Source organism: Balaenoptera musculus, chromosome 10 (genome assembly GCF_009873245.2).
Source record: "Balaenoptera musculus isolate JJ_BM4_2016_0621 chromosome 10, mBalMus1.pri.v3, whole genome shotgun sequence".
NCBI classification, from domain to species: Eukaryota; Metazoa; Chordata; class Mammalia; order Artiodactyla; family Balaenopteridae; genus Balaenoptera; species Balaenoptera musculus.
Genome location: NC_045794.1, coordinates 104,212,699 through 104,484,386, shown reverse-complemented (window position 1 = coordinate 104,484,386; position 271,688 = coordinate 104,212,699). Strand labels below are relative to the sequence as shown.

The 271,688-nt window shown below is 58.4% G+C and overlaps 13 protein-coding genes and 1 long non-coding RNA gene across 69 annotated transcripts; 7 read left to right on the top strand and 7 right to left on the bottom strand.

Annotated features, from left to right (window-relative positions):
* Nucleotides 1-2,038: 2,038 nt before the first annotated feature.
* MIOX (myo-inositol oxygenase) lies at nt 2,039-4,483 on the bottom strand. Of its 2 annotated transcripts, none has more exons than XM_036866308.1 (10): nt 4,425-4,483; nt 3,901-3,981; nt 3,612-3,692; nt 3,372-3,534; nt 3,151-3,218; nt 2,918-3,027; nt 2,773-2,840; nt 2,636-2,685; nt 2,389-2,501; nt 2,039-2,313 (listed from the first exon to the last, which is right to left on the bottom strand). In XM_036866308.1, the coding sequence occupies exons 1-10, from the start codon at nt 4,437-4,439 to the stop codon at nt 2,205-2,207; spliced, it is 858 nt and encodes a 285-aa protein (XP_036722203.1). In that variant the 5' UTR covers nt 4,440-4,483; the 3' UTR covers nt 2,039-2,204. The 2 variants fall into 2 exon arrangements, with proteins under 2 accessions (XP_036722203.1, XP_036722202.1); XM_036866307.1 differs by lacking the exon at nt 4,425-4,483 and adding an exon at nt 4,322-4,384.
* Nucleotides 4,484-4,846: 363 nt separating this feature from the next.
* Nucleotides 4,847-8,939, bottom strand: ADM2 (adrenomedullin 2). Its single transcript, XM_036867610.1, has 2 exons — nt 8,530-8,939; nt 4,847-7,955 (listed from the first exon to the last, which is right to left on the bottom strand). Exons 1-2 carry the CDS (start codon nt 8,637-8,639, stop codon nt 7,637-7,639), a joined length of 429 nt encoding a protein of 142 aa, XP_036723505.1. The 5' UTR covers nt 8,640-8,939; the 3' UTR covers nt 4,847-7,636.
* Nucleotides 8,940-13,000: 4,061 nt separating this feature from the next.
* SBF1 (SET binding factor 1) lies at nt 13,001-38,950 on the top strand. Of its 6 annotated transcripts, XM_036866868.1 has the most exons (42): nt 13,002-13,218; nt 19,927-20,012; nt 20,440-20,577; nt 20,808-20,966; nt 21,051-21,161; nt 21,511-21,534; nt 21,785-21,890; nt 22,020-22,152; nt 22,242-22,350; nt 22,457-22,570; nt 22,701-22,778; nt 23,019-23,132; nt 23,205-23,333; nt 23,419-23,517; nt 23,615-23,819; nt 23,900-24,012; nt 24,862-25,011; nt 25,328-25,396; nt 25,472-25,630; nt 25,703-25,968; nt 26,054-26,226; nt 26,304-26,377; nt 26,450-26,645; nt 26,875-27,002; nt 27,626-27,804; nt 27,927-28,063; nt 28,172-28,379; nt 28,498-28,694; nt 28,803-28,940; nt 31,503-31,580; nt 31,837-32,009; nt 32,086-32,265; nt 32,756-32,857; nt 32,934-33,119; nt 33,191-33,317; nt 33,419-33,549; nt 33,620-33,850; nt 37,029-37,136; nt 37,232-37,443; nt 38,143-38,230; nt 38,301-38,432; nt 38,520-38,950. In XM_036866868.1, the coding sequence occupies exons 1-42, from the start codon at nt 13,164-13,166 to the stop codon at nt 38,616-38,618; spliced, it is 5,694 nt and encodes a 1,897-aa protein (XP_036722763.1). In that variant the 5' UTR covers nt 13,002-13,163; the 3' UTR covers nt 38,619-38,950. The 6 variants fall into 6 exon arrangements, with proteins under 6 accessions (XP_036722760.1, XP_036722763.1, XP_036722765.1 ...); XM_036866865.1 differs by having other exon boundaries at nt 13,001-13,218; nt 25,472-25,968; XM_036866870.1 differs by lacking the exon at nt 21,511-21,534.
* A 991-nt stretch (nt 38,951-39,941) lies between these two features.
* Nucleotides 39,942-112,415, bottom strand: PPP6R2 (protein phosphatase 6 regulatory subunit 2). 5 transcript variants are annotated; one of them, XM_036866874.1, is made up of 25 exons: nt 111,988-112,415; nt 95,669-95,795; nt 90,877-90,990; nt 79,249-79,491; nt 71,430-71,616; nt 65,870-66,007; nt 64,602-64,667; nt 62,837-62,949; nt 62,431-62,544; nt 61,223-61,349; nt 60,193-60,345; nt 50,203-50,406; nt 48,802-48,866; nt 47,112-47,227; nt 45,680-45,765; nt 45,430-45,510; nt 44,992-45,089; nt 44,563-44,620; nt 44,375-44,490; nt 44,103-44,266; nt 43,616-43,787; nt 43,440-43,528; nt 42,666-42,828; nt 40,733-40,978; nt 39,942-40,660 (listed from the first exon to the last, which is right to left on the bottom strand). In XM_036866874.1, the coding sequence occupies exons 4-25, from the start codon at nt 79,473-79,475 to the stop codon at nt 40,609-40,611; spliced, it is 2,835 nt and encodes a 944-aa protein (XP_036722769.1). In that variant the 5' UTR covers nt 79,476-79,491; nt 90,877-90,990; nt 95,669-95,795; nt 111,988-112,415; the 3' UTR covers nt 39,942-40,608. The 5 variants fall into 5 exon arrangements, with proteins under 5 accessions (XP_036722769.1, XP_036722767.1, XP_036722768.1 ...); XM_036866872.1 differs by lacking the exon at nt 90,877-90,990; XM_036866873.1 differs by lacking the exon at nt 90,877-90,990 and having other exon boundaries at nt 112,192-112,415.
* A 12,664-nt stretch (nt 112,416-125,079) lies between these two features.
* On the top strand, nt 125,080-136,448 carry DENND6B (DENN domain containing 6B). Of its 9 annotated transcripts, none has more exons than XM_036866904.1 (20): nt 125,080-125,345; nt 130,787-130,825; nt 130,897-130,939; nt 131,552-131,664; nt 132,102-132,182; nt 132,798-132,858; nt 132,980-133,059; nt 133,148-133,210; nt 133,487-133,542; nt 134,121-134,243; nt 134,326-134,421; nt 134,540-134,634; nt 134,747-134,812; nt 134,945-135,009; nt 135,104-135,193; nt 135,288-135,341; nt 135,682-135,806; nt 135,897-135,999; nt 136,143-136,217; nt 136,299-136,448. In XM_036866904.1, the coding sequence occupies exons 1-20, from the start codon at nt 125,184-125,186 to the stop codon at nt 136,419-136,421; spliced, it is 1,713 nt and encodes a 570-aa protein (XP_036722799.1). In that variant the 5' UTR covers nt 125,080-125,183; the 3' UTR covers nt 136,422-136,448. The 9 variants fall into 9 exon arrangements, with proteins under 9 accessions (XP_036722799.1, XP_036722798.1, XP_036722796.1 ...); XM_036866903.1 differs by having other exon boundaries at nt 132,753-132,858; nt 135,682-135,791; XM_036866901.1 differs by having other exon boundaries at nt 132,753-132,858.
* Nucleotides 128,753-130,118, bottom strand: LOC118902499. The gene is made up of 3 exons (XR_005021569.1): nt 129,281-130,118; nt 129,077-129,164; nt 128,753-128,799 (listed from the first exon to the last, which is right to left on the bottom strand). It is a non-coding gene; the product is annotated as an uncharacterized LOC118902499 (long non-coding RNA).
* A 3,490-nt stretch (nt 136,449-139,938) lies between the features above and the next one.
* Nucleotides 139,939-169,875, top strand: PLXNB2 (plexin B2). Of its 12 annotated transcripts, none has more exons than XM_036865329.1 (40): nt 139,959-140,056; nt 151,214-151,267; nt 152,139-152,191; nt 153,959-154,110; nt 156,037-157,123; nt 157,481-157,663; nt 157,758-157,886; nt 158,428-158,528; nt 158,623-158,749; nt 159,152-159,305; nt 159,740-159,854; nt 159,928-160,036; nt 160,117-160,218; nt 160,676-160,768; nt 161,083-161,164; nt 161,247-161,407; nt 161,521-161,669; nt 161,828-161,936; nt 162,135-162,271; nt 162,464-162,634; nt 163,058-163,226; nt 163,312-163,539; nt 163,675-163,851; nt 163,947-164,086; nt 164,180-164,280; nt 164,406-164,635; nt 164,857-165,038; nt 165,440-165,506; nt 165,669-165,815; nt 166,390-166,546; nt 166,684-166,784; nt 166,864-166,948; nt 167,106-167,260; nt 167,340-167,500; nt 167,583-167,730; nt 168,132-168,196; nt 168,401-168,476; nt 168,831-168,905; nt 168,993-169,131; nt 169,346-169,875. In XM_036865329.1, exons 5-39 carry the CDS (start codon nt 156,050-156,052, stop codon nt 169,095-169,097), a joined length of 5,565 nt encoding a protein of 1,854 aa, XP_036721224.1. In that variant the 5' UTR covers nt 139,959-140,056; nt 151,214-151,267; nt 152,139-152,191; nt 153,959-154,110; nt 156,037-156,049; the 3' UTR covers nt 169,098-169,131; nt 169,346-169,875. The 12 variants fall into 12 exon arrangements, with proteins under 12 accessions (XP_036721213.1, XP_036721216.1, XP_036721218.1 ...); XM_036865328.1 differs by having other exon boundaries at nt 169,310-169,875; XM_036865327.1 differs by having other exon boundaries at nt 169,217-169,875.
* A 4,063-nt stretch (nt 169,876-173,938) lies between these two features.
* MAPK11 (mitogen-activated protein kinase 11) lies at nt 173,939-180,705 on the top strand. 6 transcript variants are annotated; one of them, XM_036865307.1, is made up of 12 exons: nt 173,939-174,175; nt 176,783-176,912; nt 176,987-177,045; nt 177,116-177,227; nt 177,302-177,331; nt 177,414-177,461; nt 177,547-177,661; nt 177,984-178,055; nt 178,264-178,343; nt 178,804-178,882; nt 178,969-179,015; nt 179,422-180,705. In XM_036865307.1, exons 1-12 carry the CDS (start codon nt 173,943-173,945, stop codon nt 179,698-179,700), a joined length of 1,284 nt encoding a protein of 427 aa, XP_036721202.1. In that variant the 5' UTR covers nt 173,939-173,942; the 3' UTR covers nt 179,701-180,705. The 6 variants fall into 6 exon arrangements, with proteins under 6 accessions (XP_036721202.1, XP_036721203.1, XP_036721206.1 ...); XM_036865308.1 differs by having other exon boundaries at nt 178,969-179,142; nt 179,422-179,634; XM_036865309.1 differs by lacking the exon at nt 173,939-174,175 and adding an exon at nt 174,238-174,516 and having other exon boundaries at nt 176,771-176,912.
* Nucleotides 180,706-182,168: 1,463 nt separating this feature from the next.
* On the top strand, nt 182,169-190,845 carry MAPK12 (mitogen-activated protein kinase 12). Of its 3 annotated transcripts, none has more exons than XM_036865314.1 (12): nt 182,169-182,871; nt 182,944-183,073; nt 184,817-184,875; nt 185,742-185,853; nt 185,961-185,990; nt 186,245-186,292; nt 186,864-186,978; nt 187,202-187,273; nt 187,417-187,490; nt 187,570-187,648; nt 187,743-187,916; nt 188,391-189,512. In XM_036865314.1, exons 1-12 carry the CDS (start codon nt 182,747-182,749, stop codon nt 188,543-188,545), a joined length of 1,173 nt encoding a protein of 390 aa, XP_036721209.1. In that variant the 5' UTR covers nt 182,169-182,746; the 3' UTR covers nt 188,546-189,512. The 3 variants fall into 3 exon arrangements, with proteins under 3 accessions (XP_036721209.1, XP_036721208.1, XP_036721210.1); XM_036865313.1 differs by having other exon boundaries at nt 182,170-182,871; nt 187,411-187,490; nt 188,391-189,511; XM_036865315.1 differs by lacking the exon at nt 188,391-189,512 and adding an exon at nt 190,304-190,845 and having other exon boundaries at nt 182,175-182,871; nt 187,411-187,490.
* A 1,851-nt stretch (nt 190,846-192,696) lies between these two features.
* HDAC10 (histone deacetylase 10) lies at nt 192,697-198,606 on the top strand. Of its 12 annotated transcripts, none has more exons than XM_036865142.1 (19): nt 192,699-193,294; nt 193,374-193,508; nt 193,737-193,833; nt 194,064-194,161; nt 194,261-194,365; nt 194,528-194,596; nt 194,778-194,904; nt 195,084-195,149; nt 195,317-195,376; nt 195,454-195,543; nt 195,682-195,788; nt 195,869-195,936; nt 196,048-196,276; nt 196,396-196,480; nt 196,877-196,968; nt 197,111-197,209; nt 197,444-197,522; nt 197,724-197,906; nt 197,993-198,606. In XM_036865142.1, exons 1-19 carry the CDS (start codon nt 193,236-193,238, stop codon nt 198,179-198,181), a joined length of 2,037 nt encoding a protein of 678 aa, XP_036721037.1. In that variant the 5' UTR covers nt 192,699-193,235; the 3' UTR covers nt 198,182-198,606. The 12 variants fall into 12 exon arrangements, 11 of the variants coding, with proteins under 11 accessions (XP_036721043.1, XP_036721042.1, XP_036721036.1 ...); XM_036865146.1 differs by having other exon boundaries at nt 192,700-193,294; nt 196,177-196,276; XM_036865140.1 differs by having other exon boundaries at nt 192,700-193,294; nt 196,009-196,276.
* A 216-nt stretch (nt 198,607-198,822) lies between these two features.
* Nucleotides 198,823-220,828, top strand: TUBGCP6 (tubulin gamma complex associated protein 6). 7 transcript variants are annotated; one of them, XM_036865135.1, is made up of 25 exons: nt 198,829-199,736; nt 200,597-200,760; nt 204,202-204,412; nt 210,108-210,281; nt 211,291-211,412; nt 212,177-212,255; nt 212,367-212,476; nt 212,639-212,730; nt 212,826-212,965; nt 213,995-214,144; nt 214,677-214,758; nt 214,843-214,931; nt 215,011-215,126; nt 216,324-216,462; nt 216,776-216,847; nt 217,274-218,498; nt 218,666-218,724; nt 218,929-219,064; nt 219,145-219,313; nt 219,402-219,543; nt 219,637-219,831; nt 219,988-220,042; nt 220,123-220,336; nt 220,409-220,608; nt 220,688-220,828. In XM_036865135.1, exons 1-25 carry the CDS (start codon nt 198,996-198,998, stop codon nt 220,777-220,779), a joined length of 4,968 nt encoding a protein of 1,655 aa, XP_036721030.1. In that variant the 5' UTR covers nt 198,829-198,995; the 3' UTR covers nt 220,780-220,828. The 7 variants fall into 7 exon arrangements, 4 of the variants coding, with proteins under 4 accessions (XP_036721030.1, XP_036721029.1, XP_036721028.1 ...); XM_036865134.1 differs by having other exon boundaries at nt 198,830-199,736; nt 218,932-219,064; nt 219,910-220,042; XM_036865133.1 differs by having other exon boundaries at nt 198,831-199,736; nt 219,910-220,042.
* A 73-nt stretch (nt 220,829-220,901) lies between these two features.
* SELENOO (selenoprotein O) lies at nt 220,902-241,989 on the bottom strand. 2 transcript variants are annotated; one of them, XM_036865149.1, is made up of 9 exons: nt 240,692-241,989; nt 229,228-229,431; nt 228,111-228,291; nt 226,799-226,929; nt 226,099-226,379; nt 222,736-222,874; nt 221,720-221,905; nt 221,475-221,631; nt 220,902-221,381 (listed from the first exon to the last, which is right to left on the bottom strand). In XM_036865149.1, exons 1-9 carry the CDS (start codon nt 241,255-241,257, stop codon nt 221,196-221,198), a joined length of 2,031 nt encoding a protein of 676 aa, XP_036721044.1. In that variant the 5' UTR covers nt 241,258-241,989; the 3' UTR covers nt 220,902-221,195. The 2 variants fall into 2 exon arrangements, with proteins under 2 accessions (XP_036721044.1, XP_036721045.1); XM_036865150.1 differs by lacking the exon at nt 221,475-221,631 and having other exon boundaries at nt 221,214-221,381; nt 240,692-241,929.
* Nucleotides 241,990-245,752: 3,763 nt separating this feature from the next.
* Nucleotides 245,753-255,191, bottom strand: TRABD (TraB domain containing). 2 transcript variants are annotated; one of them, XM_036865151.1, is made up of 10 exons: nt 255,087-255,191; nt 250,081-250,149; nt 249,690-249,768; nt 249,124-249,290; nt 248,789-248,929; nt 248,107-248,217; nt 247,872-248,011; nt 247,394-247,566; nt 247,198-247,309; nt 246,879-247,078 (listed from the first exon to the last, which is right to left on the bottom strand). In XM_036865151.1, the coding sequence occupies exons 2-10, from the start codon at nt 250,111-250,113 to the stop codon at nt 246,901-246,903; spliced, it is 1,134 nt and encodes a 377-aa protein (XP_036721046.1). In that variant the 5' UTR covers nt 250,114-250,149; nt 255,087-255,191; the 3' UTR covers nt 246,879-246,900. The 2 variants fall into 2 exon arrangements, with proteins under 2 accessions (XP_036721047.1, XP_036721046.1); XM_036865152.1 differs by lacking the exon at nt 255,087-255,191 and having other exon boundaries at nt 245,753-247,078; nt 250,081-250,113.
* A 3,627-nt stretch (nt 255,192-258,818) lies between these two features.
* Nucleotides 258,819-268,415, bottom strand: PANX2 (pannexin 2). Its single transcript, XM_036867425.1, has 3 exons — nt 268,110-268,415; nt 260,428-261,858; nt 258,819-260,072 (listed from the first exon to the last, which is right to left on the bottom strand). The coding sequence occupies exons 1-3, from the start codon at nt 268,333-268,335 to the stop codon at nt 259,729-259,731; spliced, it is 2,001 nt and encodes a 666-aa protein (XP_036723320.1). The 5' UTR covers nt 268,336-268,415; the 3' UTR covers nt 258,819-259,728.
* Between the last annotated feature and the right edge of the window lie 3,273 nt (nt 268,416-271,688).

The following is a 271,688-nucleotide window of genomic DNA, read 5'->3' as shown; positions in this document are numbered from 1 at the left end:
CAGCAGCCTAGGCAAGGCAGGGAGGGCAGTGGGCAACGCCACCTTTCATGGCTACAACCAGTGGACATTCAAGAAGTGATTGGGGGGCTTCCCTGGTGGTGCAGTGGTTGAGAATCTGCCTGCCAACGCAGGGGACACGGGTTCGAGCCCTGGTCTGGGAAGATCCCACATGCCGCGGAGCAGCTGGGCCCGTGAGCCACAACTACTGAGCCTGCGCGTCTGGAGCCTGTGCCCCGCAACAAGTGAGGCCGCGATAGTGAAAGGCCCGCGCACCGCGTTGAAGAGTGGCCCCCACTTGCCGCAACTAGAGGAAGCCCTCGCACGAAACGAAGACCCAACACAGCCATAAATAAATAAATAAATAAATAAATAAATAAGTAATAATAATCCTTCCCACTAAAAAAAAAAAAAAGAAGTGATTGGGTCTTCAGCCCGAGCACGTGGATTTGCAATACCACCTCCCACTCAGCAAAACCAAGGTTCCTTGGAGAAAGGGCCAATTCTATGTCTAGGGCAGCCTCTGTGGTAAAGTGGAAAATGGCCCCCAAAGATGTCTACATCCGATCCCTGGAACTTGTGAGCGTAACCTTACTTGGAAAAAGCATCTTGCAGATATAATTATGGACCTTGAGATGAGGAGGTCATCCTGGATAGTCTGGTTGGGCACTAAATGCCGTCACCAGTGTCCTTATAGGAGGGGCAGAGGGAGACAGACACACAGAGAAGGAGCCGCGTGAAGGCAGAGAAGAGACAGGCATCCACCAGCCAGGGCGTGCTGGCCGCCACCTGAGGCTGGATCTTCCCGGAGCCTCCGGAGGGGCCCCTGCTGACACATTGATCTCAGACTTCTGGCTTCTTTCCAGAACTTGAGAGAATAAATTTCTGTTGTTTTAAGTCACCAAGCTTGTGGTAGTTTGTTACAGCAGACACAGGAAACAAACAGTCGGGCGTCTTGTTACACCAGACGGCAAGACATCCCAGAGACCCTTGCGATCGTCAGAAGGAGCCAGGGGCCCACAGGAAAGACCCTCCCCAACCCTGTCTGAGCACCAGTAAGAATAACTCACTGAAGCGCAAATATGCTGAAATCTACACTTTCTTTATTCAAAAACAGACAACTTGATCATGTTTGAAGGGTGCTAGGGAACCAGCTCTTGCAAAATGGTAAATTAAGAGAGAGACAGGAGCACTTACTTCCCTTTCCTCCACAAACCGGAACCAAACAGCACCAGGGGAGCTGTTCTCTACGGCCCGGTTCTACCAGGTGAGTGAGGATGGAACTGGAGCCTTGCTGTTCTCACTCTATCCGGCGGAGGGTGTTCTCAGACCCGAAACTGCCACACAGCAGCTTCTGACAACACAGGAAACAGCGGGGCTTCCTGATAAAGCACAGCCCCCACCTCTAGGGCACCCCTGCCCTCAACAAGTCAAAGCTGAATCTGACTAAGCGTCTAAATTTATTTACCAATTAGCAAGAAAGACGAGGAAAGTATATTAATAGATACCATGGGGACGCAACCAGCAAATCCCAACAGGAAGTCCCTAGACACATGAGCCACTTTCTTCAAAGGAATAAACCGCTAGTAGAGGGAAGGCGGACGCTGAACTGCAGCATGAGGGGTGCACACTTGGGGGACGAAACCACAAGCAAAAGAAGTTGATTGTCGGCCAAGGTGAGGGCTGCACCTTGGGGCCCACGGAGGGTTTCTTGGCGTGTTCTCGTGGGTCGTGTTCATGGCAGTTAACCTGACCATTTATCATGATGTTTCCTGTAGTGCGTTCTTCTAGCTATCAGGTATTTTGTATTATTGCTTTCTTGAAGGGGACTGAGCCCAGAGGACTTGGTGGCTGTTTTCAGAATGTGGAGGTGGGCAGGGTGACCCCAGGTTCTGACGCCAGAGCTGGGAGGACGAATGGCAGCAGGAATGGCCGGGCACGCGTGTCCACGAGGTCGCGGACTTGCCTCTCCTGCCCCCCGTTCCCCCAAGCGACTGCCCTGCCACGACACGCCTCGGCCTCAATGAGGGTTTGAGGGTCAGACTCACGAGCTGCTTCAAAGTCTTTATTGCAACCGGGGAGAGGGGCCAACAGGGCAGGGAATGCAGGTGGGTATGTGGGGTCCCCTAGAAAGGCCAGGGTGGGTCGTCACTGTGCCTGACAGTGGCTGTCACCCCAGGGCACCCAGCCGGGTGTGGGCAGGCCGGTCACCAGTGGAGGACACCGGGGCAGTACTTGTCAATGAGCCCCTGGTAGTAGGGCCGCAGCTTGTCCACATCTGGCAGGTCAGAGCTCTTGGTGTAGAGATCGAACTTGCTGCAGCGCAGAGGGACAGGGCCTCATGAAGCCCCGAGTGCCCCCCCCCCCCCCCCCCCACGGGCATGACCGTACTTGAACTCCTGCACCCAGGGCAGCATGGCCAAGTCCTGCTCATTGCACAGCTGCTGGTAGTCGCCGCCCGTGTGCCACGGGTAGAAGGAGTGGAACCGGATGATGTAGAAGGCCTGGGGCAGGAGGAACCACACCCCACGCTCCAGCTTGGGCTGGACTGGGCCAGGCTGGGCTGCACTGGGATGAACTGGGATGGACTGGGCCAGGCTGGGCGGGGCTCTTGGTTTGGTTCCTCCCCCACACCTACCTCCGGTGGGAGGGAGAATTTGTTGAACTTCATCATCTGGTACATGTACTCTGTGGGAGAGAGGGTGTCACCACCAGGCACCCAAAGGCGTGGCCCCCACCTCGGTCCCCACTGTTCCTGTCTCTAACTGGCCTCACCGTCATGGCCCCAGGACATGAGGACGTTCTCGAGCCCACAGTGGGGCTGGTACATGCCAAGCTCTGTGCTGCAGGGAGAGACAGAGGGTGAGGGGGGCTCAGGAACACCCCGCAGAGGGGAGGACCAACGGCGAGGGAGGCATACCTGTACAGAGGATCCTGGAGGTCAGGGTTGTCCTGGAAGGTAGAGTCACAGAAAAGCACAGAGCCTTGGGGACGGCAGCCAACTGGGAAGGTGTCTCCAACGACTGCCCACTGGGGAGGGACAGGCAGCGGTGGGTGGGCCTGACTGGCCTGCCCACCAAGTGGGTGTCCAGAGCCCAGAGCCGAGGCTGCCCTGGGCCCCGCCCTGCCCACCCCCTCCACCCCTCTCCTCACCTGGGGCTCCCCTGCCAGAGCCAGGACCTTCCCCAGGTCGTGCAGGAGCCCGACGAGGTGGAACCAGTCTGGGGGAGAGAGAGAGGCAGGGCAGGCTAGAGGGGGTGCAGGGGCCAGGGCAGAGGGACAGCCTTGGGGCTGGGGTGGGGGGCAGGGCCTGCTGGGAGAGGGCCAGACCTCTACCCTCCCCCACCACCAGCTGGGGCGGGTGGGGAGCACACCCTTGTCGGGATGGGCCTTCCGGATGCCCTCGGCCGTCTGGAAGGCGTGGAAGGAGTTGGGGAAGTCCACGTCGGGGTCCGACTCGTCCACCAGCCCATCCAGCATGTCCACAGCCTCCATGACAGTCATTCTCTTGTAGGAGAAGCTCCCAAACTGGGCATGCTGGGCCAGTAAGGGAGAGGTCAGCGTAGCCCCAGGGCCGGCCCTCGGGGGGTTCGGGTTAGGAGTCGTCCAGCTACCTTCCTCCTGACGAAGTCCACGGTCTGCCACGTGTGCATAAGCTTGTAGGTGGTGAAGACACGGTCCAGGAGAGGGCCGGACTGCAAGCCAGAGGGTCCGCCGGGCAGCTCGCCAACCCCTGCCCTTCACGCCCAGGGGGCCACTGCCTCCCTCCCCCAGGCCTGGCCCCACAAGATGTGAACGGGGTATCCCCAGGGTGGCCTCTGGAACTGTGCAGGGGGACAGGTGCTGCCCTTCCCAGGGGCGGGAGAGGCAGGGGCGGAGTGGGGGGCGGCCGCAGGTGCTCACCGTGTAGTTTCGGAAGCTGCCCTTGTCTTTGGCCGCCTCTGGCTCCATATCAGGCCGGTAGACCAGGGAAGGGTCCGGGTCCTGGTTGGGTGGGGGAGTGAACCCATTTCACCACAATGCCAGCTCCATGAGGAAGTGAGGACATCCCCAAGGGGGCACAAGACTGTCAGAAGTGGAGCAGCCGCGATGCAGTGGGCGCCCCAGGGCACAGCCCCTCCCAGCACAGGCGCGGTGGATACTCCAGGCTCCTGGTGTCCTTATCTGCAGGGTGGATGCCGAGGATGCCTGCTTCCCCAGTGATGCACGGCTCTGGAAGCACCCCTACCCGGCATCTCCTTCTCGAGACCTGGGTCCGCAGGGAGCCCAGGGGTTGGGCCGACGACCCTTGCCCCAGCTAGACCACGACAGGAAGGACGGAGACCTTTGACCCAGATGAGTGGGCCGGCAGAAACCCGCTGGGAGAGGGCATGGTGTTGCTGCCCCTTCCCCGAGGGAGCAGGCTGTGCGGGGTCCGGGGTGCTCACCACAGCCACCTTCATCCTGTGAGGGGGCAGAGCTCCGCAGGCCCGGGTGCCCGTATATATGCCCACAGGTTACATAAGTGACCGGACACCACCCAGCCCCTTGGCCTTGGCCCTCGGTAATGAGTGACCATCCACCCTCCTCCTGGCCTCTGAGAGTTAATGTGTCAGCACAGGAGCAGCCCCAGCGGCCCGGCCCCCCCCCACCGCCAGCCAACCTCAGCGTCCCTGGAGCAACTGACCTGCCTGGGAGGTCGAGGCTGCTCTGTAGCCAGACTCCCACTCCTGCTTCCCAAGCTTTAAACACCTCCATGCCCCAGGCGGTAGGCCCCTCCCAACACCCTATCATCCCCAGGCACCTGGGATTTGGAGCGGGGCGGGGCTTATTTCAGAAAGTCATTTTGACACTTGTTAAAATGGGATAGAAGACTTTTATTCACGTTTCCCTAGAGGGGAGAGGTCGGGCTCCACTCTGAACACAGAGTAAATCCCCAGCACAGTCAGCTGGGGATTTACAGCCACCAGGCAGGGCGGGGGGCTGGGGTGGGGTGGGTGGGCAGGGGTCAGGAGGGAAAATTGCCAGCGGAGACATCAAGGGTGAGGGCACTCTTGCTAAACCCCAGGATCCTGTCAAGGGCGTGATTCTCGCTAATACTGGGTGAGGCTGGAGCCTTGGGCTCACGTTTGGTCCAGGGGGTCTTTGTCAGGCTCTTGAAGTGAGGGGCTCCATCTCGAGTCAGCGCAGACATGAATTCACAGCACTGGCCATGTGTGGGCTGAGTTAGGCAGGGAGGACACAGCAGGGACCTCACCGCCTGGAGCTGACGGTCCCGTCATTGGAAAGAGGCCGGCGCTCTGGCGAAGGACGGGGCACTGAGTGTGGTCAGGGTGCAGTGGGACGGGAGAGGGCAGTGGGCGAGGTGCGAGGGTGCTGGGCACTCCGCGAGGCTCCTCCTGCCCACGCTGAGAATCAACCGGGCCCCACTTAAAATGGCAAAGTGCTCTCAGCCCCTGTGAGCCCACAGCGCCTCCAGCTTCCCACGTGCATGTGCATCCCTCACGCGCTCTACTTTTGAGGTTGGTTTCCTCTGCCTCCTCCCACTGGAATCTCAGTCCCTGGGGGTGGGGGGGCGGGGTTTATTCGCTGTTTCCGCAAGTGCTCAGAAAATATTTGCTGCAAGGATGGAGAGGGGACTGGGGAGGTGGGACGGGGACTGGAGCCATCACCCCAAAGCAGGTGGTGGCTTGGACCAAGAGAAGGGACAAAGGGCCGGCCAGTGGATCCGGATGAGGAGAGAGAGGGGCAGCAGCAGGGGGAGGGCAGCGGGTGGGGGGGCTGGGGGGCTGGGGGGGCTGGGGGGCTGCCACCAGGCCTCCAAGCGCGGTGCCAGATAGGCAGCCAGGACACGGTCTGGAGCTCAGGGGCCATGTGGACGACAGTGCGATGCTGTGACCATGGCAGGTGACCATAAGGAAAAACAGCCCAAGGCTCAGGCAGGGGCACCAGGTGGTGCCATCCTGGGGGCCTCCTGGCATTCTGTGTTGCCACAAGGAGGGTGCAGTGTGGGGTGGTGTTCTGGCAGGGGGAGCACCCTGCGTGGAGAACCAGACCGCAAGGGACTTTACCCCAGGGCCGGAGCCAGGGAGGGTCTTGGCCGAGCTGAGCTCCTGACTCTCCCTGACTCGGCCCTCCTGGAGCCCTCCTCCTCCTCATCCCCCAGTCGCCCTGGCCCTGTGCCATAGCCGCCCCTCCCTGCCTGCTCTACCGACACCCCTCGGTGACCACAGGCTCCCGGCTCTGAGGCCCAGCCTGCCGCCCATCCAGCCCCCACGCACACACCTGTTCCAGCCTCCCCCCAACATCCACGCCTCCCCTGGGCTCAGGGCCTGGGCGCTCTCAGCTCCTCCCCTGGGGCCCCTGCCGTCCTCAGTTCATCTCCCCAGCGGGGCAGGGACCAGCCTGAACTATTCCCACGGGGCCTGGTGGAGGGAAGGTAGGCCCTGAGCTGGAAGAGCAAGCACAAGGGTGGGAGGCCAGATGGCGCTTCCAGGAGCCTCCCGCCCTTAGGGGGCCCCCGGGGGTCTGAGGGGCAGGCCTGCCAGCGACCCAGGGTATGGGCTGCAGGGACCGCAGGCACCTCCCTGATCTCTGGCTGCAGAGCTGGGATAAAGGCATGCTCTCTTCACAGGGTGGCTGAGAGGGTGACAGGGCAAACGTCGACAAATTAAGTGCTGTATGAACATTTGTTAAATAACGGAAACCGCATTTCTGAACCCATGAGGCATAGGGTGCCAGTACTACAGGACTGGCAAAAGGCTCTGGTGTCACAGCACTTAAAGCCCCTCCCCCTCCCCCCATCCCAGGTGGGGGGGGCAGATACACACCGAGAACTCCGCCCTCTGGCTGTGGACTTGTTCCTATTTGAGGCCAGTCCCCTCCCCCAGGCTCCTGGCAAGCCTGCTCCAGCCTCCTGTTGTCCCCACGCCGGGCAGGATGGGGCTCAGGGAGTCCCTGTGGCCCGCGGAGCCCCAACCCTTGTTCGGCCATCCCTACCCACCTTGAGGTGGTGGTGCTTCTGCCTTAACTGAGACATTTGCGCTGGGAGATTTGCCCCTCCCCACTCCCACCCTGCCCTAGGGAGTGGGAAGGGTGTTCTGCCCTGCTCTGCCCCGGAACCCCTACACCCTTTCCCCAGCTGCCCTCAGGGCACCCAGGCAGGGAGTCTCCATTGCGACCTTGGGCCCAGCTGGAACAGGGCAGTCCAGCCTTAATCCTACCATGTCAGGACCAGCAGGGAAGAGGCCATGCTGGGCCCACTCCGGGCCCCTCTCTCCTGCTTGCCCAGAGGTGGCCCAGGGTGTTCAGGTCCCTGGCATCTGCCCTACGTGCCTGGGCAGACCCTCTCCTCTAATGCTGCCAACCACCTCCAAGTGTTACACTCCCCAGGGGCAGAGCCCCTGGGTGTTCAGGCTCTGCTGGGTCCACACACGTGCACTGGCTTCTGTGTCCGCGGTTGTTCGAGGTTGGCTGCTGCAGAACCTGGTGGGGGTAGGGTGGGGCGGGGGTGTCCTCAGGGGCCTGCACCGCTGTTCCAGCAACCGACCGCTCTTTGCAGCAGCTACGGGGCTGGTTCTGGGCTGGGGGCTCAGCTGCAGCTCCGGGATTAGGGCGCAGCATCCCAGCTGGGACAGGCAGGGGTACGGCCCGCCGCGCCTCAGCCGTAGCTGTGAGGGCTGCTGGGGTCCACAGGGGCTGAGTCGTGTGGGCCGGCTGAGCCGACAAGCTGCCATAGGCGGTGGCTGAGGTTCTGCACCTGGCAGGTGCCCAGCACACAGCCGACACGCAGGAGCTGGGCTCGGGGCCTGCGGGGACCCAAGTGTCGGCGGGGGCCGTTCCGGAGAGGCTGACCCATAGCAGGGGCCAGGCTGGCACTCCTCTGGGGCTGGAGGGCCTGGGGCAGCTTCCAGACCACAGACCGGGCTGCGGGGTGCCGGGACTGCAAGCCACTGGAAGGAGTCCGGGCTGGGGGCTCCCTGCAGAGGGAGATGGAGGAAGTAAGCCCGGTGGGCCAGCCTTTCAGGGACCCATGAGCCCACCCGCTTTCCCTTCCACACAGGCCTGGGGTCACTGGCAGGGGAAGCCCACTGAGCTCAGGGCTCAGGGCCTGGCCCTCAGCCATCTCAGTAGCCCATTTACCTGCCCCTCCCTGGGCAAGGGGCAGCCCTGGCCTCTGTGGGCCACTAAGCTCAGGACTCAGGTGACTCCCTCTCAGCCCCTCCCTTGGGGTGGGGGAAGGTGGGCAGGCCTGAGGGCCCCTCCAGCCTCGCCTCCCACAGCTGACCTTTCCTTCTGAGGGGTCTGCTTGCCAGTGGAGGAGTGGGCATGCCTTAGGAGGAGAGGCAGAGAAAGAGGGGCCTCTTGCCCTGCTCAGGGGTTGCTTAAGGCCTGGGGCTGGCCCTTGATCTAGGGGGTGAGCCCCAGCAGCAGGTGGGGGGTCTCCCCAACCAGGGGCTAGAGGGCCTGGGGAGGGGGAGTGGTCGGAGGGAGGCCTCCCCCAGCACTCCGGTTTCCTGCCCCTGCAGCCAGGGTGGTCTGAGACCTGCTCACCTGGGTCGCGCGGGCGGCCGGCTCCGCGCCAGGCCGAGGGACAGCGCGCCTGAGAGCTGCAGGTAGAGGAAGCTGATGCAACCGAGGGTGACCGTCAAGAGCCGGGCCATGAGGGCGGGGCCGGAGGGGGCAGTGAGCCGGGCAGGTGTTGGGGGCGGCCCTAGGCTGAGCCACCGCTTCCGTCCGCACCTCGGGGCGCGCGGGCTGGCGCCGGTGGGTCGGCGAGGGTCTCCAACACAAAGCGACACGAAGCGGGCGGGCGAGTCTCCTGCCGGTGGCGCGTGAACCTCCTCGGTCAGCTGGCGGTCGGAGCCCTGCTGGGGCCGGAGCCTCAGCACCTCGGGGCTAAATAGTCTTCCAGGGAGGCGGAGCCGGACGCGCCGGCGGGGCGGGGCGGGGTGCTCCCGCCCGGACCCCAACTCCGCCCGCCGCCCGAGAGAGAGCGGCGGCCGTAGGGAGCGCGGGTGACTGGCCAGAGACCCCGGCAGGCCAGCCTCACCTCCGCCACCTTCTGGTGGGGGACACTGGCCCTGAGCCCGGAGGGGTAAAGAGCTGGGTGCTGCGGAGTGCGATCGGAGGGGCTGGGTCCCGCCCGCCACCTCTAGGTCCCTGGGCCTCGCCTCCCAAATGTCCGCGCCAATGAGTGGCAGGGGCCTGGCCAGAGGCGATTTTGAGACCCCTCCTCAAGAGGTCCTAGCAGCTCTATTACTAAAAACTCTACCCTCCCCGCTCCCCACCCCCCACTATTACTGAAGTATTAACTGGTTTTTGTCAGAAATTTAAATGAGTAAAAAGTGAGAACCTCTCACTGCCATCCGGTGGATTCCTCTCCCAGGTCCGGATGGGTGCCCCGTTCTTGACTTTCTCTTGTGTGCATTTTGTTGAGGGGGGGTTGCATCCTGTGTGTGTGCACTATATACAGACACATATGCATATATAGGTAAAAATATATGTAAACATAGAGACTGCCATTCTTTCTTATGGTTGATCCTACACCAAAATGTAGGTGTTCTGTGGCTTAATTGATCCTTTACTGGGAAGCAATTAGGTGATTTCCAAGCTTTCCGAGAGCAAGAACCCTTCTTCATGAGCTCATGATGTGTCTCTATATGATACTTCCGCAGACATGGGAATTCTGGCTGAAGGTGAGCCCGTGTTTGTGTTGACAGATGGAGCCAAACTGCTCTCCACAAAGCTGATGCACTGTCCACCGATAATGGACTTGGTGCCAGGGTTCTTCATCCCTTTGTCCCTCTGAGAGGGGACAATTATTCCATCACATGCTCAGACATTTCTGATCATCTGAGCATCTCTGCACCCATTTGTATTTCCTCTTCTGTCTTCCCTGCCCCAGTCTTGCTCCCTCTATCGGGTCATCATGAGTGACCCGGTCACTCTCCGTCCCTCCTTCTGCACACGCCATGGGAGCTCAACAAACATTAGCTGCATGAATAAATCAACAAGTGGTGACCACCTGCCACGTTAAAGAGCGGTAGGGAAGCATCAGCAGGTATTCCCGTTTTTATTTGTTTATTTATTTTTACCGGAAGGAGGGTGGGTGATGTGATCACATCTATGTTAGAAAAGTGGAATTCAGCAGGGAGGTGGGTGCTGAAGGGCTGGCAGGAAGGGTGCAGTGGGGACAGAGCGGATGGGTCAGAGAAACAGAGCAGAGTGGGGGGGCAGATGAGGAGGGTCAGCCCACCCATCTGTTTGCTGATGCAGGGAGAGGGGGGGAGGGGTTAGCTACCTGGGGGACATCCTGGCAGGAATGTCTTGCTGGCCTCCAGCGTCCTGGGCCTCGGGCTGAAGAGAAAGCAGCCCTGGAACACAGTCTGGGGAGTTTCGGAGCTGGCAAGGCTCTGAGAGGTGAGGAGTGTGGCGAACATCACCCACAGAGAGTGAAGAGAGAGGACAGAACCTGGCGTGGGAAGAGGGGCAGGCAAGGGACCCCAGGGGTGGGCCCGGTTCTGCAGCTGCTTCTTCTCCCACCAGCACCCCCGTCCTCCCTCAATCTGCCTTCCACAGTGCTGCCAGTACCGTCTTTCCAAAACACATGTGACCGTATCACTCACCCCACCAATAAAGAAGAAACAGATAAATATTCGCAGTCTCTTAGGCCATCGGCCACTGCATTCTTTCTCTCAGAACACTGGCTGCCACCACAGGCCTAGGGTCTCATTTCCTCGACAGCCCACGGGCAGGGTGTCCTCTGGCCTCAGGCCTCAGCCTGGGAGCTTATTTCGCCCCTATCCCTCTTGACTGGATCAGAGAACCCCTGTGATCCCACAGCCCCTGCACAGCACAGCTCATGGCACTTGTGGTCTGTAAGTGTCCGCGTGCCCCCCCGGGGGGAAATCCACGGGCTTCCCGCACTGATCCTCGGTGGAGGAGCCGCTGCTGTGGAGGCACCCAGAGCACCGCTCACCCATGGAGACACACAAGAAGCAGACCAGAGGTTCCCCTCCCCTGGAGCAATGCTTTAGAGAGAAATCACCGTGGAGCAGGAAAAGCGAGGGTGGCAATTGGCTGGGCAGACAGCATCTAAGGAGGTTTCTCTTGAGTGTTTTAAGGTGGGAGAGACTGAGTGTAATCCCGATGGCGAGGGTCCATAGAGAGGGCAAGATTGAGGGTGGGGGTACCTAGCAAACAGCCAGAGGTGGGGAGGGGGCAGGAGGGGCAGAGCCTCTGTGGTCGCTGTGGAGGGGGAGGCGGGGCTGAGGGGGGCGGACTTGGGGTGATGCAAGTCTGTTTTCTCTGTGAAGGAGGGCAGTGGGGTCATCTCTGAGACACGGGAAGGGGGTCAGAGGAGACTGCAGAGAGAACCGAGCTGACCAGATGCCAGCAGGCTGGGCAGTGGGGAGAGTGCATCCACAGCTGGGGCCACGGTGTCACTGTGGCTACTCTGCACCAGCTGGTGCTGCAGGCCTCGAGGAGACGGATGGGCAGGACTGTGCGTGGCTGGGGTTTGCCAGATGAGGACAGTGACAACAGTTGGGGTGGGGCGACGATGTTGGCAGGATGACAGGTGACTGGAGCCACACTGGGAGGAAGCGGGCGGCAGTGAGTGCCTCTGAGGGTAACATGGACAGTGTGGTAGCTGGGAACTTGAGTGGGGCTATCTATCATGGTCTAGAAGTGACCCCAAACCTACCCTTGACCCTAAGGTGCTCAAGGAATGGGCTCCTTGCAAGGAGGGCATGAGGGTGGAACAAAATGGAGTGCAGGGTCCCCACCATCTCTGTGGAAGAGCCAGTCCTGGGCTCATGTGCTAGGCCAGAGGGCTTCCCTGGGACACTGCCTGCCCATGCACAAGCTCAGTGGTGTGGTAATGTGGCGGTGAGGACCTTTTTGGGTGTAAGTGACAAAAACCAACTCAAGACAGCTGGGGCAAAAAGGAGGGGTTCTCAGCCTATCTACCCAGTACCGTACAGAAGCAGAGGAGGCTGTGGTTGGGCATGTGCCCAGGGGCAGGGAGGGGAGCCTGGTGGTCCTCCCCCTCAGCTCTTGTCTCTGGGTTGGGTTCCACTCATTCTCCAGGCGGGCCCCTGCGAGGGGGTGGAGGAGGAACGCCAGCAGTTTGTTCCTTCATAGGTTCTTGAAGCAGCCAAAGTCACCCCAAAACAAGTTCAACCCTGCCTCCCCCTCCCAGCGTGTCAGCGAGCAGCCCTGAGGCTCCCCCTCCCCCCACCCCGTCTCCTCTCCTAGCGTGTTCTGCCCTAGACTCTGTGTCCCCCTTGCCCATCCCTGTGTCACTGCGGGGGAGGCCCTGGCCGGCCCCGGCCCTGAGGGTGTTGGGCACCGTCAGGGACCCTGAGTGGTGCAGCCTTCTCCCAAGCAGCGCACCCGGGCCCCGGCGCCTCACGGCCTAGTACGCGGCTCTTTACAGCAGGACGTGCAGCGCGCCTTTTAAAAAGTACATGTGTTAAAAATAAATGAATGAATGAATAAATAAATAAATAGAAATAAAAAAATAAAAGTACATGTGTTAAGCGTTTCACCTCACTTAGACTGGGCTTCCAAGTGGGGCCAGAGCCCTCCTCAGGCTGGGAACCCCACGGGTAGGGCCTGGGTGGGTACTCCCCCCTATCACCAGGCTGGCAGCCCCAGGGGATGGCTTAGGGCCCCAGTTTGGGAGACCTGTGGGAAGGGCCGGGCCTTCCAGCTTTCCTCCAGACTGACAGCTCCGGGGCAGAGAGCCCCGGGAGCCGCGCGGACCCCAGACAGAGCTCCCAGAGGCGGGGCCCGACCCCTCTCCGCCCTGCGTGGGAGCCGCGACGGCGAGGCGCGCCCTGACCCGGCCCGCGCCTGCCGCTGACCCGCCCGAGCCGCCGTCGCTGTCACCGCTTGAGGGTGGTCAGCGGCTGAATCCCGCCCCCGGGAACAGAGCCTGCGCCGCTGGTCCAATGAGGGAGCTTCGCTCCGGACCCCGCCCACAGGGGGCGGAGCGAGGCCGCGCAGGCGCACGGCGCGGCCGGGCGGGCCGGCTGGCTGGGAAGATGGCGGCGGAAGCCCTGGCCGCCGCTGTGGAGCGGGCCCGAGGCGTCCGGGGTGCGCGGGCCAGGGCCGGGGCCGGGCCATGAGAGCGCCGTCCTCGCGTCCCCGAGCCGCGGAGCCCGCCCGCGCCCCTCGCCATGGCGCGGCTCGCGGACTACTTCGTGCTGGTGGCGTTCGGGCCGCACCCGCGCGGTGAGTGCCGGCGCGCGGCCGAGGGCTGAGGGCCGGGTACCGGGAGCCGGGAAGGGTCAGCCGGGGCGGCGGGGCAGCCCCAGGGTCAGCCGGGCACCTGCCGCCCTGGTTCGGGGTCCGGGGTCGGGGGTCACGGAGGGCCGACCTCCCCGAGGTGGGCAGCGCGGCGAGACGGGGCGGGCCGAGATTGCCCACCCCAGTCAGGGCAGAACCGGACCGACAGCGCCTCGGCGTCGCCCCGGAGGTGGGAGGGCCCTGGGGCGGCTCGGCCTCCCGACTCCCAGTTGGGTGGGATGGGCTCTCTCTGCCTTGGCGGACTGCCGGGCGGCTCTGCTTCCAGGGGCACGGAACGTTCACTTGCAAGCCCCTCCTCTGACCCCCAGTGCCTCTGGTCTGGAGCCTCCGGCCCCTGTGCCGTGTCTCAGGTACAGGAGGCTGGGGGGCATGCAGAAAAGTGGTGGGGTTCAGGGACTACAGCTTGAAGAGGTGGTGTTTGAGTTGGAGGAACTGTGGAGAGGAGAGAGAAGAGTGTTCCTGGCAGAGGGCCTGCCGACTTCATGCCTGCAGCCAAGCCCTGGGTGGGAGAGTGGCGTGGTGACTGGTGCCGATGGCCAGGAGGTCCGTGTCTAGGGTCAGCGCCCGTGTCTGAGAGCCCTTCAGTCCAGGGGGTAGGAGAAAACAGCCTGACAGTGACATCAGCAACAGCCGTGGAGACAGCGGCGTTGGGGTGTGCACTCAGCGTGCCAGGCCCTGCACAGCCCTTTGTTGCGTGATCTCACTTCTTCCTCCCAGCAGCCCACCGAGGTTTCCCTGTCATTGCCCCCATGTGTAGAGTGCAGTCAGGGCTGAGAGGTTGAGTGCCTGGTCTGAGCCCCCAGAGGGGCTGGGACTCGCACCCAGGCTACCCCAGAGCTAAGCTGGGGTCTCAGATCCCAAACTGCAGGAGGGCACGCGTGTCATTGGGGGGGTGGGGTGGCTGTGTGGTCAGGCTGGGGCTGAACCTTGAGCCTGAGAGTGGGGTCGAGACCCTCAGTCTACCCTGCTTCTTGTCACCCCAGCTGCCTCTGTCACCATCCAGGACCCGGACTTGCACTCCTCTTTGCTTTTCTTCTTGCTGAGCCTATACCTGCTGGACTCCACACTCTCCAGACCCTCCTCATGCCCTTTCACTCAACACTCACTCCTCCTCTCCGCTCCTCCTGTCGTATCCATCCCGACACCGTCAGTCATGAGCATGTCTCTCCCTTCAGGGAGGACATTCTTGTGGGCAAGGACCAGTTGTCCTCGTCCTGCAGTCTGCACGTGGCAGGCTCACTGTCAGTGTTGAACAGGCCCAGAGGGAGGGCCGTCTGCTCCAAGGCATGTGGGGAGGGGGCAGTGAGGAGGACATGCCAACTGCAGCAGCGGGGTGCACTGGATCCAGGGAGACGGCCAAGGTGCTGCCCCAGCGTGAGGGCCCCCAGGCTGCGTGCCAGGGCAGGGGCTGCATGAGCAGAGTGAGCTTGGAGGCTGAGGAGGCTGAGGGCAGGTGGGAGGCGTGCTGATGGTGGTGGCAGCTGGAGTGAATGTGAGGGAGGTGCGAGGAGGCATGGGTGACAAGCTGGCTGGAGCCACACGGGCGGTGGGCACCGCAGGTGTGTGTGGCCTCTGAGCAGAGCCGGGGAGAAGGCTGGTGCCACAGTGCCGGCTCACCCCGTGACTGGAAGGAGTGACTCTCAAGATGTCCCTTCAGTAGGGCTGGGGGGCCATGGAGCCCCCTAACCACTGTCTTCCGGGATTGGAGCTGGTCAGCTGCTGGCTGGCTGCCCAGCCTCAGGGCCTCCCTTGGCATGGCCGGTCCGTCCCTGTGAGGAGCAAGCCCACGAGCTGGAATCCCGGCTGTGGGACTGAGGGCAGAGCGAGGTGGTGGGGACGTCTGAAGCAGAGGAGCCCCGCGTGAGGCTCAGTGGTCCCTGCTTTGCCACTGGAACCTCTGTGACCTTGGACCAGTCTTTCGGCCCTCCGCACCTCACCTTGCTCATCTGGGGGTAGGGTGAGTGACACAGACCTCCCGGGCTGCCGTGAGCACAGGGTGGACGTGCACACGTGGAGCTGCTCACACAGAAGGCTCCGGGAAGTGCTGGGTGTCTCATTAGTGCTGAGCAGCCAGTGTGTGGACGCCACTTGGCACAGACAGTGGGCACCTCTGCGGGAGGTGGGGACCCCTGCGTGCTGGCAGGCCTAGGACACTAGGGCAAGGCGTCGGGTCCTTTGGGCTCAGTGGAGGGTGTAGGAGGGGTAGAAGTGTCGTCCTCAGCCTGGATCTGGGCATCCTGTCTGGAGCTTCCGGATGCAGGGCCTGGGTGCTGAGTCCTCGAGTCCTGCCTGAGGAAGTATCCTGGCTTCATGGTTACTACCTGGCAGACCGCTCCAGGCAGGAGGACAGGGAGGGGGTTGGGGGGTTCCCTTTCATTCATCCCAGAAGGTGTAGGCTCCTCCCTTGGTGAGTTGGGGGAGCTCCTTCACTAAGGACATGGGTTTAGCCTGTATTGCACCCTGGCCCAGCTCTGGGGACATCATGGGGGCCAGAGAGACTACCTTGCCCGGTTCCTGGCCAGGGAGTGCCCTGATGGTGGTCAGCTGATTTTACACAGTGTGACCAGTGCCGGGGTGTGTCTTTGATCTGACCAGATGGCCGAGTGCATATCTGCCAGGGAGGAGGGGCTGGACCCCTCCTGGTGCTGGGGGTTCCACCCCCAAACATCTGAGAAGAAGACTTTCCACCCCTGGCCTGGCCTCTTTTGGTCCTGACCATGTTGAGCTGGCCACATTCCTCCGCCCCATCTACTCTCCCTACCCATATTCCTGCCCTCTCTCTGGAGCAGGTTGGGGCTGTTTGGGATGGCCTTGGCTGGCTCCCAGCCCCACCCTGGGAGCCCGAGGGTCCAAGTCCTTGGGTCAGAGCCAGTCGGGTCTGACCGGAGAGGTTGGAGAGGTTGCAGCCCCTCTGCACATGTCCCGTGCTGTGGCCAGCTGGGAGCGGCCTGTGTGTTGAGGTTTGTGTTGAGGTGGGAGGTTGGGTTTGCAGCAGGACGGTGCCGTCCTTCCTACGGCCCGGCTGGTCTCAGGGCGTGTGTGCTGGGTGTGGGGAGGGGCAGGCAGAGGAGGCTGCCATCCTCCCTCGCCTCTGCCCACAGCACATGCTGGCCTGGGCCGGCCCAGGCGTCGGAGCCTGGCACTGGTGACGGCGTTGCCAGCAGATGACGGACGTGAGCTCTGGGTTCCCCGCCCCGGGGCTGGCTGTGGGGACACAGCTCTTGTCCCCGTCTGTGTTTCAGGGGACCTCTGTGCCCTTCCTCCTAGGGCCCCCCCGAGTCCCGCCCTGTGACGCACGGCTGTGCTGGTTGGATTAGTCCTGTCACCATGGGGTGGAGGTGTCCTCTCTCCTGTCTACCCCAAGGTGGGGCAGCTCTGGTGGGGCAGGGGACTCAGCTGCTGTAGGTCCCCTTCACGGCCTCAAGAGCTCGACTGGGTGGGGGACACTGGGAGATGTGGCAGAGCCCTACCCCCACCCCCAGGACGCAGGCCAGCAGCCAGATTGCAGCCTGGCCCCTGTGCCTTGGCACAGAGCTGAGGCATGGGCTGGGGTCTCAGAGAAGGGTGAGGGAGTCAGGACACATCCACGGTGCACCCTTCCAGGGAGGGCCGGCGAGCGCTGGTGTGCCTTGGGGCTCCAGGAGCTGCCCTGGACTTCCTACTGAGGAACCTGTTTGCCTGTGGGGTGCGAGCGGGGCTGACGGTGGGGGGAGGGTGGTGCCGCGGCTGTCTGCGATCAGGAAGCCCTAATTAGGCGGGGGGCTGTGCAGCGCTGGACGCGGAGACGTGGCTTCTTGCTCGTGGAGCTCCTGTCTGGCTCAGCTGGCCAACAGGTGCACCAGGAATCTCGGAAGGCTGTGGTAGAGGGTGGGAGGTTCTTGGAGTCCCACTGCAGGCCCCAGACTTGGGCAGGGTGCAGAGAGCTGGCTAGAGGAGGTGACGGTCTTTGGGCTGAGACCTGAGGGCCAAGTTTGGGGCCATCATGGCCCAGAGGAGGAGCTGGCGGGGGAATGCTCACCTGCCTAGCCTAGCGCCATTCTCCCGCCCGCCCCCCCGCCTCTGTAGGCGGCCCGGACACCTCCAGGAAAGCCTGCGCTCAGTTCTTTGGAGGGTGGAGCCCTGCACGTGGGAGTAGAGTAGACGTTCCACACGATGAATGGGGTAGGGAGGGTGGGCAGTGGCCGGTGGCCAGCCACTCTGCCCACGTCCCTGGGGGAGAGGCTGTGGAGAGCAGCCCCCGAAGGCCACCTGCCACTGGCTTTGGGAGGGAGATGGGGCGGAGGCTACTGTCCCCATCCGCACACACCCCCCTTCCTTCCTTCTCCTCCTGCCTCGTGGCAAGAACTGGGTGAGCCCTGGGTGCCAGCCAGGGCTGAGCCCAGATGGTGGTTTGGGGCTGCACACAAGTTGGCCCTGGGGGAGGAGCCACAGTTCAGGGTGAGCCAGCCTGGGCCTGTTGAGGGTGCCCCTTGGGAGTGGGCCTGGAGGGACCCTGGGGGCTTCGGGGGGTGGGGGTGTGTGTGTGTGTGTGTGTGTGTAGGTAGGTGAGGCACCAGCAGACACCTGTCCTCCCCCACCCTGTCTTGTCTGCCACCTCCTCTTCGTGTCAGTGGTGGGGGGGAGGGGAGCAGGAAGCTGAGGTTTGGTGAGGCGGAGTCACGGCCCCTCACTACCCTGCTCCCCCAGCCAGCAGCCTGCCTGCTGCTGGCCTTTCAGGCCTTGCCTCCGTGATCCTGGAGGGTGGCGGGGTCCTAAGATTGCAGCCCAGCTCCTCTGCCTCTGGGGGCCTGGGGAGTGTGTGCTCTTGGGCTGCTGGGGTCCGTTTGCCAGTGCCCTTGGGTCCAGGCCTGTGCCCAGGCCCCCAGCTCGGTCTGAGGCTCCTGTGCCCACTCAGGTCACAGGTGGACCAGACAGGCTGGACGTGGGACTGCATCTCACAGGTCCTCAGAGGCTGCACACGGTGGCTTTCTGGGCCTTCCCTATCCGCCCCTGCTCTTCTGCTGGTGTGGGCAGCAGTGTTGAGGCTGGTCTGAGTGGAGGGCTGGACCTGCTTGTCGAGTGTGGGAGGTGAAGGTGGAGAGCTTTTGTCTTTCCTGCTTCAAGCTGCTGCCATGCTGGGTGGGAGCTGGGGGAAGAACAGGGACCCCCGTCCTTCCTCCACGACGCCTGGGTGAGTGCTTCCCTGACTTGACCCTCGTCATGCCTCCAGGTTTGTCTCCACAAAGGGTGGGCAAGAGGCAGGGGCCTCCAGCTAGCCCGGCCAGTGTGGACTGGACCTGGGAGCACTGCCCTGGGCATGTAGTGGGGGGAGCAGACCGGAGGGGGCTCAGCGGGCCAAGTGGTTTCGGGAGTGGAGGGGGGTCTCTGGGGAACACATGGGGGGCTAGCAGGCTGGGGGTGCAGGGACATGCCCTTCTCCCTGGTCTAGAGGACCCTCAGGGCTGCACATGGCGACCTGGTCTGTGGCTGTGTGCCAGGTGGCCTTTGCGGGCAGGGAGCAGGCCTGTGTGCCACCATCTTCAGGGCTCAGGAGAGCACTCCTGTCCTTCCTGCCAGCCCCACCCCTCTCTGGCTGTCTTCTGGGACCTTTGCTTGTTGCGTCTGCCTCCTGAGGCAGCGGGGACAAGCAGCAGTTTGGGGCTGTAGGCACGGGTGGTCCTTCCGCCGGCACAGGTGGCAGGTGTGAGACCTCTGCACCTCTCAGGTGGGCCCAGGGCTGGCAGGTGAGGCGGAGGCAGGGAGCAGGGCTGTGGGCCGAGTGCCTAAGCCGGGCGCTGGCTGTGGAACAGTCTGGAACAGCTCTCCCCTTGCTGGAGGGGCAGGTGCTATGCAGTTGGGCGGGCACGCTGGCATGTGGCGGACTGGGTGTGGGTTCTGGCTGGGGGTGCTGACACAGTGGGCGGGACCCAGGAGGGGGGTAGTGGGGGTGGGAGTAGGGAGTATCCCCCCCCTACTCCCCTGGGCTGGGGCTCCTGTGCCCTTTTTTTTTTTTTTTTTTTTTTTTTTGAGGCTCTCACAGTTTATTTTATTTTACTTTATTTTTTAAAATTTCCAGGTCATTTAAAAAAAGTTTTCTATTGGGGTATAGTTGATTTATAATGTTGTGTTAGTTTCTGCTGTACAGCAAAGTGAACCAGTTATACATATACATACATCCACTCTTTTTTAGATTCTTTTCCCGTTAAGTTCATTATAGAGTACTGAGTAGAGATCCCTGTGTTATACAGTAGGTCCTTATTAGTTATCTGTTTTATATACAGTGGTGTGTATATGTCAGTCCCAATCTCCCAATTTATCCCCCCCCGCCCACCGGTAACCATAAGTTTCTTTTCTGCATCTGTGACAGGCCTCCTGTGCTCTTGGTGCCTGGCCCAGCCAGAGGCTTGCAGGGACCCCAACCCCACAGCAGGGGCTTCTCTCCATGCCCTCTGGTGGTCCTGGGGTCTGTGGCTGCCTAGCAGCCCCTCCTCACAGGACTGTCTTTAGGGAAACCATAGGTTTGGGAGCTGGGACTGGTCTGGTGCCACATGAGGGCCAGGATGGGTGAGATGTTTCCACTCGGACCCTCGAGGCTCCTGACCGGGTGCGGGTGTGGGAGGTGGGAGGTGCTCTGACCCCTGCTCCTGTCCTCAGGGAGTGGGGAAGGCCAGGGCCAGATCCTGCAGCGCTTCCCAGAGAAGGACTGGGAGGACAACCCGTTCCCCCAGGGCATCGAGCTGGTGAGTGCGGGCGCTCCCCCGGGGCCCGGAGCCGAGGGCTGGGGTGCTGAGACGGTGGGGGGCAGGCACCGTGAGGACCCCGCTGGGTACAAGCAGACATCAGCTGCGTTGGAGAACGTGGGGCGGGGGTGCAGGCTTGGCTGGTCGGGCGCTTGGTGCCCACATCACGTCCTGTTGTCCCTCCCTCGTGATGGTGGGGACCGTGCCCTGCGTCACAGGGTTCTCGCCCCACACAGTGAGGCCGGAGGCTCTTACTCTCCTTTGTGGGGGAGAAGGCTGAGGTCCAGGAGGCAAGGCACGTGGGTCGCAGAGCAGGGTGCTGCTGGCTGCACTGGAGCCCGGCCTCCAGGCCCTGGCTGTGCAGTCCCTCGCAGGCAGGGGGCTAGAGGGAACTGACTGCTGACCCCCGTCCCCTTCCTCCCCATAGTTTTGCCAGCCCAGTGGGTGGCAGCTGTGTCCTGAGAGGAACCCGCCGACCTTCTTTGTTGCCGTCCTCACCGATATCAACTCCGAGCGGCACTATTGCGCGTGCTTGACTTTCTGGGAGCCCGTGGAGCCCACACAGGTAACCCTGCAGGGGCCGAGCCTCTGGCTGTGGCCGACTCTCTCTGTCCTGTGTGTGTCTCCCCGTGTGTGTCTGGTCCTGGTGACCCAACCCCACAGAGGCTGAAGTTTCCAGAGGGCCAGTCCTGTCTGAGTCACCTGTGTCCCGTCCGCCACCTTCCCCCCGCCACCCCCGCCCCGGGCCTCAGGAGACCTGCCTGAGAGCCTGGCACATGGAGCTTCTGTCCACAGGAAGGGCTGTGCACCAAGGACACTGCCGAGAGGGAAGAGGAGGCAGGTGAGGGAGGCCTAGTGGGACTGTCACCCGCAGCTCCTGGCCCGCCCGGCCAGCTTTTTGCTCCAAAGACGCTGGTGCTGGTGTCTCGATTGGACCATGTGGAGGTGTTCAGGGTGAGGTGGGCAGCAGGGCACAGGGCAGGATGCGGGGTGCTCCCGCTGGCTGGGCCGTCATTCCCCGATCTGTGGTCCTTGCAGAACAGCTTGGGTCTCATCTACACCATCCATGTGGAGGGCCTGAACGTGGGCCTGGAGAACGTGGTTGGGAACCTGCTGACGTGCGTCGTCCCTCTGGCCGGGGGCTCGCAGGTGGGTCGCAGCTGCTGTCCACCCACGGCCACAGGCCCCGCTGGTGCCCGAGGCCACGGGGTGGGGCCTGCTAGGCACCTGGAGTCCAGCCTGGGCAGAGCGCGGCCCCGGCCTCGGACACTGTCCTGCGTCTTGGTGCCGCCGCCTGTCCCCTTTCCTTGGCCCTGCCTGTCTCGTGTCCCATGTCGCACCTGGCTCTCTACCTGGCACCCTTTGGTTCCTCTGTCCTCTCGCTCCTTGGGTGTGCCTGTCTCTGGGTGTCAGTGTTGGCTTGTCTGTCCACCCCCCGTCTGTGTCCCCGCGTGTGGGTGTGTCTAACTGTGTCTCTCTGCCTGTCTGTCCCGTGCAGCTGGACTCTGTTGAGGACGGAGTGGTACGGATTCTTTGTTTCTTCTGCCCACCCAGGCCCCGTCCCCACCCCAGGTCAGAGGCCCGGAGTTTTCTCTGCAGCACTGCTTGGGCCGACAGAGGCCGGGCGTGGCCTTTCCCTTGTGCCGTGCTGCCCGTCCCGGCCAGTCCCGCCTCGGGGTCTGTCCTTCCCCCAGGCCCGCCTGAGGCTGTGAAGCTGGGGGTGACCCAGGTCTGGGTGGAGCAGCTGAGCACTGGTCCCTCTCTCTCCACAGAGGACCATCTCTTTGGGGGCTGGGGACCGGCAGGTCATCCAGACGCCACTCACCGACTCGCTGCCCATCAGCCGCTGCAGCGTGGCCCTGCTTTTCCGCCAGCTGGGTGAGCCTGGTGCCCCCAGCCCCAGCCCCTGCACAGTCCTTCCTCTCCCCTCCCGGGGCCGGTGGACAGACATCGAGGTTTCGCTGCAGGGCGGGCGCCTGCGCCCTCTAAGCCTGTCCTCCTCCTCAGGCATCACCAATGTGCTGTCTCTGTTCTGTGCGGCGCTCACGGAGCACAAGGTGCTCTTCCTGTCCCGGAGCTACCAGCGGCTCTCGGACGCCTGCCGGGGACTCCTGGCGCTGCTCTTCCCTCTCCGATACAGGTGCTTACCTTACCGCTGCCCACTGCCCCGCGGTCCCTCTGCTCGGCCCCGGCCCTCGGGCTGTCGCACTGAGCCTTGGCCTGTTGCAGTTTCACCTATGTGCCCATCCTGCCGGCGCAGCTCCTGGAGGTGCTCAGCACGCCCACACCCTTCATCATCGGAGTCAACGCTGCCTTCCAGGCAGAGGCCCAGGAGCTGGTGAGGGCCCTGCTTTGTGTCTGCCTCGCTGCTCCAGGCTGGGCCGACCCCAGGCCCCGCTGACCGGCCCGCGGCTCCCTGACCTCTCGCTCCCTTTGGTCCACAGCTGGATGTGATTGTTGCTGATCTTGATGGCGGGACGGTGACTGTGCCCGAGTGCGTGCACATTCCACCCCTGCCAGAGCCACTGCAGAGCCAGACGCACAGTATTCTGAGCATGGTGAGGCAGGACCAGGGGCCTTGGGGAGGCTGGTGCCTCGGGCAGGCTGGGGTGGGGTCACTTGGTGGCCAGAGGAACCCAGAGCCTGGGGCTCGTGTGCAGCTGACCCTGCTCCCCGCTGCTTCCACAGGTCCTCGATCCAGAGCTGGAGCTAGCAGATCTTGCCTTCCCTCCACCTACGACGTCCACTTCCTCCCTGAAGATGCAGGTGGGGGTCGCTGCCCCTCTGGGGGCCCAGGCCCACCCGGTGCTGAGCGCTCCTCCAGGGGGTCGCCAGGGCCGCGTGGGGTGGGTGTGAGCCTCGGAGGGTCCTGCACAGGAGTGGCCGTCGGCGCCGAGTCTTAGAGGAGGCACTGTGGCTTGTGTGGAGGAAGGTTGGAGGGTCAGGAGGGCGAGGTGCCTGGAAGGCTCAGGGCCTGGCACTCACCTACCCTCACGTATGCCCCAGGATAAGGAGCTGCGCGCCGTCTTTCTGCGGCTCTTTGCTCAGCTCCTGCAAGGCTACCGCTGGTGTCTGCACATGGTCCGCATCCACCCGGAGCCTGTCATCCGCTTCCATAAGGTGGGCGTCAGGCGGGGGCGGGGGCGGGCAGAAGGTGAGTGCCCGAGGGGCTGACCTCTTTGTGCACCGCAGGCAGCCTTCCTGGGCCAGCGTGGGCTGGTGGAGGATGATTTCCTGATGAAGGTGTTGGAGGGCATGGCCTTTGCAGGCTTCGTGTCGGAGCGCGGGGTCCCCTACCGCCCTACGGACCTATTTGATGAGGTGCACCCCGACCCCACCTGGGAGGAGCCGCCATCACCCCCCTCCCTGCCCCAGCCAGCCCGCCTGACCCTGCTTCCTCCCCCAGCTGGTGGCCCACGAGGTGGCACGGATGCGGGCGGATGAGAACCACCCCCAGCGTGTCCTGCGTCATGTCAAGGAACTGGCAGAGCAGCTCTACAAGAACGTAAGGCAGGCGGCACGAGGGGGCGGGCTGGCCAGGTGAGGTCACTGTGCTGCCCTGGCCCGGGCTGCTCGCCCATCCTGCCTGTGTCCCCCCCCAGGAGAACCCGTACCCTGCCGTGGCTATGCACAAGGTGCAGAGGCCAGGGGAGGCCAGCCACCTGCGGCGGGCGCCCCGGCCCTTCCCCCGGCTAGACGAGGGCACGGTGCAGTGGATCGTGGATCAGGCCACAGCCAAGTTGCAGGGCGCACCCCCGGCCGTGAAGGCCGAGAAGAGGACCACCGTGCCCTCAGGGCCCCCCATGAGTGCGTAACCGGGAGGGGGAGCCTAAGTGTGGCCGAGGGTGGACGTGAGGTCAGAGGTAAGCACGTTCTCTGCTCCCCAGCCGCCATACTGGAGCGGACCAGTGGGCTCCACGGCAACAGTGCGCGCCGGCTGGAGGTGGTCCGGAACTGCATCTCCTACGTGTTCGAGGGGAAGATGCTTGAGGCCAAGAAGGTGAGGGTAACCCGGGCACAGGGAGTGCTGTGGGCTCTGGATGGGGGCGGCCTGGGCCAGGGCAGCGGCTCTCAGAGGAGCCCTGGCCCTCGTTCTCCTGCAGGGGGCTGGAGGGAGCTGGGCTGGCGAGAAGGGCAGGTGGACGCCAGGTCCGCCTCAGAACAGCTGGGGGCAGCCTGCTGGGGAGGCTCAGCGGGAGGAATTTACTTCAACTTTTAGTCATCAGAACGCTCTGAAAGTTCCTACTGTTAAGTTTCTTCTTTATCTCTCACAAAAACTAGTGTAGACTCACACGTGTGTTTTGTTTTACTTGCAGAAAGTGGAGTTCATTTAGCATTCTGCCCTCTGTGATGTCCACTGACACTTTGGGTCTCTCAGGACAGCCAGTTTGAGTCTGTCTTGTGTTTCACAGCTGCGTGGTTCTCTGTGAAGCACCTAGTTCTTAAACCAGCCCTTTATCGGGTTCCTGGTTGTTTCACAGTGTGCGGTAGTGTCAACAGGACAAGTGCAGCCCTTTCTGTGGCCCGCCCAGTGCTGAGCCGGCTGCTGGCTCTGCGTTAGGCTTGTGCGTTCTAGGCGCTGGGGCCCTGGCTGGCCATGGGGCCTCGCTCAGAGCGCTGGCAGTGTCGTGAGCTTCGTGTGGGGAGGGCTGGCTCCACTAGAGCATTGGTCTCTTTTGGGCAGTGAAGCCCCAAGTCTGGGCACACCTGACCAGATGGCTTCCGGTCTCCTCTGTGCTGAGAGCCTGGGCTCTGGCCCCCACGTCTGGGCCAGGCCTTCCCTGTGCCTCAGGGCACGGTTGGGTCCACATAGGCTCGTGCCCTCATCCCTTTGTTTCCCCGTCTGCAGCTGCTTCCGGCTGTGCTGAGGGCCCTGAAGGGGCGTGCGGCCCGCCGCTGCCTTGCCCAGGAGCTGCACCTGCACGTGCAGCAGAACCGGGCGGTCCTTGACCACCAGCAGTTCGACTTCGTGGTCCGCATGATGAACTGCTGTCTGCAGGTGAGGCCGGGCCTCACACCCTGCTGGTGCTGTGGCCACAGGGTGGGGCCGGGCAGGGGTTCCCTGGCCTACCCATAAGGGTGCATCTTCTGGTGGAGCCGACAACTGGGGAGACCTCGGTCTGCCGGTGAGGGTGGCGTGGGGAGAATCCTTGTTGGAGGCTGGTGCAGGGGTCTCCTGCCCTCAACCTCCGAGCAGCCCTGGGGAACTGGTGCAGACGGTTCAGGGACTGACGGGAGGTGCTGCTCTGTCGGCGGTGCTGGTGGGGGTGTGAATGGCGTGCGCCCGGGATCCGACGCCCCCGGCCCTACCGCAGGACTGCACCTCCCTGGATGAGCACGGCATCGCAGCTGCTCTGCTTCCCCTGGTCACTGCCTTCTGCCGGGTGAGTGCTGGGGCGGACAGAGTCTCCCCAACCCCCTCCCGGCTGCACCCACTGACTCCCTCTTGGCTTCTGCAGAAGCTGAGCCCAGGGGTGACGCAGTTTGCGTACAGCTGCGTGCAGGAGCACGTAGTGTGGAGCACGCCACAGTTCTGGGAGGCCATGTTCTACGGGGATGTGCAGACCCACATCCGGGCCCTCTACCTGGAGCCTGCCGAGGACCGAGACCCCTCCCAGGTGTGTGGGGACTCCCTGGGCCCGCGGGGTGGGGCTGGCCTGGCTCTGGCTCACCCGCGGCCCCTGGGGCAGGTTGGGGAGGCACCTGCACAGGCGGACGAGCGCTCTGCCCTGGACGTGGCCTCTGAGCAGAGGCGCCTGTGGCCCACGCTGAGCCGCGAGAAGCAGCAGGAGCTGGTGCAGAAGGAGGAGAGCACCGTGTTCAGCCAGGCCATCCACTATGCCAACCGCATGAGCTACCTGCTCCTGCCCCTGGACGGCAGCAAGAGCCGGCTGCTCCGGGAGCGCGCAGGGCTGGGTGACCTGGAGAGCGCCAGCAACAGCCTGGTCACCAACAGGTGCGGTGTGGCCTGGGGGCGGGACCTGAGCGGGACAGGCCTTGGGTTGGGTGGCCTGTGCCCACTGTGCCCCTCCCCGGCCCAGCATGGCAGGCAGCGTGGCGGAGAGCTATGACACAGAGAGCGGCTTCGAGGACGCAGAGACCTGTGACGTGCCCGGGGCCGTGGTCCGCTTCATCAACCGCTTCGTGGACAAGGTCTGCACAGAGAGTGGGGTCACCAGCGACCACCTCAAGGGGCTGCATGTCATGGTGCCAGGTATGGGGTCTGGGCCTGGAAACACTCCCCTTGGATGGGTGGGCGCAGGTCAGGGCATCAGAACTGCTCTCCCCCAGACATCGTCCAGATGCACATCGAGACCCTGGAGGCCGTGCAGAGAGAGAGCAAGAGGCTGCCCCCCATCCAGAAGGTGAGTAGGGGCCGGGGGTGGCGGGCACTAGGACTGCGCTATGTCTGAGGCGCCGCTCCTGTCCCCACACAGCCCAAGCTGCTTCGGCCACGCCTGCTGCCCGGTGAGCAGTGCGTGCTGGACGGCCTGCGTGTCTACCTGCTGCCGGACGGGCGTGAGGGGGGTGCCGGGGGCAGCAGGGGCGGCCCCGCACTGCTCCCGGCGGAGGGCGCCGTCTTCCTCACCACGTACCGGGTCATCTTCACGGGGATGCCCACCGACCCCCTGGGTGAGCCTTTGGACCCCTCTGCCCCCGCTCCCCCGGCCCAGGTCTTCGGACTAGTGGGACTTCTTCTGCCTCTCCCTCTCCCCTTCTCAGGGGTTTAGGGTCTCTGTGGGAGATAGGCTGTTGTCTTTCCTCCCCACCCTCCCGGTCTACCCCATAGCTCTGGTACCCTGAGACTCTGTGACCCCTGGCTCCTCCCGTCCCCCTGACTCTGCACCCGGCTTGTTATAAGTGGGGGAACAGGTGGTGGTCCGCTCCTTCCCGGTGGCTGCGCTGACCAAGGAGGAGCGCATCAATATCCAGACCCCCAGTGACCAGTACCTGCCGGACGGGCTGCAGCTGCGCTCCTGCACCTTCCAGGTCGGCTGGGGTGTGGGCTGGTTGGGTGGGGTCTGTGGGCCCCTGAGTCGCGGCCCTCTCCAGGATGCAGCATCTGAGCCCTAGTCTTGTTCTCGTGAGCGGGTGTTGAGCCAGCATTGAGCCCTTTGTGATTCCTGAGTTTACGGGGAAGTCGCTGTGCCTTAGCTTGGTGAACTCTGCCTGCGCCACGTGCCAGTCTTTGGGGCTCTCCCGTTTCCCTTGCAAGGCCCGAACCCTAGAGACCGTGTCTGGAGCGTGCTGCGTGAGCCCAGCCCAGCTGAAACCTACACAGATTAGATGAAACACAAAGACTGGGTTCCTGAGTCTCCCGCTACATGCAGTCTGGGTAGCAGGCCCTCGGCTAACCCTCTGTCCTTGGGGCGCTCCTTCAGGACGTGTCCATCACCAGATGGAGAGGCGAGCCTGGCCCTTCACAGTCCCACGGTAGACCTAGCCGCCTTTCTCAGGGCCGTCTGGCCACAGGGCCCTCACCCGTCCATCCTGTTAGAAACACCTGAGTTCCAGTGATGCAGCATGGGGCGTCCCGTAGGCCTGTCCACCTTTGTGGCCAGGGCTCAGGCCCACGGGCCTCCCAGCCTCTGAGGGCCTCATGTGTGACACAGCTGCTGAAGATGGTCTTTGACGAGGAGGTGGGGTCTGACAGCGCTGAGCTCTTCCGCAAGCAGCTGCACAAGCTGCGGTATCCGCCAGATATCAGGGGCACCTTCGCACTCACCCTGGGTTCTGCCCACACACCCGGCCGGCCGCCCCGTGCCACCAAGGACAAGGGTCCTTCCTTCAGGTAGGGAGCTGGGCTCCAAGGCCAGAACACCTTCCCTTCGCAGAACCACTGTGTGTGTGTGTCCCCTTGTCCATCTCCTCACCTCTGCTGACCCTGCAACTGTACTCCTCGGGCCCCCCCAGGACCCTGTCCCGGAACTTCATGAAGAACGCTAAGAGGACCATCGGGCGGCAGTACGTCACTCGGAAGAAGTACAACCCCCCCAGCTGGGAGCACCGGGGCCAGCCATCCCCTGAGGACCAGGAGGACGAGATCTCAGGTGGGGGTGTGGGAGCCATGGGCGGTCTGGGTGAAGACCCTCACGTGGAGGGGTAAGGGACCCGGGCAGCCTGTGGGTAATGACCCCCGTGTGCCTGGCCTGCCCCAGTGTCGGAGGAGCTGGAGCCCAGCACGCTGACCCCTTCCTTGGCCCTGAAGCCCTCGGACCGCATGACCATGAGTAGCCTGGTGGAGAGGGCGTGCTGCCGGGACTACCAGCGCCTGGGGCTGGGCACGCTGAGCAGCAGCCTGAGCCGCGCAAAATCCGAGCCCTTCCGGATCTCCCCGGTCAACCGCATGTACGCCATCTGCCGCAGGTGAGCAGTGAGTGCGGCAGGCTTGGTGGCCTCCAGGAGGCCGAAGGCCCAGGGGCGCCTGGCTGTGGGTCCAGAGTGCCTTTGGCCTGCTTCTCCCCTCACATCCGCCTCCTCGCAGCTACCCGGGGCTGCTAATCGTCCCGCAGAGCGTCCAGGACAACGCCCTGCAGCGCGTCTCCCGCTGCTACCGCCAGAACCGCTTCCCGGTGGTCTGTTGGCGCAGCGGGCGCTCCAAGGCCGTGCTGCTGCGCTCAGGGGGCCTGCACGGCAAGGGGGTCGTCGGCCTCTTCAAGGCCCAGAACGCGCCTTCTCCGGGTAGGCTCCCTGCTCACGCTACAGCCCGTCCCGCCCCCAGCGCCCCGGCGCCCCGCCCCCAGCGCCCCGCGCCCGGCGCCCCGCCCGCAGCTCCACTTCCTCCCGCAGGCCAGTCCCAGGCCGACTCCAGCAGCCTGGAGCAGGAGAAGTACCTGCAGGCCGTGGTCAGCTCCATGCCGCGCTACGCCGATGCGTCCGGTCGCAACACCCTCAGCGGCTTCTCCTCGGCCCACATGGGCAGCCACGGTGAGGCTGCTCGGGGCGGGAGGACCTGGGGGGTTGTGACGGCATTTATGGAGGGCAGGCCAACAAGGGGGCAGAGTGGGGCGCGGGAGCAGGTGAGTGTCCTGAGGGCCAGCTCTGACCACTCCTCTGGGGGTTTACAGAGGAGGCAGCAGGCCCAGGAGTTTGGGGCATGCGCCCAGGGGCCATCCTAGGCCCTACCCCTTGCTGTCGGGGTACTGGTGCAGGGTGACCCTTAGAAGAGCATGTTGTCCACAAGCAGTGGTCTGGTCTCCTGGGGTGACAGGCGGGGACCCTGTTGTGGCAGGGTGAGCCATGTGGATGCCTGGCGCTGGGAGAGGATTTTAGACAGAAGACACCCAGGAGGGCCCCAGGGCGTGCAGGCAGGGGAGGGTTTGTGTCAGGATGGGCAGCCTCACCCCAGGGTCTTGCTCCAAGGCAATCGCTTCTGCACCCCGCTTACCCTCCACCTGACCCCATCCTGCCCCCGCACCTCCCCCATCTCCCCCCGTGACAGCCTCTCCCCTACCTGCCCCTGTCTCCCCCCATCTCCCCTCCTGGACCCTCCGTCACTGATCTTCTGGTCCCGTCTGGTTCATCCTCTTGGCCCTCCTGGAAGCTGCCCTCTAGCCCATGTTGGTGCTCACGTTGGTGATCCACGAGCTGCCTCTCAGTGCGTGCTTGGAGGTTTCATCACCCCGCTGGAGGCATGAGGGCTGGGGGGCTGCCCGCACTGGGCCTGACCATTGCCCAGATGCTGGCCTGAGCCATCCCCCGCCTGTACCTCAGCAGATGCGGTGACAGTGTCTACCAGGGATCTGTACACACCTGGAGCCGTCCTGGCGGTTGTGTGTGCAGAGTTGGCAGATGTCACACGAGGGTCACTTCTCTCTGTGAGACCCTTCCCCCACCCTGGCTTGTGCAGGCATCACACCAGGGGTCACTTGTCGCTCAGGCCCTCCTGATTCCCTCCCTCTCCTCACACTTGTGTGCGTTTTTCTCTGCTGCTGCTCTAGCTTCCAGCTGCACTGGCTCCCAGATGCATTGCTCTAGCTCTCAGGTGGCTTGGGGGCTGGCAGACCACCTGTGGGGCTGAACCTTCTAGAAGCCCGGGCATCGTCCTTGATTCTTCCCTCTCTGCCCACCCTGAGTCCTGTGAGCTCACCACCCGAGTCTGCAGCCATCCCCATGGCCAACTGCCCCCATGCTGGCCCAGGCTGCTCCTGCCCGTGGCACAGGGCCTCCTGGGGCAGCCGCCACTCGTTCCTGTAGCTGGAGGGCCTTCACCCCTCCCAAGTGAGGCCTGAGGAGCACCCCAACCGCAGGCACCTCCGCTGCTGCTGGCGCACAGCAGCCCCCAGTGCCCGTGCAGCCTGTAGTTCGGTGCTCCGTCTGCAGCTGTTGTCACCACTTGCTGCGCGCCGGGGCCAAGGGGGCTGGGAACAGGGTGGCCAGGCTGTCCTCACGGTAGTTAATGGGGACGCTGCCCTAGGAAGCGCTGGACGCGGTGCCACCTTCCGAAGCGGCACAGGCCTTCCTCCTCTTGGTCCTCTGCTGGGAATACCGCTCTCTAGTTTGAGTGGCTTTTAGTTTTCCAAACATCAGAGTCCATCACTAAGTATGTTTCATGGTTACGCTGTCTTCCTGCCTTCTGCCCCCTCCAGAGGTTCTGATTGGCCCCTGCAGGCAGCACCCTCCCCACAGGATCTTTCGTCTCCTAGTGCCTGTGTCTTCCCTAGTGTTGCTTGGGCATCTCTGACTGTCCCCACAGCCCACTGGTGGTGCTTCTTGGTGTCCCCCGAGTTCTGGGCACGGGCCTTCCCCCTCGTTGCCTGGGGGCGTACAGGGTCTCGGCTCGCCTCAGCCGTACACTCGGTGTCACGAGGACACACCATCCTCACTGTGGGTGACCGTGCTTCTGCCTGCAGCGTAGTGGGCTGGCGCCATGCTGGCCTCTGGTGCCCTGCGCCCTCTCTGTAGAGGCGAGTGAGCCCGGGTCAGAGCCAGGTGCAGGCTTTGGAATCCAGAGGCCACTGTGGATCCGCCTCCTGCGGGCTCCCTGTGCCTCCAAGCTGGGCTGTCCCAGCCCATAAGCCTCGGGCCTGGTCCTCACAGGTGGCTCTGTGCTGGGACTCGGGCCTGCCTGTGTCCTGGATTGAACCACCCTCCGAGGTTCCAGGCTGGGAGCTCCCAGGCTGGGCCTCCTCTTCTCTGGGCTGCGCCTCACGGGCACCTCCTGCTGCTGTGTGCTGGGCAGAGGCCGTTTGGTGGCCGTGTGTCATGAGCAGCTTAGGCAGTGTCCACGGGGCTGAGGGTGCAGAGGAGGCGGCCCAGGGTCCTGCCTGTCCCCTGAGCCTTTCTACCTGCCACCAGGTCCTCTGTTCCCTAGTTTGCCCTGGGGGCCCAGAGGGCCTTGGTGCTGATCCTCACTGTCTCTGGAGCCCCCGGGGGGGTTGGTGGCGACCCAGCCCTGCACCCAGTCTCTTTGGGCCACAGCTCCCCCCTTGCTGGGCGCACCCCCGGGCCTGGGGCCAGGCCTGAGCCTTCTCTCTGCTGTGCCCCCAGTGCCCAGCCCCAGAGCCAGGGTCACCACGCTGTCCAACCCCATGGCGGCCTCGGCCTCCAGACGGACTGCGCCCCGAGGTACCGTACTGGCCGTGCGGGCTGGCTCCCCACTCCTGGCACTGATGGCCCCGTGTGACTGCTCATGGGCACTAACGTCCCCCACACCTGGCACTAACGGCCCCGTGTGACAGACCAGCATAACCCAGCCCTCCCCACAGCCCCGGGCACTAACAGCCTGACGCCCTGAGTCCCGCCCTTGCCCTCCCTGGGAGCTCAGCCCCAGGTAAGTGGTGCCCTGGCCCTGCTTCGGTGCTCACCTGGTTTCTCTGTGCAGGTAAATGGGGCAGTGTCCGGGCCAGTGGGCGCAGCGGTGGGCTCAGCACTGATGTAGGCACCCGGCTAGCAGGCATGGGTCCCCCCCAGGCCAACGGGGCCCCCCCCGACCCAGGCTTTCTCCGGCCCCAGCGTGCAGCCCTCTACATCATTGGAGACAAAGCCCAGCTCAAGGTGACTGGGACGGGGTCCTGGGGCCAGGTCGGGGCACGGGGCCTGGGCGCGTCTCACCACAGCCGGCTTCCTCCAGGGTGTACGGCCAGATCCCCTGCAGCAGTGGGAGCTGGTGCCCATCGAGGTGTTCGAGACACGGCAGGTGAAAGGCAGCTTCAAGAAGCTGCTGAAGGCGTGTGTCCCCGGCTACCCTGCCCCTGAGCCGGGCTCGGCCTCCTTCCTGTGCTCGCTGGAAGACTCGGAGTGGCTGATCCAGGTCTCTCCACTGCCCCTGCCCCACCGTGGTGGAGGGCTACCCGGGGGGAGGGGGTGCAACGGGCCGGCCCCCACTTACCTAGAGCCATGGGTGGGCGGGGTCTGGGCTTGCTCTTCTGATAGCATTGGGCTTCAGGAGGGGATGATGGCCACTTCCCAGTGGTGGTGCCTGGACAGGGGAGGGAGGCCAGGGCCCAGCTGTGTTGGAGACCTCTGCTCTCTGTCAGGGTGGGGCTGGGCACGTCAAGGAGAGGGGGCGCCTCTTCAGGCCCAGAAGATGCTGATAGGCGGGTGGGTGGGCGGCCGGGCGGAAGGAAGCACACCAGAGCATTTCGGGTCCATCCAGGCTGTGCTGCCTCGTGGCGTGTCCCCTGGTGTGGGCCCGCACGGCCGCCGCTCCTGTGGATGTGTGGGTCCTGGGGGCCCGGCTGGGTGCTGGAGTCTTAGGCCGCGGGCTCTGGGAGGTGCTGAGGGGCTGCGGGTCCCTGCAGATCCACAAGCTGCTGCAGGTGTCGGTGCTGGTGGTGGAGCTCCTGGACTCGGGCTCCTCTGTCCTGGTGAGCCTGGAGGACGGCTGGGACATCACCACTCAGGTGCGCAGTGGCCGGGGTTGGGGGGGGTGGTTGGGCCAGGTCCCCACGCCCTGCTGACCCACGGCGCTGCTGGCAGGTGGTGTCCCTGGTGCAGCTGCTCTCGGACCCCTTCTACCGCACCCTGGAGGGCTTCCGTCTGCTGGTGGAGAAGGAGTGGCTGTCCTTTGGCCATCGCTTCAGCCACCGCGGGGCCCACACCCTGGCCGGGCAAAGCAGTGGCTTCACGCCAGTCTTTCTGCAGTTCCTGGACTGCGTGCACCAGGTGAGCGGGCGGCTGTGGTGGGGGGCGCTGTGCGTGCTGACCGCTGGCCGCTGACTCCTGACGCCCCACAGGTCCACCTGCAGTTCCCCATGGAGTTCGAGTTCAGCCCGTTCTACCTCAAGTTCCTCGGCTACCATCACGCGTCCCACCGCTTCCGGACCTTCCTGCTGGACTCGGACTACGAACGCATCGAGTTGGGTACGGCGGGGGCGGGGGCGGGGGACAGTGGGCGGGGGCGGTGGGCACGGGGGCGCGGTCGGCAGCTGGGGTGGGGCCGCGCTCAGCGCTGCCCCCCGCAGGGCTGCTGTATGAGGAGAAGGGGGAGCGCCGGGGCCAGCCGGCCTGCCGCTCGGTGTGGGAGTACGTGGAGCGGCTGAGCAAGAGGACGCCGGTGTTCTACAACTACCTGTACGCGCCCGAGGACACAGAGGTGAGCCGGGGCCTGGTTGGGGCGGGCGGGCCCCTCCGTGCCCCGGGGCTCACGCCAGGCCCGCCCCCAGGTCCTCCGGCCGTACAGCAACGTGTCCAACCTGAAGGTGTGGGACTTCTACACCGAGGAGACGCTGGCTGAGGGCCCCCCCTATGACTGGGAGCTGGCACAGGGGCCCCCTGAGCCCCCGGAGGAGGAGCGGCCCGATGGGGGTGCCCCCCAGAGCAGGCGCCGGGTGGTGTGGCCCTGCTACGACAGCTGCCCCCGAGCCCAGCCCGACGCCATCTCCCAGCTGCTGGAGGTGCGTGTGGCCCCTGAGAGGGGAGAGGGGGTCCTAGCGCACGTCAGTTCGGTGGCCCTGCCCCTGCCCCCCCCCCCGCCCCCCGATGTGGACGGTGCTCTGCTGGGTTCCCTCCTGCCTGGTGGTTCCCCCTTCAGAGAGAGATGGGCCTGGAAGCTTGGGGTTGATGTTCAGGCTTCTCTCACCCTCCCTTTGCCAGACTTAGTGGGCGTGTCTGCTTAGCCTCAGCAATCAGGATTCAATAGGACATGGGCCCCTGGAAGAGAGAAAAGAGCCCCTTGGGGTTGGGGTTTGGGGGAGGCTGGGGTGGCATGGAGGGTGGCTGTCCGGTGGCTGGAGTTCTCCCCCGGGGCCTCAGGTCCGGACCACAGGAAGGTTTGCATGCCCCTCCCCACCCCTTGGCTGGGTGTCTTTGGAGGGATATCTAAGCATCCTGATCTTCTGCTTCCTTGTGGGGAAAGTGGGGAGGCTGATTCCTGCCTCTCGGGGAGGTGGTGAGGTGTAAACAAGCAGGTGACAAGGTTTTGACAGCCCAGCAGTGGCCCAGGCTGAAGGCACTGGCCACCCAGGGTTTGGGGAGCCTGGGTCATGGTTTTGTGGGTGAAGGGGATCCACAAGCACAGAGAGCAGAGGACCGTCCTCTTATCTCTGGTACTACTCGTGGTCTTGGAGTCGGTGTCCCTAGGCCAGCGTCTGTGTGGCGTGATGTCTGTAGTGCTTTCACTTCTGACTGGTCTGTGTCTTTACAGTTAAGGTGAGTTTCTGGATGGTACTCAGCATGTGGTTGGTTAGGTCTTCTTCTTACCCATTTCTATCTTTCATTGGTCTTTTTTTTTTTTTTTTTTTTGCTGCTTTCTTCCTTTTGTTATTTTTCCTGACAGTTGAGTATTACTTTTCCATGTTACCTACTTTGTGTGGCTTTTGAGCTGTATCTTTGTGTTATTTTTAGTGGTTGTCAGTGACTGCAGTCCCAGCCCATCTGGGATTGAATTGCACACCCCCCCCACGGGAACTGCCCACTCCTGTCCTTCTGCCTTTGTCATCACCCCTTTTACTTTTACCTGTGACATCAGCACAGAGCATGGATTATGGTTGTTTTAAATGGTCAACTTTGTTTTAAAAAAATTAGGAAACAAGAAAAAAGCCTTCTATGCTTTTATGCTTTTTGCTGCAACCCAGTATTTTTCATTCTCAGTGTAGATCTGGTATTGTATCATTTCCCTTTAGCCTGAAGAACTTTTAATGTTTCTTGTAATCCAAATCTGCTAGTGACAAATTCCCTCAGCTTTTTTTTTTTTTGCCTGAAAATGTCTTCATTTTCTTTTCTTTAATTTCACCATTTCTGTTTTTATTGTATAGTTAATTTACAATGTTGTGTTAGTTTCAGGTGTATAGCAAAGTGACTCAGATATATATATATCCTTTTATAGTATCTTTTCCATTATAGATTATTACAAGATGTTAACTATGGTATGCTGTGCTATTCAGTAGATCCTTGTTGATTATCTGTTTTATATATAGTAGTGTGTATATGTTAATCCCAAACTCCTAATTTATCCCTCCCGCCATCCCCTTTGGTAACCATAAGTTTTTATTTATTTATTTATTTATTTATTTATTTGCTGCGTCGGGTCTTATTTGTGGCCCGCTGGCTTCTCTCTAGTTGTGGTGCGCGGGCTCCAGAGCACATGGGATCCAGAGCATGTGGGCTCTTTAGTTGTGGCCCATGGGCTTAGTTGCCTGACCAGGGATCGAACCTGTGCTCCCTGCATTGGAAGGCGGATTCTTAACCACTGGACCACCAGGGAAGCCCCCATAAGTTTGTTTTCTATGTCTGTGAGTCTATTTCCGTTTTGTAAATAAGTTCATTTATATCATTTTTTTAGATTCCACATACGTGATATCATATGATATTTGTCTTTTTCTGTCTGGCTTACTTTACTTAGTATGATAATCTCTAGGTCCATCCACGTTGCTGCACATGGCATTATTTCATTCTTTTTATGACTGAGTAGTATCCCATTGTATAAATACACCACATCTTCTTTATCCATTCATTTGTTGCTTCTGTGTCTTGGCTTTTGTGAATATTGCTGCTATGAACATTGGGGGGGTGCATGTATCTTTTTGAATTAGAGATTTTGTTTTTTCTGGATATATGCCCAGGAGTGGAATTGCTGGGTCATATGGTAGTTCTATTTTTAGTTTTCTGAGGAACCTCCATACTGTTTTCCATAGTGGCTGCACCAATTTACCTTCCCACCAGCAGTGTAGGAGGGTTCCCTTTTCTCCACTCCCTCTCGGCATTTATTATTTGTAGACTTTTTTTAAATTTACGTTTATTTATTTAATTTATTTATTATTTTTGGCTGCGTTGGGTCTTCGTTGCTGCGCGCGGGCTTTCTCTAGTTGCGGTGAGCGGGGGCTGCTCTTTGTTGCAGTGCGCGGACTTCTCGTTGCGGTGGCTTCTCTTGTTGCAGAGCACGGGCTCTACGCGCATGGGCTTCAATAGTTGTGCACAGGCTTAGTTGCTCCGTGGCATGTGGGATCTTCCTGGGCCAGGGATCGAACCCTTGTCCTCTGTGTTGGCAGGCGGATTCTTAACCACTGCCACCAGGGAAGTCCCTCCCCTGTAGACTTTTTTTTTTTTTTTTTTAATTATTAGCACCTTTAATTATTATTTATTTATTTATTTATTTATTTAGGCTGTGTTGTGTCTTCGTTTCTGTGCGAGGGCCTCCTCTAGTTGCGGCAAGCGGGGGCCAGTCTTCATCGCAGTGCGCGGGCCCCTCACTATCGCGGCCTCTCTTGTTGCGGAGCACAGGCTCCAGACGCGCAGGCTCAGTAGTTGTGGCTCACGGGCCCAGTTGCTCCGCGGCATGTGGGATCTTCCCAGACCAGGGCTCGAACCCGTGTCCCCTGCATTGGCAGGCAGATTCTCAACCACTGCGCCACCAGGGAAGCCCCTTTGATTATATTTTTGATGTCTCTTCAACTGTTGTCTCCAAATACTGATTTTGCCCAATCCCTCCCCCTTGCCTCCTCCTCCTCCTCCTGGACAACAGTTATACATTCGTTAGATCTTTTCCCTGTCTCCTTTCGTGCATCTTCTTTTTATCCTTTCGTGTTCTAGTCTGGGTACTTTCTTCTGCGTCATCTCTCACTGATTCTTCTCCAGGAGCTGCAGCGGCTGGAGACAGAGCTGGGCCGACCCCCTGAGCGTTGGAAGGACGCCTGGGATCGGGTGAAAGCTGCCCAGCGCCTTGAAGGCCGGCAAGACGGACGTGTGAGCGGGGGTGGGTGTGGGGGGCTGGGGTGGGCTTGCTGCCAGGAGGAGGTGGAGGCCACCCCCCTGACACGGGCCCACCCTCCTGCCCCCAGGGCACCCCCAGCTCCCTGTTGGTGTCCAGTGTGCCCCACCACCGCCGCTCGCTGGGTGTGTACCTGCAGGAGGGACCCGTGGGCTCCACCCTGAGCCTCAGTCTGGACAGCGACCAGAGCAGCGGCTCAACTGCATCCGGCTCCCGCCAGGCAGCCCGCCGCAGCACCAGCACCCTGTACAGCCAGTTCCAGACAGCTGAGAGCGAGAACAGGTGTGAGAAGCAGCTCTCTGCACCACGGACACCTCTGAGCTAGAGGGACTCAACTGGGGTCCCAGGCAATTCTCAGATGGGTGGGGGGCAGGTGCCTTTGGGGAGCTTCTAGTTATTTCTTAGGTGGACTGATTTGCAGGGGAGGCCATGATGGTGGCCTGAGCCTAAGCTGTGACCGTTACTGGGGAGAAGCAGGTGGGCTTCGAAGGGGTTTGGGATATAGAGCTGGTGACCACAGCCAGGCCACGGTGGCTGCGGAGGAGGAGAGGGACAGGGACCATGGGATACCTGTGAGGGTGGGCCAAGTGCCCAGTGAGGTTGGGGCAGCTTCCAGCAGAGGCTGGGGCCCGGCAGGCTGCATGCCACCCTCTGGGCCTGGAGGGGCCACGTTGCCGCAGTCGCCTCCCCAGACCTGCCTGCTCCGTGTCAGGGGTCCCTGCTCTGCACGTAGGGCTGTTTCCCTGAGACCCTGAGGCTCTGGTGTGGGACCCTCCCAAAGTGTCTGTGCTGTGACGGGCGTGAGGGGGTCCTTTCTGGGAACAACCCCAGGCTTCTTCGTGTTCCCTTGCCCAGTGCTCCGGGCTTGGGTCGGTCTGGGGACAGGGACCTCGGTCTTGCTGCTGGGGCTGGCGGGGCTGGCGAGGCGGGGCCGTTGCTGGGCCCTGATGGCTGTTCTGGCCGGTTCTTCTGCAAACGCAGGTCCTATGAGGGCACCCTGTACAAGAAGGGGGCCTTCATGAAGCCCTGGAAGGCCCGCTGGTTTGTGCTGGACAAGACTAAGCACCAGGTGAGTGGTCAGTGGGCCGGCAGGGGTAGGGAGTTGAGGGAGCCCTACCCTGACCTCCTGCCCTGCTCAGCTGCGCTACTACGACCACCGAGTGGACACGGAGTGCAAGGGCTTCATCGACCTGGCGGAGGTGGAGGCTGTGGCGCCTGGCACTCCCACTCTGGGTGCCCCCAAGACCGTGGACGAGAAGGCCTTCTTTGACGTGAGCTGCGGCTGGGGGACGGGGGGCGTTGGGGGGGGGGGGAGGCGGCCCGCGTGGGGCCGTGGAGTCAGTGTCCCGTGTCCCCAGGTGAAGACGACGCGTCGTGTTTACAACTTCTGTGCCCAGGACGTGCCGTCAGCCCAGCAGTGGGTGGACCAGATCCAGAGCTGCCTGTCGGACGCCTGAGCCCGGCCCTGCTCGGCGGCTCTGCGTCCAGTCGTTACAGACCACTAGGGGTGGGCAGGGCCCCCCGGCCATGTTTACAGCCCCCGCCCTTGACAGTATTGAGGCCCCGCCCCCAAATGTGTGTACAGCCCCCACCCCCGCCCCACCCCGCCCGGCCAGCTCTAACTTATCTTGGAGCCCTGGCTGAGCACCCGCCGGGAGCAGCCACGGTACAGCCCTCGCGGTGGGCCTGTAAATATCCCCCCTCCCGCCCTGTCAACGTGCTGGCCCCGGCCGGCCAGCCGCAGACAACCTGTTCCTAGAACCAGAGTCTATAAAGAGCGATAATGACACACTGCACGCCTGCGTCTCCTCCGTGTCCTGGGGCCAGGGTGGGCGGCGGGGGCCAGCATCACCAGGCTTCTGCTTGGTGCCCGGCCACCCATCCCTCCAGGCCTCAGAGGCGATCCTGGGGCTGGTGCAGAAGGCGCCACCTAGAGGTGTGTGTGTGTGTTGTGAAGAAGGGGGTACAGGGAAGGTGGCCCCCAGGAAGCTGTCCGGAGTCCAGACATGCTGGTTCTTCCCTGGTCAGATGAGAGTCAGTCAGTGGGATGGGATGGATGGAGGAGTGGGACGGGGCCTGAGGAGGGGGAGACAACACCGAAGAGGGTGGACTCTCTGGAGAGCAAGGGTGCTTGAGGGCTTGACATGGGGGGGCTTATGTATGGGGAGGTGGGTCCCCAAGGACCTGACGGCCTCCATTATGGGCACTTTGCTCCAAAAGCCTGTCTCTGCCTCTCCCCTGGGCTCCTGACCATCCTCACCCCGCCCCAGTCTTGGCTGTAATGCGGGTCACTCTCCCATTCAGACGTGAGTCCCACCCAGGCTAGGGCCTCACTCGCAACGGGTGCCAATCAGGGGCGGGGCAGGGCTGGGTGGGCAGCAGGTGGGGGTGTGTGGGGTGGAATGTGGCACCGCGGAGGCTGGGAGAACATCCCAGAGTGGTCGGGGTGGCGGCCACAGCTCCTGGTCAGAGGGGCTGGTGGTGCGGGGGGCCCGGCCAGCAGCGGCACCCGTCAGTGGGCGCCAAGGCGGGGCTCACCCAGGTCCTCCCTGGGCCCACGGACAGCCGTCGGGCCGATGTTCCTGTTGCCCAGGAACCTGTGGGTTTGGGGTCCCTGCCCGAGACTCAACCTCCAGGCAGAGCTCGTTTCACAAAGAAAAAAAAGCTCAGTCTTTACTCAGGAGTTGACTCAAAGACGGGCCCGGGGGCAGCAGACGACCCCTGCTGCCAGCCAGGTTGGGGATCCAGGGCCCGCAGCGTAACAATACGCGGGTCTGTCGGTGAGAACAACAACTTTTATTGGGAGTCGTGGGGTCTGGGTGCCCTGTCAGATCATCAGAACAGTAACATGAGATACCCCGCCCTTCCCGGCAGGTGCAGGGTAGCCCCCCACGCCCGGGCACTGCTGGGCCCTCCGCACCCCGTCCTGCACGCCTGTGGCCAGCTCCTGCCAGGCGCCCCCCACTGCCCACTGTGGACAGCCTGCCAGGCTGCGGGGGGCTTTTTTTTTTTAAGGCAGTCAAGTTTGCAGCCTGGCTCAAGGCCAGCTCCCAGGGCCACCGGGCAGCTAAAACCCCGTCTGGCCAGCCCAGCTCCAGACCCACATTTGTCCCCAGAGCCTAGGAGACCCTCTCCTGCGCTAGATTAAAAAGTGCAAACACGTGGCTCTATCCGCATTTGTTAAAAAATGGATAAAAACAGGCTCAGAGCCTGTGGCGCAGGCAGAGCCCCTGTCTGAGGCCTTATTGCTGTGCGTGGGGCTGGACCCTCAAGGCCCACCCGGAGTCAGGCAGGAGAAATGCAGGCTGGGCCGTCTGACTGGTTCCAACTGCCAGCTTTACCAATGCAGCATTTATTTTAAAATTAAATTAAATTAAATTAAAAAAGACAAACTGCGTCACCAGGTAGTTTTCTTGGTTGGGGTGCCAAGGCTGGGCGGCGGCAGCATCACACGAGGCCATTTAAGGCGGCTCCCGCGGGCGGCGGCCCGTCAGTCTGCCTGCGGGGGTGGGTAGGAGTCGCTCAGGGCAAGGGTCCCCACCCAGCCCCTCCCCTGGTCCGACCTGCTCACCTGTCCTTTGTCACCGTCCCCAGGGTGGCCGCTGTGGCGACAGCTGGGCCAGCTGGGGCTGCAGGGGTGACGGCCGCGGCCAGCACAGGAGAGACTGCTGGGGTGGCCGGGGCGGGGCCGGCGTTGCCTGGTACTGTGGTGGCCGCCACGGCAGCCTCGGGGAGGACGGCCCCGACTGGGGCAGAGGTCACTTCCACAGGCGCAAGGGAGGCCAGGTCTGGAGGCGTGCTGGTGGCGCACTCAGCCCTGCGTGGCAGACAGGCTCCGGTTACTGGACCACCTCCGGTGGGGCTCCACCCTGCAGAGTGGCCCAGGCCCCTCTGCCACCCCAAGTTCCAAACACGCCAGAGACCGCCTGTCAGTCCACCAAAGCGTTGAGCCTCCTCCCCAGCAGCACTCATCCCGGGCATCCCGTCCCCCTCGGCCCCCTCCAGACGGCCCTCGCCACACCCCCACCCCAGTCTGGAACATGCCGCCTAGGTGCTCCCAGCAACCCTCCCTCACCACTCTGTGGACCACACAGGCCCAGGGCCCTTCCCTGGACACCTCTCAGGCCACGTCTGTCCACAACACTCCCGCCCACACCTAGAAAGGCTGAGAGCAGGAGGCAGGCGGCCTCGGGACACCCAGCCCTGGCACTCAGCTCTGGTCTGGGGCCCGGAGAGCAAGCCCATGGTCCCCCCACCAGCCCAGCGCCTGCTTCTGCTGTGTGACATCTCCTCCAGCCTGGCACTGACCCTTGCGAGCCAGTGAGGGCAGAGCCTGGAGACAAGCCCCGCGTGTCCACCCACAATGGCCCAAGGCTTGTGAAGACCGCAGGCTGCGTGAAGACCACCCCGAGAACCAGAAGGCTTGCTTTCAGAACATCAACTGCTTCTTGGAGCCGGGTGGGTTTTTTGGGGAACGGGGAGTTAGGAAGAGGAAAAGGTTTTAAGAATTTCGATGACTCTAAGCTTCAAGAAGGAATCAAACCGTTTGGGAGCCGCGTGTGCACCTTTACCCCAGCGCTGAGGTTCTCCCTGGGCCCAGGCGTCAAGCTCGCGCCACCCTGCAGCGGCGGCGTGAACCGCGCCTCCCCCGACACGCACTGCGCAGCTTGACCCTGCTCCCTCCAGGCTGTGCCCACTGCCGCGAGCCCCAGCGCAGGGCGCCAGCGGGGACAGGCGCGCCCTGGGATCCTGGGAGCTGGACTGGACCCCCAGCATCAGCAGGGACGCTCCAGGGTCACTGGGTGGGGACCTCACAGGAACAGCACCGTCACTCTCTGCTCCTCGTCCCCTCGTGGGGGTCTGGCCTGGCCCCCCGGCCCCCCGGGCCCCGCCAGCCCCTTCAGGCCTTGACCCCAGCACCACCTTCTCCCTCACGTCTCACCAGCCCTCCTGCCCCGTTCCGTCTTCACCACACGCGGTTCCTCACGCTGCCCACCCGCCCCACCCACCCAGCCAGGAGGCATGTGTCCACCAGCCGATCCCAGAGGCCTGGACCTTCCCCCTGGGCGCAGGGGTGGGGTGCGCGGGCCAAGCCTGCAGGGAGGACGACCCGGGTCAGGGCCCCAAGCAAAGTCCCGAGACACCCCCGTCCTACCGGTCCAGCGTGATGGACATGTGCGTCCGAGGCGCCCGGCTGAGGTGGGCGCAAGTCTGGGACTAGGCACCCACCCCAGGAGAGCGGCAGCTCCAGAGCCCACCCGGAACCCCAAGAGCCTGGCCATTCTCTCCGATGCGGCCTGAGATGGGCTAGCCCCGTGCTGTCTCGACGACCACCCCAGCTTCCGCCTGGACGAAGCGGTGTCCCTCCTGTCCAAAGCTGGCCTCCAAGGAGCCACGGGGCCACCAGGGCAGGAGGGTCGGCCTGCTCCCAGGCCAGCGGAGTGCTGGGGACAGCCAGACCTCCGTGTGCACCCGGGGGCCCCCACCCAGCCTGTCCTGCTCACCTGGGGACGAACACAGGCGGCGGGGGGGCCTCCCGACCGGGGCCCATCCTAACGGCCTCCGAGGCGACAGCCACCTTCTGCTTGTCCTCGCGGCTGCTGGAGGCCACCAGGGGCGCCTTCCTGGCAACACATGCGTTCCAGGCACCCGGAGCGGCCGGCCCAGCTGCAACACAGGGAGCCGGCGACACCAGGTGAGGACAGAGGGACCAGTACGGCGCACGCGAGAACTTCAGCCTGCAACTGGCGACAGACCTGCCCCCCACACCCCCTGCCGCGTGCGTGTGCCATGCACACGTGCGTCTGTGAATTCACAGGAACTTCAGGAGGAACGGTCCTCCCTGCAGGGAGGGCCACCACTCAGCCTTGCGGCTTCCAAGTCCCTCCCCGTGTGGCCCTGATACCCTGGGGGGGCTTCCAAGCCCATCTGACAGGGAGCTCAGGGCCAGGGCCCTAAACAGGTCCTAGGACAAGCACTGGGGTGGCACGGCGCACACGTGTGATCCACACCTAGAAGGCGGCCGGGCCTGGGGAGACAGGCTCTGCCGGGGGTCCTGGCAACACAGACGGGTGTGGGCTGTTCGGACCTGTGCGCTGAGGCCAGCCCAAGGGCCTCGCCGGCCGTCCTGTGCCTGGAGCCGGGGCCCTGCCCCTTCCACACACCCACTCCAGTCCCCGCACGTGGCGCCAACCCCAGCATCACCAGGGCAACACGGCGGCCCCGAGGTCTTGGCCTCCCTCTCCCGCCCCCCTGCCCCTGGGGCCGCCCCTACTCACGGGTTCTCTCTGGGCCCCGGTTCAGGCCACCCTGGGCATCGCCATGACCTCTGTCCACGGGGGAGCTGCACCTGGGCCCCGACTCAGAGCTGCAGACAAGGCCAACTCTGAGCCCACGCCCAGGAGACCCGGCCGCCAGGCAGCCGGGGCCGCCCCCCGCCCCAGCCCCGCCTCACCAGCAGAAAGGCTGGAAGTCGGCGAACTTGGCCCAGCCTCTCTCCTCTGCAGCCGAGGCGCTGGGCGCGCTGGCCGCCCACACACTGGAACCCACGTCCATCGCCACTGCCGGGGCCAGGCCCGAGGCCGTGGAATTCACCGGCTCATCAGACACCGTCCACGGGGTGCCTGCTGGGGGAGACGTGGTGTCCAGGCCCCACAGCAGTGGTGCGGGTGTGCCTTCCCCCACGGTACTGGGGCACACCCGCCTCTAGCCGTGACGGCGTGGCCACGAGTGACTGTGACGGGGCGGGAGACCAAGGGCTGAGCGTCACCACAGTCAGGGGCATAGGAGCATATTTGAAAGTGCGTGCCGGGGGGGTCAGTGGGCATCAGGCCCACGGCAGCCCAGCCACGCACACACAGGCCAGGGCACCAAATCCTCTGTCCCCCATGTTCCCGCCCAAGCCCCTTGCCCGGCCCGCACCCTGTGGCCCCATCATCTACCTTCTGAGCCACCCTCAACACGAGGACCTTCCTTCTGGACGGCAGCCCGAAGGGCGCTCGCCCGAGCCCCGTCCCCGTCTGCTTCCGAGCTCTCCTCCCCACCTTGACCTCGGCACTCCGGGCCGTCCTTCCGGCAGCTCTCTGAAGCGTGAGGGCCCCCGAACCTGGGGGGAGACCCACGGTCAGAGCAGCCCTTCCCGCCCGCCCCGGGCGCCATGGCACGGCTGAGACAGGGCTGGTGCCCGTGTGGCGCCCAGGCCCACCTGGCCCACCTGGCTCTGGTCACTCGGGCCACACAGTGTGTCTCCTCTTCCTCCCAGAGGTCGTCGTCCTCGTCGAAGGGCTGGATGTGGTCACTGCAGCAGGCCTCAAACAGAGTGGCACCGGGCTGCAGGAGAGCACACGTGGGCCACATGGCCCCCACACCCGGCCACCCCCAAGGGGCACCCACGGGACTCACGCTGTCCTCGTCAGCGTCGACGCTGAAGTTGATCTCCGCGATCCTGTCAAATGGGGCGCTGCGAGGACAACAGGGACGCCGTCAAGTCCCACCCAGAGGGAGAGGAGGAGGAGGCAGCCCACCAAGGGAGGCAAAGGCAGGGGCGGGGGGCCAGGGCTGCAGGCCAAGCCCGGGTGGGTGCACGGGCTCCCCTCCCCCACCTCTGGATGGGCGGCCAGGGGTGACTCCCCACCCAGCTGCTCTGCCTCCCCAGAGGCCGTCTCCGGGCCGTTGGGTCACACGTGGCTTCCAGCTGAGGAAGTGGTGTGATGGCCCCGAAGGCCAGGCAGGGCTGAGCCACAGGCCAGGGACCTGGTCACACCGAGCAGAGCCTGGCTCCCTCCCAAAGGCAGGAGGGTGGGGCAGGTGGGCACGTCCCACTGGGCTCACTTGACGCTGTCGTCCTGCTCAGCAAACTCCTCGTCACTGAAGCCAAATTGGTCCACGAAGGTGGCCGTCATCTGCTGGACCTGGTACTCGGAGAAAGCCTGGGCGACAGGACCCCGGCTGCTCTCAGGAAACCCCCGGCTACTTCAGTGGCTTCTCCCAGGTCCTGCCCTCTCGGCTGGGAGCCCACAGGCAGCCACGTCCAAACAGCCTGTGACTCTAACTTTCCATTCGCCTACCACGTCCCCAAGGGTCTCATCAATGTCAAGTGGCCCTGGGGGCGCCCCCTAAGCAGAGGAGGGTGAGGCTGCGCCCCCTGCAGGAGCGCGGGGATGAGCGCCTCCCCCGGTCCCGCCCGAGGCTCTGGTGACGCGGGCAGGACACTCTCGAGGCCGAAGCGCCGCTGAGAGTGTGGGGATGAGGGGACCTGGCCTCACGCACCTGCTGAAGGGACAGCTCATTAGGGAAAACGCCCTCCATGTCCTCGTCTTCACTCGAGGGGTGAAGATGGTGGGTGCTAACCTGCAACGGCCAGGGTGGGTGGGCATGAGCCGGCGTCCGGGGCCGCGCCGACCCACCCTCCCCACGCAGGGTGCACCAGGCCTCGGGCACCAGGAGTCCAGCGAGCCCAGGGCGGGCAGGGACCGGGGGGAGGACAGCGCTCTGCCCGGCCGGCCTGGGGCCTGCTCACCAGGTCCACCGCGTTCCTGCGGTTGGCCTCTGTCAGCGTCTCCTCCACAAAGCTCTCCCAGCGCCCGCGGCAGTCCGAGGGTAGCCCTGCGTGGAAGGCTGCCCGGTGAGCCCTTGAGACGGAGCCAGCGGCTGCATCCTGGTCCCGCGAGGGCTCACGGGCCGACCGGGGAGCCCCGGGGACACAGGAACCACGGGGCACAGTCACGTCCCTCTTGGCCTCACAGGCCCAACCCAGCAGGCCTGGGTGTGTCTGTTTCTCTGGGGAGGTCGGAGCCCAGAGACATTCACAGTCCAGAAGGAGAGAGCCTCACGCTCGCCCCCAACCCCACACCGGGCCGTCCCGGGTGCGCACAGGTGCCGACGGGCTGGGGGCCAGACCCCAGCCCAGACACCACCGACCGAGAGCACCCCCCCGAGCCTCCTGGCTCACAGCTGCCCCGGGACCACAGGGGGCCACGGCCAAGGTCACCATGGGGCAACTAGGCAAGGGCACGGGGGCGGGGGGCCACGGAGACCACGCCCACTGCACGACCAACTGGACGTCTGCGGGGCAGCTTCCCCAGCCCAGGACAGGGACAGACCCAGCACCTCCCCTGCCTGCCCCGGGCTCAGGGCACCACGGCCCCCAGAAGGGATGGGGACCACCCCACCCCGACAGCACACACAGCGCTCAGGGGCCCCTCAGACGGTGCTCGCTCCCGTTCGCTGTTCACTGAGCACACGCGCCCCCTCCCCCGGGCCAGCCCTGTCCTCAGGCCCCCACACAGCGCTGGGGGCGGCCTGTCTCGGCTGTGAGACCCGCAGGAGCCCCAGGTGCTCCGGGGGCCGCCACTGTCCATCACCCTCAGGCCGCCCCGAGCGCATGCCCCTCCGGTCACCCTAGCACGTGCTGCTCCTCCCCAGGAGGCCACACAGACCCTTCTAAGCTGCCCGCCTTCCTCCATCTGAACCGAGACCCCGCGGGCTCTCCCCAGCTCAGGCCAGAGAGCCCAGTGCCTGGGAGCGGCAGACTGGGTGCCCAGGATGTGCGAGGGCTGGGAGGGGGCGTGGGCGGTGGCCCCCCGGTCGGGGCCCCGGATCGCGACGAGGAGGCCCGGGGGGTATGAGGGAGAGAAGGCCTGGCCAGGGGGGCCTCTGCTCAGGCCCTGCGGCCGCTCTCAGGACACAGAGGCCCCCTCGCCAGGCTCCCCAGATGAGCCACGAGCTCAGAGAAGAGCCGGACGGTGGGGCAGGAGTGCAGGCGTTCGGGCAGGCGCGGGTGGTCCAGGGCACAGGGGAAACTGCCGCCCAGGCCCAGGCCCAGCTGACAGGACAGCCCCCGTGGGAAGGTGGGCCAAGTGCCTGGTACCAGTGCTGGTCCCGTCCACTGAGGGGCCGAGGGCAGGGGCAGGGCGCCTCGAGTAGCGACACCTGGGCCTGGAGGCGCTCACCTCGGAGGACCTCGCTGACCTGGGTCTGCACGGGGCCCCCCTCCAGGCTCTGCACCACTGCGTTGGCGATCCGCGTGAGATGGCCCATGTTCCCGCGCCTCATGCCACCCGCGGCCCTGAAAGAAGAGGGTGGCGTCAGGGCTGCCGCCGGCCCTTCTCTGCGGCGCTTCCACCCGGCCCGGCCTCAGCTCTGCAGCCTCCCACGGGCCTCCTCCCCGCGGCCCCCACTGCCCTGCGAATCTGTCTCGTGGCCTCGCCTGCAGACTGCTTATTTTTGGAGCACCTGGTCCGCACCAGCGTCACTCCACTCCCCGCCTAGAAGTGAGATGGGCACTCGCTGCTCCCACTCTGCGCAGACCACAGGCCTGCAGACCCGCGCCCACTTGGGGCTGCGAGTGTTGACCGAGCACGTCCCGAGCCCCCAGAGGAGACCGAGGATGGACCCAGGACCCGGGAGTGGGCAGAGCAGCAAGGGCAGTGGCCTGGCTCCCGTGAACATGCACGTCCCACACGGCCGCAAACACATGGCTCTCCCTCAACTTCTCATCTCTCCCACACAGGACCCAACAGAACAGCAAGTCTTCAGATCCCTGATGCACTAGGAAGAGCATCAGGTGTAAGACTTCCGCGCATCTGTTACAGAATCACAGCCCTTGAATCCCAGAGTGGACAGCACTTGCTTTCAGCAGTGTTCTCTCTCCTCAGAGCCTGACGACAACCAGAGAGGAAGCGAAGGTGGTCCTCAGTCGGTGGGCCCACCCGGCAGAGGAGGGGGGTCAGGAGAGACCGGGCGGAACTGGCCCAGAGGTGAAGCGGGGCTGAGGGTGGAGGCCTGTGGGCAGCTGTCCAGGCCGCAGAGGACTGCGCTGAGGCCGCGGCCTGCAGGCATCCAGGCTCCCACGCCCGTCCACGGCTTACTATGGCCCAGGGACCCCTCGGTGACAGCAGTGAGCACCCCCCCCCGACACAGGCACACACATGTGCACCAACACGCAGAACACACAGGAGCAGATTCGGCACAGGACCCCCTGGGCACTATGCACACCGGCCCCATCTTGCTTGTTGCTACTTGGGAGCGGACGCAGATGTGTGGATTCAGCAACAGCAGGACAGAAGGGATGAACTAGGTGAGGTCGCAGAGCTCTCCCCACCTGCCCAGAGCAGCCCCTGGTAGGGCAGAGTAGGAGCACAGGGGGGCCAGGGCTGCCCACTGGACCCTGCAGTCACACCAGGGACCTGGGCAGTCAAGACTTTCAAGCAGGAGGTGACACCACCTGCTGGTTTCAGAAAGATACCAGCTTATCATGCAACAAGAAGGCAGATGGGGCAAGAAGGAAGCAGAAAGTGGCCCAGATGCTCTTTCAAGGGTTTGAGGCTTCAGTAAGAGAAGTGGCTGGAGGCTGGGATGGGGACGTGGGAGGATTCGGGACACAGTGCAGGCACAGGATTGGGGTCTCCGCTGATGGACGGGCAAGGGAGGAAGAGGGTGAGGGGCCCACAGAGCCAGGGGCTGGGGTGTGCAGGCCGCGAGGAGCAGGACCAGGACCACAGCCCAGGCCACGTTACCCTGCCCTGCGCCCCAGCCCCGCCAGCAGCACTGCAGCTGCTCCCACAGCGGTGGGACCCTTCCTTGAAAACAAACCCTCCGTGGCAGCCCTGGAGCCCCACGCCGAGCCCCAGTGGTCCTTACTGTGTGTGGTCATTGGCTTCCCAGGCCTCCAGGATCCTCTGGACCAGGCAACACTTCTGGAACAGCTGGCAGACAGGCGGCATGAGTCAGGGCCAGCAGGGCTGCACACTCCCCTCCACCCACCCCTGAGTGGGCTTAGCAGGCAGCAAGCTCACACATCAGCCCCAAGTTCGCTGTGGGCAGTGACAGCATTACAGCCCAGCCCTGTGGTCCCCATCCGACACCCAGGCCGGCGCTGCTCAGGGTCGTCCACATGGAGACGGGGGTCAAGTCAGGACATTCTCATTCCCCGCAGTCTACCGGCTGGTCGTGTACTCCCCCTTGGGCCACTCTACTGCCTTCTCTGTCCAGGAGGAAGGCCAGCGGCCCCAGGGCTCACTTGCTTCCAGGCCCTCACCACAGGCAGCTTCCCGCACCTGGAGTGTTTGTTCCGGGCCCCAAATCACATGCCCACCCGCGTGTGGCCTCACCCTCTGAGTGAGGGTCCCTTGCTGGCCTGCATGGCCGCCGCACACGCCCAGCCCCTGTGGCTCTCGGCACTGAAACCGCCCGCTCCGGGCCATGTACCCCCTTGGCTGTGTTCCAGCTCAGGCCTGCAGGTGCGGCCCTTCACGACCCTCTCCCAGGCCTCTGACCAGAGACCTAGGGGCCCCGTGGCCAAGCCCCTGCTGTCTGAGCCTTGCAGCCACCTGGGGGTGGGGGGCAGAGCTGACCCCCAGGGCCCCGCATGCAAAGGTGGGCTCCTCGGCTTGGGGACCGTCTGTGCCACGTGCTCCACCCACGTGCTGCTTCCTTCTTCCTTCCTTAGCGAACACCCACTACGGCCGACTCCCTGCAGGTCCCGCGCGGCCGCTCAGGATGCCTCTTGCTCGCGGCCCCGGGAAGGGCAGCCCCGGGCGGTCTCCGCACGGTGTGCTCGGGTGAGCGGGAAAGCGTCAGGGAAGAGGCGGGCCGTGCAGGGCACCCACACTTTCCAGAGGCTCACAATCCCAGAAAGTCTTCTTGTGAGAACTGGCCATGTTCACGCCTCCCCTGGCATTTTCCCGGCACGGCATTCACACGACGGGGCTGCTCGCCCTCACGGCCTGGAGAAGCCTACTCGGGGGCAGCAACGGGGCTTCTTCCACACCCCTCCCGGGCCCTCCACTCGACCAGCTCTGGGGCCCTGGCAAACAGGGACACCTTCCTGGTGACTTCCCGTCTCACAGGTGAAAGGAGAGCAGCGCACCCGTGTCACGGGAGGATTAGAGGAGAAAACACACGAGGGCCCAAAGCAACGTTAACGTCCCTACGGTCTGGGTGGGGTTCAGCACACGCAGCAGCACACAGGATGCACAGGACACGCAGTGACACACAGGACATGCAGGACACAGCTACACGCGTGACACTGGCTGGACTTACGTGGGTCACCATCGTGCTCTCGGGGCGGCTGGCGGCAGGCTGGGGGGTCTCTGGGTCCCCGCTGGAGGGTGGAGGCTCCACCCCGCCCTCAGGTCCACTGGCCACAGCCCTGTCCTCCCGGGCAGCGTGGGACAGGATGGCGGCTATGCACAGCTCCACTTGCAAGTGCAGGAAGTTATTCCAGGCGTACTTAACAAACAGGTCCTGGGGAGACAGAGGGTGAGGGAAGCCCCGTGTCCTGCAGACTGAACGTGAGGGGCCCTGCTGCCCTGCCCACCTCCCCATGCTGTGTCCTGACGTCCGGGCGGCCACGGGCCTTCCATCTCCATCCAGCTTCGCAATCTCTGCTCATATGACCGCTTCCTATGGTTTCTTTATCCTCTGTCCTAGGTTAGAAGCTTCACCCGCAGACCCTCAACCTCCCTCCTTCTCCAGTGCATCTTTACAAGGCTGTACGTTTCCCTGTAAAATCCACCTCAGCTGCACTCTACACATTTTGCTATGTAGTATTTTTATCGTCTTTCCTTTATGATTTTATCTTTGACCCACAAGTTACCGGGAGTGGGTTCAATTCTCCAGCCCCTGGGGATCCTATTCAGGAGGGCCATGGAATCAGGAGGCGCACACATGGACACTCCCCAAGGGAGCCCCAAGGGGCCCAAACAGAAGCTCCCAGGCGGACGCCCCCAAGGAGGCTGAATGGGCAGCTGCATCCCCTCTCCCATGGCCTTTTCCAGACCTGCCCCTGAGGTGAGCAGGGTGGCACCAGCAGGGAGGCGGGACAAGCACACCTACCACGTCCGCAGGGGCACCTCACACCCAGCAGGGGCCACAGCTGCCTGCACCCTACACCCTCTGCTACCTACATGGAAGGAAGTGGGGTGTGCAGGATGGGGAGACGGGGCTGGGGAAAGGGGTGTAGACTCCAGCCCAGGATATAAGTCTGGACCCTTCTTTCCCACTAGGGAGTGGGGAGCTGGATAAGGAAGGAGGCCCGTCTGCCTGACACAGCTCTCCTCCCCCACAGAAACACAGTCTCCAGTCTCGGCTTCACCTTCTCTGCCTGTGTGACTTTGGGTGACACTGGAGGTGGCTTCATCCATGCTGCATCGTCTTCAACAGTGAGACCCACCTCCCAATAAAGAAACGCCCATACCAGTTGCCTCAGGCAAAACAACCAACAGGGAGGGAACCCAGCCCCACCCATCAACAGTCAAGTGGATTAAAGTTTTACTGAGCTCTGACCACCACAGCAACAGTCAGCTCTACCCACCACCAGAGCCTCCCATCAAGCCTCTCAGATAGCCTCAACCACCAGAGGGCAGACAGCAGAAGCAAGAAAAACTATAATCCTGCAGCCTGTGGACCAAAAACCACATTCACAGAAAGATAGACAAGATGAAAAGGCAGAGGGCTATATACCAGATGAAGGAACAAGATAAAACCCCAGAAAAACAACTAAATGAAGTGGAGATAGGCAACCTTCCAGAAAAAGAATTCAGAATAATGATAGTGAAGATGATCCAGGACCTCGGAATAAGAATGGAGGCAAAGATCGAGAAGATGCAAGAAATGTTTAACAAAGACCTAGAAGAATTAAAGAACAAACAAACAGAGATGAACAATACAATAACTGAAATGAAAACTACACTAGAAGGAATCAATAGCAGAATAACTGAGGCAGAAGAACGGATAAGTGACCTGGAAGACAGAATGGTGGAAATCACTGCTGCAGAACAGACTAAAGAAAAAAGAATGAAAAGAAATGAAGACAGCCTAAGAGACCTCTGGGACAACATTAAACGCAACAACATTCGCATTATAGGGGTCCCAGAAGGAGAAGAGAGAGAGAGAGGACCAGAGAAAATATTTGAAGAGATTATAGTCGAAAACTTCCCTAACATGGGAAAAGGAAATAGCCACCCAAGTCCAGGAAGTGCAGAGAGTCCCATACAGGATAAACCCAAGGAGAAACACGCCGAGACACATAGTAACCAAATTGGCAAAAATTAAAGACAAAGAAAAATTATTGAAAGCAGCAAGGGAAAAACGACAAATAACATACAAGGGAATTCCCATAAGGTTAACAGCTGATTTCTCAGCAGAAACTCTACAAGCCAGAAGGGAGTGGCATGATATACTTCAAGTGATGAAAGGGAAGAACCTACAACCAAGATTACTCTACCCGGCAAGGATCTCATTCAGATTCGATGGAGAAATCAAAAGCTTTACAGACAAGCAAAAGCTAAGAGAATTCAGCACCACCAAACCAGCTCTACAACAAATGCTAAAGGAACTTCTCTAAGTGGGAAACACAAGAGAACAAAAGGACCTACAAAAACAAACCCAAAACAATTAAGAAAATGGTCATAGGAACATACATATCGATAATTACCTTAACGTGAATGGATTAAATTTTCCAACCAAAAGACACAGGCTTGCTGAATGGATACAAAACCAAGACCCATATATATGCTGTCTACAAGAGACCCGCTTCAGACCTAGGGACACATACAGACTGAAAGTGAGGGGATGGAAAAAGATATTCCATGCAAATGGAAATCAAAAGAAAGCTGGAGTAGCTATACTCATATCAGATAAAATAGACTTTAAAATAAAGAACGTTACAAGAGACAAGGAAGGACACTACATAATGATCAAGGGATCAATCCAAGAAGAAGATATAACAATTATAAATATATATGCACCCAACATAGGAGCACCTCAATACATAAGGCAACTGCTAACAGCTATAAAAGAGGAAATCGACAGTAACACAATAATAGTGGGGGACTTTAACACCTCACTTACACCAATGGACAGATCATCCAAAATGAAAATAAATAAGGAAAGAGAAGTTTTAAATGACACAATAGACCAGATAGATTTAATTGATATTTATAGGACATTCTATCCAAAAACAGATTACACTTTCTTCTCAAGTGCGCATGTAACATTCTCCAGGATAGATCACATCTTGGGTCACAAATCAAGCCTCAGTAAATTTAAGAAAACTGACATCATATCAAGCATCTTTTCTGACCACAACGCTATAGATTAGAAATCAATTACAGGGAAAAAAACGTAAAAAACACAAACACATGGAGGCTAAACAATACGTTACTAAATAACCAAGAGATCATTGAAGAAATAGAGGAAATCAAAAAATACCTAGAGACAAATGACAATGAAAACACGACGATCCAAAACCTATGGGATGCAGCAAACGCAGTTCTAAGAGGGAAGTTTATAGCTATACAAGCCTACCTCAAGAAACAAGAAAAATTTCAAGTAAACAACCTAACCTTACACCTAAAGGAACTAGAGAAAGAAGAACAAACAAAACCCAAAGTTAGCAGAAGGAAAGAAATCATAAAGATCAGAGCGGAAATAAATGAAATAAAAACAAAGAAAACAATAGCAAAGATCAATAAAACTAAAAGCTGGTTCTATGAGAAGATAAACAAAATTGATAAGCCATTAGCCAGACTCATCAAGAAAAAGAGGGAGAGGACTCAAATCAATAAAATCAGAAATGAAAAAGGAGAAGTTACAACAGACACCAAAGAAATACAAAGCATCCTAAGAGACTACTACAAGCAACTCTATGCCAATAAAATGGACAACCTGGAAGAAATGGACAAATTCTTAGAAAGGTATAACCTTCCAAGACTGAACCAGAAAGAAATAGAAAATATAAACAGAATTACTTTCAGTTTTAAGTAGTGAAATTGAAACTGTGATTTTAAATCTTCCAACAAACAAAAAGATGGCTTCACAGGTAAATTCTATCAAACATTTAGAGAAGAGCTAACACCCATCCTTCTCAAACTCTGCCAAAAAATTGCAGAGGAAGGAACACTCCAAAACCAATTCTATGAGGCCAGCATCACCCTGATACCAAAACCAGACAAAGACACTACAAAAAATGAAAATTACAGACCAATATCACTGATGAATATAGATGCAAAACTCAACAAAATACTAGCAAATAGAATCCAACAACACATTAAAAGGATCATCCACCACGATCAAGTGGGATTTATCCCAGGGATGCAGGGATTCTTCGATATACGCACTCAATCAACGTGATACACCATATTAACAAATTGAAGAATAAAAACCATATGATCATCTCAATAGATGCAGAAAAAGCTTTTGACAAAATTCAACACCCATTTATGATAAAAACTCTCCAGAAAATGGGCAGAGAGGGAACCTACCTCAACCTAATAAAGGCCACATACGACAAACCCACAGCAAACGTCATTCTCAATGGTGAAAAACTGAAAGCATTTCCTCTAAGATCAGGAACAAGACAAGGATTTCCACTCTCACCACTATTACTCAACATAGCTTTGGAAGTCCTAGCCATGGCAATCAGAGAAGAAAAAGAAATAAAAGGAATACAAACTGGAAAAGAAGAAGTAAAACTGTCACTGTTTGCAGATGACATGACACTATACATAGAGAATCCTAAAGACGTCACCAGAAAACTACTACAGCTAATCAATGAATTTGGTAAAGTTGCAAGATACAAAATTAATGCACAGAAGCCTCTTGCACCCCTATACACTAACAACAAAAGATCAGAAAGAGAAATTAAGGAAACAATCCCATTCAGCACTGCAACAAAAAGAATAAAATACCTAGGAATAAACCGACGTGAGAAGGTAAAAGACCTGTACTCAGAAAACTATAAGACACTGGTGAAAGAAATCAAAGATAACACAAACTGATGGAGAGATATACCATGTTCTTGGACTGGAAGAACCAATACTGTGAAAATGACCATAGTACCCAAAGCAATCTACAGATTCAATGCAATCCCTATCAAATTACCAATGGCATTTTTTACAGAAGTAGAACAAAAAATCTTAAAATTTGTATGGAGGCACAAAAGACCCCGAATAACCAAGGCAGTCTTGAGGGGAAAAAAACGGAGCGGAGGAATCAGACTCCCTGATTTCAGACTATATTACAAAGCTACAGTAATCAAGACAGTATGGTACTGGCACAAAAACAGAAATACAGATCATGGAACAGGATAGAAAGCCCAGAGATAAACCCACACACGTATGGTCAACTGATCTATGACAAAGGAAGCAAGGATATACAATGGAGAAAAGACAGTCTCTTCAATAAGTGGTGCTGGCAAAACTGGACAGCTAGATGTAAAAGACTGAAATTAGAACACTCCCTAACACCATACACAAAAATAAACCCCAAATGGATTAGAGACCTAAATGTAAGACCGGACACTATAAAACTATAAAACTCTTAGAGGAAAACATAGGAAGAACACTCTTTGACATAAATTACAGCAAGATCTTTTTTGATCCACCTCCTAGAGTAATGGAAATAGAAACAAAAATAAACAAATGGGACCTAATGAAACTTAAAAGCTTTTGCAAAGCAAAGGAAACTACAAACAAGACGAAAAACAACCCTCAGAATGGGAGAAAATATTTGCAGACGAATCAACAGACAAAGGATTAATCTCCAAAATATATAAACAGCTCATGCAGTTCAATATTAAAATAACAAAGAACCCAATCCAAAAATGGGCAGAAGACCTAAATAGACATTTCTCCAAAGAGGACATACAGATGGCCAAGAAGCACATGAAAAGCTGCTCAACATCACTAATTATTAGAGAAATGCAAATCAAAACTACAATGAGGTATCACCTCTCACCAGTTAGAATGGGCATCATCAGAAAATCTACAAACAACAAATGCTGGAGAGGGTGTGGAGAAAAGGGAACCCTCTTGCACTGTTGGTGGGAATGTAAATTGATACAGCCACTATGGAGAACAGTATAGAGGTTCCTTAAAAAACTAAAAGTAGAATTACCATATGACCCAGCAATCCCACTACTGGGCATATACCCTGAGAAAACCATAATTCAAAAAGACACATGCACCTCAATGTTCACTGCAGCACTATTTACAATTGCCAGGTCACGGAAGCAACCTAAATGCCCGTCGACAGACGAATGGATAAAGAAGATGTGGTACATATATTCAATGGAATATTACTCAGCCATAGAAAGGAACGAAGCTGGGTCATTTGTAGAGACATGGATGAATCTAGAGACTGTCATACGGAGTGAAGTAAGTCAGAAAGAGAAAAACAAATATTGTATAGTAACGCATATATGTGGAACCTAGAAAAATGGTACAGATGAACCACTTTGCAGGGCAGAAATAGAGACACAGATGTAGAGAACAAACGTATGGACACCAAGGGGGGGAAGGGGGGGGGGGGGGGGGGGGGGGGGGGGGATGAATTGGGAGATTGGGATTGACATGTATACACTGATGTGTATAAAATGGATAACTAATAAGAACCTGCTTATAATAAAATAAAATTCAAAAATTCAAAAAAATAAAATAAAAGGCATCTAAATTGGAAAGGAAGAAATAAAATTATCTCTGTTCACAGATGATACAATCTTTTTTTTTTTTTTTAAAGGTTTGCACTTCTTTTAAAATTTATTTATTTATGGCTGTGTTGGGTCTTCGTTTCTGTGCGAGGGCTTTCTCTAGTTGTGGCAAGCGGGGGCCACTCTTCATCGCGGTGCACGGGCCTCTCACTATCGCGGCCTCTCTTGTTGCGGAGCACAGGCTCCAGACGCGCAGGCTCAGTAATTATGGCTCACGGGCCCAGTTGCTCCACGGCATGTGGGATCTTCCCAGACCAGGGCTCGAACCCGTGTCCCCTGCATTGGCAGGCAGATTCTCAACCACTGCGCCACCAGGGAAGCCCCAATACAATCTTATATGCAGAAAATTGTACAAATTCCACATAAACTGTTAGAGTTAATAAACAAATTCAGCGAAGTTCCAGGATACAAGATCAACACACAAAACTCTGTTGCATTTTTTCCCACTAACGATAAACAATCCTAAGAACTAAATCTTCACACATATGGTCAATTTATTTTCAACAAGGGTGCCAAGACAATTCAGTGGGAAAAGGATAGTGTTTTCAACAAAAGGTGCTGAAAGAAATAACAAGTGTTGGTGAGGATGGGCAGAAGAGAGGACCTTGTGCACTGGTTGTGGGAATGTAAACTGGTGCAACCCCTGTGGAACACAGTGTGGACGTTCCTCAAAAAATTAAAAATAGAACAATCATATGATCCAACAATTCCATTCCTGAGTATTTACCCAAAGAATACAAAAACACTAATTTGAAAAGATATATGCCCCTCCATGTTCACTGCAGAATTATTTACAATAACCAAGATATGGAAATGACCTAAATGCCCATAAACAGAGGAACGAATAAAGAAGATGTGGTACATACATACAATGGAATATCACTCAGCCACAAAAAAGAATGATATAATGCCATTTGCAGCAACATGGATGGACCTAGAGGGTATTATGCTAAATGAAGTAGGTCAGATGGAGAAAGACAAATACCGTATAATTTCATCAATAAAAAACAAACAAAATAAACAAACCAAACAAAAACAAACATGTAGATACAGAGTAGTGGTTACCAGTGGTAAGGGGCAGGGTAGAGAGGAGGACGAAATGGGTAAAGGGGATCAGCTGTATGGTGACAGATGGAAACTAAATCTTTGGTGGTGAGCATGCAATAGGGTATACAGAAGTAGAAATATAACCTACGTATGAAACTTACATTCAAAAAACGAAACAAAACAAATGGTGCTGTGATATCCACACGCAAAAGAATGAAGTTGGACCCTTACCTTACACTGCATACATATACAAACTTAAAATGGACCAAAGACCCGAAAGAGCTAAAACTATAAAGTACTTAGAAGAAAACACAGGGGGAAAGCTGCATGACAGTGGATTTGGCAATGATTTCTTAGGTATAGGTATGACACCAAATGCACAAGCAACAAAAGAAAAAAACAGATAAACTTGGGACTTCCCTGGTGGCACAGTGGTTAAGAATCCGCCTGCCAACGCAGGGGACATGGGTTTGAGCCCTGGTCCAGGAAGATCCCACATGCCGCAGAGCAACTAAGCCTGTGCGCCACAACTACTGAGCCTGCGCTCTAGAGCCCACGAGTCATAACTACTGAAGCCTGCACGCCTAGAGCCCGTGCTCCACAACAAGAGAAGCCACTGCAATGAGAAGCCCACACATCACAACGAAGAGCAGGCCCCGCTCACTGCTACTAAAGAAAGCCCACACACAGCAACAAAGACCCAACGCAGCCAAAAATAAATAAAATAATTAATTAAAAAAAAGAAAAAAACAGATGAACTGGACTTCATCAAAATGAAAACCTTTTGTGCATCAGAGGACACCATCAAGAGAATAAAAAGACAACTCACAGAATGGGAGAAAATATTTGCAAATCATGTATCTAAGCGCTTAATATCCAGAATATATAAAGAACTCCTTCAATTCAACAACAACAACAAAACAAACAACCCAATTCAAAAATGGGCAGAGGACTTGAACAGACAGTTCTCCAAAGAAGATACACAAATGGCCAGCAAAAGCACATGAAAAAATGCTCAGCATCACTAATCATTAAGGAAACGCAAATCAAAACACTGTGAGATACCACCTCAGACCCATCTGGATGGCTATTATCAAAAAAATGGAAAATACGTGTTAGTGAAGAAATTGGAACCCTCATACATTGCTGGTGCGAATGTAAAACAGTGTACCCACTGGGGAAAACAGTGTGTGGGTGCCTCAAAAAGTCGAACATAGAATTACTATATGACCCATCAATTCCACTTCTAGGTATGTAGTCAGAAGAAGTGAAAGCAGGGGCTGAAACAGATATTTGTACATCCATGTTTATAGCAGCATTATTAAAAATAGCCAAAATGTGGAAGCAACCCAACTGTCCACCAACGTATGAATGGATAAACAAAACGTAGTATATCCATACAATGAAACATCATTCAGCCTTAAAAAGGAAAGAAATTGTGACACATGCTACCACATGGATGAACATTACACTAAGTGAAATAAGCCAGACAGAAAAGGCCAAACACTGTTTGATTCCCCTTACATAGGAATCCCTGGAATAGTCAGGTCCACAGAGACAGAAAGCAGAAGGGTGGGTGCCAGGGCTGGGGACGGGCGGGGGGAAGAGGACCGAGCATTTAATGCTCAGAGCTGGAGAAGACGAGAAAGTCCTGGAAACAGTGGTAATGGTTATACAACAATGTGAACGTTGAACCATACGCTTGTAAGTTATTAAAATGGTGTATTTCGTGTTACATATATTTTGCCACAATAAATGAAAAGCAGAAAGGGGGAGTGGGAGAGAGAGAACTTTCTCGGAGAAGAGGAAAGGAAACGAGGTCTTTCCTAGTCGCCCTCTGACCCACATCCAGGTTCTACAATCACAGCAGAGCCCAGTGACTTCCAAACGCTGAAAGGACTCCTGAGGCAGGCAGTCCTTCAGGCCCAGGTCCAAGGCAGCTCCTGGGATTGAGACTTAAATTTAAGGATATTTCAGCTTCCTGGGAGCAGAGGCCCAAGGGCAAGGCTGAGGAGAAGGCTGGGGATGCATCAGCCGGGTGCACAGCTTGGGCGAGGTCCCCTCCCTGTCAGCACCGCCCTGTGGTCACTGCCTGCAGACCCTCCCTCAGACGCCCAGGGCATGCTCACCAGAGGAGCTCCCCACAGGCTCTGCCTTTACTGTGGGGACGAGGAGCAGCTCTTTAGGGCGTTTTAGGCTGAAGAGCTACAAAGTTCTCCACTAAGGCAGAAATCAGAAAGGGGAGGGACCATATTACCCGCCCCCTCTGCTTCCAGGGCAGCCCTGCATGAGCCTACGCGGAGGCGGGTCCCAGCGTTGCTCAGTGCGCCTCACCAGCGACCTGGCGTCAAGCCTGGCGGGCAGGATGCAGTCTTTGCACAGACTGTGCCTGTCCCAGGACCAAACCAGAGCCTCCCTTCGGGCAGGCCCTCGCCGGGGTGCTGAGGTCCGGCTGCCCAGCCCCGAGGCCCCAGGCCGGGCAGGTGTCCACTCACCAGCAGCAAGCCCATGGTGTTGAGCCGGCAGAGCTCCTGGTTGATGCTGGGTGTGTGCGTGTGCAGCAGGGCGGCCACGAGGCGAGCTCCGTGCAGGCGGGCGTTACCCAGGGGCTCCTCCAGCACGCCAATGGTGGTCAGGATCGCTGCTTTCTGCAAACACAAAAGGACTGCCCAGTTAGAGCCCTGCGACCAGTGTGATCACCACCCATGTGTGGGCTTCTCTTTGACCTGGCCCTGCTCAAAGGGTCAGGGCCGCTGTTGCATGACGTGGCCCAGCCGGGAGGGGTCCTCAAGGCAACGCGGCCTGCAGGAGGAAACGAGGGGTCAGTCGGGTTAAGAGCCCCACCGCTCCCCTCAGGGCTCACAAGAGTGACTGAGGGTGGGCCACTGCTCCTGGGTGCCTCGGGCGCTCTGGTCTCAGCCTGCCAGCCGGAGGGATGGGACCTCAGCGTACAAGACAGAGGAGACTGATGACAAGGCTGGCCTCGTGAGATGGGGTGATCCCATACACGGAGCACAGTGCGTCTACCTTTTCATTAGCAGAATGTTCCAGAATCCCTGACTTCATGAGTCCTCCTTTCTAGCGGGGAAGGCAGACCCCAAGCAAGCTGATAAATGTAAGAAACAGTATGGTAGACCACGGCGGATGCCAAGGAGAGGCACCAGGAGAGGCGAAGGGGCTGTGCCCGGGGCACTGAGGTGGAGAGGGACTGGGTCTTCCTCACCGTGACCACCGCCGCTCAGCTGAGCAAAGGGTCTCCCCTGGGACCCCTTGACCCCTTGGCTGGGTGCCCCCAACTCAAGAGTCCGGTTCTCCAGTGCACTCTGGCTCTCGGACACCCCCCCTGTCAGAAGGCAGGAGTTGCCTGGGGGGGTGGCGAACCGTCCAACTCCCCAAAGAGAAGATGGACACTCGGCAGATGGGGTCTGAGTGCGCTTGTCATCCTGGGCGACGAGTGGGGTCCTTGCCTTGTAAGCGACCCAGCCCACGAGGTCTCCTGAGCCCCCCTTTGCTCAGAGCACCTACCTTTGGCGGGCTGAGCAGAAGCTGGTGGAAGTCCTTCAGCCGTGGCTCGATGCCACGCAGGACGCCGGAGCTGACGGGACACAGCCTGTCCAGTCCCTGAGAGCAGGAGTCCAGCAAGCCCTCCATCCTGTGGACCAGAGGCAGCTGGACACGGGGACACTGGTCCCATCACACCACACCCCCTACCGACATGCCCACTTGTTGCCCCCAGGGAGGCTGCTGACCGTATGGGGCTGGGGGCCGTGCCCAGGTGATGGCCCTGACGGGCTGTGGGCGTCACACCCCCGAACCAGCTCTGCTCCCTCCTCCCGCCTTGAAAACCTTCACTGTCGGCCCCACTCCTCGGCTGAGAAACAGACAGGACTGGCCATAAAAGGATAAAAGAGCAACGAGAATGAACCGGCTCGTCTGTCTTCTGCACTGTCATGCTGTCCCTGCATCGCAGGCGAGGCCCTCACCAGAGTCCCCACCTCCTGCGGGAAGGGCCCAGCCTTCCTGGGCTCATAAAGATGAATAAGCAATATTCTGGTCTCTAACTAGAGAAAACGATGGTAACATCATAATTCTATTTTTAGGTAATAAACTAATAAATATGTATTGGGTACCAGAGTGAGAGAAAGAAACTGCTAATAATCTCACCAAGATTAAGTCAATTTCTTGTTATTTTCTGGTTGTTCTTTTTCTTTAAAAAAACAGCACAGGCTCTCAGTGCTGGGGGCTACAGTGAAGCTCCTTCCAGAGCGAGGGCACGAGGGAACTGCAGCCTCCTTGGGAGTCAGACCACCAGCACGGCATGTGACAGGACAGAGCAGACAGAAGTGCACGCGCACACACACACACGTACATATACACATATACACACATATAGAGACACACACACACACACACACACACACACACGTGCTGGGGGTACTCATCGGGACAGTCCTTGGGGAAGCCCACTGGCCGTGCCTGTTCTGCACACACGTCTATAAACACTCCGCAAGCTGGCGACAGGGGGTGACTTTGGGCTGGGGTGGGAATGTGATTGATGGCGAAGGTCAAAGGGGACTTCACAGCCGTAAAGTTTATCTTTTCAACGAGGAGAATCTATCCCCGTGATTACTTGCATCATCAGAAACACTAAAAACACAAACAGCACACCCGGCCAGCCCCCTGGGCCTCGCGGCACTGAGGTGGCAGCACTCTCCCTCTCGCGAGACACTCACCCCGCCCGCCTGGGCTCAAGCAAGCTCAGTAACACCTGGGTCCCGCTGACGAGGCAGAGCTCGGTCTGGGCTCCGTCAAACATGTTCCTCAGCAGCTGCTCCACGCAGCCCTGCCTGCCGGACACGCGCAAGGTCACTGCCTGGCGGAAGGGGCTGCCCGCCGAAGGAGCAGCGCCCTGCCTCCCGGAGAGGCCCCGCTCAGGGCTCAGGCCACGCACCCAGGGTTTTTAGGACACGGCTGCCCTGGGGGCCCGCGCTCTCTGAACCTGCCAGGAGACATGTCCCGTGAGAAAGAGGCCCATCAAGTTAACTCTGGATCGGGGCAAGTTCCTCAGAAACGATCAGAGGAGGTGGCGGTGCCCCTGGCCCCCAGCCCAGGCCCCCCAGCGCCGCAGCCCACACTCACGACTCCAGCACCGTGAGGAGGGGGTCTGGCTCTGGAGCCTCCTGCAGCTGGCTGCCCTGCTCCCTGCCCAGCCTGACGATGTCGCAGAGCGTCTGAGAAGCATTGGACTGCCTCTGAAAAGACAGGGACGAAGAGCTGCCTTCAGGGCCAGCCTGCCGCATGGTCAGAGCGGCTCCTGTGGCGGGTCCGCTAAGGCGCTGGACTCGAAGCCGGTTCGTCTCAGAGACGCCTGGCCTGCCTCTCACCACAGGGCGCAGATCTGGCCGCCCCCCAAGAGCTCCCATGGGGCCTCGACGGTCGAGCACGCCATGCAGACACCGCTCTACCCTCAGACAGACACCGCGAGTGTGCCCGTGGTACTGACACAACAAGTGGCTATTAACACACAGGGTGGGTCCTGTGAGCTCATGAAAACAGGACAGTTGCTACAGAGAAAATAAAGGACTCAACTCTTCTAGAGAAACGTTAAGCCCACACAAATTCAGAATCTCCGATTTGGCGCATTTGCCCACCACGTGGGGGCAAGTCTGTGGAGCAGGTGAACAGGGTCAGAGAGAGACTCAGGCGCCAGCTCGGCGCAGGGAGCACCTCACAGGCACCTTGGTGTGCACGCCACGGGAAACGGAGCAGAAGGAAGCGCTTCGCGCCTGTTTCAGGCAAGACTGAAAGCAGCCAGGTCGCCTCCGCGGCCTCCCAGCTGCCTCGGGGACTGGGAAGGGGCCAGTCAGCTCACAGCGTTCACACTGGTGGAGGGGCGTCTCCCTTCCCCGATGTGGAGCACAGACACCCTTGCCCGGCTGCCTGGCCAGGCCCGGGGGCCAAAAGAGCCCCAAACAGCACAGCCAGGCAGCAGCAAAGGCTCAGACACGAGTCAGCACCACCGTTCTCCAAAGTGCTGAGGAGACCATGCGTGTGCAGTTGTCACGTGTAGGAAAAGGCCTATCGGGATACACCCCACACTCTCAACAGCGATCCCGCAAGGAGCGGGCAGGGGCTGAGAGAAGGAGCCCCACTGCCACCCCACTCGCTCCCTCCGGAGCTCACGCCCCTGCAGACCCATCTCCTCGAGCGCAGGCTGGACCCGGCACTCACGGGAGCGGGGTGCCACCAGCGAGGACTGCCACCTGCAGGCCAGGTGCCCGTCCCAGGGGAGGCGAGGCCCGGGGGGCGTGGGGCCAAGGGCAGCCTCAGCCCGTAGCCCTCAGGAAGCTGATCCTGGCACTTCCCTGGTGGTCCAGTGGTTAACTCTGTGTTTCCAACGCAAGGGGCGTGGGTAGGGGGCGTGGGTTCGATCCCTGGTCGGGGAACTAAGATTCCACATGCCACAGAGCCAAGAAATAAAAAATAAATAAATAAATAAGGAACTGAGTCCTGCAGAGCCACCGGTGACCCTGGGGGTGGACCCTCCCCTCGTTGAGCCCTGAGGTAACCACAGTCTTGTGAGAGACCCTGGGCAGAGGACCCGTGACCCCTGGCCCATAAAAACTGAGATAAAAAATACTTACTGTTATAAGCAACTAAGTTTTGGGGTCATCTGTTACTCAGCCATAGATAACTAATACAATTCTATTCAGATTGTTTTTTTATAATATGTATGTACTATATTTTAGGAAAAAAAAGTCTAGAAGTCAGTGCTTGATTAAAGGAAGAAGAGCGTCTGAGGAAAGGAGGGACTTGCCCCTCAGACAGCAGTGGAGAGCGCTCTCCGCCAGCCCGGAGTGAGGGGCTCCTGCTCAAAGGTGGGGTCCACGAGCCCCATACTCACATCTTCATCCTGACTCGGATGGATCAATTCCACGAGCCTCTGGATGATCTTCTCTTCATTAAGCCACTGAAAGGGAAAAAAAGGCCTGTAAGTGACTCTGCTCACACCTGACGAAGTGGAAGGAAAGTCCTTCAGTGCAACAGAAATCCACGCACCAGGTTCTGGCACAGAGATACTTCACCCAACACGTGCGTCCACCCAGACCCAGAAAGCACAAGCAGTGGCCGAATTCTGGAGTGACCCAAAGATTATAAAGGAGGGAATCCCCTTCCACACGCCCTAATGGTTCAGACTCTTAAACACACGCGAGCTCTATTTTTAGGACGTCTCCAAAGCGGAGCCTGGAGCCACCCGCGCTGGCGGGGCTCTCCCAGCACACAGCCCAGCTGCTCCCTGCAGCACCCGGGCCTTTCCAGGTCAGTCCGGCTCCTCCACGCACTTCCTTATCCAAAAACGGGCCCAATGTAGTCAGGGCAGGCTTCCCACTAACGTTCAGCAACGGCTGATGTTCACGCTGCTCTCACTGTGCCACATCAGCTACGATGATTAATTCTTAGTGGGAGGCTGCTCCATAATGAAGCGAGTTATGAATCTAAAAGTGACAACTGTCACCTAATTCCAGGAGCTGGAAAACTGTCAAGAAGGACCAATGGTTTACTTATTCTGTTTTAAGCTGCATTACAAACAAAACCTGCCAAACAGCAGCAAACAGTTTGTCCAGCACTGATTTCCTGGGCTTCTCTGGGTTGAGCATCCCCTTTTCTGGGAAAGCCCTCAGGGAGCTGTGGACAGCCCCTCTCGCTGTGAATACTGTCAGGACAGACACAGGCACACGCTCCAGGGCAAACAACAGGCCAACTCTGGTCTTCGAAACTTCTCTGCATGGAATCCTCTTCGGCGACTGTTTCCTCTCGGGCACGTGCTCGGGCACAGGACCAGCGCCCACTGGAGACCTAGCAGCCCTGGGGGTGGGGCACAAGTGAGGAAGCCTACTTCTGTTCTCTGCTAATGAATGGACTGAGGCAGGAAAAGAGAAAAGATGCAGACGCCAGACCCAGTCTCAAATACAAGCCTTGACTAGAACCCGTGAGGGGTTCTCATCCGGAGGGGAAGGTCCTGCTGGGTGGAAAGCTGGGGTGCTGGGCACCCCGGTGCTGCTTCACCAGCTCCAGCCTCCTTGTACCAGGCACTTACTCCACACTCGGAGAATGTGCAGAACCCACGCAGACGGGGAGGGGCTCCAGGGAGGAGGGGGCCCACACACTCACATGCAGGACCTCCTGCCGGAGCCCGGCGGGCTCTACGCAGCTGACCAGGCGCAGCAGCAGGTCCATGAGGGCCGAGGTGCCGATGTGCTTCAACACCAGGCTGATGAACTTGTCCTTCTTCCTCAAGAACACTATCACCTGCAACCAGACAGCCCCTGAGAGGGGAGCAGGGCAGACCCTGACCACCAGGAGATGCTGCCCCCAAGAACTGCCATGGGAAAGGTTCACTTTCAACAACAGGGAGCAGAAATAGTGGAAAGACGTGGAAAGAGTTGTAAGAAATGCCCCCCCGCGCCGCCCCCCAGCAATGACTGGCAGAGACCTGAACACAGGCGCGTCCACGAGGCGGTGGGGGCCTGAGAGGACCCCGGGCTGGCGGAGTTTGCCGCACACCGAGACTGGGCACCAATGCAGCCCCAGCACCCGAGTGAGATGGCACAGCAACCGCTCCACATGCACCAGCTCAAGTCTTCCCAGCAGAAATGACCAGTGCAGACGGAGCTGAGCCTGGGGTGGCCATCAGTGACAGCTCCCGGACAGGGGACACAAACCCGGAGAGCTGACAGGCCCCACAGGTGACTGAAGGGAAAGGACTGAGGTTTCAGAAAAGCAGAGGCGGAGCGGTGCGGCTGGCTGGTGACCAGAGCCGACAAGACACAACGCAGCTGGCTGGCTGAGTGTGCAGTCACAGGGTGTGGTGCCTGAGCGCAGAGGGGTGGGAGAAGCCCAGGCAGAGGCCTTCTTGGCCACGTGTCGGCAAGCTCGGCTCAGTTGGCCACAGAGATGAGGTGCCTGCGAGTCCAGGCCACTGCACAGACCCAGGAGTCTATTGGGGGCAATGGGGACACGGAAGAGGCAAGGGATCCCAACCATACTCATGCCAGAAGTGAAGGGGAGGAGGGGAAGGAGGAGGAAGAGGGAGAAGAGAGGCAACAGGGGTGGGGAGGCGGGGGTGGGGTGGGGGGGGGAGGGGTGGTTCTTTGAAAAGCGTGATTAAACTCCTAGAAAGACTGAAAACAGCAGAGAAGGCTCCAGGGAACATCCCTACACACCCTACAGATATAAACACTATTACAAGAGGTTATCCGGAACAAGTTTATGCCAATTTCTGTAAATTTGGAAAAATGAAAAATTTCTTTGAAAAACTCACTTAAGTAAACTGACAAGAAGAAAGAGAAAATCTGGAGTTCTAGAGCGTCAAAAGAAACAAAATCTCTAATTAAAAGCCTCCCCATACAGAAGACTCCAGGCTCTAAAGGCTTTACTAGTGAATTCTATCAAACATTTAAAGAAAAATAACCCCAATCTTATGCAGGACTCTTCCAGGGAACATAAAATGAGAGAATATGCCCCATATCATTGTATGAGGACATAAAACCTTGATTCCAAAAACTTGATGTGGGCACTTTAAGAAAAGGAAATTATATAAGGACCTACTGTATAGCACAGGGAACTCTACTCAATACTCTGTAATGGCCTATAAGGGAAAAGAATCTAAAAAAGAGTGGATATGTGTATATGTATAACAGATTCACTTTGCTGTACACTTGAAACTAACACAACATTGTAAATCAATTATACCCCAATAAAAATTAAAACACAAAAAAGAAAAGGAAATTATAAGCCAATCTCACTGATGGCCACAAATACAAAAATTCTTTAAAAAAAAGCAATATGGCGGGCTTCCCTGGTGGCGCAGCGGTTGAGAATCTGCCTGCCAATGCAGGGGACACGGGTTCGAGCCCTGGTCTGGGAAGATCCCACATGCCGCGGAGCGACTAGGCCCGTGAGCCACAATTGCTGAGCCTGCGCCTCTGGAGCCTGTGCTCCGCAACAAGAGAGGCCGCAATAGTGAGAGGCCCGCGCACCGTGATGAAGAGTGGCCCCCACTTGCCGCAACTAGAGAAAGCCCTCGCACAGAAACGAAGACCCAACACAGCCATAAATAAATAAATAAATAAATAAATAAAATTTAAAAAAAAAAGAAGCAATATGAAAAAAAGCATAATATATCACAATCAAGTTGGGTATATTCCAGGAAATCAAGGTTGGTTTAACATTAGAAACCCAATCAGTGGAATTTACCTATTAACAGAATAGAGAAGAAAAATCATATGATGAACTCAATAGATACGGTAAAAACATTTCATACATTTCAACATTCATTCAACATTATAAACTAAAAAGACTAGGAATAGTCTTATAAAAAAAAATCTACAAAAACTCCACAACAAACAACATACTTAATTGTAAAACAGTGAAAGCTTTTCCTCAGAGGCAATAAATAAAACAGAGGCCCACTATCACCACTTCAATTCAACAATGTATTAAAGGTTCCAGACAATGCAACAAGGCAAGAAAAAGAGACTAAAAGTGTAAGATTTATAAAGGACAAAATAAAATTGTCATTAATCACAGATGGTATGATCTTATACATAGATTTAAAAAAAGAATATAAGGAATTCCCTGGCAGTCCAGTGGTTACGACTCCATGCTTCCTCTGCAGGGGGCATGGGTTTGATCCCTGGTGGGGAACTAAGATCCCACATGCCATGCGGCATGGTCAAAAATAAAAATTTAAGAAAAATTTAAAAAGAATTTAAATTATTAGAACAGCAGTTTTATTGATAATTTCCAAAAACTGGAATCAGCCCAGATGTCCTTCAACATGTGAATGGTTTAACAAAGTGTGCTCCATCCACCCCATGGAACACTACTCTGCAATAAAAGGGAATGTACTCCTGATACATACAGCACCTTGGGTGACTCTTCAGGGATGTATGCTGGGAAAAAGCCATAAGGCTATATGTTACATGATTTAATTTAAGTAACAGTTTGAAAAAACAAAATTTCTGAAATGAAACAGACTAGTGGTTGCCAGAGGTTAGGGATGGGTGAAGGGATAGAGGCCAGAGCAAGGTGGGAGTAGTTATAAAAGGGCAACACGAAGGATGCTTATGGTTTAAGAACCGTTCAGTATCTTGACTGATGGTGGAGACACGAACCTACACAAGTGATAAATTGTATTGAACTTAATACACATACACACACAAATGACTACAAGTAAAATGTCAATGTCCTGGTTGTGATCTTCTGCTAGTATTTTACAAAATGTCACCACTGAAGGAAACCAGGCAAAGTGTACAAAAGATAGCTTTATATTATTTCATAAAACTGCATGTGAATCTACAATTATCTCAATAAAATTTTTCAATAAAAAAGACACTGCTTAGAATAACATGAAAATATCAACTACTTAAGGATAAACATAACGAAAAATATGTAAGACCGCTACCCGAAGAACTAGGTTACTGAGAGAAATTAAAGAAGCCCTAACTACTCAGCGTTTTGCTATAGCACAAAAGCAGCCATAGATAATATGTAAACAAATGGGAGCAGCTGTGTTTCAGTAAAGTTCCTTTTACAAAATAGGGGCAGGCTGGTTTTGGCCTGTGGGGCATCATTAGCCAACCCCAATCTATAGGAAATGCAAGCCTAATCAAAATTTCACCGGGTTTTTCTGGGGAACAGGGGAGAATGTGGAAACTGACAAACTCACTCTAAAATTTGCTCATCCTAAAATAATGCAAAAGGCAAAGAATAGTAAAAACAACCTTGAAGAAAAACAAAGTGAGAGGACTAATTCTACCGAACATCAAAACTTACAAAGCTACAGTAATTAAATAGTGCTGTGTTCATAATTACAAACAGGACAGTAGAACAGAAACATATACACACATGATTGCTTGATTTATGACAAGAGGGACACTGTAAAGCAACTGAGAAAGAACGGCCTTATCAATACAGTGCTGGGTCAGCTGGATAACCGTATTAAAAAAAATACTTCAATCTTACACCATTTACAAGAATCAATTCCAGGTGGATTGTAGGTAGAAACATGAAAGGCAAAACAAAGCTTCTAAAAGAGGACACAGAAGAGTAGTAAGAGCATTATCTTTATGATTTCGAAGTCGGCAGAAGTTTCTTAACAAAACAACAGCAACAAAAAAACCAAACAGAAATAAAGAGAGTTATGACTTGGACTATATGAAAATCAGGATCTCTGCTCATTAAAAGATACCATTAAGAGAGTAAAAAACGAAACAAAACCCAGCTAGCAGAGTGGGAAAAGATGTTTGCAACACAAAATCAACAAAGGGGGAATTCCCTGGCAGTCCAGTGGGTGGGACTCTTGGCTTTCACTACCGAGGGCGTGGGTTCAATCCCTGGTCAGGGAACTAAGATCCCGCAAGCTGCGTGGCACGCCACCCCCCCCCCCACCAAAAAAAATCAACAAAGGACTTGTATCCACGAAATAGAGAGAATTCCCACAAATGAAAAAAGAAGAGACAGCCTGATGGAAAATAGGCAAGAGACTTCACACAAAAAATATCCAAATGGCCAATGAATATATGAAAAGGTTCTCACCCTCACTAGTCACCAGGGAGACGCACACTAAAAGCACAATGCTGTTACATACACCATCAGAAGAGAAAAGATAAACCAACTGATAATATTAGTAAGGGCTGGAGGGGAAGTGGAAGAGCAGGAACTGTCACGCTCTGCTGCTGGGACTGCAAACTGGCTCAACCACTCTCACTTCAGCCATTCAAGCTGACCACACGTACAGCCTAGCTACGACCACGTGGCGTAATGCCTGGAGAAAAGGAAGTCCTTGTATTTTAGAGATACACACTGAAATATTGACAAAAGAAATGACATGCCGTCTGGGGTTTGTTTTGAAATAGTGCCTGGCGGATGGCGAGCAGGGATAAAGGTGAAAGAAGACTGACAAGGCCGACTCCTGAAGCAGGTAACAGGCACAGGCGCCAGCAAACCTCATGCCCCTTCTGTGCCATCTACGGCGTGTGGTGCTGAAGCACGCCAGGGCAGATGTGAGGCAGGAGCAACCGTGGAGCAAGTGCGGCCTCCAGGAGGCCCACGCTCCAGCTGAATGAAACGAGTTTACTCCCTGCTTTTACAGAAACGTATTAGTAGACATTTCCTTTTTTTCTTTTTTGGCTGCACCGCGCGGCTTGTGGGATCTTAGTTCCCCAACCAGGGATCCAACCCACAACCCCTGCAGTGGAAGCACGAAATACTAACCGCTGGACGGCCAGGGAAGTCCTAGGCATTTCCTTTTATTTGCTTTGAAACAATAAGTGCCCTAGACATACAGGCACCCGCCACCCACACAGATGCAGCAGCAGACACCCTAATGTCCTGCCATGATGCAGGCACGTCCTGGATCTCACACCCATGACTGGTCAGTGACAGGACGAGCTGGCCTAGTTTGGGGCCCTGCGCAGCTCCCAGGGGTGGCAGAAGTGCTGCTTATTCCAGAGCCGGCCAGAGGAAGTCTCTCTTGGGAAGCCACTTTCTTAACCAAATCCCAGCTCCCACAGCAGCAGCCCACACTGCTCCACGTGTGTCCCACGGACAGTCAGAAGCCTGCCCCCCACAGCCTGATGCACGGGTCACACAGCAGTGGCTGAGGGCAAGATGCGATGGCGTCAGCCACGCCTCCCTCCCACATCTCGCGGGCTTGGCGGATGAGTACCTGTTCAGTTCTTCTTGCAATGAGACTGCCAATGGTCTTGCTGAAAAAACTGGCGAGGAGAGGATTGAGAGGCGGCTCACGGTTCAAGAAGTCGTAAAGAAGGTTGAGCAAAGTCTCGTCCCCTCCCAGCCTGTCATTGATCTGCGGCACGTCACACGTCAGCAGCTCACAGGCTGTGTTTGGGTACCTGAAGGGGCACAGTGCAAGCAACTGGAGGTGAATGAGACTTCTCCACCGCTCAGCAAGCTACTTGAATAATCTGCCCCTTAGGAAGCAGATCCACAGGCAAAAACCAAACATGGCTAGACCTTGGAACAGAATAAAAATGTGATTATCCTGTGACCAACCAGCATTTTTGACTATTAGAACCTCAATGTTTTTATCATACCTTTTTCTGGCTCCTCATACCCTAAACTCTGACATCCCACATTTTCTGACTCTATTTTCATTCTCTACGGAACCTTTCCTGATCTTTTGGCTTCTCCTCTGCCCTCGTACTCAGCTGCCATGTCTCTCACCTCCATCAGGTTCGTCCTCCCCTCTCCACGCCCTTCCTGACCCCACGTGTCAACAAGCACAGATCCAGCTTGTTCCCAGACTGAAGAGATGCTTCATCAGCAGTTTACAATGCAGTACCAGTTCTGAAGTGTTATGCAGGCAAATTATTATTAAGAAATACCAATACATGTAAACTATGTACTATTCACTTGATAAAAATGATCAGACAGGGACTTCCCTGGTGGTGCAGTGGTTAAGAGTCCGCCTGCCAATGCAGGGTACATGGGTTCGAGCCCTGGTCCAGGAAGATCCCACATGCCACGGAGCAACTAAGCCCGTGCGCCGCAACTACTGAGCCTGCGCTCTAAAGCCCACATGCCACAACTACTGAAGCCCGCGCACCTAGAGCCCGTGCTCATCAACAAGAGAAGCCACCGCAATGAGAAGCCCACGCACCGCAACAAAGAGTAGTCCCCGCTCGCCACAACTGAAAGAAAGCCCACGCGCAGCAACTAGAGACCCAATGCAGCCAAAAATAATAAATAAATAAATGAATAAATTTATTTATTTACTTATTAAAAAAAAAAATCAGACACAAAATGATCCTGATCCCATTACGTGTAATCCCATACCACTGTGCTCCCTGCCTGACCCTCTGACAGACATGGGGTCACTGCTGTGGTCCTGGGACAGGCCTACCCAATGTCCTGCTGCATCCAGGACAGAGCCCACCATAGCAGTACAGTGATAATGCCTGGTGCCACGCTCAGCACATCTGGGAACACAGGTGAGGGTGCCCAGGGCCAGAGCAGGCAGGGACCTGGCAGGCGCATCCTGTGGGGCTGGCTGCCCTGGAGCACACCTGGCACCGAGCTACACGGGACATGCTGTGCAGCCTCAGGCTCCTTACCCATAACGTCTCCGTGTCTAGGCTGCTTTATCTGAACACGGAGGTCTGAGTGTCTGCCTTCCCCACGAGGCTGTGTACAAAGCAGAGCAGCAGCGCCTGGCACACAGTAAGCCCGGGATCAAGGTCAGCCACTATGACCCTCCGGCTTCTGGTAGCCACCCACACGGCCCCAGCGAGGGCCTAACCCCAGGTGGTCACTGTGGTCAGCTAGGGCCTGGGTTTGAGAGTCTAGAGGAAACAGCTGGTGGAGCGTGCGGCCGGCCCAGCGTGGAGGGGAGGGGACAGGATCTAAGCCTGGCTGTGGGGTGGGTGCTCCCCATCACCCAGAGAAGAGGGCCTTCTGAAGCCAAGCGGGCAGCCGGGTATGAGGGGATGCCCGATCCACACAGAGGGGCCCAGACGAGGTGTGGCCAGCGCCCAGCTCATGGGGTCGTGACGAGGATGAGATGGGGCAGCTCCGTACCGTGGACGTGCCCCACGGTGACCAGCACAGCAGACAGGGGCAGAGGCCAGAGAGCCTGCTCAGAGGGCAGTACCCAAGGCCGGCACGAGGTCCCACAGGACACGGGCGGAGAGGTGTCCACCAGACTCCAAACAACAAGACAAGACTCACCGAGCAACAAGGGAGAAGCATGCCCCAGAGAAAGGCACAGAAGCTTTTCCAGAGCACACGGAAAGGCTCCCATCCAGTCTCTGCGTGTGCGCACACGCACACACACGAATTGTGCACGTGTGTGGCAAGCTGAGCCACAAGGCGCTGTTGTACTTAGACAAGGTTGCATCTAGGTGGAGGGACTGAGATCTCTATTAGTATTCTATAATTATTCTTCAGAAAAACAGGTACTGCTCTAATAACTTATATAATTTATGCAGGGAACAGCCATTCCAGTTACACACGGCAGATGGAACCTAGAGGTCTGTGGCCATGATGCAAAGAAGAAAAGACGAGGGAGGTAGAAACTACGCGGAATGAACCTGGAGGGTGGGCAGCCAGGGAAGCGGGCCAGGTGCACGAGGCAGGTCTGTGTCTCAGGGTCCTGGGGGAGGAGGGTGGACAAGCAGACACACAGCTCATGAAGCCGAGAAGGACCCCGTGGAGCCCTCCAGGGCACAAAAGCCTTTCTGTGTCCACTATTTCTTGTTTGTAGGAAATCGGCTTCATTCGGCCTCCCTGACATTCCGCACGTTCCAAAGGGCAGGTTCCAACAGTTGCTGACCAGGGAAGGGAGGGGCTGAAGAAACAAGGGAGGGGCACTCAAGCACCAATGGTGCTGGTCCTGGTTCCTCCTCAAGGGACACACGTAAGGTATCTTTGAGCTCTTCGGCAGAACTAAGGCCTCCATCCAGGACGAGGACAGTAACTTCGGGCTGAGCCCAAGGTTCCTGGAGCTCCGCCCTGTCACCTGACTACCAACCAACGAGAAGAAAGCCACACACCCGCAGCCCTCACCCCAAATTCTCCCTATAAAACTTCTCCCCTGAAATCAGGGAGTTTGGGGTTTTTGAGCATGAACCACCCATTCTCCCTGCAGGGCCCTGCAATAAAAAACCTTTCTCTGCTCCAAACTGCCGTTTCCGTTTGTTTGGCCTCACTGTGCTTCGGGCACACACACTTGCGTTCTGTAACACTCAGAGAGGCCTGGATGGAGATAGCGTCCACCAGGCAGGTGGAGGGTCGGGTCAGTGCACTGAGACTCCCAGCCCCTCCTCCTTGTTTTGTTTGCTTAGTTTTATACTTATTTACTACTAATTTCTCCCAAACTCTTTGACTATAAAACTCTCCTGGATTATTGGTGCTGCTTCTGAGATTCCCCTATCTTAACCCAGGGGATAAAGTTACATTACTGGGAAATTCCAGAGCAACAGGATTAGAAAAGGCCCTGAAATGCCCCTAAGGAAAGCTGCAGACCTGTGGCATCAGACTTGTCAGCAGCAGGGCTGGAACTAGGAACTAAAAGATGTGAATGAAAAGTGCTGCTGCCCTGTCAGTAAACAAAGGATGCTGCAGGCATCAAGCCACTAGAGCCTCTCCGGCGGCCCCGCCCCGTGAGCCCCGAGGGGACTCAGGAGCGAGGAAAGCGGCTCAGCCGCAGCAGCCACCCTCAAGGATGGGAAAAGCACAGGATCCTGGCCCTAGACAGCTGAGGTGCAGATCAAAGGAATGATTTCAATGAGCCCAGACTCCTCATTTTTTTTTTTTTTTTTTTTTTTTGGCTGTGTTGGGTCTTCTTTGCTGTGCGTGGGCTTTCTCTAGTTGCAGAGAGTGGGGACTACTCTTCGTTGCGGTGCGCGGGCTTCTCATTGCGGTGGCTTCTCCTGTTGCGGAGCACAGGCTCTAGGCGTGCAGGCTTCAGTAGTTGTAGCTCGTGGGCTCTAGAGCGCAGGCTCAGTAGTTGTGGCGCACGGGCTTAGTTGTTCCGCGGCATGTGGGATCTTCCCGGACCAGGGCTCGAACCCGTGTACCCTGAATTGGCAGGAGGATTCTTAACCACTGCACCACCAGGGAAGTCCCGAGCCCAGACTCCTGCATCTTTCCATACGCAGAAAAGTGCTAAATTCCTTAACTTAATATGTCTGGTTTTCTTTAATGAACAGTAAGCTTTTCAAGTCCTGACTACCTGGTCTTTTGTTGCAAAAACTCCTATATATCCTGGCCCCTCCCTCACTCTTTAGAGCTGTCCCTCAGAGCGATCTGAGAGTCCTGTCTCCAGGGCTTGAAGTCCTTAGAAATTCCACCAAATAAAACATAATTCTCAGCTTTTAGGCTGTGCGTTTTTTTTTTCAGTCGACGAAGACACCTATGGAGTCTTCAAAATTTCCGGAGATGCATGTCCAGTCTGGACTGGAAACCAGAGGGAGCTTAGAGCCAGCAGGAAGGAGAACGATGCACTCAGGCTGCGCCCCAACCTTGCCACCCACGCAGGCCTCCTCAGGAAGCTGCCAGAGAGTAGTATTCGCCAGGGGAAGGAGACAAAAAAGAGGAAGACGAAATCCTGGAGAACGGAAGGTGGACTCAGGAATTATCAGAGCGAGGATGGGAGAGTCCAGGAACCTTAACGGCGGGGATTCACTCCCTCTCCCCTCTTCACGCCTCCCTCTGGGCCCTGCCCTGCTGATCCCCAGGGGCTCAGCTGGGCAACTGGGCTCAGCCGTCCTCTCTGCTCTGCCCCTTAGTGCGGCAGGCAGGGTTATTTGGTGGGGGTGGGGGTGGGGTCCTTCCTGGGGTCCTGCCCTGACCCAGCACTGCTTCCCGCTGGGTGAGCAGTTCTAACTCTGATTTGGAAAGAGGAAGCCCGCCACTCAGAGCTAAAACAACATCCCCCCCACACCACCGCATGAGGAGCAGAAGTGGTAACTTGGCATCCATCTGCTGGCTTTTCTGTCTTATTTCTCAAATGGTCCAGAACTCCGCAAAGTGCACAGGAATCTCAGGAAAAAGGCCAGAAGCATCCGCAGGGTTCTCAGGCTGGACCAGGTGGCCAGCTCCCGGCCCAGGGCTGCTCCACAGAGGTCTCAGCTGCATGGAGCAGTCTCTGGCTTTAGCAGAACAGCCAACCACTCAGGGCAGCTCCTCTGGACCCGTGTGGCTCGGGCACACTCCCTGCTCTCGGGAAGGGTCTCTCCGTCACCAGCCTGCAGCCACAAGGGTGAAGCCACACCAGCTGTGCTGCAGAGGCACAAAGGCGGCTGGAGGAGGTGCTGCCGCCCTGCCCAGGCGGCCTGGGGCGGCCACCTAGAGGCCGAGCAGCACAGGCACTCGCTCCGCGCTCTCCGCCACGTCACCTGCTGCTGCCGCACGCTCCGAGGCCGAGCTGAGCGGCTCGACAGAGACCTACGGCTCAAAGCCTGCAACCGGGCCTATCTGTATCTTCGGCATCTTTAAAAAATGATCTTGACCCCACTTCTTCCTTCAGCTACTACCTCATCCATCTATCCAGCCTATTCCTCTTCTCAAAAAGGACGTTTTGATTTAATTTTAATTAAAAGCAAATAAATTTTTAATAAAAGCAAGTTAATTTTAAATTACTTTTTTTTTAAATTAATTAATTAATTAATTTATTTATTTATTTATGGCTGTGTTGGGTCTTCGTTTCTGTGTGAGGGCTTTCTCCAGTTGCGGCGAGCGGGGGCCACTCTTCATCGCGGTGCGCGGGCCTCTCACTGTCGTGGCCTCTCTTGTTGCGGAGCACAGGCTCCAGACGCGCAGGCTCAGTAATTGTGGCTCACGGGCCCAGTTGGGATCTGGGCCGCGGCACGTGGGATCTTCCCAGACCAGGGCTCGAACCCGTGTCCCCTGCATTGGCAGGCAGATTCTCAACCACTGCGCCACCAGGGAAGCCCCCTAAAATTACTTTTTAAATTAAAAGCTTTTTACTTTTTTTAACAGGTGAAATGGGGACTTCCCTGGTGGCCCAGTGGTTAAGACTCCACGCTCCCAATGCAGGGGGCCTGGGTTCAATCCCTGGTCAGGGAACTAGATCCTGTGTGCCGCAACTAAGACCCAGAGCAGCCAAGTAAATAAATAAATATTTAAAAAAACCAAAAACAAAAAACAGGTGATACGCACAAACGCTTTTAAGACTCTGTATGACAGGGCTCGTGAGGAAGAGCGGCCCCCTCCTTTCCCACTCCCACATCCCACTCCTGAGACAGTCACCACAGGCTCCTGGCATTTTCTGTATTACTGACCTCCATGTTTCCAAATAAAATACAAGTACACTTCTTCATCTAGCAATTTTAGGTATTACAAATTGACTTCTTATGGTGGAAGATGAAGATGTAGCTCTCACATCTCACATCACCCTGCCCTGCCACCCCACTGCCCTTTTTCCCTCTCTCTATAAAATTATACCGCAATTTCTAGTTAAATCCATGTCCCGTGTTGCCCTCTGTATGAACATGCAAACACTGTTCTATTTGCTTACTTACATACATCCCTCCCTCAGAGTTAAAGGTTTTCTCACTGCCTTGTTTGCTTTGTTTGTACTCACCCACTGCTAACCTCTCCCAAACTCTGACTATAAAGCTCTCCTGGCTCACTGATGCCACGCTGGGACCCCTCTACCCAGAACCACAACATCTGCCCCAGCCCTTCTCCCCGTCACACTGTCGCCAACACCCTCCAGACAGGGAGACTCTCGACGGGTCAGCAACAGGACACATTTGGGAGTGAGAGAGTGAAAGGAATGGAGCCCATTAATGGCAATGATGAGATAAGAGGCGCTGACCAGGCACATCTCAGGGACGATGGCCTCTGATCTATCACAGCTGATCACCATGGCCCCAAGCCCCTGGCTCCTCCACAAGCAAGCTCCCGCCTCTTTCCAGAGCTCTCCTCCTCCAGCGCAGGCTGACTCCCTGTCAGAGGGGCGCGGTAGACCACCACGACCGCAGCACTACTCCCCATCACCCCATCCTTCTTTATTTGCCTCCTAAGTCATCAAAGACTTTCTGTAAAAAGTAAAGGGCCAGAGAGTCAATATTTTAGAACGTCTAGGTTGTCATGGCCAACGGGTCACGGGTGTGTCCAACAAGACTTTACAACGAAAATGACGGACAAGGAAATGTGAATTTTGTCATTTTCATGTGATATTATTATTTTTCTATTTTTTCCAACCATTTAAAAATGTAAAACCATTCTCAGCTTGCAGGCCTCACAAAAACAGAATCTGACCTCAGGCCATAGTTTCCCAACTAAGACTTTACCACCACACGCCGACTCCCTGTGGGACACATGAGCAGCTGAGGGCACCCTGTCTGCCCCGAATCCCTCTGCATCACTAGTCCCAGCTCCCCCGCTTCCCAGAGCCTGCTCGGGCCCAGAGAGGCACCCTCAGAGCCAGAGGCCGGCTCTGCTGTCCTTCCTGTCACCCAAGGCCCGACCCGTTCACACTCTGTCCTCACTCCAACCCTTGTCCCAAGTCCTTGCCCTGTCCCTTTTGTCATCCCCTAACATCCCAGGCCGCCTGTTGAATGGAACATTTTACGAAAAACTCTGAGAACGTTCAGGATCACTAATGACACAAAATACGTCCTCCAGGCCCAAGACCCCACAGTCGAGCAGTCAGATGCCGCCTGTCTCTGGGGACTGGCTGTTTCACCAGTCAGGCCGAGGCTGCACCCATCTGCCTCTGTCAGGGCTCAGCCTTTCTTCAGCACATATTCACCCAAAACGCTCCAACACAGTGCAGCTCGCTATAACCCAGAGTGAGGAATCACACACAGGAGGTCCCCAAATCTTCAACATCACAAAGCAAAGCCCACTGGAGGGGCCTTCTCACACGTCAGGCGGGGCAAACGTTTACGGTCAGCCATTCTGTCAGAAAGCCCGGCTCTGACCGTCCTCCAGCCCTGCCCGCTGCCACCCTGCACACTGCCCAGCTCCAGGCCACTCAGAGCCGCGGTACGTACTTGAAGCGGACCTTCTCTTCCATGTCCGGGGCCGGGTCCTGGGTGACGAGGCTCACCAGCTCCTCCATGCTCTGCTGCCTGCACAGGAAGTCCAGCAGCTTCCGGTTCTGGGCCTTGCACTCCTGCAAGATGTCATCTTCGTCCATTAACTCTCGCAGCGTCACGTCCTCCTTATCCAGCAGCTTGTCGACGTGGGACGTGGTGTTCAAGTCAAACTTCCAGAACATGGTGACGGCCACAGAGCTGCAAGCAGACAAGAGGGTCACTGCCACCACGTGCGAATCCGCCTCAGCAACCCCCGCACCCAGGTCCCGAAGTCCACCCACAACGGGGCCTGGGCTGCAGGGGGCGCTCCCCCACGTACGGCAGGACAGCTCGGCCTCCTGTCCTCCCGAGGGGCCCCCGGAGCTCTCACCACTAGCCCCTTGGCTCCGAGGCCAACACATGCCGGTCTCCCACACGTCAGACGGGGGACGCCCCTCCACCCAGAAAGTGAGACTCGCAAACCTCCTTCCCAGTGCCCAGCCCCTCCTCAACAAACACTGGACATCTCTCCCCAGATGTCTCTGTATCGTATGTATTTTTAATTTTCTGTATATTATGTTTTGACATCTTTAAAAAACATTCTGATTGAGGAGAGACTGCCCCTCCCGGGCGGCCAACTCCTAGAGACGGCAAAGGGTTCCCAGGAGCACTCCTGTGACCTGCAGACTGACCCCCCGGAGCCCTCCTCCTCCATGGGCCCACACACACCAGGGGACTCCGTTCCACTGCCTTCATTATCCCAGGGCCAGGGGCCAGGCAACCAGGAGCCACCCATATAGCTTAGAGCCCGCCGAAATCATCCAAGCAAGCTGACCCGAAGCTGTGCACCCTGCCCAGCCTTGCCTTCCGCGTGGAAACCTCAGTAAAAGCCGCAGCCTCGGCTCTGCCCTGGCTCCTCCCCCTTCTGCCTCCTGCCCCCCTGGGGCTTCCCGCACGTGGCCCGCGTGAGGTCGGTGCCTCCGGCCTCCAGGACCCGGGAGTGTAACGAGCTCTGCTTCCCTGTCCCTCCTACGCCTCCTCTCGCGGCCGCCCCCGCCTGGCCATCCCTCACGGGACACAGAGCAGCGCCCAGACCAACCTCAGCAAAAGCCAAACTCAGGGCAGCTCCTTCTGCTCGACCCTCTGCTCCTCTGCCGCCCCCACCTACTCGGCCCCTCGTTTCCTTGCGTCACCTTGCTGAGTGAGCCAGGGCTGTCCCTGAGGCCACCACCTCCCTCACACGCACACACCGAGTACTAGGTCCTGTCACGCCACCTAAGGACTCTCGATCCACCCACCCCTTCCCCTGCACCCCACATCACCCTCTGCGGGCTCCTGCTGTCTCTGCCTGGACTCTACAAGGTCTGAAGCACTCAGTGAGTCTCATATGTCAGTCTGTGGGCCTAGGTTGGTTTGCAACAAAGTTTTCGCTGTTGGATACAAAATGAAAAACATAAAGCCTGCATCTTCAACAAAGTTACACCTGTATCTTGAGGTTATCTTTTCAATGTTACACAGATCACTATGTGCAAAATCATGGTGATAGTAGATGGGACTTACCTAATAGTTTTACTTAGAAGAGCAAAGAACTTCCCACGTGACGTGAGCCCCAGTGTGTCTGTGCATGAAGCCCAGCTGCCCAGGAGTCCCGGACACAGGCCCCTCAGCTGTCCAGCCACACCCTCCACAGCCTCTTGTCTTTGCTGCGTCAAACTCACTTTCCCAAAACGCAGACACACGTCTTCACGTCCCTCTCACGGTGGTTTAAAGCCTGTGCTGGCCCCAAATGCCCACCGCTCACCAGGCTGCCCCTCCCAACGTGCCTCCAGGTCCTCTGGGCACTTCCCGCTGCCTCCCCGACCCCGAGGATGCCGTGTCTCTCTTCCCACACACACCGCACTCTCTGCCTTTGCCCTTCTGCGCACACTCCTGTGCTCAGCCCCTTCGCTGACAAAATCCCACCTGCCCCGCCAGACTCAGAGGTGGGGCCGCTTGGACTCGCAGCGCAAGGGACTCCACAAGCTGACCTGCACTCAGTTTCCATCTAGGTCCTAATATCTTCCTTATTTCTCTCGTGAGGAGTGCAGATGGGTATATGCCGGTGTTAGTTACAGACTCTGGGGGACCAGAAATAATGATTACTAGATGTAACTTCAGGAAAAGATGGATGTCCCCACCCACACATCAGGTGCCCTCTCTCCTAAGGCCCTACAGAATGACTCATGTGCTTGGATAACATACAATCCAGGGAAAGAGGGGAACCAGAGGGAGGACCCCCACCTAGCCAAGGCTTTGTTTCCAAACAAGAACTTGCCAGACATGGCAGCTAGAGGTGGCTTCTATGCGTCCCGTTTTCAGCGAGAGTGGGTGAGTGTCTTGAAGTGAATATAGAGTATCTTGAAGTCTGCTTTGTCTGACACTATTACAGCATACCATTCTTGTGGTTTATATTTGCTATATCCTTTAACATCCTTTTACTGTCAACCTATTTGTATTTTTATATTTAAAGTGGTGTGATGAATTGGGAGATTGGGATTGACATGTATACACTGATGTGTATAAAATGGATGACTAATAAGAACCTGCTGTATAAAAAAATAAACAAAATTTAAAAAAAAAGTATGATCCTCAAAAGAGTCACATAATTCTAAAAAAGACTTGAGACAATATTTTATAAAATATTTAATTTTACTCATATGCTTTGTTAATTCATTGAAAAGCATGTATTTAGCACCTATTATAAGCCAGAACTGCATTATATATAGGGGTTATAACAGTGAGCAAAACACATACAGTCTATGATTTCATGGAAAATTCAGCCTACTAGGGGAGTTTCGTAATGATTATATAATCGTGCAAATATATAATCAGTTATACAATATTTAAAATTTTATGTACAATAGGTATAGAGAGCTATGGAAATATATGATACAGGGGCAGAACTCAATGACTAATTGGATGTGGGAGAAAAAAGGTCAAGGATTAATTTTGGTTCTTGACTGCATACATAGCTGGAGACGTTCACAGATATAGGACTCTTAAAAGATCATTACATTGCACAATTTCAAAGGGCATCATTCACACATTTGCAGTGAAAATCATTAACTTCTTTGGCTTTGTACACAAGCTTGACATTCATTTGAAAGATCTAAGAAAATCTGGCATGTAGGCAATTAGATGTATGCATGGTAAACTCAGGGAAACAGTTTGAGGTGGAGAAATAAATGAAGCCACAGAGAATAAATGAAGCCATGATATTGTAGAGAAAAGATATAGGATGAGAAGAAAATAGCATCTGTGAAGCTAAAATATTTTAAGGCCTAATAGTGGTCCTGAGCAAAGAATACAGACTAAGAATAGCCAGATAAATAGAATGAAAATCAAGACAGTATGCTAATTAGCTTAATGGTGGTAATTATTTCATGATGTATACATATATCAAAGCATCAGGTTGTACACCTTAAATATGTACAATTTTTATTTGTCAATGATACTTCAATAAAGTTATTCTTAATTTTAAAAAATAAAAATAAAAAAAATAAAGCGTTTCTTTTTAAACAGCAAAGACTGATTGATAAGGTCTTGCTTTGTTATTCCATCTGTTATTCTCTGCCTTTTAATTAAAATATTTAGATCATTTACATGTAATATGGTTGGGTTTGAGTAATTTGAAAAAAATACAACACACTTTCATGACACTCTCAATAAATGAGGAATAGACGGGAACTTCCTGAACCTGATAAAGGGCATCTACTAAAAAACCTAAAGCTATCAGCACACTTAATGGTGAAAAGACTGAATGCTTTCCTCCTAAGATTGGAACAAGAAACTCTAACCACTTATATTCAAGATTGTAGCGAAGGTCCCAGGTAGTACTATAAGACAAGAAAAAGAAATAAAACACATACAGATTGAAAAAGAATAAGTAAAATTTTCTTCACTGACAAATGATATGATTGTGTAAGCAGAAATGCCTAAGAAATCTACAAGGAAAAGAGCTACAAGAATTAATGAGAGTGAACAGCTAGCTTACCAGTTACAAGGTCAATATCCAAAAAGTAATTGTATCTCTATATACTAGCAATAAAAATTGGTAAATATAAAAAAAAAAAAATTGGTAAATAAAAAATATTTAACTTCTGCTAACAACAACATTCAAAAACGTGAAATACTTCAGGATAATTTAATAAAATATGTGCAGATCTGCACACTGAGGGACTTCCCTGGTGGCGCACTGGTTAAGAATCCACCTGCCAATGCAGGGGACATGAGTTCAATACCTGGTCTGGGAAGATCCCACATGCTGCGGAGCAATTAAGCCCATTTGCCACAACTACTGAGCCTGTGCTCTACAGCCCGCAAGCCACAACTACTTAGCCTGCGTGCCACAACTATTGAAGCCGGCGTGCCTAGAGCCCATACTCCGCAACAAGAGAAGCCACCACAGTGAGAAGCCCCCACGCAGCAACAAAGAGTAGCCCTCATTCACCACAACTAGAAAAAGCCCAAGCACAGAAACAAAGACCCAACGCAGCCAAAAATTAAAAAAAAAACATAACCATTATTAAAATTTTAAAAAAAAGAGTTCGCATGCCACAACTAAGAAGTCAGCATGCCGCAACTAAAGATCCCTCATGCCGCAACGAAGCACCCATTTGCCACAACTAAGACACAGCGCAGCCAAAATAAATAAATAAATATTAAAAAAAAAAAAAGAAGAAGAAGAGAAGAAGAAATACCCATGACAAAAGATCTTAAGTTCAGGGAGGTTACACACACACAAAAAAATGAGAATGTGTAATTTTAATCAGCAGTAAAACAAAAACAAAACAATCTATCCAACGGAAAACAGAAAAGGAGAAATAAAAGCAAAAGGAAAGTATTAGTAAATGAAAATGTGAAATAAAATGGTAGAAATTAGTACTAATACACAACATTGTAAATCAACTATACTTCAATAAAAATAAATTTAAAAAAAGAAATTAGTACTAATATAATAATAATTTCAACAACTGAATATGGGATAAACTAATCAATGCAAAAGAGTTTTCTCAGATTTAATTTTTAAAAAACAACATCCAACAAAAGACACACTTTAAAAAAACTGAAAAAGGTAGAAATGAAAAGACTGAAAAACATACACAAGGCAAATGCGAACCAAAATAAATCTGAGCCACAATCTTTATGTCTGACAAACTAAAAGTTAAGATAAAATGAGATGCAAAGGATGTTATAAACAGGTAAAAGGGACAATAGGACAAGAATATATAACCATCACAAACACAGAGGCATTTTATAGTATTGTTCAACCTCTATAAACTTTATTGCAGCAATTGAGAGAAATCCATAGATGAAAAATGCCTTGGCCCTGGGCATTTATTCTAGAGAAATAAAAACAAGTTCAAACAAAATCCTGCACATGAATGCTCACAGTAGCTTTATTTGCAAAAAGTCAAAAACTGGAATAGGTCCAGATGGTCCTTGACACATGAATGCTAAAGTGTGGTCCATCCATACCATGGAATACGACTCAGCAACCAAAAGGAACAAACTACTGATACGTGCAACAACTTGGATGAGTCTCTACGGCAGCAGTCCCCAACCTTTTTGGCACCAGGAACCAGTTTCGTGGAAGACAATTTTTCCACAGATTGTAGGGGGGTTGGTTCAGGCAGTAATGCGAGCAATGGGGAGCAGCGGGAAGCAGCAGATGAAGCTTTGCTCACTCGTCCACCGCCGCTCACCTCCTGCTGTGCGGCCCGGCTCCTAACATGCCATGCACTAGTACCGGTCCACAGCCCCGGGTTTGGAGACCCCTGCTCTAGAGAATTATTGCTGAGCAAAAAAAAGCCAATCCCGGGGACTTCCCTGGTGGTCCAGTGGGTAAGACTCCATGCTCCCAATGCAGGGGGCATGGGCTTGCCCTGGTCAGGGAACTAGATCCCGCATGCACGCTGGAACTGAGAAGTCCGCACGCTGCAACTAAGAAGTCTGCATGCTGCAACTAAGAAGCCCACTTGCCGCAGCTAAACATGCCACAACAAAGATCCCTTGTGCCACAACTAAGACCCGGCACAGCCAAAATAGATAAATTTTTCTTTTTTAAAAAAGCCAATCCCAAAGATTACACACTGTATGATTCCATTTATATATAACATTTTTGAAATGAAAAATTTTAGAAATGGAGGACAAATTAGTGGTTACCAGTGGTTAGGCATGAGGAGCAGGTAGGTGGAGAGAGGGAAATGAGTGTGGTCATAAAAGCGCAACAAGAGAATCCTCGGGGCTTTGGAACTGTTCAGCATTTTGTCTTTGATGGTGGATACACAACCACACAGACGACAAACTATAGAACTAAACACCTGCACACACAATACAAATGCAACTCAGGAAGTATGAGTAAGATCAGTGGACTGTATCAATGTCAATTCCTGGTTGTGATTTTTCTACTATAACTCTGCAAAATATTACCACTGGGGGAAACTGGACAAAGGGTACAAGGGATATCTCTGTATTATTTCTTACAGCTGCAACGTTAAAAAGGTGAATATTATTAATAAGCTCAAGCTATAAAAGAGACACAAAATTCTACACCCAAAGGACAGAGAATACAAATTCTTTTTGAAAACACCATGTAACATTTACAAATACAAACCAGATATTAAACCAATAAAGGAAGCCTCAATAGACTCCAAAAGACCACTATCTTGCAGACTGTGTTCCCCAAACAATAAAGTATAGAAATTAATATAACAAGGATAGTTTTTAAAAATCAGTGATAAGCTGATCCTAAAATCCATATGGAAATGCAAGTGGCCCAGAACACACAAAACAATCTTGAAAAGGAACAAAGCTGGAGGACTCATTCTTCCTGATTTCAAAATTTACTACAAAGTTTCAGTAAACAATACAACGTGGTACAGGCCTAAGGAACGACATGTAGATTGATGGAATAGAATTGAGACAAGAAATAAACATTCATGGGCTTCCCTGGTGGCGCAGTGATTAAGAATCCGCCTGCCAGTGCAGGAGACACGGGTTCGAGCCCTGGTCCAGGAAGATCCCACATGCCGCAGAGCCACTAAGCCCGTGCGTCACAACTACTGAGCCTGCGCTCTAGAGCCCGCGAGCCACAACTACTGAGCCCGTGTGCCACAACTACCGAAGCCTGCGCACCCTAGAGCCTGTGCTCCGCAACAAGAGAAGCCACCGCAATGAGAAGCCTGCGCACCGCAACGAAGAGTAGCCCCCGCTCACCACAACTAGAGAAAGCCCGTGTGCAGCAATGAAGACCCAACGCAACCAAAAATAAATAAATTAATTTTAAAAAAATAAACACTCAGATTTACAGTCAACTGATTTTTGACAGGGGTGAAAAAACAATTCAATGGGGGTTAGAATAGTGTTTTCAATATATGATGCTGGAACAACTAGATATCTGCATGCAAAACAATAAATGCGGGCTTCCCTGGTGGCGCAGTGGTTGAGAATCTGCCTGCCAATGCAGGGGACACAGGTTCGAGCCCTGGTCTGGGAAGATCACACATGCCGCGGAGCAACTGGGCCCGTGAGCCACAGTTACTGAGCCTGCGCGTCTGGAGCCTGTGCTCCGCAATAAGAGAGGCCGCGATAGTGAGAGGCCCGCGCACCGCAATGAAGAGTGGCCCCCACTTACCACAACTAGAGAAAGCCCTCGCACAGAAACGAAGACCCAACACAGCCATAAATAAATAAATAAATTTTTAAAAAAACAACAATAAATGCAGACCCTTATTTATACACTATATACAAAGATTTACCAACATAGATCAAAGACCTAAATTTAAGTGCTAAAACTATAAAACTCTTAGAAGAAACAATCATGTATTTGCCGATGGTTTCTTAGATATGACACCAAAAGCAACAAAAGAAAATATAACTTGGACTTCCTCAAAAATAGTTTTTGTGCTTCAAATGACACCTTTAAGAAAGTGTAAAGACAACACACACAATGGGAGAACATTTTCACAAAAGAAAATTTTTGCAAATCATATATCTGAAAAAGGACTTGTACCTAGAATATATAAAGAACTCTTACAACTCAATAATAAAAAGACAAATTTTAGAACAAGTGAAGGATCTGGGATTCCCTGGTGGCACAGTGGTTAAGAATCCGCCTGCTAATGCAGGGGACATGGGTTCGAGCCCTGGTCTGGGAAGATCCCACATGCCACAGAGCAACTAAGCCTGTGCACCACAACTACTGAGCCTGAGCTCTAGAGCCCGCAAGCCACAACTACTGAGCCCACGTGCCACAACTACTGAAGCCTGCGCGCCTAGAGCCCGTGCTCCGCAAAAAGAGAAGCCATGACAATGAGAAGCCCGTGCACTGCAACAAAGAGTAGCCCCCGCTCACCTCAACTAGAGAAAGCCCGTGCACAGCAACGAAGACCCAACACAGCCAAAAATTAATTAATTAATTAATAAAGAAAAAAATGAGTAAAGGATCTGAATAGACATTTCTCCAAAGAAAATATCCAAATGGACAAAAAGCATACAAAAAAATGCTCAGTACCATTAGCCATCCGGGAAATGCAAGTCAAAAGCACAATGAAGGGACTTCCCTGGTGGTGCAGTGGTTAAGAATCCACCCGCCAATGCAGGGGCCAGAGGTTCGATCCCTGGTCCAGGAAGATCCCACATGCCGCGGAGCAACTAACCCCATGTGCCACAACTACTGAGCCTGCGCTCTAGAGCCTGCGAGCCACAACTACTGAGCCCGTGAGCCACAACAACTGAAGCCCGCACGCCTACAGCCCATGCTCCACAACGAGAAGGCACCGCAATGAGAAGCACGCGCACTGCAACGAAAGAGGGGCCCCCGCTCACCGCAACTAGAGAAAGCCCGCGCGCAGCAACGAAGGCCCAAAGCAGACAAAAATAATAAAATAAATTAAATAAATAAAATTTTTTAAAAATGTGGTCTATCCATACAATGGAATATTATTCAGTAATAAGAAAGAATGAAGTACTGATAGGCCCCCACGGAGCCTGGTTGGTTTCACCGCAGCAGCACAGAGGCGGCCTCAATGTGCCAAGCGCCCACACTATGCTGCTCTGCGTGATGCCAGCACTGCACACCAGGCCTGGGTCTGCACACGCCAGCCCACAAGCCACAGGCTCCTTCATGGTGGGGATGGTCATACATCTTATGTGTTCCACCAGACAGCACCGGAGCACACACAGAACAAATCTTGACCAACAAATAAAACCAAAATTTCACCCAAATAATCATCCTCATGCTACTCGCTTATTCATACCTTTTATAGTTTGAAAGAATAAACTAAGTTAACATCTACTTATTTACCCCTAAATCATAAAAGAGCAAGTCTAGGCAGGATTTCCACCCTGTAAAAAAGAGTAAGACACTCAAGGGCCTCTGAGAACCCATACCTTCTGCAGAATCTGGTGCACCAACTTATCTACCCCAGGGCCTGTGTGCTAAAGGCGGCCCAGCTCAACGTTCCAAGACACGGGGATTTCACAGGCTGGTTAAGTTCTTTTCTTTTTTTTTTAAATAAATTTATTTATTTATTTATTTTATCTTTGGCTGCATTAGGTCTTTGTTGCTGCGCGCAGGCTCTCTCTTGTTGTGGTGAGCAGGGGTTACTCTTCGTTGCAGTGCGCAGGCTTCTCATTAAGGTGCCTTCTCTTGTTGCGGAGCACAGGCTCTAGGTGCGCGGGCTTCAATAGTTGTGGCAAACGGGCTTAATTGCTCCATGGCATGTGGGATCTTCCCGGACCAGGGATCGAACCCGTGTCGCTTGCACTGGCAGGCGGATTCTTAACCACTGCACCACCAGGGAAGTCCCAAGTTCTTTTATTTTAATTTAGAAAACTAACAGGGTTGCCAACTTTTTCACTCTGCCAAGCCAGGAGGAGGGAGGGAGGGAAAGAGAGAGAAAGAAAAGCAGACACAAAGGGGCTTCCCTGGTGGCACAGTGGTTAAGAATCCACCTACTAATACAGGGGACACGGGTTCAAGCCCTAGCCCGGGAAGATCCCACATGCTGTGGAGCAACTAAGCCCACGTGCCATAACTACTGAAGCCCACGCGCCTAGAGCCTATGCTCTGCAACAAGAGAAGCCACCACAATGAGAAGCCTGCTCACCGCAACGAAGAGTAGCCCCCGCTCGCCACCACTAGAGAAAGCCCGCACGCAGCAACGAAGACCCAATGCAGTCCAAAATAAATAAATTAAATTTTAAAAAAAGGAGGAAAGGATAAACTGTCATCTACAATCACCTTCAATTCAGACAACAATGGCTTTTTCAATATCAAAAGAAGAAAGCCATAATATCAGGATTGAGGATTATGTCTCACTTTAAAAAAACAGTTTTAAGAAAAGCTCCCCTTTGCTCATCTCACCAATATTACATACAGACCAGCATCTGAGAACCTCTATTTACATTCCCACTGACACCTGAAATAAAAATAGGTTACTCTCAAAGTCATTCACTTAGACTGTGTGCCTCACCAGCTCACACCTAGGCCATTAAACCAAAAATCTCTGTGCAGCAACGTTTCTGTGCTTCCGTCAGCTATCCATGCATTTTAAGAAATACGTAATCTCATCAGTGGCATCCCTTAAAGAGTTCATAGCAATGGTACTGGTTTAGGTGCAGCTAACTTCACTGCCTAAGGAACTGGTTTAAACTGGTTCTAGAACTGTTACTCAGGTAATACTGCATACTTCTTTTCCAAACGTTTCAAGATGACTTTTTTTTTTTAATATTTACTTACTTATTCATTCATTCATTCATTTTTGGCTGTGTTGGATCTTAGTTGTGGCACTCAGGATTTTTCATTGTGGCGAGCAGGCTACACTCTGGTTGTGGCATGTGGGCTTAGTTGCTCCGCGGCATGTGGGATCTTAGTTCCCCAACCAGGGATCGAACCCGTGTCCCCTGCCTTGGAAGGCGGATTCTTAACCACTGGACCACCAGGGAAGTCCCTTCCAAACGTTTCTTGTATCCCAACAACTATGCACTATCCTCCAAAGAGACGCTAGCATCCTCTTAATCGGCCCTCACCTACAGGAAGGCTAATTTTCCTTCCTTAGATGACCTAGAGGCCCACCACCGACAGCATATCTTTAGAACAAGCTACTGGCTCACAGTACTGGCGTGTTGACTTGAGACGTCTCTGGTTATACGTGAGATGCAACACAGCACAAGGATTCCCGTCACATCCTGACAACAGCCTCCACAGTCTGTCTGGAATGCCAAGCAAAGTATTACCAGCATCTTCTAGACTCTTATCCAACAGCCAAATGAGAGGAACTTCAAGTTCCTCTTAAACTACCTCTCATTTATTTCTTCTGGTTAGTATAACCATCAGACACAAGGCAGCTTCCAAAGAGAAATGTTGTCCATACGATCATGCAGTTCCATGGACAGAGCCCTTCAGAAAAGAACATTCTGCAGTAGAGACTGTTGCTAAGAGAAAATGAGAATCTGAAACGCACCCTATACCTGTCTGACCAATCGCTTTTTAAAAAAGTTTCACAACCAAGGTCCTGGCTCTGCTATGTGACCTGACCTCTTGTGCCCTGGTGTCCTCACCTGTAAACTGGGGACAAGGAGCACCCTCCACGTAGAGCTGCTGTGAGGATGAACTGAGCTACCCCGTGAGGAGCCCAGAGCAGGGGCTGGCACACTTCCTCCTCAGTCTCCTGACTGCAAAGGAGAGAAGGAAACAGAGACAAGGTCACCTTGCCACAGAGGACGGGCTCAGCAGTGGCTGGGGAGGCATGACTTGCTCACGGGAGCTGACCGTGAGCCTCTCCCAGTGCCACCTTCAAGTGGCATCACACTGGTAGCTCAAGTTGGACATGACAGAAGCATTAGCACTGTAGAAATAGACAAATACTACAGGCCAGGAGATTTTTGTGCTTTTTTTGTTTTTGACTTTAAAAAAATTTTTTTATTATTATTTTTATTTTTGGCTGCATTGGATGTTCCTTTCTGCACACAGGCTTTCTCCAGCTGCAGCAAGCGGGGGCTACTCTTCATTGCGGTGCGCAGGCTTCTCATCCTGGTAGTTTCTCTTGCTGTGCAGCACAGGCTCTAGGCGCGTGGGCTTCAGTGGTTGCAGCACGTGGGCTCAGTGGTTGCAGCACTCAGGCCCTAGAGCATGCTGGCTTCAGTAATTGCGGCACGCGGGCTCTAGAGCGCAGGCTCAGTAGTTGTGGCTCACGGGCTTAGTTGCTCTGGGGCATGTGGGATCTTCCTGGACCAGGGATCAAACCCGTGTCCCCCACATTGGCAGGCGGACTCTTAACCACTGCGCCACCATGGAAGCCCCGTGGCCAGGAGGTTTTTGACTCTCCCAGAGAGCCAGATATTAAACATTTACCAACACACCACTGGAATTCTATTGGTCTGGAAAAAAGCGACAATGTGAATCCATGGAGAGCAGTGGATACTTGCACAACCAGTCAAACAACAAACAAGACCATGTCTATACTGGGCACAGTCCACTGGGGGTGGCGGGGGGATGGGGGGACCAAAAAGAAGGGGGTGGGGTGGGAGGAACAGATGAACAAAAATCTAAAATCAGAAGTGAAAAGAATAGCCACAGGACGCCCCTGGTGGCACAGTGGTTAAGAATCCGCCTGCCAATGCAGGGGACATGGCGGAGCAACTAAGTCTGTGTGCCACAACTACTGAGCCCACGTGTCAAAACTACTGAAGCCTGTGCACCTAGAGCCTGTGCTCCGCAACAAGAGAAGCCACTGCAATGAGAAGCCCGCGCACCACAACGAAGAGTAGCCCCCGCTCGCCGCAACTAGAGAAAGCCCGTGCACAGCAATGAAGACCCATGCAGCCAAAAACAAATAAATAAATTTATTTAAAATAAGTAAATAAAAATAAAAATAAGGAGTATGCTTATTTAATAGTCTGTTTCTTTTTTTAAATATTTATTTATTTATTTACTATTTATTTTTGGCTGCGCCGGCTCTTAGTTGCTGCACGAGGGATATTTAGTTGCAGCACGTGGACTTCTTAGTTGTGGCATGCAGACTTCTTAGTTGCGGCATGCAAACTCTCAGTTGCAGCATGCATGTGGGATCTAGTTCCCCGACCAGGGACCAGAACCCGGGCCCCCTGCACTAGGAGCATGGAGTCCTGCCACTGGACCACCGGGGAAGCCCCAATAGTCTGTTTCTGATAATCCCCAAATCTAAAATCTAGGAGGGCTGTTTCTACTGGTTTTCATGCATGGTGCCTTATTTCCTTGTGTGCTTGTCCAGTTTTGTCTGTGTACTAATCAACATCCTTAAAAAATATTCATAGGTGTTTTTTGCATTTTAGGATGATGGTAACTTCCTCCAGAGAGGTTTTATGTTTGGTCCCACTGTTGCCTGAAGGCATTACCAAACCAGAAAACCTTAAATTCATGCTTCATTTCCCTGAACTACCAAGTAATATGAACCTGGGCCACAAATCCTCCCAAAGGCCAATCCACAGCCACAATTTTCCCCCTTTTTTCCTGCTACATTTAGTAAAAAGGTGGGGGCAAAGATGGAGATAGGCAGGTATGCTTCTAGTTCACCCTGCCTCTGAGGGCACTGACTTTCAGAGCCCATTTAATATGAGGAGGGCCCCTTTTAGGTTCTCTACCTTGAGAGGACTGCAGATCTTCACTTCAGAGGCCGGCAAGGACTCAGAAATCAAAGCCCCACTTTGTCCAAATCAGCAGATGTCCTTAAGGCAAAGGCAGATTCCATCCTATGGTGTTTAAATTACCTTTCTGGGTTCTTTCTTTGTTATATTTTGGTTTAAAACTTCCTTGCAATATTGTCAGTCTTTTTTTTTTTTTTAAAGAGCAAGTGATATACAAGCTGGCTTTTTTTTTATTTTTATTTTTATTTATTTAAACACTATTTTATTTATTTATGGCTGTGTTGGGTCTTCGTTTCTGTGCGAGAGCTTTCTCTAGTTGTGGCAAGTGGGGGCCACTCTTCATCGCGGTGTGCGGGGCCTCTCATTATCGCGGCCTCTCCAGACGCGCAGGCTCAGTAATTGTGGCTCACGGGCCCAGTTGCTCCGCGGCATGTGGGATCCTCCCAGACCAGGGCTCGAACCCGTGTCCCCTGCACTGGCAGGCAGACTCTCAACCACTGCGCCACCAGGGAAGCCCTATTGTCAGTCTTTTGATTTTTTTTCTTTTTGGCTGCGTTGGGTCTTCGTTACTGCGTGCAGGCTTTTCTCTAATTGCAGAAAGCGGGAGCTACTCTTCGTTGCAGTGCACGGGCTTCTTATTGCAGCGGCTTCTCTTGTTGTGGCCCATGGGCTCTAGGCACTCGGGCTTCAGTAGTTGTGGCACGCAGGCTTCAGTAGTTGTGGCTCACAGGCTCTAGAGCACAGGCTCAGTAGTTGCGGCACCCAGGCTCAGTTGCTCCATGGCATGTGGAATCTTCCCAAACCAGGGCTAGAACCCGTGTCCCCTGCATTGGCAGGCGGATTCCCAACCACTGCGCCACCAGGGAAGCCCTTGATTTTTTCTTTAATCCAATAATTTTAATTGTTTTCCATAGGGTGGGAGATGGGAGGATAGCAGGTAGTCCAAATAATCTAGCCTAACAATTACCAAATACATAAAATCACTGATGTTTTTCTGTAAAATATATCTGATACACAATTCTATACTGAAACTTATAGTCTCTCATCACTTTCAGGAGATACTCCACTCTCTAGTGGCCTCTATTCATGCTAATGAGACATCCGTTGTCAACCTAACAGACATTCCTTTGTAGGTAATCTCTCTTACCTCTGGCTTAAGGTCTTTTTGACTTTGTTGCTATACAATTTCAGTGTATGGGTGTGGGTTTCCTTTTACTTATACTGTTTAGGACATTGTGTGCTTCCTAAATCTACAGATTTATCTCTCATTAGTTTCTGAAAAGTCAACACTATTAATTAACACTTTGAATAACGCCTCTCCTCCTTCTCCCTACTTTTCCATCCTGGGGTTCCAACTACACAGTCATAGCACACTTTTAACCTACCCTCCACTTCTCTAGTCTCACTTTCCATCTCCCATCTCTCAGTGCTGCACACTGGATAATTTCTTCAGGTATATATTCCAGTTCACTAATTCTGCCTTCAGCCATGTTTATTTAATTCACATATATTGTTTTTAATTTCAACTTTTTTTCATTTCTGAAAGTTCTACTTGGAATCATTTTGATACCTTGGTTTTCATTACTAATTTTTATTCTATTTTGTATTTCTTCAAAAATTTCATACATTATTATATATACTGCATCCAATACCTGCAGACCTCGGGGCATCTAATTGTGCCAACTCCTCACAACGGTGTGTGTCCTGAATATAGAATGAAGCTTGCTTGGACTTCCCTGGTGGTGCAATGGTTAAGAATCTGCCTGCCAATGCAGGGAACACGGGTTCAAGCCCTGGTCCGGGAAGATCCCACATGCCACGGAGCAACTAAGTCCATGCGCCACAACTACTGAGCCTGTGCTCTAGAGCCCGCGAGCCACAACTACTGAACCCACGTGCCACAACTGCTGAAGCCCACGAGCCTAGAGCCTGTGCTCTGCAACAAGAGGAGCCACCGCAGTGAGAAGACCGTGCACCGCAATGAAGAGTAGCCCCCGCTCGCCACAACTAGAGAAAGCCCGCGTGCAGCAACGAAGACCCAACGCAGCCAAAAAATAAATTCATTAATTTAAAAAAAAAAGAAAAAAGAATGAAGCTTGCTTAAACGTAATCTACAGAAATCCCGAGGGCCTACAATGAGTATGCTTTGCTCTGAAAAGGATTTAACTTCTCTTCAGCAAGGAGCAAAAGAGTGCTATCATAATACTCACTGTTTCTTTTCTTTTTCTCTTTTGGCTTTTGAAGAGTTAGCTTAATTTTTAAGCACCAAAGTGCTCCCGGGAAGTTGTATCTACTGTAATTTATCCAGCATCTATCTAATTGGATTGCGATGGGCAAACCTTTTAGGGGCATCTACTACAGCTGGAGGCACAAGCCCCTCCCCGCCGTTTCAGCTTCTACTTGGAATGTGTTCTGACAGCGGCCATAACACATATAAGCCTATCTCACCTATTCCCCACAGGTGAGACACGGCATGTTCCTCACTACATATGCATGACTGTCCCTGTTTTATTTGGATTACCCTTTGGCTTGGAGAGACCAAGTAACTTTTCCACAACACAGCACCTCAAAACCAGACACAGGAGGGTCAAGAATCCCTAAAAGTCAGGACACTATATGCACATCTTCAAAACTAAAATTTTTGCTGTCATCCATCTTCGAATGTCCCCTTATACAGTATATTTGCATAAATTACACAATAAAACAGAACCAAAAACAATTATCTTACCTTCTGTGGAAACTCCTTGTTTAAATTTTGTATTTAGGCAGAATATAAAAACATTTGGGATTTTCTCTTGGAGTATATGCAACTTTAAGAAAAATTTTTTCATTCAGTAGACTTATAATCTCTTCACCTGAAAAATAAGAGGAAGAAACTTATTTTAAGTTCTACTTCTGTAAAGTTAACTCACCAAAATGATAGGGAAAAGGAAAACAAAAATCATTAGCTTTACTTAGTATTTAAATTATCAGAACATTTCATGATTAAGGATCTAAAAACTCCCTTGTCCATGCCTGTTCTACAGAGATTGGTACCAACGATACACACCCATTTTAAATCTGGTTAACTAACTCAATGGTTGGAATTGAAGGACATGAGGAGGATCTCTGTGAAGTCATCTAGTTTCATGCCTACACACTATAACTATCAAGAGACACATATCCTGGTCACAAGATGACTGGACGGCTCACTGATGACCCATCACAACTTCTAGAAGAAAAGTGTTCCAAAGTGCTCCAGGTGTGATCCCTAACACCATTTCCAAATAACGTGACTAGCGCTCCTTGGCAAAAGGACTGACTTCAAGGCATGCAGCAAAAACACAGACTAGGGGGCTTCCCTGGTGGCACAGTGGTTAAGAATCCGCCTGCCAATGCAGGGGACACGGGTTCGAGCCCTGGCCCGGGAAGATCCCACATGCCGCGGAGCAACTAACCCCGTGCGCCACAACTACTGAAGCCCACGCGCTTAGAGCCCGTGCTCCACAACGAGAAGCCACCACAATGAGAAGCCTACGCATCGCAACGAAGAGTAGCCCCTGCTCACCATGACTAGACAAAACCTGCGTGCAGCAACGAAGACCCAACGCAGCCAAAAAAGTAAATAAATTAAATAAATAAATTTATTTTAAAAAAAACAAAAAAACACAGACCAGCAGAGCCCAGGACTGTTCATTCTGTATTTGCATGGAAGTCATGATTTCACCTTTTTTAAAATAACTAATTAATTTTTTTTTAATTTATTTTTTTGGCTGCGTTGGGTCTTTGTTGCTGTGCGCGTGGGCTTTCTCTACTTGCGGCGAGTGGGGGCTACTCTTCGTTGCACTGCACGGGCTTCTCATTGCAGTGGCTTCTCGTTGCAGAGCACGGGCTCCAGGCGTGCAGGCTTCAGCAGTTGTGGTTTGCAGGCTCTAGAGCGCAGGCTCAGTAGTTGTGGCACACGGCCTTAGTTGCTCCATGGCATGTGGGATCTTTCCGGACCAGGGCTCGGACCTGTGTCCCCTGCACTGGCAGGTGGATTCTTAACCACTTAGCCACCGGGGAAGCCCAATGATTTTACCTTTTGAAAATTATACTTTAGCAATAAGGAGGGGTGACTGTTCTAGAATATAAGAGCCCTAAGAGACCTAATCATCAAATATAATATTTAGATCTTGTTTGGGTCCAATTAAAACGAATCAACTGGAAGAGTATATTTTTGAAGCTATTGGGGAAATCTGAATATGGACTGGTATTAGATGGTATTAAGGAATTACCGTAAATCTCTTAGTAAATGACATGACCACTATGTTTTTAAAAATAAAAACTTTCCTTGTCTGTTAGAGAGAAAAAGTGAAGTATTCATGGGTGAAATGACATTATTTCTTGGATTTACTTTTAAAACACTCCACCGAAACACAAGAACGAAACAAATTTTAAAAGCGTGAGAGAGATATTACTCAGCCATAAAAAGAAACGAAATTGAGTTATCTGTAGTAAGGTGGATGGACCTAGAGTCTGTGATACAGAGTGAAGTAAGTCAGAAAGAGAAAAACAAATACTGCATACTAACACATATATATGGAATCTAAAAAGAAAAATGGTTCTGAAGAACCTAGGGGCAGGGCAGGAATAAAGACACAGAAGTAGAGAATGGACTTGAGGACATGGGGAGGAGGAAGGGTAAGCTGGGACAAAGTTAGAGAATGGCACTGACATATATACACTACCAAATGTAAAACAGATAGCTACTGGAAAGCAGCTGCATAGCACAGGGAGATCAGCTCGGTGCTTTGTGACCACCTAGAGGGGTGGGATAGGGAGGGTGGGAGGGAGACGCAAGAGGGAGGGGATATGGAGATATACATATGCATATAGCTGATTCACTTTGTTATATTCAGCAGAAACTAACACAACACTGTAAAGCAATTATACTCCAATAAAGATGTTTAAAAAAAAAAATAGATGGTTCACAACATTAAAAAAAAAAGTGTGAGAGAAAAAGGGACAGATTAAAAAATAATAATAATAACTGGCAAAGTACCAATCACTGATAAAGCTGGGAGATGAGTACATGGGTGCTCATTATCTTTTCTGTACATTTGTGTATTTTTAAGTTTCATATAAAAGTCAAGCAAAAAAAGGCACTCGAAGTTGTGCTACTAAGCCAGGAATAAGTCAGTGTTATCTCCTAAAATAGGAAAATCTTTTTACATCTGTGAAACAGAACAAAGGAAACTTCGTTTACGATAGAGTCAGGAGGCCAGAAGGGGAGCCCGCACCCACTGCTACTCAGCCTCAACCACAGACCCCCATGGAGGAAGGTTTCCTGTTTGCCCAGCAACTCAGCCAGGGAGAAACCATCACCACCCTGAACTCTCACTTTCCTCCAATGGACTTTTGTTCAAAATAGCCCCTCCCAACTGCCTCCTTTTTCTCTACAAAGTAACCTTCCTCTGCTTTGTGCATGAGACGTGCCTATGGCTTTTGCTATTGCTTGCTTGCCCTGAATTGCAACTCTCTGCTATTCCCAAAGAAACCCATTTTGCTGGTAAAATAACTAACTGGTTGTTTTACTTTTAAAGTTGGCACATCTAACATTTCAAAATTATTAAGTAAATAATTCAAAATTGGCTTTTCAGCACTTTATACACAGTTTCAAAATAAGGAAGTATCTCTGTAAGGGCCCTGAGACCTGTTTATTCTGACTTTGAACCAGTGCTTTTATAACATACATCTTCTTGACAAATTCTGCTTAGTCTGAGCCGGAGGAAGCCCGAAACAGCCGGGACATCACGGGGGACACGCAGCCTGGGAATGAGTGGCACCTTCTCCTCGGCGGGCACACAGCCTGGGCGTCCTCCCCATGCTTGCTCTCCCTGGCAGCGTCACCCTCTCCCACGTCCTCCCACTGCAGGTACGAGCGTTCTGTCACCTGTGGCCTCCAGCCCACACCCCGCGGGCTCTTCTTCTCAGCAGGCCCTCAGGATCTCATTCTGTAGCCTGGTTCTCCTGTGACACCTTTCTCCCAAGCCCTATCCCCACCTCCTTCCCTAAACACATGAATTCCCTTCATGTCCACCCAGGTAAGGCCACCTCTGCTCTACCACCCAGGCATCCTGAACTAGAAAGGGGTCAGCATTCTCATAGGTCCCATCACTATCTTCTATGCTTCCTAATACCGTCATTCAAATACCTGTTTTTGATACTTTTGCTTCTGGCCAAGACGAAATAACAGGGACCAGATTTACAAATGAAATGGTTTTCAAGACACTGGCTATCCTGCAGTGAAGAACAGTGATCCCTGACAGGAGGGAAACAAGAGGAGCCCCTTAACTGCCCAGTTTCCTGCCTGACAAGTAGTTCTGGGTAACAGCAGAGACACCAGGTGGGGTCCAGCACTCCCCCGAGGTGAAGAAACAGCACTGGGAGTCCAGGAAGGCCAAGGCGCTAGAGTCCACAGGCAGAGCACTGGAAGGGACAGAGTCGTAGACAGCGCTGAGGATCTGCTGGCTCCAGCCAGGTACTGATCAATGCAAGTGTGTAAGAAAGGCATCCAAGCCAGGGATTAGCAGGAACCACCCTCCGAGTTCACAGGGGGCCAAGGAGAGTTACTCTTTCTCCCAGTCACAGTGGAAAATTTCCTAATTTCAGGGCACTGGACAAAGTACTCAGAAGACTTTTGCCTCAGTGGTGGGGCAAAGTGACAACACTGGACTCAACATAACTCTGGTCCCACCTAACAAAGCCTAAAAGCCAGACCCATAGAATCAAACTGTTTCTAAGTAATTTAACAATATTCCAGAACAAAGGTCAAGAATATTTATAGAAATACAAAAATACCCAGCATCCAACAAGATAAAAGTCACAGTGTCTTGGCATTCAATCAAAAATGACCAGACATGCAAGGAAGCAGGAAAACACAAACCATAATCAACCTAGAAATGACACAGATGATAAAATTAATAGACAAAGATATTTAAGCAGTTGTTGTAACCATATTCCATATGTTCAAAAACCTAGGGGAAATATTAGACGTGTTAGAGACATGAGAGCTATACGAAGACCCAAACAGAATCATAAATATACTCTTAATCCAAAAAAAAGGCAGAAAAAGAGGAAAAGGGAACAGGGAGCACACTGCCAGCCTCGACACCAGGCCACATTAAGTGGGGCCACCACTCGACACAGTCTCGGTTCTCTTTCCTCATCCCCACCCACCTCCCCAACCACACCAGCACCCACTACTTCTTAAATATGCTGCAAGTCTCTCATAGCTGACACCTTGGCACGTGGGTCCTCTCTGCCTGGAACACCCTTCGTCCCATCTTCCTACTTGGCAAATTCCTGTCTGTTCCTCAAGTCCGAAATTCACCGAAAACCACTTTTGTCAGGTCACTGAGTCCTTCCTCAGTGCTCTCACAAGAGCACTTCCAGAGAATCAACACACTATAATAATCTGGTTTTACGTATTTTTATTTATTCTGAATTATGAAAATATTTAAAACATAAAAAGGTCCAGAGAAGAATATAACAAATACCCATGTACTGAGATTTAATAAATGTTAACATTTGCTCACATATGTCACCTACTTAAAAAAAAAAATAAATTGTTTCTAATACACTGAGGAATTGACAACCTATTTAACTCCCTTCGTCCACAGAGATAATCATTAATTTGCAGTATCCATAACTTCATTCTTTTACTACTTATATAACTGTAAGTAATGCATTATTTTAAGAGTATATTTAGGACTTCCCTGGTGGCACAGTGGTTAAGAATCCACCTGCCAACGCAGGGGACACGGGTTCAAGCCCTGGTCCGGGAAGATCCCACACGCCACGGAGCAACTAAGCCCGTGCACCACAACTACTGAGCCTGCGCTCTAGAGCCCGCGTGCCTAGAGCCCGCGCTCCGCAACAAGAGAAGCCACCACAATGAAAAGCCCGTGCACCGCAACAGAGTAGCCCACGCTCGACACAACTAGAGAAAGCCCACGTGCGGCAACGAAGACCCAACACAGCCAAAATAAATTAATTAATTAATTTTAAAAAATAAAAAATAAAAACAAGTATTTGGAGGTACCGGAGACCAATCAAGAACGTGCAGAAACTGGAGGGAACATAATCACTGGAAAAAGGAGAGCAAGGAGGAAAGAGGCCAGAGTTCAGGGCGACCAGCATGGCTGAAAATCCAACAGGAAAACCAGAAAAGAAGGGAGCCCCCCAAACCTGCATTACATTCCTCCCAAATCCTTGGCTGACTCCTAAACAGCAAGTGGTGGGATGAGACACCAAGAAACCAAGCAGAAAAATAAGTCAAACTCAAAGAAATAGAGAGTAGAAAAGAGGCTGGGGGGCAGGGGGGTGCAGGGAGAGGTTGGTAAAAGGGAGCAAACACTCAGCTATAAGATGAATAAGGTCTGAAGATCAGATATAAGAATATGGTGACTACAGTTAATAACAATGCATTGAAATTTGCTAAGACGAAACTTAACTGTTCTCACCAAAAGTATATGTGTATGTGTATATATATAGCTCTAGCTGTGACAGTTAACTAGTTAATTGTATACTTGCATCAAATCATCACGATATACTTTAAATATCTGAAAACAGCTATGTGAGGTGAAAGAGCTGAGCCAAGACTCAGCAGCCGTCCAGCACTGTGGAGACAGACTCTGGAGTTTAAGTTCTGCCAAACTAGAAGGGTTTTCTATTAAAACCCCAGAAAGGCCATGCCTTAGGAGTAAAAAACATGTTCCAGAATTAAAAGCTATGCCCTAAAACTTAGTACAAAGCCAAAACAGATCTACCCTAGAAAAGCTCCTACAGGATCGAGATCATCTTCCAGTCATTTAACAGCCTGCCCTAACAAAACTCAACACTCTTTAAGGACAGATAACCTAAAACAGAATTTCTAGAATATACTATCTACAATGTCCATTTTGCAATAAAAAATTATTACACGTGCAAAGAAGAAAAATATTACCCATGATCAAGAGAAAAAACAATCTACAGGAACCAAAAATGACCATACATTGGAACTGGCAGATGAAAACGTCAGAACAGCAATTATAAATATTTTTTAAAATTTTAGGAAAAGGGAACAGAAGAAATGAACAGGTGGAGAATATTAGCAGAGAAATGCAAACTTGAAAGAAGAACCAAAAAGAAATTCTGGAACTGAAGAATACAGTATCTGAAATTAAAATGTCACTGGACAGAATTAATAACCGAATGAGCACAAAGAAAAGCAGGGAATTTGAAAATAGATGAAAAGAAAATATACAAATATAAACAAAGAGAGAAAGAAGAATTTTGAAAATACCAACACATTCGAAACCTGTGGGACAACATCAAACAATCTAAAATAGATATCACTGGAGGGACTTCCCTGGTGGTCCAGGGGGTAAGACTCCACATTCCTAATGCAGGGGGACCGGGTCCAATCCCTGGTTGGGCAACTAGATCCTACATGCATGCCACAACTAAGAGTTTGAATGCCGCAACTAACAGTCCGCATGCTGCAACTAAAAAAAAAAAAAGGGCTTCCCTGGTGGCGCTGTGGTTGAGAATCTGCCTGCCAATGCAGGGGACACAGGTTCGAGCCCTGGTCTGGGAAGATCCCACATGCTGTGGAGCAACTGGGCCCGTGAGCCACAACTACTGAGCCTGCACATCTGGAGCCTGTGCTCTGCAACAAGAGAGGCCGCGACAGTGAGAGGCCCACGCACCGCGATGAAGAGTGGCCCCCACTCGCTGCAACTAGAGAAAGCCCTCGCACAGAAACGAAGACCCAACACAACCAAAAATAAATATAAATAAAAATTTTTAAAAAAAATCCTGTGTGCCGCAACTAAGACCCAGAGCAGCCTAAATATATAAATATTAAAATAAAATAAAATATATATCACTGGAGTCTCGAGAGAAGACAGATGATGAGGCAAAAGAATTATTTAAGAGGCAATGGCCAAAAAGTTTCCAAAGTTGATTAAATACATCAACCCACAGATCCAAGCAAATACAAAAACAGCACACCTAGAAGATTACAGCCAAATTGAAGAAAAGTTTTTAATAAAAAATTTATTTAATAAAAATAAATATACATCTTAAACAGCAGGAAAAAGGGTATCAGGTAAACAAAAGTAAGAATGATAGCTGATTCCTCATCAGAAACAACAGAAACTAAAAGACAACAGAATAACTTTCAAAGTGCTGGGAAAAAAAGCTGTCAACCTAGAATTATCCAGCAAAAATATCCTTCAAAACTGAAGGGTAAATAAAGACTTTTTCAGACAAACAAAAGTTGAGTGATTCTGTCCCCAGTATACCCACAACATACAAAATACTGAAGGAAGTGCTTCAAGCCAAAGGAATATGATCCCATACAGAAATCCAATCTACGAAAAGAAATGAAGACCTCCCCAACTCACTCTCTGGGGCTGGTAGTACCCTGATACCAAAACAAAAGATATCATACGGGAGGGACTTCCTTGGTGGCACAGTGGTTAAGAATCCGCCTGCCAACACAGGTTCAAGCCCTAGTCCGGGAAGATCCCACATGCTGCGGAGCAGCTAAGCCTGTGCACCACAACTACTGAGCCTGTGCTCTACAGCCTGTGAGCCACAACTACTGAGCCCGTGTGCCACAACTACTGAAGCTCACGTGCCTAGAGCCTGTGCTCCACAACAAGAGAAGCCACCGCAACGAGAAGCCCGCACACCACAACGAGGAGTAGCCCCCACTCGCCGCAACTAGAGAAAGCCCGCATGCAGCAACGAAGACCCAACACAGCCAAAAATAAACAAATAATTTTTTAAAAAAGATATCATATGGGGAAAAAAGTTCATACACAAATATCTCATGAATATATATGATATATGCAAAAATCCTTAACAAAACACTAGTAAACCAAATCCAGCCACTTTTTGTTTTGTTTTGTTTTTTGGCTGTGCCACATGGCATGTGGGATCTTAGTTCCCTGACCAGGGATTGAACCCGTGCCCCCTGCAAAGGAAGCGTGGAGCCCTAACCACTGGACTGCCAGGGAATTCCCCCCAGCCACATTTAAAAAGGATTATACACCCCACACTAACGGGATTTATCCTAAGAATGCAAAGTTGCTTTAACATCTGAAAATTAATTAATACAACACATCATATTGATAGGATAAAGGACAGAAACCAAATAATCATCCCAACAAATGTAGAAAAGGCATTTGACAAACTCCAACACCCTTTCATGGTAAAAACTTTCCATAAAATAGAACCAGAAAGCAACTTCCTCAACCAATGAAGACCCACTATCACCACTTCCATTCAACATTATATTAGAGGTTCTAGCTGGTACTACAAAGAAAAACAAATAAAAGGCATAATAATTGGAAAGAAAAAGTAAAACTGTCTTTATTCACAGATGATATGATTATACAGATAGAAAACCCAAAGGAATATACAAACCTACCATGAGAACTGATAAGTGAATTGAGCAAAGGTGCAAGATACATGATAAGTATACATAAACCAACTGTGTTTTTGTACATTAACGTTGAGGGACTTCCCTGGTGGTCCAGTGGGCAAGACTCCGAGCTCCCAATGCAGGGGGCCCGGGTCTGATCCCTGGTCAGGGAACTAGATCCCTCATGCATGCCACAACTAAGAGTCCACATGCCACAACTAAGAAGCCCGCATGCTGCAACTAAAAGATCCCACATGTTGCAACTAAGATCCCACATGCCACAATTAAGACCCGGTACAGCCAAAATAAAATAAAAAAATAAATAACTATTTTTAAAAATACTTATTAAAAAAACAAGTAGTTGAAAAACAATATAAAAATATTTTAAATAACATCAAAAATATCAAATACCTACAAATATACTTAATGAAAAAAGTGTACTTTTCACACTGAAAATTACAAAACGTTGCTGAGGAAAATTTAAATAAATGGAGAGATATACCATGTGCACAGATCAGACGACTCAAAGTTAATAACTCAATTCTAAAACTGATCTATAGGGCTTCCATGGTGGCGCAGTGGTTGAGAATCTGCCTGCCAATGCAGGGGACACGGGTTCGAGCTCTGGTCTGAGAAGATCCCACATGCCGCGGAGCAACTGGGCCCGTGAGCCACAATTACTGAGCCTGCGTGTCTGGAGCCTGTGCTCCGCAACAAGAGAGGCCGTGACAGTGAGAGGCCTGCGCACTGCGATGAAGAGTGGCCCCCGCTCGCCGCAACTGGAGAAAGCCCTCGCACAGAAACGAAGACCCAACACAGCCATAAATAAATAAATAAATAAAATTAAAACTGATCTATAGATTCAACGTAATCCCAACCAAATTCCCAGCAAAAATTCCTATCCAAATTGAAGAGTTTATTCTGAAACTGGCAACATAATTTTGTAGAGGAATAAAGGTGGAGGTCTCACACTACCTGATTTCCAGACTGACCATAAAATTACAGACATTAAGACAGCATGGGGGGCTTCCCTGGTGGCGCAGTGGTTGAGAGTCTGCCTGCTAATGCAGGGGACACGGGTTCGAGCCCTGGTCTGGGAGGATCCCACGTGCCGTAGCGTAGCAACTGGGCCCGTGAGCCACAACTACTGAGCCTGCGCGTCTGGAGCCTGTGCTCCGCAACGAGAGGCCGCGATAGTGAGAGGCCTGCGCACCGCGATGAAGAGCGGCCCCCGCTTGCCACAACTAGAGAAAGCCCTCGCACAGAAACGAAGACCCAACACAGCCAAAAATAAGTTAATTAATTAATTAATTTTTTAAAAAAAAGACAGCATGGTGCTGGCACAGGACAGAAAAATAGACCAATGGAACATAACAGAAAGCCCAGAAATAAGCCTGCATACACATGTTCAATTAATTTATAACAAAGGCTCCAATGCAATTTAAAGGAGGAAAAAGAGTCTTCTCAACAAACGATGCTAGAATGATTGTATATCTCATACGGGGAAAAAGTGTACCCTTTTTCCACCTCACACAAAAAATCATGCAAGATAGATCATTCATAAAGGAGATCAGTGTTTGCTTGGACGTGGAAGGGCAAAAAAAGGGTGGAAAGGAGGGATCCAAAGGGGCATTAGGAAATTTGGGAAATGATGGATACATTTCCTATCTTGACTGTGGTGATGATTTCACAGGTGTACACATATGTCAAAACTTACCAAATTTTACACTTTAAACATGTGCAGTTTATTGTACGTCATTTGTATCTCAATAAAGCTGTTTAAAAGAAAAAGAGCAGGACTTCCCTGGTGGTGCAGTGGTTAAGACCCCATGCTCCCAATGCAGGGGGCCCGGGTTCGATCCCTGGTCGGGGAACTAGATCCTGCATGCCGCAACTAAGAGCCCACATGCCGCAGCCAAATAAATAAATAAATACAAGACCCGGCACAGCCAAATAAATAAATACAAAAATAAATAAATAAATATATTTTTTAAAAAATAAAAGAAAAAGAGGAATCATAAACCTGAATACAAAAGCTACCACCGTAAAGTTTCTACAAAGACAAAACATTGGACAGTGTCTTCACAATTCTGGTACAGGCACAATTGTCTTACAACACGTAATAAACGTAAAAATAAAATATTGACCAATTTTGACTTCATCCAAATTAAAATTTTCTGCTCGTAAAAAAATACCACTGGGGGGACTTCCCTGTTGGTGCAGTGGTTAAGAATCCGCCTGCCAATGCTGGGGACACAGGTTCGATCCCTGGTCCAGGAAGATCCCACATACTGTGGAGCAACTAAGCCCGTGTGCCACAACTACTGAGCCTGCACTCTAGAGCCTGCGAGCCACAACTACTGAGCCCACATGCCACAACTACTGAAGCTCACGCACTCTAGGGTCCACGTGCCGCAACTACTGAGCCCGCATGCTGCGACTACTGAAGCCCGCACACCTAGGTCCCGTGCTCCGCAACAAGAAGCCACCACAATGAGGCAATGAGAAGCCCGTGCACTGCAACAAAGAGTAGCCCCCACTCGCCGCAACTAGAGAAAGCCCGTGCGCGGCAACAAAGACCCAACACGACCAAAAATAAATAAAATTAAGAAAAAAGAAAAAAGATACCATTAAGAAACAAATAGGCAGGGGCTTCCCTGGTGGCGCAGTGGTTGAGAATCTGCCTGCCAATGCAGGGGACACGGGTTCGAGCCCTGGTCTGGGAAGATCCCACATGCCGCGGAGCAGCTGGGCCTGTGAGCCACAACTACTGAGTCTGCGCGTCTGGAGCCTGTGCTCCGCAACAAGAGAGGCCGCGATAGTGAGAGGCCCGCACACCGCGATGAAGAGTGGCCCCCGCTTGCCGCAACTAGAGAAAGCCCTCGCACAGAAACGAAGACCCAACACAGCCAAAAAGAAAGAAAGAAGCTTTCATTAAAAAAAAAACAAAAACAGGCAAACCACAAAATAGGAAACATTCACCCCTCACTTCCTCTCCTCCTCCCACTCCCTCACTGTATATGTATGTATGTACATACACACAAATATCATAAAGGACTTACAACCACAATATTTTTTTTTAAATTTATTTTTATTATTTTTGGCTGTGTTGGGTCTTCGTTTCTGTGCCAGGGCTTTCTCTAGTTGCGGTGAGTGGGGGCCACTCTTCATCGCGGTGCATGGGCCTCTCACTATCGCGGCCTCTCTTGTTGCGGAGCACAGGCTCCAGATGCGCAGGCTCAGTAACTGTGGCTCACAGGCCCAGTTGCTCTGCGGCATGTGGGATCTTCCCAGACCAGGGCTCGAACCCGTGTCCCCTGTATTGGCAGGCGGATTCTCAACCACTGCACCACCAGGGAAGCCCCACAATATTTTTTTGAATTCCTAAAACTGAATAATAAAGACAATCCAACAAAAAGTGGACAAAAGACCTGACACTTCGCAAGAGATACACAAATGGTCAAAAAGCATATGAAAAGTTGCTCACCATTGTTATTAAAACCATAATGAAATACCACTACCACCAGAATTAAAATTAAAAAGACTGACAATAACAAGAGTTGGTATAATGTGGAGAAACTAGAACTATCATACATTACTGATGAAAGTATGAAATGGTACCAGTTTGGAAAACTGTTTAGCATTTTTTTTTTTCTTAAATTTATTTGGCTGCATTGGGTCTTTGTTGCTGTGCATGGGCTTTCTCTAGTTGCAGTGAGCAGGGGCTACTCTTCATTGCGGTGTGCAGGCTTCTCATTGTGGTGGCTTCTCTTGTTGCGGAGCATGGGCTCTAGGTGCGCAGGTTTCAGCAGTTGTGGCACGCGGGCTCAGAAGTTGTGGCTCTTCGGCTCTAGAGCACAGGCTTAGTAGTGGCACACGGGCTTAGGTACTCCATGGCATGTGGGAATCTTCCCAGACCAGGGCTCGAACCCATGTCCCCTGCATTGGCAGGCAGATTCTTAACCACTGTGCCACCAGGGAAGTCCCTGTTTGGCATTTTCTAAAAACAAATTAAACATATATCTATACTATGACCCAGCAACTCCACTCTTAGATATTTACCCAAAAGATATAACACATGTCCACAAAAGAACGTACGATAAACTCAGTGACTTTACTCACAACAGCTAAAAAGTGAAAGCAACCCAAATGTCCATCAGTAAGAAAAATATTTTCACACAAAGGAGTACTACTCAAATAAACTATAAAACTATAAACCTACAGACACAGGCATCAAAATCAATAAATTTCAAAAACATTATCTGAGCAAAAGAAGACAGACACAAAAGAGCATATACTTTGTGACTCCATTTACATGACGTTCAAGGACGTGCAAAATTAATCTGTAAAAATAGAAATCAGAACAATTGTTGCCTTGCGATTTTGAAGGATGGCTTTAATACCTGAAAAGGGACACAAAGAAACTTTTAGGGATGACAGAAATGCTCTATATCTTGACATGAGTGATGGACACACGGGTGTATACATTTGTTAAAATTCATCAAACTTATATACTTAGGATCTGTACTTTGCATTGGGTGTAAAATACTCTTAAATAATTTTTAAATGGTGGAATATTTTTAAAGAAATAAAAGATTGCACATTGTGTTAAAAAGAGAGCTGCTTGCTGTATATGGACATGACATGATTTCCAAGAGGAAGAGGATAGCTGATGGACAGGGTGAGAATGATACACATTTTGGTGCCCTTTGAATTTTATGCTGAGTTCAGATTACCATGTACATAACCACCCACTGGAGTCTGACCACATGAGCTGAGTCCTGGCTCTCCCATTTATTTACTGCTACCCTTGGGTACATTACTTGTTTGTGCCTCAGTGTTCTCACATGAATATTAACAGGAATATTAAGAGTAACGACCTCATTAACTTGTTTTTAAGAATTAAATGGATTTCTCTGGCGGTCCAGTGGTTAAGGCTCCGTGCCTCCAATGCAGCAGGCGCAGGTTCGATCCCTGGTCGGGGAACTAAGATCCCACGTGCCGCGTGGCACAGCCAAAAAAAAAAAAAGAATTAAATGATTACTGGGTTAGATGTCCAAATATAGAATTTAGCACTGGTTTTCACTCTCTGGTCTATAGTAAATTCTGCACAACTCACGTACTCACTTTATGTCAAAATGTTATGTCTCATGAAAATACAAAGCTAACAACAGGTAAAGCACTTTGTTTAAAAAAAAAAAAAAAATCGGGAATTCCCTGGCTGTCGGTGGTTAAGACTTGGACTTTCACTGCCGTGGACCCTGGTCAGGGAACTAAGATATCACAAGGCGCAGTGCGGCCAAAAAAAAAAAAAAAAAGGTAAAAAAGATTAAATGAGGCACTTTATTTTTTTTAATGAGGTACTTCAAAAAGTGGCTGGGCTTGTTTTCTAAATGAAGTTTTGTTGGAACACATACGTGCACGAACACCAAAGTGCCTAATACATAATCGATTACCATTATTATTCAAAAATGTAAAAACAGTACTTTAAAAGTTAGCCTTTTCCTTAACCAAAAAAAAAAGGGGGAGGAGAGGCTTTAACCAGCCAGCCTGGGATGCAAATCCTGGCTCTACCACCTATTTGTTGTATATCTTAGTTTCTTCATCTATAAAACAGGAAAATAATAGTTCCTATACCCTAGGGTTCCTGTGAGGATTAAATGAAATAATTCATATTAAGCATTTAAGACAGCAGCACACAATAAATGATCAAAGTGTTCTGCTACGTGTGTGTGCAAATAAATAGCCATTTCCTAGGCTTCAAACATTATCCTGTGCTGAGGTCGTATACCTGCAGCCTGACCTCTCCTCTGGGCTCCAGATTCTTCTGCGAGATTCCTTCTCCCTAACGACCCTTTAACTTGTCAGACTTCTCCCACTACTTTCAGCCACAAGAAAGCCTTGCTTTCCGCCTCCAACCTAAAACAACTCCCCTGCAACTGCCACCACCACCCCCAGCTTCCCCATCCACCCATCGAAAGTGCCCCAGTCCACCCACGTACGCCACCAATAAGCCTGGAAATCATCCTGAGTCCTCTCTTCCCCTCACACCCCTCTCCTAATCCATCAGCACGTCCCAATAGCTCTACCTCCAAAATCACTCCCTCAGTCGTCACCAAGGTCTAAACCACAAACACACTCACTCCCAATGCCTTGCCTCTCCCCCTCTTATTCATGTGTTGATGGCCCCTCCCCAACTCAATCTCCAGCCGGGGTCCCTCAAACTCAGACTCAACAGCCTTCAAGGAACAGCATGATTGGAAGGCCAATGCCCCAACCAAGGCTCTTGTGTGTCTCCCCCTAACCCTGGCCACGTATCAGTCTTATCTAGGTTCCTGGAGGTCCACCTCAGGGCCTTTGCATGTGCTGCCCCCTCGGTCTAGAAGTCTCTGTCCCCCACTCTTCTCATAGCCAGCTGCTTCTTGCCTTCTAGAGCTTAGCTGACATGACAGTTTGAGATGCCAAAAGGGAAGAGAAGCCAGAAAGGAAGGGACATGAAGAAGAGGTGAACAGCTGAGAGTGCCAGTGAGGGCCTGGGCACTGAGAGGCCAAGGGCATGGCAGGAAGAGGCCATGGGGGGAGGCGACAGGTGGGTGAAAGAGTAACAAGCTGGAAAAGGCCCTAAGGACAAGACAGGTGGGTACAGGGACAAAATGGGGGAGGGGGTACGGTGAAATGCAGGAACTAAGCGGAAGTGACAGACTGAACGAGCTGGTGGTGACAGGGCAGGGGCGGTAGCAAAGTGGGAGCGGTCAGTAACAAATGGGTGGACGATGCAGGTAGTCAGGCGGTAAGGACACAAAGCAGAAGTGGGGGTGTGTGGACGCCGTCACAGTGATGGTGGGAGGACATCCAAGGGGCCCGTAAAGTACACGGGGGAAGGTGACAGGTGTGAAGGGAAAAGGTGATGGAGATGAAGGAAGAAATGGGGCTGTGAGGGGTAAGGAGGTGACAGAATGGGGGTGGGTGACTGGAGACACATGAGCCCACATGGTCATGGAAAGGGGACAGTAGCAGGGAGAGGAGCCAGTGAGTGGACACGGGGACTGACGACAGCGGGCAGTGGGGAGGGGAGAGTCCCACATCGGCAGGCAGGAGAGCGGCCCTGGCGGGCACTGCGAGGGGCAGCACTGACAGGTGGGTCAGGGTGCTGACCGGAAGGGTCCCTAACAGAGAGGCGTGAGGGAGGAAGCAGCGAGGAGGGGAGTGGGGACACCGGCGATCGTGGGCGGACTGATGGGGGATCTCGCCTGGGGGGGCACAATACTGGAGGCACTGGCAGCACGGAGGGGAGGAAGGACATTAAGGGGGAGGTTACCGACAGGGAGGAGGGCACCTGGGGGGTCGCTGACGTGGGAGACACTGACCGGAAGGGCACCACAGGTGGGGGTGAACACCGCTCTGGGGGACTCTGAGGGGGTAAAGGAGGCGGGAGGGCACTGACATGGGGCACTAACGGAGTGGCGCGGTGGACACTGGCGGGAGGTCACTGGTGCGGGCGGACCGTCATGGGAGACACTGGCGGGGGACACTGACACGACGTCACTGTCGGGGTGGGCACTGCTGCAGAGGACACTGACGGGGCGGGCACTGACACGGGGGAAACTGACCTGGGGGACGCTGACCAGGGTGGGCGCTGACAAGGCGAGCATCACGGCGGCAGCGACGGGCGGGGCGTGGACGCTGACAGAGGGGTGGACACTGAGGGGGCAGCGACAGGCGGAGGGTGGACGCCGACATGAGGACACTGACGGGGTGGCCCCTCCGGGCCCGGCCGGCCAGTACCGCCGGCTCTGAGCGGCGGCCGCACTCACCTGCCCCGCGGGCCGGGCGTCGCGGCGGCTCCTCGGAGGCCCGGGTGGAGGCCAGGGCGCGGGCGGAGGCGAAGCCCGGGCGGCCTGGGGCGGGCCGCGCGCACATGGGCCCGGCCGGGCGAGGCGCCCACGGACACGGCGCCCACAGACTCAGCGCGGCGGGCCGGCGGCTCGTGACCGGCTCGGGCCGCGGGCGGCGCTCCGGTCACCCCAAAATGGCGGTAGCGGCGGCCGGGCGCGCGCACGCCGGGGGGCGGGGCCTCGTGCGGGGGGCTCGCGCTCGCAGCGGGGCGGGGCCTCTAGGTGGGCGGGGCCTCTGTTGGGCGGGGCTCCGCGGTGTGGGGCGGGCGCGGTTTCCTCCTCCGCTGGTCACTCTGAGGTATCGCAAAATTTCTGCACGAGCGTAAGTAAGTTTTGATGGGATAATGCGTTTGCGGTGATAAATTTTCTAACGCAACGTCAGCAACAGAACAACCCCTCCGGAGGCCTGAAACGATTTGAGGATCACACATCTGGGGCAGGGGTATCCCTGCTCCCTGGGAGCCTTCCTCTAAGGCTGAAGGCCTCTGCGACTGGGGCAGCTGGGTGTCTCCTGAACTCCTTGGGCACGTGGCGTGGACACGGCCAGAGCAACAGTGAGCAGTGGTCAGCTCTCCGTCCTCTCTGCTACCCGGACTGGGAGCGTCGGAGCAGCAGCCACCAGACCCATGGTTTTTCCAGGTGCCCCCCAGGTTCTTGTAGTATTTTGCACATTAAAATATGTGCCCATTTGGCATTTGTCGAAGTTGTTTGACTCAATCAAACTGATCTCTAAAATGAGAATTGTTATTTCAGGTGGCAGCGTGAACCATGGGAGACGTTGGAAAAAGAAATGGAACACGTAAGGAACATCTAACGCTCTTGCCAGTCATCCCCTTACTGCCTCTCGGCTTCCAACGCACGTGGTCCGTGGCCGAAACGGATCTGACCCCTGGCCATGCTGAGCCTTGGCGGCAGAGGGCGCGGGAGAGGTTGTGGCAGAGGGTTTGCTCCGGGGCTGCTCGGCGGGCGGGAGGCGCCCGCTTCCCCACGGCGGGCTCCTGCGGAGACAGCTTCCCTGAACGTCTTCCCCAGGCAAACGGCAGGGCAGATTTCTGGCAAGTTCTGTAGAATGAACTTTCAGGAAGTGGGTATAAAAAAAGCGTCAAGCTTACAGCCGAGAATAGATTACAAGCCCTGCAAGCGCAGACCCCACCCCCAAGGCTGGAGGTGCGGTGGGTAGAGCTGCAGAATAGGGGCTCAGGGCTAGGAGGCCCAGTGCTTGAGATGCTCCCACCGGTTGTCCTGCTGTGAGTGCCTGCAACCCTTATCCTGATCGTGATGTTCTTCTGGGGTCAGCCAGGGCGCCTCCCCTCTCCCACCCCACCCTTGGTTCATCGGCAGGTCCCTCAACTTCTAACTACAGCCGGCTCTCCTCCTGCAGCCCTGGTCCAGGTTTCCCTCACCTGACTCACAGCAGCAGCCTCCCAGCAGGCTCCCTGCTTGTATCCTGCCGCACTTGCTGGAGGCCAGCTTGTCGCAGTCAGCAGAGCACCCAGTGAAAAGAAGTCCAATCCCATCCCTCCCCCAGGGGTTCCCGTGTCACACAGCACGAAAGCCAGTCCTTGCTGCCACCCGCAGGTCCTACACAATTGGGTCTCATTTGTGCTCTGCCCCTTGTTCATCTAGCTCCAATCAGGAGACCCTCCTGCCGCAGGCCATTGAATGTGCATCCTGTCACACCCTCTAATTGTCCCCATGCTAACTGACCTCCTACATCTTACTCCATTGTCCCCTTCTCCATGAGGACTTCCCTGGCCTTCCTATTTGAAATCTCAAACCTACATACATGCTTGCACAGACAGACACGCACATGCATGCACATGGGCACACTCACAGCCCCTTTCCCTGTTTGGTTTTTCCTCCTTGTATCAGTAGTCAGGGTTCAATAGGGGACAGAGAGCACACAGTGACTTCAGAGAAAGTTTGATATAAAAATTACTGAGGGACTTCCCTGGTGGTGCAGTGGGTAAGACTCTGCGCTCCCAGCTTAGGGGGCCCAGGTTCGATCCCTGGTCAAGGAACTAGATCCCACATGCATGCCGCAACCTAGAGTTCACATGCCACAACTAAGGAGCCTGCCTGCTGCAACTAAGACCTGGCGCAACCAAATAAGTAAATTTTGTTTTAAATTACTGATAACGGGATTAATTATAAAGGAGTAAAGAACTCTATATTCAAGAAAGGACAAAACATTCCCTGCTAAATGCTTCTGGGATCCAGCTCCATTATTGCAGAGCAGGCAGAGAAGTGGATTTGGAGCTGAGGCAGTAAGTGGAAAATGGGCAGAGTCCGACCTTCTGGAAAGTCAGCTTCTGTATGCAGCCTTTCAAGCATATTTGAACTTCCATACAACAACAAAACAATGCTATATTTTCACCTAACAAGGTACATCCATCCTTATTGCAAGTGAAGAAATTCTCACTTTCCCTCAAATGAGCATAAGTACAGTCCCAGCAGTCATTGTATCTGTCACTGGCTACATTCATTACTCCTCAAATTCTGTCACTGTCCCACTGAATACTCTCTTATGCTCTTAAAACTAAATAGTAGGGCTTCCCTGGTGGCGCAGTGGTTAAGAATCCGCCTGCCAACGCAGGGGACACGGGTTCAAGCCCTGGTCCGGGAAGGTCCCACATGCCACGGAGCAACTAAGCCCGTGCGCCACAACTACTGAGCCCGCGTGCCACAACTACTGAAGCCTGCGCACCTAGAGCCCATGCTCCACAGCAAAGAGAAGCCCCCGCAATAAGAAGCCCGCGCACCGCAACAAAGAGTAGCCCCCGCTCGCCGCAACTAGAGAAAGCCCACGTGCAGCAACGAAGACCCAACGCAGCCAAAAATAAATAACTAAAATAAATTTTTTAAAAAACTAAATAGTAAAAAAAAAAAAAAAAAAACTAAATAGTAAAGTTAACTTCTGACAACTTGTATTTTTTTAAAGTAAATTTGTTATTATTCAGTATAATATATATTATTCCATCTCACTCAAATTTTTTTAAAAATTGGAGTATATTTGCTTTATAATATTGTGTTAGTTTCTTGCTGTACAGCAAAGTGAATCAGCCGTACATATACATATATCCCCTCTTTTTTGGATTTCGTTCCCATTTAGGTCACCACAGAGCATTGAGTAGAGTTCCCTGTGCTATACAGTAGGTTTTCAGTTATCTATTTTATGTATAGTAGTGTATATATGTCAATCCCAACTTGTATATTTTTAAAAAATGGAAAGCAGAGGGGACAAAATGGTTAGTTTATATATTATATATGCAAAGAGAAAATGTGCAAAGCTACTACAATCCTTTTTTCTGTAATTGGTCAGAAGAAGTAGTTGATAGTTACGGCTCTTTAACAAAAAGATGAGTGGGTACCAAGGGGTAGGGGGTCAGGAGAGATACACAGGTAGAGCACAAAGGATTTTTTTTTTCAAAGGAATTCCTTTATTTTTATTATTTATTTATTTATTTATTTATCTTTGGCTGTGTTGGGTCTTCGTTTCTGTGCAAGGGCTTTCTCTAGTTGCGGCGAGCGGGGGCCACTCTTCATCGCGGTGCGCGGGCCTTTCACTATCGCGGCCTCTCTTTTTAGGGAGCACAGGCTCCAGACGCGCAGGCTCAGTAGTTGTGGCTCACGGGCCTAGTCGCTCCGCGGCGTGTGGGATCTTCCCAGACCAGGGCTCGAACCCATATCCCTTGCGTTGGCAGGCAGATTCTCAACCACTGCGCCACCAGGGAAGCCCAAACAGTGTTCTCTTCTAAACTGCCTTATAGTGTGCACAGAACAGTTAGAACAAAGCAGGCTGGATTCAGTATTTCTGACACAGAACAACCAAATAAAATAAATTCTATCACTACAAACACCAAATGCAAAATTATTCACCAGTCAATTAGAAAATGTAAAACTCTGATATAAAATGAGTGTGCCCTTGGAGCACAATCAGAGCAGGAGGAACTGTGGTTCTGTCCTGTCCTTCTCTTCAAGAGCCCCAACGGCGCAGCGGGACACAGACTGGGACATCAGATGACTACTGCTCCATAAACCAAGTAGGATCAACACAGAGAAGTGGGCTTCCCTGGTGGCGCACTGGTTGAGAATCCGCCTGCCAATGCAGGGGACACGGGTTCGGTCCCTGGTTCAGGAAGATCCCACATGCCACGGAGCAACTAACCCCACGTGCCACAACTACTGAGCCTGTGCTCTAGAGCCTGTGAGCCACAACTACTGAGCCCGCGTGCCGCAACTACTGAAGCCTGCGCACCTAGAGCCCGTGCTCCACAATGAGAAGCCCGGGCACCACAACGAAGAGTAGCCCCCGCTCGCTACAACTAGAAAAAGCCCGTGCACAGCAGCAAAGACCCAACACAGCCAAAAATAAATAAATTTTTTAAAAAAACACACAGAGAAGTCCACACTTATATACACCGTAACCAAATTCCTGCATGCCAAAGACAAAGAAAACCATGAAAGCCACAAGAGAAAAGTGACCCATCACATAAAGGGAAAGAATGATACAATGAATAGCTGACTTCTCCCAAGAGATGATGGAGGCCATAGGCAGTAAAATGGCATACTGAAAGTGTTGAAGGAAAAAGCAAACCTGTCAATGAATAAATTCTATACTCAGCAATACTATCCTTCAAAAATGAAGGTGGGAGAAAAAATGAAGGTGAAATAAACACATTGCCAGATAAACAAAACAGAAAATTTATTGCTAGGAGATTTGCCTTACCAGAAATACTAAAGAAAGTTCTTCAAGCTGAAAGAAAATTACATAAGATGGTCACTCAAGTCAACAGGAATGAAGAACCAAATTCAGCAACATGTAAAAGGCTTATCTACCAAGACCAGTGGGCTTTATCGCAAGAACACAAAGTTGGTTTAGCATCCAGAACTCAAATCATGTAATACACTGTATTAATAGGATAGAGGATAAAAACCACAGGATTGTCACAATAGCTGCAGAAAAGGCATTTGACTAAATTTAATACCTGTTCATGATAAATACTCTCAACAAATTAGGACTAGATGGGAAATTCCTCAACTTCATAAAAGGTATGTAGGAAAAATCTATAGCTAACATCAGACTTAATGGTGAAAGATGTAATGCTTTTTAAAGATTGGAAATGAGGCAAGGATGTCTGCATTCACCACCTCTATTCTACACTGTAGGATTCTGCATGCAAGGAGCTTGGAAGTCACCAATCCATCCTAAGAAGTAAAGGGCTAAACAGACTGAAGAATCAGCAACTCTTCTTGGATCTATAAGAGAAGGGAGGACACAGAGCAAACCACTGCTCCCAAGGTAGGAGAGACAGGCAGGTGAATACAAGTCATCACAGCTTACCAGAGCAAAGATTCATGAGAGAAACCGGCCTGAGAACCTGTGTGTGCGGGGGAAGCGGGGTGGCGGGGGGCTGAACTGTAATTGATGAATTTCTGGAGGCTCAAAGTCGTCAGCAACTGTGAGAGTCAAAAACTCCGGGGGACCCAGTCATAAGGGAGCCCACACAATACTGTGCAATTTACCCCTGGAGCATGAGCAGGTTCCCAAGTAAATATCAGAGCCACGTCCCCTCAAGCTTTCTGCAGGGGGAGGGAAGGAGCCATTTCCTAATGTGACAGAGCACCCTGCTCTCCTTAACAAGGCTGCTCTCAAGGCAGACTCGTTAACCAGAGCCTGACCTGCTGGGGTGTTATCAGAGCCTAACTGACCAGGGGAAGGGAAATGCCCAGCTCCAGCCTCCTCTGGGCAGCCTGCCCCAACCAAAGGGAGATAAAGGACTGAGAAACACTTGTGAAGTTCACAGTCCAGAGGCACAGGCTCAGTAAAAGAACTGAGGCCCGATCACAGGACCATAGAAGGCTTCCCCTCTCCCACACCTCACCTCCACGTTATTAAGGCCTACTTATAGCAGTTCCTTTCACCCAGTACATCATGTCTGGCTATCAGGGAAAAATTACAAGGCAAATTACACAATTAAAAGGCAAAAAAACACAATTTGAAGAGATAGAGCAAGGTTCAGAACCAGATATGGCAGAGATGTTGGAATTATCAGACTGGGAGTTTAAGCAACTATGATTAATATGCTAAGGGCTCTCGTGGATAAAGTAGACGACATGTAAGAACAGATGGGCAATGCAAGCAGAGAGATGGAAGTGCTAAGGAAGAACCAAAAAGAAATGCTAGACATAAAAAACGCCATAGCAGATATGAAGAATGCCTTTGATGGGCTTATTAGCAGACTGGATAACACTGAGGAAAGAATCTCTGAACTGGAGGATATCTCAATGGAATCTTCAAAAACTGAAAAGCAGGGGCTTCCCTGGTGGCGCAGTGGTTGGGAGTCTGCCTGCCAATGCGGGGAACGCGGGTTCGAGCCCTGGTCTGGGAAGATCCCACATGCCGCGGAGCGACTGGGCCCATGAGCCACAATTACTGAGCCTGCGCGTCTGGAGCCTGTGCTCCGCAACAAGAGAGGCCGCGATGGTGAGAGGCCCGCGCACCGCGATGAAGAGTGGCCCCCGCTTGCCACAACTAGAGAAAGCCCTCGCACAGAAACGAAGACCCAACACAGCCATAAAATAAATAAATAAATAAATAATTTAAAAAAAAGAAAAAAACTGAAAAGCAAAGAGAACAAAGACGGAAAAAAACAGAACATCCAAGGACTTTTGTTCTACAAAAGGTGTAACATACACGTAATGGGAATATCAGAACGAGAAGAAAGAAACAGAAGAAATATTTGAAATGATTCTACATTGCACTAAAGGTTCTAGTCAGTGCAATAAGGCAAGAAAAAAATTAAAGGCATACAGATTAAAAGGAAGAAGCAAAATTGTCTTTATTCACAGATAACATGATCATCGATTTAGAAAATCCTAAGGAATCTATCAAAAAAATCTGCTAGAGATAATACTTTAACAAGGTCACAGGATACAATATCAATATACAAACAACAGTTGTATTTCTACAATTAGAAACAAACAATCTGAAAATGGAATTAAGAAAAAAATTCCAGGGAATTCCCTGGCCGTCCAGCAGTTAGGACTCGGCACTTTCACTGCTGAGGGCCTGGGTTCAATCTCTGGTCAGGGAACTAAGATCCCACATGCCACACGGTGTGGCCAAAAAAAAAAAAAAGAAAAGAAAAGAAAAGAAAAAGATTCCATTTACAACTGCATCAAAATGAATAAAATACTTAGGAATAAATATAACAAAAGAAGTGCATACAGAAGAGTCAATGCAGCAGGCTAACAACTTATCAAAAAACAAAACAAAATCAAACAAACAAACAAATAAAACCCCTGCTTACACAGTTAGCCCTTGACTGACATCTGAGAACCTGGATTTCGGGAAGTTTCCCACCATCCCTGGAAATGATCAGAGTGGCTCTTTGAGCCAAACAATATGACTTATGTTGAAATCTGCTTTCTTTCCGGGTGCCTGGAATTTTGTTAGGCACCGGGCAGAGACTGCCTATCTGGCCAGCCCTGCAGTGGATTGAACAGTGGCCCCACCCAAAAGATATATATCTACCCAAAACCTGTGAATGTGACCTTTGGAAAAAGGGTCTTTGCAGATGTTATTAAGTTAAGATCTCAAGATAGATCATCCTGGATCAGCGTGGGTCTTACAGCCAATGACAAGTATCCTTCTCAGAAAAGGAGAGAAGACACACGGAAGAAAGTGATGTAAAGACAGAGACAGAAATTGGAGTGATAAACCTACAAGGATTGCTGGAAGCAACCAGAAGGTAGCATAGAGGCCTGAAATGGATTGTCCCTAGGAGCCTCCGTAAGGAACCAACCAGGCTGACACCTTGATTTCAGGCTTCTGGCCTCCTGAACTGAGAGAGAACAAATTTCTGTTGTTTGAAGTCTCCAGGTTTGTATCAGTTTGTTACAGCAGCCTTAGGAAATAAATATAAGTTCCCAATAAAACCGTGGGTGCTGAGTTTCTGATGAACTTACCTGGTTGGCAACATTTCACACCCATTGTCACAACTCCCTGGGACAATTAAGTTTGTCCTGTGTAACTACGTGATGACACTGGAAGCTGGCACCTGGTCTACCCCAAACTTAGCCCCATGAGCCTTTTCCCTTTGCTGATTTTACCTTGTATCCTTTTCCTGTAATAAATCATGGCCATGAAAATGACTCTATGCTGAGTCCTATGAGCCCTCCTACAAATCATCAAATCTGGGGGTGGTCTTGCAACTCCCATGCAATAAAAACTACAAAACATTGCTGAGAAGAATTAAACAAGGCCTAAATAAATGGAGAGACATGCTATGTTCATGGATTAAAAGACTCAATATTGGGCTTCCCTGGTGGCACAGTGGTTAAGAATCCGCCTGCCAGTGCAGGGCACACAGGTTCGAGCCCTGCTCCGGGAAGATCCCACATGCCGCGGAGCAACTAAGCCCGTGCGCCATAACTACTGAGCCTGCGCTCTAGAGCCCGCGTGCCGCAATTACTGAAGCCCGCGCACCGAGAGCCCGTGCTCTGCAACAAGAGACGCCACTGCAATGAGAAGCCCGCGCACCGCAACAAAGAGTAGCCCCCGCTCGCTGCAACTAGAGAAAAGCCCACGCGCAGCAACAAAGACTCAACTCAGCCAAAAATAAATAAATAAATAAATTTATTTTTTTTTAATTCCTTAAAATAAAAAAAAAAGACTCAGTATTGCCAAGATGGCAATTCTCCCCAAACCTGATTAATAGATTCAGTGCAATATCGGTGAGTTTTTCAGCAGGTGGTCTTTTTTTAATAGAAACTGGGGCTTCCCTGGTGGCGCAGTGGTTGAGAATCTGCCTGCTAATGCAGGGGACACGGGTTCGAGCCCTGGTCTGGGAAGATCCCACATGCCACGGAGCAACTAAGCCCGTGAGCCACAACTACTGAGCCTGCGCGTCTGGAGCCTGTGCTCCGCAACAAGAGAGGCCACGATAGTGAGAGGCTCGCGCACCGCGATGAGGAGTGGCCCCCGCTTGCCGCAAGTAGAGAAAGCCCTCGCACAGAAACGAAGACCCAACACAACCAAAAATAAATAAATTAATAATAGAAACTGACAAGCTAATGCTAAAATTTACACAGAAATGCAAAGGATTGAGGTAGCCAAAACAGTTTTGAAAATTAGAGGACTCACACTTCTTGAATTCAAAATGTACTATAAAGCTAGAATAATCAAGACAGAATAGAATTGGCATAAGGATAGGCATATATATCAATAGAACAGAGTAGCAAAAAAAAAAACCCTCAAAAATATGACCAATTGATTTTTTTTATAAAGGTGCTAAGTCAATTCAATAGGGAAGCAATATCTTTTTTTTTTTTTTTTTTGACCACGATGCACGGCTTGTGGAATCTCATTTCCCTGACCAGGGATTGAACCCAGGCTGAGGCATTGAAAGCCCAGAATCCTAACCACTAGGCCACCAGGGAACTCCCAAGCAATATCTTTTTTTTTTTTTTAAAGAGACAGTCTTTGACTTATAACGATTTTTTAAAAATATTTATTTATTTATTTATTTATTTATTTATTTATTTATTTAGTTGCACCGGGTCTTAGTTGTGGCAGGCGGGCTCCTTAGTTGTGGCATGTGAACTCAGTTGCGGCATGCATGTGGGATCTAGTTCCCTGACTGGGGTACGAACCAGGCCCCCCTGCATTGGGAGCGTGGAGACTTAACCACTGACCACCAGGGAAGTCCCCAAAGCAATATATTTTTAAAAAATGATATTGGAAAAATTGGTTATCCACATGCCAAAAAAAAAAAAAAGTTAAACCCTTACTTCACACCATACACAAAAATTAGTTCAAAATGGATCACAGCCCTAAATCTGAGAGGTGAAATACTTCTAGAAGAAACTTAGTAGAAATTATTTGGGTTAGGAAAAGATTCGATAGATATGAGACCATAAACATACTACCAAAAAGAAAAATATTCCTAACTTAGACTTCATCAAAATAAAAAACCTTTGCTCTTCAAAAGATGCCATTAAGAAAAATAGAAGACAAACCATAAACCAGGAAAAAATTTTTAAATCGTATGTCTGATAAAGGACTTGATTCTAGAATATATATTTTTAAAAAATCTTACAACTCATAAGACGAACGACCCAATTTAAAAAGAGGCAAAAGATTTAAATAAACATTTCACCAAAGAAGGTAATACAAATGACTTACGGGCACATGAACAGATGCTCAAGGGACTTCCCTGGCGGTCCAGTGGTTAACACTCTGCGCTCTCAATGCTGGGGGCCTGGGTTCGATCCCTGGTCAGGGAACTAGATCCCAAATGCATGCCGCAACTAAGAGTTCGCATACCGCAACTAAGAGCCCGCATGCCACAACTAAGAGCCCACATGCCACAACAAAGATCCTGCATACTGCAACTAAGACCTGGTGCAGCCAAATAATTAATATTAAAAAAAAAAAGATGCTCAACATCAGTCATCATTAGGGAAATTCTAAATTAACCCACATGTCACTACACAACCCCTTGGATGGCTACAATTAAAAAGGCTGACAACCTCAAATGCTGGTGAGTATGTGGAAAAACTGGAACCTTCATACATTGCTGGTGGAAACGTCAAATGGTAAAGCCACTTTGGAAAATAGTTTGACAGTTTCTTATAAAGTTAAACATAAACTGAACATACAGCCCAATACTTTCACTCCTAGGTTTTTACCCAAGAGAAGTTAAAACAGGTGTCCACAAAAAGACCTGTACAGGAGTGTACATAGCAGCATTATTACAGGCAAAAACTGGAAACGTTCCAAACATCAATTGGTTTGTTGACTCTAATAACATAATAGCCAGTTGTTTCACCAGCAAAAGCAAGTTTATTCAGGAATAGCCAGAGGAACTGTAATTCATGATGTGGAAACTATGGCAGACTACAAGTAAATCCAAAAAACACGAAAAGGGAGTTTGCTTTTATAGGGAAAAGGGGTCAGTTGGGAGGTACTGTGATACCTAGAGTCCACTGGAGGAGCATGGAGGCTTCCCATTGGTTGGGCTGTGACAGTCTCTGATTGGCTGGGATGTCCTTGGGCCGGAGGGATTTCTTCTTCCTGTTGGAGAGAGAGTAGAGGCACCTGTCTTCCTGTTTCTGGTAATTGAGGATGCGCGGTGGGCATGACAGAGCCCCCTAACGACCTGTCCTGGCTCCACCTTCAACTGAGGTTTCTTTAAATAATTCCACTGTGAAAGGTTAAGGAAAATGTCATGTATCCAGACAATGAACTACTATTCATATAAAGGAACAAACTACTGATATATACAACAACATGGATAAACTTCAAAAATATTATGCTAAGTGCAAGAAACCAGACAGAATAGGCTGCATATTGTATGTATTAGCGTCCTAGGGCTGCTGTAACAATTACCACAAACTTAGTGGCTTAAAACAATGCACACTTATTATCTTACAGTTCTGGAAGTCAGAAATCTGAAATGAGTCTTATGGGGCTTAAATCAAGGTGTCAGCAGAACCGCATTCCTTCTGGAGGCTCTAGGGGAGAATCGTTTCCTTGCCTGTTCTAGCTTCTGGAGGCTGCCTGCATTCCTTGGTTCATGGTCCCTTCCTCCATCTTCAAAGCCAGCAGTGTGGCAACTACCAGTTTCTCTCTCTTATTCCCTTATCACATTGCCTTCTCTGACTCATTTTGGCCTATGGACTGTAGGCAGAAGTGCTGTATATATCACTTGTCGGCCAACGCAGTTAATAGCTAGCAGGCCTCCATTAATCTCTTTTCCACTGCCAGTGACCTAGGAGGCCATGTGTTCCAGAGGTAAGTCAAGGAGAGCCACCTGACTCTCCCACCAGTCCATGCACAGTGAAAAACCTGCTGAGGACTTGAGGGTTGTTACTCCAACCTAGCCTAGCCTAGCCTAACTTTGGAGTGGGGAGCTTTAGTTAAAAAAAAAAAAAAAGTAAAATATATATAGCGTGTCAGTTAAGTTATTGTCTCAGCTCCAAAGTCGCCCTTCCATGATCGGCTGTGTGATGCTGGGGGGTGGGAGGGGACTCTGCAGCCACATTTCGAGGAGCAAGGGCTGGTGCCTGGCTCTGCCAAGAGGAATGCTGGAGGGAGGAGATGCGACGTCAAAGAGGGAGGGGGACTTGCTCCCCCCCCCCCAGCCACACTTCGCCGCCGCAGCAGAAAATAAAACGGCACAGGTGGCTCGAATTATGTGTGTTATACGCTGTGTCTGGTTTCGACAGACAGGTCTGGGACAGTGTGCAAGGCAGCCCAAGAGGGGGCCCGGAAAAATGTGGAAGAGCGCTGGACGCAAGAAGCGAGGAGGGGACTGGCGCGGGCGGGTCTGCACGCACTGACGACCAGGCCATTGGAAACAAAGATGCCCCAGTGGTCAGACACGAACCCCGGACGTGACAGCCCTCTGCAGGACCCCATATCCGGAGGCGACCCCAGGGAGAAATCTCGAGGGACTCCCAGAATCGCTGGAATCTGTGTGTGATAGTTGGTAGAATGGGAGCTCGTAACGACGAAATCCGGTTAGGAAAGCTGGCCGGGTAAGGTACCGGCCAGTCTCGACTTCGCCCGTCCTCACGGTGTCCCCGGCGGCCGCGACCCCGCCCTAACCCATCTTCCCGCGGGCTCACACGCCCCGCCGGAAGTCCCTCCTCCAGGCTTGGGGCCGCTCTGGCCCGCGCGGTCCCTTCTCTTTGGTGGGCTCGGCGCTGATCTGCCGCACGGCGGTCCTCCGGCCGCCAGGGGCGTGCGAGGCCGCGTCCGGGCCGTTCTGGTCCGCGACGGCCACTCGACTGCTCCGCGGAGCGGTCCGGGCGCGCCCAGGCAACCGCCTCCAGTCCGTTCCCCCGGCAACGCCTCGGGCCGTTCCCCCGGCAACGCGCGGCCGTTCTCAGTAGCCGGGTCCATGGACCAGGGGTCGGCCGCCGGGCCCCACCGGGCTCGCGGCCGCCTCGGCGCGCCGTCCTGCGGAGCGCGGGCTCCGGGGGCACCCTGGGCACGCTTCTCGGCCTGGCTGGAGTGCGTGTGTGTGGTCACCTTCGACCTGGAGCTGGGCCAGGCGCTGGAGGTGAGGGGGGCAGCGGGCCGGGGGGAGGCCGGGGAGGGCGGGTCCTGCTCTGTCGCCGCCGGCTAGTGTGGCTCAGGCATCGCCGAGGGGCGGCGGGAATCCCTCCGCAGGTGAGGTACCTTCGGGCAGACAGACCCCCCAGGTGGCCTCTTCCTCCCCAGAAACCCTGCACCTGTCACTTCCTGAAAGGTGCGCTCCCAAGCAGAAGAAAAAAAGTTAAGTTGCCAAGACCGCCCTTTGGGGTGGAGGAACGAAGAGCCCTGCACTTCGGATACCCAAAGTGGTACTCTTGATTTTTCTCCCAGTAAAAAGCTGTCTCCTCTCCCCTCCTCTCCCCCGCCTTTCCCACACTATGATACCTTCTAACCTCATTTACTCCAGCCAGAATCCCAGGGGTCACCCTTGACTCCTCCCCTCCCTCCACCCCACATCCCATCCGGGGACAAGGCTGACGGCTCCGCCTACAGCAGGGCTGTCAGATTCATTACCACTGCTACTGTACCCCCAAGTCCAATATTTGTGTTTCTCTTGCTTAAATCTTTGGAAACCTCCTTGTTCACTTAGAGTCTGATCCAGACCCCTTGCGGGTCACAACCAGACCCAAGAGCCATCTTTCTGTTCACTGACTGCCCCCAGCCCACCCAGCCTGGGGTGTCCCCACTACCTGCAAGACTCTTCCCTACCCCCACCCACGTGGGTGTAGATGAAAACATGACAGACTCAGGGAGGAAGGCCTTCTGTAGTAATGCAGGCCTGGGGGGATGGTCTTCTCCAGGCCCTGAAGGCCATGACATAGACCATGGAGCTGATCAGGGCAGGGGAGGCTGGGAGGTACGCTTCAGCACGCTGTCAGAAGGAACTTTCTGAGAACCCCGGAGGTGGCACATCCCGTGACTGCAGTTGGCTGAGATGAGGCTGATAGCCATCGTTGGAAAGCCAGCGTCAGGGTGAGAGGGTGTTTTCCAAGGCCTTGCTGAACTCCATGATGCTGTGGGAAGCCCAAGTCCTAACAAACGGCAAGGGCTGACACTGCCCAGCTCGCTGTGGAGACCCCATTCCACCACACCAGTCCCCACGTGGCGCACCAAATTAACTTGACGCAGGGACCTGAGCACAGAGAGGTGAGGTGATTTGCCTAACGTCACAGAGCCCACCTTCCTACTGGTGCCCAAATTGTTCCCAATAAAATCACAAGAGAGTCTACTGTTTCCTTAAGGCATTCTCATGTATGATCTTCTAGGACTTAACCATTCAGGCAAGAACTGTTAAAGGCTCCATGTGCTTGGGCTTCTGAGCTTTGCTGAGGCTGTATAGCTCAGGGAGGGGGTGTTGTGGGGACCCACGGCCCCTCCTAATCATCAAGTCTGTGCAGGAATCGGGCAGTGCAACCACACGACGCTCATCAGGTTTGCATCTTGTCTTTCTTCTCTCCCCTGGAAATCATGGGGAAGATCAGGGGTCATTTTCAGCTGCGTCCACAGTCACTCATGGAGCATCTGCCCTGCGCTCGCTTATTCCGGGCTTGGCCTGGCCGAGCACCACAGAGGCTCTGGCACTGCGCTTGGCACTGGGACATGATGGAAGACCCAGGGACTGCCTTCCAGGAGCTCATGGATCACGGAGACTCCATGGACAGATGCAGCTCAGAGGAAGGAATGGGGGTTTGGCCATATCTTGGAGGATGAGAAGGAGGCAGCCGGGCAGGGGAGAGGGGGCTGTTTCAGGTAACCCCTCCCCCAAAAAAGCCAGCGAAAGCAAAGGCAAGGAGCCAATCATTCACTCATTCAATAAATCAAGTATTGGGCAACTGCCACCAGCCAGGCCCCACGGTACTGGTGCTGGACACATGGACACAGAGCTGAATGCGATGACAGGGCCCTGCCCACCAGGAGTTCACGTTCTGTGCTAGAGACGCAGAGAGTAAGTGGTTCAGGACCCCCTAGAGCGCATAGGGTATGTTGAGGGGGGTCCCACCCACATCGGTGCACTGGAGCCTGCAGGCGAGGCAGGGATCAGACACGAGGGGAGAGCGGGCAAGGCTGTGCACATCAGCTGAGCAAAGGGCCTGGCACCGCTGCCTCAGCCCTTGGAAACTCTCCTCTCAGCATCCCCGCTGACCCGAGAAGCCCATGCAGTGAACCGCGGCCCGGGGCCCAGAGGGTCCCTCCTCTCCCAGGTGTCCGTGTCCTCCCAGCTGCAGCTCCTGCACTGCCCAGTCTCAGGATCCTTTTAGTCTTCAAAAGTACTGAGGGTGGGCTTCCCTGGTGGCGCAGTGGTTGAGAATCTGCCTGCTAATGCAGGGGACACGGGTTCGAGCCCTGGTCTGGGAAGATCCCACATGCCACGGAGCAGCTGGGCCCATGAGCCACAACTAATGAGCCTGCGCGTCTGGAGCCTGTGCCCCGCAATGGGAGGGGCCGCGATAGTGAAAGGCCCGCGCACCGCGATGAAGAGTGGCCCCCACTTGCCGTAACTAGAGAAAGCCCTCGCACGAACCAAAGACCCAACACAGCCAAAAATAAATAAATAAATAAATAAAGTAGCTATAAAAAAAATTTAAAAAAACAAAAACAAAACAAAACAAAAAACAGCTTCTTTAAAAAAAAAAAAGTACTGAGGGTCCCAAGGGGCTTTTTATGTGGGTCGTATCTATCGATGTTTCCTATACTAGAAGTTAAAACAGAAAAATTAAAAATGCTTATTAATCCATTTTAAAAAACAACGGATACCATGTGTAAACAAGAGAAGCCACCGCAATGAGAAGCCCATGCACCGCAACGAAGAGTAGCCCCTGCTCGCCTCAACTAGAGAAAGCCCGCACGCAGCAGCAAAGACCCAACGCAGCCAAAAATAAATAAATAAATAAATACATATTTATTTTAAAAATATATATATTTCCACAAAAATAACCATATTTTCAAAAACAAATTCAGTGAGGAGAATGGCATTATTTGGCACTTTTACGTCCCTTTTTAAAGGCCAAATAGAAGGCAGCTGTATCTTCACGTCAGATTCAGTCAGTTCCCCTTGATGGCCTGTGTCACAGCCTCTGGAAGCCGCACTGCACACGGTGAGAAGAGAGTGAAAAAGGCAGCTTCGGCCTCTGGGAGCCTAGGGTAGCCACACCACCCTTCGAGAAGCACTTTCCTAGAGGTACCTTCTCCAGCAAGGCGAGGCTCACTGCATCTGTCTTCCTCAGGGACGACTGGGTTACAGGAGCTGCAGCCCCTGCAGACTGGCTCCTGTGGAAAGGACGAGACCCCTGTGGTTCCAGGGCACAGGGTTCATCGTGCGGCAGACTCCTCGCTCTCTGCCCCTCTCTGAGGGTCTGCTCCATTCCTCTCCTCAGTCAGGCAGGGCCGTCCCTCCAGCTCTGCTCCCAGCTTGTGAACAGTGAACTTGGAGCCCTGGGCGTGGCTGTGGAGCCTCCTCAGATGCTACAAAACTCCTGTGACTGCAGACCAGATTCAGACCCCTGACCTCAGCACCGAGGGCCCATTGTGGCCCTGCCCCCGCTGCCAGGCACCCGCCTTTCCTCTGCCCTTCTCAACAAGGACACGCAGGGGCCCGAGTGGTCCCGTGGCCCCTCCTCTCTTGGAGCCATCTCAAGGTACCTCTGTGGGTCCGCCCCACAGACAAATACTGTTTGGCTGGCTCCCCTCCCTCCTCTTGGCCCTTCCTTCTTGGTGCCTCCTTAGCTGACATCTCCTTGAGATTTCCACATGCCCCACCTGTTCCATTATTCTTTGGAGACATGTTTTCACGCACTCCACAAATACAGGCACACCTTGGAGATGTTGCAGGTTCGGTTCCAGACGACTGCAGTAAAGCAGGTCACACAGATTTGCTCGTTTCCCAGTTCTATGGTTACACTAGACTGTAGTCTATTAAGTATGCAAGAAATACCATTATATCTTAAAAAACAATGTAGATACCTTGATTTCAAAGTACTTTCCTGCTAAAAAGTGCTATCATCTGAGCCTTCAGTGAGTTGTTAATCTTCTTGCAACAGTAACATCAAAGATCACTGATCATAGGTCACTGTAACAAATATAATAATGAAAAAGTTTGAGATATTGTGAAAATTACGAGAATATGATGCAGAGATGCAAAGTGAGCAAGTGTTGTTGGAAAAATGGCACCTATAGGGTTGCTACAAACCTTTATTTTGTAAAAAATGCAACATCTGCGAAGCACAATAAAGCAAAGTGTGATAAAACGAGGTGTGCCTGTACAGTATTTGGTGAGGGTCTACTCCCTGCCAGGGGCTGGGAGGCAGAAGTACCTGGGGACACGGTCCCTGTCCTTAGGACACTTGGTGGCAGCGGAGGAGACAGAATAGGCCCAGAGCAGCGAGCCCAGAGCAAACAAAGACAGAAGCTACATTATTACAACAGTGCAAGACCCAGGGCACAGTACCTTACCATCTGGGGGTTCAGGGCACACCCCAGAAGAAGCCTCATGTCAGCCAAAACCCAAGTCCTCCTCCGCATGGGAGTTTGGCCGACAGAGTGAGGAGGGGGCCGCGCATGCAGGCCCTCAGCTCCTGGCTCCCAGCATAGCCGCTTCCTGGGAGAGCCGTCCTGCTGCATCTGAGCACGGGCCAGGGCAGCAGTGACGCCCAAGGCACACCAGGTCCCCAGGAGACACCTGGGGGCCTGCAGGGAGTGAGGGCTCTGGAGGTTCCCTGCCTTTTCCGTTTCCTGCAAAGAAATCCATTCCGGCCATTTGCCTGTGTGCAGGGCTACTGGCTCCCCTAGAGTGTGGCCCGTCTCCCAGGTAGAGCCTGTCCAGCTGGTCAGCTCACTGTACACTCCAGGGGCCTGGGTACTCTAGGGGTCACACTCCAAGCGGGGAGCAGGCCGGAAGCTCCCGGACCCCTGAGTAGCAGGGGTTGGAGTGAAGATGCTCAGAGGCAAGGGTGCCAGTGTCGGGCAACGTCTGAGTTAAGACGGGATGGGGAGGCTGGCCAGGCCGTCTGGAAGAGCAGGCCCAGAGGAGCCGCAGAGCCTAAGACCCTCTGGCTGGGGGGGGTTGGGTTCGGAGCGCTGAGAGGGTACAGGAGGTGGGGGCCAGCAGGCAGGGCCCTGCAGCCGCTCTAGGCGGGAGAGGAGGCTATGGGGACAGACCGTCGGGACATGGGGGCAGGGAGGCCCAGTCTGGGCGAGTGGCCTTGAGGGCGAGGGGTGTGAGAAGGGGGTCGAGGAGCTCACCCAGTTGTGCGCTGGCCAAGAAAAGGGAAGGATGGAGGCCAGGAGTGGCCTCGGACCGAGAGGGGCCTGGGGAGGCGGGGCAGGGGGCTGGAGCCCTGAAGGGAGGAGGAGGGGTCAGCAGAGAGCCAGAGGGTCTGACAGTACTGGGAGGTGGGGGGGGGGACACACCTGCAGCCCAGCACCAAGCCTGCCAAGCCCCCGTCACCGAGTGCTCTGTGTCCCCTGCAGCTGGTGTACCCCAGTGACTTCCAGCTCACGGACAAGGAGGTGGGTCCCAGCCCTCCCAGGAGCAGCCCTCACCCGGGGAGCAGGCCCTCACTGGCTTTCCTGTGTTTCAGAAAAGCAGCATCTGCTACCTGTCCTTTCCCGACTCCCACTCAGGTAGGCCACCCCTCCTCGCCCCGGCCTGGGTGTCTCTCGGGGGCTGTGGGGAGAAGGAGAAGGAGGGCGATGAGGCTGCCCAGGAGCCCCTGCGTCCAGGCCTGCACAGCCTGTGAGCCCCGGTCCCGCTTCCCGCTCCAGGGAGACAGCCAGAGCCCCAGGCCGCAGCAGCCAGTTTCCCCGGTTCCCGTGGAAAGAGGTGTCTCTGGGCAGTGGGGTCTCTGGCCTCCTTCACCCCTGCAGAGGGGTCACCAGGAGCTGGGTCCTGGCCTCTGCTCCTCTCCGGGGCTCGGGTGTCCAGGCCGGCCTGGTTTTCCGCCCCGGGCAGGCTACGCCGGGCCACACGTGACCCCCCGCCTCTGCTTGCCCACAGTGCGCGCGCTGCGGGGCTGTGGCTGTGCTTCTCTGTGGGCTGAGTTTAAACCCTTAGGTGCGGGAATCTAGGACACGGGGACCTCTGTCGGGAGACACAGAGCCGGAGGGCTGGGCTTTTCTGAGGCATTTGCAGCCCGGCAGAGGCTTCGCCCCCTCCCTGGCCCCCCGCCCCACATGCTGGCAGGAGAGGCTCCAGCCCAACCCGGACACAGCGTGAGGGGACCACCTCCTCCCCAGGCTGCCTCGGGGATACTCAGTTCAGCTTCCGCATTCGTCAGTGTGGAGGGCAGAGGCGCCCCTGGCACACGGATGACAGGCACTGTGACAGTGGGGCCCCCGTGTCTCTGCAGGTGAGCCGGGCTGCCTCTCCACCACTCCTCCCCTCCCCCTGCAGGCCAGGGTCAGGCGGGCGTGAGCGGCCCCTTCAAGGCAGGCGCCTGGCCAGCCCCAGCCAGCAGGGTCTCCAACTGCCGCAGCCTGGCCCGGCACCCCAGCCTCGACTGGGGGTGGGCCAGCGCTTCTGAGGACTTGCCAGGGTCCCTGGAGCTTTTCCTGTGCTCCACGTGTGCGCCAGGGCGTGGCTGGGTGTGCAGAGGCCGGTGCACGCCTGCGGGTGCTCTCGGGCCCCTGAACCGCTGACCACTGTGTCTGCGGAGATGTCCCTGGAGAGCGGTTGCCAGCCTTCCGGGCCGTGACTCCCAGGCAGACCCCAGCCTGCGTGGGGGTCCGAGGGGGCAGGAGGGAGCGTGAGAAGTGGGCGCGGCCTGGCCGATACCCCTCCTTCCAGAGGGAGCCGGCACACTACTTTGGCTACGTGTACTTCAGGCAGGTGAAGGACAGCTCCGTGAAGAGGGGCTACTTCCAGAAGGTGAGCTGCTGGCTGCTCTGGGGTGGCCCCGCTGAGAGTTGGGGCCCAGCAGCCATCAGGAGAGGCTGATGGTCGGGGGGGGGGGTCCTGAGCCTCCAGGAGCACCCACCCCTCCGCAGCCCTAGCCACTCGGCCCTGGGCGGGGGCCACCGCACCACCTGGGGGCGGGGGCGGCCTCTGGGGAACAGGCTCCGCTGCCCCTCCCTCGCCCAGCCCGGTCTCTGGCCCAGGCCTCCCTGCGCCTCGCTGCGGGAGGAGGGGGGCCCTTGTCACACTTTCAAGATTAGGACGACTTCAGTCTTGAACTCAGACACCAAAAGCAAAAGCTGCTTGAGCCCCGGGAGACCATCCCATGATCCTGGCCACGTGCATTTCCCTCTGAAGGCCTGGGGTCCAGCCCTGCCCTGCTACACCTGGGGTTTTCTAATAGCCTGGAGTCCTACGTCAGGCCATTCCTGGGAAGTCGGTGGGACACCCTACCCTGGGCGACCCTGGATGAGCCGGGCCTCAGGGGTCCCCGCAGGGTCCCAAGGGGCTGGGGCGACATCTCACCGGCCCCGGGCCCTGCAGTCTTTGGTGCTGGTGTCCCGCCTGCCCTTCGTCCGGCTGTTCCAGGCGCTGCTGAGCCTGGTCGCCCCAGAGTACTTCGACAAGCTGGCGCCCTGCCTGGAAGCGGGTGAGTGGCCGGCAGGCGCTGCCAGAGCTGCCTCGTCGCCATCCCAGCTGTAGCTCCTGGTGGCTCCGGCGGGCAGCTTTCTCCAGGACAGGCTTCTGACGCTGGCCACCTGTGTTCGCAGTCTGCGATGAGATTGACCAGTGGCCGGCCCCTGTGCCGGGGCAGACCTTGAACCTGCCTGTCATGGGCGTCATCCTGCAGGTGAGGGCTGGCTGGCTGGGGTGCGATGGCCCCAGCACATGTCGACACCCCACCCGGCCCCACTGGCAGCTGCTTCCTTCACCCATAGGTGCACATCCCATCCAGGGCAGACAAGCCTGAATCCGGTCCTCCAAAGCAGTGCAGCCACGAGGTGGGCGCCCTGCTCCCAGGCTGGTGGCCCCATACCTGCCTCAACCCTCAACCCTCCCACCTGCCTGGGCCTCGCCACCTCACCTGCTGGGGGCCCTGGGGATTGGCCAGACCCCAGACACAGGGACCTGCGTCTCCGTGCAGGGCCGTGGGGCGCGGGGAGGCATGCGGGTAGGGACTGCGGCCCCCGGGACTCTCCCGGGGTGACCGGTGCTGCTCGGGGCTTGTGGGGTGCCATCCTCCCCCTCGGCCTGACCCCACCCACCCTTCCTCTCAGAACCTGCTACCAGCCCCGGTCGTCCTCACCAGTGTCCATGAGCTGGACCTGTTCAGGTGAGCCCGGCAGGCCACCACCTGCTGCCCCGGTAGGTGATGAGTGATCCCAGGAGGCTCAGGCCCATGGGGGCGGGGGCGCTGGGGGCCGTCAGGAGTTAGCCCCCAGCCCGTTCTGAGAGGGAGAGTCACGCAGAAGAGGAGCCCGGTGCCCCGATGTCTGCCCCCAGAGGAAGTGAGCACCGGGGGCAGGAAGTCAGGGCCTGGCAGGCAGGTGCAGGGAAGGGAGCAGCTGTGGTGGGAGATGCTGCCAGAGGTGCCCTCTGGGGGGGGCCAGCAGAGGACCCCACCTTTGGAGACCCTCTGGCCCCGTGCTGGGCCCAGCGGGAGCCAGGGCTGTCGGTTTCAGGCATGGCGGGGGCGCGAGGCCAGGCAGCACAGGTGGAGGGTCAGAACCGGGTGGCAGGGGAGTGCCCCGGACACGCCCTCGGCATCTTCACAAGGCCTCACCGCCGCCTTCCCTCTGGAGTGAGGCCCAGCCTTCACCCAGACAGGGCCTGCCTGGGCCTGGGTGGGGGCAGGTGGGCAAGGGCTGGGGAGCCTCCCACCCGGCCTCCCCAACGCCCCCGCCGGCCCAGGTGCTTCCGGCCCGTGCTGGCCCACGTGCAGCTGCTGTGGGAACTCATGCTCCTCGGGGAGCCCCTGCTGGTCCTGGCGCCCTCGCCCGCCGTGTCCTCGGAGATGGTGCTGGCCTTGACCAGGTGGGTTGGGCGGCAACGCGAGGGGCCGGGGGCCCTGGACCAGCCCTGCGAACTCACTGTCCCTGCGGGTCCCTCCCCACAGCTGCCTGCAGCCCCTCAAGTTCTGCTGCGACTACCGCCCCTACTTCACCGTCCACGATAGCGAGTTCAAGGAGTTCACGACGCGCACGCAGGCCCCGTAAGTGCCGCCCTGCCCGCCTGCCCGCCCTGCACCCTGTGCCCTGCGCCTGCGTCTGCCTCTCCTCCCTCCCTCCCTCCCTCTCTCTCTCCCTCTCTCTCTCTCTCTCTCTCTCTAGACCAAGCGTGGTCCTGGGAGTCACAAACCCTTTCTTTATCAAAACGCTCCAGCACTGGCCCCACGTTCTCCGCATCGGGGAGCCCAAGATGCCAGGTGAGGCCCCCAGCCTCCGCCCAAGGGTCCTGGGAACGCGGGCCTCGCCGGGTCTGAGCCTGCGGAGGCAGAACCGAGACCCTGAGGCCCGGCCATGGGGCGTGTCTTGTAGGGGACCTTCCCAAGCAGGTCAAACTGAAAAAGCCCTCAAGGCTGAAGACCCTGGACACCAAGCCAGGTCTGTGCCCCTCCTCTCCTCCCGGGACCCAGAGACACGCCTTGGGGCGGGGTGGGGCGGGCAAATGTACTGGCACAGCTGAAGGGGGTGCCCGCCCCCGAGGAGAGCGCGCTGCCATTCTGCCCTCCCCAGGCCTCTACACTGCGTACATGACCTACCTCCACCGAGACAAGGCCCTGCTCAGACGACTGCTTAAGGTACCGCTGGGGGGCGCTCCGGGGGCGGGGAAGCTGGGCTCGGTGTGTGAAGGGGGCGCAGCCGGCCTGCTGTGGCTCAGCCCTCGCCCCCCAGGGCCTGCAGAAGAAGCGGCCGTCGGACGTGCAGACTGCAGTGCTGAGGCGGCACCTCCTGGAGCTCACGCAGAGCTTCCTCAGCCCTCTGGTGAGGCCCGGCCGGCGGGGAGGAGGGGGCCGGGCTGGAGGGGCAGGCAGCAGGCTGTGGCCCAGACTCCACACTCACTCCCCTTCCCCCCCAGGAGCACTACATGGCCAGCCTCATGCCCCTGCAGAAGAGCATCACGCCCTGGAAGGTGTGGTCCAGGGAGGGGCTGGGAGGATGGGCCCTATGCCGATCCTTTGGGGGGGGGGGCGGGGGGGGTGCAGGAGCCCCTGGGGCCAGCCCGTCCCCACCACACCTGCAGGTGGCCCTCACAGGGAAGAGAAATGCGGGCCACATGGAGAGGGGAGGGGTTCGAGGCCCTCTTCTCTGGGAAGGGTCACCCTGGGATCTGTCCCTGCAGGGTGGGGGCTGGGGGACACACAAGGGGTGTGTCTGCCAAGTGCCCTAGGGAGGGTCCTGACCAGCCAAGGCACGGGGCCTGCGAGGCCGTGCCCCCCCCAGCACCCAGGCTCACCCAGCCCCTGTCTCAGACCCCTCCCCAGATCCACCCCTTCCACCAGGACGACTTCCTGCGCAGCCTGGAGCACTCGGGGCCCCAGCTCACCTGCCTCCTCAAGGGCGACCGGCTGGGCCTCTACAGGTGGGCGGACAGTAGGTAGGGTCCTGGGGCTCCTGCTGCTGGTGGCCGCGCCCATCCCTCAACACACAGGGTCAGCCCACAGCTGCTGCCCCTTGCCCCCCGCAGGCGGTTTTTCAAGTCCCCCCATTTTGATGGCTGGTACCGACAGCGGCACAAAGAGATGGCCCAGAAGCTGGAGGCCCTGCACCTCGAGGCCATCTGTGAGGCGGTGAGGGGGGCGCTTGGCCGCAGGAGAGCGCAGAGGGGTGCGAGCCCCCAACAGGGGCTGGAGGAGAGTGCAGGGAGGGGCGGACACAGGCCCAGAGCTGGGCGAGGGCCTTGGCGACGGATGGCCTCGTCTTGTCCCCGCAGAACATCGAGATCTGGATGAAGGACAAGTCCGAGGTGGAGGTCGTGGATCTGGTCCTGAAACTTCGGGAGAGGCTGGTGAGATGCCTCCCAGCCCTGCCCCGCCTCGGCCAGCCAGATGTGAAGGTCGCCTGCCCCTGACCACCGCTGCCCCTGCAGGTTCGGGCACAGGGCCACCAGCTCCCCGTGAAGGAGGCGACGCTGAAGCGGGCGCGGCTGTACATCGAGACAGTCATCGGCTCCCTGCCCAAGGACCTGCAGGTCGTCCTGTGCCCTCCCTAGGATGGGGCCCATGGCCCAGGGCCAGGGTCTGGCCGAGCTTCCCTCCCCCCAGTCAAGCACGAGCTCCCCCACCCAAGCTCCCGGCTGCCCCTGGCCCTGGCCCCCCACCTGGCACCACCATCATCCCAGCAGACAAGGTGGCATTTGGAACTACAGCCTGGCCCCTGACTGTTGGCGGATCACGTGCTGGCAGAGCCTCCCCTCCCCCTGGGCCCCACCTGCCCTCTCCAGGGTCTTAGGCAGGGGTGGGGGGCAGGCTGTGAGCCCTGCTGATCTGATCTGGGCCAAGGCCACGCACCCCTCCAGGAGCCCATCTGCCCGAGCCCTGCAGGCCCAGGCGTTGCATCTGATGCGTCCTTTAGACCCACCAGGCTGCCCAGCTCAGGACGGAAGGAGGCGGCTGACAGGCAGACCCCTCTCCTCACACAGCCCGCCCCCCGCCTGTCTTGCCTGGGGGCTGAGGGGGGAACCTCGCCTGCGGTCATCGCGTGGGAGGGGAGAAGCCACTTTGCCCGGAGAAGAGCTATGCCCTGTGGTTCACTGGGATGCCGCCAGGACCCGCGTGGCTGCCAGGCGGGTCCAGGGCATTGTCTTTGTTCCACTCCAGGGACACCCCACTGGGCACCTTCTCCGTTCGCTCTGCCCTGCGCCGCTGCTCGGCTGGCAGGCCCTCGAGTCGCCCCCGTGTCCATGCAGCCCCACAGGCAGCGAGGGGCTTGGACTCTAGCCTGACCAGGCCCCTGCAGCCAGAGCCCTTCACAGCCACCGCGGCCTTGGGGCACCAAGCTCCTCGGCAAGGAGCGAAAGTCCCTCAGAAGGGATCCACGCCCCCATGTGACACCTTGGAGCGCTGGGCCAAGCAATCACCGGTGCTGCCATCAGCACCATCAGAGCTCAGCACAGAGTGGCAGCACTGCCAGCTGGCGGAGGGGGGTGGGGGTGGCGGGGCAGGGGGTGAGGCGTGGGCCCAGAGCTGCAGGCCTTTGGGTCAGTCCCACCGTATCCAACCCCAGACGCCTCACCTGAGGCACAAGGCCTCGTAGACGCCCGCGTGGGCCTCGGCGGCAACCTGAGCTGAGTCCTGGCTGCGCGAGGTGGTGCGGGAGGCAGACCGAGCGGGGGGCTTTCTCTTCTCTCCTGAATCCCCACAGTCCGTGTCCCGGGATGGAGCACTGACGCAGCCACTCCTCCCAAGCGGGCTTCGGTGGAGCCGCCAGACGACAGCAGGCGCTGGCCTCAGAACCGCCAGTGTCGACTGGTCCGGCCCTGACCACTGCCTAGGACAGCCCGGCGCGTCCCCAGCCCGCAGACAGCTGAGCTCGGCCTGGTGTGTGACTGCAGTCAGAGGACAGAATCGAGGCAGCAGAGGGAGAGACAAGCTGGAGGCCCTCAAGTGAGGAAGGACTTTGTGGCCCCAGTGCCGCTTTGGACAGCCTGCCCTGCTGTCTGGCCTGGAGGGGCGGCCCACGGGCCGTGAGGGGTGTGCCCCAGCGCATTGCACGGTCCCCTCCCTTGGCTTTCTGAGGGTGGCTGCAGGTGATGGAGGGCTGCAGGGGAGGGGCTGCAAGGGGGCCTCCGCAAAGCCCTCAGGGACTTTTGCCTCCATCAACCCAGGAAGGCACAACCAGATTCCCCTGAATCCCTGCATCCTCCCTCGAGGACTCTGCTTGAGTCCATGCAGCAGCCCCTCACAGCGGCTTGTCCTCAGGAACACTGGTGCAGGGGGATGTCGGGGGAGGGACGCCTGGCAGGGTGGGCAACACTGCCCAGGGTGGAATCCAAAGCTGAAGGGTAGAGGTGGGAGGAGGTCCCTCCCCTGGGGTGCCTGGGGCTGTGGAGGGGCCTCCTCCTCACAGCCTGACCCCCCTGCCCAGACGAGGCCTCTGAGTACAGCGTAGCCTGCGGGTGTGGGCCGGGGGTGGAGTCCTGCTAACTCCATCGTCTCCCCCATGAGCCCCCGGGTTCCCTCTCAGGATCAGGTCAGCTCCGGCTGGGCTGAGCCTCTGTCCCCCCACCAGGGTGGGGACAGGCAGTGAGGAGGGAGGGAGGGGCAGGAGGGTCAAAAGAGGCAGACCCACCACCTACCAGAGCCCCGTGGACAGAGGGCCTGGGCGGGCAGGAACCAGTGGTCCAAGAGGGCGCTGTGGTCGGCGGCCAGTGTGTGAAGCCGCCTGCTTTTGGGGGTTGTGTGTGGGCCTGGTGTGGTGGCCGGGATGGGGGTGGGAGGGCAGTAGGCTGACCCAGGGACAGGAAGGACGGTCTTCACCCCCAAGCTTCCTGCACTCTATTTAAAGACTCCGCTTTAGTCTGGGATGGTGGACTTCCCACATCTTTGCTATTAAAATGTCCTGTGACACAATACTTGTCTTTTAACTTCCTTTTCTGATAAAAAGTTGGCATCCCTATCAGAGCCTGGTAACTTTAGGGTCCTCTTGGTGGGCCGTTGGGTGGGCCTTGGTGTGGATGGGTTCAGGGCTAAAGGGGTGAAGGCGTGGCCTGGCTGGTTGGGGGTGGGGGGGTAGCAGAAAGAACTAGTGAGCTGACCCTCTCCAGTGGCTTCACCTGAGTGGGGCGTTCCTGAGCATCGGGGGCAGGTCCCAGGCCCGGGCTGGGTGGGGTGGGCAGGAGCAAGTGGGCTCTCTGCCGGGAACGGGAACGTCTGGGTGGAGGGCAGGTGCCCAAGGAAGGGGGGTCCCAGTGTGGGAGTGCAGGTTAGGGCTGGGGAATGGCCCCACGTCCTCCCTGGGTCCCCAGCTGCTGCTCGGCACAGCGGGGCTTGTGACTGCAGACTGTCCTGCTGGGAGCAGGAGCGCACAGGAGAGCTGGCCCCCTAGGGGTCCCCAACTCTGCTCGAGTTGTGGTGTGAGCGGCCAGGGGCATCAGGACCAGGGCTGATGGGGGCTGGAGTGGCCAGAAGTGGGGCAAGCTCTAGTCCAGAGCTGGACGCCCCAGGGAGAGGCTCGGTCTCACCACCCACCTCCAAGCACTTCAGCAGGGGTTGACGGGTCCTGGGTGTGGGGGGAGGGAGGCGGGAGGGAGGCGGGGGAAGGAGGGCGCTGGAGGCCAAGGACGTGTTGTGAGGGGACTCAGGGCAGGCGTCCTCTTCCCCTCGGAGGTTGGGGGACAAGGCCCAGCAGCCCCCAACCGCCCAAAGGGTAGGGGTGTGGCCGGCCTGTTCCCCAGTCGGAGGGTCGGGGTGCCGGGGACCTCGGTCTTGCCGGCGTTCTCCCCTAGAGCCCAGACTTGGGCTCCTCTGGCGCGAACCCGGACGCGGACCGGGCCGAACCTCCCCGGGCGACGCGGCGTATTTGTCCACTGCGGCCGCCAGGCGCCGGGGACGCGGGGGGGCGCGCGGGGGGCGCGCGGGGAGCGCTCCGCCCGGCGGGCCCCCCTTCTCTCCCTCCCCACACCCCCCTCCCCTCTCCCTCTCTGTCTCCCCTCTCCCTCCCCTCTCCCTCTCCCTCTCCCTCCCCCTCTCCCTCCCCCTCTCCCCCGCCGGGGGCGGGGCCGCTGCTCCCGCGCGCTCCGGCCCCTCCGCGGCCACACAAAGGCCCGTCTCCATGGCAGCCGCGCTGGCCGCAGCGCAGCGCCGATCGCGGCACGGGCGCCATCGAGCCTCGGCGGCAGACGAGCAGGTACGGGAATGGGGTACGGGGCCCGCGGGGCGGCCGCGCCAGTGGGGGCTCCGCCGTCAGCGCCGCTCCGCCCTGGCCTGCGGCGCTCGGGACGCGGGGACCCGGGCGGCTGCCGCCCCGCAGAGGGAGACTCGGGCTTCGGCCGCCGGCGGTGCGTCCGGCCGGCCGGGGCCGGGCCGCTCCCGCCTCGCGCTCTTCCAGGTGGCGGGCGAGGCCCGCGGCGCCGAGGGCAGCGGGCCTGGCCCGGCAGAGGGTCCCCAGCCGGGCGCCGCGCCCTCTCCCGCCGCCCGCGTCCCTCCGGAGCCGCTCGGACTGCTTCTCGGTCCCGATCCTCCCTCCCTGCTCATGCCCGCTGCCCCTCCAGCCACCGGGATCCGTGCACAGGGCGGAGATCGGCCCTGTTGTACAAGAGCTCCAGGCCCGCGCCCACCCAGCCTTGGTTCCTGGGGTGGCCGAGCCCCGGCTTTCCCCAGGGAGCTGGGCCCGCGGTCAGGCCGTGGCAGCCCCCAAACCCCTTGGGGACTTGTGAGGCGGGCATAAGCCAGGACCACCCTGGGAGCCCCTGGTTTGCACTTGGCCGGGCTGGAAGGCGGGTGCAGGGTTCCCAGTTGGGACTAGGGGTGGCTTGGCACCAGCACCAGCACCTGGCAAGTCCTGGTGGCCCTGGGCCTGCTTCACCACAGAGCCGGCTCCCACAGTTCCCAGTGTTTGTTGGTGTGGTGTTTGGGTGGACACTCTGGGACCCAGGAAGTGAGTACAGGAAGTCTCTGTACTCACTGCCAGGCCCCTGCCCCTCTATGTGCAGCCTCCTGCAGGAAGCCCTCCTAGATGGGCCCTTCCCACCCATCTGTGCTCAGGTTGCTTGGCAGATACGAGGGGGGTCCCTGAGCCCAAGAGCCTCAGAGCTTCCTGCCACTCATTGGCCTCCTCTTCCCAGCAACTTGGAAAAGGAAGGAAGGGGTCTATCCGTGCCCTGGGCCTGTGGTGGGGGTCAAGACTAGGGGTGAAGCTTGACTCCAAAGCCAGTGGAACGTTCTGGAGCTCGGAGGGCTCTCTGTGCCTGCCCTGGGGAGCCCCTGTCATGTCTAACTGCAGCCCCTGTGTGCCCCACACACGCCCGGGCCGGGCCCCGTGGAGATGGGAGAGCACGGCCCCCAGGGGTGGGAGCTCTCAGCCTGACCCCGTGCGGGATGTTCCCCGGGCACAGAGGGGAGAGTCTGAGAGCTGGACAGCTGCCGGGGTGTGTGTGGGGGGGAGGCGTTCTTCTGCTCTGAGGTGAGGGTCCTGGGAGGGAAGGGTCAGCATCGGCCTGCCTGAGCCTGTTGGGTGTTTTTTATGGCGTGTCAGCTTTTAGAAATACCCAGAGAAGACTGAGGACGAGCAGGTGGTCTCGGCAGATCTGAGCCTGTCACCTTTTTCCACCGTACCTATAGGGGGCCCACCTCTGTCTGCCGGGTAGGGGGAGGCTTAAGGTCTGGCCAGGGGCTCCTTGCTCCAAGAGGGGAGGGAAGTTACAGAGAAAAACAAGGGTTTGGAATGCAAGTCCCCCCTCCCCCGCCGGCCGCCTGCCAAGAAGGAATTATTTTGGATTATCCAGCCGTGTCCAGCCACCCAAGGGGGGAGGCTAGAGCTGGGGGAGGCTACAGCCGTGGGAGAGAGATCCACTTCCGGGGCCGTGGGTTGAGAGCCCCAGAAGGGAGGGACGGGCAAGTCTGGGCAGCTCCACCACCTCCCGTGGCTGCTCAGACCGGTCGGGGGCGGGGTGGGAGGGGATGCGTCACCCTTGAGATGGAGAACGCCCGAGGTCGGCCCCAGCAGGCCCCGCCCAGTGAGGCTGGAGTGGGCCCAGGCCCCCCGGTGGAGGCCGTGGGGCAGGAGGAGTCCTAGACTCCTGTTCTGGGGGCCCAGGGAGTCCTGTGTGGCTGCCCTCCAGCTCTGGGTTCAGGGACACACCTTGGGCCGGTTACTTACACCTGTGTGGCGCTTCCCTGGGGTGGCGGGGCAGGTAGGGGCGTGACTTAGGCTGCTTAGAGCGGTGGGGCACTGGGGTCTCCCTCGGGCCGAATCTCTGGCCGCTCTCCTGCCTCTTGACTGACTCACTAACCAGCAGCTGACGGATGCATCACTTCCCTCCAAGCCCCTCGGACAGCCCAGCCCTCACCCCCACGTCCCCACCCAACTTGGATGTGGCGCCTGTTAGTCCACCCCGCGGGTGAAGGATCCCATAGGGGAGGGGGTCCCACAGGTGAGGAGCCCCAGGCCAGAGATGCAAGGAGCCGCCTGGGATGCTGCCTCTGCCGCCTGGGCCCCCAGGGTCCCCAGGGTCCCCCAGGCATGTGTGCATGTAGGGGGCCCCTGTAGGGGCCACGCTGCGAGGCAGAGCTGGCAGCTGGGGCAGCGTGCAGGAAACCCAGGGGCCTGGCCTCAGCCCAGGTGAGTAGAGCAGAAGAGATTGGACTGGAAGGCACTGGGGTGGGCCGGCAGCCTGGGGACGGATCCATATGGCACGAGCCCCTCCCCCTGGACAGCTTGGTTGCAGGCACTTGAGCCGTCCCAGGACCTGGGCCATTCTGGGGACATCGTGATGTCCTGTTCCCTGCCTTGAACTCGCATCCTGGGGGCCGGAGCTGGTGAAGCCCTGGGACCAGGGGAGTGAACTGGTGGGGACAGGCTGTGGCTTCAGTGCCCTCCCCCATGGCCCCTTCTCTGGTCTGGGCAGATCCGCGCTGAGGTGCCGGGTCCTCTGGTCCTCCTTCTGTGTCCTTCTTACTCACGTCAGGCCTCAGTCCTTTCTGCTGCAGCAACAGGCACCAGCCTCCTGCCTTGGCTTCCTGGGTGGGGGGAATAAGCTTTTCTTCCCTGCTGAAGAGCCTCTTGGGCCCAGAGCCTGCCCTGGACCAGGGTGTGGGGAAAGCAGTCAGGGGAGGAGGTGAGCTATCAGACCTGCCAGAACTCAACCCAGGCTGGTCTCCCAGCTGAGCTGGATGCAGGTTCACTGGGGGCCAGTCCCTAGTTGGCAGTGGGGGCTGGGCAGAGTCCCTCCCCCTGAGGCTAATGGCTATTTGTGTTTGGGGTGGGGTGGGATGGGTGGGGCCTCTAAATGTCTTTGGTCTCAAATTACAGGCTGGACCCGTGGTTGGTGGCCTGTAATTGGTGGGGGGCACTGGGGTGCATGGGGGCTGGGGGAAGCACTGGTGCTTCCCTTTTTTTCTCCAGGCCACATGTGGTCCCTTCATGGTTTTCCCTTCCGTGATTTCACATCCTCTGATGGGCTCCTGCTTCCCTCTGTCCCTGGGGCTTTGAGGACCTCGTTGCCCCTGCTGACCAGGCAAGAATCCTGCCCTTTCCTGGGCCCCCGAGCCAGAGCGGGGCACAGCTGCTCCCAGCCCTTCCCTCCCATCCGGCAGGGCTTCCGAAGGGTGGGGCAGGGCCTCTGCTGTCCTGCCCCCAGTGCCTACCCCTGTGGTATTCACGAACCTGTGACAGTGACTGGACCCAGAACCCCAGACGGAGCCCGTGGTGGCCAGGGGCACACCTGTCGGTCTGCCCCTCCGGTCACAGGGAGGAGCCCAGGGCTGGTCCCCCACCTGGAGCTGGGGTCCTATTTCCCACCCTTTGTCACTCTTTGGTCCCCCATCTGCAGCTCAGCGCCCCCTTCACACGGAGAGTGGCTCCCCCAGCACTGCTCCCACCGTGACTGGCAGCTTTCCGCCCGGTGGGCTGGCCGCTGGCCCACCCGAGTGCCTGGTGCCCCTGTGCACTAGGCAGAGGAGGTGCTCTCCTGGGCTGGGGGTGGGGCATCTGGGAAGAGGGCTCAGCTTGGTGCCTCCATCCTCAGCCCCTAAGATCACGTGATTTCTGAAACCTGGCAGTTCTCCATCCTGGTGCCAGGTGAGTCCTGGCCTGGGGACCATGGGAGCAAGAGTGAAGCCTTTGGGTGCAGCCTGGATTCTGACCCCAGCGCTGGCATCAGCCCTGCCCTGCACTCGTCCCTTCGGGATGTGGAGACCAGAGCCCTCGGTGCAGTTGGCCGGCAGTTCCCATGGGGGGTTCTGGGAGGAGGGGCACCGTGTCGAGCTCAGATCTCGAGCTCAGATCTCTGTGACGCTGCCCCCGCTGGACCCCCTCCTCAGGAAGAGCAAGAAAGAGGAAAAAGGTTTGATGTCAGCCCTGCAGAAGGCCACCTGTGTCAACACAGAGTCTGGCAGGGGCGTCTGCTCCCGAGGCAGGGACAGTTCCGGCTCTGCTCTGGGCCCCCTGAGCCAGCACGCCACCTGTGCAGGGCACGGGCCCTGGGTTGATTGGGGCTTTTCTGGGGGGCGCCATCAGCTCCCCTCCAGGCACCCTGCCCGGCGCCAAGCTGGTGGCTGAAGGCTGAGGCGGCTCCTCGGCCACAGCCGGACGTGCAGCGTGGGTGACAGTGGGAAGAGGGTGACTGGCTTGGTGCCCACCTGGGTCCTTGAGTGCTGGAGGGAGGGGTGCGGAAGGGGTCTGGGGACAGCCCTGATAGGTTAGGGAGCAGGGGTCTGTCTTGGGGTACAAGGGGGCCTGTGGCACGAGCGGCAGGATTGGGGTGGCCAGGGGGTGTGGACCCGGCCATGGGAGGTAAGCTCCCGGACCATTAAGAGGTGTGGGCTCTGGGCCTGAATGTGGATTCTAGCCCCCAGCCCCAGCCCAGGGCGTCCTCAGAGCGGGGGGGCCTGCTTTGGAGAAGGGCCAGGGCCCAGGACACTGCCGCGGCGAGGCTGCTGCCCTCCCCAGGGAAGGTGGCTGCTGTCCCGCTCGCACCCGGTGGTGGGACCAGAGCTGGGTGAGTTGGCAGGGGCGAGGGCAGGTGGTGGGAGGGAGAGGCCCCAGCGCAGCCCACCTGCTCCCTCTCAGCCTTGGAGTTGCTCCCCCAGGCTGGCCAGGGGACGTGAGGGGCTGGGCCTCCCCCCATCTTGGCATCGGGCCTGATTCGGGGGCCACCGTGAGCCGTCTCAGGACCCGGGGAAGGATGTCAGGAGGGGGGATGGGAGGCCAAGGAGGAGCAAGAGGGGGAGACCCAGGCAGGAGACCCAGCCACGCTTCCTGCAGGTGGCCCCTGGGCCTGCCCCTGTGTGTGACAGCTCCTTGCTGAACTGAGTTAGCCACTGAGGGGGTGGGTGCTGGGCCTGGCCCCGGGGAGCTGTGGGCTACTTCCTGGGTGTGTGGTCACAGGGAGGCCGGGTGCCCGCCTCCCCCCATGCAGTCCTGGCCACCTCGCTGCCCCCTGACCCCTGCACCACTGTCCCACTCACCACTCTGCCTTACCCTGAGCCGGGGTATTTCCTCGCTGGAAACTCCCGGTCCCTCTGCCCTTCCAAAGCCTAACCCTAACCCTGACCACTGCCCCACCCTGAGCCTGGACTCCTCCAGACCCTACCCAGCCCCCCAAGCACCTGCACCTCACCAGGCCCCGACCCCGCCTGGACAGAGACCGGGCCAGCGGCCTGGAGCCATCCCCCCGCGCAGATGGCCCTGGCCCACCTTTCCCACACAGGTCCCTCGAGGCCAGCTCCAGGCCTGCCCAGCTCCTCCAGGCCCCTGGGCCCTTCTGGGCATGCTGGGCAGACGCAGTGCTGGGGCTGCCCGAGGCTCACCCAGCCCAGGTGCTCGGGTCTGGGGCTCTTCGTCCCGGAAACACTCTGGGCCTGGGGCAGACGTGTGTGCCTGCACATGTGTGCTCACGTGTGTGAGTGGTGGCTGGCATGCCAGCTGGGCACAGCGCCTCAGGCTACTTGTGGGGTTCGGCTGTGATGGAGGAGGGGGGTCGGGGTGACTGCTGAGGCGCTGACAGACTGACTGGGAGATGACAGGTCTGGCTGGCCCCTTGCTCGCTTGGGCCCTCAGCCGTCCGCCCCCATGCCCCACGCCTGCCTCCTGCACACGGCCTGGGAAAGGAAGGGGGCTCTGGGCGGGCGGCAGCATCCAGCCAGCTGTGGGAGGTGAGCCTGGAAAGGGGAGGTGAGTGCGGGCAGCTCAGCGGTGGGCGCTGGCAGGCGGGGGCCAACCTCAGAACCAGTGGCTCCTGCCTGCGTGGAGCCCGACGCCCCCAGCACTGCTCCCAGCCTCTCCCGGCTGGGACTGGGGGACGGGGGCGCGGCGCCTCGTCCAGGAGCCCCTCCGGTGCTTGGGCGGCTGGGCCGCTCCCGTTGGCCTCATCTGTGCTCCCGACGCCCTGCAGTGCCCGCCCTCTCTCAGCCGGCCCCAGCCCACATCTGGCCTCTCCCAGTATCTCACCCTGTCCTCCTGTCCCTCTCAGCCTGACCCTGACAGGCCGTCCACTGGAGAGGTGGTCTCTGGAGGATGTCTACACTTAGGCGCCCGAGTGCCGGCCCCGTTCACCTGTTCACCAGGTGTTGGCTGCGGCCGCTGTGTGCCAGGGCCGACAAGCTGCTGGGAGCTCCATGGGGGCTCCCGGACCCTGGAGGGTGGAGACTTGTCCCTCTGTCCCCAGCACACAGCACCATCGTGTGGCACACAGGAAGCGCTTGGGGGCTTCGGGCTGAGCAGATGGGGCAGGTCAGTGGGCCCCTTTGGGGGGTCCCCACGAGCACGGGGAAGTCGATGGAGGCGTTAAGCTGAGGGTGTTCTGACGGGAAGGACTGCTCTGCAGAGGAGGGACATGGGCGAGCCGGGGTGGGGGGGATCAGAAAGGGGGCCCAAACCGAGTCCAGGTGGGACACAATGGTGGCTGGGACTCAGGGGGGCGGCCAGGAGGAGAGGTGGGTCTTGCATCATGGTGGGGCATCTGGGCCCCAGAACCTACTGAATCCCACCTTCTGTCCTGAGGGTCTGGGAGGCCCAGGAGGCTGTGGGCTGCTGGCGGCGCCCAGGCAAGTGTTCTTGAAGGACCATAATCGACTGAAACCAAGTCATCCTAAGCCGTCTCTCCACGAGGTTGGGCACCGCATGGTGAGGCAGTGACTGGGACCGGAGAGGGGCCCGACTGCCAACAGCGTGGGGATCCCAGTCTGGGTCAGCGCCCACACGGCGGGGTCTGCAGTCATGGGGGCGTGCGAGGCTGCGGCTGTGGCACACACCCTGGGGCTTTGCCGGGTGAGCCCCTGAGACGCCTGAGGGCGAGGGCTGGATGCAGAGACACCGGTCACGGTGACCTCGGGTATCAGACGGAGCGGCTGAGAGGCGGCCTGGGTGCACAGGGTGGGAAGGGGTGGGAGGCTATGGACTTGGCTGGGGGGAGGCCCATGGGATCAGGGGGGGCGGGCCCGGAGACCCCAAAGGCAGGTGGCAGAGAGAGCCCTGGGGTTTCTCTGCGCCCACTCCCCCTTGGCCTGGGGTCTTGGGCCTTTGACCTTCTCGCGGCCACCAGGCAGGGGTGATTTTCGTGCTGGGACCCGGAGCCCAGGCTGCAGGGGGAGGCTGATTCGCCTCCCCAGCCCCGGCAGGGTTGGGCACTCTGGCCCACAGCCTCTGCTGGTTGACGGAGGAACCGGGCTGTGAGCCGGGCTGGTGGGGAGGTGACACCCTATACCTGGGAGGGGTCCTGTGGGAGGCTCTCCCAGCGCTGACGCAAGGCTCAGGCTAGACGTCAGGCTGTCCCTAGAGCCCGGCCCCGCCCATGCCTGATCCTAGGTGGCTGTGCGGGGAGCTCGGCCTTTGCCCGGTGAGTCTGGCGGGATGGGGGTTGGGAGCCATGCCGGCTGCGGCTGGGGCCTCGGCGGATCACTGGCCGACCGCAGAGCGGGGGGCCTGGCCACTGCGCGCTTCCCGGCCAGAGGACAGCCTGACGCCCCGCGAGGCTCCTTGGGGACGGGTCCCCGGGCCCACGTGGCCGCCGTCACGGCGACCGGAGGTCAGGCTCCCGCCGACCGTGCGCCCTGGGTCCCCTGGGAGGCTCGTCAGAGGCCCACTTGTTCCCCCCGGGGGCGCGGGGTGCGGGCGGGGCTTCCGGAGGGGTCGTCCGCCGGAGCCGCGCCGCCACCTGGTCGCCTGGGGTTAGGAGGCCAGGCCGGCCCTCCCCGTCGGGGGACCTCCCCACCTCCCGGGCTGAACTCAGACCCGGGGCCCCAGGCGGGCGCGGTGGGACCGCGGGGCTCCTCTCGCCCTGGCCCGGGGGCCCCGACGCTCCACCCGGCCCCATTCGCGCCCCTCCCTCGCACTTGTTCTGAAAACGGCGGAGGCTCGGATTTGCCGGCGTCTCGCCTGTTTAGTTTCCTCTGATTTGTTTCGCGGTCCCGGCTAATTGCAGATTTGCATTTTCGCCTCGAGAACGGAGCGGAGGCCGGTCCCCTGCAGCCAGCTGCCGGGCGGGGGAGGGGCGGCGCCCGAGGCGGGACAGCCACCCTCGCTGCCTCCTGGCCTGGCCCCGGGGCGACGCGGCCCCCACCCTCGCCGCCGGGTGTTGGCGCCTCCACCCCCGCGTTGTGGTCCGTAGTGCCCTCCACACGGTGCTAAGACTCCTCCCCCCCCCACATCTCAGGGTGTCCCTGCCTTGCGCTTGAGCCTTTGCCTGAATCGTCCGTTTCTCTGTGTCTGCCCGAGCCCGAGTCCCCATCCTGGTCTCTGGGTCCCCTTCCTGAGCCCACAGGCTGCCAAGGGCCTCCACAGACCTGGCTGCTGTGCGTTGTTTTGACTTCAGCTTTAAGAAGTTGCTCAATCTGTGTTTGCTTGAAAATAGTGACAGGGAGGTTTAGCCGGTACCCCAGGGCCCTCCTCCGGGGGGCCAAGACGACGGGAGGGGGACCCTGACAGCCCTTGCCTGGCCTGGAGTGAGGACCCTGCCCTTCCCCAGTGGGCACCTCTTGTTTACCTTTTCCTGGTGTGGGGGGCAGCTACTGCTTAGAAGAAAGGAATCCGAGGAGGGGGAGCCTCAGGGGACCCAGTGGCCGAGGCTCCTTCCTACTGCTTCCCACTCCTGTGGACGTGCGAGGAGAGGCCTGGACCGCCCGCAGCCCTGTCCCCATCAGCGCCCTGGCTGGGGGAGGACACACCACCGTGTGCGTGAGGCTGAGGGACCAGCTGTAGGGGCACATGTACTTTCAACTTCCTCTGCTGTGTGTCACCCCCTTGCCGGTTCACTGGGCTGAGACCCACCTACGGTCTCAGATCCTGTGTTCAGACCTTGCTCACCAGTGAAGACCATAGACCACAGCGGAGGAGTGACGGTCCTGCAGGGCCAGGTCAGGATGGGTGTCTCAGGCTTCTGAGGGATGGGCAGGAGTTTCCCAGGGGGAACAGCAAAAGCAGAGACATGGCGACATCATGGCATCACCCCGAGTTCCTCCTCCACTGAGAGGACAACCGAAGGATTTCTGCACACGGATTCACTTACACCTCGCGGCAGCCCACTTGGGTTGGTGCTGTTATTACCCCCATGTCACACCTGGGAAACTGAGGCACAGTGTAAGTTTGTAAAGAGCCCACATAAGCCAGGTAGAAAGAGACAGACCTGGGGTTTGAACCCAATAGTGTGGCTCCAGAGCTCAGCCCCTGAGGCCCCTCTGGGCAGCAGCACTGGGTGTGTGATTGTGGGGTGGGGGGACACCCATGGCCTCAGGGACCTGTGGGTGTTCAGGAGAGTGGCCTTCATCTGAGCTAGAAGGAATGACCCTCGAGAGCAGAGGCAGGATGGACACGCTGGGGCAGCTGGGGGCCAGGACCGGGTGGCTGAGGCCGAGTTAGGGAAGGGGAGGGGGAGGGGATCAAGTTTCATTCTGGAGGAAGTGCTGGCTGGAGGAGCCTGATGGGAGGAGAAACTGGAGGGTCTGAGAGGTGGGTCCACCCCAGTGGGTCACTTGGGGCAGGTCTGTCAAGGGGTGAGGTGGTGGCTGTGGAGACTGGGTGTGTGGGCTCAGGAAGAGCGTGTCCCTTGGAAGAGGCTAGCCTCCCTTGGCGACACCTGCAGCACTCACACCCCCGGCCAGGGAGGGGCCTGGGCCAGTGGAGGGCGGTGCACAGGGCACATGGAGCCCAGAGTGATGTCCCTTCAGGGTGGCAGGTCTGCATGCCCTGTGCCCTCGTGTGCTGTGGACCCCGAGCTCAGCCTCCACCTGGACTGGATGCAGCCTCGAGGCCAGGCCCGCTCTGGAATTCTCATGCGGCTCCATCATCCTGACGCCCTGTGGTTTGGCCCCTGAGTTTGCCCCTTTCACAAAGGCTGTGTTGTCGAGTGCCTAGGGCAAAACACACCCCTCACCCTCACACCTGGAGCCCTGAGCCCCTCTTCCCGGGTTAACCCTTCACTGCTCAGCCAGGGGCTGAGGGCACCAGAGGGATTTCCTGCCTGTGTGCGCAAGTGTGGCACCCACCTCCCCGCAGGCCTTGCCCCTGCTGGTCTCCTTTGGACCTGCCGTGGGTCCTCCCAGGCCTGGGCCCTACTCGCAATGTTGTTCCCGACGTCGGGGGAGTGCCTGGGGGGGTACGGGGGGAGCAGGGCCTGACCCTGGTGGAGCAGGTGTTGGGGGCACGCTGCTGGGGAGGGCAGCCAGGCAGGGAGCCAGTGGGCCATGGCCGAGGACACCTGGGATAGGCCCGGAGAGATGGTTGGGGGGTGGTCACTGAGAGCCTGGAAAGCCGTGTCCTGAGGCAGAGTGGAGCTGGAGGGGGGATGATGATTATTATTATACATACCTCTTTTTATTTAGACAAGTAGTACGTAAATATATTCTTCTAAAATTTTTTTCCAAAACTGGCAAATGAAGTTGCTTTGCTGTCCCAGCCCCCTCCTCCCTGCCCGGTGCCCCCCCCCCCCCCGCTTCACCTTGACTTTCAGTTTGGATGAAGGCTTGTAGAACTTCTCAGTTAAACCATGTGTGTCTGTATCGACACCTACGTGTGGCGATACCTGGAGTTCTGCACCACAGCTGTCCCCAACAGGTCTGGGCTCCGTTGGGTCAGCATGGCCCACCCACCTTCATCAGCACCATGGTTTTTCAGGGTCCTCTGGTTTCATGCTGGGTGGCTGCCAAATTTTCACTATAATGAACCGCACTGAGAAGTATCCTTGGACTAGTCCTCCCGGTGGATACACATGGGTGTTTATCCAGGAGAGGATACAATAGCAAGTGTTGCTGAGTGCTACAGTGTAACAGGCTCTCCAGAGGCTTTTCGGGGAGGAATAATTTAGTTCTTAAAAACCCCTGGGAGCTCACTATGACTGTCTCCACTTCACAGATGGGGAAATGAGGCTCAGAGAAGTTAAGTAATTTGCTCAAGGTCACATAACTAGTAAGTAGAATTGCGGGGTCGTGTGTATGCATGTTTTTCAGAAAGCAAGTTTAAATTTTTTTTTTTTTAAGATTTTACTGATTGATTGATTGCTATGTTGGGTCTTCGTTTCTGTGCTAGGGCTTTCTCTAGTTGCGGCAAGCGGGGGCCACTCTTCATCGCGGTGCGCGGGCCTCTCACTATTGTGGCCTCTCTTGTTGCGGAGCACAGGCTCAGACGCGCAGGCTCAGTAGTTGTGGCTCACGGGCCCAGTTGCTCTGCGGCATGTGGGATCCTCCCAGACCAGGGCTCGAACCCGTGTCCCCTGCATTAGCAGGCAGATTCTCAACCACTGTGCCACCAGGGAAGCCCCGCAAGTTTAATTTTAATCAAAGTAATATATTTACCTAGTTTAATAAGCAGACAGTACCAAGAGACTTAATGAGAAGCTGTTCACTGCCCTTTTCTTCCTCTTTTTTTTCTTCCTTTTTTTTCTTCCTCCTGTTCAGCGCAGCTTGCAGAATCTTAGTTCCCCGACCAAGAATTGAACCCAGGCCCTTGGCAGTGAAAGTGCAGAGTCCTAACCACTGGACTGCCAGGGAATTCCCTCTGCCTGTTTTGAGCAGAGGCAAGAGGGGCGGTGTCAGGCATACACACCAAGTGGACATGTGTGCACTGGGGTGCTGGGCTAGGGGCTGGGAGGCCAGTGTCTGAGGGAGGGGCTGTGAGGGCGGGGTGGAGGAGGCTGGAGTTGAGGTTCTCCTGCTCCAGGGTGGCAGAGGCCAGCTGGGGTCCCATGGGCTGTTCCTCGCCCCCCCAGATGTGGAGCAGAGGAGAGATGAGGCAGGGGCCAGGCTTGTGGTGAGACCACTGTCTCTCCTTTGCTTCCTAGAGGATCTCCATGCTGGCCTGGAGCAGAGACTGAGCTGGACCACTGGAGCCTGGGTGAGTGAGGGCTGGGCACCAGCAGGGGAAGGCAGGGGGGCCACAGCCACGCAGTGAAGGCGTGTGGTGTCCCCAAGGCTCTGGTCCGGCCGGGCGCGGTGTGCAAACGTCTGCCCGACCCCAGGTGCCCTAGCTGTGGGGGCCGCTGCCAGGCCCCCCAGTTCTCTGATGGGGGGACCAGGATTTGCTTGGGAGGGGTGGGCTCTGCTGCGAGACTGGGGCGGTGTTTGGGCGCTGACTGCAGTGCTGGAATCTGGAACGTTAGGGCTGGGAATTTGGGCTGGGGGAGGGGGCGCCTGTCCAGACGCTTTCCTGGCCAGCAGCGGGCTGGAGTTTGTGCGACTTCTTGGAAGTGCACCTCCGGGCTTCGGCCAGGAAGAGGCGTCTGATGCCCCTGAGGAAATCCCCGCTGGCCCGGTGAGCAAGCGGGGGGTCCCAGGCTGCCTTCAAAACAGGAAGCGCCCGTTCCAGGAACGCCAGCCGCAGGAAGCTTTGCCGGCTGTGCCTGGCACCTCCCGCGAGGCTGAGCGCTGCCTCTGGTCAGGTGGTTCACCCTTTGCCCCTGTGGGCCTGGCCAGGCAGGTCACCTGAGGCTTTGTTTGTCCAGGAAGTGGAGGGAGCTGCTGCCTATCATTGTCACCCAAGTCCCTCCTGCCAGACCGTGTGACCTGGGCTCAGCGTGAGGGGCCCTTGGAACCCTCGGACTTGAGGCTCACTCTGCCCACCACCCAGAGGGGTCCTGGGGCAGGGAGCCCAGGTCTGGCCCTGGCCTGCTCGAGTGGGGGCGGGGTAGGGGCAGCAGCACAGTATCTGGGCCAGTCAAGACCTGGTCCTGCTCGGTGACCGCGCACGTGGCTTTCACGGGGCACTTCTGGTGTGCCAGCCCTGGGGGCCTCTGGGGCCGAGGACAGGGCTGGGCTTCTGCCCCAGGGGCTCAGTCAAGTGAACATTAACCAGAGGGAGACCAAAGCATTCTTTTTTATGCACTGTGACCCTCCCATCTCCTGGGTCCTGTCATGTCTGTGAGCTCAGGACTGAGGCAGGGCTCAGGGTCACAGCAAAGCTCTTTCAGAAGGGGGGGGGCGCCCCAGGAGTTCCCCCGCTTGGTCGGTTCTGGGTTCAAGTCCTAGGCGCGCTGCCGGCCGGCAGAGGGGCCTGGACACGGGTCCATCGGGGACCAGGGGGCCTGCTTCCAGGGGTGGCCTGGGCTCGGGCGGCTCCAGCTCCGGCCGCGGCTCCGCCCCCACCCGCCCGTCCGTCCGCGCCCGCAGGTCCGCCCCCGCCCGCCCGCTCCCTCCCTGGGCTCCGGGAACATTCCATTCATTCCCCGCTTGCCGCGGCGGCCCTTGGCCGGAGCCGCAGCCGCCGCCAAAGCCGAGCGGGACCAGGGTCGCGGCGGGGACTCGGGTGAGCGGGGCCGGGGCGGAGAGGGGGGGGGAGGGCCAGCCTGGGCTCGAGGCCGAGGGGCCTGGACGCCCCCCGCCTCCGCGGCGCCGGGGAGCGGACTTTGGGCCGCGGCGGGCGAGCCAGCGAGCGCGGGGGCGGGGCGGCCGGGACGCTTGGGCGGCGGGGGAGGGGCGCCGGGGGGCGGGGCCCTCCAGCCTTGCCCTTCCCCGCCCCCTCTCCCCGGGCCCTGAGCAAAGGTACCAGAGGGTGCCTGAGTGCCCGGGGCCTCTCCTGGTGCTCCCGGTTCTGTGCAGTCCTGGCGTCGCGGGCGTCCCAGCTCCAGCCTGGGGATCTTCCGAACTGCGCCCTCCTCTCCCCTAGACGGCGTCAGTTGTCCGCGGAGCCGAGCGGAGTCTGCGGTGGCAGGGGCCCGCCTCCGCCCAGGATCTGCCCAGCCTGCCCGCGGTCCTGTGAACTCTTCCTGTCTTTGACCAAAGGCACCATCTCCTCCCCAGCCTGATCACCTCGTCTTGGTGCGGCCTGGGGTCACGCTCTCTCCTCATCCCACCGCCTTCTCTTAGGCCATTTTCACCTCGTTCCCAGGTCCCTACTGTCTCCTGGACACTGTCAAACCAGCCTGTGGTGGCTCCTCTCCCAGCAGCTTGTGAGGAGGCCTGTGGGGTCCCCAGGGGCCCGGCAGGGACTGAGCCCTCCAGAGCAAGGGGCTTCTGTGCTTCAGTGCACAGCTGAAGGGCACCTTCCCCAGTCCTGAGACTTGCCCCTGCCAGTGCCCTGTGGTGATTCTGGGGTGCAGAGGGCTTTGTCACTTGGTTGCTTCTTGGTTACGCTTCCTCGAGGGGCTTGAGGAATGTTGTGGAGACTCAGAACAGAGGGGTGCAGTGGGGGATGGAGAAGAGCCGCAGCCTGGCCGGGGGGCTTCCTAGCGGCTCAGGCAAGGAAGGAATCTGGCTTGATGTGAGAATCACAGGGTTCACGAGAAGAAGCCACCCTATTCCAGTCAACACAGCTTTGCGCAAAACCAGTGCCCCCAAAGAAACGTCTCCCCTGGCCATGGAGCAGAGCAGACAGCCTTCTGCCTTCCTGGAGGAGAAGGACGTAGAGCAGGGCAGGGCAGGCTGTCAAAGGGGCGCAGAAAAGTAATTGTTTCTTGAGGGAATGAGAGCATATCCAGGTGTTTGAGGTGGCCGTAGGGGGCATGTCAGCTCCTCTGTAGAGGTGCAGCAGGCCGTGGGGGGAGTCTGGGAGGCCAGGGCCTGAGCCCCTCATGACCCTCTGCCGTTGGGGTCAGTCTCCACTCGGCCACGTGGCATGGACAGCTGCCCTAAGTGTCCTGCCGGGCACAGGCCCCCTCAGGGACGGTTCCAGCGGGCCCAGGAGTGAGGGCTCACGCACAGATTGTGAGAGGGTGGCCGGTGGGGGTGGCGGCCAAGACCACTTCAGGGGATTCTGATCAGGGTCCCGAGGGTGGCGTTCGTGCTGGACCACCCCAAGGTGGGAGGGGCCTCCATGTTGGGGACCCTGAGCCCACCCTTGGCCTTAACAGCTTGCCCCCATACACCCAGAGACACGCATGGGCGCGCACACATACGCAGGGACGTGTGTGTGCTCGGACGGACACGCGCACCCTGACGTGGCCTGCCCTTGCCCTGCACGCAGCAGCCCCCGCGGCCTCCGGGGTCCCCCCTCAGAGACCCGGTGGACCCCAGAACCCCCTCCCAGGACCTCCTCTGGCGTGCCTGCGTCCGAGGGTCTGCCCTGGGCGGGGCACAGGCAGGGCGGGTGGATTGCTGGGGCCCTCCTGCTGGTTCAGCAGGGGAAGGGGGGTTGGAGGGAGGGTCCGGAAGGCTTGGGGAGGGGGTGGGGAGGCAGGCCCACCAGTGGCTCTGCTGTTTCCCGTCAGATTACACCGTGTGCCGAGAGTCAGGCATAGAACAGGCGTGTGGCCCACCTGTTTGCATGTTCAGGGCCTGTCGGTCAGCTTGGGTCTGTGCTCTGGAGAGTGTGGTCTGGGGGCGGTGCCTCCCAGACCACCTGGAGCTCTTGGGGTCATGGGATGTGAGGGTGGGCACACGCGTGAGTGTCTGGGAGACTTTCTGGAGGAGGTGCTCTGTTGCCTTGGAGGTGGGCCTAAAGGTGCTTTGGGAACCTGGGGGCAGAGGCCAGGGCGCAGTCCTCGGGGGGGCGGCTGCACCCAGGCCTGGAGCTGCAGTGCTGGTGGCCTGGCCTGTCAGCGGTTAGGTTACAGGTGCTCCTTCTTGAGGTGGGCCGGAGATGATCTCCTTGGAGATGAGAGTGGGTGTGTCTGGCCGGATGGGTGGGAAGGCAGGGAAGGGATCGGGGGCTCAGGCGGGCTGGGCAGGGTCAGGCACCGGGGGCTTCCTGTGGGTGGGGTGGGTCCTCCAGGCTGGGGCTCCCCTGACCCTCCTCTCTTCCCACAGGGTGCCGGGGGCAATGGCGCTGCAGCTCTGGACCCTGACCGTCCTCGGCCTGGTGGGCACAAGTGTGAGCCTGCGGTCCCGCAAGCTGGACTTCTTCCGCAGCGAAACGGAGCTGAACCACCTGGTGGTGGATGAGGTGTCGGGCGTGGTGTACGTGGGGGCGGTGAACGCGCTCTACCAGCTGAGCGCCGACCTGCAGCTGGAGCAGCGGGCGGCCACGGGCCCAGCCCTGGACAACCAGAAGTGCACGCCGCCCATCGAGGCGAGCCAGTGCCACGAGGCCGTGCAGACTGACAACGTCAACCAGCTGCTGCTCCTTGACCGGTCCCGGAACCGCCTCATCGAGTGCGGCAGCCTCTTCAAGGGCATTTGCGCCCTGCGCTCCCTGAGCAATATCTCCACGCTCCTCTTCTACGAGGACGGCAGCGGCGAGAAGTCCTTCGTGGCCAGCAACGACAAGAGCGTGGCCACTGTGGGGCTGGTGAGCACCGCGGGCCCGAGCGGCGAGCACGTGCTCTTTGTGGGCAAGGGCAACGGGCCCCATGACAACGGCATCATCGTGAGCACGCGCCTGCTGGACCGGACCGAGGGCAGGGAGGCCTTCGAGGCCTACACGGACCACGCCACCTACAAGGCCGGCTACCTGTCCACAAACACACAGCAGTTCGTGGCTGCCTTCGAGGACGGCCCCTACGTCTTCTTCGTCTTCAACCAGCAGGACAAGCACCCGGCCCGGAACCGCACGCTGCTGGCGCGTATGTGCAAGCACGACCCGTTCTACTACTCCTACCTGGAGGTGGACCTGCGCTGCCTGGGCCCCGGCGACACCCGGGTCCCCGCCTTCGGCACCTGCCTGGCGGCCTCCGTGGCCCGGCCAGGCGCCACTGGGGTGCTGTACACTGTCTTCAGCACAGATGGCCGGGGCGGCGGGGGGCCACGGGCGGGCCTCTGCCTGTTCCCGCTGGACGAGGTCCACAACAAGATGGAGGCCAACCGCGACGCCTGCTACACGGGCACCCGGGAGGCAGGCCGGGACACCTTCTACAAGCCCTTCCACGGCGAGATCCAGTGTGGTGGCCACGGGTCGGTACGTGGCCTCAGCACGTTCTCCCACGGGCTTAGACCACACGCGTGTGGGTCTGCGCGTGGCACTGCTTGCCGTGTCCATGTCCCACCTGCTTGTGAAGGCCGTGTGTGTGTGTGTGTGTGTGTGTGTGTGTGTGTGGTGTCCCTGCGGGCAGGTCAGCGTGAGATGTGGGTGCCACTTCTCCCAGGTGTCAGCCACGCTGGGCGTTGGGTTTTGGAGCAGTGAGCACGTGGGTAGGGGCCCTGCCTGCCTGGGCCGGTTCTGGGGGACATGTGTAGGGCCACGAGTGCTGGGAGCCGTGGTGGGGAGAGGCCTCGGGCGGGGGTCTGCACCCACCGTTGATGCCATGGTCCATAGGGTGCCAGCGAGAGTTTCCCGTGTGGCTCGGAGCACCTGCCCTACCCGCTGGGCAGCCGAGACGGACTCTCAGCCATAGCCGTGCTGCACCGTGGAGGCCTGAACCTGACAGCTGTGACAGTGACGACCGAGAACGGCCACACCATCGCCTTCCTGGGCACCTCGGACGGCCGGGTCCTCAAGGTGAGGCCCAGGGCTGGGGCAGGGTGGTTTCCGGAGGGGACCTCAGTACATGAGGCCCCCTGCCCTCACCATGCACCTGCCCTCGTGCCCACAGGTGTACCTCGCTCCAGATGGCAGCTCTGCAGAGTATGGCTCTGTCCTTGTGGAGATCAACAAGAGAATCAAGAGGGACCTGGTGCTGGCCGCAGACCGGGCCAGTCTGTACGCCATGACCCAGGACAAGGTTGGCCTGTGGAGCCTGGGAGGAGGGGCCTTGGTAGTCCAGCCCCTAGAGACACGCAGAGCATGCTGGGAGGGGGGCCAGCTCGCATCTCCTTGGGTCCTGACAGTGTCTCTCGAGCACCTTTCCCGTCTTTGAAACCGTTTCTCTCTCTTCTGTGTCTCTGGCCCGGCCTTGGGCCTCTCCTGACCAGGGGGTCAGTGCTCTAAGTGGGCCTTCCCCAAGTGCAAACAGGGAGGCGAGGGGCCCCAGGCAGCTTCTGTGAGCTCAGACGGTGGGGGACACGGGCCCTGGGATCCTGTGCCACCCGATCCTGGGTCAGGTCCAGCCTCCCGGCCGGGTCCCGCAGAGCCTGGCCAGCCGCTGCTGCCTGGAGCCCTCACTGCCCAGCCTCGAGTTGTGTTGAGGCTTCTAAGGCTTAGGGGTAAAGGTAGGATCAAGCTGGCGATCCCAGGAAGGTCTGGCGTCTGAGCAAGGTCCTTTGTGGCTGCTGGCCTGACACCTGTGGTGGCCGTAGTCCCGCTCACCGCCCCGGTGCCCCCAGGTGTTCCGGCTCCCCGTGCAGGAGTGTGAGAGCTTTTCCACCTGCGCCCACTGCCGCAGCTCACAGGACCCCTATTGCGGCTGGTGCGTCGTCGAGGGACGGTGAGCACCCGGGAGTCTGGGGGGCTCGTCCCCAGCCTGGGTCTGGGGGTGCCGCCCCACCCTGAGGGCTGACAGGTGCCCCCTGCCCCCGCAGATGCACCAGGAGGGCCGAGTGCCCGCGGGCCGAAGAGAGTGGCCACTGGCTGTGGAGCCGCAGCGAGTCCTGTGTGGCCGTCACCGAGGCCCAGCCGCAGAACATGAGCCGCCGGGCCCAGGGAGAGGTGTGTGGTGAGGGTGGAGGCAGGGCCGCTGCTGGCCTGGGGCTGTGGGGACGTCAGGAGACCCGCGTAGTATCTTGCTCCTGGCCTGGACGGCGGTGCTGAACCTGGGGACAGGGACCCCATCCTTTGTTGGGTCCCCTGGCCCCTTTGATCCGAGGGGCTCCTGAGAATCCAGGGCAGACCCAGGCCCTGTCCCAGGAGCGGCTTAGGTGACCACAGAGGGGCCCATTCAGATGAAATGGAGCCAGGTTCTAGAGGGTTCTCCAGGGGGCGGGTGTACACATACAGGAGGGCGGCCAGAGAACGGCCAGAGGACCGGGGCTCAGGGCGGGGGCGGGAGGTTGCCTGCACCCTGAGGCTGGGCAGAGGAGTCCTGCTGTGAGCTGAGTGGCCCTTCCGCAGGTGCACCTGACCGTCAGTCCGCTCCCGGCCCTGAGCGAGGAGGACAAGCTGCTGTGCCTCTTCGGTGAATCACCGCCTCACGTGGCGAGCATGCAAGGGGGCGCCGTGGTCTGCAACTCCCCAAGCAGCATCCCCAGCACACCGCCTGGCCAGGGTGAGGCCCCGCCCGAGCCTGTCCCCTGAGCATTCGGGGCCAGCGGAGGACGGCTCACTGGTGAAGGTGGGGGCCACGCGGTGACGTGGCTGGGACCTGGCAGGCGCTCTGGCCCAGACGCCCAGGAACCACGGCCCTCGGTGCCTGCAGGGACAGAGAGAGGGCCCAGCAGCGCAGAGCCCTGGGGAGCGACACACGAGCCGAGATCTGATAGTGGCGGCGGGTCCTGCTGAGCCCTGCGGGGGCCCCGCTCAGACCAGGGTCCCCACACGCGGCCTCCCGTTCTCTGCTGGGTCGCCTGTGGAGAGCTCTGACGGAAGGAGGAGTTGGGGCCGGGGGGGCCCAGTTCCGGCTTCCTGTTCCCCCCCAACCCGAGCCAGCCTCCCCCTGCGTCCTGCAGCCCCCCTGACGCTGTCCCCATCTGCTGTCCACAGATCACGTGGCTGTGACCATCCAGCTCCTCTTCAAACGTGGCGACGTCTTCCTGACCTCCCACCTGTACCCCTTCTACGACTGCCGAGTGGCCATGAGCCTGGAGGAGAACCTGCCGTGAGTGCAGCCCCTGGCTGTCCCTCCCAGCCCCCGCTGCGGACCCCACACTCCTCACCACCCTCTCCCCCAGGTGCATCTCCTGTGCCAGCAACCGCTGGACCTGCCAGTGGGACCTGCGCTACCACGAGTGTCGGGAGGCCTCGCCCAACCCTGAGGACGGCATTGTCCGTGCCCACATGGTGAGCGGCCGTGAGGGCACGCGGGGGCCAGGCTGCTCGGCTGAGGCCAGGCCGCACCTGACCAGCCCTGCCCTCCCCAGGAGGACGACTGCCCCCAGTTCCTGAACCCCAGCCCGATGGTCATCCCCATGAACCACGAGACGGCTGTGACCTTCCAGGGCAAGAACCTGGACACGGTGAAGGTGCGGGGGGCTTGCGGGGCCCTGGCTAACCGGTGAGGTCAGGCCTGGGGGTCCCAGCAGGGGCCATGATGGCTGGTGGAGAGGCATAGGCTTGTTCAGAGCCATCCTCCTGCAGACCAGAAGCTGAGCGCCAGGGCCCATCCAGCCTTCTGCGGCTCAGGGCCCAGCACGTGAAGGAGGCAGAGGGGTCAGGGTGGACGTGGGGACATCTGGACGGGCCTCGAGGGTTTAGGGTGTGCAGGGGCTGGGCAGCCGAGTGCCGCTCAGGAGGCAGCAGGGCGGTGAGTCCAGGTGTTGACCGTGGCGGGGCCTGTCTGTGAGTGGCCGGGTGTCAGTTGGGATGGGGGTGCCCAAGCTGGCCCGGGAGCTGTGTGGGGCACGGCAGGCACCGGGGCCCAGGGCGGGCATGTGGGACGGGCTGGCCCGCCTCGGGTATCCTGACTGGCCTGTCTGGCAGGGCTCCTCCCTGCACGTGGGCAGTGACCTGCTCAAGTTTGAGGAGCCAGTCAGCACACAGGAGCAAGGAACCTTCTCCTTTCGGACCCCAAAGGTATGCCTCCCGGGGTGGGCGGGCCAGGCTGGTGGACCCCGAGGGCTGGCCCTGCGGGGGCAGCCCAGTTACCTCCGGGGCTTGAGGGGTGGGGCGGGGGCAGGCTCACCACCTGCCCTGCTGAGGAGGCATCTCAGAGCATCCCTGGGCCTCCTGTCTCCCTGGAATCCAAGTCATCCTCCGTCTCTGAGCCTCCAGCTTCTAGACCCGGAGGCCTCCCCTTGCTGCCCGTCGGCTGTGAGGGGACACACGGCAGTCACCCTCGGGGGCTCAGGTGGGAGTCGGGGGTGCAGCGTGTCCCTGTGTGCCCCCAGCTCTCCCACGATGCCAACGAGACGCTGCCCCTGCATCTGTATGTCAAGTCCTACGGCAAGAATATTGACAGCCGGCTCCAAGGTGGGCGGGGTGGGCAGCTGGGCTGGTGGGCGGGCAAGGGGAGCAGGGCGGCCCTGCCGACAGCCAGCTTCTCCCTCCGCAGTGACCCTCTACAACTGCTCCTTCGGCCGCAGCGACTGCAGCCTGTGCCTGGCCGCTGACCCTGCCTACCAGTGCGTGTGGTGCAGCGGGCAGAGCGGGTGTGTGTACGCGGCCCTGTGTGGTCACGCCACCTCCGAGTGCCCGCCGCCCGTCATCACCAGGGTAAGCCCCCTACCCCCACCTCCCTGACAGGGCGCACTGCAGCCCGGCCCTGGACCAGCTGCGCAGCCTGGCCTGCCCACGCTGCCAGGTCAGCCGGGCTCTGCCAATTTCAGATCCAGCCTGAGACTGGTCCGCTCGGCGGAGGCATTCGCATCACCATCCTTGGGTCAGATCTGGGGGTCAGAGCAGACGACGTGAAGAGGGTCACCGTGGCTGGCCAGAACTGTGCCTTTGAGCCAGAACGGTACTCCGTGTCCACCCGGTGAGTGGGCAACCTGGGCCCTCAGAGCTGGGCCAGGCCCTACCCTGGGGGGGCCAGGGGACTGGGGGGATGGAGAGGAAGGACACGGTCCAGGTGTGCGTGGGTGCCCAGGGCTTGCACACCCACAGAGTGTGCCCACCTGCCTGCCACCCACGCAGGATCGTGTGCACCATCGAGGCTGCAGAGGCGCCCTTCACCGGGGGCGTCGAGGTGGACATCAGCGGGAAGCTCGGCCATTCGCCTCCCCATGTCCAATTCACCTATCAGGTAAGCACCTGGCAGGTGGCTCTTGCAGGTCAGGACAGATGTGGGTGGGATCTGGGGAGCCACGTGCTGACTCGGGGTGAGGCGAGGCTGTGCCCCTGCCTCTTTCTGACAATGGTCATGGCCCAGGAGAGGCCCGGGAGGGAGGGCCACAGCCCTGCCGCCCCAGCCCTGAGTCAAATGCCCCCGCTCCTCTTCTAGCAGCCCCAGCCTCTCAGCGTGGAGCCAAAGCAGGGGCCACAGGCGGGCGGCACCACGTTGACCATCAATGGCACCCACCTGGACACAGGCTCTGAGGAAGACATGCGGGTGACCCTCAATGACATCCCTTGTAAAGTGTGGGTGTCACCCACAGGCCGCCAAATCCTGGTCTGCCCTGGTCCTGGGGACAGGGTGAGGGCCCTCTGGCCGTGACCCTGTGTCTACCCTGGAGGGGGCAGTGGAACCAACCAGACCCATTGACCCACTGGCCTGGGGCTGCGGGTGGTCCCAGGGTGGGGTTGACATTGACTGGCAATCCCCACCCCCAGGACGCAGTTTGGGGCACAGCTTCAGTGTGTCACCGGCCCCCAGGCGGTTCCGGGAGAGCTGTCCCTAAAGATTTACTATGGGGGCTCTGAAGTGCCCAGCCCCGGCGTCACCTTCACCTACCGTGAGAACCCAGTACTGCGGGCCTTCGAGCCGCTGCGAAGCTTTGTCAGGTGTGACCTCTTCCTCCCGCCGTGGCAGGTGCCCCCCGCTCCCACACTGCTGGCCACACCCCCCCCATCTAGCTATTTCCCAGGTGCCCTCTTCTCACTGGGCTTGTGAGGATATGGCAGAGCTGGTCTGGGTGACAGGAGGAGGCCTCCAAAAATCCCCACTGTACCCCCAGGTCGGGTACCCCCAACATACCGCCTCCACCCCCCCGCCACCCAGCCCGGCCCTGCTTCTGACAATCCAGGGTGGCGGTGCTCAGTCACGTGCTCTGAGCACACCGCCGCCCCCCCCCCCCACCGCCTCTGCTATTGCAGCAGGCCTGTGCTTGCACACACCTGCAAGAGTATCCAAAAGCAGGGTGGGGTCGGGGACACAGCCTTGCAGGGCACTTGCTCTGGAGCTGGCTGGGCACCTCCCTTGCCCAGGTGTGCCCACTCAGGCACCATCCCCTCCCTGCCCCCCAGTGGTGGCCGGAGCATCAACGTCACAGGACAGGGCTTCAGCCTGATCCAGAAATTCGCCATGGTGGTCATAGCCGAGCCTCTGCAGTCCTGGAGGCGGCGGCGGGAGGCCGGACCCCTGCAGCCCGTGACGGTCAGTCGGTGCCCGCTGCTGGGGACACGCCAGGGCAGGATGCAGCCCGTGCCAAGTGGCCTAACGGTCCTGCCTCGGCTCCTAGGTCGTGGGCAGGGAGTACGTGTTCTGCAGTGACTCCAAGGTCGTGTTCTTGTCCCCGGCCGTCCCCGAGGAGCCCGAGGCCTACAACCTCACAGCGCTCATTCAGATGGATGGGCACCAAGCCCTGCTCAGGACTGAGGCTGGTGCCTTTGAGTACGTCGCCGACCCCACCTTCGAGAACTTCACAGGGGGCGTCAAGAAGCAGGTCAACAAGCTCATTCACGCGCGGGTGAGGACCTGTGCAACCCCGGGGGTCAGGTCCTGAGCGGGTGCGTGTAGGGGAGCAGCCCAAGATCTGGGCTGAGCCGGTCGGGGCATCCCTGAACCCCTCCTGGGCACTGTGACCCCATCCCCCGCCCCCCAGGGCACGAATCTGAACAAGGCGATGACGATTCACGAGGCCGAGGCCTTCGTGGGTGCTGAGCGGTGCATCATGAAGACACTGACGGAGACCGATCTGTACTGTGAGCCCCCAGAGGTGCAGCCCCCTCCCAAGCGGCGGCAGAAGCGGGACACGACCCACAACCTGCCTGAGTTCATTGTGCGTGTAGGGTGGGGGCAGGGAGGGGACAGGGCACCGGGCTCTCCTGGTCTTGGCCACACACCTGTCCTTGCTGAGTCCGCCTCTCCACGCAGGTGAAGTTTGGCTCCCGGGAGTGGGTGCTGGGCCGCGTGGAGTATGACACGCGTGTGAGTGACGTGCCGCTCAGCCTCATCCTGCCGCTGGTCATCGTGCCCATGGTGGCTGTCATCGCTGTGTCTGTCTACTGCTACTGGTGAGCCCCTCCCCCGGCAGCCTCAGCCCCTTGGCCATACCCACCGGCCAGCACAACCCCGGCCAGGTCCCAGGAGCTTCCCTGTGCCCCCAGGAGGAAGAGCCAACAGGCAGAGCGCGAGTATGAGAAGATCAAGTCCCAGCTGGAGGGCTTGGAGGAGAGCGTGCGTGACCGCTGCAAGAAGGAGTTCACAGGTAGGGGCCGCCCTGCAGGTCCTGGGGGAGGAGGGCTTGGAAGAGGCTGCATTGGGAGGGACGGAGGGAGGGACGGAGGAGGGCGGGCTGCCAGCGGCGGATGCCTCACCCCGACCTCCCTGCAGACCTGATGATTGAGATGGAGGACCAGACCAACGACGTGCACGAGGCAGGCATCCCCGTGCTGGACTACAAGACCTACACCGACCGCGTCTTCTTCCTGCCCTCGAAGGACGGCGACAAGGACGTGATGATCACGGGCAAGCTGGACATCCCTGAGTCACGGCGGCCCTTAGTGGAGCAGGCGCTCAACCAGTTCTCCAACCTGCTCAACAGCAAGTGCTTCCTCATCAACGTGAGCGGGGCGGGGCCTCTGGGGCGTGGGGCGGGGCCGTGAGGGGGCGGGGCGCGAGCGAGCGAGCGGGTGGGGCTGGGGCGGGGCGGGGCCTCTGGGGTGTGGGGCGGGGCCTCTGGGCGGGGGGCGGGGCCGTGAGGGGCGGGGGCTCGAGCGCGCGGGTGGGGCTGGGGTGGGGCTGGGGCGGGACGGGGCGGGGCTCTGACCGGCCTCCCCCACAGTTCATCCACACCTTGGAGAACCAGCGGGAGTTCTCGGCCCGCGCCAAGGTCTACTTTGCGTCGCTGCTGACGGTGGCGCTGCACGGGAAGCTGGAGTACTACACGGACATCATGCGCACGCTCTTCCTGGAGCTCATGGAGCAGTATGTGGTGGCCAAGAACCCCAAGCTGATGCTGCGCAGGTGTGTGGGGAAGGGCAGAGGCCGCGGTGGGGGGTGATAGGGGCTGGCAGTGGGGCAGCACAGGCTTGTTCAGGCACCTGGTCTGCCAGCAAGTATAGCCAGTGCCAGTGAGTAGGGCGGAGGGACGGCAGGGGGCGCGTCGTTGCTAGCAGGTGGTCTCTGCTGGTCACTTAGCTGCTCCCCCTGTCATCAGCCCTTTGTAGGATGGGGTGGAAGATGAAAGGTCCACCCTGAGGGGGCTGGGAGACTGGTCACTGCAGGCTATAAATGTACAGCCTGACGGAGACTCTGGCCTGGATGGAGGCTGGGCTGCTCTGAGGGTGGTCTGGGTACCTGGAAGACCCAGCTGATCCTAGGGGCACTAAAGGGTCCCTCAACACAAGGCCTTTCTGCATCTCCAGGTCTGAGACAGTGGTGGAGAGGATGCTGTCTAACTGGATGTCCATCTGCCTGTACCAGTATCTCAAGGTGGGTTCCACACAGCCCTACCAGGGGGTGGGGAGGGACGAGGTGCTGCTGTACCCCCCCAGATGTCCACCTCCCTGCGGCCCGGCTCCACCCGGACGGGTTTGCTTCCCACCCTGGCACGATCAGTCCCACCCATGGCTCAGCCGCCCTATGTTGCTCTAGGACAGCGCAGGGGAGCCGCTGTACAAGCTCTTCAAGGCCATCAAGCATCAGGTGGAGAAGGGGCCGGTGGACGCTGTGCAGAAGAAAGCCAAGTACACCCTCAATGACACGGGGCTGCTGGGGGACGACGTGGAGTACGCGCCCCTGGTGAGCCCCCGGGGCTGGGCGGGCTGCTGGGAGACCTCAGGGGCCGGCTTCCAGGCCAGCCTCAGGACTAGAGGCTGATGCCACTCGCCTCCTTCGTGGACTTGCATTAGAACCCACTCCCCGTGCTGGGCCCACCCGTGTTCAGGGAGGGGCCTGGGTCACGGGTCCTCAGCAGGCTCACGGGTCACTGGAGAGAGGCTCTAAGTGTCATGACCCCCAGCCAGCTGCCTCCTGGGTGCCCGGGCCTGCTGCAGGCGTTTGAGGGGCCTGGGCACACCAAGTGAGTGGTGGTAAACCCGTGTGCGTGCGGCGGTGGTACACGGTGTGTGCGCCCGTGACGCCTGTGTGTTGCACGATACCGAGAAGCGAGCAGTCCTCTGCCCTCTGTCCTGCTGAGCCACGGCGTGCAGGAAAGGGTGGGGCCTGGGTGCTGAAGGGGCTCAGGACCCCCCACCTCCACTCCTCCACCTGAGGGTGTCGCCACTGGGGGGAGGCCCAAGACTGCTCCCAGTTTGGGGCGACTGAGGGCGAGGGCCCCTCCCCAGCTGGCCCTTCGTTCTGTGTCCCCTGGCAGACAGTGAGCGTGATCGTCCAGGACGAAGGGGTCGACGCCATCCCTGTCAAGGTCCTCAACTGTGACACCATCTCCCAGGTCAAGGAGAAGATCATTGACCAGGTGTACCGCACACAGCCTTGCTCCCGCTGGCCCAAGGCCGACAGTGTGGTCCTCGGTGAGCAGCACCCTCGTGTGCCTGGCTCTGCGCCCGTGGGAGCCCGGTTGGCCAGGTCGGGTGGGGGCTAGCGAGAGGGAGCCCGGACGGGGTGGGCTGTGGCCGGGTCCCAGGAGCTGGGCTGTGTCCTCCCACAGAGTGGCGTCCTGGCTCCACAGCCCAGATCCTGTCAGACCTGGACCTGACCTCTCAGCGGGAGGGCCGGTGGAAGCGCGTCAACACGCTGATGCACTACAACGTGAGTGTGGCGGCCGGGCGGGCCGGACCCCCTGCTGAGAGTGGGGCCGGAGGCCCTCCCTCATGACGCTGTTCCCCAGGTCCGGGATGGAGCCACTCTCATCCTGTCGAAGGTGGGGGTCTCCCAGCAGCCTGAGGACAGCCAGCAGGACCTGCCTGGGGAGCGTGAGTGCCTTCCTCTCATCCGGGCCCTTCTGGCCTCTGGAGGGCATCCTGAGCCAGTGTCCGCCCCGTGCCGCCATCTGGGGGGAGCTGTGAGCCCGGCGTGGGACCCAGGCCCCGGGCTCCGGTCCTCGTCCTTCAGCGCCCCCCTCCCCCACAGGCCACGCCCTCCTGGAGGAGGAGAACCGGGTGTGGCACCTGGTGCGGCCAACGGACGAGGTGGACGAAGGCAAGTCCAAGCGTGGCAGCATGAAGGAGAAGGAGCGCACCAAGGCCATCACTGAGATCTACCTGACCCGCCTGCTCTCAGTCAAGGTGGGCCGCGGAGGGCGTGTGGGAGGCAGACCTGGGACGGCGCCGGTGGGATGCGCTGAACCCCGCTCCCGCCCCGCAGGGCACGCTGCAGCAGTTTGTGGACAACTTCTTCCAGAGCGTGCTGGCGCCTGGCCACGCGGTGCCGCCCGCAGTCAAGTACTTCTTCGACTTCCTGGACGAGCAGGCAGAAAAGCATGACATCAAGGACGAGGACACCATCCACATCTGGAAGACCAACAGGTGTGGGCTCCGTCCCGCCACCCGCCACGCCCGCCCTGCTCCAGGCCTCGGCGGCCCCTCACACCCTGTCGTCCCACCTCAGTTTACCTCTCCGGTTCTGGGTGAACATCCTCAAGAACCCCCATTTCATCTTCGACGTGCACGTCCACGAGGTGGTGGACGCCTCCCTGTCGGTCATCGCACAGACCTTCATGGACACCTGCACACGCACAGAGCACAAGCTGAGCCGCGTAAGTGCAGCTGCGGGCAGCCCAGCCCGCTTCCTGGCGGCGCGAAGCGTCAGGGCAGGGGGGCTGCGATGCAGGTGAGGAGGTCAGTTTGGGGCGTGGATTTGCACAGCAGGGGCTGGAGCTCAGTAGAAAGACAGGTGCAGGGTACCTGGGGCGGAGGGAGGCTCCCTGGGCAGTGGACCTGTGGCAGCCTGGGACCCCGAGCTCCTTCCCCTTCCATGAGAGAGAAAAAGTGAGTTTTACTATTAATCACAAAATGACGAAAACACTGTCAGGTCTGTGGCTGGGCAGGGCAGCTACCGCTGTTGGACCCCCATCCCCCGCATACCCCTCTTTCTCTGGGTATCCTGAGCGCGTGCAGGTGTCTTGGCTTGAGTGTCACTTGGCTCCGACCCCCACAGGACTCTCCGAGCAACAAGCTACTCTACGCCAAGGAGATCTCCACCTATAAGAAGATGGTGGAGGAGTGAGTGCACCCCCCACCCCATGAGGCCAGATCCTGGCTGCCCACCCTCAGCCCCCACCCAGCGGGGCCCCCGGGCGGTGCGGGCCTGTGATCAGGAGGAGGGCCCCATGGGTAGCTTCGGGTCCAGTGTCTGGGAGCCACCGCCCCCCGTTCCGGTACCCGCCCCCCGCGGCCCACCCTGTGTAACTCCCCCTCCCTCCACAGCTACTACAAGGGGATCAGACAGATGGTGCAGGTCAGCGACCAGGACATGAACACACACCTGGCAGAGATTTCCCGGGTAAGGGCGGCACAGGGGACACACAAGCTGAGCCCCACCCCAGGATTAGCCCTCCACCCCTCCCCGGAAGGCCCTGCTGAGCGGGCCAGGAGACTGCACTGGGGGCGGGCGAAGTTGTGCCCACGGGGGAGAAAGGAGAGGCGCAGACGAGGGGGCGTGGGGGGCGGCGGGGCTCGCGAGCAGCTCTGAGCCAGCCCCGCCTGCCGTGGGTCTGCATGGGTGGGAGGCTCTCTGTCTGTGGTGTGCCGTGGCTGTGCGTGTCGTGACCACCGGGGGGACCCTTCGTGTCTGCCTGCTCCAGTGGGAGACAGCCTCCTGCCCGTGGGTCACGCAGCCCTTCCGCCACCCTCCCAGGCGCACACGGACTCCCTGAACACCCTCGTGGCCCTGCACCAGCTCTACCAGTACACGCAGAAGTACTACGACGAGGTAGGGGTCCGGTCCTTCCGGGACAGCCGTGCTCACCCTAGCCCTAACCCTAGCCCTGGCCTGTGCTCTGACGTGACCCCTCCTCAGATCATCAACGCCCTGGAGGAGGATCCCGCCGCCCAGAAGATGCAGCTGGCCTTCCGCCTGCAGCAGATCGCGGCTGCGCTTGAGAACAAAGTCACGGACCTCTGACTCCGACCTCCGCCGTCACGGTCTCGGGACACAGGTGTGTGACACCCACTGCCGGGTGCTGGGCGGCCCCGGGGGAGCAAGGCCAAGTGGGCAGGACTCAGCCCTTCTCTCTCTGGCAGAGGAAGAGCCCCCGGGCTTCCGAGTGTGTGCGTGGCAGGGGGGCCCCCACCTCAGCGTTTGTAGCCTCATAGCACCCTTCTCCTGAGCAATAGTGCCGGGCGGCCACCAGCACCAGTTCCCTCCTGCAGAACCAGCATCGGGGGTGTCTCCTTCAAGCCTCCTGAGCGATTTGAAAACGTGCCTTATGCCCCCGGCGCCACGCTGGGTTGCTGGGGGCAGTCGGGCCTCAGCCCCCCTCCCCAGGCACCAGCAGCCGCCTCAGATACCTGGGTTGGGCCTTTTGGGGTGAGGTCTGAGTGCCCGCGGCCCCCAGGACCTAGTGCCCAGACTCTGTCTGCCTGCCCTGCCTGGACTGGGGCAGAAAAGTGGTACGATGCCTTCCTGACCTCGCTGGCCTGCCCTGCGGGGCACTGGCACTCCCGGGGGACTCCGTGCTGCAGGCCCCACCTCAAAGGTCAAGCTGGACGTCAGACGTCGAGGCCCAGGCGGCCAGAAGGGACCCAGCAGACTGGGGGTCGGGGTCCCGGCCTGTCAGACAGGCTGACCTGGAGGCCCTGCCCAGGTCCGGGGGGCCGGGAGCAGCTCCGCCAGGACACCCGCAACCCTTTTTGTAAATCTTGTTAATTGTCAATCAAATACAGCTGTCTTTTTCACTCTGCTGGTTGGCTGGGTTCTTCCCGGGGCTGCCGACCCGCCGTCCCTACACACCTGACCCGTTTTGGTACTGGGCCTGTTCTGCCCACGGCCTCCCTTCCTGTGCGCTCCTGGCCCCAGAAGCTCACCTGAAGGTGGGCCCATGTGGCCTCGCACACCCACCCCACAGTCCGTGGCTCCTGTGGGCCAGGCCTGCTGGGTGTGCTGAGGCAGCCCGTCCACAGCCATCAGCTCGGCCGAGTCCACGCCTTCCTGCTGCCCCAGCGGGACAGGATGGTGGTCAGGGGTGGGAGGTGAGCGCTTGGGTGCGAACCTCTCCCAGAGGCACATCCTGGTGCACCCCAGCACTGAAAGTGACCCTGAAGCAGGTGGAGGTTCCAAGGGCACGGTGCGGCGGCACCGCCCCCCACGGTGCCGGATTGGGCCCGCTTGGGCGCCATCTGGTGGCAGGGGTGGGCGTGGCGCGAGCTCTCAGGGACCTGTTTTCTCCTTCCTGAGGTGGGGTGCCTCACAGGTGTGGTCCACCCAGCACACGTTTAGTAAGCCCCTACTGTGTGCAGACCCCACTGGACACGGTGGTTCCTGGAGGGAGGCCCTGTATCCCCCTGCTCGAGGCTGTGGGGCCATTAGGGTCAGCTCCTCCTGGGGTCCCAGGCACCTGAGAGCAAGACGCACCTTTGTTGGTGTAGGAAGGAGGGGCTTGTCCCGGAGGCAGGCGATGGGGGAAGGCAGATTGCTCCCAACCCCTGTGTTGCACACAGAGCAGGAGCCATGAGATGCGCTACTCTGTGGCCGATCAAGCACACGTGCCATGACCACACAGGCATGCGCGTGTGCACACACACGCAGCACCAGTGTGTTGGGCCCCTCACTCGTTCATTCAACACGGGTTGTCCTGGGCACTGGGGACACAGCAGTAAAGGGGGGCAGAAATGGCCTTCCTTGAGGGAGCCCTTGTGTTCCAAGAATACCAACCCTAGCAGAAAAGGGATTTAGTGGCTCCATAAAGGCAAGTGAAGGGGTCCAGCTTCAGATATGGCTGGATCCAGGTGCTCACATGTCTTTGGGTTCCATCTATCTGACCCTCTTCCCAACATGTGCTACTTTATTCTCAGACACCTGGGACGCTGGTGGCAGGCCACCCGAGCCTGTGTCTCCTCCACTTGGGGCACACCATTGTGGCTGAGAAGTCTCAATGGGCTAGGCCTTGATCATAAGCCACTTCTGTACAGGGACAGCCAATTTTGAGCCACATGGAACAAGAGTGGCTATCTCCCACATGGAAGGGGTATTAGGCAAACAACTGACATCCCCCACCCCAGGGACCCCTGAAATGACAGTGTACTATGGTCAGGACCAGAGACCCAGATGGGCAGGAGATCTGAACAAGGTACTGCTAAACCAGAGCAGGGGCGGCATAGTCTGGGAGTGTTCACCCTGGGGGGAGCGGGGGCAGGGGGAGCAGGAACCTGGAGGCCTGGCTTCTAGACTGGACCCCTGTGGGCCACTTTCTCCTCAGCCAGGCATGAAATGGAGAAGAGTCAGTGAGCCCGCCTTTTGCTGCAGGTCCAACAGGTGGGGTTCCCTTCCCCCTCGGAGGACAGCAGTGTGAAGGGATCCAGGGGCCATCCTTTCATGGGGCCAGTGAAGAAACTGGGCATGGATGTTGGGTGCACAGGGGTGGGCAGGCCAGCTCGAGTGGTCAGGAGGCTGGCAGACCAAGGGGTGACCCAGCCTTCTGTCACTTTCCACTTCCCACTTTCCTCCCAATGCAGTGGGAGTGGGGAGATGCAGGGATGGAGGTGACCAGCGACCTCGATGACCTTTCCTTCCAAGTTGCAGAAAACAGCCCAGGACCACACCCCACTTGCTTGTTAAGAGCATGAGACCTCACCTAAATCATGGGGCCCCTGTGACAGGGCCAGATTGCATTTTAGGAAGCTCGTTCTGACCTCAGGGAGAAGTGCAGCCAGGAGACCAGTGTGGGGCTGAAGAGGGGATGGCCTGGTCCTGTGGAGAGGGGACAGTGCACACGGAGGGTGGGGGCATCTCGGTACTTAGGGGTAGCTGTGAATCACAGCAGAGAGTGGAAGGAGGCCAGGGGTGGGGTGCCGGGGACCCAGGGCTCATAGGAGGCTATTCCGTGCCGCCCCATCCGTGCCCCATCCTCACACCCACTGGCAGGGCCTGCCACTCCTGGCTGCCCTCCATCCGCACCACCCTCCCTCCAGGCTCAGTCCTCGACCTGCCGGCCGGGACGACGCTGTGAAAACACACAGCACAGTGCAAATAAAAATCTGAAATCCTGTCGGTGCTCCCTGCCCAGCCTGCCACGGCCCTGCACCCATGGCCACCACTCTCCATTCTGGTCCTCAAGTCAGGCTAAGTCCTGAGGGGCTGGACTGTCTGGAAGCTGGCCCAGCATCACTGCGGTCACTCCTGGGGGCTCTGACTGCGCTCTCCCTGCCACCCCACCACCACGGGGAATCCTCCCTGGTCATTCCCCTGCAGTATCACAGCCCCCTCCCCTCCAGAGGGCAACTTGGCTGAGACTGATCTGCCCGGGCGGCCGGGCACACTGCGGGCGCCCCTGTGCCAGGGCAGGTTTGCTGAATGCTGAGGGAGGGTCTCAGCGCGGTGTGTGACCGCTGAGCAGGGCAGTGAGGCTGCTCCCCTCTGGTCAGCGCTGACCACTCGCAGCTGGGATTCCGGGTCGACAGACACCCCTGCCCCCGTGGAGAAGAGAGGACAAAGGCCGCCCCTCCCTGCGGCGCGCAGCCGGTTCCCACGGCCCGCTGCTCCCTCCCGCCTCCTCTTCCCCTGCTTTAGCTGAAGCTCCATTAACTCCGCACAAAACCTCGGCTGCTTCGCCCGGCAGGCCGGGAAAGTGCCCCCAGCGTGAGGCCCCGAGGAGGCCCCGGGTGGGGCGGCTGGGGGAGGGGACACCGGCGTCCTCACCCCATCCCCGCCGACCTCCGCTGGCTCCCAGAGAGGGAACTGAGGCCGGAGCAGCTGGGCCTGGGACCCTGCTTCCTTTCTCACTTTTGGGCTCCCCCCAGGGTCCAGATTTGCCAGGCAGAAGTGTCCGTTTGCCTGGTACTGTGTTGACATGTTTTATTTTAATTTGGTTATCAATATTTAAATATCAGGAGATTTCACATAAAAACTCAGGTTTTAGTTTGTTTCAAAAAAGTGGAAGGTTGGGACCTCAGCCTGATTTCCCACTCTCCTGGGAGGGGGCAGCCCAGCCTCTACCCACTGCTTCCGCAGGGTGGAGGGTCAGGAGGCTATTTATATCCCAGGCAAGTGTTCTCTCCGAACCACTGTCACTTTAAGTGGGAAGTAGAAGTAGTCGCTCTGGTCTAGAGCTCTAGACAGATGCTGAAATAGGGAACACTCCCCTTCACAGGTACAGCCGCCTGTGCGAACTGCACCTTCCAGGTGGAGAGAGGAAATGTGCAGTGCTGGGCAGAGTTCACCACATCTCGGGAACTGTGGTTTCCAACTAGGGGAGCCCCGCAGTACCTAGGAAAGTCAGGGTGGGCTTCCTCGAAGAGTTGACTGCTGAGGGAGCTGTTTCAGAAGGAGGAAAGGTACCAGGCCCCAAAGAGGACCCATTTGGGGAGAGCTTCTTACGGGCCCAACACCCCAAAGGCCCCTGGTGCCGCCGCTGTCCCTGGTCCTGAGGGCTGGTCTCCGGGCCTGGCCCAGCAGTCACGCTTCTCCCAAGGGGCAGCTGGGCCCAGCCCTGGAGCCAGCCCGTGCAGGATGCCACACCAGTCTGGGGAAGGGTTACCGGGAAGCGAAGCACACCGCCAAGGCCGCATGGCCTCCACGGGGGAGGGAAGCCAGGCTGACCCAGGATCCAAGGCACTTCCATCTGCCCACGGCGGACGGGCCCTATCCAACCGAATGCCTAGCTTTTATTAGGGGGTATATTCTCTTCTGATAAAAAATACCTCCCATGGTTTGTCCCTGGCTTCTTTGATTTAGAGGATTCTATCTTCATTTCTGTGGGAACACGCTGGGGGAAGAGGTGCAGGGCCCGGAGCAGGTGAGAGGAGAGAAGGGATGCACGGACCAGAGCAGGTTGAAGGGGCGTTAAACGCAGGACCCGGACTAGGCGGATGGCGGGGTGCGGGGACGGGAGGTGGACAGCGGGGAGGTGCCGGCATCTGTGCCGGCAGGGGAGGGTGCGGGGAGCGGAGTCCTGAGAGGTGGTGGCGGCCTTGGTCCGGGCAGTGCCGCGCCGAGGACCCACGCGGCGGATATTGGGGAAGTGCGTGGACCCCGGGAGGTGGGCGGTAAGTCGTTCCGCGGCATCCCCCTCCCCCCACCCCCCCACCCCGCCCCGGGAAGGCCGGTTTCCGCTCGGCCGCCGCCTCGGAGGGGCAGGAAGCCGCGCGTTCCTCTGCGGGAACCCCCTCCCCGGCCCCGCCCCGCTCTGCTCCGCCTCCGGCCTCCGGCTCGGGCTCCGCGGGGCGGGGGGCGCGGGGCGGGGCGCGGGCCGAGCTGCGGCCGCTCCGGACATGTCGGGCCCGCGCGCCGGCTTCTACCGGCAGGAGCTGAACAAGACGGTGTGGGAGGTGCCGCAGCGGCTGCAAGGGCTGCGCCCGGTGGGCTCGGGCGCCTACGGCTCCGTCTGGTAGGGGCGGGGCGGGGCAAGGGCGGGGGGACTGAGCGCGCGCCCCCTCCCCGCCCGTGCGGGGTTCCCGGCGTGGGGAGGGGCTCGCCCTGCCTCCGCCCCCGGGCCTTACGCGGATCCGAGGAATGAATGGGGGGTGGGGGCGTGAGGGAAACTTTCCTACCCGAGCCTCTCCCCGGCGGGAGAGGGGTCGTCCTCCCGCCCCTCGAACCCGGAGTGTCCCCCTCCAGGCCCGAATCCTGCGGCGTCACAGCTGGCGAAAGGGCGGGCAGGTCTCCCGGGCCCCTGGATGTCTGAGCATGCATCTGGGGTGCCCCCGGTCAAGGGCCAGGCAGCCCTGGGCTCTGGCAGATACCCCCGCCCCAGGGTGGGTAGTTCTGTTTGAAAAAGAAGAGCCCAGATTGGGGGGTGGGGGGCAAAACCCCTCACCTGAGAACGACCTCAAGCTCCCCCGTGGGTCCAGTCCACTGCCCCATTTTCCAAGGGATCTCAGACTCCGAATGGGGCTTAGGCCTGATCAGAGACGCCTACCATCCCCCCTAGGGGGCGTCTACCCCCCGCCCCATTTTTGCCCCAACCAAGAGAGCTCACACCACAGCCTGCAGTTAGGCCCTGGAGCCCAGACAGGAGGGAGGGTGGGGACGGGGGAGGCCTCTGGACCTGGTGGGGTGGAGGCTGGAGGGGGCTTTGGGTGGCAAGGGGCTTGTGGACAGTCCAGGTTGCAGTTGCAGTGTTGACAGTGAGCCTGATTGTGGGTGTGGATGTTGAGAGGTGCCCCCCCAGAATCCAGAACCCGTGAAGTGCCAGGTGACTGCGGGGTCATGGGTGTGGGGAGGCAGGGCCCCTGGGGGCAGGGTGTTGCTCCAGGATCCTGCAGAAGGTTAGGAGTGGGACTTCTCAGACCCTCTTCCAAGGCCCAGCACTGGAGCCTGGAGCAGGGGTTTGGGGTCCCCTGGGCCTCAGATCTCACTCTGCCACTGGCCAGCCATCAGGAACCTCAGGCCATTCCAGCCATTCCAGCCACAGGCCTCTATCTTCATCTCTAAGACCACAAGGGCAGGAAGAGGGTGTGGGCCAATGTGTGAGTGGTCCCTGGGGGATCTGACAGAGCCCTTGCTGGAAGTGCCTTCTGGGAACTCGTAGGGATAGTCAGGCTCCCCAGGGGAGGTCTCTCTCCACCACTTAGCTCTGCAGGGCCCCCATGCCGGTGATGGGCTCCCTCCCTCCTCTGATGTCTGAGGAAGCTGGTGACCCGGTGCCAATTCCCACAGTCCTTTGTTGACTGTGCAGACACAAAAGGATCTGCTGCGCGCGCATAAGCGCGCGCACACACACACACACACGCGCGCGCGCGCGCGCGCGCACACCCCGTGAAGTGAAGAGCCACTCCCCTACTTCCCACCCCAGCAGTGGCTTGGATGGGGGAGGGGCTTTCCTCCACCACCGCCTGGGCCCACGAGCACCCCAGGTCCTGCAGGAGCTGCTCCCTGGGCCGCGTGGGCGTGGGAGGTGGGCTGAGGCTCCACTCACTCTGGAGGGAGGCTGGATCCTGGAGACGGGAGATCAAGTGGGAGGGAAGGGGCGAGCAGCAGCCAGAGGGAACACTGGGCGAAGGCATCCCTTCCCGAGGGGCAGCGGGGCCACTGGATGACCCAGCCACTTGTGTTTGAGGATGATGCCCGTGAGTGTGGCATCTCCTGTGAAGAGTAGCTGGGTGTGGGGCTTGCAGGTCTGGACCTCAGGGGAGTGGGGTTGCACGAGGGGAGATGTTCTGTGGGTCCAGGCACCACCCTCTGCTGGGTATTTCCTACTGTCCAGTTTCTCGTTGTGAAAAACAATGATGGAATAAACCCCTTTGGTCAGGTTTTCCTCCATATTTTGAATATTTGGGGGCTTTGGAGGTGACTCTGGAACCCCCTCAGGGGGCCTCCCAGACCCCCTGGCCTATGGGGGAGCTGGAGGACTGCCTGCTGTCTGCCGCTGGCTGTTTCCCTGGGCTGTTATTTCCACCCTGAGCTGGGGGCAAGAGTCACTGGGGCCAGGAGACAGGAGAAATCCAGGTCCTGCCCTGGGCTGCCAGGTGGGCTGGGAAGGCTGGGGGTCAGAGGGCAGGGTGGAGGGTGAGCTGACTCTGGAGGAAGGTGCAGGACCCCAGGAGGGAGGGGAGAGGCTTGGAGGGAGTGTTCAGACCGCCTCCTGGTGCCGGAGGCCTTCTGGCCTGTGGGGACCGCGCGATGGAGGCTCGGCCTCACAGGCCGCCTTGCAGCTCGGCCTATGACACGCGGCTGCGCCAGAGGGTGGCGGTGAAGAAGCTGTCGCGCCCCTTCCAGTCGCTGATCCACGCGCGGAGGACGTACCGCGAGCTGCGGCTGCTCAAGCACCTGAAGCACGAGAACGTGAGCCGGGGGCGGCCGGGCCGGGGGTCGGGGCGCCCGCGGGCCGCCGAGCCCTGACTGCCCTCTGCACCCAGGTCATCGGGCTGCTGGACGTGTTCACGCCGGCCACCTCCCTCGAGGACTTCAGCGAAGTGTGAGCGGCCGTGGCGGGGAGGGCGCGGGGTCGGGGTGGGGACTCTGTGCTGATCTGTGCCGCTACCCAGGTACCTGGTGACCACGCTGATGGGCGCCGACCTGAACAACATCGTCAAGTGCCAGGCGCTGAGCGACGAGCACGTTCAGTTCCTCGTGTACCAGCTGCTGCGCGGGCTGAAGGTGGGCGCGGAAGTGGGAGGCGGGCGGGGGCGCAGGGGGCAGAACCTGACGCCCCCGCCGTCTCCCCCTCGCAGTACATCCACTCGGCGGGGATCATCCACCGGGTAGGTGCCGCGCGCGAGGGGGGGCGCGTGGGGCTCCTGCGGCGGCGGCTTTGCCTGCGCTCACGCCGCGCCCGCCCTGCAGGACCTGAAGCCCAGCAACTTGGCTGTGAACGAGGACTGCGAGCTGCGGGTGAGCGGCTGGGGGAGGGGCTGGCGGGTCGGCCGGCGGGGAGGCGGAGCCCCGGAGGCGCTGACAAGCCTGGGGTTGCCTCTAGATCCTGGACTTCGGGCTCGCGCGCCAGGCGGACGAGGAGATGACTGGCTACGTGGCCACGCGCTGGTACCGGGCCCCTGAGATCATGCTGAACTGGATGCACTACAACCAGACAGGTGACGTCAGTCCGCGTGGGGCCGCCCCGTGGGGCCGGCGGGCCTGGGGAGGGGGTGGGGCCGGGCCCCAGAGGCCAAGGACCCCGGGGGGCAGGCCAGGTGTGGGACCTGCGTTCACAAACAGACCTTCAGAAAGGCAGAGCACGGTGGGTCCTGGGCTGACGCTTCCCCCTGCCCAGGGTTGTGTCTAGAGAGGAGGGGCTGCTGGCTTTGGGCCCGAGCGTGAGCGCAGGGCCACTGGGCTGGCGCAGTGCAGCCAGCCCCCGGCTCTCTGAGGAGGGACTTGGGGTGGGCAGACTGATGGAGACGCCTCCTCCCACAGTGGACATCTGGTCGGTGGGCTGCATCATGGCCGAGCTGCTCCAGGGAAAGGCCCTCTTCCCAGGAAATGACTGTATCCTTGGCGCAGGTTAGGGGCGAGCCAGGGTCTGCTGCTGCGCGGTGGGGGTCGAGGGGGGTGGGCTCTGCCCCACTCCGTGCCACCTTGGGCTCACTGTCCCCAGCGGCAGGAGAGCAGGTTCTGGGCAGTGACCCAACGTCTGGGGTTTGGGGTCCCGGGGAGAGTCCGTGCTTGGCCGTTGGGCATTTCCTGAGCCAGGCAGACATCGACCAGCTGAAGCGCATCATGGAGGTGGTGGGCACACCCAGCCCTGAGGTTCTGGCAAAGATATCCTCAGAACATGTGAGTCATCGGTCACCAGCCCCCTCTGCTGACCAACCACTCCCCCGCCCGCACTCTGGAGGAAGGGGCGCTGTGGGAATAGATGGGGCACCACGGGGGGAGCATGGGTCACAGTGGAATAGACCCCAAGGCAGGCGCTGACCCCTTCAGGGGGAAACAGGTGAACTGCGGAGACATTCCGGGCATGAGGGACAGTGAGGGTAAAACCTTGGCGCCTGCAGTGTCCCGGCCATGCACAGTGGAGTGGCACCAGGCCTGTGACCTGCAGGCACGTAGGGGCAGGCAAGGTGCTGGAGCCGCCACATCCAGAGTGGGGAGGTCTCTGGTCCGCGCATGCCCTTGCCCAGGCCTGCTGGAGTGACTGAGTCTGGGGGCTTCTCCTGGCAAGCCTCTGCCTGGCTTAGGGCCACGGGAGGCGGGCGTTGAACAGCCCCCTCAGGCCCTTCCGCTGTGCTCCTAGGCCCGGACCTACATCCAGTCCCTGCCCCACATGCCCCAGAAGGACCTCAGGAGCATCTTCCATGGAGCCAACCCCCTGGGTGAGGATGGGGCCTAGGTCTGGGCTGGGCTCCACGTCTAGCCCTGGCTGTGGAGCTGACCACCCCCGCACCCCGCCCCTCGGCAGCTGTGGACCTCCTGGGACGGATGCTGGTGCTGGACAGCGACCAGAGGGTCAGTGCAGCCGAGGCCCTGGCCCACGCCTACTTCAGCCAGTACCACGATCCCGAGGATGAGCCCGAGGCCGAGCCCTACGACGAAAGCGTTGAGGCCAAGGAGCGCACGGTGGAGGAGTGGAAGGGTGGGCCTGAGGGCTGCATCCCCCAGAGGCTGGGCGCTGCCTGTTTTCTGCAGAAAGTGCTCCAGTTCCTCTTGAGAGTGGTCTGAGCGAGGCAACAACACGGCCCCCCAGCCCCGCTCTAGGGGGGGCAGGTAGAGCTGGGGTTGGGTGTGTCCAGCAGAGGCTTGGGGGCAGCACGGGGCAGGCCCAGGAAGGGGCCCATGGGCCGAGGCTGCTCTCAGAGGGTGGTGGGCCTGGGCTGCTGAAGGCCTGAGCTCACCCTTCACCCTCCCCTCGCAGAGCTCACCTACCAGGAAGTCCTCAGCTTCAAGCCCCCAGAGCCACCGCAGCCGCCTGGCAGCCTGGACGTTAAGCAGTGAGGGGAATGCGGCTCGCCAGCTGCACTCGGACCCGAGGAAGGGCCTGAGCCCGCCTGCCCTCCCTCCTCGGCCTGCCAGACTTCCACGAGGGGCACCTCCCAACACCACTGCGGCCAGCAGCGCCCACCCCTGGCCTGGGACCCTTGTCTACACGCCGCTCCTTGTGGGAAGCCTGCACGTGTGTGAGCCATGGGTGTAGGAGTCTGGATAGAGCATCCTGGACTTCCTTGGTCCTCCTACCCCCTCCCAGCAACCTGGGTCTCTATTGGGACCTCGCTATGGGGGACCTGGGTGCCATAAGAGCTCCCCCCTGGGGAGTGTGTCTGTTTCCAGATCTCCTGGCTCGCAGAGGGCTGTCTGTGGGGGGTGGTGCCTTGGGGCCGGAGCCTCCTGGAGACAAAGGAAGGGGTCTCGATGGTCAGAGCTGCTCAGCCTGGAAGTGGGGGGCTACCCTGGAAAGTGCTGAGACTCAAAGGATCTTCCATGGGGGTGGCAGAGTGGGGACAGCTGCCTGGAGCCATGTGTTCACCTATGCTGTGTGGCACATATATGCTCCTGGAATTCACATGTCAAAGCAGATGCAGGCGCATGTGAACCTGAGGGCACCTGAGGGCCAGTGGCCATGACCAGCAGGAGGCCCAAGTTGGGGTGGCTCTACTGTTGCCTCCCCTCCCCTCAGTTCCTGGTGTGGGTGGGGAGGGGGCATTACTGAGATCCTGCTGGGCAGCATGCAAGGGGCTCAGGTGGCCGTGGGCAGCCATGTGAGCAAAAGCCCCCTGCTCCTTGGGTGTGAGGGCTGCAGCAGGGTTCTGAGGCATGAGGGCACCGTGCCAGCTGGGGGGCTGGCAGGCATGGGGGCCTCCAGCCTTGAGGACACACACGCCGATGTGGACCCGGATCCTGGACCTTGGCCAGAGCTGATGAAGAAATCTCTGCCCACTCTACCTCTGCCCACCCTCTGGCCCTGCAGCCCGGCGCTGGGGTGCTCAAGTCTGTGGGTCAGCCCTTGTCCTCTTCCCGCCTTCCAGAGTGGAGCTGACCTAGCGACCTCTGGGACAGGGCCCTGCTCCAGGCGTGTGGGAGGTGTGGGTCCTCCGTCAAGGGGCGTCTGTCAGGTGGTGACCTCTCACCTTGCAGGACCAGGGAGGTCTGAATGCCAAGTGCCTGCCCCAGGGTTTCGCAATAAAGTTCCCCTCTCACTCGGCTTGTGTCTCCGGCTCTAGGTCCTGCTCCCTCGCTGCCCCCACTGCCTGGAGAGGGTGGCCATATCCCCCTGGTCCCTGGTCAGAGCAGCCATCTTCACCCTCCCTGCTCCCTGAGGGCCAGTGGGATCTGAGTTGGACAGGGCGTGATGTCCACCAGCAATCAACCCGCTGCCCTCAGAGGTTCATTGGGCAGGATCTGGCCCAGATCCAGACCTGCCCCTTCACTCAGTGGTCAGGGAGGACACGGGTGGGGGCTGTTGAGGTCTCTGGGAGCAAAGGCCTGCCCTTCCCCAGGGTCAGGGAGACAGCTTTCCTTTCCTTCCTTGTTAAGGGGAAAGAGGGCTGCTTCAGCCTTCGGGACACACACTGAGCTACCAGCCCCTGCTGCTCACTGCAGCTCAGGCTGGGAAGGCAGGGTATCCCCAGGATAGGGACCTTCTATGCCTTTGCCCTAGGCCCTGGGGGTGGGGGTGGGGATCATCTGGGAGCTGGGCCTGCAGAGGCCTGGTCAGTGTGGGTGCTGGTCCTCAGGTCTCGGAGAACCCCTGGAGACCAGGCTGGCCAAGTCCTGTGGGGGGGGGGCGGGGATGGGAGCAGAACTGGGACATGCCCCATCTGGGAGTCTGGCCTGATGCAGGACCCTTCTGGACCCCTGGACCCCATCACAGGGAGTAAGGAGGCCAGCAGGGGGCTTCCTGGAGGAGACAGGTGGAGTGCCACAGGCAGCCCGGGGCATGAAGGGCACGGGGATGGGCGGTTGTGGCTCCAGTGACAGCAGGCTGCCCCCACTGACAAGCCTGCAACTCCTCAGCACCCCGATCAGATCACCGCGCAGCCCAGCTGTAAAGCTGCTCTGGCCAGGCCGGAGCTGCTGAGCTGCTGATTCATGGCACAGGGCACAGAGGGCGGGGCAGGGGGCCCTGGGGATCTTATTACCCCACTCTCAGGTCTGGGCCACGGGGCTGGGGGCTCTGTCGTCCAGCGGCATCTGGTCCAGGATGGGGCCAGACCCATGAAATGATGATGCCCCCACCTAAGGGTAAGGGGGCACCCACCGAGAGAGCCCCAGTAGGGCCCCCCTTCACCCCTGGGGTCAGGCACACCTCCCTGGAGAGAGTGGAGAGGCTCGGGCTGGGCTTTGAAGAGCAAACCTGAGGGCCTCCGCTGGGCAGGGGTGGGACAGGCAGAGGGACGAGCAAATCTCTGGAGCAGTCTCCACCCAGACGGGGGCAGCGAGGAGCAGCCTTCAGAGCACAGGGGCCCAGGGGGACCTACAAAGCCCACCCTCTCTGCTTCCGGCTTGGGAGGCAGCCTGAGTTTGGGAGACAGAATCAACTTCTTCACTGGGAGAGGGGGATGGAGGCAAGATAGGGGCCGGGGAACCCCGTACTGGGGGGTGGATGGGTCAGCCCCAGGGTGAGGGCGTCCTGGGGGCGGGGAGTTGGAAGTGGGCGGGGCTGGTGGACAGTGGTTTGCGGTTGGGGGTGGCAGTGGACAAGCTCAGGCTGCCAGGACGGGCCAGCGCCCTGGGGGCGCGGTCGTGAGGAGGAGGCGCGAGCCCCACGGCGCCCCGCTGACACAGCCTCCACTCGGGTCCGCGTAGTTCATCCCGAGTGCGGAGTGCGGAGGCGGGCCGGGGTCTCGGGCGCCGCGTCTGGGTCTAGGCTGGGACAGAGCTGCGGGGCGGCGCTCCCCTCCCCCAGCCTTCGGCCTCCCCGGCGGCGGCCGCCGCCTCAAGTTTCCGGAGGGGCCGAAGGGCGGAAGGGGCGTCACGTGCGCGCGGCCCGGGGGCCGGTTGGTCCGCCCGCAGGGGAGGGGCCGCGCGCTACCCGGGCGGGGGCTGGGCTCGGGCCGGGGTCGGCGGCTCCGGAGAGCCCGGACGCGAAAGCCGGCAGCAGGGTGCCACGGCGGCGGCGCGGAGCCGGCTCTGCCCGCGCGGTGGCCCGGGGTGCGCGCCAGGTCGTCTCACGGATCCCGGGTCCCCGGCCCTCGAGGCGAAGCGCCCGCGGGGTCCGCGGCGGGGGCGGTGCCCGGCCAGCCATGAGCTCTCCGCAGCTCGCCCGCAAGGGCTTTTACCGCCAAGAGGTGACCAAGACGGCCTGGGAGGTGCGCGCCGTGTACCAGGACCTGCAGCCCGTGGGCTCGGGCGCCTATGGCGCCGTGTGGTGAGCACAGGCCGGGCGGGGTGGCCGGGGGCGGGGTGGCCCGGGCCTCCCGCTAAGCGGTGCGCCCCGCAGCTCGGCGGTGGACAGCCGCACGGGCGCCAAGGTGGCCATAAAGAAGCTGTACCGGCCCTTCCAGTCCGAGCTGTTCGCCAAGCGCGCCTACCGCGAGCTGCGCCTGCTCAAGCACATGCGCCATGAGAACGTGAGTCGCGCAGCCCCCAGCTCCGGGCCCGGCGTCCATCACCTCACCTCTGCTCATCTCCGTCCTCCCCCCAAATCCTGCCCCGAAGACCCGGTCCCTTCTACCCAGCCCCTGGGCTGCTCCCGTGGGTGGCGGGGCGGGCGGAGGCGAGGGGTCAGGCAGTGTCCCCGGGGGTGGGGGTCACAGTGGTGAGGGCCGAGCGCCGCCTCGTGCTAAGAGAGCTGCTTCCCCGGGGTCTAGTCCGCTCCGCCTGGGCCAGTCCCGGGAAGGACTTAGCTCTTTGGCGTCTTCCCGGAGCCGCATCTGGCTCCTCGGCCCAGGGTCTGGTCAGGGGACGGCCACTTGCCCAGGCCGAGGGGATCCTCCAGGTCTCACTCCAAACCCTGCCTCCAGCCAGGAGCCCCGAGGTGAGAGGGGACCTCAAGTGGGAGGAGCGGTTTTCCTGGAAGCGGCACTTAGCCTCTCGCGGGCATCCCCCTGCCGCCCCACCCGACCCCCCTCCTCCAGCCCCTCTCCTGACCCCACTCCGCCTCCTGAGCCTCAGCAGACCCTCAGCGTCCGGGTGCCGCCGCCTCCCTCCAGCGCTGCCTTTCACAAACCCCTTTTTCTGGAGGAAGTAGGCTCTGAGAGGCTGAGGTCCCAGTCCTGCCCCTTCTGTGCCCGCTTCAGGCCTCCTCCCCCTCCCCCCAGTCCAGGCCGCCCTCTGCGCTGCGGAGGCCCAGAAGCCTCCACCAACCTGGTGGACCCCGTTTAACTTCCGGGATTCTTGCTAAATCCTCCTCCCGATGCCCGGGCCTCACCTGCCTCCAGGCCCCTCTCTGGACGTCCCACTGTTCCCTCCTCCCGCCCGCCCACGTCTCTGGCCCTGGTGGCTGCGTTGGTCATCTAGCTGTCCCTCCACCTACTGTCCACTCTCACCTCACTCCGGTTTGTCTCCGTATAGCAGCCAGGGGACACATTCAGCATCACACCGATTTAAACTCTTCCGCCGTGGCTCCTAGGATTAAAGCAAGCCTTCAACTGGTGTCGAGGGCGTGCTTGGGTTTTCTTCGGCTTCTTTTTGGCTGCTCCCTGGCCTGGTCCTCGGCCACCTGGCCTCTCTCCCCGTATTCCTCAAGCGCTCCGAGTGTTCTGCCTCCTGCCCGGCCACCATTCGCATGACCTCTGCCAGGTGTCCCCCTGCCAGCACATCCACCTGTCCCTCCAGCCACTCTGATGTGCAGGCCTCCTGGGGTCCCTGGAGGCCCTGTCACCAGAAGCCCCAGGTGCCAGTTGTCACATTACCTGTCTGCTGTCCATCACCCCCGACCAGAGGGCTGCGGGGCCGGGTCTGGCTGTCGGTTTGGTCATAGTGCTGCCTGCCTGGACTTCTCTGGCAGAGGCATGGCCCCTGGAAGGGCCTGCTAGATACTGGCTGTCCCCACACTGTTCCTGGGTCTTCAGTGGGGATAGGAAGAGTGGGAGGAAGGGCCAAGGGGCTGGAGCTCCTTGGATGGCTGGGAGCTGACCCAGACTTGGGGCTGTCCCTCCCCCAAAGGATCCCGGCTGTCACCATCCAAAAATAGCCCTTGTTTATGGGCATGTGTGCCAGGGCAGGGTTGAGCTGCCAGTGGGCAGAGCTGGGCCCTGTGGGCAGCGGGGGGAGACCAGGACAGCTGCAGGGGCCTTTCCTGCCCAGAGCAGGGTGTGCCCTCCGCTGTATCTGTGTCCCCAGCCCACCTGGTGCTCTGGCCTCCTCCCCAGGTAATTGGGCTGCTGGATGTGTTCACACCCAATGAGACCCTGGATGATTTCACAGACTTGTGAGTGCCGGCCTGGGGCTGGCCGGGCAGAGCAGGTGGTGTCGGGTGGCTCTTGGGTGTCTGCTTCAGGTGTGGGGTTGGCAGGTGGGCCGCTTGAGGCAGGCCTTGCCTTGCAGCCTGGATGGGGGTCAGGTGCACACTGCCCACCTGCTCACCACACCACCGTCCACCCCCTGCCGCATGCCCCGGGGACCCACGGTGCTGGTACCACTGGGTGGATCTGGGCCTCCTCCTCCAGTGCTGGAGGTGTGAGCCTTGTACCTGAGCGTTTGTTAGTGGGTCCCGTGCTCTGGAAGCTTGGCGCTAAGGGTGTGGCCTGTAACTGGAGCTGCTGACCTTTGCTGGCGGGCAGGGGGGACCCAGTGCTGCCCTGCGCCTGCCCGGGTGGCCACCCCTGGCCTCACACTGCTGTTGGCCGAGAGCCAGGGGCCTGGCCCGGGAAGGGCGGGGCAGGACAGGCTCCTCGTTGCCTGACCTGGCAGAGGTCAAGGACTCATGCTGGCAGGGTGTCCTGGCGGGGTGCTAAGCATCCCTCCCTGTGTCTCCGTCCACCTGCCCAGCCTGCCCCTCTGACCCAGATGTCCTGCTGTCACACCCCTGCCCGCAGGCACTTCCCTCCTTTCTCTCGCCCCCTCCCCTGCCTATGAGCCTTGGTCTCCCAGCCCCTAGGCCACCCTTCAGGAGTCCCCAAAGCACAGTCCGACCTGCCTGGCATCGCAGGGCCCGGTGGGTGGTCGGAGGGTAGAGCCCAGTGCAGTGCTGTGGGAGGTGGGGACCGGGTGCTGCGGGGTGACAGGGTCTTCCAGGGCCTGAGCCCAGGCCCACGGGCGTGACCCCGGCTGTCTGGCCCCTCCCTGACCCCGCAGTTACCTGGTGATGCCGTTCATGGGCACCGACCTGGGGAAGCTCATGAAGCACGAGAAGCTGAGTGAGGACCGGATCCAGTTCCTCGTCTACCAGATGCTCAAGGGGCTGAAGGTGGGGACATGGGGGGGCCGCCAGAGTGGGTGGGGTCCCCCTAGGCGGGGCCGGGGCTCCGACGTTCCTGCGCACTGACCGCTGCTGACCCCTCTGTGTCCCCACAGTACATCCACGCTGCTGGCATCATCCACAGGGTGAGTCCTGGCCACGGTGGGCGCGTCCCCTGGCTGTGGGCGCGCGAGGGGCTCCACCTTTGGAGCTTCCTGTCTCACCCGCGAGGGGGCACCCTGCCTGCACACAGCCTGGGGGCTGTGCACCTCCACCCTTCCTGGAAGGGCTGCGGGGTGCCCTGGCCTAGCCCCATGCTCGCACATTCAGTAGCTGCCCGGGCCCGGGCGCTTGCGCCCTGGCGGGCGGGGCTGCACGGCCACCTTTCTTCTGTTCCCAGGACCTGAAGCCTGGCAACCTGGCCGTGAACGAGGACTGTGAGCTGAAGGTGTGTGTGGGGTTGGGGGCTCGGGGCCCCCCCAACACCTGCCCATCGGCCCGCCGGCCCCTTGGCCCTCAGGCCTGGAGGTGGACTGGCCCAGGCCCAGGCGGAGGGACAGACCACAGCCATCCAGGCAGTGGCCGAGCAGCTGATGGGCAGATGGGCCCTGGGGAGGCACTGGGTGAGGTGGCACGGGGCACACTCCCATACCTGCTTGAGGGGAAGGGCGGGTGGTGTCCCCAGCTCCCCGTACCTGAGCCAGGGCAGGGCTGAGCAGGCCTTCCCAAAATCGCTGGCTAGGGCCCGGCGGTTCGCAGGGAGTGGAGGAGCAGGGGCAGGAGAGCCCCCTGGAGTGCCTGTTCGAAGGGTCAGGGGCAGGCATGGTCGGTTGGGCTGGGTGCACTGGCTGTGGGGAGGAACCCACAGGGAGGCTTAGGGGTACCTGGCTGCGACCTCGGGCCCCAGAGGGTTGGCACGAGGCCCCGGTGTGCCCAGTCCCCTTGGGGTCTTCTGGACCACGGCTGGCCCACCCACTCCCCAGGGACTGCTTTGCCCCACCTTCTGATTCTGGCTGTAGATCCTGGACTTTGGCCTGGCCCGGCAGGCAGATAGCGAGATGACTGGATACGTGGTGACCCGGTGGTACCGGGCGCCTGAGGTCATCTTGAATTGGATGCACTACACACAGACGGGTGAGGAGCTGCCCGGAGATGCGGCCCCGCGGCACCAGCTTCCTAGCCCGCCCCTGCCCGAGCTGCTCTGCGGGGAGGCTGCTGAGCTGGGCCGGGGCTGGGCAGGGCGTGGTAGGCTCGATGGCTCCCGGGCCCATGCCCCCCTCCACTGCCCCCACTCCCGCGTCTGTGTGTGCCCCCCTCCCCAGCCCACAGGGCCCTGATGGAGGGGCTTCTGTCTCAGTGGACATCTGGTCAGTGGGCTGCATCATGGCTGAGATGATCACAGGGAAGACGCTCTTCAAAGGCAGCGACCGTATCCTACACCTGGAGCCGGGTGCGGGGGAGGCTTGCCCTACACCTGCGGGGAGCAGGCCAGGCACACTGCCCAGGCTGGGTGGGTAGGTGAGCTCTGCTCTCTGGCCCTGCACTGTGCTCCTGACCTCAGCCAAGACCTAGACCAGCTGAAGGAGATCATGAAGGTGACGGGGACGCCTCCCCCTGAGTTTGTGCAGAGGCTGCAGAGTGCCGAGGTCAGTCGGGAGCCGGGCGTGAGCTGGAGGCCTGGGTCTGGGCCTGGGGGCCGGCGCCTCACCCTTTCTTCCCACACAGGCTCAGAACTACATGAAGGGCCTCCCTGAGCTACAGAAAAAGGATTTTGCCTCCATCCTGACCAACGCGAGCCCTCTGGGTAGGGTGGGACCGCGGTGGGCATGGGGTCAGTGACATGGGTACTGGGGCCTGGGACCCTCCCCTCGGCCTGGCCTGATCCGCCCTTCCCCCAGCCGTGAACCTCCTGGAGAAAATGCTGGTGCTGGATGCGGAGCGGCGGGTGACGGCGGCCAAGGCGCTGACCCACCCCTACTTCGAGTCGCTGCACGACACAGAGGACGAGCCCAAGGCCCAAAAGTACGATGAATCCTTTGATGACGTGGACCGCATGCTGGACGAGTGGAAGCGTGAGTGGGGGGCTCTGGGCAGGGCCTGTGGCTGGACCCCACCAGCCCCGTGCAGGTGGCCAGGGCTCAGAGTCCTGGGTCCCCCCACCCTGGGATGCAGGTTAGGTGAGGAACACAGTGGAGGTCGGGGCAGCTGGGCTTCCGGGCCAAGGCCACCTGAGCACTTGGCCTCTCCCAGCCCCCAGGCCTGCCAGCGTGCCTCCGCATGTCTAGGCCAGAGGCCAGGCTACCCCGGAGGCCCTCAGCACCCACTCCCCCAGGCCTCTGCTCATACCTCTTGAATCTTCTGGCCTGTGTGCCCCTTTCAGGACCCCTCCTACCTAGACAGCTACACTCCCCTCTCGTCCTGCCAGCAGGATCAGGTCCACTCCAGGCAGCCCATAGCACCTCCCCCTTCCTCACTACCCCTCGCCCGTCCCCTCTAGCCCCACTGAGCACTTCAGACCTCCCTTTACCTGTGCTCTGCATCTCCAGGCTTTGCATTGGCCTGGAGACCAAGGGCCCCTCTCTTCATCTCTGAGGGCTCCCAGCACCTGCTCAGCCTGAGGCTGGGCTCGGACGCCTGCCCAGCCCCCGGGCCTCCCTCTGCTGGGGCCCTGACGTCCCATGCTGGAACGGGCCCTGTCTAGCTCCACTCCGGCACGGCAGGCGTCTTCTCTCGGTGGCTGCGGGACCCGCCTGGGGGAGCAGGGACGTCTGAGGGCAGCAGTTAGCGCCGACGGAGCTGTGGCACTGGTCGCCACTGTCCTAGACCCCGTCCTGGCTGTGCCTCAGACCTGGGGCCGCGGTCCTGGATGTGGGGGATAGGGGTGGGGCTGGACGGGTTGTGCTTCTCAAACCACATTCTTCAGGGTCATCGGGGAGCCCCAGCAGGGGCTCTGCCCTTATCCGTGCTGGGTTTTGTGCTTGTAAGTTCTCTGTTGCTAGAAAGATAACAAGAAAACCGAAAACCATGGGCCACAGGATCCTCTCTGCGGTCTCCGCCACAAACTGTAGTGAGAGCTTTTGCTTTTACTATAGACCATGGTGGACACGTGGTCTGTTTGTGGTTGAGCCCCTGGTCAGGAATGCAAACTCATCACCTCCTGTTTCCCCGGGAAAAGCCAGCTTTACAGCAAGGACCTCTCCACACAAACCTTCCCTGTGTGGATGGGCCCCCGCACCAGGGTTAGATGAGGGCCTGGGAGGCACCCCACGGGGTAGGAATACAAGTGTGCCGTGTGCTGTGCAAACCACACAGACCACCTGCTCTAAAGGCACAGTCCTTCCTGAACTGGGCTTGTGGAGTACCAGTGGTCCCCCAAACGGGCGTTCCCGTGGCCAGGTGAGCGTGGGCACCCTGGGGTAGGTGGTGCGGAACTGTCCTTTTGCAGGCTGCTCAGAGGGGAGGCGGAGCAGCACCCCTCTTCCTTTGGGACGGCTTGCTTTGGGCATGGTGCAGGGGACATGAGCACTGGTGAGGAAGCTGGATGCTGCAGGTGGTTGGTGGGAATTCCACACTCGTTTATAAATTTATTTATTTATTTATGTATTTCTGGCTGCATTGGGTCTTCGTTGTTGGGTCTTAGTTGCTGCGCGTGGGCTTTCTCTAGTTGCGGCGAGCGGGGGCTACTCTTCGTTGCAGTGCGAGGGCTTCTCATTGCAGAGCTTGGGCTCTAGGCGCGTGGGCTTCAGTAGTTGTGGCACGTGGGCTCAGTAGTTGTGGCTCACGGGCTCTAGAGCGCAGGCTCAATAGTTGTGGCGCATGGGCTTAGTTGCTCCGCAGCATGTGGGATCTTCCCGGACCAGCGGTCAAACCCATGTCCCCTGCGTTGGCAGGCGGATTCTCAACCACTGCGCCACCAGGGAAGTCCCCACACTCGTTTAAACCTTTATAGATGTTCTGGATCCAGAAGCTGGGGTGTGCCCTGGTGGGACCCTGAGCAACTCCACTCAAGTGAACACATTGGTTTACATTCCTCAGATGTCCTCTCTTCACTGAGGCATGCTGTGGAGCCAAGGCCACCCTAGGGGCCGTGGGTGTGGGTTACAGGAGCCCTGTGAGGGTGGACAGTCCCTGTGGATGGACACAGGTGGACTTGCACATGTGGGACAAAGGAGCCCACCTGGTGCCTGAACCCCAGCGGTGATCTCTGACCCTGTTATTTTGGGGGGCGGGTGGGCCCCCTAGTTCAGTGACTAACAGCCTGTGCTCTGGGCCTCCTCTCTCCGCCCCCACCCCAAGTGGAATCTCATGGGACTTATCGCTGGTCCCCGCGAGCACCAATGAGCTAGGCCCAGTGCTTCGTCTTGGTCACTGGTGTCCCTCCTTGGTGCGCACTGTGGAGCTGTCTTAACAGGTGATGGGCCCCTTCTCCCATGACTCTGTCCCTCTCACCCTGCCCCAGGTGTCACATATAGAGAGGTGCTCAGCTTCAAGCCTCCCCTACAGCTGGGGGCCAAGGTCTCCAAGGAGACGGCCCTGTGAATACCCCTGGGCTCTGGGCCTGGAAGGGAGATCCTGTTTGCCACTGGGACCTTGGCTGGGGCTTGCATCCCAGGAGTCCTCTCGTTCCATGGAGCCTCTTCTGGAAGCCTGTTCCCCTGCTCTCAGACCCCACCTCAGCCTAACCTTGGAGGAGCATCTGGACTTTTTGGACAGGACGCCCCCCTGACCTGGGGCTGGGCTCTGACCCCCTGAGCAGTGGTCCCCTCCCCCAGGGTGCAGCAGAAGCCTAAGAACCTGTGGGGTGGGATAGGGTTTGGGGTCAAAGCCTAGTCTCTGACCCTGCCTGCTCTGGACTGTGCTGAAAAGGAAGGACGGGAGGGTGCAGAGCACTGACTCAGGGACACGTCTCCTGGGGGCGTTGGTGTGGACGCTCCTGCGCCACCCCCCTTAAATGTACATTGGCCACACGGCTGGAGGAAATAAACCCTTTTGTAGCTCCCACTCTGCTTCACTTCCTGATTCCTGGGCTGGATCTCCACCTTTAGGCTTCTGTATGGAGTAAGGGGGCTGGCCTGGGAGCCTCGGCCCCGTCTTGAGCCACTGGGCCTGGGCACCTCCTCCCTCCCAGGTCACAAAGCTGGTGCCCACCTACCCCCAACCCCCCGTCCTGTGCCAGTGAGCCCCGAGTCTGGAGCCCCCCACATTAGGGCTTGGCCCTGCCCCTCTTGTGGTGTGGCCTTCCTCTAAGCTAAGACCCTGGACCCAGACCCAGGGCAGGGCCTGATGGGGGTGAGGGGGTTAGGGTCCAACTTGGGTCTCAGTCCCAGGTGCTTGGGCTCCCTGCGCTCTCCAAGGCCAGGTTCTTGGGGAGGTGGGGTCACGCTAGACACCTCCAGGCACCTCAGGTGTCTGAGACGCCTGTGCCTTAGAAGGGTGGTTTCTGTGCTCTTTTTCCTGCGCCTCCCCCGGCCATGCCCCACCGCCATTGGCGGGCCCGCGGAGCCCTCTGCCGGCCATTCGACATCTCCGAGGACTGGCAGCTGGGTCAGGGGCCACTCTAGGGCTCCTGCGCCCGCCCTTGCTTCTCTCACCTGTCCCCCGGCAGGCGCGCCCAAAGCGGGGCCAGGCCGTCACCCTTCTCCCGGCATGGGGCTCAGATGGACGCGCCCAGTTGGTCCAGCCGAATACGGTCAGACGAGTTGCCAGAGTGGATACACGCCTCCTCTGCCCAGGGGCCCTCCCGCGCCTCTGACGGAGCCCCGCCCAGGCCCTCCGCTCTCAGCGATCCAGGCGGGGCGGTCTGGCGCAGGCCCCGCCTTCGCGGCCACGTGCCCAGGACGGCCAATCAGCACGCCGTTTTCCAGCCGCCGTGATTGGCTCAGGGGCGGGCACGTCTTCCCAGAGCCCCGCAGGCCGCCGGCTACCCGCGCCAGCAGGTAGCTTGGCCAGGACGGTGGCGATCCACGCGGGGCTGCTTGCCGCGGGCAGCGAGGCCCTGTCAGGGCCTCCCTCTGCATCCATCCCACCTTGGGGATCGCCCCCGAACGGCCGGGGCGACCAGAGAACGGGACTGGGGCCCGCCCGCCCCAGGGCCCCACCTCCTAGATTTCAGGGCCCCTGCTCACGTCCCGCCTCCAAGAGACCCGCCTCCAGGGCTCCGCCTACAAGACCCGGGACCCCACCCGCGGCGGCCCCGCCTCCAAGATGCCCGCCTTCCCAGACGCCCCCCCAGGAACCGCCCCCCCATCCAAGCCCTGCCTCAAAAAGGTCCGCCCGGGCCCCGCCTCCAAGACCAGATCCCGCCCATGTCCCCGTCCCCAAAGACCCGCGGGGTCTTCAGTCCCCAGAACCTCTCCGTTTGAGGAGGGGGGCTCCCTGTTTCCTCCCGTCTTTGGCCATCTTGTTCTTGGCTGGGCCCGCGACTCTTCCTTTACTGGCCTCATTCGTTCACTCACTCATCCCTCGCCCAGACACTCCCTCTGTTGGCCTCCGCCCTGCCTCCCCCGACGCTGCGCCGCTCCTGTCCAGCTTCTCTGCCACAACCCTGACCCTCCGACTCTTCCGCTCTTCGGTCAGGGGTCTTCCTGGAGCTTAAATCGGATACTGTCACTCCCTTCTTGAGCCTTGGGGGCAGCGCTGCGCTGCGGCCGGGCTAAGCCACGACCACCGTCCCCTGTCGAGGCTCTCTCCTCCTTGTGGCCTTGCCCCTGAGGACCCTCGGCCTCGCGCTCCTTCCCGCGTAGCTCCTCCCTGAGCCCTTGCTGGGGGGCCTCGGTCAGCGCTGGGCGCAATGTGCTACTGACGCGTCTGACCCGTGGCTTGCGGGGTCAGGGTGGGCCTGGGGGAGGCTTGGGGCGGAGGGGCACGGACCCGCGTGGCTCGGCTCATAGCACGCAGGTGGGGCCGCCGTGACGGTCCGCAGGAGCCTGGGCACACTGGCCCTCCGTCCTCGCACCCGTCCCCTCCGACTTACGCAGGGGCGCCGAGGCCGGCGACCCTCTCCCGGCTCCGGCGAGAGTAGGAGGTGGAGCCGCAGCTGGAGGGAAGGGCGGCGTGGGCAGAGCCCCGAGGGGCCCAGTCTTCGGCCCGCCCCGCTGCATCGGGGCGGGGTTTGGGGCAGCCGGAGGCGGGTCCATGCCAGGTCCGAGTTGGAGGAAGCCGGAAGCCAAGCCCCGCGAGCCACCCTATCGACCCCTGCCCAGCTCTGGCGCCAGCAGGGCCTGGGGCCTCCTTCCTGTCCGGGCTCCGCGCCCGCGCCCCCGGCTGTGCTCCAGGCGTTGGGCTGCTCCCTGGGGCTGCCAAGGGGGGCGGGCAGTGCACTCACCTGCCTGTGAGTGGTAGTGTTTGGGTCCTGCCCACCCTGAGTGGCCCAGAGCGACCACGGTCAGGCCATGGGGACCGCACTTGTGTACCACGAGGACATGACAGCTGCCCGGCTGCTCTGGGACGAGTAAGTGGGACCTGGCAGAGGCAGAGACGGGGGATGAGGAGGGGCTCTGCTCTGGACTCTGAGCTCTCTGTCCATTCAGCCCCGAGTGCGAGATCGAGTGCCCGGAGCGCCTGACCACAGCCCTGGAGCGCCTGCAGCAGCGTGGCCTGGAGCAAAGGTGTCTGCGGCTGGCAGCCCGGGAGGCCTCGGAGGCGGAACTGGGCCTGGTGCACAGGTCAGACTTGGGGCGGGCCTCCTGCCCCTGAAGCCGCGGTCCAGGACCTGGGCCTGCCCCAGCCTGCTGGTGCCTGGCAAACAAGCCTCCCCCCAAAGCCTCAGTTTCACCGTTGGATGGGTGGGTGAGGGAGCAATGAGGGGGGCGGTCCCACTGGGGGTCCAGGCCCTGTTTCTCCTCCACCTGCTCCTCCAGGTGACCCTGCCTTGCCTGCCTGCCCCTTTGCAGCCCGGAGTATGTGGCCCTGTTGCAGGGGACCCAGGCCTTGGGCACCGGGGAGCTCCAGACCCTGTCTGGACAGTACGATGCCGTCTACTTCCACCCGGTGCGTGCCCTGGGGACACACCCACCCACACAGTCACACATCCGGGTACTTGTGCCTGTTCACGGGCAATGTTCCCGTGTGCCAGTGCCCTGCTGGCTGCTGCTGCGGGCACCCGGGACTGGCCTGGCCAGTTCTGCTCAGTGCTTGGTGCCCTGCAGCCTGGCACAGGACTTGGTAGAGCCTGTGAGGGGTAGTGGGCAGGGGGCTTACCTGCACCCCTGCCCTAGCAGAGTACCTTCCACTGTGCCCGGCTGGCCGCGGGGGCGGCGCTGCAGCTGGTGGATGCAGTGCTGGCGGGAGCTGTGCGCAACGGGCTCGCCCTGGTGAGGTGAGAGCTGCCCCCTCCCCTGGCCGCCCCGACCTGTGGGTGGCCCTGTGAGGACACAGGATGACCCTGACACGCCCCACACCCCACTCCCACCCCCAGGCCTCCTGGGCACCATAGCCAGAGGGCTGCCGCCAATGGATTCTGCGTGTTCAACAACGTGGCCATAGCAGCCAAACATGCCCAGCGGCAGCACGGGCTGCACAGGTTTGTGCCAGTCTGGCTGCAGGGTGAGGCCCAGGCCAGAGGAGAAGGCTGCGGAGGGGGCCTTTGAGGGACCCTACCCAGCTCCTTCCCATCCTGGGCCTGGCTCCTGGCCTGGAGGTGGGAGGCCCTGCCCTCAGTGACCCCAGAGCTGTCTGTCCCCAGGATCCTCATCGTTGACTGGGATGTGCATCATGGCCAGGGCATCCAGTATATCTTTGAGGATGACCCCAGGTAAGCTGGGGGTGGGGACAAGACCCTCCCCTGCGACCCTACTTTTCAGGACGAGCACAGCCCGGCCTGGGAAAGTCTGAGGGAGCAGACGTGGCTGTGTGCTCGGTGGGGTGGGGTTAGGCTTCTGCAAGGAGCCCTGGGGCTGAGGGGCCTGCCCTCTGGCCCCGGCTGACTGTCGCAGTGTCCTTTATTTCTCCTGGCACCGCTATGAGCACGGGCGCTTCTGGCCCTATCTCCGAGAGTCAGATGCAGACGCTGTTGGGCAGGGCCCGGGCCTTGGCTTCACTGTCAACCTGCCCTGGAACCAGGTGCTTGCCCCTCACCCCAGGCCCCCCACCCAGAGCCCCTCCCCCAGCCCACATTCCCCCCCTCCCCCGAGTGCAAGCCCAGGGCGTCGTGCCAGGATCACCCCCAGAGCCCGGGTCCCAGGGGTGAGGACCCTGCCGTCCTCCCTGGCAGGGCCAGCACTGATGCCCCTTGGCCACAGGTCGGGATGGGAAATGCTGACTACGTGGCCGCCTTCCTGCATGTGCTGCTGCCCGTGGCCTTTGAGGTGACCATGTGGGGGGTGGAGGCGGTCTCAGTGGCAGCGGGTGGGGGCGATGCGGTGCCCAGAGTGGAACAGAGCCCCTGGGGTGAGGAGGATCTCTCTGGAGGGGCCTCCCCTCCGCCTCAGCTCCAGCTTCTTTTCTGCCTCTCCCCACCGGGCCCTGCCTGCAGTTCAACCCTGAGCTGGTCCTAGTCTCCGCGGGATTTGACTCAGCCATCGGGGATCCCGAGGTGAGGGCCTGGCCTGGCTGGGGAGGGCTTCTGGAGTCCTGGGGCCAGATCCTCATCACACCTGGCTCTGGTTGCAGGGGCAGATGCAGGCCACGCCAGAGTGCTTTGCCCACCTCACGCAGCTGCTGCAGATGCTGGCTGGTGGCCGGGTCTGCGCTGTGCTGGAGGTGATTGTGGCGAGCTGGGAGGGTGCATGGGCCGGAGGCTGAGAGGTGGTTGGAGGGGTCCTGCCTCGTGGGGCAGGGCGTCCTGCGTGGGACCCAGACACCCCTGCCCTTCGTGTCTCTGCCCCCTCCTCATCCCAGGGTGGCTACCACCTGGAGTCACTCTCGCAGTCCGTGTGCATGATGGTGCAAGCGCTGCTGGGAGACCCTGCCCCGCCCCTGTCGGGGCCCATGGTGCCGCATGCCAGGTGCAAGGGGCAGGACGGAGGAGGGTGGGAAGGGCCAGGGGTGGGAGGCCAGGCCTCACTGATCCTGCTTCTCCTCGCAGCGCCCTGGAGTCCATCGAGAGTGTCCGGGTAGCCCAGGCCCCTCACTGGATGAGCCTCCAGCAGCAAGGTCAGCGTGGCCTGGGTCGGGATGGTGCCTCAGGCTCTCATGCAGTGGCTGTGACACTGAATCACCCCCTAGGTGTGGCCCCTGTACTGAGTCCCAGCCCCCGCTCCCCAGAGGGGAGGCCCTCGCCTCTGCTGCTGCCTGGGGGGCCCGAATTCAAGGCAGCAGCGACCCAGGACGTGGCTGCCCTGAGCTCCCTCCTGGACCAGCTGCGCCTCAATCCCACGCCCCCTGTACGCACAGCTGTTGCCTTGACTGCGCCAGATGCTGCCCTGGCCCTGCCCTCTGATGTCCTCTGTGAGGAGGGGTCAGCCCCACAGGAAGAGACGCAGGCCTGGGCCAGGTGGGCAGGGTGGGCCTGGGGAGAAGGCCGGGACCATGTCTGCACATGTGCCTGTGTGACTCATCTGTGGTCTGTGTGTCATTTTGTGTCCTCGTGTCCTTCTGGTTTGTCCACCACAGGCCACATGAGGCCCTGGCCCAGGACAGGGCCCTCACTGCACTCGGGAAGGTCCTGTACCTCTTGGACAGGATCCTGGATGGGCAGGTAGGGGCACCGGGGAGGGGCTGGGGGGTGGCCATGGAGTCAGGGGCAGGGCCCAGGACCTGCCTGCGACAGGTGGCCTGTCCAGGGGAGGTCTGGGTGGTACAGAACCATGTGGACATGAGCATTGCCTTGTGCCTTGTGCCCAGGACCCTTTCCAAAACAGCCCCCAGGGACAGGGTTCAGGAACACCCCCCTCAGTTCCCTCAACGAAATGCTCTTTGGCAGACAAGTGAAGGGGATGATTTATAGTTTTATGCATCTTATTTTCAGAAATGGAGCAATTTGACCTCAGAGTGCACAGGTGACAGCCATGTAGACACGGGCCAAAAGAAGGGACAGATGGGTCTGTTTATGTGGTTTGGGAGTTACCCTCTACACCTGTTATCCACTCCACAGGTGAGCAGTGGCATTGCAGTCACCCCAGCCTCTGCTGCAGCTGCCACCCTGGATGTGGCCATTCGGTGTGGCCTGTCCCACGGAGCCCAGAGGTAAGCCTCACATGGCTGGTCTGAGGCTACGAGGCAGGGCCCATGGGCACCCCCTGCCCTGGCTGGCCACGTGGCAATGGCTCTGGGAATGGGCTCCAGGCGGGGTGAGTGCAGCTTATCCAGGAGCCAACTCTTCCTCCAGGCTGCTTTGTCTGGCTGTGGGACAGCTGGATCGGCCCCCAGATCTCACGGATGATGGGTATGACTCTCAGGTCATGTGTATGTCCGGTTCTGCAAGTAGGTGGGTGGGCACATCACCCTGGATCCCCAGGGGTGACAGGTGGGTGGGGCGTTCCGCAGCTGGAGTTTGGCAGAAGGGCCCCTGGGAGCAATGCCAGGAGGGTCTCCAGCACAGAGGGTCAGCGGTCTTAGCATCCCTGCCCCCTGAGCTGTCCTTCTTCTGTCCGGGCTCTGGACAGTGGGCGGCATCTCACACACAAGCTCATGTATCCATATGCTTGCTCTCCCCTGGAAGGAGGAATCTATGGCTGAATATTGGGGGCAAGGAGGCAGCTGCCCTGTCCATGTTCCACGTCTCTGTGCCACTGCCAGGGGTGAGTGGTGGTGTCACAGGGCAGGGCAGCTGCTGCTCACTGGCGTCGGCATGAGGGCCAGACCCCTGGCCTTCACCTGCCCTTCCTGGGGGGACTGTGGGTGTGTCTGCCCACCTGAGATTGGGAAGTGGGGTGGCCTGAGCCAGCTGGAGGGGTGTTCCCTGGATGAGGGGTTGGGCTATGCTGCTGTCCCTCCCATAGACGACTGGAGGGTTTCTGAGCTGTGTCCTGGCCCTGGTGCTGCCCCTGGCCTACAGCTTCCAGCCTGACCTGGTGCTGGTGGCGCTGGGGCCCGCCCATGGCCTGCGGGACCCCCAAGCTGCACTCCTGGCTGCGCTGCTTCGGGGCCCAGCAGGGGGCCGAGTCTTGGTCCTTGTGGATGAGGTGAGTTGGGCAGGGTGGACCTGCTGTGGGGTGGGAGGTGAGGAGAAACCAGCAACTCACTGCTTCCACCTCTGCTGCTGACTCAGGAATCCACACCCCAGCTCGCGGTGGTCCTGGCCAGGGTGTTGCATGGAGAGGCAGCCCCTAGCCTGGGTCCCTTCTCCATGGCCTCCCCAGAGGAAGTGCAGGCCCTGATGCAGCTGAGAGGGCAGCTGGAGCCACGGTGGAAGATGCTGCAGGTGGCCACTGAGGCTGGGGGGCCAGGCTCAGGCTGAATGCTTGGGGCCTTGGGCGACAGCTGCCTTAGAGCTCTGTGGCGGGACGGGCTCACGTCCTGGGGAGTGGGGTGCTGCCCTGAACCAGCTCATAGCCGCGTCAAGCAGTTGTGCACCTCTTCCCAGCTCCTCCTTGAGTGCTGTGACCTGGTAGCTTGAAATCGGCCAGGGTGGGAGTATTTACACCCCGGAAAAGACACCACCAACTAGTCCCCCAAGAGCCTGTTGTTAACCATTCACCAGCACACTTCTGCGCGAGGCCTCTTTCCTGAGGGTTAGGCTACGGGGCTGCCCGGGACACTGGCTCAGGGGCGCTGTATCCCCCGCCCCAGCGCAGACTCCCCCCTCCGGCCACCCGCCTCTGCACGGATGGCCCCTCCCTCGCTCCCTCCCCGCCCAATCAGTAAACGTCGGTTAAGCGAAAGTCTGACTCCGTCTCCCTTATTGAGCCCGATTTAGTTAACTCAGTTGATTACGGCCCCAGTTTCCCCACCCGTGGGAACGAGGCTCCAGGCCGGAAGTGCCCTTGGTAGGCGGCCTCCAGGCTCCGCCCCCTCCACGCGGGCCGCCCGCCTCCCGGGTGACGCAGTTCCGGTGCGCTTGCTCCGGCTGTGTAGCCGGTCGCGTGGTGGTGACGCGGTGGCGGGAGCTGGGGCCGGGCGCTGTCCCCAGAGTGAGGGGACCCGGCGGGCAAGCGGGCGCGTGGGCCTGGCCCACGCTCCGTCCTCGGCGGTGCCTCTGCCGGCCGTCCCCTCTCCGGGGCCCCGAGAAGGCGAGCCAGGCCGCGCTCGAGGGCCCGGCGTGAGGAGGGGGCATGGCCAGCGTCCCCCAGCTGGTGGACGACCTGTGCGAGGCCCTCCTGCCGGCCGCGAAGGCTCACTATGGCCAGCGCCGCGGGAGCCGCAAGAAGGCCAAGCAGAGCCTCAAGAGGGTGGCCTACAACGTTCTGTTCACGAGCCTCTTTCAAGATGAGGCCCGCAAGCTGCAGCCCGGCCTCCCGAGACTCCCGGTGAAAAACAGGATCCTCATGCTGTCCTTTGACTTGCGAGTGAGCGGCCTGGGCGCCGAGGCCGACCGCCTGGAGGAGTTGGTGGAGGAGCTGGAGGCCGCGCATCGCCGGCCGCTGGCGGAGCTGGGATCCGTGCTGGACCTGCTGGTGCGGCTGGCGGGCAGCGGGCCCCCGCGCATGCTGCGGCGCCGGCGGGACTTCTTCTTGCACAGCCGGCCCGTCGGGAGAGACGTTCCCTACGGCGGCTACGACTGCGCCGACCTGAGCGGGTTGGAGGCGGACGTGCGGTCGCTCATCTCCGGAGAGGAGTATTTCTGTCGGGACCTGGTCCGGAAGACGCTGCAGGTGATGGAGGCGGCGCCGGGCACCGGCCTGCCCGCCATCGGGCTCTTCTCGTATGGCGACCCCTGCGGGGACAGGTTTGAGAGGGACACCCGTGTCTCGCTCTTCGGAGCCCTGGTGCACAGCCGCACGGCCGACCTGGACGTCCGCCTGGACCTGCCCCCGGTGCCGGACAGCGCAGACCTCTCCGGACTGGCCATCAAGGTAGAGTGTTTGCTTCCTGCCTCCGGCTCCCCGGGCTTGGGAAGGGCCTCGTTTGACCTTCCTTCCATCGGGGCAAAGGGAAGACAGCTGGAGTCCGGGGCACTGGCGGCTGAGCCGTGGGGCGGGGCTGCCGGTGCGGACCCCCACCCCACCCCCCTCCCGCGCAGCCCCCGGCCACGTGCCGCTTTCCTCTTGCATTTAGTGTTCAGTCACTTCTGTTCTCGAGTTGATGTTTAAATTCAAGTTCATGAAGATGAAATAAATCCGGTTCTTCCCTGCGTTTCAAGTGTTCAGTAGCTGTAGGTGGCAAAAAACATTTGTCCGTGCTGTTCGTGCCGTGTTATATGCTTTTTTCCCGGTAAGGTGGGATTTTTCCGTTATTAAGTAAATTGTCGTTTGCCTTTGCATTTTGCGGCTTTGCTGAAAGGGTGCTCTGTCATCGTTCAGTTATTCCCTTACTGTGAGGCACTTAGATTGTTTTCAATCATAATGCTACATTTTGGCGGACGTGAGTTTTTCTGTGTCTATATGAATTTTTTATGCTGGGTTCCCCAAAATGGGATTTCCAGATCAAAGACATCTTGTGAAAAATGTCATTGTAAGTTATTTTGAGGCTCGTGAGCCTCAACAAGCCTGTGTTGTGTGAAATTGAGAATTGGTAATGAATTAGTTTAATTCCTTAAATGATTCCCTAGGGGTGAAAACATGGTGTACTACTTATGTGCTTGAGAAAAATAGAAGAAGCGTTCTGTCGGGTCTTTCCCATAGAGTAAATGGAAGCGTCCCTGGAACTGTCATCCCACTCGGGTGAAATCTAGACACCACGTCCAGGTGAAATGTCCTTTTCCCTTGGCCTCCAGGTCCCTTCGAGCGTGGATCAGTCGGAAGATGAAGGGTTCCAATCAGCATCCAATCTGACTCCTGATTCCCAGTCTGAGCCGGGCGTGACTCCAGACATTGACCTGTGGGACGCTGTACTCACCTACGAGGCCAGCAAGCGGAGGTGCTGGGAGCAAGTTGGATGGTTCGTGAGCTTTGCCTTAAAATGCACAGTGCCCTTCCCTCCCACCCCCCGACCCCAGGTGAACCTGGCCTTTACTCGGAGAGCCCAGGTGGTTGGGATTAGGAACCTGGAAGTTTCAGTCAAGCTGTGTACAAGTTGTCTGCACTCTAGGGGTTGAGAGAAGTGCAGGGGGAAAGGGCTCTTGGGCCTCTGGAGGTTCCCACTGAACCAGTAACTTCTGCACATCACATTTCGCAGTCCGAGTGGTCAGTTGGCAACTGAATTACATCCTGGCCACGGTGGCTCCCAGTCTGAGGTGTCTGAGGGCGGCCTGGCAGGCTGTGTGGTCAGTGCCGGGCATGGGGTGCTGACGAGGGAACGTTCTTCACATCTAGAACGACTGAGGGTGGTCCTCTCTGGTGAGAAGTTCGGTCATCGCAGTGTTTCCCTGATTGGTGCTCTTCCCGTCCACGGCCTCTGCACACAGGACCTCTCAGTCTGTAGTGTGCTGGTGTCTCGCAACCTCCCAGAGTGGGGGTAGAGGACACATTTCCCAAATGTTTGGTCATGGGATACTCCTGTTGCATCTCATCTGCGGCATTTCTGTGGGATGCCAGTTTGGGGAGCACTGAGTGAGAGAGGTGGGGTTCACAGGGAGCCGAGTGTCTTCTGGTGCAGCCTCGGCTCCTGCAGGGTCTCCCAAGGACGAGCCCGCACTCGGGGATGTTGTGTGGGTCCTGCTCCTGCTGGGATAGCTTTCCTGGCGTGGTCATCTTCCCCCACGTGGATTCCTCCAGGCAGGGCCAGCTTCCTGCTTCCCCAAGCACCGTCGGTTTTGGTGGTTGTCTTGTCTTTGAGGGGCTTCTCTGCCCTGTGACTTCCTGTTAAGTCTTCGCCCTGTCTTGTGTGTACAAAGCAAATCTAATCACTCCGCTGTTTGCTCACCCCTCACAAGTCTAAACACTGACCATCAAGCAGCTACTACTTTCTTCCGTAAACCTTCGCTAGCGCTGTTTCATTTAGCAGTTCCCACTCTTCTAGGCTCAGTTTTGCAGGTCACTGTTCAGGAGACATGGTTGCTCAGCTGGTCAACATCCTCGTCCCTTCTTCTGAATGCGCTTAATCTCCTCAGTGTCCCCCGAAAGCAGAACTGACCCCACAGCTCCAGCGTGAGGAGTACCTCGCGGTGTCCCTTCCAGGAGGACGGCAGCCAGCGCGTTGGCCTGTGCCCCGCGCTCCCGCAGGAGACGCCCGGCCGCCTCGCGGCTGGGCACGGCCTGAGCTCACTCCCCCCAGGCTCTTCCACTGCCTGCTCCATCATAACCTGGTGCCCCAACCCCTGAGGCCTGTCACTCAGGTTCATTTGGAGAACTTGGGAACTCGTTGCAGTGAAATCCCAGCCGCCTGCTGGTTTCCTGCCGGGGGCTCTGACGAGCGGGCAGTGGAGGCTCCCTGCCCACCTGCAGCCCCTGGATTGTGAACTCTGCCCTCGCCTTGAGAACCCCCAGAGGGCCCCCGCCCCTGTGCTTCAGCCTGTGAGCCAGCGTCGGTCTCCCTGCTGCCAGGAGTCCTCTGCGTCTGTCGCCCTTTCTGGGGAAGTGGTTTCATTGATGTTAAAGGCCAGGTTCTCTGTGGGGACAGGTGTGAGTTTGTTTTCCTTCACGGACTCTCCTCCCTCAGCTCTGAGCCACCGAAAGGCTCGTGTGGCCACAGTGGTCGGGAGTTGACCCTGGAAGAGTGGGCAGGAGCCTAGCACTCAAGTGCACGGTGGGATGGCGCCCGCAGCACATGCACCCCCCTGGGGACCCCCTGGAGGGCCGTTCGGAAGGACCCTGGAGCTCCGAGTCTCCTCCTTTCCTCGAGCTCTTCCTGCCCCGAGGGAGTGTGGGCTGGTGTCGTGGCCCGGCTGGGCCCCACCTGGTGATCGGGGCACTCAGGACTGGCCTGCCCGCTTCTCCTGCCCACTCGGCTGTCCTCCACTCGGCCAGCACCACTTTCCAGGGATGGAGATCAGAGGTGCGCCACCACTCCCCCTGCCACGCCTCACGGCCTCCCCGCCTCCCCATCTGGACTGTGGACCTCCGGCCCCTGCCCTCGCCCTCCCCACACTGAGCCCCCAGCACCTGGCCCCTTTCTCTTCCTGTCTCTGGGCTTTCACACAGGCCGCTCCCTCCGCCAGGGGCGCTGCTCCAGCGTGGCCTTGCTCCCGGGGCCTTCCCACCGGGACCGTGTCCTGGGCGGTGAGTCGCGCCTCCTTGTAGCTTGTGTCTGCGCACCTGCACCTGCCCCGTGAGGACAGGACTGCGCTCGTCCTGCTCTGGCCGCTGCTCTCAGACACTTGCTCGATGAGGGAAGGAGCGCATTATGGTGCAGTGTTCGTTAAAAAGCATTTTTGGTTTTAACAAGTTCTGAGATTTTTCCTGGGCTCCTTTTATTAAGAAATTACTTTTTCCAGTGGATTTTAAAAAACGATTCTTTCATACTTTCAGTAGGGGTTGATGGCTTCCAAAGGAATATTTAAGAAGTGATACTGTCTTTTTGGCCTTTTTTGAACAGTGTGACTGGGCTGGGCAGACACTGGTAGTTCCTGAACTTCCTACAGGACCCCCATAGGCAAAGACCTCAGGGGTGGACGTGTGCCCAGAGCCACGCTCTGTGAGACCCAGCCCCCCTGATTTCTCCTGGAATTGCAGGAGACTTTTTGCTCTGTACGTTCTTTGTGCTTTTCTGGGGGGAGGGGGATAAAATGCTCGTAACATAAAATTTAACATCTTAACCCTTTTTAAGTGTACGGTTCAGTGGCATTAAGGACATTCATGTGGTGTGACCATCACCACCATCCGTCTCCAGAACTTTTTCATCCTCCCAAACTGAGACTCGGTCCCCATTACACACTCACTCCCCCTCCCCCTCCCCCAGCCTCTGGCCCCCACGCTTCTCCTTTCTGTCTCTGTGGTGTGACTACTTCAGGGACCCCACAGGAGCGGGGTCACTCAATACTTGTTCTCTCGTGACTGGCTTGTATCACTTAGCATCACGCTCTCAGCGTTCCTCCATGTTGTAGTATCTGACACGTTGTGTCAGAATTTCCTTTCTTTTTAAGGCTGGATAACAGTTCCCTCGTGTGGACGGATCACGTCTTTATCCACTCCTCTGGTGATGGACACATGCGCTGTTGTTAATGTTCTGCTCCGAGCTTGGGTGTTGTTTCCCACGTAGAGGCCATCGCGAGCGAGTGGTCAGCCGGAGGACCGCCGTGTGCCCGGAGGCGCTGGGCGGTGCGGGCATTTGCTGCTGCTTCTGGACCCTTTCTGCGCGGCGCTGTCTGACTGCCTGCCGCACGCTGCTGGGGGGCTGGGGCCGTGGGGAGTCACACCTGGTCTTAGACGTTTTATGCTCTTGAACCGCTGTTTGTCCCGCCTTCTATTCACATCTGCTCTCCGCCCCCTCTGTCCCCCACAGCCCGCCTGGCCACCGAGAGGAGCCCTACCTCACCGAGGCCGGAAGGGCCGCCTTCGACAGGTCCTGCCGGCTCTGCCAAGCGGGGCTGCAGGTGCTGGGCGGGGGCCTCCTGCCGGCCCCGCAGCCCGTCCTGGTGAAGGAGTGCGAGCTGGTGAAGGACGCGCTCAACATCCTGATTGGGGTCGTGTCCGCCACGTTTTCCCTCTGCCAGGTAAGGACACGCTCACACGCGACACACCTGGGCGCTGGGGGGGGGGGGGGGTTAGCGGCCACAGAGTCCAGGGTGGCGTGTGGTCGGGAAGCCGACTTGGCCTCCTGCCTGGTGATCGTCTTCTCGTTTCAGTTCTAAAAAGTATTAATTTATTAACATCCTTTTAAAAACTGAATAAAAGATGTTTCTTGCCATCAGTGAAAGAAGAGAAATGTACCCGTTTCCGCAGATCCTTGAGAAGTGCCGGGGTTGGGGGGCCCTCTGAGCCTTCCCTGTCGCTCTCCTGGCTGCGGGGGGCCTGGCTCAGCTGGGCAGTCGCTGCACTTTATCCAGCCTTTGCCTCTTGCTGGGTGTTTACTGAACAAAAGATATGTTTACGAGAATGAAGCCTTTTGTATGTGTTGTTCTGCAACTGCTTCTTTCGTCCTGTGCCCGGTCTCTGTCTTCAGTGTACTTCCCAGGGCTGTTCTCAGGTGGAGCGTGTGCTAGAAGCACATCCTGGGCTTGGCTCAGACACGCTCCAGCCGGCTCCAGGCGGTCCCGGTGCTGGTGCGGGTGCTGGTGCTGGCGCTGGGGTGCCCTCTGGGACGCTGTTCCAGACTCTGTGTTCATGGCCTCATAGTGTTCTGTTGTGTGAATGGTCCTTCTCTATGGAGTGGAATCAATCCTCTCTACCCTTTTTTAATTGTGGTAAAACAGACGTAACTTAAAATTTACCGTCTTACCCACTATTAAGTGTACTATTCAGTAGCATTAATTACATTCACAATGTTGTGTAATCATCCCACTATTTCCAAAATTTTTCATCTTCCCAAACTGAAACTCTGTCCTCGTTAAACACTGACTCCCCATTTCCCCCTCCCCCAGCCTATGGCACCCACCTTTCTACTTCCTGTCTCTCTGATTTTCCTCATATGAATGGAATCATACAGTGTTTGTCCTTTTGTGTCTGACTTATTTCATTCAGCATAATGTTCTCAAAGTTCATTCATGTTGTAACCAGTGTCAGAATTTCCTTCCTTTTTTAAGGCTGAAAAGTATTCCATGCATATATAGACCACATTTTGCTATCCATTCATCAAGTTGATGGACGCTTGTGTGGATTTCACCTTTTGGCTATTGTGAATAGTGCTGTGTGAACATGGGTGCACAAGAATCTGTTTGAGTCCCGGCTTTTAGTTCATTTGGATATATTCCTAGGAGTGGAATTGCTGGGTCATACAGTAATTCTATGTTTAACTTTCTGAGGAACCAACAGATTATTTTCCACCATGGCTGCACCCTTTTACACTCGCTCCAGCAGTGTCCTGGGGTTCCAGTTTTTCTGCATCCTTACCAATACTTGTTATCCCCCCACCCCTTTTTTGGTAAATAATAGCCATCCCAGTGGGTGTGAAGTGGTATCTCATTGTAGTTTAGATTTGCATTTCCATCATGACTAATGATGCTGAGCATTTATTTTTTTTAAGACTTTTTTCCCTTTTTGTTTTTAATTAATTAATTAATTAAGTCTTGGCTGCGTTGGGTCTTCGTTGCTGTGCGCAGGCCTTCTCTAGTTGCGGCGAGCGGGGCTACTCTTCGTTGCGATGCACGGGCTTCTCGTTGCGGTGGCTTCTTTTGTTGTGGAGCATGGGCTGTAGGCGCACGGGCTTCAGTAGTTGTGGCACACAGACTCAGTAGTTGTGGCGCACGGGCTTCTTTGCTCTGTGGCATGTGGGATCTTCCTGGACCAGGGCTCCAACCCATGTCCCCTGCATTGGCAGGCGGATTCTTAACCACTGCCCCACCAGGGAAGTCCTGAGCAATTTTTCACGGGTATATCTTTTTTGAAGAAATGTTTATTCTAGTCCTTTGCCTTTTTTTTTTTGGGGGGTGGGTTTAGAGAACGGAAATGTATTTTCCCATAGTTTTGGATGCTGGAGGTACAAGGTTAAGGTGCTTGCAGAATTAGTTTCTCCTGAGGCCTTTCTCCTTGGCTTTCAGACAGTTGCCTTCTTACTGTGTTCTCACATGTCCTTTGCCCATTTTTGAATTGGGCCGTTGAGTTGTAGGAGTTCTTTATACATTCTGGATATTAATCCCTTATCAGATATATGATTTGCAAATATTTTCTCCCATTCTGTAGGTTGTTTTTTTTTGTTTGTTTGTTTTTTAAATGAAATCTGCAGTTTTTTTTTTTTTAATTAATTAATTTATTTATTTATGGCTGTGTTGGGTCTTCGTTTCTGTGCGAGGGCTTCCTCTAGTTGTGGCAAGCAGGGGCCACTCTTCATCGCAGTGCGCGGGCCTCTCACTATCGCGGCCTCTCTTGTTGCGGAGCACAGGCTCCAGACGCGCAGGCTCAGTAGTTGTGGCTCACAGGCCCAGCTGCTCCGCGGCATGTGGGATCTTCCCAGACCAGGGCTCGAACCCGTGTCCCCTGCATTGGCAGGCAGATTCTCAACCACTGCGCCACCAGGGAAGCCCTGTAGGTTGTTTTTTCACTCTCTTGATAGTATCCTTTGAAGTACAGAAGTTTTTAATTTTGATGAAGTTCAGTTTATTTATTTTCTTTCTTTCGTTGCCTGTACCTTTGGTGTCATATTTAAGAAATCACCAAATTCAAGGTCTCTATGTTTCCTTCCAAGAGTTTATTGTTTTAGCTTTTAAGTTTAGATATTTGATCTATTTTGAGTTAATTTTGTATATGGTGCAGGGGGAGGGTCCAACTCAGATCTTCTGCACGTGGATGTTCTGTTTACTGAGCACCATTTGTTGAAAAGACTGTTCTTTCCCCATTGTATGGTCTTGGTATCCTTATGCATTAATTGACCATATATGTGAGTGTTTATTTTTGGACTCTGTTCTGTTCCACTGGTCTTCATGTCTGTCCTAATGTCAGTACTACACTGTTTTGTTTTTTTGGGGTGCCGTGCCGTGCAGCTTGTGGGATCTCAGTTCCCTGACCAGGGATTGAACCCGGCCCATGGCAGTGAAAGTGCTGAGTCCTAACCACTAAGGTAGCAGGGAACTCCCCAAGTTCTACACTGTTTTGATTACTGTAACTTTGTAGGAAGTTTTGACCTTGGGAGGTGTGAGTTTTTTTTAAGATTGTTGTGGTTATTCAGGGTCCCTTGCAATACCACTATGAATTTTAAGATGGTTTTTCCTATTTCTGCTAAAAACACCATTGGGATATTGATAGGGATTGCATTGAATCCATAGATCGATTTGGGTGTATTATTATTATTATTATTTTTTGGCCACACCGCACAGCATGTGGGATCTTAGTTCCCTGACCAGGGATTGAACCCGTGCCCCCTGCAGTGGAAGTGCTGAGTCTTAACCACTGGACAGCCAGGGAATTCCCTGGGTGTATTATTATCCTAACATTATTAGACATTCCAGTCCATGAACATCGGATGTCTTCGCATTTATTTAGGTCTTTAATTTCTTTCAGCAATGTTTTCTAGTTTTCACTGTAACAAGTCTTTTGCCTTCTCAGTTAAATTTATCTCTTAAGTATTTTATTCTTATATTACATTTGTAAATGGAATTGTTTTCTTAGTTTCCTTTTTTTGGATTGTTCGTTGCAAGTGTATAGAAATACAACTGATTTTTGTATGTTGATTTCATATCCTGGAACTTTGCTGAATTCGTTTATTAGTTCTAACAGGTGTTTTGTAGATTCTTTAGTGTTTTCTGTATATAAGATCATGTCATCTGCAGACAGATAATTTTCTTCTTCCTTTCCAATATGGATATTAAATTTTCTTCTTCTTACCTAATTGCTCTGGCTGGGACTTCCAGTATTATGTTGAACAGAAGTGGTGAAACAGGCATCCTTGCCTTGTTCCTTATCCTAGGGGAAAAGCTTTCAGTTTTTCACCACTGAGTGTCATGAGAGTTGTGGGTTTTTCACACGTGACCTTTATCCTGTTGAGAAAGTTCCATTCTTTTCCTAGTTTACTGAGTGTTTTTATCATGAAAAAGTATTGAGTTTTGTCAGTTTTTTTTGCATCAGCTGAGATGATCATATATAATTTTTTCCTTCGTTCTATTAATGTGGTGTATTACATTGATTTTTTAAAAATAAATTTATTCATTTATTTATTTTTGGCTACCTTGGGTCTTCATTGCTGTGTGTGGGCTTTCTCTAGCTGTGGAAAGCCGGGGGCTACTCTTCATTGCGGTGTGCGTGCTTCTCATTGCAGTGGCTTCTCTTGCTGCGGAGCATGGGCTCTAGGCACGCGGGCTTCAGTAGTTGTGGCATGCGGGCTCAGTAGTTGTGGCTCGCGGGCTCTAGAGTGCAGGCTCAGTAGTTATGGCGCACGGGCTTAGTTGCTCTGCGGCATGTGGGATCTTCCCGGACCAGGGATCAAACCTGTGTCCCCTGCATTGGCAGGGGGATTCTTAACCACTGCACCACCAGGGAAGTCCCTACATTGATTTTTGTATGTTGAACTACCCTTGCATTCCTGAGATAAAACCCACGTGGTCATGGTGTATGATCCTTTAACATGCTGATAGATTCAGTTTGTTAATATTTTATCAAGGATTTTTGCACCTGTGTTCATAAGGGATGTTGGCCTGTAGTCTTTTCCTTGTAATGTCTTTATCTTGCTTTGGCATCAGGGCAATACTGGCCTCTTAGAATTAGGAAGTGTTCCCTCCTCTTTAATTTTTGGAAGAGTTTAAGAATAACTGGTGGTAGTTCTTTAATTGTTTGGTAGGATTTACCAGTGAAGCCATATGGTGTTGGACTTTTCATTTTTGGGTTTTGGTTGACTTTATTTTCTTTAAATTATAAAATTCACATGACGTTAACAGTTACCATCTTAACTTGTTGGGAGGTGGTGTGCTGGTCCCAGCCTATTTTTTTTTTTTCAATCAATCAATTAATTAATTAATTAATTTAAGGCCGCGTTGGGTCTTCGTTGCTGTGTGCAGGCTTTCTGTAGTTGTGGCGATTGGGGGCTACTCTTCGTTGTGGTGCGTGGGCTTCTTATTGCGGTGGCTTCTCTCGTTGCGGAGCACGGAATTTGTGGTGCGCAGGCTCAGTAGCTCCACAGCACGTGGGATCTTCCCGGACCAGAGCTCGACGCGTGTCCCCTGCACTGGCAGGCTGATTCTTAACCACCGCACCACCAGGGAAGCCCCTCTATTCCCTTTTTTATTGTTTCTCTTCTTCTGTTAGTTTTGGGTTTCATTTGCTCTTTGTCTGCTTCATTAAGGTGTACGGTGTGGGTATTTATTTGAGACCGCCTTCTTGTTAATGCAGGTACCTGCAGCTGTACGTTTTCCTGTTCACACTGCTTTCACTGCATCCCACGAGTTTGGTTGCAGTCAGCCCTCTCTTAGGTCGTTTCCGTGCTCTGCGGTTGTCAGCCATATTGTGGGGAGCATGCCATGGCAGATATTTGTGTGCCTTTTCCATTATTTCCTTGGGACAGGTGCCTGGGAGTTGAATTGCCAGATCTAACGGCAAGCACTTTCTTACAGCCTCAGCCCCAAGCAGGTGTTTGTGTGCCCTCCTCAGGTAGCTTGGAAGGCTTTCTGCCTCCTGCGCCCTCTCCTGTGTGTGTCTGGGTCGGGGCACCTGGTCTTGGGGGCGCTGTGGGCAGCGCTGTGGTTGGGTGCAGGGCTGGAATGGGATGCAGCACCACGTGGGGCTCTGGATACCCGGCCCCAGCGACCTCCCCTCTGTCCTGCGCAGCCAGCTCCGGCCTTCACGGTGAAGCAGGGCGTCCACGTCTCAGGAGCGTCCCCTGAGAGCGTCAGCGGCCTCCTCTCGGAGGTGGCCGAGTGCGGGACCCACTACGCGCGCCTGAGCCACTTCTCTCTGCAGCCTGTGCTGGACGCCTCGTGCAGCGAGGGCCTCGTGTTCCAGGTACGGCCCCGCCTCACGCTGCTGCAGGCGTGCCTGAGAGCCGTCCGCAGGTCCCGCACCAGGGCCTCTGAGCACAAACAGTGTTCTCCTCGGTGACGTCCAAAACCCGTCAGTTACCCGTCAGGAGTGGGGTGGCCGGCGATTACGCCTTACCTGGCCCGTCACTTCACTGGAAGCCTGGGGCAGACGTGTTGGGGCCACGAGAGAGTGCGAGGCAGGTGTGGCCAGTGCTGGGGGCCCCGGGGGCAGGCCAGGCGGTGTGTGGGGGGCCCATGCTGCCTGTTCCCCACTGGGTCCCTGGCGTGGGGCTGAACCAGGTCCTCTTGAAAGCCTTGTCTTTGGCCCATTCGCGGGCCACAGCCCCCAGGACAGCGGGGGCAGCTGCGTGGGAGGGGCATCCAGACTGAGAGAAGGGCGCGGGCACCGCGGCGGGGTTGCCGGGGTGACGTGATGAGGCTCAGGTTCTAGGACGGGTCCCACAGGGCTGGGAGGGCGGAAGGAAACCAAGACAGGACTGCTGTGTCGGCTCTCTGGGGTGTGAGGGCGGGACGGCCGTCTCCTTGCTGGTGGGTGCCTGACGTTTGTTCTGGAGTGTTCCACGCAGACCTCCTGGAACGGCGTGAGCTGAGCTGGGGCCGTGCTGCTGTGGTGCTGCCCAGGACACGTGTGTCCTCGAGACCCCAGTGATCTGAGCAGCCAGAGACCCTCTGAGGGCTGGCGTCTGTGCGCAGAGCCCAGCTGCTTGGGATCTGCAGGGTCCGATTTCCCGGTGCAGCTGGCCCTGGCTGCGGGGACAGGATTTGCAGTGGCCTCGGGCTCCCGGCCAGGCTGGGTGTCTGCACGTGACCCACAGATGCCCGTTCCTTGGAGCACGGAGCCCCAGGGCTGGGGGTGGAAGCCCTGCCTTTTGCCTGCACCGGCTCGCGCTCCGGTTCTGAGCTTGGTGGCAGTGCCCCAGCGCCCGGCCGCCCTCCTCCCAGCCCCCTGCCCCCTGCCCCCTGCCCCGCAGGCCTTCACCAGCGGCCTGAGGAGGTACCTGCAGTACTACCGGGCTTGTGTGCTCTCCACCCCGCCCACCCTGAGCCTCCTCACCATCGGCTTTCTCTTCAAGAAACTGGGCCGGCAGCTCAGGTGAGCCTCAGCACGGCAGCCTGGTAGCTGGACAGGGGCAGGTGTGGGGCTTGCTGGGTGGTGGGCAGCCATGAAATCAGCCCTCCTGGCGGGCGTCTGGACAGCCCCTTGACCCAGCTGAGTTCACGAGGTGCTGGGTGCTGTCTGTTGGCAGCCCACCATGCGGGTCCTGCCCAGGATCGGGGGCTCCTGCCTGACAGGCACACAGGGTGCCTACAGACAGACCCGGCCCCTGGCACCCAGGAGCCAGTTAGTAAACGCCAGGCCGAGGCCCGCTGGCAGGTGCCACCTGGAGAAGGCAGAGTGGGGGGCTGGGGCGGGCTGAGGGGTTCAGTGGGAGAGGAGTTCTTGCAGGCAGAGGGGAAAGAGTGTGGAGGTCCCGGGGCTGGAGATGGGAGCCTGGGGGCGTCTGGAGGGTGCTGTCGGGGGCCGCGCTGCCGTGTGGAGCACGGCCTGAAGCGGGGTGTCGGGGGCAAGGGCCCCGAGGGGGACTTGGCAGCCATCCAGGGCAGAGGAGGTGGCAGCCTGGGGGAGGCGGGAGAGTGGCAGGTTTGGGGAAGGGTGGTGGACTCTAGGGGAATTCAGTCTTGGCCAGACCTGGGAAGGAGGTGGAGATGCGTGGGGCGCCCTGGGAGGGGCCCGGCAGGAGGCTCACACCTGAGGTCCTTGAGGTGCAGGTGGTTTTAAAGCCAGACCATCTGGACAGGCAGAGGAGGGCCTGGGACGTGTTCTGCTCACCTTGTCTCACCGGCCTGTGTGTCCAGGTACCTGGCTGAGCTCTGCGGTGTCGGCACTGGACTCCTGGGCGCTGGGGGCGGAGCGCCCGGGGCTGCGTTCCCCACTGTGAGTCTGGGTTCCTGCTGGGTGTGGGCCTGGCCGGCGCCGGGGGACGGGCAGGGCTCCCCGCCTGCTGCCTGTGCCGTGTGCGCTGAGCCCTCGCCTTGCCGCCCGCAGGGGGTGAGGCTGCTCTCCTACCTGTACCAGGAGGCCCTGGATAACTGCAGCAACGAACACTACCCGGTCCTGCTGTCCCTGCTGAAGACCAGCTGCGAGCCCTACACGCGGTGGGGGCCGCACGGGCTCGGGGCGCCTGCTCGGCACGGGGATCAGAGATCGGGGCGGCGCGGGGAGGGCGGGATGGGGGGTTCGGACTGTGGGCTCCGGGGCGCAGCTCTCTACCCCCGTGGGTGCCACCCGCCTCACCACTGGCCCACCCGCCCTGGCAGGTTCATCCACGACTGGGTGTACAGTGGGGTCTTCAGAGATGTTTACGGCGAGTTCATGATCCAGGTGAACCATGAGTACTTGGGCTTCAGAGGTAGGTGGTGGCCGGCTGCCGGCTGGGACCCCACACCCTCAGGCGGGTCAGGGCCGCGGTGAGACGCAGACCCGGCTGTCCCGTCCCGCACGTAGATAAGTTTTACTGGACCCACGGCTACGTGCTCATCTCCAAAGAGGTGGAGGACTGCGTCCCCGTGTTCCTGAGGCACGTTGCCCACGACGTGTACGTCTGCGGGAAGACCATCAACCTGCTGAAGCTCTGCTGCCCCCGGGTGAGGAGGGGTTGGCGCGCGCCACCTGCAGCACGCTGCCCGCCTGTCGCCTGCCAGCCCCGGCCCCCTGAGGCCTGGCCATCTGTCCTGAGCTCTGGGTCAGCTGTGTTGGACCAGGGGTCGTGGTGACCTCTCCCTCAGTTTCCCTTGAGAGTTTCATGAGCTCAGCTTCAGTTGAGTTTCTGGGCACTTGTTCACAGACGGGAGGAGAGCTGAGGGCATTTCAGAGGCCAAGGAGGCAGTGGGCTCCTCCCCCCGCCCTCCGCATTGGAAGCTGCCCCGGCAGGACGGGTGGGCTGCGTCGCCAGGAAGGTGGACCCAGGGAGTCGTGTGCAGGGGTCACAGGGCTTGGCTGTGCTCCATGCGGCTGAGGCTCTGTGGAAGATGGCCAGGTGGCAGCGGTCACCTGGTGGGGTGTGGACCGGCAGCCTCCGCCTGGAGGCGCTGTCTGACGTCTGAGCAGGCTGGCCAGGCGTGTGGACCTGGGGGTTCCTGGCAGTGGAAGCGCCGGTGCAGGCCGGATCAGGGGGCAGCAGCCGGCTGAGTGCAGGGCCGAGACCAGACTGGAGCGGCCGGGACAGGCTCAGGGCTGGGTGGGAGCGGCCCATGCCGGGGAGGAGACCCATATTGGTGAGCCCCCAGGAGCAGCCTAGAGGTTGGCTGCGGGGAGGTGGGGCTCTGGGGAGGGCGGGACTACATGGTGGGCTGGGCCCTGGGGAGAGGGCTGGCGGCTGGGGCAGTCCCGTCTGAGCTGACCTTAGGACGTGCGTGTGGGTGTGTCCGGCTCTTGGCGGCTTCTTCTGAAGTGTTACTTGTGGGAGCCAGACCTGGCTTCTGCCACAGGGCAGCCTTGGCCTGGGCGGAAGCCCACCCAGCCTGTGACGTCCCGGAGCCGTGGAGGATGTCAGTGAGGAGTGCAGCGTCTCCGGGGAAGCAGGCTGTCCGCGTGGGTCGCCAGAAACAGGGAGGCAGAGAGGGGTGTGGGTCTGAGTGCCTCTGGGCTCATGGCAGGTCCTCCCTCCTCGGCAGCATTACCTCTGCTGCTCCGATGTCCCCGTCCCTCGCATCTCGGTGATATTCTCCCTCGAGGAGCTGAAGGACATCGAGAAGGACTGTGCCATCTACGTGGGCCGGATGGAGAGGGTGGCGCGCCACAGCTCCATCAGCAAGGAGGAGAAGGTGAGGGGGCACCTTGGGCCACGGGCCTGGCCTTGCGCCTCCCGCTCCTCTCTCCTCCCAGGGTGGGCTGGACAGTGGGCTCCCCTCCTGCTCAGGAGGGGCAGGTATACTGGGGCCCAAGCTGTGCGCCTCCTGTGGACTGGGGAGGGGTTTGATGGAAAGTCCTTCCTGGCCCGGCACCTGGTGGGCAGCGGGGAGATGTGGGCCGGGCAGACCCCAGAGAACAAGTGGTGGGGTGGTGGGGAGCGCTGGAGGTGCAGGAGGCTGTATACCCCACTGGAGCGCCCTGGCCCGGCCCTCCGTCCCTGCGGGGAAGCCCGTCCCCTTCAGGGTGGGCATACAGGCCTGGGGCCTTGGCCCCAGATTGCTCTGGGAGAGTGTGTCGACTGCCTGGGAACCAGCCTCACCACTGTGTGGGGCGGGCACCGTGCCCCCGGAGCCCACCCGGGGTCTGAGCGGACCCCTCTCCCAGGCCGTCCCAGGGGCACGGGAGGGAGGATTAGATGCATCAATCACTGGTGGTCTTTTTCAGGAATTACGAATGGAAATTGCAAAACAAGAATTAATTGTCCAGGCCCGGGAAGCTGCGTCCAGGGTCCTGAGCGCGCTCAGCGGTGCGTGTGGCTCGGGTCCCCCTCTGTGTCGGGGGGCTGCCTGCTGGGGCTGCTCATAACGTGCCCCTTACTCTCTCGTCGCAGATCGGCAGCTGTCTGAGCGGATGGCCTTGGATGCCCAGAAGCGAGAGCAGTTTCAGAGGCTGAAGGAGCAGTTTGTGAAGGACCGGGAGGTGAGTGGGGTTGGCCCGGGGGTGGCACAGGCTCGGGGAGTCGGCCTCACCATTGGGGCCGCCGGGGGGTGTTGTGCAGCGCCGCCGGGTGGCCAGGCAGGAGGAGCTGGATGATGACTTCAGCTACGCCCGCGAGCTCCGGGACCGGCAGAGGAGGCTGAAGGCCCTGGAGGAGCAGCTGGAGAGGAAGGCCAGGTAGGCGGCCGCGGGCGCAGTGGCCACTCCGGGTCGGCCTCCCTGGGACGAGGGCACCGCGGGGACACCGTGGCTCATTTGATCTCTGTGATGGCCCTTTACCTTTTATTTTGAAACCTTTCAGGTGTACGTTCAGGCTGGAAGAGTAGTGGTCTGAACTCGGAATGTCTTCTTGCGGTCGGTTTGTGTGGATTGGGATTCAGGATCGGTCCACACACTGTGTTCCTGTCGCCTCTCTGTCTCTTTGTTTCTTTTAAGTTAAACAGCTCCTGTTTTTCTAATTTATTCTTAAACCTGTTAGCAGCTTGACAGAGAGACAGGAATTTCTCCAGCACAGTACCTGAGAGTCTGTCTCTTGCTGTGCCATCAGCTTGTCCCGCCCTCCCCTGCATTTCCCATAAGCTGGCAGCAGAGCTGGCATCTCGAAGGGGGGCCCTTTGTGGGAGGGGCTGTCCCTTCCTACTCATTGTCTCGGGGTCTCAGTTGTCCTGACCTTGGGGACGGTTTATGGAGCTGTGACGGAGCCAGCAAGTGACGAGTGCACGTGCCTCCGTGCTGTCTTGTGTGTACACACGTGTGTGTGTGCGCATGTGAGTAGATGTTATTCACCTGTTTACACGAGGAGGAAACTAGGTGTAGAGGCCGTGTCCCTGGCCTGTGGCAACCGAATTAAAAATGGCCGGTCCAGGTTTGAAACCAGTTTCCTGATGGCGAGAGGATCAAAATCGTTGGGTGTTGACGTGCCGGGCCAGCTTTGAATTAAGCAAATAAAATGTTTACACTGCACCCTGTGTACCCTTTTGCATTAACAATCAGTTCTCTGGGGTTTGCTTCAGCGGAACGGGAAGTTGCCTTTTATGCGGCTGAGGAAGCGAGGCCTTACCTCCTAGAGGGCCTGGGCAGCCCCTGGCCCCTCGCCAGTCCCTCTGCCCCAGGCTGTGTAGGCGCTCATTCTGGTGTTCACTCAGCAGAGTGAATTCACTGGGCCTGCCCGCTGGGGGCTCCTCGTCTGGGGGCCAGAAAGACCTGCCCAGCGAGGCCCCTGCAGGTGTTGCGGCAGCAGCTGCCTGGCCGGGGAAGGCGCTGGGTGTGTGGCCTGCCCATCGGGGGCCTCTGCCACGGAGAGCATCCAGCCCACGGGGCACTGGCTGGACGGTGGGGTGCCCGTGGTGACCGGTCCCCTGTCGGTGGCTCCAGGCAGGCGCTGGTGGATCATTACAGCCAGCTGTCCGCAGAGGCAGCTCGGCGGGAGCGGAAGGCGCTGTGGACGGTCCGGAGGCACAGATTGGCCGGCGCTCGGCTTCGGTTTCTCTTGGAAGATCAGAGACGCGTTCAGGTAGCACTGCCGTTCACCCGGGAGCTCTTCCCCGGCCCCCCGGGGCCTCAGAAGCCCCTGAGGTCGCACGCAGACCTTCCTGTGTGCCCGCTGGAGGAGGATGAGTAAGGCTCTCATCACGTGCTCAGAAGGGTCGTGACCGGGAGAGGCCGTGCTGCCCTCAGATGACACAGGTGGTGCCAGGCGCCAGCCGGGCTGCGAGCCAAGTGCCGCGTGAGCCCCGCCGCATCGCGGTGCCCGACAGGCGCGGGCCGTGGGGCTGTGGCTTCCACCCCCACGGCTGCCGCCGCACATCCTGCTGGTTGAATTTCAGGAGCTGCTGGAAGACATGGCTGAGGGGAAGCCCCTGGAGCCTCTGGCCGTCCTCCCGGGTGCCCGCTCCCAGGTGGGTGCCCGCTCCCGGGTGAGTGCCCGCTCCCGGGCGAGTGCCCGCTCCCAGGTGGGTGCCCGCTCCCAGGTGGGTGCCCGCTCCCAGGTGAGTGCCCGCTCCCGGGTGAGTGCCCGCTCCCGGGCGAGTGCCCGCTCCCAGGTGGGTGCCCGCTCCCAGGTGGGTGCCCGCTCCCAGGTGAGTGCCCGCTCCCGGGCGAGTGCCTGCTCCCAGGTGGGTGCCCGCTCCCAGGTGAGTGCCCGCTCCCGGGCGAGGGGCCGGGGCAGGGTCCAGGGCACGTAGGGTGGGGCTCGGAGCTGGCTGCCCCGTGCCTGGCCTGTGTCCCCACTGCCCCCCTAGCGTGGGTTTTGGTGCTGGTTGCAGAACTGAACCTGGGGGACAGAGCCAGATAATGGGAGGGATCAACACGCACTTGTGTTTCAGGCTTCCTTTCTGGGCCCTGAGCTTCCAGATGGAGGCGGCAGCTGCGATTCTGGGCGTGAGGAGCAGCACGAGGCTGCCCGGGACGGCCCCGACAGGCAGAGCGTGCTGACGCCGCGGCCCCTCGAGTCTCCGGCAGCGGGGGCCTGCGGCTCAGGGCCAGGCGCAGGCCCGCCGTCAGAGCAGGCGGAGGAGCCGGGGCCGTTCTCTGTGGGCCTCAGCATCCAAGACTTCCTGCCCGCGGCCCAGGGGGCTGAGCAGCCTGTGCTCACCAGCGCGGCCCCCGTCCTGGACGAGGCGCTGCAGACCATCGGCTCGGACCTGCCTCCCCTGGCTCCGTCCGCAGCAGCGGACACGGGGCCCTCCGGGCCACAGGAGTACGATTTCAGAACCATCCTGAGGCCGGCTGTGGCCGCCCCAGCTTCCCCAGGGGCCCTCCAGACTGCAGGAGGCAGTTTGGGCAGTGAGGGGCAGCAGCTGCGGGAGGACACTCACGTGCAGCCGGGCACGTGTGTCCCAGATGGGCGGGTGGCTCTGCCTCACACGCACCCCCCCCAGCACACCTCCCGCCAGGAGGAGAGCAGCCAGGCCACGGGGCAGCTCTGTGGGCAAGTGGCAGAGCCTGGTGTTCCCACAGAGGGTTATGCTGCTGGAATGGCCCCCTCCCGGCCACGGTGGAACGTCCACGGACACGTGTCTGATGCCAGCATCAGGGTGGGGGAGAACGTGTGGGATGTGGCCCCCTCCCGGCCACGGTGGAACATCCACGGACACGTGTCTGATGCCAGCATCAGGGTGGGGGAGAACGTGTGGGATGTGGCCCCCTCCCGGCCACGGTGGAATGTCCACGGACACGTGTCTGATGCCAGCATCAGGGTGGGGGAGAACGTGTGGGATGTGGCCCCCTCCCGGCCACGGTGGAATGTCCACGGACACATGTCTCAGTCCAGTGTGATGCTGGGGGTGCTCTCAGGGGAAGCCGAGCCCAATGTGCCTGGGCCCCCCTGGGCGCCCCCTGACCATGGGTCCCAGTCAGGCCTCAGCTTGGGAGCCCAGAGCCCTGCCCGGGAACAGGAGCCACGGCTGCCTGCAGAGACGGCCTCAGGCGGCTCCGGCGCGCAAGTGGCTGGACCTGGCTCTGGCCGTGGGGAGGAGAGCGGCCTGCAGGCCTTGCTGTCTGCGGAGGCTGCACCCGCTGCTCTGGAAGATGGTATCCCTGAGGAGCCAGGTCAGTGGGGCCCCCAGGGCTGTCCTGTGACGGGGGGCGTCCGTGAGCCCAGGAGGGGCAGGGGGAGGGTGGGTGAGAAGCTGGCTGCCCTGGGGACTTGGTGGGGCACTGCCCTGTGGCAGGTGCTGGGCCCTGATGCCCCCTCCTACCCCGTTTGTTTCGCTCAGGCCCGGGGGCGAGTGGGGACTCCCAGGATCTCTCTCCAAGTGGCCCTCCGAGCTCACAGGTCAGGGCAGACGTGGTCAGGGGTTGGGGATCGGGAGTTGGGGGAGCGTGTGCTGCTGGTGGGCCCGCTGCCCCCACCTGGCCCGTCGTGGGCAGTGAGGGCTCCGTCCTGGGACTGGGCAGCACGTGGGGGATTCCCCCTGCCCCATCCATCCTCTTCCGCACGAGGGGAACAGGCGGGTTCCTTGAGGCTGGGTTGTCTCAGGAGGGCGTGGACACCCGGAGCAGCCCAGGCCCTGGCGAGGAGGCGGCCCAGCGCTGGGACAGGGAGCAGGCCTACTTGGCGGGCCTGGCGGGGCAGTATTGCCTGGAGCAGTACCCGGACAGCTACGAGGCCATGTGTGAGTGGGCTGGCCGTGGCGGGAGGGAGCCTGGCCGGCGTGTCCCTGGTGCGGGACCGTGGTCCGTGTCACCCCTGCAGCAGAGCCTCCCGTCGCCCGCCTCCTGCACCACGGGCTTCCCCGAGCTTTCGCCCTCCCCGAGGACCCCGGGGCCCAGTCAGACGCGGACGAGAGTGCGGTGCAGCTGAGCGAGCTGCTGCCACTGCCCGTGCTCATGAAGCACTCCATCACGGCCCCGCTGGCTGCCCAGTGAGTGCCCGCCCGGCCCGCCCCGCCCGGCCCTCCTGCCCGGCCTTCCCTGCCTTGCTGGCCAGTGACGCCAGGCCCCTCCTGCCAGCGTCTCCCTGGTGAACAAGGCCGCGGTTGACTACTTCTTCGTGGAGCTGCACCTCGGGGCGCACTTCGAGGCGCTGCGGCACTTCCTGCTGATGGAGGACGGGGAGTTTGCGCAGTCCCTCAGCGACCTGCTCTTTGAGAAGGTGAGCCCCGGGTGGGGCGAGCACAGGTGGGGCTGCGGGAGGGGGTCCGGAGGCCTCGGGACACCTTGGGACACCCGTGCCCTGCTGCTGCAGCTCGGGGCGGGACAGACGCCTGGGGAGCTCCTCAGCCCGCTGGTGCTCAACTCCGTGCTGAGCAAGGCCCTGCAGTACAGCCTGCACGGCGACACCCCGCACGCCGCCAACCTCTCCTTCGCCCTCAAGTTCCTGCCCGAGACGTTTGCCCCCAATGCCCCGGACGTGCTGAGCTGCCTGGAGCTCAGGTACAAGGTGAGTAGGGCCCCCTTGTGCAGATGGGCGGGGGACGGTCCCGGGACGCAGGGCGTGCTAAGTCGGCTTCCCTGGCAGGTTGACTGGCCCCTCAACATCGTGGTCACCGAGGGCTGCTTGAGCAGGTACAGCGGCATTTTCTCCTTCCTGTTGCAGTTGAAGCTCATGATGTGGACACTCAAGGATGTCTGCTTCCACCTCAAGCGCACAGGTGAGCCTCGCACGGCCCTGGTGTCCCCTCAGCCCGTGGCCGTAGCTCAACACCCCCCCCCCACCCCATCCCCCCCGCAGCACGGGTGAGCCACGCGGCCGGCTCGGTGCAGTTCCGCCAGCTGCAGCTGTTCAAGCACGAGATGCAGCACTTTGTGAAGGTCATCCAGGGCTACATCGCCAACCAGATCCTGCATGTCACCTGGTGTGAGTTCCAGGCCAGGCTGGCCTCGGTGGGCGACCTAGAGGAGATCCAGCGTGCCCACGCCGAGTACCTGCACAAGGCTGTCTTCAGGTGAGGTGCGGGGCCGGGGCCGCGTCCCCCGGGTCGGGCGCGCTCACCGCAGCCCCCGCCTCGCTCCCCCAGGGGCCTGCTGACAGAGAAGGCGGCGCCCGTCATGAACATCATCCACAGCATCTTCAGCCTGGTCCTCAAGTTCCGCAGCCAGCTCATCTCCCAGCCCTGGGGCCCGGCCAGCGGCCCCCGCGGCCCCGAGCACCCCAGCTTCGCCCTCATGCAGCAGTCCTACAGCACCTTCAAGTACTACTCCCACTTCCTCTTCAAAGGTGACCCCTCCCCTGGGCCGGGCAGGGGCAGGTGGGGCGGGGGCGGGGCTGAGCTGCTCACGGACCCCCCTCCCTCCAGTGGTGAGCAAGCTGGTGAACCGCGGCTACCAGCCCCACCTGGAGGACTTCCTGCTGCGCATCAACTTCAACAACTACTACCAGGACGCCTGAGGCCTGTGTGGCGTGGCGGGTGCCTGGGCTGGAATAAAGGTGCTGCCCGCCCCACTCGTGCCTCTCTCTACCGGGTGGGGGCGGGGCCGGGGCGGGGGCAGAACGAACACACGGAGGCGACCGAGGGAGCTGCCAGTTTATTTAGGAGCTGCGTGCCCCGCCAGGCTGGCGAGGTGGGCGGGGGCCGCGCGTGTCCGCCGGTCCCCTCTGCTGAGCCGTCCTGGCGCAAAGCAGCCTGTTGCTGGGAGAAGAGCCTGGGGCTGGGCGGTGCTGCCGAGTCGGCATCGGACAGAGACGGGTCAGGTCCTGACTGGACGTCTCTGCCGTCATGGAGAGACGGGCGGGGTGGGCGCCGCCTCGTGGACTCACTCAAGGGCTTGGGCCTCGGGGCTCCTGCGTGGAGGCCTCCAAGGCGCTTACGACGATCACGTCACACACAGCTCCGCCGCCCAGAGCGGGGGCTTGCTGCTGTACGAGTGCCGCCGGCCGGCTGCCCCGCCGGCCTCCCCACTGGCCTCCTCGGGCTCGGCGGCCTCGCGGGCCTCGGCGGCCCCCCCCTCCTTGCGGTAAGGGGTCTCCAGCAGCTTCAGCACCCGCCGCACCTGGAGGAGAGCAGAGGGTGCGGTGTTTGTCGGGGGCCGGCCTCGCCCGCAGCGGGAGGGGACCAGCAGGGGAGGGCCGGGCGGGCCGCTTGCCTCTGAGAAGTCTCCGCTCTCGGCAGCCTCGATGGCGCCCTGCGCGATGTAGTTCCTCAGGACGTACTTGGGGTTGTTCGCGTGCATGACGCGCACGCGCTCGGCCTGCCAGGCAGCGGTGTCGCCGGCGGCCTCCTGATCCTTCTCCAGCCGGGCTCTGGAGTCACACCCGAGCCGAGCGTCAGCAGAGCCGCCCCACCCCGCTGCCCTGGGGTCCCCGCGGGGGGCGTGGGGAGGGGGCCCACCTGTACTCCAGGAGCCACTCGGCCCAGCGGCTCCTGTTCCTGCCGTGCAGCTCGGCCGGGCTCAGCTGCTCCAGCCGCGACAGCCGCTCCACGCGCTCCAGCTCCCGCGCCAGGCTTGCCCGCGTGCCGATGAGCGCCAGAAGCTGTGGGTTCGACTGCGCCAGCATGAGCATCATGGACAGCTGCCTGCGTGGAGCGGGCGCGTGAGGGGCCCCAGGCCACGTGGTCCCCACCGCCGCCCTGCCGCTCCCCTGTCCCCAGCCCCACCCCCCACCAGGGGTGAGCCCGGGTCCAACGGACGAAGCAGACGTGGGACCGTTACCAGCCGTCTGCCCTTGTTCTACCGCAAACCCCGCACGTGACGGGGCACACGGACACCGCAGGCTGACCTGGGCCAGCCCTGGCTCCCGGCTGGCGGCCACCCACTGACAACCGACCCAGGACCCAGTCCCTCTGGGAGAGGTTCACTGCTGTCAGCTCCTCCCACGGTGATCACAGGGCTGGACGCTTCTCCACCTCTGGGGGCACCTGGGGGCAGGGCAGCCCCTGACACCCCCTTCCCCAGTTACCCTGGCTCCATGCTCAGCACGTCCTGCCAGCTTCAGCCCCTCCCCACACTGCTGCACTAGAGTCCTGTCTGGCACGGGACGGGACACGTTGGTGATGGGTTTTGAGCGTGGGCTGCACCCTCAGGACATGACACGATGGTGCAGAAAGCGCGGTCTGGCTGGAGACTGTGGGCCCACACCCAGGCTCTTCCTGGGGAGCCTCCCCGGAGCAGAGACCACCATGCCCCAGTCTGTGCCGCCTGGCCTCCCCATTCCAGTGTCAGCACCTCCATCCTTTCCTCTGGCCAGCGGGCCTCAGTGCCACAAAGCCAGGGTCTGACCATCCCACTCCTGGGAGTGGAGCGGCCGCCTGGGTGTGCCGTCTCCAGCGTCCCCCCAAAGGCTTCATTCTAAATGTTCCTCCCTTCCTGGAAACAAATGCTAGGGAAGCAAGACCCAAGTACCCACCGGGGATCCATCTGGGGTCGGAAGGCGCGCCTCAGCTCCTCCAGGGAGGCACACTGTGCAGTCAGCGTGGCCAGGAACTCGTCCAGGTCCTCGGCTGGGAAGGAGCTCAGCAGGTAGAAGGAGTTTGTGAAGTCAGCACCTGTAACACGCAGCTGCTCAGGGTGCCGTCCCGTCACCAGAGGACCGTACGTGTTCATCCACCACGTGTGCGGCACCCTGCTCAGCCTCAGGCCGGGGACTCCTGAGCCCTCCCCTCAGTCCTCTCAGCTCGGTCCCCACTCTGAACCTGACGAGTCACTCAATCTCTCAAGGCCTCCAGGCCTGGTTTCTTCATCTGTAAAATGGGTAAATACAGTAAAGGCACCGAGGCCGGGCCCTGGCCCTCATCACTGTCACGGCAGTTAGCACCGTCTGCTTCAGGAGCTGCGGGGTCGAGATGGCACAGGACGTGAGCCATGACAGACACTGTGAGGGCCTCAGCCTGATTTGCTGAAACACTGTCACCAAAACCCCCAAGGAAACATCCAAAAAACAGACACAAGGGAAAATGAGAAGGAAACCAGAACGGTATACTGCAAAAGATCACCTGAGCACGAGAGCAGTAACAGAGAAAATAAAGGACAAAAATGGTGTAAGACAGAACACAAAGAGCAAAACAGCCTAAGTCCTCCCTTATCAGTAATTACTTTAAAAGTAAATGGATTAGGGAATTCCCTGATCCAGTGGTTAGGACTCTGTGCCTTCACTGCTGAGGGCACGGGTTCAATTCCTGGTTGGGGAACTAAGACCCCACAAGCCAAAAAAAAAAAAAAAAAGTAAATGGATTAAAGTCTCCATTCAAAGAGCAGAGACTGACAGAATGGATAAAAAAACCATGATCCAGCAACTACAGTAAGATAACTTGCTGTAGACTCGTAAGTCAAAAGCGAAAGGATGGAAAAAATATCCCATGATTTGCATACTGACAGTAACCTAAAGAGAGCTGGGGTGGCTACGCTGACGTCAGAAAAACAGACTATGTAAGAACTTGACAAAGAGGCGCATCATATATTGATGAGTCAGTTCAGCAAGAAGATGTAACAATTACAGACTTGCACCAAACAAGAGCCCCCAATACACAAAGACTCAAAACTGAAGGGTGAACACATTTCAGATCAACTATACTCCAATTTAAAAACAAACAAAAAAACCTGAAGGGTGGACTCGAGCAGTTCTGTAAGAGTTGGGACGTCAGCACCCAATACCTGGACAGAAGGTCAACAAGGAAACAACGTGAACAACAGACACAACACTCCACCCAAGCTCTCAGGTGCACGTTCTCCAGGACAGACCACGTGTTGGGCCATAAAACCAGTCTTAATACACTGAAAAGACTGGTGTCTTCTGCAACCACGATGGCATGAAGTCACAAATGGAAGGACAACTGGAAAATTCACAAGTAATGTGAAAATTAACTACTGGTTCTAAAAAGAAATCACAAGGGAAATTAGAAAAATACTTAGAGGTATGAACCAAAAGCAGCAGTACTCAGAGGGAAGTTTATAGCTGTAAATGCCTGCGCTAAAAGTGCAGCTCTCATCACCAGAAAAAAATAAATTTGTCACTGTGTGGTGATCATTTCACGTTATATACATACAGCAAATCACCATGTCACACACCTGAGACTTATATAATGCTATACGCCAGTTCTCAGTAAAAAACGATTTTAAATCAATAATCTAATCTTACATCTAAACAAGTAGAAAAAGAACTAAATAAGACCAAAGTTAGCATAAAGGAAGGAAATGAGATTAGAACAGAGATAAATGAAATAGAGAACAAAAACAAGAGAAAATCAATGAAACCAAAGTTGGTTCTTTGAAAAGGTCAGTAACACTGACAAAATTTTAGCTACACTAACAAAAAAAGACACAAGTAACTAAAGGAAATAAAAGTGGGGACCTCACTGCAGACTGTACAGAAATAAAAGACTAAGAAAACACTATGAATAATAATTTAGATAACATAGATGACATAGACGAATTCCCAGAAACACATAAATTACCAAACCTGACTCAAGAAGAAATAGAAAATCTAAATAGTCCCATAGCAAGTAAGGAGACTGGAAACTTCCTAACACAGGAAATGTTAGGACCAGAAGGCTTCACTGGTGAATTTCACCAAACATTTAAAGAAAAATTAACACCAATCTTTCTCAGACTCTTCTGAAAAATAGGAGGGAACACTTCCTAACTCATTCATGAGATCAGCACTGCCTCAATACCAAAGCCAAACAAAGATACCACAAGAAAAGAAAACCACAGACCAGTATCCCTTGTAAAAACAGATGTAAAAGAAACCTCAGCAAAACATTAGAAGGAGCAAGTAGGGTTTATCCCCAGAATGCAAGGGGTCTGTGTGTCCCCTGCCCGAATCCACATATGGAAACCCAACTCTGCAGGGTGATGGTATTTGGAGCTGGGGCCTTTGGGAGGTAGGCCACGAGGGTGGAGCCCTCACAGTGTGCTTCATGCCCCTGCTCCCTACTCTGCCGTGTGAGGACACAGCCAGAAGGCGGCACCCTGATCCTGGACCTCCAGCTTCTACACCGTGAGAGGCAGCAGGATACAGATGAAGAAGTAAAACCTGGCGATCACCTCAACTGAGGCACAGTGTGAAAACACCCAATGAGGGACAGAAGGAAACATCCTCTACTTGAGAAAAGCCACATGTGCACAGGCCAACAGCTCACATCACACTCGTGTGAGAGACAGAGCTTTTCCCCAAGAGCAGGAACAGTAAGTGACGCCTGGTCGGCCACTTCTGTTGAGCGGCACCAGGCGTCCTAGCCAGAGCAGCCAGGAAGCCCCAGGCACACCCCACAACGGCACCCTGGAGAGGATGGGAAACAGGAACGCAAAGACACGGTACGTCTGTGTCCACAGCAGCGTTATGCATGGTGGCCACGGGGTGGAACAGCCCAAGTGTCCAACAGACAATGGACGAGCAAAAGGCAGGCCATCCGCACAGACTATTCGGCCTTAAAATCCTGACACGCAGACAACAGGGATGACCGCCGTGGAGGACGTCATGCTGAGTGGGGTGAGCTAGAAAAAGAGCCGCGTGAACCCCTTGCCTGCGGTCCCTGGAGGCGGCGAGTTCTTGGAAAGCAGGCGTGAGGTTACCAGGGCGGGGCGAGGGGCCAGGGGGCTAGTGCTTCGCGGGTGCAGATGTCCGTCTGGGAAGACGAGAAAGTTCTGGAGACGCTGGCCGTGGTGGTTGCGAGACAAGGTGAATGTGCTTAAAGCCACTGAGACGTGGTCACAGGTCGGTTTCACGTTCTGTTTCAGCACGACGTGGCGCGTGCACCCCACCCACACTCACCAGTCAGGTGCATGGTCTCCAGGAGCCCGGCCACCAGGGCGCTGTCCTCCTCCCGCTCAGCCCGCACGAGGCCCAGCTTCCAGCGCATCTTCTGCAAGTAGTGCCTGCGGAACTCGGCGTCGAACTCCTCCGCCAGGATGGCCTCGGCCAGCTCGAGGGGCAGCGCGGGGTCCAGGGCCTCGGCCAGCTTCTGCAGGTTCCACTTGCACACCTCGGGCTGCCTGCTGTACGAGTAGCGCCCGGCGGTGTCGGAGGCATTGCACACGTGGTCGGGGTCGTACCTGCCGTGTGGGGAGAGCCGGGAGCTGCCTGAGGGGACCCGCCGAGCAACAGTGCAGGCCCGGGTGGCTGCCACTCCCCTGCCCGTCCCACGGGGCCCTGCAGCCTCTAGAGCAGGGAGGCCGCGCTCCAGCGTGGCCCCCTCGCCGCTCCCCGCCTGGCTCCCGCCCCCGGCCCTTCAGCCCACTCTCCACCTGGGAGCCGAGGGGGCGCTGTTCAAAGTGCTTCTGCGCTCAGAACCCTCCAGGGGTCCCTGCTCTGGGGACGGCCGGCTGACCAGGCCTTGCTGAGAATTAAACACCCAACAAAACATTAACAAGAGCAGCCACACAGGCCTGCAGGTCCTTCCCGTGGCCTTGAGATGCCCGCACGGTCACGTGCCTCCCCGCCAGGGGCCCCGGGCAGGCGGCGGGATGCCCACCTGTCCAGGAAGCCGAAGGGCCCGTAGTCGATGGTGAGCCCCACGATACTCATGTTGTCCGTGTTGAGCACGCCGTGGCAGAAGCCCACGCACTGCCACTCAGCCACCAGCTGGGCCGTGCGCCGTGTCACCTGCAACAGTGCCACAGGACGGCTGCCGGCTGCTCCCCTCCGCGCCCCCCCCAACCAGCTGTGCCCGCTGAGCCGGTCTCGCTCTGTGGTGACTCCCAAGGGGCCCGACCCAGCGTCCTGTCCCGCCAGCTGACGCTGAGCCGTGGGGAGAACATCCGAGGACAGTTAAGAAGGAAAGAGTATTTTGGATGAGTTGATACGAGTGGCTCTGCTCCTCACGTACACCGTCTACCTCTTTTTCACTGTTTTTTGGCTTTTATCCAAACCAGAAAAATCAGGGAACCTGGACATTCCCATGACTCACGCCCCGTAGGATGACTACGTGGAAACAAGGAAGTTACCACGTTCTCAGGCGAAAACTGCCCAGGTCCAGACGCTGTGCCCAGGGCCCCGCCTCGCCCTGGGCTGCAGGGAGTGAGGCTCAAACGGCCCAGCTGCCCAGCCCAGAGTCCGGCTGCCAGACCCGCCGCCCCCTGCCCCCCGGCCGGGGAGCAGGAGCCCTGCAAGATGCAGGGCTGCACCTGGGGGCCCCCAGCAGCCCACAGACGGGTCCACACGCACCACGCCTCCTGAGGCTGCGGACGCTCCTGGAGTTGGGTGGCACCACCCTCTCCACTTCACTGACCAAGAGACCCAGGTTCAGAGCGGGGAGCCCGGGCCGCCCACTTCGGGTGTGAGCTGAGCCCCAAGACTCCCCTGGCATCACCCACGTGACAGACGGGAAGCAACAGTGTGGCTGAAGTGGGGTCCAGGGAGCGACAGGTGCAGGACAGTGCCCACTTCTGGTGCAGAGCGCTGGCCGCGGGCCTCCGGCCCTCAGGCAGAGCCCTCACCCTGCCGCCTGTTTCCCTGGCTGAGGCTGCACCACCTCCCACAACTTTGACTGTTGTGTGGGACGCCGCCTGAGAGTTCTGGGGGAGATGGAGAGGCCAAGGGGTGTGTGTTTGGGGCCACCGTGAACACACGCCCCACGCGGGAGGCCCAGCACCCACCAGCCCTGATTCCCTCCCAAGCTCTCTGCGTGGCCCCTCGATGCCGCTCAAATAGTGACCCGGGGGTCTGTCCCAGGACCCCGACCCTCAACGGTATCTGAGAAGTTGCCCCTGGGCCAAGCCAGTGGGTGGTGACTCAAGAGGGCCGGGCACCCAGCGTCCGCCCACGGGCGGGCAGCTCCCACCGACCTCCCGGAAGAAGGCGGCGTGCCTCTGCACGCTGTCGCTGGCGTGAGTGGCCTGGATCTCAGGGTAGAAAGTGCTGATGACATAGTCAAGCATCTGCACTCGGATGTCGTTCCTCCCCACGCTGGGGCCTGCGCGCCCCGTGTGCTCGTCCGAGGACTTGAAGATCTCAAAGGATCCGAACCTGGAGGGAAGACCCGCGTTGACAACAGGTTAAACGTGACGCCTCCCCCTCACGAGTAAGGAAGGAGGGAGGGTGCTGCTAGCCCTCGTGGCCGGGCGGGGGGGACAAACCACCAAACGTAGCTGGTCGTTCAGTGACTCAGGCAGACACAGGGCACTTCCCGGGGTGCGTGGGGCCGGGACTGCCACGGCTGCCCTGCAGGGACGAGAGGGGTTCTGTGTCCGGCCTCCCAACCGAGGGATGCGCCCGTCACCGGCGTCCTGTAGTGGGGTGACCCGCAGGGTCAGCAGTGGGGCAGTTATATGCCCCAGGGGGCGGGGCAACGTCCGGAGGCATTTTTGGTTGTCACGATGGGGGTTACTACCAGCAGCTCGTGGGTGGAGGCCAGGAACGCTGCCTGACACCCTATGAGACACAGATCAGCTCGCAGCAAAGAGGACCTGGTCCAAACGCCACTAGTGCAGCTGTGCCCAGAGGCCCCGGGTCTCCCAGGACGAGGCCAACACCTGCCCCGACACCTCCACCCCCGGAGGACAAAGGGAAAGCTGGTGACAGCTGACACACAGGGTCGGCTGGGGTCACCTGACCCCGCCAGACCGCCACAGCCACCTCCTGGCGACTATGGGTTCAGGTGGTCGGTACCGAGCACCCGACGCCAGACAGCGTGGTGACGTCGAGGACTAACAGGCCCCGCTGGAGACAGCAGCCAGGAGGCCTCCAGTCAGTGAACAGGGGCCAGAGGAAGCAGGCACACCGGGCGTCACGGCCGCTAGTCCAGCAGCACAGTGAGGCCGTTTTCTTGGTGCATCTTACGTAGCTCCTGGTCATAAACTCCAGGTCCACAGCTCTGGACACGCCGCCCCAGGCCCTGCACCCTGGCCGGGCAGCTGCACTCTGGCCACCGGGGCAACACGGGAGCACGAGGACGGGCATTACCTGAGGAACGTGGGGGCCACGCGCAGCACGACCGCGCACTGCTCGTGCCTGGGGTTGCCGTCGTAGAACACGTCCCGCTCGACGGAGGACTGGGACGTGACGCAGGCGCCGGCCCGCGTGGTGGGGATGCCCAGGTGGAACATGGCCTCGCTGCACAGGAACTCACGGATGCTCGAGCGCAGTACCTTGCGACCGTCGGCCTGTCTGAGGTCAAGCACAGAGGTCACTGCCGGGCTCCACTCAACACCAAGGTGTGGTCACAGACGGAAGGGACTGGAAGAAAGCCTCCTAATGGCTTTTTAAAAACAACCCACGAGCAGCTCTGACATCACTGTAAAAAGAGTGTTTTGGACAATCTCAGGTGCTAAGCCCCTAACCTCCTCCAGGTCTGGAACTGCAGCACAGGGTGCCTGGCCCGCGGCAGGAGGCCGAGTCCATACAGAGGTCAGGGAAGGCTACTCCCAGGGTCACACACACGCTCGCAACTCCGCAATTCTGTTTTTATGAATTTACTTTGTGAAAATCCTTTTACAACAGCACAGACACAGAGCATCATCTGCAGCGGGGGGAGGACCCCCGTCTCCCTCGGGCAGCTCTGAATGACGTGGATGTTTTCCTCTTGTGCTAAACCTTCATTATTACTATTCTTTTAAATAGACTTTATTTTCCTAGGCAGTTGTAGGCTCACAGCAGCACTGATCAGCAGCCAGAGAGATCTCTCATATACCCCGCCACCACACACACACAGCCTCCCCCAGGATCAGCATCCCCGCCAGGGGAGACATTTGTCACACTCGATGAAGCCATGCCGGCACGTCGTCATCACCCAGAGTCCACTGTCCGCATCAGGGTGCACTTTCAGTGTTGTCCACTCTGTGGGTCTGACAGAGATCCACCATTACAGTGTCATACAGAACACTTTTCACGGCCCGGAAAACCCTCTGGGCTCCACCTGGTCATCTGTCCCCTCCCAACCCCTGGTCTTTTACTGTCTCCATAGTTTTGCCTTTTCCAGAATGTTATATAGAGTTGGAATCATACTGTGAGACCTTTCAGATTCACTTCCTTCACTTACTGATATGCATCTAAGTTTCTTCCATGTCTTTTCATGGCTTGATGGGTCATTTCATTTTTTTTTTCTTTCTATTCTTTTGCTGAATAATATCCCATTGTCTGGATGGGCCACGGTTTGTTTATCTATTCACCTTGAAGGACATCTTGGCAGCTTCCAAGTTTTGACAATTATGAATAAAGTTGCTGTGAACATCCATATACAGGGTTTTCGTGTGGACGTGTTCTCAACTGCTTTGGGTAAATGCTGAGGAGCATGATTCTTGGGTCATATGGTGAGAGTATGTTTAGTTTGGTAAGAAACCACCACACTGTCTTCCCAAGTGGATGCACCGTCCTGCATTCCCAGCAGCCGTGAATGGGAGCTCCTGTTGCTCTACATCCTCGCCAGCATTTTGTGCTGTCAGTGTTCGGGAATTTGGCCATCCTCCTAGGTGTGTAATGGCGTCTCCTTGTTAATTTGCATTTTCCTGATGACACATGATGTGAAACATCTTTTAAAGTGCTTATATGTCATCTCTGTATCTTCTTTGGGGAGGTGTCTAACAAGGTCTTTGCCCCATTTTAAAATCAGTTTGTTTTCTTATTGTTGAGTTTTAAGAATTCTTTGTATATTTTGGATAACAGTCCTTTATCAGATGTGTCTTTTGCAGAGATTTTCTCCCACTCTGTGGCTTGTCTTCTCATTTCTCCTGACACTGTCCTTCACCAAAGTTTTAACTTCAATGAAGTACAGCCTATCAATTATTTCTTCATGGATCCTGTCTTTGGTATGGTACCTAAAAAGTCATTTCTATACCCAAGGTCATCCAGATTTTCTATTTTATCTTCTAGGAGTTTTACAGTTTTGCATTTTGTTTAGGTCTGTGATCCATTTTTTTTTGTTTTGTTTTTATTTATTTATTTATGGCTGTGTTGGGTCTTCATTTCTGTGCGAGGGCTTTCTCTAGTTGCAGCAAGCGGGGGCCACTCTTCATGGCGGTGCGCGGGCCTCTCACTATCGCAGCCTCTCTTGTTGCGGAGCACGGGCTCCAGACGCGCAGGCTCAGTAATTGTGGCTCACGGGCCCAGCTGCTCCACGGCACGTGGGATCTTCCCAGACCAGGGCTCGAACCCGTGTCCCCTGCATTGGCAGGCAGATTCTCAACCACTGCACTACCGGGGAAGCCCTGTGATCCATTTTGAGTTAATTTTTGTGAAGGGTGTCAGGTCTGTGTCTAGATTTTTGTTTGTTTGTTTGTTGATATCCAGTTGTTCCAGTACAATCTGTTGAAAATACTATCATTGCTCCATTGGATTGCCTTTGCTCCTTTGTCAAAGATCCACATCTATGCAGGTCTATTTCTGGGCTCTTTGTTCTGTTCCATTGACCTATCTATTCTTTGGCCAAAACCACTCTTTTTTTTTTTTTAATTTATTTATTTTTGGCTGCATTGGGTCTTCGTTGCTTCGCATGGGCTTTCTCTCTAGTTGCAGCGAGCGCCAGAAGCAGAAGGAAGCAGGGGCTACTCTTGGATGTCGTGCGCGGGCTTCTCATCATGGTGGCTTCTCGTTGCGGAGCACGGGCTCTAGGCACGCGGGCTTCAGTAGTTGCAAAACCACACTCTCTTGATTGCCAAAGCTTTATGGTAAGTCTTAAAGTGGGGTAGTGCCAGTCCTCTGACTTTGTTCTTCTCCCCCAGTATTGTGAGGGCTATACTGGGTCTTTCGCCTCTCGATATAAATTTTAGGATCAGTTTGTCAATATCTACAGAATAACTTGCTGAGACTTTGATTGGGATTGCACTGAATCTACAGATTGAGTTGGGAAGAACCAATATCTTGACAATATTGAGTCTTCCTAGCCATGAACGTGGAATATCTTTACATTGATTTAGTTCTTCTTTGATATCTTTGATCAGTTTTGTAGTTTTCCTAGTAGACATCTTATATTTTGTTTGTGAGTTCACACTTAGGTGTGAATCTAATTTTTAGGATTGCTAATGTAAACAGTATTGTTTTTAATTTCAAATTCCACTTGTTCACTGCTGGGATATACTAAAGTGATTGACCTATGTAGTAACTCTGTATCCTGCAACCTTGCTATAACTGCTTATGAGCTCATTTTTTGGTCAGTTCTTTGAGATTTTCTACATAGATGTTCATCTGCAAACAAAGACAATTTTTATTTCTTCCATCTCAATCTGTATGCCTTCGATTTTCTTCTCTTGTTACATTAGCTAGGACCTCCAGGGATGTTGAAAAGCAATAGTAAGAGGGAACATCTTTGTCTTGTTTCTAATCTTAGTGGGAAAGCTTTGAGGTTCTCATGATTAAGTAGATTTAGCTATAGGTTTTCTGTAGATACTCTATCAAGTTGAGGAAGTTCCTCTCTATTGCTAATTTACTGAGTTTTTATCATGAATAGGTCTTGGGTTTTGTCAAATGCCTTTTCTGCTTCAATTGATGTGATGATGCGAGTTTTCTTCTTTAGCCTGTTGATCTGATGGATCACATTAATTAATTTTTGAATACTGAACCAGCCTTGCATACCTGGAATAAATCCCATTTGGTGGTGATGTATAATTCTTTTCAAACATTGTTGGATTTGATTTGCTAATATTTTGTTGAAGATTTCTTTATCTATGTTCATGAGGGGTTTTGGTGTGTAGTTTTCTTTTCTTGTATTGTCTTTGTCTGGATTTGGTATTAGGGTAATGCTAGCCTCATAGAATGAGTTAGGAAGTATTTCCTCTGCTTCCATTCTCTGAAAAAGAGTGGAATAATTTCATCCTTAAATGTTTGGTAGAATTCACTGGTGAGTCCATCTGGGCCTGGTGCTTTCTGTTTTGGAAGGTTATTAATTGTTGACTCAATTTCTTTAATATATATAGGCCTATTCAGATTGTCTTTTTTTTTTTGGTGAGTTTTGGCAAATTGTGTCTTTCAAGGAATTGGTCCATTTCACCTAGGTTGTCAAATTTGTGAGCATAGAATTGTTCAGAGTAACTTTACTATCCTTTTAATGTCCATATGATCTGCATGACTTCCCCTCTTTAATTTCTGGTATTAGTAATTGTGTCCTCACTTTCCTTCTTAGTTAGTCTGGCTAGAGGTTTATTGATTTTATTGATCTTTTCAAAGAACAAGCTTTTGGTTTCACTGATTTCCTATTTCCATTTCATTGACTTCTGCTCTAATTCTTATTATTTCTTTTCTTTTGCTTACTTTGGATTTGATTTGCTCTTCTTTTTGTAGCTCCCTAATGTGGAAGCTTAAATGATTGGTTTTAGATCTTTCTTCTTTACTAACATATGCACTCAATGCTATAAATTTCCCTCAAAGCACTGTTTTCACCGTACCCCATACATTTGGTGTTCTCATTTTCATTTAGTTCAAAATACTTAAAAATTTCTCGAGATTTTGTCTTTGACCATGTGTTATTTAGAAGTATGTTGCATAATCTCCCAAGTATTTTGGGATTTTCAGTTATCTGTTATTGAATTCTAGTTTGATTCCATTGTGGCCTGAGAACAGACACTGTATGATTTTTATTTTAAAAAATTTGTTAAGGTATGTTTTATAGCCTAGAATGTGGTCTCTCTGGATAAATGTTCCATGTGGGCCTGAGAAGAATATGTATCCCATTGTTGTTAGATGAAGTAGGCTATAGACGTTCTTTATATCCAGTTGATTGATGGTGTTAACTGAGTTCAAAGATGGCCTTACCAATTTTCTGCCTGCTGGCTCTGTCCATTTCTGATAGAGGGGTGTTGAGTCTCCAACAATGACGTGGATTCATCTGTGCCCCTTTGAATTTCTGTCAGTTTCTGCCTCACGGTGCTCTGATGCTGCTATCTGGCACACACACAGTAAGGACTGTTTTGCCTTCTTGACCCCTTCATCATTTTGTCATGCCCCTCCTTATCCCTAGTGACTTTCCTTACTCTGAAGTCCACTCTTTCTGAATTAATATGGCTACTCCTGCTAACTAGTGTTAGCATGCTATGCTTTCCTCCAGCCATTTACTTTTTTTTTTTTTTTGTATTTTGGCAGCATGTGGGATGGTTCCCCAACCAGGGATTGAACCCAGGCCTCTGCAGTGAAAGCGCCAAATCCTAACCACTAGGCCACCAGGGAAATCCCCCATCCATTTACTTTTTTTTTTTTTAATTAATTTATTTATTTTTGGATGTGTTGGGTCTTCGTTGCTGGGTGCAGGCTTCCTCTAGTTGCAGTGAGCAGGGGCTACTCTTTGTTGTGGAGTGGGGGCTACTCTTCGTTGCGGTGCGCAGGCTTCTCATTGTCGTGGCTTCTCTTGTTGTGGAGCACGGGCTCTAGGTGTGCAGGCTTCAGTAGTTGTGGCACGTGGGCTCAGTACTTGTGGCTTGCAGGCTCTAAAGCTCAGGCTCAGTAGTTGTGGTGCACGGGCTTAGTTGCTCCACGGCATGTGGGATCTTCCTGGGCCAGGGCTCGAACCCATGTCCCCTGCATTGGCAGGCGGATTCTTTTTTTTTTTTTTTTTTTGGCAGGCGGATTCTTAACCACTGGGCCACCAGGGAAGCCCCATCCATTTACTTTTAGTCTACATGTGTCTTCATATTTAAAGTGGATTTCTTATGGACAACATATAGTTTGGTCTTGTTTTTTTATTTATTGGCCTTGCTCTTTGTTTTCTCTTTCACTCTTTTCCTGCCTTTTGTGGTTTTAACTGAGCATTTTGTGATTCCAATTTCTTTTTCATCAGTTCTCGCCTAGCGTATCAGTTACACTTTTTTGTTTTGTTTTGTTTTACTCTTTAAAAAATGGTTGCCCTAGGACTTCCCTGGTGGTGCAGTGGTTAAGAATCCACCTGCCAATGCAGGGGACACAGGTTCGAGCCCTGGTCTGGGATGATCCCACATGCTGCGGAGGAACTAAGCCCGTGCGCCACAACTACTGAGCCTGCGCTCTAGAGCCCGTGAGCCACAACTACTGAGCCCGTGTGCCACAGCTACTGAAGCCCGCTGCCTCGAGCCCATGCTCCGCAACAAGAAAAGCCACCGCAATGAGAAGCCCATTCACCACAACGAAGAGTAGCCCCCGCTCGCCACAACTAGAGAAAGCCTGCACTGAGCAACGAAGACCCAACGCAGCCAAAAATAAAATAAATAAATAAATAAATAAATAAAATTTTTTTTTTTAAAGGTTGCCCTAGAGTTTGTAATATATCACTTACAACTAATCCAAGTCTACTTTCAGGCAACACTATCCTGCTCCATGGGTAGTATGAGTACCTTATAATAACAAAATAATCCTAATCCCTCCCTCCATCCCTTATTTGACTGGTGTCATTAATTTCATTTATACATAAATGCATCGTTACTATTATTTTAAACAAGCTATTACCTGTTATATCAATTAAGATGAGGAAAAGTAAAGGTTTTTATTGTACTTTCACTTCTTTCTCCTATGCTCTTCCTTTGTTTATGTGGATTCAAGTTTCTGACCTACATCATTTTCATTCTCTATAAAGAACATCTTTTAACATTTCTGGCAAGACAGGTCAACTGCTAACAATTTCCCTCAATTTTCGTTTGTCTGAGGAAGTCTTTATTTCTCCTTCACTTTTGAAGGATAATTTCACAGGGTATGGAATTCTAGGTGGGTGGGGTTTTTTTTTCCTTATCACTTTACATACTTCACTCCACTTTCCTCTTGCTTGCCTGGCTTCTGAGAAGTCAGATGTAATTCTTATCTTTGCTCCTCTGTAGGTGAAGTGTTTCCTTCCTCTAGCTTTCACTTTTTTTTCTTTATTTCTGCCTCTCTGTAGTTTGAAAATTATAAGCCTAGGTGTAGTTTTGTTTTTGTCTTTTGGTGGGGGTGGGGGAGGCATTCATCCTGCTCGGTGTGCTCTGAGCTTCTTGGATCTGTTTGGTGTCTAACATTAATTCAGGGAAATTCTCAGTCATTTCTTCAAATATTTCTTCTGTTTCTTTCTCTCTTTCTCTCCTGGTATTCCTATTACACATGTGTTACTACTTTTGCACTTGTCCTACACTTCTTGGTGAGTGTTTGGTTTTTTTCAGTCTTTATTTTTTTTGCTTTTTATCTTTGAAAGTTTCTCCTGAGATATCTTCAAGCTCAGAGATTCTTTCCTCATCTGTGTCCAGTCTAGCAACATGTCCATCAGAGGCATTCTTCATTTTTGTTAGTGTTTTTGCTAGAAATCTCTAGCATTTCCTTTTCATCTTTCTCAGAATTTCCATCTCTCTGCTTACACTGCCCATCTATTCTTTTTGTTTTTATTTATTTATTTATTTAATTTTTGGCTGTGTTGGGTCTTCGCTGCTTCGTGCGGGCTTTGTTGAGGTGCCTGGGCTTCTCATTGCGGTGGCTTCTCGTTGTGGAGCACAGGCTCTAGGCGTGAGGGCTTCGTTAGTTGTGGCACGTGGGCTCAGCAGTTGTGGCTTGCGGGCTCTAGAGCATGGGCTCAGTAGTTGTGGCGCACGGGCTTAGTTGCTCCGCCTGCCCATCTATTCCTTTTTTTTTTTTTTTTTTTAAAGGTTTTATTTATTTATTTTTTTGGCCATGCCGAGCAGCTTGAGGGACCTTAGTACCCCGACCAGGGACCAAATCCAGACACTTGTCAGTGAAGGCCTAAGTCTTAACCACTGGACCACCAGGGAATTCCTCTAGTCTCATTTTATTTATTTTTTTTCAAATAAATTTATTTATTTATTTATTTTTGGCTGCATTGGGTCTTCGTTGCTGTGCGCGGGCTTTCTCTAGTTGGGGCAAGCGGGGGCTACTCTTCGTTGTGGTGCGCAGGCTTCTCATTGCAGTGGCTTCTTTTGTTGCAGAGCATGGGCTTTAGGTACGCGGGCTCAGTAGTTGTGGCATGCAGGCTCAGTAGTTGTGCCTCGCGGGCTCTAGAGCACAGGTTCAGTAGTTGTGGCGCACTGGTTTAGACGCTCTGCGGCACATGGGATCTTCCCAGACCAGGGCTCGAACCCGTGTCCCCCGCATTGGCAGGCAGATTCTTAACTACTGCACCACCAGGGAAGTCCTGCCCATCTATTCTTGAATGCTGCCTACTTTATCCATTAGAGCCCTGAGCATAGTAATCATAATTGTGTTAAATTCCAACACAATTGGAATTTTGTTGGTCTGACAATTCCAACATCTCTGCCATGTCTGAGGCTAGTTCTGATGCTGGCCCTGTCTCTTCCAACTGTGTTTTCTGCCTTTTAGTATGTTTTGTAATTTTTTCTTGATAGCCAGGCATGATGTATGGGGTAAAAGGAACTACTGTAAGCAGGCCTTCAGTGATGTAGAGGTGGGTTATAGGTGTCAGGTGGAGGCCTCAGACTCTCAGTGACCCTGTGCCTCTGGACTGAGAGCTTCCATATGTGCTTTTCAGTCTCCTCTCCGCCAGAGGGCGCTGGAGCTGGGCATTTCCCTTCACCAGGTCTGCTGGGCTCTGATAACAGCCCAGCAGGTCAGGCTCTGGTTAATCAGCTTCCCCCAAGGGCAGCCTTGTTCAGAACAGAGTGCTCTGGTGTACTCCACACAGCTCCTTTCCCCGCTCCTGCCAGAAGCACAAAGGGATTTTCCACCAATATTCACTGTGAGAAGACAGCAGAGCTCCAGGAGGTACAACTCACCAGAGTGCGGGGCTCGCTTACGACTGGGCCCCGAAATTTTCAACTGACTCGTACACACTGAGCCTCCAGCAATTCACCAATTACAGGGCAAGGATCTGTGCAGACTTCCGCTCTGGTAACTCATAATTCTTTGTATTTGCCTGTCAGTCTCTCCAGTTTGGGGGGCGGGGCAGCAATTTGCCCTCTGACCTCACTTTTCTTGCAGATCTAAGAAGACTTGTTGATTTTTCAGTTTGTTCAGCTTTTTACTTGTTAGAATGAAGTGATGATTTCCAAGGTTTCTTACATGCTGGACTGGAAACTATTATTTTTTAAAATTAAAGGAAAGTGGTAGCAGCACACGAGGACAGCTGGCCTGCATAAGCCACGTCCTCAGCCCCTCCCTGTAAGATGAAGGGCGCTGGACACTCCGACCTCCAAGAGCCCCCACCCAGCAAACAAACGCAACAACAACGTGAGCTTGGATCTCTGCCCTTCAGGGTCAGGCCTGGCTTCCTGGCCTGGCCCAGGGCATGGCAGCGTCCCAGCACTCTCCCAGGCAGGAGAGCACCTGAAACAGTTTGGAAAATTCTCTAGGAAAGAACAAAAACTGGTGGGAAGACACTGGGCTCACTTCCGTCTCATCTGCAGAAGGACACCGAGGCTGAGTGAAGGTGCCCAGGGTGCACATCTGCCCACGTCCTCTGCCGGGAAGAGGCCAGAGCCGGGCTCAGTATGAGTTTGGGGTGCTGGGGCCTAGGCCTGGAGAGTGGGGCCAGGGAGGCCGGGAGCCAGTGAAGATCTCTGCAGGCCTCCTGCCTCACCCTCACCTGGGAGCCTGGGTGTGGCTCATTCCAGGTGTGAGTGACACCTCTAGAAACCCGGCCTGACAGTCACCCCGGGGCTGTCTGCAGGGTGACTGTGCCTGCCTCTGGCTGACAAGACCCTCAGTCCACAGCTGCATTCCACTCACCCCTTCTAGTCTGTAATCCGTCCTCAAATGTCACTCCACACCGGCCCCCCCCCGCCTCCCCCCCACCCCCGGCCTGTTTAGCAGGAAGCCAGTACAGTCCAAGCTAATTGTGGATCTGGTAAAAATGATCCAGAAAACAAGCTGCCTATCTCCTTGCCCGGGGCAAAGTGCCCGAAGCAGAAACCAGAACTGAATAATGATTACACAGCAAGGGTACAGGGCCTCAGGGTGGCCCTGCCCCCAGAGAGCCGCATGGACACGTGACAACGGTCCCTTCTCCTGGGCGCCCATGTCTGTTCCCAGCCAAACTGCTGGGGTGGACCCCGCTGAGGACAAGCTCTTCTGCACCTGGCAGGAGAGGCCGTCCTGAAATCCCAACCCCCATGGGAGGCAGAAGCAAGAAGCCACCTGTGCACCCCCCAAAACCCACGCCGGGGGACTCGAGCAGCTGCTGGCCTTAAGCCACTCACACCACTTCAGATGTTAGCCTCAAGCTTTGTTGAGGCTGGGGACCCCAGGAAATGCTGGGGGTGCTGGGTGGGTGCACATCTGGTAAGGGTCAAACAGCCCCTTTCTTTTAAAGGACTTCAGGTCTGGAAACACTGAGTTACAGCTCAAGTCTTCAAATATTAAAAGCAACTTCCAACAGCAGATTACTCTCACAAAAATGTTTTTTATAAATGGCAAAAACAAATGATTAAAATGAACACATAAAGTTGAAAGATGCTCATACAATGTGCAGGCCCCAGGGCAAGACACATTTACACGTGACCCCAAGGAGAAGAAATGCTTCTGCCGGCCACGAGTGCAGACAGCTCTGAGCAGGCTGTTCCAGGCGGGTGGGGCGGGTGCCAGGCTGCACTCAGGACATTTCAGAGACACCAAGGTTTGAAGACTGGGGGATGAGGAAGGACCAGTTATCCTGAGGATCTGAGGTGGAGCTGCTAGAGGTGGGGGCCCGGTTCAGTCCCTGGAGGGAGGGGAGGGGAGAGCTCATGGGAGGGGCCAGACCAGAGACACACCCTCGGGATTTCTTGGAACATAAAACTCCAAGTTAGGTGTGATTCTTTCAGCCATTCAATAAGCACTTAACAAATATGGGCTAAATACATGAACTTTTTTAGTGAAAAGGAGCAGAAGAGACTATCAGCACCGTGTGTACAGGAGAGGCCTGACAGCTGCGGGAAGGGCACCCTGCTGGGTCAGGCTGTGGGCATCTGGACCCCGGCCCTGGCCCATGAGCCCCACCTCACTGCGGGGTCAGAACATGGCTGGCCCCCAAGTGCTTGGAAGCCCGGGCCTGGGAGAAGGTCCACTGGGCCGAGGATCTGTCCCGGTCCAGGGCACCGGCTGCACAGTAGGCATCTGCAGTGCCAAAGTGTGCGGGAGGGAAGCTGACAGCCCGATCAGCATTCAGAGGAAGCCGGAAGCCGAGTGCGCCGAGCAGGCAGAAGGGCTGGGCACGCGGTAAACATGAGCGTGCTGCACGTAGAACTGACTCCAAACTCTCTGGATAGTTTATGAGAACAGAGCATGGGCAGCTGCCAGCGCTGTGTGATCAGACGCTCGGCCTGACCTGAGCGGCAGCAGGACCCTCCCCTCCCCCCTCTTCCAGGCAGACGGGGCAGGGGCGCTCCGAGGCGGCCAGGAGCCACAGAACCTGCTCCCTCGCCTCCTGTCCTGGCCTCAGGGCCTTTGGCTCGGGCGCTGCTACCCACCACGTTCTACGTCCCCACGTCACACTTTTCCGTAGTTAATCTCACCCCCAACCGCCCCACCGGGGAGGACAGCTCCGCGGGTACAGGCGCAAACACACCTGGAGAAGGGCGTGGGGCCGGCGCCCTTGAGCTGCAGCTCCCAGCGCTCGCCGGCCGCCGTGCACACCTCGCCCAGGTACATGGCGGCGCCGTCGCCCAGCTGCCCGGCGAACTGGCCGAACTGGTGGCCGCAATAGCAGTGCGCGGCGGGCTCGGCGCCCGGCAGCAGCGCGTTGCCGCTGAAAAAGAGCGCGGCCTCGGCCTCGCGCGCCTCGCGGGCGGCGGCGTCAGCGGGCGGCGCGCCCAGGCCCAGCAGCGCCAGCGCGGGCTCCGACAGCGCCACGACGCGCGGCTGCCGCAAGGGCGCGGGCCGCACGCGGCTGAAGCAGGCGCCGGGCACGGGCCGCGGCGCGGACGGGGCGCCCTCTGGGCCAGGCGGCGGCGTCTCCACCGGCAGCGCGCGCAGGGCGCGGTTGTCGAAGCGCAGCCCCGCCAGCCAGCGGGGCTCAGGCTCCATGGCGCCGGCCGACGCGGGGCAGGGCGCGGGAGGCGGGCGGCGGCCGAGGGGCGGCCGGGTGCGGGCGACCGCGAGCGAGGCCGCGAGCGCTACCCGGAGCACGGCCATCCGAGGCGCCGCGGCGGCGGAAGTCCCTCTGCCCCGACCGGAAGCCCCGCCCCACGCTCCGCCGCCCAATTGCCGGGGGCCGCGCCCGCGAAAGCCTGGCTCTGATTGGTCACGCCATCTATCTGCTTCTGCTCCAGGTCTCGCCTGGGGGACTGCGAGGTCCCGGCCCGCCCGGGTCCCGGTCCGCGGGGCTGCGGCTGAGGGCTGGATCGCGCGGCGGAGACTGGGCCGTCCGGAATGACTGCCCTGCGCCACAGCGGCAGGTCCCTGGAGGTCCGCCCCGGAGGCACCGGCCAGTCCGGGCTGAGCGCTCCGGGCCGGTGGCCGTGACGAGTGACGTGCCCAGGGGACCTCCGGGGTGCCTCCCAACTCCGCGGTGAAGCCAAGGTCAGACCCGGCCCCACGCTTTGCTGAGGTTTGGCCCTGGATTGTCCTTTGCCCACTGCGCACAGGGCAGGAGGGAAAGAGGACCTTTGTCCAGATCTGGCCGAAAGTCGGGGGACAGTTATGGGCCAGGAAGAGCCCCAGGGCGAAGCCAAAGCCGAGAGCCTGCCAGCCTGGAGCCCGGTGACTCCCTCGTGCAGGGCCTTTGCTCCTGCCCTTTCCCCGCTCCAAGCAGGGTTCCTCGCACGCGGGCTGGATCCCAGGCCCACCTCTCCTGCCTGCCTCCTGTCACCCTGTGTTTTGCCTTGCACTTCTCTCTGAAATTAGCTCATTCCCTTATTTTCCTGTTTCCTGTGTGTCTTTCTCCTCACCCACGCTCTGGAAGGGCGGGAGCCTTGATGATCTGGGCACCAGTTCCCCCAGAACAGCGCCAGAGAAACCCCCCATAGATGCCCAGGAGGCCTGGGGTGGGCACAGGGCCGGGAGGGCCAAGCCTGGCCTTGAAGGGCCCGCCCCCCAGGTGAGTAGCTGGGGTCAGTGCTGCAGAATGACTCAGGGGTTCAGTTCAGAAGAGCCTTGTGGAGGGCCCCCCAGGGGACCCCGCTGATGCCTGCGTGGCGCGGGTGGTCCTTGCAGGGGTTCCCAAGCCCCTGCCCGCCTGGACCCAGAGTCACACCCGAGACCGCGGACAAACTCGCGAGCTCGCCCGTGGCCGGGGCTGTTCCGTTCCCGCCGCCCCGATTCCACACCAACTTCAGGGAGACGCCTCGGAACCTCCTGCTGGGGTCCCAGCATGGTGCCCCAGACCTCGTGTGAACCAGCTCTGCCCCTGCCGGCGCTGTGACCTCGGGGAAGCCCTCACCCCCTCCAGCTCAGGGTCCTCTTCCCTGCCATGAGCAATGACACTGCCTTCTGTGTGGGGTGGGGGTTCCCACGGACAACGGGGACAACGTGGTGAGGGCCTGGTAGGTGCTCGGCGCCCTGGAGCCCCCGCCTGCAGCCTGACGGCTTCCCTTCCACCTGGACCCACCTGGGGTCTTCCCCACGTGGCCTGCTGGCAGAGCGGTCCCCTGTTCCCAGCCTCCTTCCCAGCTACCTGGGAGACCTGACCTGAGCCTCCCCTCTTCCCCAGGCCCAGGCCCTCCTGCCCCATCTCCTGGCCGCCTCACCCCACTGTCCTACCCCTACTCTGGAATCTGGTGGGACTGGGTGTTTGAGGGCCTGTGAGTGCCGGGCTCTGTGCCCTGCTGCCTGCCCTGCCTGGGCTCACAGCAGAGGGAACATCTGGTGGGTTCCAGAGGTTCAGCAGGTCAGTGCGGGAGGGTCAGTGGCCCTCCCAGCCCTGGCAACCTTGCCTCTGCCTCACTCTTGGGCTGCATGGCCTCCTGGACCTCCCTAGGCCCAGCCGGTACCTGCAGGTGCCGCTGGAGCACAGGGTCCACGTGGCCCTGATGCATGGGAGCTGAGCTTGGCCCCTTCCTGGCCCCTCCCTGCAAAGAAGACTCAGCCAACAGCCAGGCTGCACCATCCTTGCAGGGCAGGCCTAGGCCCTGTGGGCCGCAGGGCGAGTGCGCAGCCCGCTAGAGCGCAGGGCCGGCCCACGGTCGTCCAGCGCATGCCTGAGTCAGCCCTGGTGCGTTCCGGCCTCGGTGTGTTGAGGTTGGCCTGGCCGCCATCGCTGTACCACCAGCCGGTGCCTGAGGGCTCGCGGCTGCAGCTGGCAGAGGTGTGGGCCATCGGCGCAGGGCTTTCGGCCATCGGGCGTGTGGTGCAGCGTGCTGAAGCCACAGCCCTCCTGGTTGTGGGCGCTGCCGGAGCTCTGGAACGTGTCCCCTGTACGGTGTCCCCTGTGCAGCCCCTCAGCCGCACCCCCATCGTGGATCCTGGCTATCTGGGCCCCCCGGCAGGTGGTCCAGGAGGAACATCCTTCCCCGGAGAGCTGAGGCTGGCAGAAGTAGGCTGAGAAGTTGGGGACTCTGGGGTCCCAACCTTCTCCCCAGCCCCTAGCCCGGGAAGCATGTCAGCAAACTGCGATGCTTGTGGGCAGGGGGGTGGCACGAGAGCCCCCAGCCCTCCCAGGCACTCACCTGTGGCCCTGAGTACAGGCCGGGAGGTAGAGCCAATAAAACCGGTCTCCCTGGTTCATGCGGAAGCTGTCAGAGCGGGCCCACAGCGAGTGGTCGCCCACATCCCGCAGATCCACCGTCAGCTCGGTGCGCAGGCCGGGCTGGGAGGTCAGGCCCAAGGTGTGTTCCAGCCCCGGCCAGTGGTCACCTGCGGGGAGTGGGGCACCCAGGCTCAGGCCTGCCCTGTGTTCTCAACAAGGCCCCGGGGCCCTGGCTGCACGGCCTTCCTACCTCTCCCCAGTCTCCAAAGCCCTCTTTGTACTCCTGCCGGCACCTCTCAAAATCCAGCAGCCTCTCCCCGCCCCAGTCTTGACTCTGAATCACCATCCAACCACTGTCTGTGTGCTTGTCACAGAACCTGGGGTGGGGTGGGCACGTCAGCGCCTCCTGTGCTGGCTGTGCCTGGCGGATCGGAGGGGCCTGCCCCGCCACAGTCCAGCGGGGAGGGATGTCCGCTCTCCCCTAAGCACTCTTTATATGTTTGAAAAATGAAACCTTGTTTTTCTGCTTGTCAGTGTAATACAAACTTGCATTGGAATACATTTAAATTCTCAGAAATAGGGTGAAGATTCAAAGTAACTCCCCAGGCCTCAGGCTGATGGCTTCAATTTAATGGATGTTATTTTATACTTAACTTGTATCCTGGGCATCTTCGTTTGTTCCCTTGGAAGTAGACTTCTCCTCTCCTTTCCTGACTGTGGCCAGCGCTCAGAGAGCATCTCTGTCCCAGGTGCAGGTGTCTGGCCTGGCGCGGCCCTTCCCTCCCAACCGCCAACGGTAACATCTGTTTTTGCCAAAGTGATACACGAACTGCAGGCTGCCCTCCTGGACGGGGCACTGGCTCCTCTGGCTGGCTGGCGTACACACCACTGGGGCCCTCTGGTTCTCCACCCAGATCTGAGAGCAGTCCCTCCCTGGGGAGGACTCGGGCCAGGAGGGGTCGGAGTTCTCCAGGTGACCAGACCCAGAGCCTGAGAAGGGCCCATGGACAATCCAGCAGATGACTTATAACCTTGGTCCTGGCAGATGGGCAGCCACTGTCCTCTCACCTTGGGCCACACCTGCCTCAGGCCTCTTCCCTCCTGGAAGTGGCTGGCCTTCAGGCTCCTAGCATTTGCTGGCCCCCAGCCCTCAGTCAGACCCTCGATTCCTCCCGCTGCCCCTGGACGCCACCTCTCCCTGTGGGTCCAACATGGCCTTCACCTGCTGCCCTAGGAGGGTCTGCCTTGGCTTCCCCGCCTCCCTCCCCCGGCCCAGCTGGCCCCCCCTAACACCAGCCTGGAGGGGGCCTGGTCCTTGTCTGCCCCTCCCCCAGGCTGTTCAGGGCAGGTACCCAGGCGGGTCCTCACGGGGAGTGAGAAGCCTGCAGGGTGCAGACCTGTGGGTGACAGCTCAGAGGCCACCCAGCCAGCATGCACCAGGCCCCTCCCACTCCCCCACACCCGGCCAGACCTTGGGGTTCCAGCAGGACCGCCTGGACCTGTGGAGAGAAGACGCCGGGCAGAGGAAGCTCAGTAGCCCCGGGAGCCCCTGGCCCACCATGGGCCTGCCACCCGCTCCTACCGGCCTTTGACCATGTACCTCAGAGCTGGCCCAGGGCAGAGGGACGCAGAAGAGCCCCCGAGACCCAGCGCAGGGCGGCAGCCATGCTTCCTGGGGGGCAAACACTGCGGAGAAGCGCCACCCTGCCGGCCTCCTGCCGTGCCCCCGGGGCGGCCCACACGCCCCTCCGTGCTCAGTCGCCTTTCTGGGCAGATGTGAGCCGCTGGTCCCCACTGAGTTTTGTTCAAGCTGCTGGGCTCACTCCCACCTCCTCCCCTCCGGCGTGCCAGGATGGGGCACTGAGCAGGGAGGGGAGCCCCAGGGTGTGGACTAGGAGGGCAGGGGTCCACAAGGGATGGGTGGGTGCCACCAACATCCTGATGCCCTTCCCCACCCTCCCTGTACTTGAGTCCCATTCCTGCACATTTCACAAAACAGGCTTCCAAAATTAGATTTTATTTCAGTCTCTAAGGGACGTGTACACGAGCGTGTGAATGACAAGGACATGGCCCAGCCCAAGGCTCCCCGGCCCAGATTGTGGCCGTGGGTTTCACCTGATTTAGACACTGAGTCAACACAGATACAACCAAACGTGGCCCTGGGCCCCTGACGGGATGCACAGATGCTACGTCGAAAACAGGTGACCAGGACACGACGCAAACAGGTAATGACCGGGGTCAAGTGCTGTGTGGGGCCAGCTCGACCTTGGGCCCAGCTGCACCCAAGGCGGTTCCTGTGCAAACTGGCGGGCCCTGGTGGACAACTGCCACCCATCCACTGAGGGTCGGGGTGACCCCCAGGTCCCACCACCAGCTGCACAGGAAGCAGGTTCAACCGCCCGCGGGCCAGGCAGGCTCCACCCCGAGACGGCGGCGGCCCTGGGCCCCCCACGGCTGGAGGTGGACCACGGGGGCAGCCGGACGGGCAGCAGTTGGAGGCCAGCCTGGCTGCCCATGGCCGAAACTGACCCTCGCCACACCCCTGTCTTCCTGGGACCGAGACTCCAAGAGAAAGATGTTCTCTGTCCCAACCAGATTTAAGGCTAGTATTTCCTGACATTTATTTCAGTTTGTTTTAAGTTAAAATTACCTGAGTAGAAAAGTTTCAGACACTTTTAAGAGCCAGAAACACACAACCTCTGTAGGCACAGCTGTTGCTGGCGCTCACCCGGGGCCACCGCCCCCTCAGGGGGCACCAAGGAGCCACCCGAAGGGCTGCACGGGCCAAGCGGCCCCTCGCCGGCGTGCTGGCCCGGCACCCCCGCGAGGCGCCCCCTGCGACGCGGAGAGAAGGCACAGTGAGGTAGGGGCCGGCCCGCCGCGCCTCACCCCTCCCCGCCAGCTCCTCCCGGGCCGGTGAACCTCCTAGCGGCCCGCAGGGAGAGGGTGGAGGGGGCTGCTGGGAAGCCCGAGCTCAGACGGTGAAATAACTCTTTATTTGGGCGGGTGGGGAGAGGGCAGGCGGGGCCAGGCCGGACCCCCATGGGGGCGGCACCCGGCGCTCCTCAGGGGCCGGCCCCCCGTGCCCCTCGGCCGTGTCACAGGAGCGGCCGCGGGCAGCCCCCGGCGGGCGTGGTGGCCCCGTGTCCCTCCTACTCGCGTGGCCGGGCCCCGGAGGCCCTGTGCAGGCAGTACCGGGCGGCAGGCAGCGACAAGGCCAGGCTGCTGGCACGGCGCCCCATCCAGTACAGGCCGTAGCCCAGCAGGCCCAAGAGGGCGGCCTTCACGGCCAGCCAGGACACTCTGCTTGAGATGGACGGCGGGGGGACACTGCGGGGGAGAGGGAGGGCGGGCTGGGCCTGGCTGGGGGACGCTCGATCCCCCAGCCCCCAGCCCGGCTCTGCGTGGGTGGGGTGTGTGGGGCGGAGGGGTGGGCGGGCGGCACTCACGTCATTATCTCCTGGATGTTGAGGTCGGTGGTCCAGTTCTTCTCGATGCCAGGGACGTGGCCCATGCCCACGACGCCCACCACCACGGAGGGGACGCACTTCCTGGGCTCGGCTGCAGGGGGGAGTGACGCGTCAGCACCGCCCACCCGACTGGCCCCGGCAGGTCCCCAGTGACTGCCCAGCAGCCCGTCCCCACCGTCAGAGGCGCGAGGCAGCTCCAGGCGCCGGGCCGCCTGCCTCAGCATGTAGGTCAGGTAGATGTCCCGCTCAGACACGATGGTGCGGTGCAGGTCGGGGAACTCGCCGATCATCTCGGCCATCATCTGCTCCAGCAGGTCCTTCTGCTTGCACCGCTCTACGTCATCCTTGCTGGGGGAGAAGGGCGTGCCGCCAGCCCGAGGGATGGCTGACCCAGCGCGGGCGCGGCCGACCCAGGGCGGGCGCGGCTGACCCAGCGCGGGCGCGGCTGACCCAGGGAGGGGACCCCGCACCTTCCGCCTGGGATCCTGGCAGAAGGAAGGGGCGGGGAGGCCCTGCGTGAAGGAGGCTCAGCCCGAGAGTGAGAGGAGCGTGCCGCATGGCGGGCTGGGCCAGGCCAGGTGTGGACCGAGTGCTCTGTGGGCATCTCAGGCCACTGGCCACTATTCCCGGGCCGGGAGGCCGAGGGGCCCTACCTGATAGGGTCCGACAGGAAACACAGGCCCCAGGCCAGCTTGATCTTCTGCCAGAAGGAGAGGGCGGCGATGGCCCTCTTGAAGGTGACGGGGATAGGCCGGTCGCCCAGGTGGAACTTGCAGAAAGGCACCTTGCTGGCCTGGGCAGAGGCTGGGTGTTGGCGGGGGAGCCTCAGGCCCCGGACAGCTCCCTAGCGCCGAGCCCCCTCCGCCCCCCGGCCGGGCCCGGGCCCACCTCCTTGAAAGCCTCCCTGAACTCGCCGCCGGGGGCCACGCCCAGCTGCTCAGTGATGTGGGCGGACACCTTCAGCAGCAGCATCTGCATGAGTCCCGACATGACCCCGTTCTGCAGGGAGAGGCCTGGTCAGCCGACGCGCCGGCAGAGCACGAGGTGCCTGCGGCCCTGCGGGAGGCCTGCCCTGTGCTCTGGGGAGGAGCGAGGGCCAAGCTGACGTCCAGCAGGGCCTCACGGTGGGCGCCTCACCCACGGTGCACGCTCAGAGGCCCCTCCCGGCCCTTCAGACAACCTTCCCAGAGCAGGCCCACCGCAGGCTGCGCAGTCTCGGACCGGCTGCCTGGCCTCTGCCCCACGGGTGCCCCCTTTCCCCCTCACCCCTCCACGCCAGACCCCCAGCTCCTCTGCCCACATCCCCCTTGGGGCACCTGTCAGTGTGAGTGGACTTGGGTCCTGTGTCCAGAGCCCCTGAGCGAGGCGCAGTAGGGTCGCAGCTCTGGGCCACGTGACACGCTGAGGCCCCACCCCCGCCCCTGGTGACCTGCCAGCACACTCCCAGGGCCCTCAGGGTCCCTGACCAGCTCCTGCCTTGGGGTTGGGGCCTCAGCCGCCTCTCCTCACTGTCCCTCGGGCCAGGGTGAAGGGTCCCGGACCAGAGTCCCCACGGGGCTGGCACGCGCACCTGCCTGACGGCCTGCTGCAGCTTCTCCAGGCTGATCTCCTTGGCCTCACGCAGCAGTGTGCGCTCGTCCATCTTCAGCATGGACACGCGGTACTGGCACAGCTCCACCACCACCACGTCGGGCTGCACCTCCCGGATGGTCTGCGACGGACACGCCAGCTCACCGCGGGCCCCACGGGCAGAGCCACGCCGGACCTGGAGGCCCACCCCCAGGGCGACCCCACCGCCGGTCAGCCGCCGTGGAGACAGCTCGGTGCTGGAAGCGACTACGGAGGGAGGGACGACCCGGCTCTGCGTGTCCTGCAGCAGCAGCAGTGGCGGCTCACGGGCCTCACCTTCACCACGTCCTTCTTGCTGTCGTCGCTGAAGTGGGCCGTGCCCACCACGTACACGCGGCTCCCGTCCTCGGCCACCAGCTCGGTCACCGTGCGCGGCAGGTTGGGCCGCTCTTGCCGCCTCTTCAGCTTCATCTCCAGGAGCAGGTTGAAAGCGTCCACGTCGGCTGCAGGGACAGCAAGGCCCGGCTCAGGGCCATCCTCCCGCACGGGCGGCCTGGGCCTCCGGGGCGCAGGGACAGGGGTGTGTGCTGCCCCGCGGAACGCGGACGCACATGGGGGCCTCTCCCGGCCTCGAGCCACTGGTCCTTGCTCACCAGGACGTGCGGCCAGGCCCCACTCCGAGGGGAGCCCCCAGGCTGCCGAGGGGCCCAGGACGGGGGTGCTGTGCAGGGTACCCGGCCTCCCCACCTGAGGAGGGGGCTCCTGCCGCAGCCCTGCTCGCGCTCAAGAGCCCCCCCGCCAACACCCCAGGGTGCGCCGGGGCCCCTGGTCCACCACAAGCTCTGGAGATCACCCAGCCCAAGGCCCTCCCGCCCGGCACGGTGACCCCAGGGAGCACGCACACAGGTTCTGGGGCTCTCCGGGGAGCACCCTGGGCACCACCTCCGAACCCCCTGAAGTCACGATGGGCTCTGTGTTGGCCTGCAGAGGGAAGGGGAGCGTTCGAGTGGCGGTACTCGCCTCTCCGGGGCCTGCCAGGACTCGTGCGGTGGCTCCATCAACCCCCGGGACTGTCAGCCGCGTGCCCCGCAGACAACCTCCTCACAGGCGGCCCACCCTCAGGGCGCCCTGCCCCGGGCCCCTCGGCTGACTAGCCACATCCCAGGAAGACCAGTGAAGGGCTTCTCTGCACAGAGGCCAGGGTGACCCCAGGGAGCCTCACGCAGGGGGAGCCCCACACTCCACGGGGTCGCCCCGGCCCCCGGCCCCCGGCCCCCGGCCCAGGGCTCTGACCTCGCGAGGGGGCTGCTCCTCCTGCCCTTCCATGGCGGGGCGGCGGCTGCCGGCGGCGACCAGTGAAGCCTGAGGAGACACAGGAGCCGCGCCCTCACCTGGAGCCCCGGGGCCGGGCGTCCTTCGGGAATGATCCGCGGGCAGGACCTCGGCCCCAGGCACGGGTGATCTCGGGATCTGCGGTGCGGGGCTGAGAGCAGGGTGGGGACGCCCGGGCGGGGAGCCCGAGTCACCCAAGGGCAGGACGTGCCGCCCGGCCTCCTGCTCGCCCAGCAGGGGGATACCCCGCGGGGGCAGCTGGCCAGACCTGGATGCCTCCTTTTTGACTTTGGAATAAAACACAATTTATAAAATTCCCTAAAAAGACAAAACCAGGCGGCAGAAGGGAACCTGTGTGCTGGGCTGGCGCGGAAGGCGGTGCGGCTGCAGCCCCGCTTTCAGGAGCCACATGTGGTGACGATACGTGTCACCAGCAGCATCACACAGGCGTCGGCACAGACTCAGGAGGAGGAGGGGGAGGGATGGCGAACAGCACAGGTGTGTGTCGGCCTCACTGAGAACCGAGACTTCTTCTGGTTGAAGAAAAGAGGCACAAACTCGAAGAAGCTGAGCTAGGAGCCGAGCCCCGGAGGTCACGCGGGAGCCGCTTGTGCTGTCCCTTCTGGAGGGGAGACGGGGTGCAGGAGCCCAGCAAGGCTGTTCTCACCAGAGAGAAGATCCGCGCTGGGCCCGGGACACGTTGTCCTGGACATCTGCCACACGGACGTCACCCGAACCTCCTAAAATCCTGCCAGAAACTCAAACCAGAGTCTGACAGAGCCTCCGGTTCCAGCTCTGAGTTTAGAGCCGGGGTCTGGCCGCCAAAGGACAGGGGGCTTGGCACCCGCAGGAGGGTCCCGTGGGAGAACCTGACAGGTGACTGGAGACCGTCCCGTGAGGAACGACTCTAATTTGGTTTCAGTCGTGGGCGCCATATCGTGGGTTTTTAGAGTCCGTGTCTGTCACACGTGAACCGATGGGACGTGCCGGGAGGCCCCATGCGGGCAGTGGGACACCCCTGGGGCGCCTGTCAGTTTCACTGTTGCACTTTCACAGCAAAGAGGAAAAACAAATAATAAATAAACACGACGCTAGGTCAAGTTCCTTCCCCCTTGCACCCCGTGACCCTGAGCCCAACCCTAACCCGGGCTCTGTTCCTGGCCCGCTGGGAGCTCCGCTTCCTCGCCTGCGGCCGGGAGGACCGGCTCGGGCAAGTGGCTCAGCGCAGGGCAGCCCATCCCAGGACGGCTGTGCCTTCTGGAAGAAATGAGGCTGGGGGAAGGGTCTGGAAGAGAAACTGGCTCAGGACCAAAAGGGGGCAGGCCCGCCAGCAGAGAAGGGTGGCAGGCAGAGCCGTGGCCTCTGCACGGGGCAGGGGAGCCGGCTCTGGGGTCTGAGCCCGGCCTGGGCCCCCGGGCGCCCCGCCATCGGGGAAGGAGCAGCAGCGCCGGGGGCGCCCGGTCCCCACGGGCAGCGGCTCACCCGGCCTCACCACTCCCGGGGCCGCCTCCTTCCCACTTCACAGACGAAAGCGCTCCACTGATGCAAGGCACTGACCGAAATAGAAACAGGAAGCTGTGTCTGTGGCCGAGCTGGGGCCCGCCCGCCTCTCAGGTTCCCAAGCCGGCCCAGGAGAGCATCCCCCCGGTCCGCTTCACACAAGGCTGCCCAAGTACTGGAGAAACTTCTGAAGGAAGCATCCAGTGCTGTCCTGGGCAGCCTGTGTGACAGCCGGTAAGAGGAGGGCCACCGAGGCCGAGGCCTCCCTCCCACAGGGGTGGGGGTCACAGGTCCGGGTCGGCCCTGCCCTTGCCCTCCCTGCACTTGGCCTGGCCAGGCCAGACTCACCCTCTGTCCCCAGGGGGCAGACGAGCCTTGAGCCCCGAGATGGCGGGGCCACCAACCGCAGCACCAGGACCCAGGTCCCCTCGATCTCGCTGGGGTGGGCGCCTGGCCTGGGAGGGGTCAGGCAGGAAGGCCACCGAGGCCCCTTCAGGGCCAAGAGCCCGTGATTCTGAGAAGCGTCTCTCTGATGTTATCACATGCACACGCTTCCCAATATCCTGGTTTCCTGCAACCTCAGCCAGGGCCCCTGCTGATACCCTTGTAGGACGTATCAGTAAGTTCAGTGGGTCATCAATCCCTCCTCCCCTAGGGAGCCCCGCTCACCATGATGCACTTTCAAATATTTACGGCTGGGACCCGAGCCTCTCTAAATATTTACGGGAGGGGAGCAAAGGGCCCAACGCCATAGAACCCTGGGCCCGGCCTCCATCTCCCACACCCGCAGGCTGTGTTTCTGGCCACAAAATCTCTGGACGACGGGTCCTGGCAGCTCATCACACCACCACAGGCTGCAGCGACCAGCAGACCCCAGGCTAACACCCTCGCGGGGAGATCGATGTGCCCCCTCCTAAATCCAGGCTCCAGCGCCCAGCTCCCACCAGCCAGCACAGCCCCAGGGAGGCCGGAACCAGGCTTCCGCCCGGCAACCTGGCCCCACCGCGGCCACCACCGCCGAGACCCTGGGGAGCCCGGCACGAAGCAGACCCTTCTGCCCGGTCCAGGTGCTCACCGCCCCCAACAGGTGTCACTGCTGAGCCGGACGGTCCACGGAGCACGGCCTGGGGAGGCATCAGGCTCAGCGGCGGGAGAGGCCTCCCGAGCCTGGCCACCGAGGCCAGTCCTCTAGGCGGCTGCCAGCACCCGTGCTGCGGGGGACGGCTACAGGGCTGGCCAGGTCTCAGGCTGCTGCTTGGCGCGGCGCAGCCTCAGGCAAGTCGTTCCAACCCGCCAGGCTCTTAGCTCCTGCCTTTAGGGCGAGGTGGTTAGAGCAGCCACCCAGCCACCCCACGAGCAGCACGAGGCGTGCCACACTGAGATGTCACCTCAGCTTCCCTCTGCTGGGGCATGAAGAGAACCAGCCACCTGGTTTCAGGAGACTCGTCCACAGAGAGGGACGCCACCCTTATCTGGCTCCACGCAGATGACACCCACACGCTTCTAGGAAAACGAGCTCCAGATCCGAGGGAATCCCTGACCCCCGTGAGGACCGATCTTGTCGGGTTCACCAGAGAATGCACCTGCTCACAGGGCAGGGAGAGCCCCACCTGCATTAGGGACCCCCAGGGAACGTGTCAAGGTGCTCTTGCTGGATGGGGTGTCAGCACAGGAAACGGTTTGCTGGGTGCCCCTGGCAGGACAGACCTGAGGACACCGGAGAGTGCAGGCTGCGTGGCAGGCCACAGCTCCCGCCTGCCCAGCCCAGGCAGCTGTCCCCTTCCAGGAACAGCTATGGACTGAACTGTGTCCCCTCATAGTTTGAAGCCCTAACCCCAGTGGGGGTGAAATTAGGAGGCGGGGACTTTGGGAGATGGTGAGGGTTGGGTGAGGTCATGAGGCTGTGCCCCAGGATGGGATCAGAGCCTTCCTGGGAAGAGACCCGGGAGAGCGGCCCGGTGAGGATACAGTGAGAAGGCAGCTGCCTGGAGGCCGGGAAGAAAGACCCCTCACCAGCAACCAAATCAGCCAGCACCTTGATCTTGACTTTTCCGTCTCCAGAACTGTGAGAAAACCGTTAAGCCCCCTTCAGTGGTATTTTGTCATGATTGCAGAGCAGGATGAGACAGCCATTCTCTCTCATTCATCCCTCGAAAAATTAGGAAGCCAGAAACTGCCTCCCAGACCAAGAGCTGATGGAGTTCCCAGAAAAACCATCTCCCAACCAACCCACTAGGCCTGCTCACAGAGCCAAGGGTTCCAAACTGGACAGACTAGCGGGCTGGAGAACTGGGAGGCAGCAGGGTGTGGCCCAAAGCCCTGACCCCCTACATCCATCCCCACTTCTGAAGCCTGGGCACCTTGGCCACCGGAGACCCTCCTGGGTCTGGCAGGCTCTGCTTTATGGAGGTGTGGCTGAGGGTAGGATGGGGGTAGAGGGCACATGCCAACTCACACCTGAGCCGGAAGCCTACCACACCTGGTCAACCCTCTTGGAACCTAGACTCTACCCAGTGCTGGGTCCCCACACTGACCTCCACTGCAGGGCGCTGGGTAGGGGCCTGCCCGCCCACCGTGCCAGGCCCTCTCCTGGCTGCAACATCACCGCCATCCTGTAAGGCTGACCAGTGGCCCCAAGGTCAGGGCTCCCTCCCAGCCACACAAGGGGGCAACAGCAGCAAAAGGGAGAGGCCCAGGGAGAGTGGAGCCTGCACAGGAGGGCGCCGAGCTGGTGGCCTGGACATCTTCCTCTCCAGGGGACCCCGAAAGCCAGGAGGATTCAACCTGGAAACCATCAATCTCCTGACGAGGCTGCCCTGACGCCCAAAGTCAGCCGAGGACTTCTGAGCGAGTTCCTCGCTGTCTTCGGTGTGCTTTGGTTTCCTTTCTCGGGACAGTTTTCACAAAGACGCATACGTGAACTCTGTGGTGCTTTATGGCATGTAAGTTATGTCTCAATAAAGCTCTTCACAGAAACAAGGTAAGTAAAGACCTACAAGGCCTCGGAAGTTTGGTCTCCTTTGCCCATATGGCAGCCCTGCTTGCTCAGCTTGAAGGGCAGAGGCCTCCGGCACGCAGAAGGGCCCAGGGTCTCCACCGAGACCCTGCCGCCGCCGCCTGGGGAGGAGGGGACCCTGCCCCTCACGCCCGGTCCCCCGCCCCCGACTCCGGCCGACCCCGCCCCCGGCCCCGACCCCCGACCCCGGGCCCCGGGCCCCGCCCCCCGGCCCCGCCCCCGGCCCGCACCATCCGAGCCCTGGAACCCTCGCGACCCTCGCCGTCGACTCCGGCCCCGCGCGCACTCCTCGGAGGTCGGGGCTGATCCTTCCGGCCCGAGACCTCACGCTGGGGGCTGGCTGGGCCCGGCCCGATGCGGGGCAGCATCCGACCTGGACCGCGGGCTGACCTCGACCCGCCGGAGCCCCCGCGCGCCGCCCCCCGCCCCAGGCCCGTGCCGCGCGGCGTACCAAGGCGGGGCGGCGCTCCTCAGCCGGCCTCCATGCGGCTCGTCGCCCCACCAGACGGGGCGGACCGCGACCGCGGGGCGGGGCGGCCGGACGGGCCGGGGCCGGAGGGCCGGGCGGAGCGCGGCATGCCGGGAAGCGTAGTTCCGCGCGCCTTCGGCCCGCCCTTGCAGCGAGGCTGTCCCGTGCCCGTGGACTACAGTTCCCAGGGGGCCGCGCGCGAGCAGCCGCGGACTTCACTTCCCAGGAGACCGCGCGCGAGAAAGCACCGCCCCGCCCCGCCCCGCCTCCAGCGTCGGGATTCGAGGACTCAAGCGGCGGCTAGGGCCCCGGGTTCGAGTCCCAGGCCTGCCACCCGACTGGGGCGGCGTTGCGAAGCGCCCCAAAATTCTCTGGCCGCAGCTCCCGGTCAGTAAAAGGGGTGTGATGTTCATACGGCCTGCTATGATACAGAACCGTCAATCCCGCCCGAAAGGGTCAGCGACAGTGCAACGCGAGGAGCAGAGAGTTCGGGTCGTGGATTGCACCCATGTGGGCGCCTGGGCCACCCCTCGGCCTGGCAGCTGGGGTCCGGGGAGGCGCGGGCGGGGGCGGTGGGACGGCTGGAGGAGAGGGGGGCACGGGGTGGGGGCGGGGCCCCGGGGTGGGGGGCCCGCGGTCGGCCCCGGAGTGAGGGATAGCCCCGTCCGGCCTGGGCCTGGTCTGGGCCTGCCGGGCCGGCCCACCAGCGGTCCGAACTGGGCGCCGGGCCTCCCCTCAGGTTCCAGGAAGGGGGTGCTGGCCCAGCCCTGCTGTCCCGTGCAGGTCCCAGGTTCCCACATTCTGAGTCTGGGGGTGGCCCTCCTGTGGGCTGGCTGACGTGGGAGGTGATGGCCCATCAACTCTCGTGCGGGGCAGGCTCCTGGTCGGCAGGCGGGCTCTGTTAGGCGAGAGGCTGTGGGTTGATGTTTATCTGCCCGGCTCGTGGTCCAGGACCCCTGTCCCGCCCTCTCTGTCTGGTTCCTATTGTTCATCTCCTTCGTGCTGGCACAGATCGCTTCTGCCCGCTCCCCACCTTGGCCACCCACACAGGAGAGCTGGAGTGAGGGCACGGTTGTCCCCTCGAGGCACCAGCCCCACGGCCTAGAGCCAGTCTGGCTGAGATGTCCACGCTGGGCTGTGTGATGGAGAGAGGCCTGGGTTCCAGGCCTGGCTGTCTGGGGTGGGTCTGAGCTTCTCCCACAGCCCCTCCTCTTGGGAGAGGGAAGGCACCTCTACCTGCCCTGCCCGAGGCTAGAGGGAAGGAGCAAGGAGGCAGGTGTGGAGGGTGTGTCAAAGGAATGCTGATGCCCACGGTGCGCCCTCTGCCCCCTCCAGGCAAGGTGGCATCCCTGGCACCTGCAGGAAGAGGTCTGCTTCTGTGGGACGCTGACTCCCTTCTGTTCCCCAGGGCAATGGGTCAGTTCACACACCAAGGAACAGGCCGCTGGAGGAGACTGGTCTGAAATGTCCTGCCAGACCTTGGCTCAGGGGGCAGGGCTGGGCACAGCAGTCCCGCCGAAGACAGAGACCGGGGGCGGGGGAGCGCTCAGTGGCCGGTGTGCCTTAGCCCCGCCTGGACGCATGTGCATGAGGAACTTCTGTGGCCTCTGTGGACTCAGCGCACGGCCAGGCAGCGTGCCCCGCGGGTCTCTGGGGCTGTCTCCACTCTGAGCGGAGCCCCTGAGTGTGCACGGGCAGGGATGGGGGGCCGGTCTGGGCTCCAGCCCCGCTCAGGGATTGCCAGGGGGCCCGTGGCAAACGCTGCTGCCTGAGGTGAGTGGGAATTGGGCTCCTGGGTGGGCAAAGCAGCCCCTACCCCTGCAGGGTCACCTTGGCCCCAGTGCCCGGCTCACCACCACCACGGAGCTGGCTGCCCACGTGGGACCGAGGGGCCAGGGGCTCATCCCACCCTGCAGGACCTGGTCAGCCTGCCTGGGTCCTGTGGGGTCCCTTCCCCAGATGAGTGGAAATGGTGAGTGCCAGCCCAAGAGGCAGCAGGCCATATGACCTGGGATGCTGGGCTGGGGAGAGTGTCCTGACTCGGGTGAGGGTGGGTGAGTGCTTTCTGGGGACAGGGGCTATGAATTGTACCGTTTTGCCCTCTGGGGCCGTGCCGACCCTGGAGAGACTGCCCCTCCCAGAGTCAGCCAATTCCTAGAGACAGCAAACAGTTTCACAAGCAAACCAGCCATCCACAGCCCCAGACCATCCCTCCTCCACGGGGTACTCTATGTCCTCGGGGCCACCCTCTGCCTGCCCCAATCACCTGGGCCAGGCACCGACAACTAGGGGCAGCCCCTCCGCCCTGAGCCCACCGAGATTATTCACGCTGGCCGGTCCTGAGCCTGCTCACCCTGCCTCGCATCTCTCCCTGCGGAAACCCAGTGAAGGCTCCTGCCCACGTGTCCCCTCTCCCTGCCTCCTGACCGGCCCTGGGGCCCCCTCCTCTTGGGACCTGTGATAAGCTGTCTTTGCAGTGGCAGTCGTCTCCTGATCTCTTGGCTTCACCATACCTGAGTGATGATAAAAACCTACATCTAAAACCCAAGTTGGGGGACTTCCCTGGTGGCGCAGTGGTTCAGAATCCGCTGCCAGTGCAGGGGACACGGGTTTGAGCCCTGGTCTGGGAAGATCCCACATGCCGCGGAGCAACTGGGCCCGTGAGCCACAACTACTGAGCCTGCACTCTATAGAGCCTGCGAGCCACAACTACTGAGCCCGTGTGCCACAACTACTGAAGCCCGCGCGCCTAAAGCCCGTGCTCCGCAACAAGAGAAGCCACCGCAATGAGAAGCCCGCGCACCGCAACCAGAGAAAGCCCACACGCAGCAACCAAGACCCAACGCAGTCAAAAAAAAAATAAATTTATAAAAAACAAAAACAAAAACACCCAAGTTGGGATGCAGCCCCGGATGATGGATCGACCGCACTCCCGGGAAGCCCAGCCTGCCCAGCTCAGGGCTGCTCCAGGGAGGGGCCTGCGGAGGGGCTTCGAGGAGGCCAGGCCAGTCAGGCCTCCACACGGTGCAGCAGGTGGTCCCACCCTGATCTCGGCTGAGCCCCCTTGTGATTGAGGCCCGCACCCCAGCTGCTCTAGCCCCCGGAGGTTTCTGGCCCAGCTGCCCCACCACCTGCCTCTAACGAGCCTCTCTTCAGACCCTCGGGGTCTCCTGCTGTGGCCTACGGTGTGTGTGACTCCTTGGTGCACGCCCAGGACCAGCCTCATCCCCACCTGCATGCTGGGCCTGGTGAGGAAAGCCGCCCCCCACCCGCGATCCCCGTGACATGAACACTTCCAGAACACATTAGGGGCACCCCTTCCAGGAAGCCCTCCTGAGTCCTGCCAGTTCTTGCTATTCCCCCCAAGTGTACCTGGCAGCCCCTGCCCTCAAGCATCTGATGGGGGGGTCGGCTTCCTGGGGGGGCTCGCTCCATCTCCACTGAGTCTGTGTGAATCACCCTGCGGCCCAGTATGCACGCACGTTAGCTGGAGACCACAGTGTGTCAGCCGCATGACGACTGTGTGTTCTCATTCAGCTGTGGATGCAGCAGGGCCCCCAGGCGACCTGGAGGGCATCGGGGCGCCTCCCACGGCCCTGCCACCCCCCGCCCCCAGCACCTCCATCCCGTGCAGGTTGGGTGGAGGCCCTGGACACAGGAGGCCTCAGCTGGACCACAGGCCTCCGGCAGGATGGACCACTCAGGACTCAGGGGTATCAGAATAATCTTTATTGATATGCTCGGTGCTACCTTGTTAATACTGTCACGTTGTCGCCGTGGCTGAGGTAATAGGGACGGCCCCGCCCAGCGCCGGCCCTGGGCTCCCACGGAAGCGTTGTGGACCCTCGGGCGGGGGGGTGCTGATGGCCTTGGAGGGGACGTGGTTATTGCGTTGGATTCCTGCCCTCGCTGGCACGCTGGCGCCCTCGCCCAGCCTCACCCCGTGCCCACTCATGCACACACTCGCACACTTACCCGCTAATGCACACACCCACTGGCACGCTGGTGCCCTCGCTCTCTCGCCCGCACGCTCCCACACACACACACACAACATCCTTTGTTTTGAATGCGTCTGAAGCCTCCTGGTAATAAACATACTTGCTAGTTACAGTAATCATAGTAAAATAAAGTACAGGTTTGTCGGGATACGAGGAGAAAGTGCACGTTGACCTTTGACTGGAGGGTGGCCCCTCCCACTGAGGGCTCCCGGTCCCTGCAGGGGGCAGCCCTGAGGTGCCACCACCCCCAGCTCCCTCCTGAGTTGTCCTGCCACCGCCCGGCCCCTCACGGGCCAGCATCCCAGGCCCAAGACAAAATCAACTAAAAAAATAAATTCTTCATCTCACAGCCGAGCGCCTGATGCAGGGGAGGGGGGTGGCGGCTCTGGGCCTTTCTGGCCACGGGCCCTACAGGGGTCACGGCCAGCCCCTGGCCCAGCCAGCGCCCCGACGATGCCATCTGAGGGGCCGGGTAGGCGAGGCGCTGAGCCCCATGGCATGCGGACAGGAGGCCGGGGTGTGGGCAGTGCCGGGCGAAGCAGAGGCCGCATCCACGGGGGGCTGGGGGCAGTGGCACACTGTGGTCATGCAGGGGGGCCTGCGACGGCCTGGGCAGCCCTGTCCCCTCAGAACTCCACAGTACTCACTACTGTCCTGGGCTCCTCAAAGGTGGCGATGAGGATCTGCTGGGGGGGAGGGATGGGGATGAGGCTGCCCACATCCGGGGGGGCTCGGGGGGCCCCGTCCTCCTCCTCCCGTGCCTCATACAGGGTGCTGATGTGCAGCAGCGGGTGGGTGGCGTTGCGGCTCAGGATGGCGAGGGGGTCAGGCTTGCCCAGGCTGGCTGGCGACAGAGGGGCCGTGGCGGGGGCGGCGGAGGGCGAGCAGACGTGAAACGGGCCCCCCGAGGGCAGCGCGGCCCGGGCTGGCTCTGCTGGGAACAGGACCTCCTTCTCGGGGAGCGGTGCATCTGCAAACAGCCCAGAGCACAGAGCCTCTGGAGGCCCCTCTCCCCACCTGCTGCCTCCCCGCTCCTCCCGCCTGGCCGGCTCGAGCTCTGAAGCTCCCGCACACAGCGGCCGGCCTGGGGGGACTCTGGCCGCCCCAGGAGCAGTGGCGCCCGTTTCCAGAAACTTCTTCAGGTGCCGAGCAACCTTACCGTGTGTCCCCGCCAGCCCTTCATCCCGTGTGCTTCACAGGGCCCTCGAGTGAGGGTCCCGCCTGTCGTCACCCTGGCAGCTGGCTCCCTTGCCCACCCCCTGCTTCCATCCGGCTGGTTCAGTCCTTAACCCCTGTCACGCCCCTCCAGCCCTGCCCATCCCTACCTGTGGTGGGTGCCACGGTCAGGCCCAGACCACACTCCTCTGCCTGGGACAGGAAGCCCCCTTCCTGGCTCCGGGAGGCCGGCAGGGCGGCAGGCATGGCCTCGGCCTTGGCCTTCTTGGTGCCCAGGATGTAGGGATGCACGTCCAGGGAGAAGTGGCGGGCATGCTTCTTGTCGGGGGGCGGGCCCGCGTCGCCCCCGCCGCCCTTGTAATGGTGCGCGGCGCGCGCGCCCGCGTCCAGCAGCGGCGCGATCAGCGTGTCGGTGGCCGTCTTGCGGCGCACGGGCTTGGGCTTCTCGGCTTTGCTGTTCTCCACGCGCATGATGGCCAGAGGCTCCTTGAAGGGCTGGGGCAGCGGGTTGCTGGTGGGGATCCACTTCATCTTCTTGCGGGGCCGCTTGACCACGGGCGGCTCAGCGTCGCCCTCGGGCTCGGCGGGGTTGGCGCTGGGGTCCACGGTCTGCACGGCCGCGTCGCGCACGGTGGGCGTGGCGTCGTGGTTGGACTGCGCAAGCGCGGCCAGCAGCTGCCGCACCACGTTGTCGTACATGAGGTCGCTCTCGTTGGTGATGAAGTCCAGCCGGTTGAGCGACTTGATGTGGTCGCGGTTCTCGTTGCAGAACATGGCCAGGATGTTGATGTCGCAGAACTGCGAGCGGCGCCACTGCCGGCGGGTCTTGATGCCCACCTTGTGCAGCTTGTCGAAGATGAAGTTGCTCTTGCGGAAGATGAAGAGGTGGACGAGGTTGACGAGGATGGTGAGGTTCATGGAGCAGAGCAGCACGATGTCCACGCCCGCCACGATGCGCTGCAGCTGCACAGACGGCAGCTTGCAGGTGACACGCACGGCCGGGCCGCCCCCCGGGGCCGCGCCCAGCGCGCAGGTGAACTCGTTCTGCTTCTGGGTGGCGTAGTAGGTGCACAGGTAGGAGATGGGCGCCACGCTGAGGAGCAGGATGAGCAGGTGCCGCGCCAGGTAGAGCTTGGCCAGGAAGTTGCTGCGGCCGCGGCGCTCCAGGTACTTCTCGAACAGGTTCTGCTCGGGGCTCTTCTCCTTCTCCGCGTTCTCGATGATCTCACGCCGCTCGCGCTCCGTGATGCCGGGCCCCTTGGATTGGATCTGCTTCTCGATCTTGGGCGCGCGGCCCTCGGCAGCCCGGTGGTAGCAGTTGTCGATCTCCTGCAGCAGGAAGTTGAGCTCGGAGGTGAGGCGCGTGGACGCCAGGAACTCCCAGCCCAGCGCGGGCACGTACATGATGGCCGCGAAGGCCAGCAGCGAGTAGGGCAGCAGCTTGTGCTCAAACAGCGACGGCCACAGGCTGGCGTCCACGCCGGGCAGCGCGTCCCGCAGCTCCGTCCAGCAGTAGCCGCGGGCGTACAGCGCCTGGTCGCGGGTGAAGTTGTGCGGCGTGTAGCAGTAAATGGGCTCCTCTGGGGGCAGAGAGGAGAGGGGGCTGGGGCGAGCCGGGCATCGGACCCCTCCCGCCTGCCCCGCGCTGAGACCCCTTCTGCACACCTCAGCGTGGTGGCGTGGGTCTCACCCCGGGTACCCCGCCCCTCACGTACTGCAGTCAGCTGTGGCACAGACAGAGGTGGGTTGGGGGTGGAGGGTACAGCCGTGCCCACCCCGCCTTGGGGGGCCTACCTGCACTTGGAACCTCAGGCCCCCCTCCGAGTGCCATAACGTCCTCATGTGCACACAGGGACGAGTCCCAGAGAGGGCGGCACAGGCCACACCACTCAGCCGGGGCTTCTCTTCCAGTGGCACAGCTGGACCAGCCCCCAGCCTGGCACTGCCCCGGGCTCCATCTTGAGAAGGGCAGGAGGTCAGGTCCTACCTACCCAGAGGCAGTTACGGTGGCACAACTAAAGAACAACAAAAGTGGCCCTGCCTGCCCTTGAGAGTTGAGGAGTGTCCCCCCAAGACCCACTGTCCTGGGAAGGGCAGGCCTGGGGTCCCTGGACACTGTCCTGGGGAAGGGCAGGCCTGGGGTCCCTGGACACTGTCCTGGGAAGGGCAGGCCTGGGGTCCCTGGACACTGTCCTGGGAAGGGCAGGGCTGGGGTCCCTGGACACTGTCCTGGGGAAGGGCAGGCCTGGGGTCCCTGGACACTGTCCTGGGGAAGGGCAGGCCTGGGGTCCCTGGACACTGTCCTGGGGAAGGGCAGGCCTGGGGTCCCTGGACACTGTCCTGGGGAAGGGCAGGCCTGGGGTCCCTGGACACTGTCCTGGGGAAGGGCAGGCCTGGGGTCCCTGGACACTGTCCTGGGAAGGGCAGCCACCCCGGGGATCCGACAGGGAGGATTCACCACCCAGCCCGCCATGTCACGCAGGAAAAACGGTCGTCACTGAGCTGTCTGCCCCCAGGTGAGGAGAGGCACAAACCAACAGCGGAGAACGTGGGACGCTGTCCCCCCCTCCCTGCCCTCCAGCTGGGCCTCCCGGTGAATGCTTCTCAGAGGGGAGAGCTTGGCCGGCTCGGAGCCGTCCTCAGGGCAGGGCGTCACCGTTCACGGCCCCTGAAGGCCGGGCCACTCGGCCGTCAGGCCAGGCTCCAGTCCTTGTCACCACAGACCGGGCGCGTGTGCCCTCTTGCCAGTGGCAGAGCCCGGGCCCCCCGCCCAGAGGGCAGCGTCCCACTGACAAGAGGTCAGTGCCCCCAGCCCGACCACAGCTAGCATACGTGCCAGCCCGCCCTAGCCTGGACCCTCCCTCGCAGCCCCCAGGGCGGGTCCGCTGAGTCTCCCTCTGCTCCAGCGTAAGCCCCTCACCCCACGAGGCTTGACACCAGGAAGCAACGGGGACCAACGCACCTGTCTTGTCTGTCTATCTGTCTGTGCAGGCCCCTCCCAAGGCCTGCCCCACATTAAGCCCGGCCTTTGAGGCCGGGAGAGGCAGATGGTCACTGCTGGTGCGCCGGCTGCACATCTGGGCACGGAGACCCCACAAGTGCCTTCGGTCCCAGCGCACGGAGGTCATCTGGCCTCTTACATACATACGCAGAGCCCCAGCCATTGCCCCCAGCGTGACAGCCCCGCACCATCCTGAGGGTTGAGGGGGGCTTGAGGTGGGCCTCAGGATCGCCAGAGTGGGGCCCACAGCTCGTTCCAGGTGGTGTGGTCCAACGGCCATGGCAGCAGGACCTGGGGCTCCACGTGGCAGGCACTGGGGAGTCACGGAGGGCCTGGGAGCAGGAGTGACGGGCGGGTGAGCTTTGCTCGGCTGTGGTGGCGAGGCCAGGGGCTCCATGAGGAAGCTGCGCCATGGGCACACGAGGGATGGGGCTGGGTCAGGAAACGCTGGTACCCACAGCCCAAGGCCCCTGACGAGGACACAGATTTGGGGCCTAGTGGTGAGTTGGGCTCAGAGAACATGGAAAAGGCACAGGATCCCCCCTCGTGGTTGAGAAGATGGCATTTTATTCACTTGCTTTTTGTCCTCACAGCCAACTCCAGGCCAGGCCAAGGAAGGGCAGACGCTCTTCTCTGGGGGAAAAGGACGGCGGGGAGAGGTCCCCGGGACCCCCAGGCCCCTGGTCCAGGCCCCAGGGGAACTGGGAGGGTGCCGCGGCTCTGGGGCACGGAGGGGGCCTGTCCCCTGGCCGTGAGTGCTGCAGGCACAGGGGAGCTGGGTCACCCGTGGATGGAAGCAGGGCCCCCCATGGGTCCCCACGTCCTCTCACGTCTGCCACTGCCCCCTGGCTGCTGGGAGGGGAGGAGGGATGAGCCCTGGCTCAGGAGAGGCCCAGCTCCAGGGCCCCTCGGGCTCTACACCGGGGTCTCTGTCTTTCCCTGACCTGCAAAGCAGGTCCAACAGCCCAGCAGAGACCGGGTGTGTCATGCAGGTGCCTCAGGACACACGTGTGCAGTGACCCTGGCCCGGAAGAGCTGTGGCCGCATGTCCTGACTTGAGCTGCAGGGGCCTGGGTGCTGGGCCGGACTCTGGTTGGGGGTGGGGGCGACCGCTGAGCCAAGGGCCCTGGGCACCGGGCGCTCCAACACTGCGGTGCCAGCACGGGTGTCCGACGGGGACATGCAGACCCAGCCAGCTCACCCGGGACCCCTTTCCTGAGGGTGGCACTGCGGACTCTGGACCCGAGCACCCCTGGCTACGCCCCGAGAGGACACGGGGCCAGGGTCCTCGCAGCCCCGGGTGCTCCCAGAGACCCCGTCGTGGAGCGCGCAGGGCTGACTGCGGTGCCGTGGAGAACATCGAGCCAGAGCAACAGCCAGGGCTTGCAAGGCCGCTTCGGGGAAGAAGCCGTGTGTGCGATTCCGAATTCGCTGCAGCCGGAGCTGCTCCCGGTCCCCAGGCCAAGCCCAGCCCTCGACAGCGTCCCCTCCCAGCCCGAGCGCCCCAGTTCCCTTGGAGACCCTGCCTGACTGGGGGTAGAAGAGGCACACCCGTTACAGGCATCTCCGCGATGTCGAGGGTTTGGTTCCAGACGCCGGCGATAAAGCGAAGATCACAATGAAGCAAGTCACACAAATTCTTTTCTTTCCCAGTGCTTATAAAAATAATGTTAAAAAAAAAAATAATGTTTACACTATACTGTAGTCTATGTCTACATGCTGTATGTATGTCTAAAAACCAATGTACATACCTTAATTAAAAATACTTTATTGCTAAAAAATGCCACCCATCGTCTGAGCCTTCAGCGAGTCGCAATCTTTTTGCAATAGTAACATCAAAGATCACTGCTCACAGGTCACCGTAACAAATGTATTAATATGGAAAAAGTTTGAAATATTGTGAGAATTACCAAAATGTGGCACAGAGACACGAACTGAGCAAATGCTGTTGGAAAAATGGCGCCAGGAGACCTGCTCGTCGCAGGGTTGTCACAAACCTTCAAATCGTGAGAAACGCAATATCTGCTAAGCACAACAAAACGAGGTCTGCCTGTGTTTGGCTATTTTAGGAAAAAGCAGCTGTTGGTCCCCTCTTCCCAGGGCCCACATAACATCTGGAGAAACCGGTAACCCTTCAAGGCCCCGCTCCCCCGCCATCCTCTCTTTTGGCCGTGCGCCTGGCTGGCCCTCCGTCCGCCACTGAACGGGTCTGCACAGTGGGGGTGTCTGTGGCGCCACGGGGGCCTTCCCGCCACCTGCCACCCTCCAGCCTGGGGATGCGCACAGGCCCCGGTGTTCAGGGAGGTCCCCGCCTGGCTGGCTCCTCACCATGAGCCCAACGGCCAGCATGTGCTTGCCCACGTGTCACCAACAGGCAGACACGTCGGACCCCCATCCCCTGCGCCAGGGCACCAGGTGAGGATCTGGGTGCTGGGTGGGCTGGTGGGGGTGAGCGCCGGGTCCCCTCGAGCCGAGCTGGGCTCCAGTGGATGGGACGTGGATCCTTCCATCAGTGGCAGGACATACCCACAACCCTGGGCTTGGAACCTGAAGGTGGATGGTGACCCAGTGCTGAGGGGACGGCTCGGGTGTGCTCCTGTCTGGGGGCGGGGGATGCAGCTGGAGGGGCCTCCAGCGCCCCTTGAGGGTCAGAGCTTCTGACCTCGCTTCCTCTTGCCCCCCTTTGGTCCACTGCAGTGGTCCCCTACTGTCCTCAGATCTGGAGAAGGGACCCAGGGACGATTCTGAGCTCTGTGAGGAACGCCAGGTAGACGGACCCTGATCCAGGAGAGCAGGAGACGCAGCCGCCACTGCCCCGAACCGCGGGGGGTGCAAGGGGACCGCGCGGCCTCAGTCACTCAGCAGCAGGAGAGCTCGTGAAGCCACTGCCACCCCCCATTTGCTCTGTGACCTGGAACAGGATTACCACAGGGCAGACCTGGGCCCCGCGCGCCAGACACGCTCCACCGGGTGGGTTTTGGGTCGCGGGATGCTGGGCCGCAGGACCGGCACCTGCCTGCCCTGGCTCAGAAGGCCTGCCTCGCCCTCGCTAGGGAGGCACCGGGCCCCTCCTGACCAGCATCGGGCCCAGGCGTGTCCCCAGACACACGCAGGTGGGTGTGAAAGGGCAGGTGGCACAGGGAGGCCAAGGGTACCGCCAGGAGCAGAGATGAAGGACTCGGGGAGACCCAGAAGCCCAGCCTGGCTGGATGCAGAGGTGCTGAGGCCCCCCGACGTGGGGGGAGCTGGTTCACAGCAGAATATCAAGGTGGTGGCCCTGTCCCAGGAGGTCGCCTGAGGGCGACTGAGTCCTGAGCCTGCCCCACCGTGTGCATCTCGAGTGGTAGGATTGTTCCCCCAAAAGATGTTCTAGCCCCAAGCCCTGGTACCTGTGAATGTGACCTTGTTTGGAAAGAGTCTTTGCAGATGTGATCAAGTTGAGATGAGTCACGCTGGATCAAGGGAGCCCCGATCCAATGACCGGTGTCCTCATTAGAGGAGGGAAATTTAGACAGACACCCAGGAGGAGGTGTGAAAACGCAGGCAGAGATCAGGTGATGCGGCCACAAGGAAGCCAAAGAAGGCCCAGGACTGCGGAGCCTCCAGAACTGGAGAGGCAAGGAGGGATCCTCCCTGGGGCTTCCGGAGCATGGCCTGCCCACGTCTGGATTTTGGACTTTGGACCTCCGCACTGTGAGACAATAAGGCTCTAGTGTTTGGAGTCACACGTTTGTGCCAACCTGTCAAGGCTGCCCCAGGAGACACCTGTGCACAGCCTGACTTCCCCCCCAGGCTCCTGGGGAGCGTGCTGACCCCGGGAGTGGCCCCACCCGGGGGGGGGGGACGAGGCAGCCTGGATAACGTCCACCCTCAGGTCACAGGGACCCCTAACGGGTGAGTCCTTTGTGCAAGGAAGTCTGTCCACGTCCCTCAGGGGAGAGTCGCTCTCTCTGCCACGGGCTAGTGGGCTGCGGAGGGGCCTCCCTGGACATCTGGGCCCTGAGACCGCTTGCCAGCCAGACCCTACGTGGGGGGCCGTTTCCCGTCTCCAGCCGCCCACCCACCTGCCTCGTGTGGACCCTTGGGCCCCGGGAGCCCACTCCTCCTCCTTCCTGCCTCACCTGGGGTCACCTCTCGTTAGGAGGCCCTCAGGTGCTGCCCAAGTGCGCTGAATCTACTCAGGACCACGTCTGTTGATGGGAGCTTCAACCTCTCATCACGTCCACGCTGCCGTGGTCACTGCCCTTGTCTGGTTTCTTCTTCTACCCGCACCAGCCTCACAGGGGCTGGGCCTGCTGCCCCTCCAGGCCCTGCCTGGCCTGGGGGGCCTCTGCCCAAGACCTGCCCAGCCTCCCGGTGCCCCCCCAACCAACCGACCAGAATCTGCCCACTTCTCAGGGTCTTCATCCCACCACCCGCCCCAGGACCCTGCCCAGAGGCCGTGCTTTGGTGTCCGCTGTCCCCATCACCTGTAACTTCCTTTCTTGGTCCCCACCTGGCCACTCCTCCTTCCCTCAAACCCTGCCCACTCCCCCTTCTGGTCGCCCCTCTTCCACGCCAGACCCCACGTCTCCTTGATGCCTGGGACCGCCGGGTCCGCCCGGTGTGAGCCAACGGAAGGTAAATTCAATACATCGGAAGAGAGGGGTCAGGGAAGCAGCCCCAGCGACCGGCGACACATGCTAGGTTGGGGGAGTGTTGAGGGTCTGCGGGGAGACCCCGGGGCACCGCCCACACTGCCGGCCCCAGTGGGGAGGCCCGCGGCGGCTGGCGCAGCGAGGGTGGCCCGAGAGGGCACGCGCCCCTCCCGCCGCGCGCCTCCGGCCTCACCTGCGAAGTTCTTGGTGAAGACCAGGGTGACCAGCAGGATGGGGACGAGCACGGTGCCGATGGTGACCACGCGATCGAACGGCAGCTCCAGCTTGAGCTGCAGCAGCAGCGCGGCCAGGGCGCCCGCCTTGTCTTCCTGCGCGCCGGGCAGGATCAGCTCGCGCAGCTTCTCGCCGGCCAGCAGCGCCGTCGCCATGTCCGCGGACGGCTCCAGGAGGTGGTGCATGGGGGGCGCGGGGGGCCCAGGGCGCGGGGCCCGCGCTGGGGGCGGGGGGCGCTCCGCCGCCGCCCCCCGGGGCAGGGGTCGGGCCGCCCGGGCCGGCGCGGGCTGCGGGGGGCGCAGGGGCCGCCGCCCCCGCCTCGGCTGCAGCCCCGGCGTGGCCCCGGCGCGTCTTTCCGGCGGGGGCGGCGGCGGGACCACCCCCCCGCCCCGAGCGGCGGGCGGCGGCTGCGGTCCCGCCGCGGGGAGGGGGCTGTTTACCTGCGGCGACGCGCGGCGTGGCTCCGCCCCCCCGCCTCGCCCCCCCCCCACCCCTCCGCACGCAGATGCGGCGCCGGCGATGACTTGGCAAAAAATATTTAAATTAAATAAAATGAATGAACAATGGTTCTTCCTCTTCCTCAGGGCGGGGAGGAGGGGCAGGCCGAGTGGGGGGCTCCCCTCCCCCGAGGCGCGGGCGTGGCTGCACGCGGTGGAGATGCGGCGGGGCCGGCCGCGTCCTGGGCCCCCGTCCTCCAGCCCCGCGTCCGGGAGCCGCCCCGCGGAGAGCGGTTCCTCGCCCGCCTCCCGCACCCGCTCTCCGCTCTCTACCGAAGCCTGGCCGCCACCGTGGGCGCTGAGGCTCCCACCCACCCGGGCTGCTGCGGACACAGACGGGGGACTGCCACCCCCCACGCGGGGCGGCCGGCCGGCGGACGCTGCGGGGCGTCTCCTCACGGCCTCTGCACTGCAGCCGTCGCCCCGGTGCCCTCCCCCCGTCCCCCCCACCCCGCGTCGCCTCCACGCGGTCCCGCGGCCTCTCTAGCCCTGCACCTCCTCCCCATCACCCCATCCGTTTGCCTTGGTCAATGGCATTCTCCCGGTCGGCCTGTGCCCGCATCTTCCTGACCCTTACCCCCTCCACTCCGACACCCCCGTGCCCACCCTCAGGCACCACCCCTCTCGCAGCCTCCTGGGTTCGGTCTCTGGCGCAGAGCCCAGCTGCCACCTTCATGCCGATTGACTGCCAGACTCGCTGTTTCACTTCTTATTCTTTCATAAAAGGTCCCCATCCTACTGTAATAGGATATACACGTGCTCTTTATAAAATATTTAGCATAGTTGGAGTTTCAACTTCACTCAATAATTCATCCAACTATGTCTTAAGCACCCATATTTGCAGGCCTTGGGTCACTGCTGTGAGCTAATTTCCCACCCCCTGCCAGGGGGGCTCAGAGAGGGGGGATGTCCTCTACAAGCCTGAGCGTCACACTTTTTTTTTTTTTTTTAATATTTATTTATTTAGGCTGCGCCGGGTCTTAGTTGCAGCATGCACGCGGAATCCAGTTCCCCACCAGGGATGGAACCCGGGCCTCCTGCATTGGGAGCGTGGACTCTTAGCCACTGGACCGCCAGGGAAGTCCGGGGGTCGCTGTGCTTTTGAAGACTCACCAGTGTTTCTGAGCGACGCCCACCCCTTCTACCTGTGTACTGCTCACTGAGGGAGCCGGGCTGCTTCCATCCCCAACAACCCAGACGCCTCCAGTCGGGGGCTGGCCTCTCCCCTGCAGCAGCACGTTTCCGTGATCCCACATGCCGATGGAGGTCCCCCACATTCTCCTTTTCCCTTATTTAATGGCTTAGGTATTCATGGCCTTTCCTTTTCTGTATACGTTTTGGAGGATGGGGAAGGTGGAAGTCTGCGCTGCCTTAGGCTGTTCCATCGGTGAACAGGGCACATCCCTCCATTACATCTTCTGTGCCTCCTGTAATAGAATCATTATTTCTCTGTAACGTCTTGTTGGTTCTTCAGGTTACTTCCTAGACACCCTGTAATAGCTCCGCTGTAAACAGCCGCCACTTTCTGTGGTGTATTTCAGTTGGTTAGTCCGGTTAGGAGAAAAACCGCTGGTCTCCGTGTGCTCTCAGAATTGGCAGGTGGCAGAGTTGCCACTGGAGCACAGCGGGTGTGCGGTGGATGCTGGCAGGACGAGCGCATGGCGCCCACAGGACGGAGGGCGCAGCCGGGGCTGGCGGCCCTGCACCCCTACCCCCACGTTACGGCAGCCCCTCCGACGCTGTCCTCATCCCAGAAAGGGGCCTGGGTGGGGAGGTGACACCTGGTTAGGGGCTCCGATCCCGCAGAGGCTCCGAGCTCCGCCCTCCCTGCCCCTTGGGCAGGGGTGGACAGCAGGGGCTGCGCCGGCCCTCACCCCCGGCCGGCCCAGACTGGGTGGCTACTCTCCCCAAATCCTGTCTCTGGGGCAGGATGGCATTAGGGGGGCAGCCTGCCCTTCCTCGTGCTGATCCACTGACATGTGGCTTTTGACACATGGAAGGACTTTGGAAGGTTGAGGGACATTACTACAGCAAAACCTTCATTCTCATCTCTATTTAGGTGACGTTTCATCAGCTCGCATATCAATGAAGACGAAAAATAGGAAAAAGCCTAATGCTGAACCCTGTCTTATTACTTGGGCGAACCCCAAGTAATGTTCGCCCTTGAAGATGGGCCGCTCATTAACTGACGCATTTCCAATTCTACTTCGACGTTCAGTTACGAAAATTCGCCATGTCTGTGCCTCGTGTTGATCGAGTACGTACCTAACGATTCTGAGAACACAGGAAGTTCTTATTCCCAGGTCTGGCCGCATGGTCTCACAGATTAGGACAAACGACCCCCTCGATGTACTCCAGGTATTTGTCTGGGAGCAGCCGAGAGTGCTGGATAGGACAGGCCATGGCACAACATGGCGGAGGGTCATCTCACCCCACACTTGGACAGCAGGTGGGCTGGGAGTTCTGCCCCACCGGCCCCCTCACTCTGGAGACTGGAGCCACCGCCCTGGGGTCCCCAGGCACCTGGCGGAGGAAGTGGAGCTGGTAAGCTGGTCCACTCGAGCCCTGTGGCACTTCTGTTGGCCCTTCGTGGGCCAGAGCTCTCAGCCAGCCCTGCAGGGCTGGGTGGGGAGGCAGGTCACAGCCCACCGTGTGCCCGGGAGAACAGACCCTCTGTGACGCCATAACTTTCAACCCAGCACATTCCGCACTGGGGTGCCGTTCTGTGGGAAGGAGGAAAAACATGATGTTTACAGCTGTGAAAGGACAGCTTGCTGGGGTCCTTTTTAAGTGGACGAGGGCGAGTGTCAAATTGCAATGGCATTTTGAATCTGTCGGAGATGCTGAAAAGGCTGCTGGAACTGTTCTACTTTAAAATGATAACATTTACAACACGCTGGGCACGAGCAGCTTTAAAAAGTGAAAAGCTTGGATAACTTACGAACGAGGGGCGGGACACACAATTTCCAAGTCTCATTTAGGGGATCTCTGTGCAGCCACACCTACCCACGGTGCGCTTTTTTTTTTTGGCTGCCTTGGGT

Coding starts and splice junctions, on each gene's coding strand:
- PANX2 (XM_036867425.1), bottom strand. CDS start 268,335: ATGCACCACCTCCTGGAGCCGTCCGCGGACATGGCGACGGCGCTGCTG. Junction 261,859..268,109: donor CTTCACCAAGAACTTCGCAG/GTGAGGCCGGAG, acceptor CTCTGCCCCCAG/AGGAGCCCATTTACTGCTAC. Junction 260,073..260,427: donor GACCGTGGCACCCACCACAG/GTAGGGATGGGC, acceptor GGCTGTTTGCAG/ATGCACCGCTCCCCGAGAAG.
- SELENOO (XM_036865150.1), bottom strand. CDS start 241,257: ATGGCCGTGCTCCGGGTAGCGCTCGCGGCCTCGCTCGCGGTCGCCCGC. Junction 229,432..240,691: donor GGCCCCACGCCCTTCTCCAG/GTGTGTTTGCGC, acceptor GCTTGACCTCAG/ACAGGCCGACGGTCGCAAGG. Junction 222,875..226,098: donor GGAGACCATGCACCTGACTG/GTGAGTGTGGGT, acceptor TGCGTGTTACAG/GTGCTGACTTCACAAACTCC.
- MAPK11 (XM_036865307.1), top strand. CDS start 173,943: ATGCACGGACCAGAGCAGGTTGAAGGGGCGTTAAACGCAGGACCCGGA. Junction 177,228..177,301: donor AGCTGCTGCGCGGGCTGAAG/GTGGGCGCGGAA, acceptor TCCCCCTCGCAG/TACATCCACTCGGCGGGGAT. Junction 178,883..178,968: donor CCATGGAGCCAACCCCCTGG/GTGAGGATGGGG, acceptor GCCCCTCGGCAG/CTGTGGACCTCCTGGGACGG.
- MIOX (XM_036866307.1), bottom strand. CDS start 4,369: ATGCCCTCTCCCAGCGGGTTTCTGCCGGCCCACTCATCTGGGTCAAAG. Junction 3,693..3,900: donor GCAGCTTCCGAAACTACACG/GTGAGCACCTGC, acceptor TCTGGCTTGCAG/TCCGGCCCTCTCCTGGACCG. Junction 3,028..3,150: donor CTCTGGCAGGGGAGCCCCAG/GTGAGGAGAGGG, acceptor GTCCCTCCCCAG/TGGGCAGTCGTTGGAGACAC.
- PPP6R2 (XM_036866874.1), bottom strand. CDS start 79,475: ATGTTCTGGAAGTTTGACTTGAACACCACGTCCCACGTCGACAAGCTG. Junction 44,267..44,374: donor GCCCGAGTGACCAGAGCCAG/GTGGGCCAGGTG, acceptor GTCTCCCCCCAG/GTTCGGGGGCCCTCACGCTT. Junction 43,788..44,102: donor TGTTGAGGGTGGCTCAGAAG/GTAGATGATGGG, acceptor CGTCTCCCCCAG/CAGGCACCCCGTGGACGGTG.
- TUBGCP6 (XM_036865133.1), top strand. CDS start 198,996: ATGGCCAGCGTCCCCCAGCTGGTGGACGACCTGTGCGAGGCCCTCCTG. Junction 214,145..214,676: donor CCATCAGCAAGGAGGAGAAG/GTGAGGGGGCAC, acceptor GGTCTTTTTCAG/GAATTACGAATGGAAATTGC. Junction 220,043..220,122: donor CTTCCACCTCAAGCGCACAG/GTGAGCCTCGCA, acceptor TCCCCCCCGCAG/CACGGGTGAGCCACGCGGCC.
- ADM2 (XM_036867610.1), bottom strand. CDS start 8,639: ATGGCCCGGCTCTTGACGGTCACCCTCGGTTGCATCAGCTTCCTCTAC. Junction 7,956..8,529: donor CGGCCGCCCGCGCGACCCAG/GTGAGCAGGTCT, acceptor CTCCCTCTGCAG/GGAGCCCCCAGCCCGGACTC.
- PLXNB2 (XM_036865329.1), top strand. CDS start 156,050: ATGGCGCTGCAGCTCTGGACCCTGACCGTCCTCGGCCTGGTGGGCACA. Junction 159,306..159,739: donor CAGCACACCGCCTGGCCAGG/GTGAGGCCCCGC, acceptor TGCTGTCCACAG/ATCACGTGGCTGTGACCATC. Junction 167,731..168,131: donor CAGAGCACAAGCTGAGCCGC/GTAAGTGCAGCT, acceptor CGACCCCCACAG/GACTCTCCGAGCAACAAGCT.
- HDAC10 (XM_036865137.1), top strand. CDS start 193,236: ATGGGGACCGCACTTGTGTACCACGAGGACATGACAGCTGCCCGGCTG. Junction 193,295..193,373: donor GCCCGGCTGCTCTGGGACGA/GTAAGTGGGACC, acceptor CTGTCCATTCAG/CCCCGAGTGCGAGATCGAGT. Junction 194,366..194,527: donor CGGCAGCACGGGCTGCACAG/GTTTGTGCCAGT, acceptor GTCTGTCCCCAG/GATCCTCATCGTTGACTGGG.
- SBF1 (XM_036866865.1), top strand. CDS start 13,164: ATGGCGCGGCTCGCGGACTACTTCGTGCTGGTGGCGTTCGGGCCGCAC. Junction 25,397..25,471: donor TGGTCACTGCCTTCTGCCGG/GTGAGTGCTGGG, acceptor TGGCTTCTGCAG/AAGCTGAGCCCAGGGGTGAC. Junction 27,003..27,625: donor TGCGCTCCTGCACCTTCCAG/GTCGGCTGGGGT, acceptor TGTGTGACACAG/CTGCTGAAGATGGTCTTTGA.
- MAPK12 (XM_036865313.1), top strand. CDS start 182,747: ATGAGCTCTCCGCAGCTCGCCCGCAAGGGCTTTTACCGCCAAGAGGTG. Junction 187,274..187,410: donor GCTCTTCAAAGGCAGCGACC/GTATCCTACACC, acceptor ACCTCAGCCAAG/ACCTAGACCAGCTGAAGGAG. Junction 187,491..187,569: donor AGAGGCTGCAGAGTGCCGAG/GTCAGTCGGGAG, acceptor CTTCCCACACAG/GCTCAGAACTACATGAAGGG.
- DENND6B (XM_036866897.1), top strand. CDS start 125,184: ATGGACCAGGGGTCGGCCGCCGGGCCCCACCGGGCTCGCGGCCGCCTC. Junction 132,859..132,979: donor GGCGCCCTGCCTGGAAGCGG/GTGAGTGGCCGG, acceptor CTGTGTTCGCAG/TCTGCGATGAGATTGACCAG. Junction 135,194..135,287: donor AGAGCTTCCTCAGCCCTCTG/GTGAGGCCCGGC, acceptor CTTCCCCCCCAG/GAGCACTACATGGCCAGCCT.
- TRABD (XM_036865151.1), bottom strand. CDS start 250,113: ATGGAAGGGCAGGAGGAGCAGCCCCCTCGCGAG. Junction 249,769..250,080: donor AGGAGCAGCCCCCTCGCGAG/GTCAGAGCCCTG, acceptor TTCCCTCTGCAG/GCCAACACAGAGCCCATCGT. Junction 248,930..249,123: donor GCAAGAAGGACGTGGTGAAG/GTGAGGCCCGTG, acceptor TGTCCGTCGCAG/ACCATCCGGGAGGTGCAGCC.